Source organism: Lynx rufus, unplaced genomic scaffold, assembly GCF_022079265.1.
Source record: "Lynx rufus isolate CCGP_SWC_20201006 ecotype Redwood Valley unplaced genomic scaffold, mLynRuf1.p SCAF_15, whole genome shotgun sequence".
NCBI lineage: Eukaryota > Metazoa > Chordata > Mammalia > Carnivora > Felidae > Lynx > Lynx rufus.
The window spans coordinates 25,945,094-26,233,451 of NW_025814829.1; the positions used below are offsets into that span (position 1 = coordinate 25,945,094).

Here is a 288,358-nt window from a genome sequence, read left to right on the forward strand (position 1 = left end):
TGTTCTCTAAATAAAGTTTTCTCATATGTTTAATAGATGGATTTTTCTGATGGGAAAAAACATGAATATTAGCTAAGTAGGGAGAAAATGAAATCTTACCTGGAATTTCACACAGTCTCTCAAGGTTTAGTTCAGAAAATTAAGGAATTAATTGAAATTGTAAAAATGTGTCTAAATTAAATGCAGTTGAACATTTACTAATCGTGAAATGGTGAAGAACTTCTTCAATATTAACATAAAGCAAAAAGAAAAAAAATTATGGGAAGATCTTAATCTTCAATCTGTATGTAGCATGTCAAAAAGTACAATAAAAGACAAATGCCCAAAGGCAAAAGAACATAATCAATCAACAAGACAAATGAATAATATGCTTAATATATAAAATTTTTAAAATATTCTTAATATAGAAAAAACAATGAAGGAAAAATTAACACCTAAAGAGTTAAATGAACAGATCTGGACAGAGAAGTCACAGAAGAAATGCAAATGGGTGAAATAAATTTTGCAAGCATTATGTAAAACTTTACAATTAAAAATTCAACTTGAAATACTCAGAAGTAACTAATCTTTAGTAAAGCTAATTGATAAAGAAAATGACACAAGCTATTCATGCTGAAATGAATGTTCTCATGTCCTAAATACGATTATCTTGGTTTCTCCTGATACTTCCAAGCTTGTTCTTACTGCTTCTTTTAAACATGTGATCTCCCCAGCAATGCCTCATTGGACCAGGGGTATTTACCTGTCCCAACAGAAACCAATTCATAGGCTTTGCAGAAACTTTTATGCCATTTTTTTTTTTTTTTTTAGTTTGAGCTAAAATATACTAAATCAGCCAAGGGTTAGTAGGTGTGTACAAGATGCATAATGTCACAACGATATGGGGTGGACTGACCTTTTACCCTGCTTATAGGTCCACAAGTCAGAAGGAGAAAGTGATCAATGAAGAGCAACAGTAAAAAACAGGTATGAGATGTTGTGCCGTTCCCTGGAAGATAGAGCAACGTCAGTCCACAAAGTCCCAGGTCTAAACTCATTTTCCCAGCTGTCTCTGATGGTTTTTAGTGGCTTTTGGATGTCTTTAAAATGACTGAAGCCTTGAAATAACCCTACTTTATGTGTTAGCTAATGCTGGTATTTATTCTTTGCCTCCTGAACCAAGCATTACTCATGTGAGTGTGGACTGATGCCAGCTTTATGGAAACAATTTGGCATTATTTATCAAGCATTGGAAAATGTTTTTAACTTTGAATCAATAATTATATTTCCAGGATTCTCTTTAATGTATGTACATATGAAGATATACAAAGCAACATTATTTTTAGAAATGTAATAATGCTGTATGCCCAGCAGTAGAGAATGGAGCAATGAAGTATGATAGGAATATGACAGGAAGTAATAATAAACCAAAGCTGGTTCAATGAGTGGAGAGTCTGCTTGTAATTAAGTAAAACTCAGACTGAGCATTCAATCCCAGCTTACTCAAGGAGAAACCATGAGGAAATTAGTGAGCTTTCCTAATTCTCAATTTTCTCAGCTGTATAGTTGGTATAATATTTTTTTACCTGATAGTGTTGTTTCGAGGGTAAATAAAATTATTCATGTAATGACTTTAGCATAATTCCTGCCATTTAACAAATAGTAATAGTAGGAGTAAGTAATAACAGTAAACTCTATCCTATGTATTACACTTATTATTTTTATTTATTTCAGTGTTGAAATTTTGATCATTTTTCCTTCTCTCCAAATGCATCACATCTTTTCTTCGCCTTGTTTTGCTTTGTTATTGTTTGCTTTGTTATTTTTTTGTTTTGTTTTATTTTGTTTTGTTTGAAGCTGATAACACATATGCCTTTATTGTCCTAAAAGACACTAGGTCTTGGTCAATTGCAAAAAATAAATACAGTTAAATACAATTATCACTTACTTGAGTGAATTTACACAATGATCTAGGTATACTGTGTCCTTTAATCTTCATAAGAACCATTTGAGGAAGGAAATACTATTTGGAATATGGGGACAAGACAGTAAGTCATATGACTGCTGTCACAGAACTAGTTGAGGGATGACTCTAAACTATACACCTAGTTTAAATTCAAATTTTGAGAATCTAGCCTTCAATGAATAACTATTTCTGAGAAAGAATAGTGTATGCCTTTGAAAATGACAGCTTGGCCAAAATTAATTTTTGTTGGGATTTACATAAAATACAAAGACATGATCTGAGAACAAGGTATATACTTCCAGACGCCATATTTGGAAAGATACTATAATTTAAGTGATTTAAGATCTGGCTTTTCTTGTTCATCAGAGAAAACAATCCCTATAAGTCAGAGCCTTAACCTATTTTGTTTGGTGCTCCAATCTGGCACCGAGAGCAATGTCAAACACATAATAAGAGCTCTATAAATATTAGTTGAATGAATGAGTCATAAACACAACTACTCAGCAAGCAGTATTTGCAATGACTGACTCATAAAATATAATACTTCAGACTAGATGCTGTGAGTCAAAATTGAGTCTCTTTGAAAAGTAGTTTTTTTTTTTTCAGAAAACTATATACAGAAGCAACATTTATTTGTAGCCTCTGGAATGGAGTCTTAACATTTTACTTATATATTTACCACGTATGAATTTAACTATTATATTTCTTCCAATCTAATAGACATTTAATGACAAGACAAGCTATCATTATCTAAAGTAACAAGAAGGGGAAGAAAGAAAGAGAATAGATAAGAAAAAGAAGAAAAAGAAAAGAAAAAAGAGGAGAAAAGAGGAGAAGCAAGGAGAGGAGGAGGGGAGGGGAGGGGAGGGGAGGAGAGGAGAGATGAGGAGAGGAGAGGAGGAGAGAGGAGAGGAGAAGAGAGGAGAGGAGAGGAGAGGAGAGGAAGAGAAAAGAAAAGAAAAGAAAAAAGAAAAGAAAAGAAAAGAAAAGAAAAGAAAAGAAAAAAGAGAAACCTTATGGAATGCCCTAACTTCTTTCATCATGTAAGGACACAATAAGAAAGCACTGACTTGAACTAGGAAGAAGGCTCTGATCAGAAGGAACCCTGCTGGCACCTTGATCTTGGACTTCCCAGCCTCCAGAACCATGAGAAATAAATTTCTGTTGTTTATAAGCAACTCAGTATTTGTATTTTGTTGCAGAAACCTAAATGAAGTAAGACAGACAGATGATTCTAACAAGATTAATAAAATAATGCAGAGAATCCAGTTATCAGGACATAAAATTGAGTAGAACCTAAAATTTAAGCAAGATTTCAATTAGTGTATTAAAGCTACTCCCTGATTCAAATGAAAATTCAGAAAACGGAGGATAAAGCAAACATTCTTAAGTCTGCCAGAGAAAAATTAGCGGACATATAGGGATCTAGAATTTGAGTGACATCAAACTTCTCAACAACAGTTCTGAAAGTCAGAAAACAGTGGAAAATTGTTCTTAAAACCTTGAAGAAAAGTGATCCATTCCAGAATTCTATACTCATAAAACTATAATTAAGTAGAGGGACAAATAATGATACATAGTATAAACCAGCCTCTTTGTAAGCAGTCCAATTGCCCTGAGGGTATCATGCTGTGAAGAAGATCAAACTAGATCACATAAAGAGACCAAACACACAGGCCCTAAAAATACAGAGAGATGCCTGATCAGCACCCAGCGACTAGAAACCTCCAGTGGTTCCAACCCCAATCTAAATGCAACTACAGTGAGAGACCCCAGGCAAAAAGTGCCCAGCTGGGTTTTTCCTAAATTCTTATCTTACAGAAAACAAGAGATAATAAACGGATGTTGCAGCATAATGCCACTACTTTTGGAGGTGGTTTGTAACATAGCAATAGCAATTAGAAGAGTAACTCAAAACTTTTACAATGTATAAATTGTGATCCACCATAAGGAGGAACTAAACCAAGAAAAAGAAAAGCTTTAGAGACAGGAAACAGAAGACTGGAAAGCTGGGCCTGCAGGCCTAGAGGGCTGCTGGTCCAGATTGGAGTAAGAGGACAGAAGATTCTAGGAGAGAGCAGGATGAGGAGGAAACAAAGCTAATAGAATACCTGCTACATTCACTCTTCCGATGAGGATTTAAGTGCCTTCTCTCTGCCAGAAACTATTCTAGACACTGGAGATATAACAGAGAACAAGCCTCTGTTCTCAGAAACGTGCATTTTGGTGGAGGGTGAAACACAGTAAAGGAATGCACTCATAAATTTATAAGTATATCAGAAAAAAGAACGAAGGAAGGAACAAACCCTGACTGTTATAATCTTCAAATGCAATCGATCATCTCATGCATCTTATGTATTTTCAGATACATAAAAATAAAAAAAAAGAAAAAGATGCATCTTGGAGTCAATGAAATACAGTATTTATCCTCAGGACTCCACCATTGATGGATTGTATTCCTTATATTAAACAATAAATACAAATAAATCTGAAGAGATAATGCAAGTAAGAAAATGGTAGAGAAAATGGTGGAGAAATCTTGGGGATGATGTTAATTTTTCTCCACTAATGATCACAAATGACATGCATGGTTTGAATTTTACACATAGTTTAAGGATTTTCAAGGGTTATTTGAGCTATATATGATTGTTATTATAGGTGCTAACTTTCCCCTTGACCTTCAGGTAAAAATAGCTCCTGGGTATATAAACTTTTCTTTTTCTTAATTTCTCAGACTATAAATTACAGTCTAGTAAGAAGAGATTGCATTTGTTTAGCAGCCAAATTTGTATTTTATGAATCCTTTCTTTTACTTTACACAATGCCATCACAATTCAGTACGATTTTAACAGGTCTTTATCACATTTTCCAAGTCATTCCCCATCCTTTTTAGACAAATTCACTTATTGTTCCTTCTCCTTCTAAGAAAGCAATTGTGAATGCCTTCAGACTTCTTTAAACCACCCCTCCCTATGCCAATTTTCCTGAAAAATCAACACCAAGTAATAAGAATAAAAGATTCCACTATATTCACTGCCTGCATCTCTCTCAACCCCGGACAGACAGATTGGACCCATGCACGCAAAGCCTTAGTGGTGCCAAATCACACAAAGCCATTTTTAAGATGCCTGGTCTATGCTATCAATCCTCTTACCTTAGGCAACCCCCTCCTGCTGGTTAAGTGCTAACACATGCTTTACAGCTGCAGGAAGGGATATGGTTTACAGATTAAAATTAGATGCAGAATTAAATTGCTTGAACACAGCAAAAAAGAAGGGAGTAGTAGAAGGGGTGGAGAAGACAATTTGGGCATGCCAATACTCACACACACTTAATTCCAAGACTTGTATTTCCATGAATTTCCATTAGAATTCTTGGGTTCAGGTTCTACTTTCATTACTGAGAGTCACTTTCAGAGCAATAATACATAGGATCTGTCAAAGGATATGCAGCCCCGTGAAAACGCACGGTCAAAATGTGGAATTTACAGTCATAAGAGATCTCTGAGTCAAATACCAGAGCTCCTTTTAGAAAGCCAAGTTGAGTAATTTAATGACTACTAATGACATTTGTAACTTTTCAGGCTACTATAATAAGAGTAATCAGATCTCAGGCTTCAGGGTGTAATATGATCACCTGTGCTTTTCAGAAAGGAATTTCTGTACACATGGACAGCACCGCACAGCTGGCCAAGCACATTATTGGTAACGGCAGAAGGAAGGGGAAGAGAGATCACCTTCTCCACATCATTACATGCCTTTTGCAACTGGTAAACACAAACTAACAAGCAGTTATGATAGATGTGTCTTTATTAAATTAAAAAAAAAAGCCAGTTGTTGCTTGAAAATTTAAGACCTGGACAACTAATTAAAAAAAAAAAAAGAAAGAAAGAAGTTCATAATATGTACTTTCTTGGTTTAAAATATAAGGTCATAAAATGTAAGTTATTTACTCATCCACTAAACAAATATGTGTTGAGAGCCTAATTATTTACTAACATTTTGCTAAGTGCTGGGGGATACCACAATAAGCACAATTATTTCCTAGGAACCTGAAGTCTAGTGGCAGAGAAAGATATTCATCACATAGTTGCATATTTAGAGGGCTCTAAAGGAAAGGGCTAGAGAATAAAAGGAAGACCACCAGAACTTAAAAAAAAAAAGACAAATAAAAAAAGATCAAAGTTGGGGCGCCTGGGTGGCGCAGTCGGTTAAGCGTCCGACTTCAGCCAGGTCACGATCTCGCGGTCAGGGAGTTCGAGCCCCGCGTCCGGCTCTGGGCTGATGGCTCAGAGCCTGGAGCCTGTTTCCGATTCTGTGTCTCCCTCTCTCTCTGCCCCTCCCCCGTTCATGCTCTGTCTCTCTCTGTCCCAAAAATAAATAAACGTTGGAAAAAAATATATATATAAAAAAAAAAAAAGATCAAAGTTGCATCTTATTTAACTTACAACATAAGGCAACACTTACCGGTGAAGAAATTCACTAGGTCATTCACCAACACAGAAAAGTTACAGGTTTTTAAGTGCTAGAGAGTGGTATTCTTGGTGATGGGCCAAGTAAGGCTTGAAAACTAGCTCTCTGGATAAGAAGATGAATGAATCCAAGGTCTATACCCATGTTGGGTAAGAAAAATTGTCATAGTTTGTTGGTCAGTAATGGGTCCTCAGGTCAAGTAAGGGTTTGGTATACCAAGGTAATTCAGGGTTTATGGTTTTTACAAGCTTCAGCTGGTTTGAGCTAGTTATGATTAAATTTAATTTTGGTGTTTTTCAGGAAAGTGCTGCTTTAGTGGAAAAATTTCCATTTACAGATGTAAAAGATAATTGGTAAAGGAGTTAGAGATAGGGGGTCAGGGAAGGAAGACAGAGCATCCCAGGCAGAGGGAATAACATGTGCAGACATCAATTGTGGGATAAGAAGGACAGTTCAAGGAAAGGTTAGGGGCCAGTATTATGTGACTGCAGGGAAACTGCTGTCACTCGAGGCTGAGGAGGTTGGCTATGGAAAGGCCATATAGGATGGATAAGCCATGTTAAAAATCTTGGTCTACTGTCCTAAGAGCAATAGGAGTCTACTGAAGGATTTTAAAACAAGGGTAGGAGTGGGGATTAGAGGGTAGTGGATGATCTGATTTGTGTTTCAAAAAAACCCACTAGTTACAATGTGAAAGATGAACTGAAGGGTTTCCTAATTGAGCAAATTCATGAGCAAGTCACTGCTTATGTCATGAGCAAGTCACTGCTTATGACTACCTGGGAAGAAGTCATCATTGTCTACAACAGAGATGACAACTTAAAAGAGAGGGTTCTGGTAAATCTGGATGATTTCAACAATGAAAGAAAGTGATAGTGTGAGGGGAAAGGATAATTAGGGCACCCAGATCTCAAGCTGCCCAATTATTCATCAACATAATGCTTAACCCCTGATCCAACCACTTCCCTGTCTTAGAGACTGTGGTTGGCAGCTTCTAAAAATGGGCCCCAAGGATCCTCATCAACTGGTATTTTCACTCTTGTGTATAAACATACACAAAGCCTCCTCTTGAGTTAGGATTGGACCTAGTGACTTAATTCTAATGAATTAAATGTGGTGTAGGTGATGGAGTCGCTTCCAAGATTAGGTTACAAAAAAAAATGTGGTTTCCATCTTGGTTGCTCTCTTTTGCTTCCTCCTGGATCATTCCCTGTGGGAAAAACTATCTGCCATATCATGAAACAGTCTCATGGAAAGGTTCCTGTGGCAAGGGACTGAGGCCTGCCAATAGCCACTTGAGCGAACTTGCAAGTGGATCCTCCTGTAGTCAAACTCAACATGACTGAAGCTGACTCAACATCTTAATTGCATCCAAGAAGCACCAAGAGGAACCCAGCCAAGCCATGTCAGATCCCTGATTCCAGAAAATGTGAGCCAGGTAATGACTTTATTCTTTTAAGCTGCAAAGGTTTGGGGTGGTTTGTTACACAGCAATAGTTGGCCAACATTAAGCAACCAATTTGCCCTTCTTATGTCACATTCATAAAAAAGAAAAACAAAACCCTCCAGGCACACTTCTTTATACTTTTTCACTATTTTATCTATTTTATTTACCACTTTTCTTCCTGAATCTTTTCTTAAAATGTTATTTTTACTGAAATCAATGTACAGAGACGATATGATAGAAGATGTGAATAGTTTAAGTTTTAATGATTTAAAGAGTGGTTAAAAGAGAAAAGAATAGGAATGTGATGTATTTATAAACTCAACTCTATTATAAGGCTAGGAGGTATTCTGCCTCAATAAATTTGGCATTTTTAAAGAATAGATAAGCTAAAAGAACTCAAAGTATATTTATCTTCTCTCTTTTGTTAAATTTGAGTTATTTTTAGCAAAAACCCTAGTTGTACTAATTACATAAAAATAACTGCTTTCCATTTTCTGCTGTAATTATACAATGAGAGGAGAAAGACCTTTTTCGTATCTCATTCATGCTCTTTGGCTACTACAAAATACGAATGAACTTTGGGCATTTATAAAATATGAAATTAGCTTATTTCCATAAAATTCTTGCCCTCTGGATACTGCAGGAATTTAGTCTTCAGTAATTCCCTCCCTATCTCCAGCCCTACCTTAAATATTCCATGGAGTTTATAGGAGATTTGACAAACCTGATCAAACTTTACGTTGTACTAGGCCACCCTCTTCCACGTCTTTCTGTTGAAGTATAACCATTCCCATTTAGCATCACTGTTCTTTTGGCTGCATACAGTCACACCCAGCAGACGCTGATTTCTCCTGCTGACAGAGCAATCTCATTGGGTAACAAAAACATGGCTGCCAAGTTCTGCCACTTCTGGGTACCACCTCTCCCCTGCAGTGCTGACTCAAGCTGTCAAACCTTCACAATATGGAAAGTTAGAGAATTGCTTTCATTTCTCAATGTAACCCTCCAGTAAAATGTTACCAAAGAACTGCGTTTTTTTCAATACCACATAAAGCTTTAATGGAGTAGTTCTTTATGTTTATTCAGAGAATTAAGCATAAATCCATAAGATGAAGCCAACAGACTCATCTACATACATGTCAAGCACCTTGCTAAATTCAGAATTGCTCTTCATGTTCAGGCCAAGGCTGAGGCTGAGGCTTTATAATTGGGCCAAGCCTAAAAATATTTTTTTTTCCTCCTTCTTAGAATGAAGCTCTGAAAGGAAGTCCCTCAGTTTTTCATACAAAAGATTCCTGGGAAGGCATCTGAATCACAGCAAAAGCAACTACTTGGCCTCAAACTGGTCTGCAAAGGTGACTGACTTCAAAGTGGTTCCACACATCACCCAAGTAAAATAATCCTTTACTTTTTAATTTTCTCTTAACAGCAATTGTTATAACGGCTACAGTGACAACAGAAATAATAAATGTCTCAAGATTTCCTGGTAAGAGCACTGAATTAAGAAATTGGGAGATTTGCGTAAGCCCTGTTCTACCATGAACTACTTCCTTGATGCAAATCAGACTGACAACTTTTGCAGAATCTTCCATGCCAAATGATTTCCTCATCTCTAAATAAAATCTCTGGAATAGTAGGTCGTGAAAGTCCCTTGCAACTCTAAATCTCTACAATTGAGAAAGAAAAAAAAAAGAAAAATTTAGAAAAATTATTCACGCAAACAAATATATATCTTGGAAACTTTGTTTTGCGTTTGTCTTTATCGATATCAGGACTTTTAAAAAATATTGTAAATTTTCAATCATTTGTGCCATTTGTTCAATTGAAACATAGAGGAGAAAGTATTTGCTGGTTTGCAGCAATAAGCAGATTGATCACTTATAAATATATAGATGAGATTTTTCAAAAAACAAAAACTTCAAAGAAAATCAAATAGAAAATACATATTAAGGCAGGGCAAATATAAGGAAATATGAAAACAATGACAATAAGAGCAAAGGGAACAAAGGGTAATCCCAAAGTCTCCATTTTGGGATCCATTTCATTTCAACACTGAGGAAGTCCGTAGCAGGTTATAGGTTTTTGTTGTTTTCTTCACACTTGTAATTCCCAATGTGGTTGAAATCTCATTCCAGGCTAATTGAGAAAAGAGGAATGATTCAGATTCCTGATTTCGAACACAGGCATCCAATCTGACTTACAATGCTTTTATTACTAACTAACTTATATCCTACCAAGGGCACCCCCAACGCAATTAAACATGCCAAATAATTATACATGTAAACTATCAAGAAGCACATTTCTTTGTTAAATATTTACTTGATCTTGTATGGTATTTGCATGGGTATCCAAGCTCTCCCTGGGTAATAGAAACACTACGGGTCTTCTATTCTATTTGACTCAGGGCCATCAAAAGGAAATGTCAGGCACTGGGGAAAAAATTGGCCTTTGATTCCACAAGAATAACTTGCTCCCCTTGCAAATCTTTACTGAAATGTCCAAAAGAAACTAAGAGTAGAGCACAATTGAAAAAAGAGGAAATAGGAAATTTTCATACTCCAAAATTTTTGAAAAATTCTTTCATTAAATTAGTAATATAGGTCAATGAGTTTAGACTGACAGAAAGATTGACACCCTCATATTTTACAGATGGGAGGGAATGCAAAATACTGCAACCCCAATGAAACAATTTGTCAACGCCTAATAGAATGATATATGCATTAAATATAATTAAAATATTTAAGAAATTTTATAAAATTAAAAGTGAACTGAAATGGATGAAGCTAACTGCATATCCAATTGGTATAAAAATAATTATTTCTTACTGACTTTACATAATGCATGATACTTGGATGGTACCACCTTTGTGGAATATGTTCCATACAGAATTACAGAGCTCTAAATAGGTGTTAAATTTCATCCAATAGTTTAATTTTTTATTATTTCATATTAGAAAACTATTTTATATAAATTATAGGATAATATAAGTAATTTACAATAATACATAATGTTATTATAACCAAGATTTCCAGTATAAAAGGAAAGAGATACAAATATAAAATCAAAGAATTTAATCAAAATTATTTAATGCTATTTTTAATTGGAACTATTGATATAAAAAAGTCTTAAGAGCCAAACATATTCTTTCAAATTTTATCCACAGCAAAACCTAGAAGCAACAACAATCTTGATAAATTGCATTATTTGTTCAAACCATTATCTGTCCTTTTCTACTAAATCTATTCCTGCAGGACACCCTCAGGCACCCCTTCCTATTGGAGAAGCAGACTTTCAAGGAAGAGCACAACCATAGCTTGGAGAAATGCCTACATAATGTGCAAGGTATTCAACTGAAAAGCAGTAGGCAACGTCAGTAGACCACCCCCAACAAATTAGGGACCTAATTTACATGTGAAGGGATAGTTTGGGGTTCAAATATGTAAAGGAGAAAAGAAGAACTAGGAAAGACATTTTAAATTTTTCAAGGAAAAACTGTTTTTTTTTCCTCTAATTATAGTTTCTGAGGAAAGAGTGCGTACGTAGAACGGGCTTGCTCTCAAGGTGTGGGAAAGATGAGAATCATCTCATCATCATCCCTTGATCAGAGTTTTTCTGGCTGAGTTTATGATTGTAGCTGGTAAACTCTGATCAAAAGACATTGATTTTCTCTTTTCTCAGTTTCCTCTTCCTTCCCATTTATTTATATATAACACTAGTTCTCCTCAGGGACTATGACTAGATTTAAGTTGTACTGAATTGTGTACTGGTGTTATGTGTAGCATAGCAAAGCATATTCACTTGATCCCTGGGCATATAGCATGTTTACTTGATAAATATTACTGAGGGAATTGGTAGTTAAATTTTCGATAGTTGCCATGGCATCTTTGTTACAAAGATTTGAATGTGTTTTCTAAATGTTGGGCAAACAGGAAGGGTTCCATGGATCTTTGGAGGCTCTGGAGCACAAGGGATACCTGAGAGATGAAAAGATGCTGAAGGAACAACTCCTATCCCAGTGGAAGGTAATTGTGGCTGTAGCTGCTGAAGAAGATACCGGAAATCACTTAGGCACCTCAAATAAGATTTTTTTGATGAAGACAAAGTGAGAGTAAGAATAAATTAATGAGAGATGATTTTACACATATTATTGTATTTTCACATCTTGGCTATAAAAATAAAGATAAATTAATTTTATCAGATATTTAGACTTTATTAAAATAAGAAATACATCCCCAATATAAGTTGATCCTGAACACCTTTTTGTCAGCAAAACAATCCTCAAGATGTCTTTGAACTATATTAAATATTAAAAGAATTTTTAAGTGACTAAAAAAAGGATCTATGAAAAATATGTAAGTTATTTTTTTAATCGCATATCCTATATTTTCGCAAAACATTTATTGACATTCTAAGACACAGGTGTCCTGAAAACAAGTTTAGGAAATGTCTTTCTAGAGGAATTTCTTCTGCCTGGGGTGGACTATGGGTCTCCAGTGAGCTGTTAGCATCCAAAGACACACCAGCCTGGCACCTTCGCATGTCATGTTATTAAACTTCATAATTTGCAAACTAAAGGACGATCATGGTGAAGGCTTGCAAGAAGACAATCCCTGCTTGGTAATTATTTTTAACTATATTGAAACATTCCATATTTTAAATTAGGGTAAGATTTCGATAAGGTAGACTGAGCACAGACCTTAAATGGTATTGGAACAACCAGAGCCACATGCAAAGCAGTGAATCCAGACATAGACCTGACATCCTTCACAAAAATTAACTTAAAATGCAACACAGGTCTAAATGTAAAATGAAAAACTATTACACTCCTAGCAGATAACATGGGAGATAATCTGATGATCTGATAATCTTGGGTAATCTGATAATCTTGGATAATGACCTTGGGTTTGGTAATGACATTTTAGATACAACACCAAAAGCATGATCCATGAAAGAAACAATTAATAAGCTGGACTTCGTGACAATTAAAAATTTCATAAAAATTAAAGATTTTTGCTTTGCAAAATTTGCTGTCAAGGAATGGAAAGATAAGCCACAGGCTGGGAGAAAATATTTGCAAAAAAACCCCGTATCTGATAAGAACTGTTATCCAAAATAAACAAAGAACTTAAAACTCAATTGTTAAGAAAAAAGACAGACATTAAAAAATAGGCCTCACCGAAGACACATATGGGTGACAAATAAGCATTTGGAAAGATGCTCCACGACATATGTCATCAGGAAAATGCAAATTAAAACAATAATGACATGTCACATCATACCTATAAGAACGGCAGAAGTCCAGAACACTGACAGTACCAAATGCTGGCAAGGATATGGAGCAATAGGAACTCTAACTTACTGCTGATGGAAATGCAAACTGGTGCAGCTACTTTGGAAGACAGTTTGGCAGTTTCTTATCCTAAACATACTTTTCCCATACAATCCAGCAATCAAGCTCCTTGGTATCACCCAAAGAAGCTAAAACTGTAAAACCACACAAAACCCTACACATGGACATTTATTTATATGAATGAAATTTGGCACATGCAGACAATGGAATATTAGAACTGAAAATGAATGAGCTATCAAGCCATGAAAATCCATATAAGTGAAAGAAACCAATCTGAAAGGCCGGCATACCATACGATCCAACTATATGACATTCTGGAAAAGGCAAAACTATGGACACAGTAAAAAGTTCAGTGAAGAGGGCATCTTTTGGGATGAGCACTGGGTGTTGTATGGAAACCAATTTGACAATAAATTTCATATATTAAAAAAAAAAAAGTTCATTGATAGCCAGGGGTTAGGGGTTGAAAGGGTGAATAGGTAGAACATGGAGGATTTTTAGGGCAGTGAAAATGCTCTGTATTATAATTATGGATACGTATCATTACACATTTGTCCAAACCTATAGAATGTATAACACCAAGAGTGAACTGTAATGTAAACTATGGTCTTTGGGTGGTAATGATTATCAACGTAGGCTCATCAATTGAACAACTGCACTATTCTGGTGGGGGATGTTGGTAATGAGGGAGGCTGTGCATGTGTGTGGGCAGGGATTATATGGGATAGCTCTGTGCCTACCTTTCATTTTTGCTTTGAACATAAAACTTATCTAAAAAAAAGTCTTAAAGAAAAAGCATAATAATCAATCTATCATTCAATTTCTTATCAATACAAGATCCTAGAAAAGAATGGGAACAAAACTTTCATGACATGAGAGGGAAAATACAATTTTCAGTCTTAATCTCCAAGCCCAGACAAATATATCAACAATAATTTAATTACGAGACTACATAAAGACATTTTCAAAATCTGAGGACCAGAAAGCTACCTCCCACATACTTTCTAAAATGATCTACAGAAATCATGTAATCCAAAACAGAACAACTATTCTCGACGGAGAAGGCAGATAGGGACTATAGGGAGAAGGAGGGTCTGAAGAATAACAACAAAAATGTGTTGTTGGAGAGAATTCTGAGTCTTATATTTTTTTTATTGAAATCTGAGGGTACAATCTGAATTTGTAAAAACACAAAATACAGAAAAGAAAGACATTATAAAAGAGAAACTCAAGTGAGGTTTTTTTAAATTATTTTCTTAAAGTGTTTATTTTTGAGAGTCAGAGAGACAGAGCACAAGCGGGGGAGGGGCAGAAAGAGAAGGAGACACAGAATCTGAAGCAGGCTCCAGGCTCTGAGCTATCAGCACAGAGCCTGACATGGGGCTTGAATTCATGAGCCACAAGATCATGACCTGAACTGAAGTCGGACACTCAACTGTCTGAACTACCCAGGCGTCCCTCAAGTGAGTTTTTTTTTAAGTTTATTTATTTACTTTTGAGAGCATGAGAGAGTTTGCATGCATGCACAAGAGTGTGTTTGAGCTGGGAAGGGGAGAGAGAGAATCTCAAGCATGCCCTGTGCTGTCAGTGCAGAGCCTGATGTGGGACTTGATTCCACAAACCTTGAGATCATAACCTGAGTTGAAACCAAGAATCAGACTGAGCCAAACCAACTGATTGAGCCACCCAGGTGCCCCACCAAGTGAGTTTTTTTTTTTTTGATGCTCTAAATATGATATAAACAGCTCAGGATGGGGCAAGCATTCAAAGGTCTTCAGAACAAGAATGGAAAGCATCCCATTAAGTAGGTAGAGTTAGCAAGATACTGGAAAATAATAGGGATGTGATAAAATGTATAAACTCATACAAACTCTTCCAGCCTAAGAAGAAACAAGAAGACAAAGAAGGATGGTGATCAGATTTTGTAGGAATAACAGAACCTGCAAAAGAAAGATCTGCTGAAAAATTAAGCATTCGTCATGGTTTTGAGCGATCGGTAGACTACAAGAGTACAGAACCCATATGGTTGTTTTCCTTAAAGAACACGCTAGGGCAGTAATGAAGGATCCTTACAGTCTATTACACTACTGTATCCCAACACACATAATACTAATAGATTCATAGTAAGGTGAATGTTACTTTCAGCTTTGAGGTGATGCACGAAAGATTCAGTTTGGGTTTCCAGAGCTTTCAAAGATGTGTGTTACCATCCCTGATGATTTGAAAGTAGCAGTGAACCTGCCAGAATGCGGGAGGCATAAGAAAAGTTAGAGAATAGAAGTTTGGAGGCATTTATATCTTCATTTGAAGAAGTAGAATGTTACAATACACTGTCAGTGATGATGGAAAAAAGAAACAGCAGTTTAAGCATATTATTTAAAGCCATAAAATTACCAGTCGAGGAGCCATATACTAAAAGGGTGGAGAGGAAGGAGTTAGAATCACAGCACGGAATCAATAAATTATGCTAACAGTAGACAAATCAATAAGTAGTTGCATAAAGATATCATTTAAAAATATAGGAAAGGCAATAGAAACTCAAAAAACAATTATTTCTGAGAAGTGAAACTTGGGAAATTTAATTTTGTTTTCTTTATGAACCCTTCTATACAAGTCAACTTTTTAAAACCATGATTTATATCATTTGATGAAAAAATATTTTTAAAAATATAAAATGAAATTATACTGGTATAATCTGTGTTTTACTGGTTCTCAGTGAAAACAAATGTGTCATATTAATTTTAATAACTCATGTTTGCATGACATTGTTCACATTAACTAAAGGAGCTCTTCCACACCCCTCCCCCATTACCCTCCTTTCCAAAACTTCACAAAATTAGTTCTGGGAACCTCTAAGATATTTCACATGATTCCAATAACAATTACGTTCTCATTCTTTCTGACCCCCGCTGTCAATATCAACTATGAAGGTTCTGGTGTCCTTTCCAATGGTGCTATTGCCAAAGCCACTAATGACTTGACCCTGACTTGACAAATTAGTGCTAAACAGACACCATATGGTCCTCAGGAGTAACTGGGGTGGCCACCCCTCTTTCCTACCCCCTCACACTCATACCTCAAGGTTTCAGAATTTTCCTCGTAAAAAGGAACTTCTTTCAGCCTCTGGCTGTAGCTTTTCTCCACATAAAACTCAGGGAGAGACAGATCTAAGGGGTCCAGCAGGGGACTCTGCTGGGCAGGCATCGTTTTGGCTGCCCTGCTTCTTGCTTTCAACTGGCAGGATGACAAGGGTGTGGCTGGCCTCAGTCCTTTGGAAGATGCCAGAACCTACCAGGTCCTTCATTTCAGATTCTCTTTTCAGATTGGCTTTATTTTTTCAGACACAAGTTCTCTACGCAGTAGGTGTTATGACCTCATAGTAACCAAAACATACCTCTCCCAGCTTTGCAAACAGAATGGGCCTAAGAGTGACTCATAATATAGTTAAATTCAAAAATCTTAGGATGGGATTCTTGCTGAATCAGGCAAACTAGGCCAATCAATGATCACAATCTACATGACTGAGAAGGCAGTCATGTAAATCCATTAGAGTTCCAACCGAAATCCTGTAATCAACAGTGGCGAAGAGATCATTTTCCAGAAGAATGGCAGGGAAGGGGCCATGTTACTTCTCTGCAGAAGAGAAGATATACCCAGGTACGGGAAACATCCCAATTGCAAGGTCTTGGAATGAAAAATTAAGGAATTTAAGTTGAGTGGTTCATACATTGAGTGCTTTTAGGATACAAGATTCCTCATAGATAGCAGATATGTATGTTCAGATGGTATAATTTGAGATAAGCAAAGTCAGAATGATATTCATTTTCGATCTTATTCTGGAGCCTAAATTTTCCACAGCTATTTAGTGTTTGGTTTAAGTAAAGGTTCTTTTCAAATGTAATAAAGGGCAAGTGCAAAGTAGAAGGATATTACATTATTCTGTTATAAATATTAATAACGTTCCTCATATTGGTTTCTTAGATTAGCTATATAGTCAAGGAAAGGCTCGGATGGAACGTGTATAAAACTCTTGCTATATAAGCAAGATTTTTAATGCCTATTTTTGTGATGCAATGCTTAGAGAAAATATCAAAGTATTAAGTCTTATAAAAAATAAAAATTTAGCCTTAGAAAGAAGCAACTCAGAAAACATGAAGCATGTGGTAGGGCTCAGGAGGAACAGGACTGCTCCCATATGCACATACTGGTTAAATGTCAGTCTTTGGAATTAGAATATCAGATTTGAATTCCAATGACGTAAGCCTGAGCAAGTTCCTTCACACTCTGCTTCAGTTTCCTCACTTCTAAGCTACAAGGGCTTTTAAAAGTAACCTCATGAGGCTATGGTGAATTTAAATAAGGAATATATATAAAACACAAAGTGGTGCCTAGCATATGAGACTTTAAAAAGTATTAGCTATTACTATTAGCAGGAATCAGGTCCTCTAAAGTGCAGTGGAGAAACTAAAAGGGAAGGGAAGAATTCAAGAGTCTGAGAGGCACCCATGGTGATGTTTTCTTACAGTATTCCATTTCTGTGGGGGCTCAAGTGACTATAGAATTGGCCTGGGTTCTATGGTGCCCAGAGCTTCCTGTACAGATTGTGAGATGGACTTTGGAGGCTTTTGCCATGCTGAGGGAGTAATGCCTTATTAGACAGTTTATTGCAGAAGTCATACTTTCATGTAAACTGGATACTTTCTCTCCTGAATTTACTCAATAGCTGCTTTTAACTAAAATCTAAACATGGATGTTATTTAGCCAATCAGTGAGAATTTTGCAAATGTCTTTTAAAAGAAAAAAAAGTGTAGGGTAGGGTTTCCCCACTTCTCCACGTGATAAGAAAGTAGCACACACACACACACACACACACACACACACACTGCATTTGGATCCTAAGATTGAGCTGAATTTCAGCTCAACTATTAGTAGCCATGATATTGCACAAGTCATAGACCTTTTGGGCCCCCTGTTTTATTTTGTTGGGAAAATAACAAATTGTATTAGTAAAAATTGTTTGTAAGCATCTTTAGAGGGAAAAAATCTTTCCAGGAGGCCCTGTGTATAAAACAGATATGAGTGATGCTTCTTTGGTTACAATGGGAAAGGTCATGGAGGCCTGAAAATTCAGATCTCTTCAAGCCCTTTCTGTTTCTAGTCAAGTATTTCAACTAGAGTGCCCACTTCTCTGAAGTCGAGTTCAATTAAGGTGCTATAGAAGTTCCTTACCACATCTTGCCTTTTCTGTTCTATTCTGTATATTTTGTCTCTTCTGCACTTTAAGCCTTCTTAAAATATATTTTTAAATGTGTCTTAGTCAATTTTAAATAGAATAGTCAGTAAACCATGATAAGAAACCATTTTAAAATATGATAAAAATACAAAAATGTTCATATTAAGCAATCTTAAGTGGGTCACTCTCAATAATCGGATTGTTCTCAGTTTTCTGGCCGAAGGTGGCTTGATTTTCTTTTTGCAGATAAGAAAACACTTTTCTCTTGTAACTCATGTTTGTAGCTTTTTTTAAAACTTTTATAACAAGTATGGCTTATCCTCTAGGCTTCTAGAGTTTGGAAGAAACCATTTGGATTTAAAATCAAAGAGCTAGTTTTAAATCCAATTTATATTAGCTACTAGTTCTACAAAATTTAATACAATTGTTAAACTTAAAAAAAGTTTATTTTTTAATGTTTATTTATTTTTGAGAGAGAGAGAGAGAGACAGAGCATGAGGGGGAGGGGGTGGCAGAGAGAGACACACACACAGAATCTGAAGCAGGCTCCAGACTCTGAGTTGTCAGCACAGAACCCAATGAGATCACGACTTGAGCCAAGGCAGATGCTTAACAAACTGAGCCACCCAGGAGCCCCATAATTGTTAAACTTTTTGAGCCACATGTATCCATAAAGAGTGTTCTTCTCTGCATTCAGGTTCCTTTGAGAACACCATACTCCTGGTCATTCTCATGATTTATCCTCCTACCTTCTTTGTCACTTCCTCTAGCCCTCTTTAATGGTTCTTCTTTTTCCTCACCTCTTGTCCTTGCATGTCCTGGGTGGGGTGGGGGGGGTAGATCTTGGCCATATGCTTTATTTGTGGGAATCACTTGATGATCTCAATCAGACTGAAGGCTTTGAATAATATTTATATCTTGGCAATTCCCAGAGTTCATCCCTAGCCCAGTCCTTTTCCTCACTCCAGACTTGTATATCCAACTGCTTCCATGGAAGTTCCAATGAATACCATATTTTTGCCATGTTCAAAACAAAAGCCCTTGATTTTCACCTCTAAATCTTTTCCTTGTACAACCTTTCCCATCTTAATTCAAACAACTATGCCGTGATAGTGGTTTAGGTCAAAACATTAGAATCAGTCTTAATGCCACTTTTTCACCCTTGAAATCAACTCAGTCATGGAATTCTACTGACTATTCCTTACAAAGGCTACCACTGTAGTCAGGGCCACCCTCAGCTCTGCATGAATTGTTGTGACAGCTTCTTTTTTTTAAAAAATTAATGTTTATATATTTTTGAGAGAGAGACAGAGTACAAATGGGGCAGGGGCAGAGAGAGAGAGACACAGAATCCGAAGGAGGCTCCAGGCCCTGAGTTGTCAGCACAGAGCCTGACGCGGGACTCCAACTCAGGAACCGTGAGATCATGACCTGAGCCGAAGTCAGATGCCTAACAGCCAGCCACCCAGGGGCCCCTATTGTGATAGTTTCCAACCTCTTCTTTCTGTCTCTGTTTCCTTTGGCTACCTATCTATAGTCTCCTCTTTATAAGGCAAAGAGAAAAATATTTTTGAAATGTAAATTATTATGTCACTCCTCTCCTTAAAAGCCAGCAACAGTGCCTTATTTTAGCCAGAGAAGTCCCTCTAATGGCTGACAAGACCCTACATGGCATTCTGACTTCTTCTGTTGCTCTACACCTTGTTTCACCTCCAGCCACACTGGCCATCTTGCTGTCAGGCTTACAGGACAGTTATCCTTTTGATTTAAGATCTTTTGTGAGCTGTGCCTTGTACCTGTAGCACCTTCCCACAGATACTCTTATAGCCCATTTCCTTGTCTTTTTCAAAATACCACCTTGTCGGGGCGCCTGGGTGGCTCCGTCGGTTAAGCGTCCGACTTCGGCTCAGGTCATGATCTCACAGTTCGTGAGTTCAAGCCCCTCATCGGGCTCTGTGCTGACAGCTCAGAGCCCAGAGCCTGCTTCGCATTCTGTGTCTCCCTCTCTCTTTGCCCCTTCCCTGCTCATGCCCTGTCTCTCTCTGTCTCAAAAATAAACATTAAAAAAAATTAAAAAAACAAAACAAAACAAAATACCACCTTGTCAATGAGACCTATTCTGATCATGCTATTTTATTGGGCAGGCTATTCCCCACTCTACCCTCCAAATCCCCCTTACTTATATTTATTGTTCTTTGTTTCATATATTTGGCCATCCTTAATATATTCCATAATTTATGTGTTTATTAGACATACTTATTGAATATTTTCTCTTCCACCGCTAGAATGTAAGCTCCTTGAGTGCAGAGATGTTTGCTTTCTTCACTGATACATACTAACTTGAGTAGTGTCTGGTCCATAGCAGGAAATGAATAAAATCTTGGTTGACTGACTGAACAAATGAATGAATCATTAAATAAATATATTCTTTGAGTTGATTTTGTGAGGCTTAAATAAATTAATGTCTCTTACAGTATCTACCACAGTGCCTGGCACAGAGAAAACACTAACAAATATTTTTGTTCTTCAGCAATTTGCTCAGAATAAGTTCTGGGGTCATTGAAACTACTATCTTCATTGTGTAGAATACTTCCCCTCTATAAAGCTTTATACAAATCCTGAAAATGATTGGCTTTCAATGGAGAAATTTTTTTTTAATTTTTTTTAATGTTTATTTATTTTTGAGACAGAGAGAGACAGAGCATGAACGGGGGAGGGTCAGAGAGAGAGGGAGACACAGAATCCGAAACAGGCTCCAGGCTCTGAGCTGTCAGCACAGAGCCCGACGCGGGGCTCGAACGGACGGACAGTGAGATCGTGACCTGAGCCGAAGTCGGACGCTCAACCAACTGAGCCACCCAGGCGCCCCTCAATGGAGAAATTTAATTTGAGGGATTTTTGTTTATCAAATCTTGTTTGATATCACCGTGCTTGTTTACGTGACGATAAAACTTTTGTTGTAAAAAAGATTTTTCATGAGCATTTTCTCAGAGCAAGATTGGTTGTACTATAATTTTTCTGCCTGGGAGTGAATAGTACATCATTTTGGTTGTCTTGCAGGCTGTCTTTATCTGAACTTATGTAAAAGACAATGTCTCAAAAAAAATTACCACATTTTATTTTGAAGATTTTGAAGAAGTAACTGTCAACATTTCTTACACGTACTTCATGAGGAGACTAACAAAGGAAAGAATTTCACATTTTCCTGATTTGAAAAAGAAAAGATTTTCTTGGGGCGCCTGGGTGGCTCAGTCGGTTAAGCGTCCAACTTTGGCTCAGGTCATCATCTCACCGTTTGTGGGTTCGAGCCCTGCACTGGGCTCTGTGCTGACAGCTAAGCCTGGAGCCTGCTTCTGATTCTGTGTCTCCCTCTTTCTCTACGCTTCCCCACTCATGCTCTGTCTCTCTTTCTCTCTTTCAAAAAGAAAATTTAAAAACATTTAAAAAAAAAGAGAAAAGATTTTCTTAATGTCAAGCCACCTATTCAGTTCCTCACTGCTTGTGACAGGCAATGCTTGTCAGATCATAGGAATCATCATCGTCAGCACTTTTGGGGTTTGCAGGCCTTTGGTCTCTCACTTGGAAACCAAAGTCTAGGTACATAGGATAAAGAACAATTTGGAAACTCCCCTGTGGAGGTGATCCCAGGAAGGGTGCCGTTGGTATTACTTGCAACATTTCAGGCGTGTTTGTAAGTATTTGGCAGGCTGCCAGGTGCCCCTCCGCCAGGAGCTGGTTTCCAAGAGGGACTCGGGGAACCTCATGGGTAGAGAAATTTGGTAAGGGAAAGACCACTCTACCAGAGCCTCCGTTGTGGGAGGAGGGTAAAATCTCACATCTGTCAGTTTCCTTCTCTTCCCTGGCATCTGCTAGACTTTTAAGAACGAATCAAATTCCCATGTTTATTCTAGGTATTAACATAATATGGACAGGGAAGATAAAAGACGTGGATCTTTGCAGCTACAATAAAAAGACACACGCAAAAGGCAACTCGCTGTCACTTTTTCTATTGTTATAGATACTTAGAGCAGATAGCACAGATGGAATCAACATGTGGACAACAAGATTCTGATCTAAAACACCTTATGAAAAAAAAAGAGCATTTATCATCAGTTTAAAGGGTAGTGAGTTAACAAGGCTCTAGTGTGAACACCACCTGACCGTGGGGTGGAAGGTTTATGGCAGTGTCACTTCCAGCTGCCAGCAGGTGCTGCTCTGGATGTCAGTCTCAAGACCTGATTCATTAAGTTCTGCCTCTCCAGTACTGTACTCTTTATGACAAGAAAAACAAGAAGGAACAGTGAGTCTCTTATATTTAACCCATAAAACTTAACACTCTGACCTCAACCATATAAACCAGAAGTGAAAGAGGCAATTGCAAATCTGACCAATAAAACTGGTAAAGCACTTACATGCTGGGATTAAAAGACTGTATGTCTAGGTACATGGGGAAAAGAACAATTTGCAAATTCCTCTGTGTAGGTGATCCCAGAACCAACGTAGTCTGTATTCTTTACAGCATTTCAGGCATGTTTGTGAATTCTTGGTTGGCTGCCATGTGGCACCCCCAGGAACTGGTTTACATGAGGGACAGGGGAAACCTCTTGGATAGAGAGACATGGTAAGGGAGAGGCCAGCCCACCAAGCTTCTGTTGTAGGGAGAAGGTAAGATACCAAGTCTGTTGGTTTCTTTCTCCATGTCAGGAGACCCCTGTGTGTTCTAGAAAGAGGGAATCCTCCAAGTAGAAATGAGAGAACTATTGTATAGTAAAATGCTGACACAGGTTACATGGCAATGCTACAGGGGACATGACAGAGCACAAGGGTATAGAGAGGAATTTTCCAGGCCTCTCACAAACATGAAGCTTTGGTGCACGAGAGCTTCAGCTTGCACTATTCCACTTGAACACCGGTAGGGCTGATCATGAGTCTCTTTACCTGGAAGAAAACAAGCAAACAAAGAAAACTTACTGTTCCTAGTGCTTTGCTGTATACAAGGCTAAAATAAATATTTTTGAAAAACCCCTTTCCATAGTCTACTGGAGGTGAGGGAAGTGAAAGAGACCATTGCTGAGAATGAGGACCTGGCTGATGCCTCTTTTGCTCAAGAAAATTCCAGAATGTGTGCTTGGGTAACTGGATAATTTGGGTGGGTGGTAAACTGTGACCTGGTCTTCTAAAGAAGTCATAGATAGCTAGAGCATGGAAGAAGGAAGAAAAAGTCTCTAAGAAGAAGAACTTACCCTGAGAAGATGGTCATGAAACAAGTACTAGGATCTGACCAGGAAGAAAGTTCAGTAATTTCTTATGTTTATTTCATTTTTTGGTATTTATTATGCTCTGACATAATCTCATACTAATACCCCAACTGATCGTAAAGTGCAAAACATATAATAGGGTTTTGTTGGCTGTAATACTGATGAATTTAGAAAAAAGGGACAAAGCAATGTGAGGAAGAGGGGAGTGGAGCCCCTAGGCTCCTAAGAGAAGCAGGCAGTGAGAGCTGAAGTAAGCCTCCTCAAAATACCTGTGTACTAAAGTAAGCAGCATTTTAAAATGACTCCCTATGGATTTAATACAGTGTCACTGTCATGATTATGTTACATGGCAAAGTAATTTTAAAGATATAAACAAGGTTATTAATAAGTTGATCTTAAGATAGGGAGATTCTCCAGGTTGGCCCAGTACATGAGCCTTTTAAAAATAGAAAGTTTTCTCCAGCTGATGGTAAAAGAGGAAGTCAGAGAGATTTGAAGTTTAAGAGATTGGATTTGACATAAGGTTGATTCATTGCTGAGCTGGGTTGGTGGGGAGACTGATGGAAGGATCTAAATCTAGACTTTAAGGAGTTAAAGTGACCCCTAGCTGACAGGTAGAAGAAAGACTGGAATCTCAGTCCTACAGCCACAAGGAACTAAATTCTGCCAACAACCTGAAAGAACTTGGAAGTGGATTCTTCTCCAGAGCTTCCAAATAAGAGTCTAATCTGGCCAATATTTTGATTTCAACCCTGTGGGACTGAGAGCCCCATTGAGCCTTCCTAGGCATCTGACCTACAAAACTGTGAACAATAAATGGATATTGTTTTAATGTGTTAAGGTGGTAGTAATTTGTTATGCAGCAGTAGAAAACTAACACACCTGAGTAGACTTGAGGGTGAAAGTGCTGGTTTCCTTTAACAAGCGGCAGATTTTACCACTGCAATGGTAGGACAGGTCGAATCAAAGCATCCCCACTAATACTAGAAGAGCAGGAGTCAAAGAGAAAGACCAAGAGCAAGTATCTGCCCTCCCGCCTAGAGATCAGTTGGTAGTAACTCTGCTCTGGATGCCAAATGGGTTAGAATGGCAGCATCTTGGGAGAGAGAGAATGACTGACTCTTTGTCTAGGCTACCTCAGCTATAGTCTGGTTGGATGGAAAGAGGAAAGAAATTATGATGATGAGGAGGGTTTATATTTTTATTTTCTTTAAAATATCACCCCATAGAAAATGTAGCCCAATTCATGGGTTGAAACTGACCAATCTATCAAGATTTCTCCTCCTTGGGGAGGAATTCAGTAGAGACAGGAGCATAGAAACGTCTTGAGATCTTTTCCCCTGGGAGTCATTGTGTAGCTTGAGACTTCCAATGCATCAGCAGTCCCAGCATGGGTATTTCTGGTAGTGACATCAGAAGACAAGTCTCTGTGAGAAAACTCAGTCTTTTACCCTCTGACCAACAGTAGTATTAGGGTGAGAGGTTCTCACCCTAGCAAGCATTAGGGTGTTAAGAAGATACCTCCCCATCTCAGGGACCCTGGTCAGGAGAGGAAGATATTGGTATATATGTGAGGATAAGGCAGAATTGTACACACGCATCTCACCCTAGGAACACTTCAACAAGACTGAATGACAAATTAAAGGAAAACCAACATCCTGAAGCAGCAGACATGGGTTGAAACCAGAGTTACATGAATTATACTTATTTTGAATAATCCTTGGTAGACATAAATGTATTTATCTGCTCATAAATGTATTTGAATTTCATGAATCTCACACTTTAAAACAAACTCAGTAAATACACTTTCAAGGACCCACCCCTCAGTTCAACATAGGCATATTAATCAAGACATTATCCTTGGATGAGAAATGCAGCGCAAACTGGATGCTTCCTTCATCCCTCAGACTTAGTTGGGATTCAGTCCTCCTCCCTAAGATGGTAATTCCTATGTTTTCCAATAATATATATGCATTCAAAACTGATTTGGCAACTGCTTTCATTTTATCAGTCCCAACTACATTTTATACAAATATTTGCAAATGGTAAATGTTTTTGAAAGATGAGATTTTTAGCTGAAATTGATGCCCAAGTTTGAGACAAATGTGCCACACTGAAACTTTTTATTTAGTAGGATTTTTCTCTCTTGGCCACTGGCCCTAATTTCCTTGTCTTGAGGAAACAGTAAGAGTCAGAGAGATATAGTAGAGAGGAACCTATGCCAAGATACAGAATTGAGAACTGGTACCATCCATTATGTGCTCTGTGAACTTAGAGTTTTATAATCCTTCTCAGCTTCATTTTCCCCATTTGTAATTATGAAGATTAAATATTATAATTTAAATGATAGCTTACTACTACACAAATGCTCATTTCTATTATCTGAAAAAACAAAACAAAACAAAACAAAACAAAACTCTAGGGGCACCTGGTGGCTCGGTGAGGTAAGTGTCTGACTCTTGATTTCGACTCCGGTCATGATCTAATGGTTGTGGGATTGAGCCCTGTTTTGGATTGTGCTCCATGCTGGGTGTGGAGCCCGCTTAAGATTCTCTCTCTCTCTCTCTCTCTCTCTCTCTCTCTCTCTCTCTCTCCCTCCTCTGCTTGCACAAATGCATGTGCACATGTTCGTGCTCTCAAAAAAACATAAATAAATACAAATTAAAAAAAAAACCACAGCTCTATAGTTAAATGATTATTCAACTATTATTTTCTGGGAACCTACAATATTCTATTTAATTCTTTTCATAAAAAATAGTATCATTTGGATTCACAACCTATAAAAGACTTTAATCAAAGGAAATACGAGTATGTCAACTTTATCCTATAATTCATTTCTGAAAATCATTTGCCTGAAAACTATGGACACCTCTAAAAATGTCTTAATTTTAACTTTAAAACAATAAATGATGTTGACATGTCATTATAAAAAAAAGTCAAATTTTAGTAAGCGTCAACCAACTTTTAGCCTCGTGTCTTTGTATAAAAATGCGATTTCTCTTTATTCCAGGGGAAGGGAGGGAGGTTCACATTGTACAGTTGGAAAAATAGTAAATTATAAATTAATAGGAGAACTATTGAAAATATACTTTTGATGAGAGACCCAAATTCACCCCTTAAACTCAAGCTAGAAGGCACCTCATCTTTCAGAAACTCTTCTGCATATTATCTGAGTAAGCCCACTGAAGGGAAGTATATTATTTGGACAATAAGAGTTCACTATCAAAGACTGTTTTCTAGTATATTCTTATCAACATTCATTTTAAACAATATATGAAAACACAATTATAACAATGGGGAAAAATAAACTTTGATTCAGAGACTAGATCAAGGCTTCAGAATCTGAAAGATCAACAAAACCAAACTTGATATAAATAGACACCTTCAGATGAATTGTTAAACCTGACTTAATATTTACTGCTACTGTTGTTCATTCTCGCAAGGAATCAGCCTAGAGGCAAGGAAAGGACGCAGGCTTGCAATAGGGTACAAATCACAAGTCTGCCATTTGCCTTGGGTTCCCCTCTGGAATTTGGTGTTGCTGTGTTTCACTTTGAAAGCAAAGGACGTAACACATATGAGGACGTCTGACATAGAATTAAGGGTAACTAGTCCCATGTTTCAAGTAATGCTATTTTTTCTGATGGTATTTCTCCAGTTCCTCAGTCAACTCTCATTCATAGCAATGGGGCTAGTTTTGGAGGCCAAGAAGGTGGAGAGAAGTTGGAAAACCTGAGTAACTGAAATTGATGGAAACGTCAAGATTCTTAGAGCCTGTTTTAACCTAGACTTTAATAATAATAAAAAAACTACCAAAATCTGTTTTGTGTTTTATTTGTTTTTGTTTCAAGTTTATTTATTTATTGAGAAAGAGAGAGAGAGAGAGAGAGAGAGAGAGTATAGGGGAAGGACAGAGAGGGAGAGAGAGAATCCCAAGCAGGCTCCACACTGACAGTGCAGCTTAAACTCATGAACCGATCATGACCTGAGCAGAAATCAGAAGTCAGAGGCTTAACTGACTGAGCCACCCCATCGTATTTGTTTTCACTCCATTTCTGGAGACACCAAAGCACAGTCAAGCCAACAAACAAAAACAGAAACAAAAGAACAAAAATTAAGAGATAGGGGTGGTATGAAAGGAAAAAAAGCAAACTGAAGTGTATATAATTCACAAACTGATTATCAATATTAGACATTTGACAGTTGATTACATTTATGTGATTAAAAGTTGCCAGAAGGCTAAGAGAGTCCCCTTAGTGTAAAGCAAGTTGTATACATTTTGCCAATTTTCATGGTGACCCAAGAGAGATAATTCAACTAAATTTCCCTCCATAGGCATGTGATTGAATTGTTTAATCATAAAACAGTAAAATCATTTTACGAGGTTCAACTTCATGTTTGCAGAAAAGCCAGTGTGCTAAGTAGCAGTGGCCAGGTATTATATATTCTATTACAGAAGAAACTATAAAGAATTTAATCTCTTCTTATTATTTCTTTCTGAAGCATGAAAAGATATTTACTTTGAACTGAATGTGTTTTTGTTTTAGGTTTTTCTAATAGAGTTATGATAAAAGACCCCTTGTTCCTTCCTTTCAGGTATTTGTAAATGTTTTTATTTACTGTCTGAGCAATTCCAGGAACTATTCACCTGTGGTTCATGGTATTGACAGGGCTTTATAACACAGCACAATTTTCAGGACAATTCTGAAGCTTTTGTAATTTTCTGAAAAATCTCTGCTCTTGTGGTAGGAATAAGAAGTTGCCCTGCTCTGTTTGATACTCATAAAAGGAACCTGCCAATTGCAATATAACAGCAAGTACTCAAAAAGTCCTGTGCAAATAGGAAGGAAAATATTCAAGCTAATGGGTTTTGCATGGAGATGATGTATACGACAGTTTAATGGGATGAGTGGTTAGGTGCTGCCTGCCCTGAGGCTGCTTTTGATCTAGGCTGAGCCTGTATGGCTCAGCTCAGAGGAGGAACATCTTTGCACAAGAGAGGTCTTCCTCCCTCGCACAATTGTGGGAGACCTGATAATCATTGAACTCACTACTTTTGTCAGTGAACTCAAATGAGGATTAACGAAATTTTCTTCAAATGGAGTTCTAGCAAACCACTATCAGTCAATGGCAATTGGAACTTTCAATAAATGAAGATTCAATATCCTTCTGAGATTAGGATAATCTTTATAATACAATAATATTTGGGGAATTAAAAGCAGATTTGGAGCTAATTTGGGGACTAGATTTTGAAAAGAACAGTGGTAGGTCTTTCTCCCACAGTTTACCTTATATCTGCCCAAGCCATCAGGCAGTCTGAAACTGGTATTGTTGAATCTTAATTTGCTGGTTTGTTAGGGTGTGAACTATACATGTGCTGATTTATCTGCATCCATCTACTTGGTCTCTCTGGGCTTCCAAAATTCACAAAACTCATTGGGTGCTGTCAGGGAATCAATGGACTGTGATTTTTTAAATTGAAGTATAATCGACATATAACATTATATTAGTTCCAGATATACAATACAGTGATACAATATTTGTATGTAGTACAAAATGATCGCCACCAGCGACCTCGTTTCCCCTGTCATAATTCCTCTGTATCATTAACTAGAGTCACCATGCTCTATATTACCTCCCCATGACTTCTCTACTTTACGACTTGGAATTTGTACATCTTGACCACCTTCTCCCATTTCGCCTGCTCACAACATTCTTCCCCTCTGGCAACCACTAATCTGTTTTCTGCATTTGTAAGTTTTGCCTGTTTTGCTTTGTTTTTTAGATTCCACATATAAGTGAAATCATACGGTATTTGTCTTTTCTCTGTCTGATTTACTTAGCATAATACTATCTATGCTATTGCATATGCCAAGATTTCATTCTTTTTTTAATTTTTTTTAACATTTATTCATTTTGTTCATTCAGCTCATGAACCATGAGATCATGACCTGAGCCAAAGTCAGGTGCTTAACAGACTGAGCCACCCAGACACCCAAAGATTTCATTCTTTTTTGTGACTGAGTAGTATTCTAATTTATACACACACACACACACACACATGCACACACACGACATTCATTCCTGCATTGATGGACACATTAGTTATTTCCATATCTTGGTTATTGTAAGTAATACTGCAATGAACATAAGAGTGCACATATCTTTTCAAATCAATGTTTTTATGGTTTTTTTGGATAAATACCCAGAAGTAGAGTTGCTGGATCATACAATAGTTCCATTTTTAGCTTTTGGGGAACCTTCATGCTGCTTTCCATGGTGAGGCATCTAGTATAAAAACCTCAGGGTTGTCTCTGACACTCTTTTATCCTCTTTTTTTTTTTAATGTTTATTTGTTCTTAGAGAGAGAGAGACAGAGAGAGGGAGAGAAAGAGAGAGAGAATGGGGGAGGGACAGATGGGGGGAGGGAGAGAGTCCCAAGTAGGTTCCACACTGTTAACACAGAGCCTGACATAGGATTCAATCCCACAAACTGTGAGATCATGACCTAAGCTGAAATCAAGAGTCAGATGCTTATCCAACTGAGCCACCCAGGCAAGCCAGGTGACAGAATAAATGATAATAAGTACTAGTTTTTGAATGCCAACATTGTACCAGGTTTTGTAAGATCAGTTTCACATCTTATTAGTCACATTTCCAGATTACTAAATAAAAACCCAAAGAGATTAAGAAACTGTCTAAATCCATCCACTCCAGAACCTTTATATGCCTACAGACAAGTACTACGGAAGGAAGGAGAAGGTGCCATAAATAAAAAAAAGTAAGAAAGTCTTGATGATAAGCTTCATTTGCTTTAAGTTTTGCCCAGACACCCAATCTGTCCACTACACTCCATAAGGTACACTATGAAAACTCATTTTTAACATAAGAATTATATTTGGGTGAGCAATAAAAGAGTGCCGAGTAAGACTCTCACTAGATATTTACATATAAAATTACTTTCTTTTTGTATTTAAAAAAAATTAATGTTCATTTATTTTTGAGAGAGAGAAAGAGTGTGAGTGGGGGAGGGGCAGAGAGACAGGGAGACACAGACTCTGAAACAGGTTCCAGGCTCTGAGCTGTCAGCACAGAGCCCAACATGGGGCTTGAACTCGTGGAGTACAAGATCATGACCTGAGCTGAAGTTGGACGCTTAACCAACTGAGCCACCCAGGTTCACCATATCAAATCACTTTCTGATTGTAGAGCTGCCATTTCAGTTTGGATGTACGTAAGTGTGTGTGCGAGCATGTGCGTGTGTTTTAATGTTTGGAGACCCCACATTTGGACTTCTTCAACTGATTTAAAAAAATTAACATTTATTTATTATTGAGAGACAGAGAGACACAGAGCATGAGCAGGGAGGGGGTAGAGAGAGGGGGAGACACAGAATCCAAAGCAGGCTCCAGGCTCTGAGCTGTCAGCACGGAGGCCAATGCGGGGCTCGAACTCACAAACTGTGAGATCATGACCTGAGCTGAAGTTGGACGCTTAACCAACTGAGCCACCCAGGCGCCCCCTTCTTCAACTGATTTAACTGAAAAGTCCCTTGACAGAGAAAAAGCAGTACTACACATATGAGAATAACTAAAACTTAGTGCAGTTTGCTTATTGCATTTTGAGAATGCTGTGAATTCTTTCTTTCTACTCTTGACTTGATCCATGACACGGGTGCCTAAAGTTGATTACATGGTACATTCTAAAATATTTAAAATAACTTATTTGTATCTCATCGGGTGTGGTAAATGTTGAAAGTGACAATTTGAGATTCTTTCTCAGATTGGGAATTCCTTTCATAATCAAATCATAAACTCTCAGACACATGTGCTTGAAGAAGTTTTGATCAAGTTGTATTGTATCACTATCACATATTTTGGAAAAGTGTTAATGGCTATAATATTTGCTCTGTTAGAATTTATTTTAAAAACAGAGTTTAATTCAGTAGGCATCCCCTTGTTGTATATCGGTGGTTCTGTTTTTACTTGCTTGGCTAACAAGAAAAAAATCCTAAGTCAATCAACTTGACAACACTAGTTGGGGTAGAATCACCCCATTTCCACAGAGGAGTTTGCTATAATTCATCCAACACTCCTTAAGAGCTTTCAGTATAGTAGGAACTGTTTGGTATGTTTTTATCTCATCTAATCCCCAACAATCCCGTAAGTTGAGTATCATTATTTTTATTTTATAGGTAAGGAAGCTGAGACCCAGGAAACTTAAGGGATCGGACAAGGTTGAGCATTTAGTAATGATATGAATCCTACCCTAGGCTTTTGAGAACAAAACAGAATTGTATAGATTGTTTCCATAAACCTCAGGGCCTATTAGCTGTTACATATCTATTTTAGCAGTTTCTTATGGTCTCTGAAGTGTAAAGGACATAATATCCAAAACACTTTGGGACCTAATCCAAACCAGATTCCTAGCCAGCTAAATAGACCAGAAATTTGAAAAACATAGCATTGTAAGTACAGATTCAGGAACCTGAAGAAATACAAAGCATGTTTAATATGCTTCCTCCATCAGTGATTAATATTAAACCTTATCTTCCAGTAATATAAAAGAAATATTTTGGGACGCCTGGGTGGCTCAATCGGTTGAATGTCTGACTTCGGCTCAGGTCGTGATCTCGCAGTCCGTGAGTTCGAGCCCTGCGTCGGACTCAGTGCTGACAGCTCAGAGCCTGGAGCCTGCTTCAGATTCTGTGTCTCCCTCTCTCTGACCCTTCCCTGTTCACGCTCTGTCTTTCTCTGTCTCAAAAATAAATTTTAAAAAATTAAAAAAAAAGAAATATTTTAACTGTGTAGTTCTCACTGATAAAAAGCTCGAGCTATAGGGCTAGAAGTTTAAGAGATCATCTTGCCTTCCATACTTTTTAGCTTTGTGACTTTATGCAAGTTTCTTAACCTCTCTGTTTCAATTTCCTTTTGTGTAATATGAAGATAATAACAGTGCTTATGCCATAGAATTGCTATAACTATTAACTAAATCATCACTGAGAATTCTTTATGATGGTTATTAACATTCCTTTAAAAGTTGGAAAACATAAGTTAGGTGGTAAAGTTTTTCCAATGGCTATTGTTATATTTCAATATACATGGCAGTAACTGAGGTATAAATAGTCTATGCAATGTATTACTTTTCCCCCTGCAATTTACATTGCCTAAGAGATAGAATTACTCCTTTACTTTCTGTTTCTAACAATAAAACATTTATGGGGACGTTAATGCAAAGTACTCTTCCTATCTCTAAGAAGCATTTCATAAACTATTCTGAGAGGTCAATAAGTTCCAATAATTTACATAGACTTTAAAATTTCTTGATGTGTTTTTACGCACTTTACCTTATATTTACAACTCAGTGATGTCGGAAAGCTAAATATTATAAGTCTTATTTACAAAAGTAGAAAGCGAGTTTAAAAGAGAAGTTTCAGCAGAAGGAAGGATACTCTGTCTTCTGATTCCTAGTCCTTGGTGTCTCCCTCTGAGAGGAGAAACAAAATGACAATGCTTTGTTTATCAGTAAACTGGAGTATCCTCTCTTAGCCCAACTCAGTGAAACATTTCTCCTAATGAGGAAAAGAGGACACCGGAAGAAAAGACCTTAAGATCACCTAGAATCACCTTTAAAAGTAGTGGAATTTTTTTTTTCTCTTTGATGTTAAAGCCTTCTGAAAGCTTCTCAAGGAAACACAGAATTAATTATAAGGGTGAGGACCCAATTCATTAACTATAGATAAATTCTTTTCTCCTCAAAATCATCATTCATAATTCCTTCTCTTACTGACTAAAGATCACAGGAGAAACCAAGCTTACAAAGGAATTCTATAATAATTCTTCCCAAGGAACATCATCCTAGAGTTATCTTAACTCGCATTTTATATCTTTGCATTATGCTTCAGTGTCAGAATAAAAAGGTAAAATACTATAGAGTAAAGCAATTTTGCAGATGGCTAGCTTGAGAGATTGCTACATTCTCCTGTGGAGACTGAATGCTTCAGGGTAATGTGTTCAACTTCAAGCGTACAAATTAATGTACAGATTTTAAGAAAGTAAATAATGTAAACATTGAATATAATAAGTCATGGGGATTAAGGAGTATACTTGCCGTGATGGGCACCAGATGTTGCATGGATATGTTGAATCACTATATTGATTCTATATTGATAGACTATATTGTCTATCCGAAATTCATATGACACTGTATGTTAACTAACTGAATTAAAAAAAAGACTTAAAGAAAAAATGTAAAATAAAAAAAATAAACACACAACCAAAAAGAAAAACATTAACAGAAACAATTCACAAAATGTTTCTTGCTTCCTTTGAAGCTAAAGGAAGCCATTATAGTCTCACCAATAAGATATAAACGGAAGAATCTGGATAGGTGTGCCAAGATATTTTCTTATTTATTTATGGCAAGAAATATTTTAAAAGAGATCCAACTGATGTCTTTTGTTTTCCCTTTCTATTTGTCTGAAATTTTGACAGGATGAGGTGCAGCAGAAACGAGGGAGAAGTCAATAGAATACAAACATGTTCAGTCAGGATATCACTATGCTACTGCCAAAGCCTTGAATTGCCTGCCTCTCAGTTTCTTATTATCACAAAATGAATGAATTAATGTGTAAATGAGTGGGAGAATAAATAAATTCTGATTTTTATTAAGGTCATTATCACCTGGGATTTCCATTCTATAAGGCCACGCCATTTTTAAGTGACATTACACCCCTAGACAAAAGTGAGCTCTAACAGTAGCTTAAAGTCTGTGAGTCTATCCCCCCAACACACACCCACCATCTGTGCAAAGACACAACGCAAATCAAGCTCTCTCATCTGCGGGCAATTCTCAAAGACTTGCACAAATGTAGTTTCCCATTTAAGGAAAAAAAAAAAGATCTTTTTAAACATGTGTTTTCTATTCTTAAGAAAATTAGCTCTGTAATGACTGTTCAGACTAAAACATAGCAATTAATATTTGTTTTTGTTGACTTTAAATAGGATATGTCAGGAAAATGGTACAAAAAGCCTTTTTATTATATTAAAGTGGTACAAAGACAGTATGTTTGAGAAACTCAGCCCAGAAGCCTGGATTCACTTTTAATGTTTGGTAAAAGCAAAGGCTGCTGGGCCTGTGAGTGGTGAACACTTTGTTGGGGACCCAGATGCTGACATCTCTCAGGCCAGCCCTTGTTCAGTGCGCTACTCCACAACCCATTCTGTAATTGGAGGTCCATCTCATTTCCCTCGGAGATAGAAAAACTTAAAAGCCTTCCTTAATTTTATGATAGCAAACCCTGGGTATTTTTTGTCTCTTTTGAAATATTTCTTTAGAAACAGATTCTATCCTCAAGATTTTAAAATAATATTAAGCTGTATCATAAACAAACTCTGTAATTAATGAAACAGACTGAATTCCCTGTCATGATTTCAGTTTAAATGGATGTTACAAACGACCTATTCTTCATGTACGATAGTTGTAGAATATAGGTCTGTATGTGTCAAATTATAAAATGAATTTTGGGAGCTGCTTGATAATGAAGAATGAGGATAGGAAGATTAGCTGGGTGGATCCAATGTAACCCCAAGGATTCTAATAAGTAGAATATGGAGGTCAGAGATAGAGAGTTTTGAAGATGTCATGCTTCTGGCTTTGAAGATGGAGAAAGGAATTCATCCACTCCACGAGTCAAGGAATGCAAGTGACCTCTAGAAGCCGGAAAAGCAAAGGAAATACATTTTTCTCCTGGGGCCTTCAGAAGGAAGATAGCCCAATCGATACCTTGATTTCAGCTCAGTAAATCCATTTTCCACTTCTGACTTTCAGAATTCTAAGATAATACATTGGTATTGTTTAATGAAACTAATTTAAGGAATTTTGTTATGGCAAAAATAGGAAATGAATATAGGGCTTATGTTTGATTTGAATTTTGAAGTTTGAATTCAGTATTAAAACCAGAGAGCATGTAATCCCATCCAATGGAGCAATAAGTTTTAAAGCATTGAGGCTAAGTTTACTGGAATGAAATGGAGATACACATGAAAAAGAAATATACATGTGCAGGAGGTTAAATTAGGCTACAGGAGTTGCTCACATCTCCTAAGAATTTATCTGACATTATAAGGAATTTGAACAATAGGGAACCATGGAGAATGACTTAATTGGGTTTACATTTGGGCAGATCTACAAAAATAGCAGTCAAGTGAAGTGAAACTAAAAGCAATAATACCAGTTAAAACCCAAGGTGCATCATACCTAATGAAAACCATGTATAGGAACCCCAGGATACAGCAAGGGTAGAGCTAAGGTGATGGTTAGGCACTAAAGGAAAACTCGCTTCTAGTTCTTATTTGTATCTATAGTAACTGAGAAGAACTGGCAAGATCAAAGGAACATCTGTGTCCAAGGACCTTAGGAAGCAATCTCATCACTCCACCACTGCCAAAGAGGACACACAAGAAGAATGTTCAATAAGCTGGAGACTTAGCTTTGCAAAATCAGTCTTAAAAGTACACAGTTTGGGGACACCTGGGTGGCTTGGTTAAACATCCAACTCTTGGTTTCGGCTCAGGTTGTGATCTCACAGGTTTGTGAGACTGAGCCCTGCATTGGGCTCTGCACTGTCCGTTCAGAGCCTGCTTGAGAGTCTCTCCCCACACAAACCCCTCCTCCCATGGTCTGTCCCCCTCTCTCTATTTCTCTCTGTATCAAAATAAATGAATAAACATTTAAAAAAAGTTTAAAATTACACAGTTTAATTACAATGGACCAAGAAAAACAGTAGTATTTGTGATTAGAATTCATGAACATCTACAGGCAAAACTTTAATTTTCTAATTATCTTAAACTTTTAACTTGTTGAAATGGATAGGTGGTGAATTGTATCAATTTTTTAACTAACATTAATAAATAAAATGTAATTTTGACAAGTTTTTAAGTACTAAGTAGTCAACATAGCTACCACAGCAACCCACCCCAGGAGAGCTTTCTGTCTTATGTACATCATATACATGATAATGGTAAGTCATTTATTTTGACATACAACAGAAGGTGAATCTTCAATAGATTTTCTTCATTTGAAGAAATTCACATGAACACATGACACTAAACCATGCCTTATATTTATTCTTTGTTAAAAGAGAATTTCAAAATATTTTACCAACCTTTCTTTTCCTGCAACTGAAGCCAAATCCTTATTTTCAGGCTTTTGCTAATTTCCAAAAATGTCTTGACATAGAGCAAACATGTACTCAACTTCCCCCTCAGGACACATCTCCACGAGTATATGTATTTGTGACAATCTGTGTGAATCTTTAACCTGCATTTCGAAAATTACGTATCAAAGCAACATATTATCTGAATAATTTTAACCTTCTGTCCTCTCTACCTCACTCATCAACCTATCTTTTCACTCAGTAAAAGTGTGGGGCAGTAATTTGATAGACCTCAGTTGGTTTGACATGCTTCTAATACTTATGAAGAATGTGTCAGTGAAAATGCTGTTTACTATATTGAAAATTTTTTTTCTTCTACACAGATTTCTGTAAACTATCAATAAAGTTAATCCTCTAAGCATACTCATTTACTAAAAGAAATTGCCATTATGTCCACTTTGCATAATGACAGAACTATAATAAGATGAATTAAGACTTATTATGATGATTTTAACCTCATGATAATGATATAAAAATGATTAGACAGAACAGAAAATTGAAATTAGAAACATGTGGAGACCATCTTTCTGGTCCTTGGATTAACTTCAAATTTTCTAGGAGTATTACTCAGCTGGTTGCCCTACTTTCTACAGTCCTATTAAATTGTTAAAATCAACAAACACATTTCCCCAAGGAATCAGGCCAGGCTTAATTCAGTCCTCCACTCAGAGGATTTGCAGAATGGAAAAGAGCAGAGATATGCTTGAATTTGACATATCAGAGCTTTCTATGTGGTTCTAATAAAAATGAGCAGCTGGACTAGGCAGTGAGTTAAGGCAGGATATGATGTAATACATGATGATGATGATAGATAGATCGATCGATAGATAGATAGATAATAGTAGACAGATAGATGATTGATCGATCAGTAGTAGATAGATGATAGGTAGATAGACAAATATATAGATGATAGATAGATAGATAGATAGATAGATAGATAGATAATACATAGGTAACTGATAGGTGATAGATATGTAGACAAATCTAACAATAATCAGTCAGGGCCTGGATAATGCTCTGAGTTGATAAGGATAAGAGAACCCACAAAGAATGAAGGCAAGCTGAGGTCACCAATTCCACTATGATGAGAGATATGACCTTGGAGTTATTATGGCTCTCATTACTGTCCTGTCTGTATTATTCTGTTTATCATCTTCTATTTGTCCCTCTCACTAGACAATGATCTCTTAAGATAATATATAAGAAAACAGATTTTAAAGTCTAACTTACCTGACTTTGAGTCCTGACCCCACCTCTTTTTAGCTCAGCAACTTTGGCCAGATTATTCTGCATTTTTACATCTCAGTTTTCTCATCTGTACTGGAATGGAATAATGCCCTCCTCAGGACTCACTGTGAGCTAAAATTAGAGGACATGTTGAACAAGAGAATTTGGGGCCCAAATTTCCATTCAGCTTCAGCCTCAGTCTGTGGAGGACTTCATAGCCCAAGAACATGCACAGTTTTCTCATTGGAGGCTCATTGCTGTGCTTGTGTGTGATCAAGGATTGTGTGATCACAGAGGCTGTCATAATAACTGCTAGTCATCTCAACAGTAGTAAGATGAGATTTGTCACTAATATCTACTCTCTTTCCAATGTAAATAGATGAGGAATCTATAAAGCTATAAATCTAAAAATCTATTTCTTTGGATTGACAAAAAGATCTCTTTATGCATTAAATACATTGAAATTCTATTGATCGATAGAAAAATATATACTATTGATTAGTAAAATGATGTAGAAATTAATAATGGTGAAAGCTATTAATCTCATATGCAAAACAATTAAAGACTGCTGATTGGTTTAATAAATAGAGAATAAACCAATGGTTAATACAAATCTTAAGAAATTTGTTGGTAGATAACTTTATAAGGTACATTATATTCTTTAAGCCAAAAATTGTTGTAAAGATTTTTTTTTTAAATCTTTTTTTTTTAATGTTTATTTATTTTTGAGACAGAGAGAGACAGAGCATGAATGGGGGAGGAGCAGAGAGAGAGAGGGAGACACAGAATCCGAAGCAGGCTCCAGGCTCTAAGCTGTCAGCACAGAGCCTTACGCGGGGCTCGAACTCAGGGACCATGAGATCGTGACCTAAGCCGAAGTCAGACGCTTAACCAACTGAGCCGCCCAGGTGCCCCTGTAAAGATTCTTATAAAATAATAATCAAAGCAGAATAATAGAGAGCAGATTATATTAAATTCTAAATATTGTAGAATTTTCTGATGTAATAGCATGCATAAAGAAAGCAAAATGCTTTCAAGAACTCTATTTAATTTTATTAAAATCAACTTAGGCCCTGCCTCCTTTAAAGGAAAAAAAATTGGGGGTGCCTGGGTGGCTCACCCACCCAGGTGAGTTAACCCACTGACTCTTGATTTCTACTCAGGTCATGATCTCACAGTTCCATGAGATCAAGCCCCACATTGGGCTCCATGCTGACAGTGCAGAACCTACTTGGGATTCTCTCTCTACCTCTCTTTCTCTCCCCCTCCCCCGCATTTTCTCTTTCTCTCTCTCTCTCTCTCTGTGTCTCTCAAAATAAATAAACATACATTTAACACAAATTAAAAAAAACTATTTGGGAATTTTATACATCTAAGGATCTATAAAAGAAAAATATGTGCTTTGCTATTTCAAAACTTCATAAAGAACAAAGTTCCAAATTTGTTCAACATCTATGATAAATAATCTTTACTGAAGCATAAAGCAGAATATAAAGAAATATAATAACAAGTAGTTATTATAAATAATACTTTATTAATTATATTAATCTATTATTTTATACTCATTAATATGATAAATTAAAAGCAGAATGTATGCTTTGCTATTTTAGAATTTTATAAGGAGAAGAAAGATTTCAAAATTATGTAACATCTATAATACATAATCCTTTATTGAAACAAACACAAAATACAGAATATGAAGAAAAGGGAAAAGGTGGGTTTATGACTCTAGAGAGCATGAGAAGTTGACATAGTAAAGGATATAGAAGCTGGATGTGGAAGGGACAGGAGAAAGGTGACATCTATATCTGTGGCTTAAAGAGTTGAAGACATGGTGGTGTCATCCATAGAGAGAGTGCTAGAAGGACATCAAATTCAATGGGAAAGATCATGAGTATAGCTTGGGTCAAGCTAAGATAAATGCACCTGTAACATACTAAGATGCTGGAATGGATGTATGTATTTTGCATTTCTGTGTAGACATAATGAATTAAGCCATGAGTATACATGACATTACTGAGAAGATTAGGCAGAGCCTGGAGGAACTGCAACATTTTCAGAGGGTGCCCATGGGTTGTGTCTACACCTGCACAAAATACTAATAAGCCACAAACTCTCAGATGATTTGAGGTGCCTTTCAGCTCTCCCTAGGAGCTGTCTAAAAGCCCCAGCTGCTACAACCTAAATCTCTTGAGTATAACAGCTTTATCAGTCCATGCTTTTGCCTGAAGTTTCCATCAATTCATTCATTCATTTGTTCGTTCATTCATTCATTCATTCATTCAGCAATACTATTTTTTGAGTACTTGTTGTGTACCAGGTAATCTTCTAGCATTAGAGCTATAGCAATTAAAAAAAAATACATTATTACCACACTCAAGGAGCTTCCTTTTTTTTAGAAGGAGTTGTGCTATAAAAATAAACAAATAAATATATAATGTATCAGGTAAGTCCAAAGGAAAAGACAGTAAGATTAGAGGTATAAGCTATGATGGGGATGATATTTTATGTAGGGTCAGAGAAGGTATCTCTGAAAAAGTGATTTTTTAATAGAAACCTGAAGTGAGACAATGAACCACCCGGGGGAAAAACATTCTGAACAGAAAACATCTCAAGCACTAAGATGCTGAGGTGAAATCTTAGCCTATTCTATTCAGGGAAAGGCACAGAGACTGGCATGATAGTGGGACAGCAAACAAGGATGAGAAAAATGGGAGAGAACCTCAGAGAGATCCTACAGGATCAGACCTGTAGGACTTGTAGGCAATTGTAGACAACTTGATTTCACTATGCCTAGAATGAAAGATTTATTTCAAAATTTTAATCTGGTCAGTGGTATGATCTGACTTCATATTCAGATTTGAAAAATATGATCTGACCAATGCAGGAAGAGTAGATAATAGAAAGTCAAGGGCAAAAGAAAGTGACTTGAGTGTAAGTAGTAAAGGGAGTGAACGGTGAGAAGTGAATGGATTCCAGTTATATTTTGAAGGAAGAGTCAATAGGATCTTCCCATTGGGATTTGTATATGGAATTCAGAGGAAATGAGGAGAGTTGTGGTAAACTGGTTGCAAAATTGACCAAAATTCTTTACCTATGACTTTATATGTGCCTGTAGCAATACTGTTGTGGTCTATTTCCTCTTCAATCTGGGCTAGCCTTATGACTTTATTGGGCAGATAGAGTGAGGCAAAATTGACAGTTCCTAGCTTGGCCTCAAAAGGACATGGGTACTTCCATTCAATTTTTTTGAACTCAAAGAGTGCCATGGAACCAGCCAAGGATAACCTGCTGAAGGATGAGAGTCCCCAGTGGATCAGCCCAGAGAAGTAGACTTCTGAATTAAATAAATTCTTGGCAGCTAGGCCATTGTGCTTGGGATCTTACTGTGGCTTATTGTGGCAATAAATAATTTATACAGAAATTTGTACCTGAAAGGAATGATGCCATAACAAAACTTAAAATATATGGCACTGGCTATGGAACAGGTGGCAGGAAAAAGCTGGCAAAATGAAAAAACAAAAAAAAAGTTAGCAAAACCTAGGGGGGGAAAGGTAAGAAACAGTGTTACAAAGCTGGGGCACCTGGGTGGCTCAGTCATTTAAACATCTGACTCGATATTATCTCTGGTTGTGATCTCTCAGTCGTGGGATTGAGCTCCATGTCAGGTTCTGTGCTGACAGTTCAGAGCCTGCCTGGGATTCTCTCTCTCCCTCTCTCTCTCTCTGCACCTCCCCGTCTGTGCACTCTCTCTCTCTCTCTCTCAAAATAAATAAGCTGGAAAAAAAGCAAAAAACTTTATAAAAATGTATTATAAACTTGGGAGGAAAAGGAGACCTAGGTTATATAGTGGTAGCAGAAAAATCTGTGTTCACTTGGCAAAAAAATAAAATAATAAAATAAAATAAAACAAAATAAAATAAAATAAAAAAGAAACCTAATGAACTTTCAGATTTAGTTAAGAAGACCTTCTGGTAGAATATTGAAAGTGTCAACTTTTTTCAGATATCCAGTAGTGAGTTGTAATCTGAATATACAATACCCAGTGTGTAGTTAAAAATAGAATCAATATCTAATCAAAGATATGTAATTCACATTGGGAAAAATAGTATTTGATACTTTCTCTGTAAATATGAAAATGCTTAGCACACTGACAGTTACATAATATTCATATAATAAATGTCAACTCCCATTTAATTGTACTTTCTTTTCACACACAAGATAATATTCTATAGTATAGGACAGATTTTGGCAGCTATTGAATATTTTGTGTGTATAGACTTTAGATAATGAGATTTTCTATCTTCCAATGCAGTAAACAGGTATAACAGTTAATGAAAGATTCGAGATCACCAAGTTAAAACATGAGAATCTTAGCAATACATGGTGAGAACTTAAATCATCTGGTCTAGATGGACGGTACCCCATGGAATAGTGCAAGGGCCAGATATCCACAGTGCTGACTGAGCTAGGAATGATAATATCTGACAAGCTGGACGGCTTTGCTTATTGATATGAAGATCCCAAGAGAGCTGTCAGGCATTTTATGCCTGATGAACTGTAGAGCAGCCTGTGTTCCTCTGACTGTGTTTTTCCAGTCTGGGATGTGGGGAAATAACAGACACATAAACCCTGGAAGCTCTGTTTAGTGGCCTGGAACACGGAGTTTCTTTCTAGGCTGATTTCTGGGTATTGCTCAAATTTCTTAGAGAAAGTAGGAACCACTAAAATCAATTAACTCTGTCTAAGGGCTTTTCTTGTTCTTCACAGTCCTTTTTTCATCCCCACTTTTTTGGTTCATATCCATCCCTGATTTGTATTTTCTTCTTTTTCTTTAAGGTTTACTTACCATAAGTACATCTGTCATTGGACTTTGTTGTGTTCCTCCTCTCGATCTTTATCACTACAAATACCCTGGCCCTCCATTTTTCCTTCCCATTTCCACCCCACCCCAGCTAAATGTCTTCTTTTTGCAAAGGCTTCCTGAAAAAGAATATTTATAATGAAACCTGAGGAAGATGGTGACAATTTTATAAAATAGCCACACATAAAATGTGCTTTTAAGTAGGCTATTCTAGGCATTTTGCTAGCTGCTGGAGACACATCTATAGACAGGATGGATACCTCCCTTTCTGCACTATTAAACATATATATACATGTAATAAATACTGTGAAATGTATAGGATTCTACTGGGTGAAGCACTTGGCCAGAGATGCCTAGAGGAAATTGAGACCTGAAGGACAAATAAGGGGAAGATGATGGAAGAAACACTCCAGCCAAAGAAAATAATGTATGAAAACCCTGGAGTGAGAGAAAACACAGTCTGTTTGAAGACCTGAGAGAAATCCAGTATGGCTGGAACTTTGAAGAGAGAAGGAAGATGAAGCTGTGTTTTGGGAAGGAGTTACATGAAATCAGTACTTGGAGACCACTTGTAGGATTTTACCCCAATGTCTAGGTGATGAATGGCAGTTTATCCAGAAGGCTGACATGACAGGAGTTATATTTTCAAAAGATGAGTCTATGACTTGTGGATGGATTGGAAAGGGGCAAGATTTGGTGTGGTTGGGAGGCTATTTCTCAAGTCTAGAGGAGAAATGACATAATGTGTATGTGTCATGCAAGTGAATATAAAGGAAAAGGAATACATTCCTTAACTCCAGAGATCGCAACGGCTAATATAGGGGTTGTGGGAGGAGAAGGTGTGTGGGTGTGGGAGAATAACACATCAATTCTAGCCTGAGAAAGTAGGAGCATATAAAAATCAGATATGCCATGCTCTGGAGATTCCAGAATGCCAGAATAAGAAGGGTGTGCTTATTAGCATAGGCAGTTGGGGTCATTAACAGTTTGGGGTATGTGAAATGGCATGACTGGAATAATACTTTATGAAAGGAAAGCACACGCTTTAAAACATTCTTGAATATTAAAGTCTGTTGCGTTTAAGCTTTTGCTCACTTAGAAATATTTTTTCCTGCCTTACCTCATCTTATACTGCACTTCAATAAAATGGACCTTTCATTTGGGTAATAAAACTCAGTCTGCGTTACTTGTAAAATTTGAGGATGTATCCCCACAAAGCATAGACTGAGGAAGGAGACAGCATGAGCCAGGGTCCTTGAAGAGAATCAGAAGATTGGGCAGCCTCTGAAAAATACATTAATTTCTATTTTTACTCCAACGGGACCTTGGAAGAGACGGCAATGAGACCAGGGATGAGCCAGAGCAGTGCCCTTTACTGGCAGAACTTGGAAGTCCTGGCCATGGACTCCCAATAAACCTGTCATGGTGATTCTCATATTTGATTCTCTGGAAGAAGGCACAAAACTTAAGGGCAGGTCCATGTCATTTCATATAAAATAGTATAAAAGAAATGAGGGCGAAGAGAAGGATGGAAAAATAATGGTGCCAACACATTTATTGTCACAATCAGAGAAAGAAGTTTAATTTTCCCAAGCAAAGTGAAACCAGCAAATGGGTCTTCGTTGTCCATTTGTGTTGCGTCCTTCCTCGTTTGCGGTACAGAAATAACTGTAGAGGGAGATTCATACGTTCGTGTGATCTACAGAGTTTGTTTTGATGAGCTCTCCTATTTGATCCAGTAAGGGTAGGTAGCCAATAATGCTTGCCTTCCTGCCTCTCCAGTGTCTCCTCTCAATTCCTGGAAACAGACTGAGAAGTTATAATTTTGTTCCCTAAATCCTTCATGTCTGTTTTCCTGCTGTGTCTGTTATATATATGAGTCATTTTCCAAATGTTTAAAAGACAAAAATATTGTGTCAGAGCTCATTGCAGCATCTTGAAATTCCTTGAGGAGGCTGAAGCCTCTAATGGAAACAGTCCTGGACCAGGAGGCTTGATATTAGCCTTCTAGTTTACTTTGTCACTCCCTTGCTGCAGGAACTTGGACAAACCAATGTGTCTCCGGGCTTCAGCTTACAGTTCTATGTGCAGTGAGGGCGTCAGATCGAATTAACGCTGGTCATGTTTTTATAGTGGTTTGTGTGTGTGCGCGTGTGTGAAGGCCCCTCTGAATTCCACTAGATGTACTCAGGGACTATAAACATACTAACACAGAGGTTATCACTCCAGAACTATTCATAGAAAGCAATTGAGAGGGAAAGAAAGAGGGAAAAGAGGAGGGACAGAAGGAGCTGGACTTTAGGTCATGTGACTCATTTCAGTATCTGAACTATATTTAGACTAAATTAGATACTTTATTTGGGAAGTTGCATCAATCAGCTTAAATCTGATTATGCTCAGTAATAAATGACCCCCAAATTACCAGTGGCATACAATAGCAACAAAAAGTTTTCTTCAAATTTACATTACACAGCCAGCAGATTTGGTTGTGTCTGCTTCAAAGTTTCTTCATTCCTGGGCCCAGACTGAAGGAACAGTCTCTATCAATGACATGCCATCCCCCCCCCTTTTAAATAATAAAACTCATTTTATTTTTTAAGTGTTTATTTATTTCTGAGAGAGAGAGTGCACATGTGCAGGGAAGGGACAGAGAGAAAGGGAGACAAAGAATGCCAAGTAGGCTCCATGTTGTCAGTGCAGTGGACACGGGTCTCGAACTCATTAACCGTGAGATCATGACACGAGCCCATGACCTGCGCCGAAATCAAGAGTCTGAGGCTTAGCCCACTGAGCCACACAGGCTCCACAAGGATATGCCATTCTTAAGTTAAAGGAAAAGAGCAAACGGTGATACCATGTGAAAATTCTTTAAGCTGAAAGGAGAGCTCTTTCCTTCCACACCCATTTTATTTGCCAAGTCTGAATTTGATGGGACAAGAAGTACAATCCCCTCACAGGGAAAGCATCAGATAATTAGTCACAAAAATGCAATAAACTACAGTAACATTTTTATGAACACCAAACAAAATGTAGAGGTACCACAAGAAAAGTTAGGGCCACTGACCATTGACATTTGATAAAAGTCAGGTTGTGTCCTACACAAGTGTCATTGACTGTCTTTATATTGAGTGAAGAAAGTAATGTTAAAGGTCTTTCTAGTCCATGGGGCTCCTGGGTGGCTCAGTTGGTTAAGCTTCTGACTTTGGCTCAGGTCATGATCTCGCGGTTCGTGGGTTCGAGCCCCATGTCGGGCTCTGTGCTGACAGCTCAGAGCCAGGAGCCTGTTTCAGATTCTGTGTCACCCTCTCTCTCTGCCTTTCCTCATTCTCTTTCTCTCAAAAATAAATAAACATTAAAAATAAAGTCTTCCTGGGGTGCCTGGGTGGCTCAGTCGGTTAAGCGTCCGACTTCGGCTCAGGTCATGATCTCGCGGTCCGGGAGTTCGAGCCCCGCGTCGGGCTGTGTGCTGACAGCTCAGAGCCTGGAGCCTGTTTTGGATTCTGTGTCTCCCTCTCTCTCTGACCCTCCCCCATTCATGCTCTGTCTCTCTCTGTCTCAAAAATAAATAAACGTTAAAAAAAATTAAATAAATAAATAAATAAAGTCTTCCTAGTCCAGCTTTCTCACAAACTCTGGCTAAATTATACACCAATCAAAGCAACAAGTGAAAATGGAAACAACATACCAGAATTTGAGCCGCAGCAAAAGCAGTTCTAAGAAGAAAGTTTATAGCAATAAACACACTAAGAAACAAAAAAGATCTCAAATAAACAGCCTAACTGTTCATTGGATTGTTCTCAACTGTTCAAAAACCCCTGCCATGGCTGTCCCTCATTTCTTCCCAATACACATGGCAACCATTCTTACTTCTTTCTTATCTGTAGTACCTATTTGGATTATATGTACAATTTTTTTACATGCTTTTATTTATTTTTGAGACAGAGAGAGACAGAGCATGAGCAGGGGAGGGGCAGAGAGAGAGCGAGACACAGAATCCGAAGCAGGCTCCAGGCTCCGAACCGTCAGCAAAGAGCCCAACACAGGGCTCAAACTCACGGACCGTGAGATCACGACCTGAGCTGAAGTCGGACGCTCAACCAACTGAGCCACCCAGGCGCCCCGTGCGTACAATTTTTAGACTCGATGTTTCACAGTTTTTCAGAGGTTGATAAAGCACGGTACTTGTTCAATACATGTGCATAGACTTGGCTTCCTGCAAACTAATAACAAACCAGCCTTCATAGGAAAGCTAGCGCGTCCATAAATGGAAAATGTGGAATTTATTTTGCATATCATTATTTTAGTTTTGCAATATTTGAGTCTTTTAATCATTGATATCATAGCTACACTACTTAAAAGATTAAAATAATTAGGGCCCTTTAGCTTTATAGCCTTCGAAAGACTTAAGTTATTTAGTTGAATGGGAGGAAAAAATTGTACTGGAGGAAAATGGACTTAAAGTTTTGCTACCTATTCAAAGCCAGTCAATAATGGTCTTTCAACGTTTGCTGTTGTTTTGTTCTGTTTTTTAAACAGGAAGGAACTTATACATAAACACACACAAACGTACTCCAGAAAACATTCTTCGCAGGGCTGTTTAATATTGTCTTACTTAGAGACGTAAAGTCTAAATCTTCTACTCAATCCATATTAAACTATGATATACTTTCATTAGCCAATTTAAAACTGAGGATGATCAGAAATTAGCCATTTTTACAACACAATTCTCTAGAAGAAGCAGGATTGGAGACCATTAGATATTCTTGCTCCTTCCTCTCTGTCACCTGATATTAAAAAAGCCCCATTAACAAGGTTCTGGGAGTGGGTGGGTATATGCCCCAGTGTGCTAAACTTTCTGCTGATTAGATGATTATATTGTAATCTTTCCTTTACTCCCTCATTTCTTATCCTCTTTATGCTTCAACTCCTGCAGATGTATTTGAAATTTGAAAAATTATCAGCAGACAAACTATATCTCACCCTTCCCCCACTTTTGTCATATTCTTTTCATTTACCGTGTTTTTGGTATTTGAAGTATGCTGCCCATGGGGCCAAGGTCAGAGATTGGCTCATTGGAAGACTTCCTCCAGTGAAACATTTCCAACTGTTATTTCCAACAACTCTGTATTACTTGCTGGCTTTATTGTGTTACGATTTTGTTTTCAGCTTCCACATATTGATTTGTTACTTGCTGCTATTTTTAGCTGTGTGATCTTGGGCCAGCTATTTAAATTCCCTTTGTCCCACTGTTCCTATCTGTATAATGAGGAAAGTATGAGTATCTACCCATTTGTGTTGTTATGAAAATAAAAAATAAACACTAAGAAAGTATTTGAAGTAGTAAGTGCTCAATAAATGCTACTACTGTGCAGACAAGTAGATGTAATAATCTCAAGTTTTAACACTTGACTCCCTTATTAATGCAGCCCTTTCCATTAATGATTTTGAAAATAAGAATACTTCCAATAATATAATACATGTTTTTAGCAATTTTATTTATAAAGTACTTTGCATGTGATATTTGGGCAAGCTCTATGAGGATAGGAATCCCTGGCTTCTTGTCTTGGTTACTGTGATAAGATGTACCTTGGTATCTGTTTGTTGACTGAATGAATAATAGCATAATATTATTTTATCCTTGCGATTCTGAGTCTTGTTAAAACAATGATGATACACTAAGCCTGTTATGATTAATTTATATAATTTGGTAGGGCTGCTTAACCGAGTACACCTACTGGATGGTTAAGACAAGAGAAATTTATTTTCTCACAATTCCAGAGGCTGAAAGTCAAGATCAAGGTGTGAGAAGTGTTGGTTTCTTTTGATGCCTTTCTCCTTGGCTTAGAGATGGCTGCCTTCTCCCTGTGTCTGTATATGGTCTTTCCTCTGTGCACGTCTGTGTCCTAATCTCTTCTTACAAGGACACCAGTCCTGTTGGATTAGGGTCCACACTAAACACCTCATTTTTAATTTAATCACCACTTAGAAGTCCTTATCTCCAAATACAGTTACACTTTGAGGTACTGGAGTAGGGGATAAGGGTTAGGACTTCAGTGAATGAATTTGGGGAGAGAGGACAGCTTTCAGCCCATAATACCATGTGACTCTCTCATTAAAGTCTCATGTGGAACCAGATCTCTTTGGTCAACAGGTTTATTTTTTCCTCCATCCAAACGTGCTTTATCCTGGTAGCAGGGGGCATGGGTGGGCAGACAATTAGCAAAATAAGGCACGGGAATAGAGATAAAGAAATCAAAATCACAATAAAGACACACAGGAAGAAAGATAATAAAAAAAGCATAAAGTGAAAGGAAGGAAGTAAAGGAAAAAGGAAGGGAAAAAAAGAAAAAGATTGGCTAGAAAAGTAACTGATCTTATGTTTTAAGAGTATTCTTTTTCTTTTTTTTTCCTAAAGCCTAGCATGATGCAACATGAAAAGGAAGATTATTTATTATGTGCCAGTAATCTGAGAATCAGGGGAAAAGGTAACTTTGGCCATGAATGTTCCCCATGTCTCCCTATGATTAATTCAAAACCTCGCTTGCTACTTTAGAATCCCATTTATACCATTTTTGTCGTTATTGCAGATCTTGGCCTGAAAGAATTGAAGAAATTCATTTAGAAAATCTTATGTACAGCAAACTATTAGCAAGCAAGCAACTCTAGTTTGTAGGGTTTCTGTTAACTGCTCTGCAACTGGCTCTGTTCCCTTCGGCCGGCACCCTGTCACAACCGCCACCACGGCGATGTTCAAATCGTCCAGCTGAAAGCCTCAGCCCATGAACCAGCGGTCTACACACGGTTTCTGCATTAATCCGTGAACTTAATAAGCATGTGTCTCCCCGGTGGTGCCTCGCTGTCTAACTGAACTACTTATATCCTGTAAATTTGCAGTCTGTTTGACTTCTAGAAAACAAAGCAGTCAGGCTTGCCTGATCTCATCAGTTTAATCTCAGAATATCTAAGCTATTCAACAACCCGTGTATCTTTATGTAAAAAAAGAAGGAAAGAAAGAAAAATTGGCACAATGAGAGCTGTTATTAGAGACATGTGTTCCAGGCTGTGATCAGAAACTGTTAGTCTTTCTTGATGAACGCGAAAATACGAAATTAATATGTTAAAAATGAACGTGGCTAGCAAATTACTGTGTGCTGAAATTACCACAGTCATCTACAGTGCAACATTGTTGTTGGGGTCTTGAGGATCGGGCAGAAAATGCATTTTGCAAGGAAAATGGTTAGCCAGGAGGTCTGCCAGGTAAGCCGAGAGAATGAGTACACGTGAGTGCTTCTGATACATTAATTATACTTCCATCTGAAAGTGTCTTAGCCTTGGTAAGTTCAGTCCGAGAAGGCAAGAAATAGTATACACTAAGCAAGGAGGCTTGATCCCAGAGATATCTGTGAACTAACTTGTACCTTTTCCTGAACTGCGTCCTTAGCGGCTTGTACCTTCTTGGTACCAGGCTAATGGTACGGCTGTCATATAATATTACAGGAAAGTAGAACACTGCAAAGAAGGAGTATCATTCATTATAAAAAGGAAAACCTTATAAGTAGGCCATCTTCCTGCTTTACCATTTGGGAAGTACATCACAGAACCTTTCCCTGTGTTGTGCTTGATGCGGGGACATAATAAAAATGGCTAGCATTGATCAAAAATTCTGTTCCAATCACTTCCAGTCACAGGAATCATCACATTGAATAGTACCACCCTCGCTTAAAATCAGAAAAGGGGAGATTAAGTAACTTTCCAAAGGTGGCATACTCAGTGAGTGATAGTTCCTGGACTTGAACTCAGGCATTGAATACAAGAGCATTGTCTTAACCGCCATGCTGGGTAGCAGTTTGGGGCATAATCTTCCGGTTAATGAAGACTTGGCTTAAGACAGAAAAATGCTGAAATGGGAATTTGAAATGTCCTGCCTATACCACTTTCCATATACAGTAAGACATGTGTGAAGAGATCTGAATAAGAGAGAGGTCAGTTTCTTTCAGAGAAATAACAGTAGGATTCACTCCATATGGGTCACTTCTGGGAACACTCCGAGTACCTTTTATTTTATTATATTAAAAATGTTTTTAATGTTTATTTATTTTGAGAGTGAGAGAGAGCATGGGCACCCATGGGCGCACATGGAAAAGGGGCAGAGAAAGAGGAGAGAGAATCCCAAGCAGGATCCACACTCAGTGCAGAGCCGGAGGCAGGGCTCTGTGAGATCATGACCTCAGCTGAAATCAAGAGTCAGACACTTAACTGACTGAGCCACCAAGGCATCCCTCCAAGTACCTTTTAAACATCCATGATAGTAAGGGCTCAGGGGATCACAGGATAACAGCTCTGCCTCTCTACCTGTGGGACATTGAGCAATTCTTTTACCTCCTCTGAACTTCATTTTCTTCACTGATTTCTAAAAATAGTATTTCTCTGCTACATTTGAAAAAGTAATAAAAACTTCCTCATCTCATCTTCTCATAAATAGTGCAGATAATATCAAGAGGCACACTTTGTAAAATTTGTTTGACTGGTGAGAAAACTAGGAAGTAACAAAATTTAAATTAAAGTCTGTAATTTCTATATTTCATGCTTTTCCTCCAAAATCATGTAGCCTACCATAAGGCACCTTTTTTTTCTAAATTTCTAAAAACTTCAATGGGCTGGGAACCATCTGGCAAGAAGCTAGCATTTAGTTGAAACAGGAGATATGTGAATCTCTTCTGAACCTGAGATGACTTGATTTTATGACCACCCAAGGTCTGACCATCTATGGTCCTGACTTCTTGTAAATTTCCTGATTCTACTGTCAAAGTTCTTTCATGTAAGCAGAAACCGGTTGTTACAGTGTCTCTCTGTAGCTGGTTAACTGGTTATTTCATGCTTCTAATTATACTGAATTATTGAGTCCAGGAAAATATATTTATTGTACTGGGAGCCAGGAAGTTTTGTATTCCATGACTCTAGGTTAAATCCTTAAACTCATCAAGAATCCTTGAAACACAAGTGTGAATGGATTAACTCCAATCCATTTCAAATTCTGGGAAACAAGCAAAGATATATGCACTACTAAAGGCAACTTGGGAGCCTTATATGATTTCCTTATACAAAGGATGTTATTAACCCTTGAGTAGAAACAACTCACTGTCAAAAAGCTACATTTTATGGAAGGTTGTTTCAGTTTTATCAGTCCCGACCTGGGATTCGCTTTCCTAAAATCTGAAATAGACCTGCACGTCTATGAGTTTATACTCAAGCTACACCTGCCATCCTAAGGGAGTTTATTTTTAAATAGAACTTGTGACTAAATAAATAAATAAATAAACATAATACTCACATCGGAACACAAATTTTAATGTAATTTACCATTCTAATACCACCTGTTACCTTTTGCGGGCATTGTGAACATGTCAGGCTGAAGGTTAATTCAAGAAGAAACCAGAATTCTCTTTGAACTATTTTATTGCAAGTATGTCTTCTGCTTCCGTTATGTACAGTTTATATAATTTTGTTTTTGAAGAATCAAGCCTTTCACGAGAGCTCTATTTTCTTTAATTTGTATTTATTTTTATGCCTTGTCCTTGCCATTCTTATGCTCGGAGGCCATACTCAGTTACCGTTTCAAATAAACAAGAAAAGATCAACTTGTGTGAATTGGAGCAAAGAAGAAATACGTGCATACATAGCACTCGCCACTTGCCAAGATATGGTGGCATCAATTTTGCTCTAATTTTTAAGAGATGAAAGTAACATTCTTATCTAAAAAGAGAAGCAGATTCTTCAACCTCCAACACAGTACATGTTCGACTTCCACTTCCAGACATGATGGAGGGCTGCTACTGGACTTGACCACCCACTTACTCCTGGCCACAGAAAACAATTTTGGAACTGAATACAATGTGCAAAGCAACACTGTAAACTATTGGACAACAGAAAACAGAAGGGTGTGATCCTTGCGAGAAGAAAATACACAAAAGAAACTCCATGCTCCACTCAGGTTTTGCATGGAGGACCTTACCAGAGGCAGTGCAGGAAGGTCGAGACACGGTTCTGTTCTAGTAAAGTGGCTGGGGTTGGAATTTGTGGGGTAAGGTATCAGAAAGGAGGAAATTATCCAGAGTGAGAGGTCCCTGAAGTTTTAATGCGATTCCCTCTCAGGCTCTCAAGTGAGAGCCAGTTTATGCCCTCACAAGCAAGACTCCGCAGGCTTAGCAGAGTGTGGTGCTGGCTGGAGACACCAGATGTTGTGCAGTGTTGAGAGATGTCAGATTTCTGGCCCAGCCATGGAGAATAAGGTTTGCTGAGCACATGGGCATTGAGGTGAGACTCTGGAAAGATCACACCTTAAAAATAAAGACCACTCTCTGGAGTAAGGGATGAAACCCAGAACCAAAGTCAAAACCAAGATTCTGATTTTTTTTTAAGTAATTTATTTATTTTGAGAGAAACAGAGAGAGAGAGAGAGAGAGAGAACAACAGAGTGCACCTGCAAGTTGAGGATGGGGGGCCGGGCAGATAGAGGGAGAGACAGAGAATCCCAAGCAGGCTCCACACCGTCAGTGAGGAGCCCAGTGTGGGGCTTGAACTCACAGACTATGAGATCATGACCTGAGCTGAAGTGGACGCTTAACAGACTGAGCCACTCAGGGGCCCCAAGATTCTGAGTTTTACCATAACCCATCACTTACTTATATTTCTACAGTTCTGGTCATTTTGCATACATATTCTTTACTTTTGATTCATTTGATAAATAATTCAACAAATATTCACTAAGCTCCTATTACATACACCAGGGCACCACCGTAAGCGTGTTTCTTTTTAGCACTATATGTAAGACATATAAACAGATATATAAATATAGTATATATATATATATATACAGCATATATTATTTATATGTTATATATATATGCATTTATACAAATATAATTTTAATATAAAATCTGTATAAATATAAACTATACTATATATAAATATATACAATATTAAGTGTATAAAATATCTCCCTAGTATTGCCTTCTTCTCATCCATTTATTCACTATCTGCCCACAAAAACCCAAAATAATTCATCTGAACCTTTTCACATTCCAATTTGAACGTGATTAGTCCAAGAGTACTTTTCCCAAACTGGAATGATGGAACCATCGCAAAGGCAAGAAGGAAGCAGTCATCATAAGTGAGCATATCATGCATTGTTTATTACATAAATATAACCTGTAGCTGATTTCACTGTTACTGTTCCAGACCACAAAAAAAAAAAAAAAAAAGAAAGAAAGAAAGAAAGAAAGCCTTTCCACCCAATCTGAAATTACAAAATGGGAAATATAAACTTGTATTTTAACATGCCGGCTTCATAGTAACCCAAATGTGATAACATTTTTAATTAATTAATATTCTCACAGTCATTAGAAGACATTTATTAAGCAGATAAGTTCAACAGTTTAAAATTACTTGGTTTGTTCTCTCTCTGTGTACAAACATTAAAAGGATACAATGACTATTGCTTCTCTTTGGGAGAGCTGAAAGCAAAGCTCACACATCATAATGATCACATTATGCTCCTTTAACATTTTCAAAGCAGATATTTTTACCATTTTACAGAAGGAAAAACTGAGATTAATTTTGCATTAAGTAATAAAATCCAGATTTCTCAAATCCTGCTCAGAATGCACTGGCTTCCAGCAAAACAGCTGCTTGACTTTAGACTTTCAAAAGAACTGTTTTTCATTCGAGGCTTATATGCATCTGTTGTTGCAGAAATTCAAAAAGGCAAAAGGCTCTTTGTGTACAAGCTCCATTCTGGCAAATGTATCCAGTGGATTTTGCCTTAATGTGAGATGTAACCAGAGAAATATTGGGGTTTATTGATTTTTTATTTAATGCAATGATAAGACTTGGGTGAGTCACCTCTTACAATCCTATAAACTGTAGTGATATATTTCGATAGAAGTATAATAAAACTAAAACTGCGTAGAAAACAAATGAATTAGAAGTCATTGGCTATCAGGAAAAAATGTTGGTCTACTTTATTATAAAATTTCCCTGAATTTACCAAACTTTTATAATTTGGTGTTTTTAACTGAGATTTGCAAATTATAAGGTTTCCAGTATATACACATGTTAAATCACAAGAAATCCTAACTTCTGGAAGCTATTGTGTATTACTTTAGCATTCAGCTCTGTAATTTAACAAACAAACAAGAATCCCTGAGGCTTAAGCCTGATTGCCTAAAACCAATCAGTGATTGTTTCTAGAGCAATTTATCTATGATGACATTTGGGAACAACTGTTGCTTGGGATTAGTGTTATAAGGACTGAAACTAAAGTCTTATATTTCACTTTGGAAATCCATGCACCCATTGAACCAGTGGTCACGAAGCACCCTGATAATGTAGATGCCATATATTAAGGGAGGATACCAACAATGAGCACTGAAAACAGAAATTTGCATATTAGACCAGTGATTATCAGCCTGGGGTGAATCTGTTCCAGTGGGACTTTTGGCAATGTCTTGAGATAGTTCTGATGCTGCAACTTGGGAGTTGTTAAACAAACAAACAAACAAAACCCACAAAACAACTGTCCCAAAAGGGAGTCACTTATGCTAAACTCTACCTCACCAGTGATTTAATCTAATTGCAGTTCTGACTTTCCGAGAAATGGAGTCTTAAACCAGGAATCACCTGATGGGCACTGAAGGGTAATCTACCTGATACCCTTGCCATCCCCTAAAGGAAACTAACCTTTTGCCTCATACAACATTCTTGTTCCTGCTCCCTTGTGCTTATGAAAATATTTCACTTTGTACTTGGAACTCTTGCCTGTTAGCTTGGATGTTGCCAAATTTGAACTAATTTTTGCTCAAATAAACTCGTACAATTTTGAACATGCCTATTTATCTTTTAACCATGTGTACCTAGCATCTAGTGGATAGAGAGAGGTCAGGGATGCTGTTAAGTAACCTTTCTTTTTCTTTCTTTTCTTTTCTTTCTTTCTTTCTTTCATTCTTTCTTTCTTTCTTTCTTTCTTTCTTTTGAGAGAAAGAGAACTCAGGTGAGCAGGCTCTTCTCTCCAGTGAGCCAAGAGGAGGAGGAGGAGGAAGAGGAGGAGAGACAGAGAGAGAGAGAGAGAGAGAGACAGAGACAGAGAATCTTAAGCAGGCTCCATGTTGAGTGTGGAGCCCAACTCAGAACTCATCTCACCACCCTGGGATTATAACCTGAACCAAAATCAAGAGTCGAATGTTCAACTGACTTTGAGTCATATTATCAAAGGCCCCACATTTTTTAGAAACTTCTATAAACAGGAAAAAAACTCTACAACAAATTCAGCCCTGAGTGTCAATATTGCTGAAGTGGACAAGTTCTGAATTAAACTAGTTTTAGTACCAGTCACAAGTTTTGTTTAGCTTTAGCATTGAAATAAACCTATTAAATGTGAATAGAGTTGTTTGTGGAAAAAGGGGATTTGCAAAAAGGCTTCTTTGCTGGTAATTAAAACCATTATCAGCTATGGTGCAGAGGTGAATTAATTTGGATTCTTCCTTGATTGAAATCAAAGGAGCCTTAGAATAGAACAATGAAATAGTGGATCAGCTAGAGTCAAAGTGTTGCAGTTTAGGATTGTATTTAAATGAAATTCAGTGAAAACTGCAGAAGAAAAATCAAATGTTGGTACTCTTTAGTACGATCTTTAAATATAAATCATATTCTTAAGCATTTGATTTCCCAGCTAACATGCTTTAAGAGGCCACAACCTCACTAAAAGTGCGAGGAAATTGATGCAGATTAACCAATGCTCAAAATAATGTATACTCATTGATCAGGTTGGAAATGGTTTCTTGCAAAATGCAGACTTGGCTTAGATGCCCCTCTGAGTACATTCTTTGATAATACGACTCGAATAGCGTCTTACTCCATCAACGTTTGTTGGTGAAAATGGTGTTATTGACGATTACTGGTCCTTCTATTCTTGAGAGCAACAATAAGTTATTAGTCCCAGACCAAATATTGCAATTGTCAAAACAAAACCAGTAGACATAAAAAGGTTGTGGAAATTTTTGAAAACTGCTCTAAATTCATGCAGACTGAATGAAAACTAATTTTGATGCTGAGGATAATAGTAATGACATGAGTAGAGACGTGAAATCCGTGTAAATTACACACAGCTTATGAATGCTGATGAGGAAGAAGAAAGAAGTGCTGATTTTCCCCCGCAGTTGAATGTGTACATTTTTGCTTTTCCTTTGAGAAGTTGTTTTTTAAGAACTGAGATACATTGATAACTTGCTTTTCAATAATATATTTTTATTCACAGTAAACTTAAATTATTCAGTCACTTTGATAAATTACTGTTTCACTCTCTGTATATGAAGTGGGAATGATATTGTGACTTTCCCCAGATAATTCAAGGGTGAAGGGTACTACATAAATGCACAGTATTTATCATGAGACTAGGCCTTATGGCTTTCATGGTGATTTCATCTGGGTTTAGCTAATGGCTTTTCCATTCTGGTTGGCTAACCAGTAGAAGGTAGCAGCATACCATAGGCCCACCCAAACTGAAATAATCTAAGGTTGCAACCACCATGGTAAATGTGCTGTCCTAGAATCCTGTGGGCCCTGTGGTTTATGTTGATTAATCACCTTTCACTCCTAAGCCTTTACATTTAATATCGAGTGTTTTAAATATTCTTTCTGAAGTCATTTCCAAAGCTCTTTGCAGTTGTGACATGCTGTGATTCCCTATACGTAAAATTGTTTCTCTTTCTCCCCGGCATAATTTCTTCCCTCTAGTAGGTATTGCCAGATGAATCAATTCCTGAGATATCATCAACATCATGTTACAAGTCACCCTGCTGTCATAAATTCAGGCACAAGAACTTCAGGATAGAATCCACAAGATCAGGATCAGGGTTAACAAAGTCTGAATGTGTGAAAGCCATTAAAACACAGTGGTTTTGAATGTTCAAAAAGTATTCAGTGTGATGCATTCGTCATGCCTTTTAAATATTTCTCCAATATGAGGCTTCATCTGTGAAAGAGTATGTTAAGGAAACCATAACAGGGAAAACTGGTGTTAGTTAGACCTATGGTTTCTAATTAACATATATTCTATTCTAGGGCAATTTAGGCCACCTAGAAACTCCCCAGCTGGAGCCATACATGGTTGCTGGATTCCACTGGATCTGTGTTCTTAGTCAGAACCTAAACACATTGTCTTAAAAAGGAATTTATAAAACTCTTCATCACCAAAAATGGATTTTATTCCAGTACTTGTTTGGGATAATGAAGGGCATTGCATATATTTCTAAATAACTCGCTGTATTAAAACTATTTCTGCTTGACAATACAAAGAAAAAGAAGGATAAGACAAGAAGAAGAAAGAGACGAAAAAGAAGAAAAAGTTGAGTGGAGAAGAGAGAACGAAAGCAGCAGCCATTCAAAAATATTCATGGACTACAGAGAAATCTGAAGGGCTCTGCTTTTAATACTCCACATCTGTCTTTAAAAACATATCAATCACATGATCACTAGCAGCTGTTGCATTAGACTTCTAATCAGCCATGATTTTCAAAAGGGAGAAAGAATGCCGTTGGATCAGTTGATGGAAAGTTATTGCTTCGAATGTACCAGCTTGGTACCAGCAACCAATGCAAAATTTAAAGAGACAAAACTTTACTAAGCACCGTAAACACTATTCATGTGTAAAGTGCTATGCTATGAACAGCATAAACGGTCCCACATGTTTGGAAGCCTGAAGAAAACAATGCAGGTTGCACCATGTATTCAAACTGATACATTTAATGGGATACGAAGTGTGTTAAAAAGGGGGGAGTGGGGAGAAAACAGTCTCTACATTCATAAGTCAGGAAAACACAAAAGCACCACATATTTTAATCACTGAACAGAATGGGCCCCCCATGTTTGGGGACTCTATTCCCTCCTAGGTCTGTGTGACTAGCACCCGTGCTATTGGAAATTAATAATCCATGTGGGAGTGAGAACATCAGGGATTTCGGCAATTTCACATTTAGTGGGGAAGAGATTACTCCTGTTTTGAATTAACTTCAAGCTTTCTTGGAGACAACTTGTCAGGTCTGTAACATTTACCTTTTCATGCTAAGATATAATGGCAACACGCGAAAAATTCTTGCATTGAAGTAGGGCATGTTGTTCCAAATTAAGGGGAAAAAAGTATTCACTTCCAGCACAGGATATTTCTTAATTCATCAATCATTTGCTGCTAGAGCTGGTCACAGTGGAATCACTGGTGTCCGGTAAGTTGGAAAGAGAATTAAATGGACATGTGACTCTCTCTGGAAAAATAACTCTATTTATCACACCCCAGGAATATGTAGAATGGACCGTTTTCCTCCACTGTCATATTCATTGAGACCGTGGCGGTGATAATGTTTCACGTGTGATGGCTAAAATAAGTTGCAACCGATATCCCTTTAAAGATAGATTTCCAGTCAGAAAGAATTTCCTTTCAATGACCAAAAGTACTAATTTATCTTTCCCCTTATTTTATTATAAATAAAAGGCTTAGAATAATTATAGACATGAATATTGCATGGTACTTAATTTCTTTGTTATAATACAAAATTATTTATTGTAGTGACTAAATTGTCCTACAATATTTATGAGGATAATCATGATTGTTAACCATCATATTCTGCTCTAGAGCACAGCAAATATTTATTGCAGTTGGATGTGCCTGTGTTCTATATTCAAAAATGATGATAGACAAAAGTATGCAAGGACATGGGCTTCGCTTTTCTGGAGTTCAGGCATAAAACAAACCAACAATTGCAACCAGGCTGCCAATGGAAATGAAGAGAAAATAAGAGCTTCTGCCTTGGAGTGGCGGGAAAATAGTGGGATAAGAACCTGGAAGAGTTTTCCTAGATATTTGTGCTAGACTCAGTGCTGGGTGCATGAGGGTGCCCTAGAGATAGGAAAGCGTGTAACCAGTGGCAAGGTAGACAACTGTGAGCGTCCAGAGTGGCTCCAGCGTGGCACTCATATCCACAGAAGGAAAGAGAAAGGACATGAAGGTGAACACCTACATTGGAGATGGATTATATACAGTCATCAGTGTCATGCTCTCATATTTTAACTTTTTATTATTTTTTTTTAATTTTTTTTCAACGTTTATTTATTTTTGGGACAGAGAGAGACAGAGCATGAACGGGGGAGGGGCAGAGAGAGAGGGAGACACAGAATCGGAAACAGGCTCCAGGCTCCGAGCCATCAGCCCAGAGCCCGAGGCGGGGCTCGAACTCACGGACCGCGAGATCGTGACCTGGCTGAAGTCGGACGCTTAACCGACTGCGCCACCCAGGCGCCCCATATTTTAACTTTTTAAACAGATATTGAGACTCCATCTGAACAAATCCTTTTCAAACTCTGCTTTGAGTTTGAGAGTTCGTAGGATTTATCAGGGGACTCAGCCAAAACTCCGAAGTAGGTGAGATAAGAAGAGAAATGAGGTCTGAGGATCCCAATCCCCATTCAAGTTTCAGCCAGAGACAGATGAGCCACATTCACCCACAAAATGTTATTGAAGAAAGGGTTCGGCTGTGTAAGAAAAGTAAGTAAGAGAAGGAAGAAGTTGAGAAATCATTATATTCAATATTTTGAAGTGGGAAAACCACAAATATACAAAGTTTCGGTTTGTGGTCGGGTTGGTTGGTTAGTCTTTAAAGCCATTCTGACAGCTGTGTGAACAATGGATTTGAGGAAGACAGACCACTTGTGAAGTCAAGGCAACAATTAATGTGAGAGGTAGCAGAAGCTGAAAACAGGCCAAGTGAAAATGGATAGAAGACAGATTTTAGGGATAAATCAGAGACACACTACTTAGCACTCAGCAAATTGGAAGGTGAGATGGTTTGGTGTTACATGTAGGGCTATTCAAAGTGTGGTCGGTGGGCTCAGTGAGCTCACTGAGTCTCAATCCCCACCCCAGACTCTGAACCAGAATCACTGGGGCCGGGGAGGGGTTGGGAGAGCCCTAAACCGGTGTTAGAGTAAGCCTGCCAGCTGATTTGTATGCGTGCTACAGTTGCAGAAGCACTGGGAGAGAGGGTGAGCCAAAATTCCTAGGTTGGTATGCGGAGCGAACAGTGATTGAAAATGAGAAGGATATGTTTGGAGACCAAGATGATTGTTTCAGTTTGGGATATGTTGTACTTGACTTAGTAAAGAGTAGCCAAGTAAATATTTAGAACTATGGGTCTGGAGCTCAAGACAGGAGTTGGGATGGACAATTGGTTAAGGTAGTGCGTGTTATTTGAAGAGATAAACTCTAAAATTTCAGTGCCTTCCCTTTCAGGCATTTTTTTTTTTTCCTCAGGTAAAGTCCAAACAGATATTCCTGATGAATAGGTCACTGAAAGTTTCTCTGACTGGTGGCCTCAGCAATGTCAACACTGACTCCTCAGCCTCAGGCTGCAGCGGAGGAAGGACTTGGGAGACCAGGCATGGCCAGCCTGAAAGAATGTCATGTCACTTGCATTCCTGTTCAGATAGGAGAATACAATCACTTGATCACATTTTACTGCAAGGAAGATGGGGAAATCTATATTCTAGCTGGGACTTCCGGAAACAGAATTGATGAGAAATTGGCCAGTCTTGGTCACTCTTAAAGATAGCAGTTTGGGAATCAGAAGTACACAAAGCGCCTTCTGAAACCATGGAAGAAGACAAGATTGCCCATGTAACATATATCTTGCCAATAAGTGACATAAATAACACAACAAGACATATTGATAGGCTCATCAATGACGAGCCATATCGCATACTTCTGAGAGATAAAATCACAATACTCAAAAAACGAATGTACAAAGTTAGGAAAATAAGGTAAGGTCAGCAATATTTGGATTAAGAGATCTGTTTTTGTACTCTTTAGGAAAGCAGCTTGTTAGCTAGACATTTGTTATAGTTTGTGGCGATTGAAGAAAATACATGTAGTCTTTAGTCTTATCCTAAAATTGATTATTGTAAAATAAACAATATGTATTGTTTTCTTGAATAGATACAATATTTATTTGAGATATGCTTTTCCATAGTATTATTTATGTTTTAACACTCTTAAAGTGCTTGGAGAGTTTTTTTTTTTTTTCTTATATTATCTCATTCTTTTTTTTTTTTTTCAATCATAATACCTGACGGCTAGGATGGCAGATGATTTGAAAGACGATAGAATAAGGGCTTAACTGGAAAAGATTTTTATCCAAGGCACAAGGTAAGTGCAAACCAGTCTTCATACGAAAGTGACCGAGAGTTCCAGTGGCGATCTAATTTGATAGTTGGAAATGATGATCCATGGGGCATTATGGTTTCTTCTTCAGAAAACATTCTGCTTAGCAGTGAGCAGGGAGCTAAGGAAGCTAAAATAATTCCTTTATAGGGTATGCAGAGCATTTTCTCCAGTTCATTTTCATCTGTCTCTGCAGACTTACTCGCTTTCACAATTGCTGGCTCCCTTGTTTCCTACTGGCATTCTCTGACCCCTCTCACCTGCCCCCAGCAGGCTTGAGCTGGGGTTTCGCTAAATGCAGACGGTTTTCCACAACACCTTCAAAACAATCCAGTAAGAGAGGAAAACCAGCAGAGACACGTGCAGACAAGACTCACAACATGTGTTTGAAAGATTTTCTCCGTAACTTTTCCTTGTAAGCTAAATATCCCAAAGAGTTCACTCTCCTTACACGCTGAATATTTACATTCGCATATATTTTATTTACAATTGAATTTCACTTGATTTTAAGTCCTTTCCTGTCCATGGGATGATAGGGCTTTTCAGACGTGTTGTAAAGTATGATAGAGAGATAACAACTGACGGAGACAAAATGAGAACTCAGTGAAGACCAAAAGCTACGCCTATTATTCAGCCCCCACGGCATCATTAGATCAAATCTCGCAGGAGAGGGCGCTAAGGTTGACTGGAGGGCTGTCCTGTCCTTCTCTGCAGAGACGGGCCACACTGCTCACGGTGGGAGAAGAGTTGCTATGGTTATCTTGGGGGGCTGCTGAACTGGGAAGGAATTGTGGCAGCTGTTGCAATGCGGAGGAGCCCTTAACCTCTATAAACTTTTGTAAAAGTGGTTTCCTTTGTGACGAGCTTGAGATGTTACACCACTTAATTTCATGTTGCCAGTGTATATCATGAGGTCAATAAAGTTTCCTTAGACAGCGCGAGGCAGGCTGGCGGGTGCCGTCAATGCATTACCCAGGCAACCGAAGAGAAGCTGCGGCTACTGAGAGGGGGAGGGGCGTCCTAGTGACCTTTTGTCTAGAGTGTGCTTTTCTCTCTTCCTGAGAAAGTTCTAATCATATTTCAAATATTGCTTCTTTCCCCCAGTTAGCACTACTCCTTCACTCTTACCATCCTTACTCCCCCCACCTCACCAAAAAAATACTTCCCACTCATGATTCCAACTGCACTTTATTGCAAATTGCAAACAGGAAACAACTTTGTTAAGCTACGGTGGTAGAAAGGGCTGCTGAAGAGTGCTACACGTTTAGTGTCGTCTCGTCTTGGTGTCTCTAATGCAAGCAGTCATCTATTCTTCCTGAAAAAGCTGGGACAGAATAAAACTCATTTCAACTAAAATGCAGGCCAGAGTGAGTGCATGATGTGGGGCAGGGTGGGGGGATACAAAGCAGAGAGGAGGGCCACACAAATAGAAAGGCCACTCCAGTGTTGATAATTAACCAGAGGCAGCCTTTCAAAGATTTACTGGAAGAAGGCAACTCAGTTACCAACAAAGAAGAAATAGATGGAATGGGTATTATTTTTTTCAAATAACCATAAGGGCCCTAAAATAAGGAACTAATGTTCCAGTCTAGATTAATATGTATCCAGGAAACTTTGGGTTCTGGCAGGCCAAAGAAAAGGAAAAATCTTGATTGTACCAGAAAATGAACAGTATCTTTACCTGCAAGGCTAAGTGGGTTTTTCTGTTCTTGTTTGTTTTAGTTGTGTCATTATTGGTTTATTTTTTCATCAATGTTGAATAAGGAAAACAAGAGTAACAGCTAACATTTATTAAGAGTTTACAATGTGTCAGATACTATGGTAGGGGCTTTATATATATATATATATATATATATATATGTATGTATATATATATGTATATATATATACATATATATATACACACACACACGCACATGTATATACACATTTAGTTCTCACATCAAGCATAAAACTAAGTCTTTTTATTATCAATATTTTACAAATGGGAAAACTGAGGCCTAGAAAGGCTACATTACTGGCTGAATGTTACCAAGTGATTGTTACCAGGGGCAAGAGCTGGGATTTAAATCCAGACAGTTTGGGTGCACAGGGTGCTCCCTTCACCTCACGGCCATGTTTGATTTTAAAGGATTGTTGAGAATTCCATTTGCCATCACTGTATCATGGGTGGAAGAGAAGATGCTAGGAGCAAGAACCAGAGCTAAAGGTACCACAAAGCAGTGGTATCACTGATGGGGCCAGGTCTCCAAAGGGAGAGAAATGGATGGGAACAGGATGATGAGTTGACTAGGGATAGGAGAATCTTCTAATCCAAAGAGAGAAGTGGATGAGTGGGTGTGTAAATCAGTGCCTTCTGACGGGCAGCAGGTTAGGCCCCGAAGCTGGTTCAGGCATGCTACTCCAGAGTCAGAGCCCTTTATCGCCAGGCTCATGGTTGAAAGAGTGAATGTGGAGGAGGTGTTCCCTTTGTTACTTAAGTCAGTCAGAAGGACTCTGCTCACAGTCTACTGGTAAGAATTACTCATATGAACTTCAGTTATATGTATGTGGAAGAAGAACACAAAAAAATTTGGAGAGAGCTGATGGTCTCTAACAAACTCGTTAATGTTTTATAATCCAGAATTAGATTTATTTTTTTACCAATTTTCCAGCCTCAATTCAGCCAAAGTGGACTTCTTTTATTCTCTTATATAACGCCAGGATTCCACTCTACAGAGGGCCTTGTCACATACTGTAGCTAATTCTTCTGTATTCTTCAGAGTGACATTTAATTCTATCTTCAGGAAAGCTTTCTTGAGCTTCCTTTGCTAGATCAAATCCTAGGACAAGTTCACATAGCATCAGTTACTGTTTTTGTTACAGACCAACTTTGTAATTGACCAATTTTTATTCCTCCCTTCTCCCAACTGTAGTTTGAATGAAGGCTCTCTTTTGGTTCATTGTTTTATGTCCCAAGATTTACAATAACAGGATTTACATTAAATGCTAGTTAGTGGAATGACTGGCTGACCAACTGACTGATTGGCTGAATAAATAAGTAGACAATATCTTTAAGACCAATTCTCTGTCACTGGAAGTGTTCAGAAACTGGAAACTCACCTGTTGGGAATACTGAGAGGTGTTGGTATTTTAACTCAATGGATTATCCATTTGTTCATTCCATACATGTACTGGAATCCCATACATATGTCTGATATGTACCAGGGATTATTAGGCATGAGAGCTATCTAGGACTCAGTGAAAATTTCCATGAGTTGATATACTTGCACTCATGTCTTGATCTTTGCATACTCTTCCTTTTGACTAGAAAACACCTTTGCTTTACCTTTTTATCTGATAATTCTTAAACATCCTAAGAATCCTGGCTTATTTTTTTTATTTTTATTTTTTAAGCTTACCTACTTGCTTTGAGAGAAAGAGGCAGAGACAGAGGGGGAGAGAGAGAGAGAGACAGAGACAGAGACAGAGACAGAGAATCCCAAGCAGTCTCTGTTGTCAGTGCAAGGGCTCAGTGCAGGGCTGGAACACACAAACTGTGAAATCATGACCTGATCCAAAACCAAGAGTCAGATGCTTAACTGACTGAGCCACCCAGGTGCCCCAGAATCCGTTCAAATGAGTTTCATTCAGGTAAACTTCCATTGTCCTCAAAGAGTGTGTTAAAGGCATAGATTGCTATACGTCACCTATTATTGTAGCTCTCATGGAGTTTATAGGATGACTCACATGAGGTGTAGCAGAGTACTATTGGTCACCCAATCTCCATTCTTTTCCACTCACATACAATAGACTTTTAGCTGCCCCAGAGCCAGAAGGTTATAGATTACATTTGCCAGCCCTCTTGCAGCCAGGTGAGACTATGTGGCTACATTCTCATCATTCTCATCAAAGGCATATGAGTAGATGTACGTATGATCCTTTCAGGTCTTTTCCACATACATGATTGTCCACATGGTCTCTCGTCATGAATTCTCCCTTTACATTAACTGAAATATGGCAAAAACTTGGGGCAAACTTCTTGCATCTGTAAGTGTTGAGGGTGTTACTACCAGTCTATGAATAGAAATAAACACTTTCTAATTCATTTCTCTATACTTTGTCTCTTTGTTACAGAAGCTTAGCCTGCACCCTGACAAGTACAAGAGATCATATTTATATAGTTAACCTTTGTATCAGCTTTTTGCACTGGATCTGGCATATAGCAGGCACTCAATTATTTACTAAATAAATGAATGAGTGAATTGCTATTATCAAAATGAGTGGTATAGTAATTCTGGCTAGGGAATGGCCAGTGACTTGGTGAATGTCTGAACCAAGAAATAATGATTGGGCTTGTTTATTCCCTAAAGACATATCACCTGGCCATTATATACATAAATATAGATAAATAGATAAATAGATAGGTAGTGATGTATAGACATAACTTGCATAGATCTGTATCTATATTTTCCCCCTTGAGGAAATCAGTTAATTACTTAAGGGCTGAGAGATAAATGGGAATAATTAGAATGAATAGGTCCAAAATGGGAGCAAGAAACAGAGTTTAGAAAGTCATTGAAGTTTTACTGTTTGGTTATTTTTTGAATATACATAAGCTCGTATTTGGATAAGCTCAATCTGTGAGACTCTTGAGGGTAAACATTGTGGTTTCTTTCTTCTATAGATAATTTGTGTTTTCTTTGCCCCATTTGAGGTTCTTGCCGTAATTTTGGAATCCTGTATTTACCTCCCTAACTTGGCAGCTATACCTTGTATGTTCTTAGACACCCTAGCCTTGAGCCACAATCAGGTATTATCACGTGCACCAAAACAATGCCAATGTCTTTCATTCAATTTTCTTGTATTCGTATTTACACTTCATTTTCAACTGGTCTCTATTACTTCCTTCTGAGTCAAGTAATATTTTTAAGCATATGCCTGCGTAACCAAGATCTAGTTAATTGTAGTAGAAAGGACCTCCAGAGTTGTCTTACTCTTCAGGCTACTTTTTATCCTCTAAATACAGTTTATTCATTCTTCATAATCTATCTTTAGTGGTGGCGTTCTCTCCAATGTTGGTCACTAGTACTTCTGTGCAATTACTTGCTTTATCAATCAATGCACTTGCTCATTTGACAAAAACCTTAGAATGATTATTCAGATCTAGGCAGGGGATCACTGCAATGTAGTGAATACGAAAATAGACATATGCGCAATTCACTGTAGCTGCTGAGCATTAGGGAAATCCTTACTCTTCCCTGTGAGGTCAGGAAAGGAAGTCTTCCCTGAGGTGGTATTCTTTGAACAGAAGTGAAAGTTGTGAGGTCTCTTGACACCTGGGCTTGGAAATTCCAGAACATGATTTCTACCATGGGTTATTGGTAGAACCCAGTCACAAGATAAGTCTTGATTCCAGTGGATAGGAAATGCCCCCACCTCTTGACGTGAGCAGTGGCATGTGCACAGGGAGGGGGTGTGTGGTCGGCATCCATCATCACTATTTACCATGTACCCTGTATCCTACAAATCCCAAAATTGATCTCCCCGTATGTCAGAACTGTGTTTCAATATTCACTCTCTTCCATTTCCCTCTTTATTAACCAAGTTTTTTTTTTTATATTGGGCTGCATTATTTTCTGTAAATGTTATGTTTCCCTATTACTTAAATTATTTTAAAATACATATTGTTTTAACTTTTATTTATTCTCTTAAAATTTCCCCATGTTCCTAATGAGATTTTCAACTTATTTTCCATATTGCTTCTTGATGGCTTTATTTTCCTCCTTTAATACTTTCTGGCATCTGTCCCTTCCACATTTTAAATGACATTTTTTTTCTTCAAGCTCTACTTTATTTTTTTAATTTTTTTTAAAATTTATTTTCAGAGAGAGTGCATATGCAAGAGGGACAGAAAGAGAGAGAGAGAGAGAAAGAGAGAGAGGGAGAGAGAGAGAGAGAGAGAGAGAGAATCCCAAGCAGGCTCTGCACTGTCAGTGACAGGAGCCTGACACAGGGACTCAAACTCACAAACCTGTGGGATCATGACCTGAGCTGAAATCAAGAGTCAGATTCTTTTTTTATTTTATTTTTTTTTCAACATTTATTTATTTTTGGGACAGAGAGAGACAGAGCATGAACAGGGGAGGGTCAGAGAGAGAGGGAGACACAGAATCGGAAACAGGCTCCAGGCTCTGAGCCATCAGCCCAGAGCCCGACGCGGGGCTCGAACTCACGGACCGCGAGATCGTGACCTGGCTGAAGTCGGACGCTTAACCGACTGCGCCACCCAGGCGCCCCCAAGAGTCAGATTCTTAACTGACTAAGCAACCCACGTGCCCCTTCAAGCCCTCCTTTAAATAAAAGTCTTCCTTGGCTTATGATGGGGCTATGTCCTAATAAACATATTGTAACTTGAAAATATCATAACTCAAAAATACACTTAATACACCTACTTATTGAACATTATAGCTTAGTCTAGGATACCTTAAATGTGTTCAAAACACAGCCTGTAGTTGGGCGAAATCATCTAATGCAAAGCCTATTTTATAATAAAGTGTTGAATATCTCGTGTAATTTATTGAATAACGTACTGAAAGGGGAAAACAGCATGACTGTATTGGTACAGAACAGTTGTAAGTGTATCAATTGTTTACCTCCCTGATCACATGTCTAACAGAGCTGTGGCTGGCCGTCACTGCCCAGCATGAGAGAGCATCAGATAGCATATTGTGAGCCCTGGGAAAAGATCCAGATTGAAAATCCAACGTGTGATTTGTATTGAATGAGTATCACTTCCACACCATTGTCAAGTTGAAACATCATAAGTTGAACAGTCATAAATCGGGGGCCAATAGACACTTTACAAATCTCTTTGAGTTACTAGGAAATGTGTTGAAGCTTCATATCCAATTCTTCCTTAGTGGTGATATTTTTTCACATCTGTATTCTTCAATGATTGCTTTATTTTGCCATTCCTTCAGCTCTTTCTGAGTAATATTTGTGTATGCATACTACATTCCTTCTTTCTGAGTATTTGAAGGCACCATCACTTTTTGGAAGAATATTCTGAGGACTGCCTGGGTGGGTCAGGTGGTTAAGCATCCAACTTCGGCTCAGGTCATGATCCCACAGTTTGTGAGTTCGAGTTCCGCATGGGCTCTGTGCTGACTGCTCAGAGCCTGGAGCCTGCTTCTGATTCTGTGTCTCCCTCTCTCTCTGCCCCTCCCCTGCTCATGTTCTGTCTCTCTCTCTGTTTCTCAAAAATAAATAAAAATATTAAAAAAAAAAAGAAAAACATTCTGGGAGAAGAATCAGAGTATCAGGAAATTTATTTGCCCTCTGGAATGTTCTTCAGTGCAAGCTTTTATGTCTATGTATCTAAAAAGTCACTTAAACTTTTCTTATATTGTCAGCTGACAAACATCAGCAGCTGCTCGTAGCTTATAAATCCCATCTTCTCCATGCTGCTTCTCAGTTGCACAGATGAGACACCTGCACTCCTCCTCTGTCCTCCTAGATGTGTGCTTTCTTTTTTTAATTTTTTAAATGTTTATTTTTGAGATAGGGTGAGAGAGAGAGAGAGAGAGAGAGAGAGAGACAGAGGATGAGTGGGGCTGGAGGACAGAGAGAGAGGGAGACACAGAAACCAAAGCAGATTCAAGGCTCCGAGCTGTCAGCGCAGATCCGGACATGGGACTCAAACCCACAAACCGAGCGTGAGATCATGACCCGAACTGAAGTCCAACGCTTTAACTGACTGGGCCACCAGGCACCTTAGATATGCGCTTTCTGCACACACTCAGCTGCAGTCCTTGGTCTCTTTCTCTCTCCTGTCTTCCTCCTCCTCCTCTTTCTCATCTCCCTTCTTTCCCTCAGGCAGAAACATGCTCCAATATCATTTTTCCAAACAGTAAGTCAGTAGTTATATCCCTGAGGACATGCAATACACTCGGTGAAATCTGTGCCTTTCCACTGTTTTCCTGAGTGGTCTATCTTGCTTTTACTTACCCTTGTTTTCTTACATACTGAAGTTCAAATTTCTTTCAGAATCAGTATATCAATACTTTTTAAGAGCTCCAATTACTTCTTGAAATATTGTAGATTACAGCTTCAAAATAATTCTTCTACTCTCATATGTGTTTATGTATTTACATATATATTACATTTACATATAACATATACACATATTATATATAGTGTAGTATATATATTATATATAGTATCTTATTTAATATATGTGTATGCACACACACACACACACACACACATTAAATACATAATGTAAATAAGGGCACCTGGGTGGCTCAGTCGGTTAAGTGTCTGACTCTTCGTTTCAGCTCAGGTCATGAGCTCACAGTTTCGTGAGTTCAAGCTCTGCATTGGGCTCTGCGCTGAGATCATGGAGCCTGCTTGGGATTCTCTCTCTCTTCCTCTCTCTTTGCCCCTCTCCCACTATTTCTGTCTCTCTCAAAATAAATACTTATACCTTAAAATTTTTTAAATAAATAAATATATAACATAAAAGAAAGAGGGCACAAAATGCATGAGTTCAACTCCAAGAATCATAAAATAAACACTCAGTACCAACAACCACCTTAGGAAATAGAATATCAACAGTACTGTTGAGACCACTGTGTGTTTTCATTGACTGCTTGCTCCTCTCCCCTTTCCAAATATAAGTGTGCCCTGAAGTCTGTATCATTTGTTTTTATTTAGATACTACGTGTCTGTAGACATGAAGAGCTTCCCACACATATATATAATCCATAAACTGTTTGTTTTTGACTTTTATTTGTTTCTGGCCTGTACAAAAATTAAATGATTCAGTAAGCACTCTTCTCTAGTTGGTTTTTCTTTCCTTCTTTTTTAGACCTGCAGCTGCCCTTCACTCGTTCGTATTCATTCCATTATTATGCAAGAGCTTTTCAAGTATCTATAAAATCACTGGGTTATAGAGCATGCATGTCTTCCAATTTACACATTTAAAACTAAGCATTTGCCACAGTGGTTGTAGCAAGGTACATCACAGCAGTGGATGAGAGTCCTCCTTGTTCCTCACCAGTGTTTCGGTCATAACTTTAATTTTTGTTTTCCTTATTACTAATAAGGCTAAATATTCTCTCATATGTTTAGAAGCCATGTATTTTCCACTCACTGCTATATAAAACCTTCTCAATTTGTTTTTCATTATTTTTTCTGCTTTTCACGGGACTTATAAATATGTGTATGTTTATATATGTGGGCATGTGTGTGTGTATTTACATATTAATTCTGCAATTGTCATATATGTTACAAATCTATACTCCGAGTTTGTGACTTTTCTTTTCACTCTTAACACAGTATGTTTCAGTGAACAGAAATTCATACTTCTGATTTGTTTTTTTAGTTTTATTTATTTATTTTGAGAGAAAGAGAGAGAGAGAGAGCACACACATGAGCCGGGGGGAGGGGGGTGGGTAGAGAGAGAAGAAGAAAGAGGATCCCAAGCAAGTTCCACACTGTCAGTGCAAAGCCCAACACAGGGCTCGACCTCACAAACCTTAAGATCATGACTTGGGCTGAAATCGAGAGGCGCTTAACTGACTGAGCCACCCAGGCACCTCTAAAAGTTCATACCTCTAATGCAATGAAAATCCTTCTCTATCTTACCCAAGGAAGTTATGCCCCTATTTGTTTGTCTAAAAGTTTAAATTTCTTCCTTTTGCATTTCAATCCATATGCTAAATGGAATTAATATTTGTGTATGATCTGATATGAGATAGGAATACAATTTCTTCGTCGATGGCTAATTAGTTACCTCATTAGTTTCCCTATTGATCTGCTTTGCCAGGTCTACCATGAATTATGTCTCGTACATATCCACATATCTGTTCTATTGGTCTAACCTAGTTCACTGCCACACTTTATTAACTGAATGACTCTAGCATATATGTTTCTATTTGGTGATACAGGTTCTTTTTTGGTCTTTCTGACGATCACCTGTCTCCTTCATCTTTGTGGTCCACCTCCTATTCTACCCCTTTTTCCCAACTTATTCTTCTCTCATCTATTTACCTTTCTCTTCTCCTCTCCTTTCCCCCGTATCCCACCTTTCCCCTTTTCTTCTCTTCCTAGAGTTCATTCTCTTTCCTTTATCGCTCTCCCTTTTATCCTCCTTCCCTCTTTATTCCCAGATGTCCATTCCATTAATTTTTTCTTGAAGTCAGTAAGAATTGGCTCACCACTCAAATAAATTTCAACTGAGTGGGAGATAAAAACATGAGCGAGATTTGAGTTGAGGGAGAAATTACTTCCAAGATGGATAAATCCAAAAGGAAAGGGAAACAGGATCCAGACACAATTCTCATAGTAGAAAGCATTTGAGTTACAGCTTAAAAAGACAGGTCACTTTTGGAGTGTACATCTCCAGGGTCAAAGCCTTCCAAGCATGGGAATGCACTGAAACAAGTTCTATGAACATAAGGGGTAGGTGAGAGTATGCAGTGAGTAGACAGTTCAGCTAATACATAGGATGCAGATGGTAGGGGGTCAAGTCAGTAAAAGAGAGTGACCTTAGTGACCTTCCTTTGTGAGCCATTGGAGAACCACAAAACATAACCATAATGTTATGATCAGGGATGTATTATAGGAGTGTTATTGGACAGCCAAGTGTTAGATAAACCAAAGACGAGAGCAAATGGCATCAAGGAGACCATGAAGTGGTATTGAAATATTCTAGTCAAAGGGTAGTAAGGGCTTCTATGGGGCTTTAGCAGCAAATAACAAAGTGATGGACACCTGCCAGTTCCTTTGCAAAAGGAGAATCAACTGGTTTTGGTGATCATGGGCAGTGAGGGAGAGGAATAAGTCAAAGAAGACACTGAAGCCTTAATTCTGAAACTGGGAAATTTTCAAGTTCATTTCCAAGGCTAAATGGAAATACCCAGTAGTGAATTGAAAATGTAAGTTTGGTCCCTCAGAGCAGTAGTTGATATCATACATTTTGGTTTAGAGGCTATATGTGTAAACAAGATACAAATAGCACCATGCACAAAGGAAAAAAATAATATATTTCACTATATTAAAAGGAAGAATTTTTGTCCACTGAAATATACCAAGTTAAAAGTAACACTATATTGTATAGGACACTAAGGAAAAATTCACCTCCTCATTGAATGTGGTCAAAACTGGTGTCCTCATCCTACAAATTAGGAATATGCCAGCAAGACCTATTGTCTCTGGAGAAATCAATGTCCTTCTTCTATGTCCAATGCTCAATGCCAGGCATTGAAGAAGGAGCATTGGGTTGCTGGTGTCTCTAGGACTAAGTGGGTGGGCACCTGGGGTGGAGGAATCAGTGTGTATGGCCTCATCTACTATAGGAGTCATGTAGCATAAAGAGTAAAAGGAATCATTAAATTTGATAATCATGAGGTTATCATTAAATTTGGAAAGGCTGGTTTCAGGAGTGGATTTCAGGATAGACGTCAGATTTCAGAGATTTGAAAAGTAGATAACAAACGAAGAAATGCACATAGTTGATTTATGCCGCTATTTTCAGAATTTGGATTTGATCAAGAGGAGGCTACAATGGGCGGAGCTAGAGGGCATGGCAAAACAGACAATCGTTCTTAGAATGGGGGAAAACTTGTTTGTGGTTCAGCAAAAGCAAGGAAGGAAACATCTTTGAAGAAGTAGAGGCTGATGAAGCTGTTGAGGGGCTGTGAGGGCCTGGAACCAAGGACACAGATAAAGGGGCGTCATGTGAAAAAGGACAGAGAAGTAATATCTACTGGAAGAAGGAGGCCGAAGACATTAAGACAGATGGATTCTGTCTTACTTCAGAGGGATCTGTCTTGGATTCAGAGGGATTCTGAGTTAGGAAAAGGCTTGCCAGGGAGACACATGGAATCATCCTGCTCTCAGTGAAGCACAAGGAAGAGTCATCTGCTTCAAGTGGTAAGGAGGCGTGTGGACTTGATCCCGGAGAATCACAAAGGATTGCAAACAATAGCTTTGCAAACTGTGGTAGAGATTTAATCACCTATCTGTGGTGAATCGACAAGAACACATCTATTTTTTTTTTTATTACTGCTGTTGATTTGCTGTTATGTTATATTTTTTCATAATTTCAGAGATTTACATCCCTAATAATACCAACACTGAGTAGTGGACGGAGAGTTCAGTTTTCTGCCTCACTGCTTATAGAATGTGCTAATAGGCAAAAATAGAAATCAAAGCCATCTCTCTCTCTCTCTCTCTTTTTAAATGTGAAATTACAGAGTCCACGTTTAAAAAACAAGTTTTTCTTTAACTCTAGAAGCAGACCTACATCTTGAGGGGTATAAAAAAAAAGGTTTCACATGGGAAGCTGGATTTTTAGGCTAATGAATACAACTCTATTTTTGATACTATGCTGTGTGTTTATATAAAATCGAGGAGCATTTTAGGCCAATTAGTGGCTTGCAAACCCTATACTTTTTCCAGCAAGGGCTAAGCTTGACGAACTTGAGAAGTTAATACAGAAAAGTGTTGGCAGTGAATAATGTGGTTGGCTTGATTCAAGGCAACAAAGCTTTAGCATAAATTAGCTTTTATTTGTTAAAAGAAAAACAAATTCTGTTTGTTTTTGTAATACAGTTTGTTAGTTCTTTTAATTTGGGGGAAAATTTGGGGAATTCCAGTTCTCACAGAAGTGAGAGGCTCAGGCCAGCGTGAGCCAGGCCCCGGCGCACAGGCCCTGTGTAAACACCCACACGCGTCTCCCTCAATACACCTCGGTCAGAGGCAGCAGGGCGGGCCTGTTATGCCTGGACCTCAGCTGAACCGAGAGTGCCAGCCAGGCGATGACTGCTGTGTGATCCACACTAGATTATTCAGACCACCAAAAGGGAGCTTCTGGCACTTTCCCCCTCCCCACCCTTTCGTCTTGACTTTTATGTAGTGGCCATTGAAACCAAGATTTATGGATAGCTATTGCTTCGGTGGAATTTAAAGGGTGAATCAACCTTCTCTTAGTTTTGGAGATAAGACACGTGAAGATCAGACACACAGTTCGGTGTAGTCAAAGCAGAGTAGTGTAATACTCGACAAAGTCAGTTCCCAAGTGGAAGGCTCTCTGGCATAGACTGTGGCAGCAGCAGCCTCCTTTGTTTAGCTGGCCACGTGAAGAGAACAACAGGAAATGAGAGGTTTTTTTAGCTTCAACCCAGAGAAGATGACATACGTGCAAATCAGATGAGTTGCAGCACAGCTAATGGTAAAAACTTCTAAATTCTGAAGGCCCGGGATCATTTTGCACTTTGCTCGGCAGCGTAGATCTGGGCCTCGGCTACAATTCCTAGCCGAAGTGAAGTTTGGCGCTCCTGGGGGCAGGCTTGATGGGACTGTTGCTACATTTTACTTATTTTGTTATGAGTTGGTAAAATTTCAAGATATGTGGCGCAAGTGTGTCTTTAGAAGAAGCCTACGATTGGGGCGCCTGGGTGGCTCAGTCGCTTGAGCGTCCGACTTTGGCTCAGGTCGTGATCTCATGATTTGTGAGATCGAGCCCCACATCGGGCTCTGTGCTGACAATTCAGATCCTGGAGGCTGCTTTGGATTCCGTGTCTTCTTCTCTCTCTGCCCCTCCCCAACGCATGCTCTTTCTCTCTCAAGAATGAACATTACGAAAAGGAATTTCGAAGAAGTCTGCAACTATACTTAGTTCAGTGCTTTTGCTTAAGGGCCACTAAGCACTCTCACATTTATAATGCACTTGCTGGTCATGGCAACACTGAAGTGCTGTGGCAGAAATTGCTAGTTGTCTCCGATTTCTGGGTTTTTTTTCCCCCATGGCAATAGAATTTCTATATTTGTCAGGGGTCACAAGAGAAACAGAACCAAGGGGTTATAGGTATGGATAAGTATCAGTTTAGATATAGTTATAGGTATAGAAAGATACAGATACAATTATAGATATATGGATAAGAGAATTGTAGAAATTGGTTCACAAGGTTATGGAAGCAATAAAGTCCCACAGTCTGCCCCCTTCAGGCTGGAGAACTAGAAAGTCAGTGTTATAATCCAGTCTGACGCCAAAGGAGCTAGGAGTTCTGATGTCTGAGGGCAGGAAAAGACAAAGATTTTTGTTCCATTTGGGACCTCAAAGGACAGCATGATATCTGCCTACACTGGTGAGAATGGACCTCTTAACTTGGTCAACTGAATCAAATGCTAGTCTCTTCCAGAAACTTCCACAGATGACCCCAGAAATAATATTTTGCCCACTCATTGGGCATCTCTTAGCTCAGGGAATTTGACACATAAAATTAACAATTCCAATCCCTAATTTTGATATGGACACAGATAAAGACCCCATGTGCTAACCTTTTCTGCAGCTGGGTGTGACCATATAGCTAAGTTCTGACTTGATGGGATAAGAGTGGAGGCAATGAAATGTGGGCATAATTCATGTGTTCTACTTCCTCATTATGCCATGAAAAGGCACACTCTTCTCCCCTTCTCACTTGCACACGAATAGCACCCAGCTTGAGAAACTTTGTTCTAGGTGATTTAGATACATCAGTGAATAATAAACGCAAAAGATTGCTATAAACGTCAATAACTGTGTGACTTTGGGAACAATTATTTAATCATTCTAAGTTTATTTCCTCGGTTTAAATTTGAGGTACTAATTGTTACCGTGAGGGATATAATTCACACGGGAGGGGTTGCATACAAAGTGTCGATCACAGTCAGACTCTTGTTAACAGCAAGCTGAGCCCCTTGTTGTGAGCTGTGCAGTGGGAAGGACTGGATGGGAAAGATGGAGAGGCACCGGCGGGTGGGAACAGGCGCCATGGCCAGGGCAGGAGGGTTTTCCTCTGTTCTGTGAGACCACTGTGGGGGTTTCCTCAGTGAACAAGACAGGACTCTGTGGTCAGTGCTGGAACTCTTTGTCCTGAATTCACAGTAACAGGAAGAGTGACTCAATATCCAACCTCAAAGGATGGAGAAGCTGAGTCTGGTTTGGAACTTCCTCCCTCAAGGCAGGATAGGTCTGGAAACCAGAAGGGTATAGCGGAATGTTGGCATGATTCATACAGAGTAGTGGGCCTAGCTAAAGTAGTGGGGGATGGGAAATAAGGCAAAGGGAGCGAGCGGGTTCTGGCAACAGGGATTTATTAGTCTGGTGGTTTGAGCTAAGTTTTAATAGCCAATGGACCTTAGCTTAAATCCCAGATCTATTACTTAATACCTGTTATTGATACCAACTTCCATATCTTTAAAATGAAGATAATAGCTACCTTTTGAGGACTATTAATAATAACTATTATGTACTGGGTTCTCATTATGAGTCAATCACTCTTATAAACATTTTTGGACAATTTATCAGGTAATCTTCACAGCAACCGTGGGAGGTAAGATCTCTCGAGATTTCCAGGTTACAGATGAGAAAACGGGCTTGGAGGGTCAAAGAATAGGACCATCACCAAATTCTACTGCCTGGTTGCCTTTCCCATTTAGGATTAAGCATGAAAATAAAGTGCTTAGCATACAGCTTAGGTAATTGCCTTGAATAAACGATAATTTTTTTTATCATTGTCCCAATTTCAAACGATGAAACGTGTTGTCCCAATTTCAAAGATGAATAACCCGAAGCTAAGAACAGTTAAGTAACTTTCTCCAAATAGTATACTGGGTTGGTAGAATAAAGCTCAAGCTTTCAGCTGCAAAGACTTAACCTGCCCCCACATTCTGCCTTGCACCTCAAGAGTGTCAAGTTGCCTCGAAAGAAGCCACCTCACCCAGGACTGAGTAGCCATGTTCAAGCAGCTCTCAGAGGTGAAACAGATGCCCGAATTCTTAAGGACACGACCTTACCCTTCTTAGAGAGGATGTTTTTGTTGTTTGATGCATCTCAAACAGCAGCCAAAAGCCGTCTCCATCCCACTGCCCCTGGTGCTCCGCCCCGCCCCCCCTCCACAGATCCAAGCTGCCTGGAGTGCTCCAGTCACATGATCTCTCCTCACTTCTGTTTATGGAGTTTCTCAGCCAAGAGGAAAACCATTAGGTGTCAAATTGCAAGTAGAAAGCATCCAAGAAGCTGCCTATTCCAGCACAAGTTCCTGCCAAAGAACCTTAAATAAACTTGGTGGAGGGAAGATGTCTAAACCTATCCTGTATGCCGTATATTTAGTTCGTGAGATTAATACATAGAACTTGATTTCACTGAATTCATTAATTTGCATTCTAAAAAAGCAGATAAAAACTCTAGGCTTTTTTTTTTTTTCTTTCTTTCTGATTCTCTTTGTGGGTTTCTTTTGGGTAAAAAGCTGGTCAATACACTACTTAGGGTAAAAGAAAAATCTATGTAAAGAGTTAAGTAACTCTTTATTTATTTATATTTTTAGCCAAAGGTGAGAGGTAAAGTCGAGCAATTTCTCTCAGAATCAATGGCTGTATACAGCAGTAATACAGAGAGAAAAGAAGATTTGAACACATAAGAGGAAAAATCAATATAGTTAAAAAGTAGAATTAAACACTTAAGATGTTTTGTTTGCATTAAAAAAAGTCTATTGTTTCTACACAAAGCTTTATGAAGGAATCTGAACTGTTACCCTATATATATATATTTTAAGAGGGTAACATATATTATATATATATTATATATATGTGTATATATATATAATATATATATTAAGGTCAAATTCCCTTATGTTTTATGTGATTTAATGAATTTCATGCTACCTGACTGCTTTCCCTACCCAAAGGTATAATAATGGAAATGACTCTCACTAAGCTGTGGAAGCTAGAGGTAGACACTCCCCTGTCCTCCCGAGCTCCCCATTAGGAAGAAAGGGTGAGCAGGAGCCAGGCGAGTGAGTCCTGGTTCCTAAAGCTTAAATGAGGGAGATCTGGCAAGGAAATGGAAGAAAACAGGATATGACATTTTACCTTTAAGCAAAATTTATTTTCTCAGAAGAGAATTCACATGGGAGAGAGAGCAGATTTCCTCTGTACTCGTTTATCTAAATAATCCAGGAATCATTTTTGGAGGAACCTGGGTAGAGTTCAAGATAGACGCTTAGACTTTTTGGAAAACCAGAAAGTAATAAGAGATTATTCAGTAAGGAAGAGTCAGAGAGACTAAGAGGAGATGCTCCAAGAAAAGAAGGCAAGAGTTCAAAGTTGCAAGAATCAAGTGCAAAAGAAGTAGAAACTTGGATACCTAAACAGTAAGACGTTAGGGTATATAGTCAAGAGTGAAGCAGTGGACAACTACTTGAGTATAGAGCAAGCAAGGTGTCAGAAGGGCAAAGAAAACCCTAAAATAATGGAGTGGGAAAGTTATAAACACAAAATCAGTGAAAAGTCTGGAATCCAAGCTGTGAAATCAGTTGGTCCAAAGTGCCAGTCATGAATAGTGCATCAAGGAAAACTTAAAGTACTCACAACTGATAAAAAGAATATCCCTCTCCTGAGACAGCAGCATATGAAAAGGAGAAAATGCATTTGTATAAAAAGCCGGTCATTTTGCCTTTGGGCACGAAACCGTGGAAAAAGGCGGAATGTTTGCGAAAGAAGAAAAGAAAAACACCTTAAAGAAAATGGTCTCTCTCCCCAGGGCACGCTCCTCCGGGTGGCAGTCTTCCTCCTCCCCTGGTCTGAGGGCAGTAGGCACAAATAGTCCTCAGCACAAAGAGGAGAGGCCCGAGGCTCTCAAACACAGAGTCTGCATCAATGGGATCTATAAATCGAAAAGGCCACATATATGCAAAAGTGAGTCCAAAATCAATACACTTCCTAAGGACAGATGGATTGATCCTAAGATGCTGGGCCAACCGCAAACACTTGACCCAAGTGATAACTGACCATGTAGCTGAAGAACCACACTCTCTCATAAGGTATTGCTTCCCAAACTTGGCCATCTCATGAGCATAGAGGTAATGGAAGTAGTTAAAAGGCACACCGGAGAAAATAGCAAACTGAAAAAGCCGTAGTTTTTAAATGAGGATTCTTATCCTTGCAGGTGACCAGCCTCCAGATTCTCGCATTTTCAGAACCCGGTGAAAATGATGGAGATCAATATCAAGGTATACTAAGGTGCCCAGCTCTTTTGTTTGGGAAGCTTTGCCTTAGGGGAAAGTTTGAGATCTCCAGAGATAATTACCCTTACAGGCAGATGTCTACACATTAAAAGAAATGGGTAGACACAAACATCAAAGTTAAATAGCAAGCCTTGAAAACTTGTACAGAGCAACTGAGCCCAGTACAGCTTAAAGTGATGTCTCAAGTACAAAATATAGCAAAAGAAGTCACTGTTTCTTTGAATGGAAAGGGAGACCCTCTTCTCCGCCTCTTCTCTTCCTCTTCCTCTTCCTGTTCTGGCTCTTCTTCAGTGCGTGGAACTTACAAAGTATACAAATGCACAGAGGTAGATGAGGAGAACAATCCGGCAGACCAACAAGCAGCAGTTTCATACAATGGAAATGGCATTTGTAAAATGTAATGCCGAGATGGCACATGTTCAGGCTGCCGGTGTGTTTTCTCATGCCAGAGGCATGTTCTTAAAATAATAGAATTTGAGTGCTTTTAGGGAGGGTATGTGGGTTTTTTTTATGTTTTTGAAGCTGCCACCACTTAATATTTTATCAACCTTTTTCATTCAGCTTTAAAAAAATTTTTTTCTAACCTTTGAAGATATCTGAGTTTGCACACACCAGTTCTTAAGCAGTTCTGAGAAGATCTTGAAGCCAGCATTTTTAGAGGAATGACCTCTAAAGATGGTCAGCCCAGCAGAGATAAGTCTGGAACCCAAGGAAAGGAATGTACAAAAATAAGGCGGCAGCTAGCATGAAGACAGAAATGATTTCTAGTAAGGAAATACTGTTATTAAGAGTTATCATAACAGTTTCAATTTTTTTAATAATAAAACACACAGGTTTATACATACATATTTTTTCTAAAACCTATACTCCTAAAATATATCTAATTTATCATATTTTATTTAATTCTCTTCAATTCTTCTGTTTTAAAAGGTATCCAAAGAGGATGTTGAAGTATCTATACTTACTTGAACTCGATCTACCATCTAATAAATGTCTAATTGTCTTGGCAGAAATGATCCTTGAGTGAGTCTTCCAAGCAGCCCAAAATACACAGTACAAATGGGCTTCGGGGGGTATATTTTTATATGTGTTAGATACACGGGCTGTTCCGATTTGGGGAAAAGTAAAGTATGAGTCAACCTGGAGCTCCTTATGTTTTTTGATAGAAAGAAGGTAACATGTGGGATCGCTAAAGGGATATGCTTATAAAGAGTAGAGAGAGGTATGCGGTCTACACATGGAGGCTCTGGCCTTAAAAGGCACTCACTTCCCAGCGGTTCCCACTGTTAAAGCAGTGAGATAGGATTGGATTTATATAATGGGTACGTGGAGATATCATACCTGGGCCACGTTGGAATGATTGCATGGAATAAGATCTAGAGAAAAATAATTTTCCACAGAAAAGTACATGATTGATTTATCCCAATAGTACCATTCTTAAGTAAGTGTGAATAAGCTTGATGTTATAAAATTCCATCATGCATATGGAAACCTCTAATGCAAACATGAACATAGCATATAGTTTATTGACGTAACACATACATAAGTTGTAGCATTTAGAAGCACCCCTCCCGCCTCCAGCTGAATAAAACCATCGCAATGGTTTTAGCACAACCTGGTGGTCATTCTACATTCTACAATAAGGTGATGAAAAGCATTCAAGTATATCTATGTAAAAACACTTCAGCTTAAGGAAATTACACCAGAAAAAATGCAAATTGTTCCCACGAAATTTACTATTTAGACTAATAAAAAAGTATAAAGTAATTCTATAATTTCTTTGTCTTGTTTTCTTGCCCTAGCATACAAATCCCACTGAATTTATTTGTGTTGTATGTGAAGTTCATTAACCTAAAAAAAAAAAAGTTTTCTATTTCTCATAAAGCAAGGGCTAGAATAGCCAATATGGTTGAGATAAGTATTAGGCTGCCAACGTACAGAAGATTTACTTTCCACAGAGCATTCAGGGACTTATTTCCTCTGACATTTTGTATTATGAAATATTGAGGTCTGAACTGTTCAAGTCTAAGAATTTTGAATCTGCTTTTAAGATGTTTTTTTATAATTTTTGAAAAAATACGTTATTAAGCAAATTTATAAATAAAGCCCAGAATTTCCTCATTGCATTACGAATCCACAACTATACCTCCTTGATGATCTTCACATCTTCTTCAAAGATGGCATGATGTTTAAAGGATTAAATACCGGTTTATTTCCACATGAGTGAATTCATGTTAAGAATTACTAGTGAAATATGACTGTTTCAATAATTGAAATACGACTATTTTACTAAAATTGGAGTGGAATATTCCGTATAATGGGCTTGCCCAGTGAAAAAGAATAAAAGTTTCTTTTTTTAATACCATAAAGAAATTATACTTTCCCTTGGTTAAATTCACTTATTTTGGAACTTATTTCTATAAAATTCAGATATTTCAAACTTATAAATGCTTTATTTATAAAAAATACTTATGAAAAAATCACCAATATTTTAAATGCCTATTCAGTAATAAAATCACTTCACCGAGACTCTGTAAAATTCATGAAACATTATGTTATTTGTACTGTATGTTTACTGAAATGGTATTATCTGTATTTTTGGGTAAAGTGGGATTGTTAAGTATGCATCCAAATGGAAGTTAACCACGTATTTATTTTTGCATATGTCTGATAAAAAAAAAACATGCCAATTGTGACATCTGAGGCATTATATTTTAGTAGTTGCGTCCACACAATCCTCATTTCTATTAATTAATTAATTAATGTATTTATTTATTTATGAGAGAGGACATGCGAGAGTGTGCACACACACATGAGTGGATGAAGGGTAGCGGGGGTAGAGAGAGAATCTTAAGCAGGCTCCATGCTCAGCACAGAGCTTGACATGGGGCTCAATCCCAAGGACCCTGGAATCATGACCTGAGCCAAAATCAAGAGTCCGACACTCACTGAACCACCCAGGTGCCTCCTCCCGGCCCATTTCTTTTCTTAACATTTGGTAAGTAGAAGGTGAAATTATTTGTGAGGTAAGAAAAGTAGGCAGAAAGGACCTAGAACCAGATGCTTCCCTGGAGGCACAGAAGGACTAAACTCCTAAAAGAGGCCTCAGAAGGGCATTCTAAGTGTATTTAGCATCTTTCAGTCACTCCTTCAGGTTCCTTTCTGAGTTCCCCTCACTGAACCCTCCCCTTCCTGTCTGAAGGCAGGAAGATGGCCTGAGGCTGCATGCCACAGTGTCTCCTGAGCAGTTAAACTCTGCTGTCTGGATGGGGTTTGTGGCAGACCACAGAGGCCCCCACAAACGTGCTTCCTTCCACTGTATAAACTTTTCTTTAAAATGTCCCTGGAGCCTACCATGTGACAAGTACTTGAAATACAAGTGACAAGCCCACTGAGGCTTGAGCTCTGTTAAGGTAAATCACGATGAAGAAAAGGCCCAGGGGCTGAAGGAGGTGTTGGAAATGATCACAGGTGGGGAAAAACTAGAGCAGCCAAGAATTCTAGAAGATGGGAGAACACTACAACTTTTGTTTTAAAACACATTTGTTTGAAAACACTTTTGTTTTAAATGGGGGGTACTTGGTTGAAAACACATGGTGATCAAGTTAAGGATCATCTGTAGTAAATATTTCACTTGAAGTTGATATAAATTTATACTTTAAAAAAGAAGTAATGCAGTGACTGAAATGTAAGGCAACATACAGCTTTTAAAACATGCCTATGGACCATTCCAGTGTTCCTGATACTGCAAGTTGCTACAGAAAGGATACACAGAAAGGTTCAGGTATAGTTCCTAGTCTTGAGGAGGTATTTCCTGAGAGAGACACCTGTACAAAAGTTACAGTGGAATGTGACCTGCACTATGGTAGAGTTATAATCACTGTAGTGTGAGAATCAGATGAAGGGAGCAATAAATTCTGGCTTGGGTAGTAAGGAGATATTTACAAGTTTAGTGATATTTGGAATGTGTCTGAACATAAATATTTACCAATCAGTGGAAAAAGCTCAAGTTATCTCACCAAGAAAGAACAAAATTCAGGAGTGGAATAAAGGTAACATAGATGAAAACAAAGCCAATATCTGGAATAGGAAAAAAAATGTGATACATATGCCTAGAGAACTATTCCCATCATAAAGTATAAACATGATTTGATTAAAAATAAAGATTCTGGGAATAAACAAGAATCCTTGTAAATAAAATTATATTTAGAGGGAATAAGTCAATAAAAGCTAGAATAATAAAGTTGAAGACCCTCAGAGAGGTATCAAAAGGACACTGAGATTAGAAAAATAACACAGTAGGGGCACCTGGGTGGCTCAGTCAGTAGGGCATTGGACTCTTGATTTCAGCTCAGGTCATGATCCCAGGGCCCTGGGATCAAGCCCCCCATCAGGCTCCATGCTGAGGGTGGAGCCTGCTTAAGATTGTCTCTCTCTTCCCCTGCCCCTCTTCTCCACTCCTGCTCTCTCTCTCTCTCTCTCTCTCTAAAAGAAAAAAGAAAAATAGCAAAGTAAATGCAAGAAAGTTAGAAAATTTGGAGGTTCTATTTAAGAAGGAAGGTAATCCTCACCCACCCCAACACACACAAAACAAAAAAGGACCAGAAGAGAGTAGGGAAGAGGAGAGAGAGATCGAGAGTTAGAGAATGGGAAGGAGGAAGGGAAGAAAATAATTTAGGGAAATTTGTCCAAGCTGAATGGGCCTGCCAAGTGAGCAAAACCATGAAATGAAACATAAAGCAACAAAATCTTCTCACATCAGATCACCTTGTGAAAATTTAGTTGATGGCGGAGAATGATCCCCAAGATTTTAGGAAAAAAATAAGACAACAGCAAAATCAGAAATCAGACTCAGGAATTTAGTCTCAGAAGCAAAAGTCAATGCTAGAGAAAAAGAGAGGTGCCTTTAAGAAACTGAAAGAATCCAATGGATGTAGAAGGTTGAACAAGATTCCCTGAAGGAAACCAACTATATGGAAAAGAAATTTGAAGATACATTTAAAAAATCATGAAAACATTAAAATCTGCATGTAAAGATTGAAAGTATACACTGTGTCCCAGGAAGATGTCATACAGTAGATCAAAGCCAAGATTGGGCTGAATGAGTTTCTGAAATTCAAAGATCAAGAAAGAATCATGAAATTATCCAAGAAGGCACAAGTTAATGCTTAAAAGAAGAAACATTTGTGTGGGCACCAACATTCCACTGCATCAAAGACAGAATTCAGTGAAACACAGTCTATAAAATTCTTTGGAATCAAATACCTAATTCCTAAATTTTATACCTCCTGCCCACTGCCCTCCCAGTATAAAGACAACTGTACGTATGCTTAAGTACCAGACCAGAAGGAAACGGCATCATAAAGAATATCTGATAAGACTCGTTTTACAAGAAAATGAAGATAATTTAGAGATGAATCAAATAAGAAATTCAGGAATTTCAAAGTCCTAGCAAGGCCTCTAGCCTCCGGCTCAGTTTAAATGTAAGTCTAATTCAGTACCAGTCAACTTGTATTGTGAAATTAGCAATACAAATAGGATGAATATCAAGAGGTGGAGAGAGACAATGTGGATATGACAATTCTTTGTCTTTAATAGCAGAGAGAGAAATAATGACAAGTAAAGTTAAAACACTTTGAAATTTTTATAAACTCTGCCTCATGTTCAATGTGAAGTCATTTAAATTTAATATATGCTAAATATACGTAAAAAAGAAAATTTAAATATAGGTTAAAATTTACTTTCAACTCATTAAAATCCCATTTTCAATAAGGTCAATTGAATTAAACATAATCCTTTTTTAAAAAATAAAAGGAGGGGCGCCTGGGTGGCTCAGTCGGTTGGGCAGCCGACTTCGGCTCAGGTCATAATCTTGCGGTCCGTGAGTTCGAGCCCCGCGTCGGGCTCTGTGCTGACAGCTCAGAGCCTGGAGCCTGTTTCGGATTCTGTGTCTCCCTCTCTCTGACCCTCCCCCGTTCATGCTCTGTCTCTCTCTGTCTCAAAAATAAATAAACGTTAAAAAAATTTTTTTTAAAAAATAAATAAAAGGAAAATCTGTGTTGTCAAATTTTTATCCCAATTTTTTACACATTTTTTCTAATCTAAAAAATTCTTATTTATTTTGACCTTCTTCCCCCTTCTTTGCCTCCTTTTGTCCTTCTTTCTTAACTTCCATATATATGGGGAAATGACTACAATAATATTCACCAAATTGTAATGATGTTTATATCTGAAAGTACATTTGCAAATTTTAAAATTAAAATGTATTGTTTTTCAAATGGGTAATAAATTCACAGTTTAAAATTCAAAACAGCATGCTAAGATGTACAAGCTCCTACCCACATCAGCACTCCCCACAAGCCCCTACAAGTAAATATATAATATTTCACTGAAAGGTAGGTAGTACCTGAGTTTATTTATCCAGATGTCTATAGATGGATGCTTGGGTTGTTTCCAATAATTTCTGATTTCCAAGAAAGAAATATATAATAATTTGTACATGTGACATTTTATAACTTTATAAACATTTTTGAATGGTAAATTACAAGATGTGGGGTTTCTAGGTAAAAGTAGAGATGCATCTGTAAATTTGATAGCTACTGCCACGTTGCCCGCTATTGGGTTGTTCCTTTGTTCTGGTAAAATCATGAGTCTTTATTTCTCACACAACCCTGACAACAGGGTACGGACAAGTCTGTATATTGTTCATTATGAACTGGTTATCTCAATGTAGTTTTAATTTGCATTTCTCTTATATGAGTGAGATTGAGCATATGTTTAGGGATTTTTGTAGTTTTTTTGAACTCTCTAGGATCCTATGATTAATTTTCAATTGGATTTGAATAATTTTTTACACATTATTATTGGTGCTTTTCTGATTGCTTGCTTTTATACAAGAATGTATCAGTTTTACAAAACAATGATTATTCTAAAAAACATAAAGACTCATTGATGAAAACTTTGGTCTGATAAAGTGTAGGGAAACCTAAGAAAGGACAGGGAAAATGAGTATGGTAAGGATAGGAATATATATTTTAAAATGAATAAGAAGAAAATCAGGTGAGTGGCTTCTATTTTTTTTCTTTTTGTTTTCCTTCTCTTTTTTTTTTTTTCCAGAAAAAGAGTCCATGGAATTTGATGAAAGTAATAGCCTTGGAGAGGGTTCAAGCATGGAAAAACACCAAGGAAGAGAGTAGAGGAAATCAATTTTGAACTGAAAATAATCCATACACCACCCTGTGGTCCTGAATCCGATTTGGAATCACCCATGTTTGATGATACCAGTAGGAAATTTAAGTGTTTGGTGTCTTTTTTTTTTTTTTTTTTTTTTTTAATAACAGTAGTTTCAGGCAGGGAAGCTGCAGGAATGGAGGAGAGAACAGAATGGGGGAAACAGGACTAAGGCACCCTCAGTTGTCAGTTGGGCAGGAGTGCTTGTGGGCCAAGATGGTTTGCGTAAGTATTTGAAGTTAGGGTACAGAAAGGAAAGACTCAGGATGGGAAGAAGGACTAGAGTTCTCCGTGGAGTAACTAGAAGTCCCAGACCGTACCCAATTCTTACTTCTTTTGTTTTTGTTTTCTCTTGTGGAAATTAATACTAAAACATGTCTTGCACTTGTAATAATTTCAGTGGCTACATAAAATCACCAAACGTAAATCTCAGATGACATTCCCAGAGAGATATCTTCTATGTAAATCTCCATAGAATTCTGTTAGCTAATGAATAGCCTACAAAGTGTATCATCTAGCAGTGCTACATAAAATTAATCTCTCCCTTTAACATTGTATAAATGTAGGGTTGCTATTATTTCTGAAATTCGTATGGGCTCTGAATCACTACAGGACAGTGAATTGAAACATATTATAAAAATCTGTACAAATTCAGTGGGTTTTAGTAATACGACTAAACTTGTCATTGATTTGACTGATTTTTGACCTTTTCTAACTTCCTGCAGTTAAATTGTGAATAAATATTTTGTGACCTCTTGAAAGAACAAATAGGGTTTATTTCCTACTGATTCTCACCAAAGAGAAATTTGACTTCCATGATTTAATGCTACTTTAAACAAAGGGAAAACTGTCAAAGCATGTTTTATTTACAAAAATAACTTGTTTCATTCATAAAAAGTCATTTTATAAAACTAAAACAGATTGTGATCCCAGATGAGAAACATTAGTCCATCTTCAGGGAAACCCACATGCTTGCACACACACACTGAAAAATCCAGACCAAAGTTTCCTGCTTTTATATCACTGCTATATATTTACTCACATAACTGACATGACCCTAGATGTTGAAAAAAATGCTTCTTGTATGTTGAACCAAACGTGATTCGTTATGGTGTTCGTGTGTTCTTCAAGAGGGAAGCAGAGTTATTTCGGGTTGCCAGATATTCAAAGATAGTATGGGGATCAAAGTCAAGGTGCAGCATCTGAGACAAAGATCTCATGGATTATTAAAGACTTGTCACCTAATCAGTGCATCCCTGTGGGAAATGAATAGTGTGGAGGGGGAGGAAAGCATTTGTTTTTTTAAAGATGCTGTCAAAATAATAATTGCTACAGTGTTCTACAGGGTGTTACTTTAAGTAACCTACAGCTCTTTGCTATTGTTTATGAAGGTCCACTCCAAGATGCAACAAATGATGGAAAATTCGTTGGCCAAGGCGATTTAAAGTAACTCAAAACAGATAATAGATGACCATTAAGTTTAGTTTTTTATTTCTGTTAATTATGAAAAAAATCCAAATTTATGGTATTAAATCTTCTGCATATTTACCATCCCTGAAAGCAAACAATTAAATATCAGTGGGAACTCCTTTATAAAAGGATTTACTACCTGTGAATTTCTTATAAATATAATAATTCATTTCTCTCCTTTCTTTTTTATAACTTATAACACATAACAAAATCCATGAAATGTAATTCATGAGGGATAATACCGTCTGAGTTAATGAAATATCTGAATTATTGATTACCAGTAAAAATTCACAGTACACAGTTACCCAAGTATACCACCAGGAAACTCTAGCTTTGAGCCTATGTCAACCAGTGGAACGGACAGGTTCTGTGGGTATCCTGATACTATTCTACTTTTCATTCCAGTCCTTAATAATGGGCAGATTGGTTCCTTTCCTAGTGCCACATTTTGTCCCCCCTTCTCAGGGTATGTATGCAAAAGATTACACAACCATAACAATTCAAGACAATGCTTATACTTTTTGATGGTTCATCTGCCTCTATAGATCTGATTTGCCTGCTGTATACGAGAATATTAATGAACCCAATAAGCCCTCCTTTCTTGGAAAATTAAATATGTATACCAGAAGTCCCACTTTTATTATGGGAAGAAGGTGTATATGAACCAAGAAAACACTGGTTTTTCTAGAGGGAAATGCATGTGTGATTTCACATGGAAAATCCATTTCCAGTTACCTGGCATTCTAAGTTTGGGGACATCTGGGTCAGAAGAACCAAGCTCCCTTGGACTCACTTACCAGAGAGAGTGAATGAGTCATATTCTCCATAAATGTGGTTTGGATTTTATGGTGCCCTGTTAACTTGTTTCAAATACTGATTGATGGGTCCTCTGACAAACACACTGAAATGTGATCCAAACAGTAAGAACTTGTTCTGATTACCAAATCGAAGGACAATGGAACAGTGACATTTGTGATTTATTGTTGTGTTTTATTTCCTGGCACTCACTTTAGCGATGAGGTGATCTTTGTTTATATGTACTATGAGAACAATCCTTTCCCATGGATGTTTAAGAGCGTGTTTATTTTGTATAATAACTTCAATGTTATGAGTTCAGCTAAGCTTACTATGTTGTGAAGTGTTGTTGAGTGTATGTTACACGTGGTTTTGTTTTTGTTTTCATTTTAATCATGGCTAAAGAAAAGACAGAAAATAAATTCAGATTATTTTCTTCACTAATTTTTCAAAACACACAAACCAAGTTGATACTCAGAGCCAGAAGAGCAAAAGGTTATGAACATAGCCTATGGTGCCAGTAAGAGCTGCTTCAAATCCTGGGTCTGTCACTCACTAGATGTGTTACAACAGGCCAGGTACCAAACTTTTCTAAAGTTTATAGACAGTTCCTTGTCTATAAAATGGAGATACTAAGAGTCTGTGCTCTATAGAATTTTTCTTGGCAAACAAATGAGGGTAAAACAATTAATAAAATACCAGGAAAAAGGGGCGCCTGGGTGGCGCAGTCGGTTAAGCGTCCGACTTCAGCCGGGTCACGATCTCGCGGTCCGTGAGTTCGAGCCCCGTGTCAGGCTCTGGGCTGGTGGCTCAGAGCCTGGAGCCTGTTTCCGATTCTGTGTCTCCCTCTCTCTCTGCCTCTCCCCCGTTCATGCTCTGTCTCTCTCTGTCCCAAAAATAAATAAACGTTGAAAAAAAAATTTAAAATACCAGGCATGTATTATGCCTCAATAAACATTAGTTATTACAAAAATTTTTATTTTTTGGTTAAAAGTAATGACATAGCATGAATATCCTTTGGGCTAGTAGTGAACCAACCAAACAAACAAACAAAAAAAAACAAAAAACAAAAACAAAACAAACAAACAAACAAAAAAGCCAATGTATTTGCCAAGAAAATGTAGGGAGAAATGTTAAGAAGTTTACTGAAGAATGATTACAGAAAATGGACCCTTAGCAAAATTAATCTTTTCACCTGAAATTGGAAATGAAAGAGCTGAGTTCTGAATGTGTCTTCTGGAAGAACCTTTCAGATTGTTCCAGTTGTAAAATTTGTATAAGGGAATGAAAGCACAGCCTTTTCTACTTATTTCAACAAATATACTTTTCCTTTGAAGTTGTACATGTGGAAGTCTTCATATCAAGGAATATGTTACAATTAAGCAGGGGCAATTACCACCCATTTATTTTGACCTAATATAGTTCAATGAGAACATTTTATAACAAATCTCCAGTGTAAAGTAAAAATTAAGATCAGTCCTAGTTAGTTAAAAGAAATAATAAACTTTATATTTTGTGGTTTTTTAGCAAAATTAGATATGAAAATTTCACTGTACATGTATTGGAGTTTTGGGTAGAAGCTTACACTTCTAAAATTACCATTGCAAAGACATTCAGCTAATCACTACACACAGTTTTACAATTTCAAGGGACTATTAAAACGTATACCTCTTTGCTGAAAATATTTATCACTGTAAAATGTTAATGACTTGGGAGCTCAATTTTTTAAAAGATTTTTTGTGTGTGTGTTTATTTATTTAAAGAGAAAGAGAGAGAGCACAAGCTGGTAAGAGGCAGAGAGGAAGAGAGAAAATACCAAGCAGGCTCCACACTGTCAACACAGAAGCTGACACAGGACTCGATATTACGAATGGTGAGATCATGACCTGGGCTGAAATTAAGAGTCGAACACTTAATAGCTGAGTCACCCAGGTGCACCTTGGGAACGGAATTTTAAGAACAGTAAACGTATCTTTTATTTCCAATGATTCCTGGTACCAGAAATAAAATAAACTTTAAAAGAAACATAACCTAGTCTCTTTTAGCCCAATAAATATAAAATGGGATCCACAGCCCTGTCCCTAAAATGGACCAGATTTTATTAAATTGGAACTTCGCACTCAATTTTTCTAACTAGATCCTGGAATTACTAATGGCAGTACCAAACTTTAGAAAAGGAGTCTTTTCTATCTCATGGTAGATTCTCTAGGAACGCAACCGGTAGTCATAGACATGAGTCTATAATTCACACATTATTTTTTTTTTCAAATAAAAATCATAGACATATAATTCTATGTTCTAATGCAGTGAGCCCTACCTTCTGACTGGTATATATTCTCAAAGATTAGTGGGCCTTCTGACCTCCTAGTCTATCTCTCCCTTTACCACAACTTCTCACTTGAAGAAGAAAACAAAAAAGTTCCCAACTTGCTTCTTAAACTAACAGAAACTACCATGTATCTACTTTCTAACTATTTATTTTGTTATCTTCTCAAAAGGATGGACTCAAGTAGAAAATACACATTAAAAATACACAGCATTGGGGCGCCTGGGTGGCGCAGTCGGTTAAGCGTCCGACTTCAGCCAGGTCACGATCTCGCGGTCCGTGAGTTCGAGCCCCGCGTCGGGCTCTGGGCAGATGGCTCAGAGCCTGGAGCCTGTTTCCGATTCTGTGTCTCCCTCTCTCTCTGCCCCTCCCCAATTCATGCTCTGTCTCTCTCTGTCCCAAAAATAAATAAAAAAAAAAAAAACGTTGAAAAAAAAATACACAGCATCTACATTTGGAAGATGTCACTTGCAGCTGAAACCTCAGAGGAAAACTTTACCTGTAGACTATTTAAAATTCAAAACTTTTGCTGTTTGTATTTTGAAGCAGCTCACAGATAAATAATCACAGTTAACACCAGTCTACCGCATATTAAAACTGTGAATTTTAACATTATCTAGTAAATGGCGACTGATCACATTTCAGTTGGAGAAACCAAGGTATAAAAGTCTGGGTGATTAATTAAAGAAGTGAAAGCAAGCTTTGTTTCTTTCTGTTGCCCGTAATGGATGCTTCTCAACCCCCTTTTCTTATTAATAAGTAAGGAGACAGTAAATAAACTCAGTATAAATTAGAAACTATTGTTTCATTCTAAAATTCACCTCTTCTCATAGTTAACAAGGTACTATCCAATAATGTAAGAATTGATTCCTAATTTCACATGTCCAATAAAAGAATTAGAAAGATGAACATAAGATAAATTGAGTTGAATGGAAAGCAACTGATGATGTATAGACACTTAAAATCAGTCAGGAGAGAGAAGATACAGAAAACCGAGCCAAACTAAAGGTAGTGGAATTAATGTAATATGCTGATGCAGAATTCACCAAAAAGAGTGTTCTTCATTACTTTTTGAAAAATACCATTTTTCTTAATTTTTTTTTATAGATCCTAAGCAATTGTTAGACCATGGATCTTTTAAAGCAATTGAGACCTGTGACATTGCTGTACAAATGTTCATTGCATTAAGCTTATATTTTAGTATGTGCTTACATGGTTCATATATGAACATGTAACACAATATGTTACATATAAGAAAATATAATGATTGGATTTTATTATGATTATTGATGTCAATCTCTGGTAAAAGCAGTCTAAGAATTTTTTAAATTTTTATTTACATTCCAGTTAGTTAATATACAGTGTAATATTCGTTTCAGGTGTACAATATAGTGATTCACTTCCATACATCACCCTGTGCTCATCATGACAAGTGCCCTCCTTAATACCCATCACCTATTTAACCCATGCCCACACCCACCTCCCCTCTAGTAACCGTCAGTTTGGTCTCTGTAGCTAAGAGTCTGTTTCTTGCTTTGTCTCTCTCTTTCTCTTTCTCTTTTTTTTTTCCCTCTGCTCATTTGTTTTGCTTCCTAAATTCCACATATGAGTGAAATCATGGTATTTGTCTTTCTCTGATTGACTTATTTTGCTTAGCGTAATACTCTCTAGCTCCACCCAAGTCATTGCAAATGGCAAGATTTCATTCTTTTTTAATGCTGAGTAATACTCCATTGTGTATATGTATCACATATTCTTTATCCATTCATCAATCAATGGCCACTTGGGCTCTTTCCATAATTTGGCTATTGTAGTCTAAGCATTTGAGAAATTCAAAGCAAATGCACTTCTGTTGTGATGAGCACTGGGTGGTGTATGGGATTGTTGAATCACTATATTGTACACCTGAAACTAATACAAGACTATATGTTAACTATACTGGAATTAAAATAAAGTAAAATAGAATGGGTAAAAACAAAGTAAATGTACTTGGGTGAAAGTCAAGGATGAACTTTAGCATGGAAAATATGCATGTGCGATATGACATTTCTCATATTGGGATTGCATTCCATAAAAATAGCTAGATTAGGTTTCAAATGTAAATACTTCACACAAATACATTTGCATAATTCTATTTTTATCCTATGAATATTAATATCTATTGCATTTGTTTAAAGATGTTTATTTAAATTCAACTGCAACACATATAATTTTTGGTCAAAAGTATCAAGCAATGAATTTCACATATTATACAGAGATTACTGCAAAATTATAAACACCATGTGAGTATAACAAGATAGGCTTGCTTGAAAATTTTAAATTAGATGAAATGAGCTTGAAAGATAGGGACTAAATGCTAACATATGGAATGTAAGATTTCCAAATGTTAATATAGTTAACTTTCTTGTAGTAACTACACAAACACACACACACACACACACACACACACACACACACTACTTTTATGTCTATTTCTAGAAGTAAAATAGTAAACTATAAGATTTATATGAGTAGAACAAGGAGGACATCTTGAGGTCGTTTCAGAAATGTACATTTTATTCTTAGATCCCACACACAATTTATGATTTAAAAAATAGGTCCTTTAAGCTAAGTTAATATGTTCAACATAAAATGGTTTTTTTCTACAAAAAAAGGCAAGGTTTCTCAAAAGCACTTAAATTCACTTAAAAGCATCCTCTCTCCCTTTCCTGTTGCCATCTCTGTTTCTCGCTGTCTCTGTCTCTGTCTCTCTCTCTCTCTCTCTCTCTCTCACACACACACACATACACACACACACAATCTAAGTCTACAAAGATGTTATTTTTTGCTTAATGGTAGGTAAAATTTTAACATATGCAAAAGACTGTACAAAACATTTTAGCAAAACTATCTTAAATATGTTTCTACTGTAGCAAAATAGAAACTTCTCACAAATATTGGTCCAATGCACTTCATTAATCCACTGTTTATTTTGCCATCCTACTCCTAGAAAAATAGAAATAACACAACACAATGAGTCCTGTATACATCTTTTCCTATGCACTTTGAGTTAAACCTGGACTCGCAGGACCATTGGCGGAATGTTCTGGCTCCTCAGGGCTACTTGTGACTTTAGCACCTTCATCTTCTTTATTTCCTTCATTGGCCTTATCAAGGGCATCAGGTGAACTCACACAATTAGCATCCTGTTTTGCTTTGTCCAATTCATTATCAAATTCAATTTTATCTTCTTGATTGTTGCTTTTCTTTATTTGTCCATTCTGGGCAGGATAGGCACTAGCGACGATATCGTATAGGAATTGGTATTGCTCCTAGTAAGAGAAAGAAGCAAGAAAGATTATGTAATTATTATAAAGGAGGTTTCTGTAATTATTTGTATATCAGATGAAAATTAGCAAGAACTATTAATTTACTTGGAAGTCTTGGTCATTCTTACTTGTTCATTCCCCTCACAGGCCACGAGGTGTCTCATTTCCGTGACATGGCCCAAGATGCCACTTTTTGAGGTTAATGCTTCAGGAAGCCTATCTTGATCTCCATAGGTTAAATTAAGTGCCCTCATTTGTGTCCTTCTTATAATCTCTGTCATTTCAACTACTACACTGTTTAATAAATATCTGCCTTTTCCTCATGCTAAATGGTGAGTCTTTTAATGGCAAGAGCACATAACAGGCACTCAGTACACTTTTAAAATCAATATATGCAAGTTCAGTGTCATACATTATTAAAAGCTGCATATATTTGAGTGAGTAGCTAAGTTTATATGGCGACTGGTTATTAAATTTCCAGATTGCCCTCTGCCAGCTGCAGAAGCTCCATGCTTGATTGATTACAAAACTGCCACACTTATTATCCTCTCTGAATCCACACTTCTTTGCAATGTGACTTTGCAGACCCTTTTGAAAAGAGGCGGGGTCGATCTCCACATTCTTAAAGCTGAGCTGCCCCTGTGACTTGCTTAGATAAGAAAACGCAGAGGAGGGCACACTGTGCCAGTTTCAAGCCTAAACCTCAAGGGGTCGTGCGCCCTGCCACCCTACTCCTTGGAGCTCTACCGCTTTTACGTGAATATGCGTGGGCTTGTCTTTTGGAGACAGAGAGACCTGCATTCTACTCATCCCTGTTGCCAGAGCTAAATGCCAGCGACTGCCAATCTGCTGGTCGTAGAGATCATTTTGGACAAGCCAAGCTTAGTGGACATATCAACAGTAGCAAACCTATGAGTGAGCTTGGTCTAGATTGGCTGAACCTGACGTCATTGGCAGAAAGCTTTCATTGCTCCAATATATTATTGAACTATAATAAATGTGTTTTTTTTTCTGCCACTAATTTTGGAGTGCTTTGTTACACAGCAATACACATTAATACAGGAGTAAAGATGGGGGAAATTAGGGAATTCATGAGCGCTTGAAGAAATGTCTCACATGAATTGCCATAACAAATTGCTGGCAAGCTCCAGTTAGGTCTCTTATTTATATTAATGATAATTTCATGTGAATCGTCATGTAAAAAAGGAATACAAAAAAGAATAGAACAGTGAATAGAATACAAGAAAAGGAAAAGAAAGGAGAGGATTGGAGAAGAGGGAGAGAGAAGAAAGCGTCAAAATAAAAATGCAAAACACATCGAAAACAGCTCTAAGGTCTACTTACAAACGTGGGAACCATTCCTGGTCTAGCTCTGCGCAGAGATTTTACTACTTGAAAAACATCTATCACTTCTTCTGTTTCTGCACTTTCCAAGAGATTTAACAAAGCACAAAACAGTCCTGTTTGCTGAGATCCATCTCTGTAAGAGGAAAAAAAGATTTAAAAAGAAAATAATTCTACATTTTATGGGAAAAGTTAGAATGAAAACTGAAAGGGAGAGATAGAATGCATTCTTCGCTTCATGTTTATTGTAATTATAGTATTCCAATCTTGTAAGAGCAAAACATTTCTGCTAAATCCATTTTTCGGACAAACTTTTTCAGTTTGAGACTATAATAATCTTATACTTAAAAAAATAATTGTCTTAGGCTTTAAGCATATTTTTTTCCTCTGCTTAACACCTTATAGATTATAATGCATTTTTATTTACATCTGAAGTTATTAGGACAACTTTCATAATTCCAATTTGCAGATGAGGACATCGAGATTTAGGAAAGATAAAGACATGACTAGAAATCAATGAAACCAGAAATCCTGGACCCAATATTTTGTATATTATTAGAATGCATGCTTTTTCTCCTCTCTTCTGTTTCTCTAATGCTTTTACAAATGTCCACATTTCTGGATCAATAGAAAACTGATGCTTGGTGAAATTTTTCATTAAAAAGAGGACAACTCGATAATTTACTTGTGAGAAGCATGTTACATTATAATAAATATTCAATTTAAAGAATATGTTATTAACAGGATTTTATTTATTCAAGTCTTTTCAATTACTATACAACTTATAATATGTTTGCTGATGGCAAAGCATTCATTCCTCTGGATTCTGTTAACACCTAATAGAGTGGATCAGTGCATAGAAGCATAAATAAAATGTAATATCCATCCATCTGTCTGTTCATGCATCCTTCCATTCATTCATTAACTCATCCAGGACATATGACATTCCAGATTCGATGTTAGGCACTGGGACTGAAAGATGATATGACACTGGCAGTAAGAAATTTACAGACTAAAATGATTACACTATAATCATTTCTATCATATTTCTGTAAGAGCTATGCTGTGGGAGCAAACCTGAGAGAGTGACTGATTCCACAAGAGGCTTTCAGTGTGGGCCTGCATTTTATGTATTAGCGTAAATAATCTAACGGGAAGTGTGGACCATGAAGTCAAGCATTATGAAGATTTTTTAGAGAATATGCTATCAAATCCCACCCACCTGCAGTGAATGAGGAGAGGCACATTCTTGTGATGCTTAGTTCCTTCAGTGGAATTCTTCTTGGGAAGTTTTTCTTTGAGAATCTGAATCATAGAGATTAATTCTTTGGGTTCTGGAGGAAGCTCATCCACATTCCAGTTATTATACTGGTACTGGTACACAGTCCGAAAATCTTTCCTCTAAAACCAGAAAAAAAGAGAACATTAACTCACGTAAGGTTAGGTCCCTCTAAAAACTTGATAGTCACATTTTCTTCACAATTACTTTCATTTAACTCATCTTAAAGTTATAATAAAACATTATATACCTTTTGCTTTACTTTTATAGAGTAATGTTTATTGGTTCTTCTACCAGACCAATAACCAGATCAAAAATATATACTCCTGAAATTATTTATGTACCTTGGAATGTCTCAGTTCAAATACACGGAGGGTATAAGCTGAAGATTGGTTGGTGTCTTTCATATCAACTTGTATATCTCCATATGTCTGCTTTCCTTCTCCCCAGTACTGAGCACAGACTTCCTAGATAAGAAAGAACATGATTCAACACCTTCTTCACAAGTGTTCTGTTTGCTTTTTAACACATTGAGATCACCTCTTACTGTCTCCGTCTCTCTCCTCTCTCTCTTTCCTCCCATTCTATTAAGTTGAAGTTACTAATTGTGTTCTAAAATTAAAAGTTGTCCATAAAACTCTACAATCTATCTTAAGTATCTTGGACATCCATTCTACAATACCTGGTGTTTGCTTGTGCAAATCAAGGGAACTGAGAAATACCCAAAGTGGCCAGGACATCACTGGAGTGGCTCTGTCACTGCTAGTGTAGGTCTTTGAGATTTGTTTCTCCCTTCCATACCCTTATTATCACCTCTTCAAAATTTATAGATTGAGCTGGTGTTGATCATGACCCCTGCCATAACAAGTCTCACTGTCCCTCCAGTGGTCTTTGAGGAAGGAGATTTCATCCTTTAGTGCTTTGTCGCTGTATCTTGATGACCAACACCATGAGCAGTTTTTTATAAGTTAACTGCAAATCTAAGTAAAGGGTCAGATTGAAGAGTAGGTGGGTCACAAAAGTGTGTTCTCTCTCTGCAAATGGCTCTGTACCAACTACAGTCCCACAACTTCTGACAACAACAGGCAGATGCCTAAACTACCATTTCATTTCCCAGTTTTCACAGTTTGATGAAAAAAATAATTGCTAGAATACCATGTTGGAATTCCTAACAAGTTATTTAAAAAAAAAAAAAAGTAGGGTGCCTAGGTGGCTCGGTTGGTTGAGCGTCAGATTGTGGCCTGGGTCATTATCTCGTGGTCCATGAGTTTGAGCCCCATGTGGGGCTCTGTGCTGACAGCTTGGAGCCTGTAGCCTGCTTCGGATTCTGTGTCTCCCTCTCTCTCTGCCCCTCCCCTGCTTGCACTCATGTGTGCTCTCTCTCTCTCTCTCTCTCTGTCTCTCTTTCTCAAAAATAAATAAAAAACATTTAAAAAAATAAAAAGGAAAAGAAAAAAACCCATAAAATAAAAACAACATTCTATGTCAGGGATGGGGAAACAAAGAGAAGACAGAGAGAAAGAGAAGGCATATAACTGCATGCTTATGAGAGTGTTCATTAAATAGGCTTTAACATAGGGGCGCCTGGGTGGCTCAGTCGGTTAAGCGTCCGACTTCAGCTCAGGTCATGATCTCTCGGTTTGTGGGTTCGAGCCCCGCATAGGGCTCTGTACTGACAGCTCGGAGCCTGGAGCCTGCTTTGGATTCTGTGTCTTCCCATCTCTCGGCCCCTCCCATGCTCATGCTCTGTCTCTCTCTGTCTCTCGATAATAAATAAATGTAAAAAAAATTAAATAAACTTTAACATAAGCCATATAATGTGTTAGGTGCTAAAACTAAGTAAAATCTACTACCAGAGAAATTTAGATAACTCAAAGTATTAAGCGGAAGATCAAATACATGTCATAGGCATTAAGCAGATCAAAATGGACCTTAGGTTCACCTCCAACTATAGAATTTTATAATGCTGAATATTACATGAATGTAAAGAAGGCAGGATTTAGATAAATTTTTAAGGAGTTCTATCTAAACTCCTAAATATAAGGAGTTCATATATCTAAATGTGCCCTCTATTCCCATTTTGATCCTTTTCTAGAAGGATCTAGAAGGATCCTTTTCTAGAAGAAAAGGATCAAAATGGGAATAGAGGGCACATTTAGATATATGAAATGCCAGTAAATTAAGTCTCAGTGATGAAAATGTAGATTGTGTGTTAAGATTCAGTCAGAAAACCTTCTTGTCCAGAATAGAAATTATGGAAAACATAAAAATATGAAGAAAATGGAAAGATATATGAGGGTCTGGTTATTGAGGGTCTTCAATATCAAACTGAGGAGTCTGGTTCTCATCTTCAAGAAAATAGGAGGAAAACATGTCAGTTGCTACTTGTTTGTAGCAAGGAGCGACAGAGACAGCTGTGCATTAGATGATCCACAGTTGGGGGTGGCTGGGTGGCTCAGTTGGTTAAGCGTCCGACTTTAGCTCAGGTCATAATCTCACGGTCTATGAGTTCAAGCCCCACATGGAGCCACTTCAGATCCTCTGCCCTCCTCCCCCTGCCCCTCCCCCGACCCCCCTCTCTCTCTCTCTCTCTCTCTCTCTCAAATAAATAAAACAAAAAAACAAACAGACAAGCAAAGTTGATCCGCAGATGGTGTGCAGTACCAGACAAGGGCCACATGAGAGATGGTCAGAAACCAGACATGAGTTGCTAGAGGCCAACACTGGGATGGAAGATGGTAAGGATGAACAAAGGCAACTGTGTGACAGAAGGGTCAAAAACACTTGGGTATATCCAGCAAGTAATCCAAGAATGGCAAATGATATTTTATGACAGAAAAACAAAAAATATTCTTAAAGGTACAAACCTGGTCTCCATTCTTCAGCCCTGTCAGCATAACAATAACTTTGACTTTTCTTTGGAATATCATCTGCCAAAAGTCGCCAATGGTCTCTTTTAGTGGTTCCTGAGCAGCAATCATCACTTCAGGTTTCCAGTAACTCTTTAAAAGAGAGAGAGAGAGAGAGAGAGGGAAAGAGAGAGAGAGAATCTGTTACTCTCGCTCACTGGTGAGAGAGCAGTGGATTCTTAGCATAACTATTTGGAAATATTGTCACTTAATTTGATATCCATGCTTTCATATAAAAACATTAAGATTCTTAGGTCTTAGAAACAATGTGGTATCTTTATGTAAAATACTTATTTGGTTTATGACAATACTTAGCTAATAGTATGAAATCAAGTTAAGAACATACACTATCCTAACAAACCTAACAAGTTTTCCCTTCCAAAAAGTTTTAAAAAGTTAATGTGGTTGAAAAAGAAAATACAGAAGCATTTCAAATTATCTTCATCATGTCTTTACCTAATTGATGTATTTTCTCAAACTGTATTATTTTTCAAACTAATATGAAGAGTCATGTTTGTCATAAATTGTAACCAATAAGCATTGTTTTATTTTGTATCAACCCATTAGGTTTGGATATCTTTAAGTCTTTCAGTAAGTTAAAACATAGTATTAAAAATTAACACTTTTTTATCAATCAATATATAGTTATGGCTAAGCTCATAATTCTTTTATAAATTCACTTAATGAATGGCCATAGTAATATAGTAGATTTTTCAAAGGGTTAGATCCTGGGCTTTGGAAATTTAAGTACCTACCATTATAAATGACGCATTGATGTATTTACTTGTTTCCTCTGAGTCACTGTCATCATCAGAAGATTCATCTGAATCATGCTCACTCTCTTTGCTCATCTCTAGTTCATGTTTAAGTGGCACTCTGTTAAAGTCATCTATGTAAAATAAATTAGTAGTAAGTCTTTCTTTAAAAAATCAAATCTCTGCTTGATTGTCAGGTAGAAATTAGAGAAGTGACAGATTGCATCATGGAAATTTACTAATCTATATGAAATGAGACCCTACATAAAATTCAGTTCTTAGTGATTAACAGATTATAAAAATGCAATCTAAGAAAAAGAAGGTCACAAAAAGTTTCTTGGAAAAACATGGGATATACCTCTGTGTTAAACAACAGATAGATACCATAATATTCCAATATATCATTCAATCTTTGACACATATACTTTAGTTTCCCATGAAATATCATAATTCTGCTAGATATAAGCTTAAATTCATAAAGAAATTAAAGAAATGCATAGTTTAGGTAAAAACCTAATTTCTTAATTATGTCAGTTAACATCAAATTAGTAATCTAACAAGTATCTCAGATGACTTATTATTTAATCAAGAAAATTATTTAGTCCCATAATTTCTCACTTTCTCAATCTCTTTAGTCTATAATTTCCTAATCAAATGATCTGATTAGCTATATAACCATCAACTCCAGATTTTGAACTAATATTTATAAGGACTTCAGAAATTAACTAGGTCAACCACATATTGATATGATTTATCCAGCTGTCTATTTTATTAGCTTGGGTTATATTTTCTCCATGCTAATTTTACTTTATGCCAATGAATAAAATTATAGTTTTATCAGACATTACCTGCCGATTCTTAAATAACAGAATTCAAGTATGGAAACTGTACATGCATTGATCTGTTAGATTTGATGATTAACAGTTTATAAGGTAGTTTCTACCTACTGTCAATCTCCCAGATAGAAGGAAGGGATGAAGAGAACACAGAAAGAAAAAAAGAAGTAATTTTTGCTACTGGCAATTACCCTGAAACAAACAACTGAAATTAACTAAAGATGAGAGAGAACTAGTAAAGAAGACTAGGCCTTTTTTTCTCCCACTGCAGAGGATACGTCTTTCTGACAACCCATTTCAGAAATAATTGGTAGAATGAAAATACTGAATACAGTCTATCCTCCAAAGTCCAAAATTCTTTGGAATTGGACTTTCAAAGAATTTGTTATAATTAAATATAAACAGACTCTTAGCTATTCTCTACTGTCAATCCAATGTTGAAAATTTGCTTCAACGTAATTTGTGTGCGTGCATCTTACATTAAGCAAGTCCAAAAGAGAGTTTAATTTTATCTAATACCAAAAAAAAAAAAATAACATAAAATGAACTACATACATGGAATGATGTTAGAATTCCTGTTTTTACTTTTATTTTGTTCTTGATTTCCAATGTGCTGTGTCCTCCAGCTCCTATACGAGGGAAGTCTCTGAGGGTAAAAAATAGAATGGAACACTCCTTTTAAGACGTAAATATTGCTTTTGTTTATTATTGTGACATAAGATGCTCCCTAAAGTATTTCATCAAGTTTTGTGAAATTTACATGCATTTCCCATAGTTCACAATTTTTACATTCGCCTCTGAATTTTTCCTTTTAATTGTTCAAGCATTTAATATGTATTTTTTTTAATTTTTTAATGTTTTATTTATTTTTTTTGAGAGAGACACAGAGTGTGAGCAAGGGAGGGGCAGAGTGTGAGGGAGACACAGAATCCGAAGCAGGATCCAGGGTCTGAGCTGTTAGCACAGAGCCCGACACGGGGCTCGAACCCATGAACTGTGAGATCATGACCTGAGCCGAAGTCAGTCGCTTAACCGACTGAGCCACCCAGGCGCCCCAGCATTTAATATTTTTGACATGGAAATTTTGAACTAAATATATACAATTATATAACAAAATATGTTTCCTACTAAAGAGCTGCTGAGAAGCAAAATAGCATGGTTTGTTCTTGTATAAGTTGAAGCACTATGCAGATGTTGATTATTATCCATATTGCAAGGGGTAACGGTAAATTATTTTTAAATGATCATAAATAAACTCTCCAGATACGGCATTCACAGGAGATTTGGCTCATGCTTCAAATAATTGATAATTGATTTGTTAATGCCTTCCCTACTGCTTTTCCTCTCACTCACAGTTGCTAATCAGTCAGCAAGACCTATCATTTCTGCTGGTGAAGCTCTCAAATCATTTTGCTTTTCTCTCTTTCTACTTAGTACAGTCCACTTTGATTTCTCACTTGAAAATGTCAACAGTTTCTTAACTGGCCTCTTTATCTTCAATCTCACTGGCTCTAATCCTCTTAAAACTTGAAACAGAGTCCACTGAGGCTCCTCAGAGGTCTCCCATCATTGGTAGGAAGTATTCAACCAATCCCTTTACTACTGCACAAAAACCTTAGGGAATGCACTCTTGATTGTCTGTCCCGCCTCACCCTTTGATAGGCCCCTTCCACTACAGCCAAACCAACGTCCTCAACTCCCCCTGGGAAGGGGTTGAATTGTCCTGAATCTTAGCAGATTCGCACGTGTGTTTTCTGCTTGGACTGCCCTTTCCCTTGTCACTCTAACTTCTACTTGCCCTTTAGCTATCAGTTTAAGTGTCCTTTCTTCTGAAAGGTCTTTTTACTTTCAGCCCTTTCTCCCCATTGGTCCTTAAATAGATATTTGTCAAGTGGATGAACAATCTAAACCAAGAGAGCTCATCATGTACAGTTTAGCAGGATTTTATACACATACAAACATATGTGCATGTGGATGTACATGTGAGTGTGTATATATATATATACATATATATACACATATATATATATTTTTTTAATATGGTTTGCTCTTTCAAACTAAATATGGCACCCTGTTTCAAACCCCGTTTATTGCTGTGTAACTGAATGAAAGAAAACCTCATCAGTGAATACTAGGCCCCTTGAACACTTCCATGAACTGCTTGAAAGCTGATGCCTTGGAAAGTATTACAACACTTTTTTTGCTCTTGTCTGAACAGTCACTCAGTGGTCTCTTCCCTCTAGTCAATACCCAGTATTATCGATAAAACTAATGGTTCGCCTTCCTTGAAGACATGGAGGGGTTTTCACACCTCAGTCTGTGCTTGTTTCAGCTGCTACGAGTCTAAGCCTCCCAGGGCATCCATATTCTCTAGAGCTCTACTACTAAATAATTACCTAAATGATTATCCTAAAATACAACAAACTCAATGTCTTATATCCCATCAACCAATGTCTTCCTCTCTGCCCTCTGGTGCTCATGGTCTGTTGTCAACAAACTGCCATCCATCTTAATGCTTTTCTTTCAATAGTCCCTTCACCTTTTTTCTGGGGAGGGGGCAGGTGCACCAAGTGAAACTTGAGTGTCCCTTGAGAACATCGCCAAAAATGCAGTAGTTCTTTAAAAAACAAACAAACAAACTGAATTCTCCCCTCATACCCCATATACATCACAGCGTGAAAAGATATGTGCTGTCGGTTTCTACTTGTAAACCATTTCTACTCATTTCTCCTTCCAAATACCCGACTACTTTGATTTTCCTGAAATCACGTCACCTTCCTTTAACCTTTTTTAGAGGCTTCAGGTACTGATTACTGGATCACCCCACCTCCTTTAGTTTCAGACTTGTTTAATTTTTCTCCCCAGGTCTGTCATCATTCTTGTTTACTTCTACATTGACAAGCATGATCTAGCCAACACTCTAGTCTCTTCACTTCTTAGCTTCTTTACCTCCTATGACCTTTCCCTCCACTCCTCTGCCATCCACTTTCTCCATTCTACCTTTTTAAGTTTCATTTCAAACGTTCATTTAAAAATTACAATTTCAACCATCCCATTATTGAAGATTACCTCTTTTCTTCCCTGTCATTTGTTCTAGTATCTTGAGTTTAGCAACGTGCAAGTCTATCAAAACTCCCCATATACTGTCCTTAACATTTTCTCTATGTGCCCAATGTCCTTCTGTGGCCAGTTTGCTCTTTGTCATCCACCACTGTATCATTCATTTGCAAACACCCTCAATTTCTTCACCTGGGACTTTCAAACTGTCACTTTAAGAAATCCTCTGTGGGGGTGGGGGATGGGCTGGGTGGCCCAGTCGGTTGAGCATCCGACTTCAGCTCACGTCATGACCTCACAGTTTGTGGGTTCAAGCCCAGCATCAGGTTCTGTGCTGACAGCTCAGACCCTGGAGCCTGCTTCAGATTCTGTGTCTCCTTCTCTCTCTGACCCTCCCCCACTTGCCCTCTGTCTCTCTCAAAAATAAATAATAATAAATAAATCAAAAAAGAAAAAAGAAATCCTAGATGGGTTTAACTCAACTATCTGCATGCACAGCCCCTGTTTTCAATGTTTCTGTAGAAAACAATGAAACCAGATGACTCTCTTTAAATTCATGACCATAAATTTCAACTTTCTACTTTGATATAACTATTTCTTTTTTTTTTTTTTTTTTTTTTTTTTTCTTTCAACACTTTATTTTATTTTTTTTTTATGAAGTTTATTGACAAATTGGTTTCCATACAACACCCAGTGCTCATCCCAAAAGGTGCCCTCCTCAATACCCATCACCCACCCGCCCCTCCCTCCCACCCCCCATCAACCCTCAGTTTGTTCTCAGTTTTTAACAGTCTCTTATGCTTTGGCTCTCTCCCACTCTAACGTCTTTTTTTTTTCTCCCTTCCCCTCCCCCATGGGTTCCTGTTGAGTTTCTCAGGATCCACATAAGAGTGAAACCATATGGTATCTGTCTTTCTCTGTATGGCTTATTTCACTTAGCATCACACTCTCCAGTTCCATCCACGTTGCTACAAAAGGCCATATTTCATTTTTTCTCATTGCCACGTAGTATTCCATTGTGTATATAAACCACAATTTCTTTATCCATTCATCAGTTGATGGACATTTAGGCTCTTTCCATAATTTGGCTATTGTTGAGAGTGCTGCTATGAACATTGGGGTACAAGTGCCCCTATGCATCAGTACTCCTGTATCCCTTGGGTAGATTCCTAGCAGTGCTATTGCTGGGTCATAGGGTAGGTCTATTTTTAATTTTCTGAGGAACCTCCACACTGTTTTCCAGAGCGGCTGCACCAATTTGCATTCCCACCAACAGTGCAAGAGGGTTCCCGTTTCTCCACATCCTCTCCAGCATCTATAGTCTCCTGATTTGTTCATTTTGGCCACTCTGACTGGCGTGAGGTGATACCTGAGTGTGGTTTTGATTTGTATTTCCCTGATAAGGAGCGACGCTGAACATCTTTTCATGTGCCTGTTGGCCATCTGGATGTCTTCTTTAGAAAAGTGTCTATTCATGTTTTCTGCCCATTTCTTCACTGGGTTATTTGTTTTTCGGGTGTGGAGTTTGGTGAGCTCTTTATAGATTTTAGATACTAGCCCTTTGTCCGATATGTCATTTGCAAATATCTTTTCCCATTCCGTTGGTTGTCTTTTAGTTTTGTTGGTTGTTTCCTTTGCTGTGCAGAAGCTTTTTATCTTCATAAGGTCCCAGTAATTCACTTTTGCTTTTAATTCCCTTGCCTTTGGGGATGTGTCGAGTAAGAGATTGCTACGGCTGAGGTCAGAGAGGTCTTTTCCTGCTTTCTCCTCTAAGGTTCTGATATAACTATTTCATATACTTTCCCCTTTCTGAAGCATAAGCTTTGCTTTTCTCTTCTTATCCCTGTACCCCTAAAAGTTTAACTGATGATCTCTGGCTTCATACCCTCTTTAGAAAAAGCAGGCAATTGGATGAGAAATGCCTCAACTTCCTATCACCAATTCTACGAACTGACCAACATCTCTACTCTCATCTTCTTTCTACCTTTATGCTTAGGTGGAATAATTTCACTGCTCCCATCAGTTATAGTCTCTGGGTTACACTCTCTCACTATGTCTATCTGCAAATCACTTTGACTCTTATGCCCAAAATTGTACAAAGGGAGCAAAATTGTACACAGAGCAAAAACCCAATCACATTTGTTCAGTGAAAGAAGTTACTCTTTCTTTTAGTGGCTTTACGTAAGAATGTTTAAATGGCATACATAAGTGTTTCCAAACGGCATATAGGGGGGCAAGCAGAGTTAGTGTACTGAATACGCTTGATTTATCAGCTGAAAGGGCAAGAAAATAGCAATTAAACATCCTTCCCCTCAAGACTACTCTGGTAGACTGCGAGTTCTTACACGATAGTACAGGTCTTCTGGTGGATTGTGTTACGTGGTGATTATTATATGCTTCACCTCCACCCCCCACCTCATCCTTACTTTGAGCCAAGACATTAAACAATTCTGCATCCGATTAAAGCATGTTCCTGGTCTTGTGAAACTCTCCAATTTGACCAGCTTGGCAGTTCACAGACAGTTTCAGTAAACTTGATATCAGTAGTGAAAGAGAAAAGGTACAAAACATTTTGTTTGGACAACTGAGCAATCCGGAGATAGCTCCACAAATTCTTGGAACGAGTGAACTACATCCTAGGCTGGCTTTCAGAGTAATTGCCTAATAAATAGGTTAGGACACATGTATTTATCCTTTAGTTTCTGTCTACCAGCTCCAGCCAGTTAAACTTCCTAAGTAGTCATAAACTCCTCTAATTATTTCCTTTACAAACCCAAACCAGATGTAGTTTTAAAAGGTGAGATGCTACATTGCCTTTGGCAGACCAATTTTGTGGGTATTACTATTATTTTGACACTTTATTTTATACCAGCTTAATGAGAAATAGTTAAAAGGGGAGGGCTGGGGACGCATTTCTAAGCTTAAACAAGTCTCCTGCATAACAGCTGTTATGTTTTAGGTATTTCTCTTGAACTCCCTTTGTCTTAGTTTCCTCATCTGTACTCCATTGATTATGGTGAGGCCCAAATTCAGGAATCATGCCGAATGCACACCCCCAGAAAATAGCCCTCATGAAAGTTAACGTTAGTAACTATTATTATTGCTATCACATCATTACCTGGAATTCAGCCTCTAGGGGAGACGGCTCACTGGGGGGATCTCTTTTCTTCATGTTAAGTAGATATGGATGTAATTCAGACAAACTCACTTCTGTTTCCCCAAATTGGTTGTATTCCACCAAGGCCTGGTGGATCAAGATATACTGTGCCTACAATTTCAAAGAAAAATATGGATAATTAATTGATAACTTCTAGTCTTATGAATCATATTGAAATAAATTCTGCATCTCTATAATTGTGCTCAGATTGGGACAATGTTTGTAAAAGAAAACCAATGCCCATAACATTTGAATAGTATGGAATTTGGCTCTCACAATTCTCTGGAATGTGAGCAAATTCCACTTCAGATCATTTTTGCAGAAAAAAAAAATAGCTTGGTACATAGATTAAACATATACTATGTGGTGCATAACTTTTATTTGATTCCTAAAAATTAGAAAACATTACCTGTTACTTCCTTCAGTGACCATTATTGAGCCAGTGAGTCAAATTACTAATATATAAAACTATAATAAATATCTAAGAGGAAAAAAATCAAATTGATACTCCATACAACACATTAGAAAAAAAAGCTTTCTAGAATCTTTTAAAATAGAGAAAATTATAAGGGGCGCCTGGGTGGCGCAGTCGGTTGAGCGTCCGACTTCAGCCAGGTCACGATCTCGCGGTCCGTGAGTTCGAGCCCCGCGTCAGGCTCTGGGCTGATGGCTCAGAGCCTGGAGCCTGTTTCCGATTCTGCGTCTCCCTCTCTCTCTGCCCCTCCCCCGTTCATGCTCTGTCTCTCTCTGTCCCAGAAATTAATAAACGTTGAAAAAAAAAATTTAAAAAAAAAATAAAATAGAGAAAATTATCAAAAAAACACAATACCCCAAATCCACATTTAACAACTCCCAACATTTTTATCATATTTGAATCCACTATTTTTAAATAAGTGACAAATTTGTGATAACATTCAAGCCTCTTCAACTACTAATGTTAGTTTCCTGAGTTTGACTATATCCTTTTAGCCCATTTACTTTTTCCACAGGAAATAATTTTTCCTTTTGTTCCTGGTTGACAATCTATTTTTATTCTTCTATAGTGACACCCGTGTATCTGTAAGCATTGTACAAATTTGTGTGCTTTTAAAAATTGTGTCAATTGGGGCGCCTGGGTGGCTCAGTGGGTTAGGCATCGACTTCAGCTCAGGTCATGATCTCACGGTTCGTGAGTTCAAACCCCGCATCAGGTTCTTTGCTGTTAGTGTAGAGCCCACTTCGGATCCTCTGTCTTCGCCTCTCTCTGCTTCTCCTCTGCTTTTGCTCTCTCTCTCTCTTTTGCTCTCTCTGTCTCTCGAAAATGAATAAACATTTAAAAAAATAATAATAAATAAATTAAATTAAATGGTATAAATAATATCTTACATGTTTCATTTGGTGACTTTATTCACTCTTTTTTTTCATCTGGACATGTAACCAGATAGATAAGTACAGACTAAGATTATTCCTTTCACTGTAGCATAGCATGCAATTGTGTGTCCACGTATTGTTTGCCCTTTATCCCATAAAGTGCTTCCTTTTTTTCCCTTTTGTTATTCTATCAATGTCGAATTTAACATTCTTTTTTTTTAAAGTTTATTTATTTATTTTGAGAGAGACAGAGTGTGTGTGTGAGCAGGGGAGGGACAGAGAGAGAAAGGGAGAGAGAATCCCAAGCAGGATCCTAGCTCTGAGCCCAGTGCAGGGCTCAAATTCACAAACCGTGACATGAGCCAAAACCAAAGTTAACCGACTGAGCCACCCGGGTGCCCCTAATGAACATTCTTGCACGTGTTTTTAGTTATGCACATTTATAAGTGCTTCCCTTGGGTATATACATACATGTGGAATTGCTGGGTCAAGTGCAGGTATTTTCAATAATAACCATCCCTTACAATTACTGGTTACATACTTGTGCCAGAGACTTGCCTATGCATTTTCCTTGGATTACCTTTGTGTCATAACTCTATAAGGTAAATATATCACTGTGTCCATTTTACAGATGACTTAACTGAGGCACAGAAACATTAGAAACTTGTGAAACTGTACATACCATTAAGAATTAACAGCAAGATAGGAACCTTGGAAGTCTACTTCAAAATCTGGGCTATTATTCACTCTACTACTCCGTGTCCCTAGCTCTAATTTTATGAGATGCTGTCAAATTAGTTATCAGTGTTTCTGTTTATTTTTTTTCCTTTCTAACATGTGTAAATGGTATCTTATTATTAATTTGTGTGCTTGTTTGTTCACATATATTTATAATCATCCTTCTTCTGCAGGACTTTCAGCCACTAACACGAAATGTTCCTAACTATAATTGGTGCTTATCAATTGATTTAGTTTTCATGAAATGAAAAGAAAACTATTTTCACTCAGTTGAGAAGAATTTGGATTTCTTTTAAGATCACCATTCCCACCACAAAAAGACTTCAGTCAAAAAGCAAAAGGGATAACAGTGATTGAAGGGGAGCACGTACCTCCACTTGAACCATCAGGCACCTCTGTCGCCTTAGCTTGACGACATAACCATAAACGTCCACTTTGTTCTCTGCCTCCAGGCCTTCTAGCATGGCGTCAATTCCAATATAAGTGCCTGTGCGTCCAACACCAGCACTGACAAAACAACAAGCAAACAAACAAACAAATAAACAAAGTGAAGGCATGATCACGGCGGGGAAATGAAAAGACAACAGGGGTGAAGCAGAGGAAAGGATAAAAGTCTCTCCTCACAGACTGTTTTCCAAACCAGCAATCGCCAAAGGGAAGGGTGTTCTCTAACAGCCCAAGAGGAAGAGTTGGGACAGCCCTGGTGCCGGCCTTGGGAGTTCTCCATGTACCTGCAGTGCACCACAATGGGGCCACTGAAGAAGTTGCTGAAAGCGTTCACTCTCCTTCTCAGCTTGAGGAGCAGGTGAGGATCCTCAGGAACCCCGTGGTCAGGCCAGCTGGTGAACTGAATGTGAGTCACCTCTCTTCCGGTTGCTTTTTCTTTTTTCTAGGGGAGAGATAATTTTTTCTCTGAGATGATTTTCTTGCAAGCAAATTTTCTGACATAAATAAGTGGGGGCAGGGGGGAATCCAGTATCAAAAACTCTTCATGCAAAGGTTTTCAGCCATTATTACATTTTTTCTTTCCAATCAATCACCAGGAGTTGAGATGTCATGCAGGGTGGCATGCACTAACCAGCAAGCAATAAGTTACCAGTGAGGTAAGCAAGGTGTGGTAAGTTCGTGGAAACTGCTGGGAACTTTCATGCTGCCATGCCAAAACCAAACAGCAAAAACAAACACACACACCAAAAACTGGGAGTGTGGGTAGGTGGAAAAAGATATGAAGTAAAGGCCATTCTCACAGTTCTTTGAAATATTTCCACTTGGTAGGCCAGCAAATTTTCTTCATGTGAAGAAAGTCTGATTAATTGTTCTGTTAATGCTATACTTCTTAGCATTAGAAAGGTCAGCTCAGACTGTAGAGAGACAACTGAGGAAACTCAGCCCCAGACTACAGCTCGTATTTGTCCCAACTTCAAGATAATCACTACAAGATGAGTAATTCATAGTTCTCTGACCTGGTGTGAAGAAGAACCACCTACATTTAGGTAACAGAAGAAACAACAAGACTTGGGTGGTTGTAATTGTCTGATGGGAAATGATTATGTTAATTAAGAATAATGATGAGACTAATCAATGCAACCAGATCTACATATTACCCATAAGTATGGATGGGGTGGGGGTCTCATGCCTAAGTCCATCATGTATTTAACCACAAACTATTGGTGGTGGAACCACTGTTCCATAGCCCTCTGTGGCCCATAGTAGTTAGTAATGCCATGGGAGCCTTAGAAGGCTTTGGAAGAAATATGTCATTGAAAGGGGTTGTTTTTGCATCTTTAAACAGCTTTAAGATATATTCACATAGCATAAAATTCATTCATTTAAAGTATAAATTTTTTTATTATATTCCCAGAGTTGTACAATCATCACCACTATCTGATTACAGAACGTTTTCATTACCCACTCCCAAAAGAAACTCTTACTGATTACAGCCATCCCTCTTCCTGCTTCACCTCCCTCAGTTCCAAGCAATCCTAACCAGCTTTCTGACTCCATCAATTTGCCTATTGTGGGGACGCCTGAGTGGCTCAGGCGGTTAAGTATCTGACTCTTGATGTCGGTTCATGTCATGATCTCACAATTTGTGGGTTCGATTCCGACATTAAGCTTTGTGCTGACAGTGCAGAGACTGCTTGGAATTTTCTCTCTCTCTCTGTCTCTCTCTCTCTCTCTCTGCCCGCCCCACTCTATCTCTCTCAAAATAAATAAACTTTAAAAAAATTTGCCTATTCTGGATTTTTCATAAAAACAGTATCCTAGAACATGTGAGGACCTCTGTTTTAACTATTATCTAAAGCCCTCCTGACTGTTTTTTTCCAAACTAACATTTTATCTTTACTACATAGTTAGTGCTTTGTATTTCTTACAGTAGTCTTTAATTGTGCCATGTGTATATTCTTTCCATAATGGTAATTAATAGACCTGTAGAGAATAAGGGCCATTTTACCATTCATTCGATAATTCAGTCATTTATTCAACACAGTTAAAGAGCTCTTTTCTTTATATGTCAAGAGTCATAGAATTATAAATACTTTTGATAGGACTTGGACAGACAGATCCTACTTTCACCAGTGATTTAACTCGACCTGCTGGCTTGTGTTCTAACCCAACTCCTCCTCCTATAGGTTGTTAAAAATAATTTTTCTTAGATATAATTTCTCACATTTAATTCCATAATTGTATTTTTAGACAAACTGTATGAAAATAAAAATATGTGATAAAACAAACTCACGTTTGTAATGTTCAACTTCTGAATGATATAATCTGGACACCTTTTGTGCTCGGTGATCTTTACCACAACATCTCCAAAAGTCCGTGTGCCCTCTTCCATTGACGGCCAGTATTCTGCACACTTGTTCTATATTTTAAAAAATATTAATAATTTTTGTTTTTCATTTAAACAAATGTATGTATTAAGGCTCTTTAAAAAACAAAACAAAAATCATTCATCTGAAATTCTCAAAATATTCATGTATTCTCCTTTAAGTACATATACACCTTAAGCTGTGATGGTTGAAATGTATTCCATTTCCCATTAATGGCCCTGATAGATTTCCTTCATACTACGTAGCCAGAGGATGATCTTCCCAGGCTTAGCTGCATATTAAAAGGAGATGTGCTCGGTTGTCAGCAGAAATGATGTGGTTGCATGTGTTTAATTTCAGGCTGGAGGATAGGGAGGCTTTCACGCTTCCTAAAGTCCCATTCCATGAATTACCACGTATCTGCCCAAGGACAGTTTTCTTTCAAGTATTCTCAAGTACTTGTGAAATCATTTCACAGAAATGCACTAAACTTGTAACAATAGTGCAAAGAAATAGGAGTCAAATGTAAGTCCAGCAATTAAGCAGAAGCACTTAAATTTTATTCATATATACATATATTTAGGTATGGACACTATTTTTCTACATGTGTAAAAAGTTCAAATCAAGTGTCATACTGATTAAAATAGAGAACTGTTTTTGTCATCCATCCAGCACGTGTGTGTGTGTGTGTGTGTGTGTGTGTGTGTTTTGAAATACGATTCAACACTCTCTTTTTCTAACCCCAACCTTTACCCTATGAATCCTACCCTGTTTCCTTCTTCACATCGAGTGACCATAACAATGACTGTGGCTTTCTGTTCCCAGATCATCCTCCAGAAATCATCAACAGTTTCATCCCTGGGACCTAGGAAGTAAATAAACACAAACTGATAAGAAATATCTTCTTAACAGCGCTATGAAACAATTTTCAAAAAGAGTGTTAAACTGTCAGATAAATTACCTTGTGCAGCAATGTATTTCCTGGGTTCTTTGAAACCCTGTTCAAAAAACACACAAAGGCATATCATTTACTGAACACTCAATTATTTCTTTATGTGCAAAATCATGAGTTAGAGGAAGTTAATTTAGATCCACCGTCTCTTGGTTGTGGATTTCTCAGGACATTTTCAAATCATAAGGGGGATTTTATTAACTCATGGTCACCCTTTAAACTGCACCAAACATGTTAGCACTTACAAACACCATTCGTGACCTTTATGTATCTTTGCTATATATCCAAAACAATTTTGAAAACTGGACTTCATCCTCATCGGGATGATGCAGCAATTTACAAAAGTAATCCAGACATTCTTATATTTTATGTCCTGACAACTCAGAGCACCGTCTGTTACAGTTTAAACCTTCTTACAAGCCATATTGTTGCTTTGGGGATTTTTACTCAATTTCTTTCAATAAATCATTGTGAGATATCCCCACACATCTACCTTTTAACTAGCGCTGGGATAGACCACCGATTCCCTAGACTCCTTGTCTGCCATTGTAGATAAGAGAAAGAGTGACTTTAATTTCATTACCTACAATGTTTGCTTTTTCCACTCCTATTACCAAGGCAAAGAAGGATGACAGAGGCAAATAAGATATTGTGCTAGTTTCTTCCAAATTATCTCATATTCCTTAAATTCACCTGAGCAATCAGAGAAGCCCTTCAGAGAGATAACCTTCGCCCATTAGATGAAATATTGTTACATGGGCCAACCTTCGCCCATTAGGTGAAATATTGTTACATGGGCCACAAGAATTCAGGATTAATGTTAGTAACTTCTTGAAACTTCTATCTCATGACATAGTATTATTTATACATTAGCTCATTCAACACTTATTTATTAACGGGCTACAATATGTCAAGTACCTATCTAAAAGCTGAGACACATTTTTCAGGAGGTCCTAGTTCTGCTGGAGACAAATAAGTAAAAGTCAATATCATAATTCCCACATATATTTGAATAGGAAATATAAGGGGTTTTTCTCAGAGATTATCTAAATCCTTATAAAATCTTCTGTCAATTACTTTACTTTGAAAAACAACGTTTGGAAGAAACACTATATACCAAAATAAAGTTTATCAATGCTAATTGTGAAAGCCTACAGAAGTCACCTGCAGAATCGGTTAAAATAGAGGTCAAAATTATGGCACAGTACTAGTAATTATCTTTAGACTATGACCTCACATTTTGTAACTGTTGCTTGTGATTATAAACAAGCCTTTGAGAATAATATTAAAAAGGAATGAAATAAGAAATGGTATAAGAATATCATAAGCACATGTCATTTGTTGCGTGGGATAGAGCTTACAAGGACAACAGCAAGCAAGGATACAAAATTGTCATGTATCAAACAAAGTTGATGGGAGGCAGGACATTAGTACAGGTTAAAGTGATGTCTTTAGGGACAGAATACTTGAGAAGAAAAGTCCCAGCCCTGCTTCTACTTGTAAAAATGTTTCATAAATGATCTGAATAAAAAATATTCTTAAATATTTTTTTTCATTTTACAGAATATGTGTGTAGAGGATTGAATAGCATTTTTCAAAACTCATATCTACTCAGAACGTCAGAGTGTGAGTTCATTTGCAAATAAGGTCTTTGTGGAAGATAAGGCTATAGCCCTCTGAGGCTGGGCTCTAAATCTAATGACTGGTGTCTTATTTTGTTTATGTATTTTTTTAACTTATTTTTGAGAGACAGAGAGAGAGAGAGAGAGGGAGGGAGGGAGAGAGTAGGAGTGGGGAAGGAGCAGGGAGAGAGGGAGACACAGAATCTGAAGCAGGCTCCAGGCTCTAAGCTGTCAGGACAGAGCTTGACAGGGGATTTGAACTCACGAACCGTGAGATCATGACCTGAGCCGAAGTTGGATGCTTAACCAACTGAGCCACCCAGGAGCCCCAAATGGCTGTTGTCTTTATAAGAGAAAGGAGACACAGCGCTGTAGAATCACACAGGGAAGATCATGTGATCATGGAAGCACATTTGAAGGTGATACAGGCACAAGACTAGGAAGGCCAACGATTGCCAGGAACCACTAGAAGCTAGGAGAGGCAAAGAGCAATTTCCCCCAGACCCTTCATAGGCAGCATGTCTCTGCTGACACCTTGATTTTGGATTTCTTGTCTCCAGAACTTTGAGAGAGTAGTTTTATGTTGTTTTAAGCCATCCTGTTTGTAATACTTTGCTATGTCGGCCCTAGGAAACTAAGATACCATGTGAATAAATAAATATATAAACAAACAAACAAACAAATTTAATTTGACCATTTTACCTACTCCACTAAAAATTTATATATTCATGTGCATCGAAATAAGCAAACCTCAGTTTCAATATCTTTCTGCAAGAAAAGCTGGTGAATTGCCTTATAGCATAGTATACAATTTGTCTACTATTTGACTGTCAAAAAAATTTTTTTGGCATTCTTCATATATTGCTGGTGGAATGTAAATCGGTATGACCCAGTGGAAGACCATTTGGAAATATCTTTTAAAATTGCAAATGCATATTCTCTTTGGCCTAGAGATTCTTCTTTTAGTATTTTATCCTAGATACACTAAAACCCATTGTAAAATAGTAAGTCAAGATTTTTCATTGAACCATTGTTTATAACAGAAGATTCTAAACACATTTAATGTCCATTAATATAGGCACTTATTAACTAAATTCGCAATACAGCTATACCATGAATGACTTATAAAATATAAAAAATGCAGACATTTTCTATGTCCAGGGTCAGCAAACTACAACTTATGTCTGATTTTGTTAAAAAAAAAAAAGTTTGGAATGCATTCACATTATGTATGGAATTGTGGCCACTAAACTTCAGAGCTAAGTAGTTGTGACACAAATGTTATGTCCTGGAAAATCCAAAATATTTGTTGCCTGGACTCTTACAGAAAAGATTTGCCAAACCCCGTTCTTGTAATGATATTATTGTAATGTATTGTATTGTAATTATTATAAGGATATATCCATATATATTTTTATTGTATCATTACTATATATATATATACATATATGTGTATATGTGTATATATACATATATGTGTATATATGTGATATACATATCACATAACTTTACAGGTTTATAAAGCATGGCACAGAAAAACGTGAATATTATGTTAACACTTTTGGATAAAGAGAAGATAACAAATGTTAGTGCCTTCGGACTGGATCAGTAAGAAACAATATAGAGGTTACCTTGTGTAGTAGGTGGGAGCATTGCACAAATGGTAGATTGGGTGGAAAGAAGCTATTTTTCAGTCTCCCTGTTTTTACACTGCTTATTCTTTTTTAAATGTGTGATGCATTACTTATTCAGCAATTATATAATAAATAACATTTTAAAATATTTTGGATAAATTAACCATATGCAACATTTATTTTTGGATAAATATGATGAACAAATGATCTGGGTCAATGAAGCATATCTCTGCTGAAATGCAATGTGATGTAATTGAAGAACAACAGGTTGGAGTCAGGCAGACCCGGGTTTGAATCCCAACTCAACTTTTTACTGATTGAATGAGGATAAGGAAAACTAATTAACCAGAGTCTCCCAGTCTTCACCTCTACAGTGAGTATGGTGCACGTGGTCAGGGCAAATGTGGGGCTCTTATGAGAAATACATATACAGATCATTAAGTCTAATATCCAGCACAATAGTAGGCACCAGAGTATTTTAATTATTAGTATCACTTTTGGTAGAGAAAAATTTTATAATATACCTAGCATGAATAACAAATAATAAATAACTATTCCTGTAGATATTAATGATTTTGTTGTTTATGTAAGTGACATGAGGAGTTTACTTCAAACTATTTCTAATAATATTTCTAAACTTTTGACATGACAAAGAAAGAACTGAATGGAATGTATAGATACAATGACAAAACAACAAAGACATAAAATAATCTGGCAGTTATGCGTTTTTACTCACGTCAATATAGCTGGCATTTATATAATTTGACCCTGCATCTCCATTTATATCAGAGAGTTCAACACGGTTGTAATCATCTGTTCAAAGAAAAGAAATATAAATAAGTGAAATAATGAATAACCAAGTAGCCTAAACATATAGAAATTCAATTCTCAATGGGTACTTACAAGGAAGGATGTCAACATAACGGTTTTTGTTCTGGTTAAAGGGTTTTCGAGCATCCTTGATGGAAAACTTGCTAAATACCCGTGGAATGCTCTGAAAGACATAATGGTCCTTTGGGTCATGGTAGATTCAAGAAAAATAATTTCCCCCTTGCCACTTACCATTTTGAGCAAATGAGACATCTTGGAACGTACTTCTTTTTTGCTGATGAACAAGTTGCATGGAGTAATTGAAATTAACATTATTAGGAATTATGCAAAAAATACTAAAAATGAATGATGGGCTACTTTGAGAATAAAGTTGTGACACAACTTTATAACTAGTAATGATAAAATAAAGAATTATTTTGAAATATTTGCCAGTTTCATGACTATGACGATCTCTTCTGGTCTATAAATATCTGCTGATAATATCTGCTTTGACTATGTTGCTAGATTACGTAGAATAAATTATAAGGACAAATCATTATATAATACATTTAAAATGGAATTTTCCTGATAATTGAGTAAATTTCTCATCACGTATCAGGAAGAGCACACACCTGAAATTCAGCCAGAAACAGTCTTCCTTCATCAGCAATCTTCCTCTTATAAGTTTCCAACAAAATATCTGCATGGATTGGCTCCACACTCATCAGTTGCTTTTCATCATCTTTAAACATATTAAGGATTCATGACTAGGGTTATGTCCATCTTTCAAGTGGTCATACAAATTTCATTAAATTTATCGCTTGGATTAATCCTTTGCTTCTTCCCTTCTCACACATACTACCTGGAAAGTCTCAGTCACATACAAAGATTCACCTATGACTTCTAAATGTTGTACTCCAGACCTCTTCTGGGCTTTATTTTAACCTTTCAATCTCCCAGATTTTCCAAAGGGTTATCCCACATGTACATCAAAGTCAAAATGCCCAAAGTAAAAATCATTTTTCCTTTACTCCAGTATTTCAAATCTCAGTAAACAAGATCACCATTCACAAACTAATTTAAGATGGAAACTTCCACAGTTACAGATTTCTGCCTCCCTCTCCATATCCAGTAGGTGACTGGGTACTTTCCATCCCTCTGCCAGTGGTCAGGTGCAGGCAGGCCTCCTCATCCTTGTAACTACATCTTCCCAAGTCCTCTCCTTGTCTCTAGATTCTCCCCATACTGATTTGTCTTTTAAACTGCTGCAAATTAGTTTTCCGAAATAAAATAAAGGCATGCAACTTTACTTGTTAAAAAAAAAAAATCTGACACTCTTATTAGTGTTTCATTGACTAAATGCTAAGGTTTGAACACATAACGTAATATAACAATTACCACACTTATTTATCTATATCATAGTTATTATTTTTCCTTTCATTATTTCCATGTTTAAGTTATCATGAAATTTTGTAAACAGACAAGTAAGAGAATATGATTAATATCCTTATACTCAAGACTCAGCCTAATTTGCTAATCCCTTTATACTAGGCTATGAACAAGTTGTGTTCATGTGTTAGGCCTCCAGAGTACGAAGCACTTTATATGGTATGCTTGCTTAATAACTTACTAAGGAGTAAGAATACATATTAACCATAAAGAGCTACAATTGTATATGGCTCCTGAAAAGCAAAGTTTCAGAAAATTATGCAAATATAAACTGCCACTCATGTAAAAAATGTGTTTCTCCTATTCACGTCAATGTTCTCTATCAGATGATGCAAGACGATGTCCATTAAGGTTGCACATTTGTCTTAGTGTCTGCAGAAATTTCCGTCCAAATACAACTATCAAATTGGCCATGTACAGTCACTTCTTTGGGTTGTTGGGAACCTCTGGTATTCCTTCGTTCTGAACTCAAGGCCACCTTTGAGGTTTTAGAGGGTTTGGGTAAGTTCTAATGCATGCCAATGGACAATTAGTATGAACTTTGAGATAAAATGCTTCTTTGACCCTCCCTAGTCTGCCCTGACACCTTGAAATTGACTCCCCTTCTCTGCTCAGGTACTTGTTACTCTTGTGCTCTTCATTCTTCCCTCAGGCTTTCAAAACTAATCCTCAGAACATTTCATCTCATTCATCTATGCATTCATTGACATTTATTGAATTCCATATACTCACATAGATACTCAGGATAGAGCAGTGAAATGAGAAAAAAAATCTCCTTACTTTCGCATCCCTAGCTTACATTCTAGTCACGGGAGGATAGTTAACAAATAAAATATATAATGCAATATCAAGTAGTGATAGATTTTGCATTGGAAAATAAAGTCAATGAGAGGTTCCAAAGAACCAACACTAAAGCTTTTGTTTACTGATTTGGTACCTGCTCTTGCAGAGGGAAAGCTTTCAGAGATAAGTTAAAACAAGACAGAAGAGTTCTTAAATTTCTCCTGTCTTGACTATGAGGAGACAGATCATTTTATTTATTGTAAACAGTTTCAATCTTTACCTCTATCCCCTTTAATGGATCAAAATCACATTTAAAAAATGAAAGAAATAATGTACAGGTTGAAAAGAAGGGGGAAAATGGAATTTCTTTTCCTCTCTTAAGTCAAATTGCATTTTTTTGTCATGTCCTTAAATGGGCCTTATGTGGAAACAGCCACCATCCCACCTTTTAACCTTTGCAGAGACTTGAGCACACTTACTACCTCTATCTCTATGTGACTTTTTGTCTACTCTTGTACTCCCTTATTTGTTGGTCTAATGTCTCCCCACAATCTTAGGTGACTCAGATGCCTGCCTTTCCCACTCACAAGCTTCTATCTTCTTTTTTTTTTTTTAATTTTTTTTTTCAACGTTTATTTATTTTTGGGACAGAGAGAGACAGAGCATGAACGGGGGAGGGGCAGAGAGAGAGGGAGACACAGAATCGGAAACAGGCTCCAGGCTCTGAGTCATCAGGCCAGAGCCTAACGCGGGGCTCGAACTCACGGACCGCGAGATCGTGACCTGGCTGAAGTCGGACACTTAACCGACTGCGCCACCCAGGCGCCCCTATCTTCTATCTTTCTCTAGAAGCATACACATTCAACCACTATGGCATTTACCAAGTTGTTGTCATATTTGCTGATACTTCTGCTTTCCTCTATTAGATTTTCAACCCTTTAAGAGCAGGGTCTGTGGCCTATCACTACCATATATTCAGCTCTGGCACAATACTTGCCATATACTTGGAAATTCATAGTACTTACTAATTGAGTAAATAGATAAGTGAATCTAAGTTTCTTCATTGTATCAACAGAGGAAGTCTAGGTTAGATAAAAAATGTTGAATTCTTATTTAAAACGAATAGATTCAAATATGAGGAGGATATTCATCAGTAAAAAACTGGTATACTTACCCCTTTCAACAAGTTCCTGCTGTTCATCTATATCACTGTGAAAATAAGAAACGTAAGTGTCTATATTTTTTAAGAAACATAGAATTCAATTGGGATTCGATTTATATTTAATGAATGTATTGAAGGAAGGAGGGAATGGAAGCAGGAAGGATAAAGAAAGAAGAAAGGACAAGAGAAGGGGAGACAGGAGAAGAAAAGGAAGGGAGGGGGAAGGGGATGAGGAAGGAAGGAGCTTAGCAGGGGAAAGAGGAAAGAATGAAGGGGAGGAGAGGAGATGGAGAAGAATGGAGGGAAAGAAAGAAAAAGGAAGGAAGGAAGAAACCAACCAAGGGTTGTCTGCTAAACTCAGGTAAGTGACTAAATTATTTTATTTTAAAATCCTTGTTTTTCATAAAATATGGTTGTTCCTGGCCCAAAGAAATACATATACTTCCCTAGATACTTCTTTCTTTTCTTTTTGCCTCTATCATTTCTACATCCTTTTGACCCACTTTTAACTAAAAGAATAAATACCTATTCTCTTCCTTTGTTATTATTAAAAAAAATCTATAACAGTATTACTGTAGAAAATGTTACTCTTTACTACAAACCAACAAGATGTTGTGAAGTTTTTGATCAAAAGTTCATTGATGAACTGGACTTAATGCTACTTCTCATTCTATACGTAACTGATTCTAAACTTGCCTCATAGATAGATGTTTTCATCATTATTACTACTATTTTTCATTTTTAAATCAACTCTTACCTGGACCTTCTGTTGCGCAGGTCATAGATTTTGTAGAGAACGAAAAGCAGGGCTAAGAATGTCACAATGATCAGAAATACCAGAAATGCAATCAATGCTTTAGAATTATCTAGAAATGAAACATAACACATGAAAGGAGATTATTATGTCAAATACATTGCTGGGTTCTTTGAATAATCACCTTTAACATACTTTCATTTTTCATGAAAAATTTCATTTTTTATTTCAAAATTTTATCTCAAAATTCAAAATTTATTCAAAAATTTCAATTTTTATTATGTCCATGTCTTTTGAGGCTTTCAAACAAATACATTTTTTAGAATGAGACCAAACACAATAAATTCCTGATATTGTATATTTTGCCCATATTATTCAAAACAAATAAAAACATCTTATATTTTAAGAAAGCAATTAGAATACAGAAGAGAAACTCTCCTTCCACAAAATACTATTCTTTTATGCGATACTATCATTTAGACTTAATTCTCTTTCTTTCAGTCACTCCATTTGGAAGGGATTAGAGAGGGAGTCTAGTTATTATAGATCTCAGAGAGAAACTCATTTGGTGTAACTTTATGTGCATAAGTGGATAGCCTCCCACAAAGATCACAAAGGCTTCTGTCCCACACAGGTAAACTTTCTTACCATTGAGGTATGAAATCAATTAACCGAGGGACAAAATTGTTTCGTTCTACCGTTAGGATTACTTATCCTGATGTAAATGTTCACCAGGGTTTAATGGGAAATCATACCCTCTTCTGGAGAAGGACAGAGAAAAGACAGTGTACTGGAAACATCCTTTGCCCTGGGGGAGTATCTCCTACTTTTCATTATACAATGAAAGGGCAGAGAGGAATGCAGTGAAACCAGGGCCTCACTTGGGAGCTAGACTGCTTCGGTTCCAACCCTAGCTGTACCACTTCCTAGGTGGGGCCTTGGCTAGAATCTTCATTATGTTTGTGACTCCATTCCCTAATTCCAAAAATGAGGTTAAATGAATTGATTTACAATAAACACTTGGCACGGTGTCTTGGACATACAAGGACTAATTACTATTCGGAAAAAAAAAAAGTTTTGAGTCCTACTGTATGCCAAACACTGATTTAGTTACATAAGATATCTCGGAGAACAAAACAAGGATCCGTGTCCTCATGGAAATGACCTACTGACACGACAGACACTTAACAGTGCACATAATAAATAAGCAGATGGTAACGTAGGTTAGAAGATGATAAAGACTGTGAGCAGGTGAGAGAGTTAGCTAAGCAGATATCTGGAGGCTGCCTGTTTGAGGCAAAGGAAGGGTAGGGCAAGAACCCACAGGTAGGAGCATGGCCGGCATGTCCAAGGAATAGCCAGAATGCCAATGTGGCTGGAGTGGAGCCAGTGAAGGGTAGCAACAGGAGCTGCCACGTAAGAGTATGACGCGGAGAGGGGAGAGGCAAGGGCCAGATTTGTAGGGCCTGGAAGCCATTTTAATGATACATTAGCTTTTTTGTTACACAGGCAGCACCTGCAGGATTTTGAGCAGAGGAGTGATATACTCTGACTACACATTTTACAGGTTTTTAGGACTACTCGTTGAGAATGCCATAATCCAGGCAAAATATGACAGTGGTTCATACCAGGTTGGTGGCTCTAGAGTGAGTAGAAGTAGTTACATGAAGTTATAATTAATGGACATCAGGAAGACTGTGGGTGCAGCGGAGAGCAGGAGCTCACTTTTGGATTTGTGAATTTGAAAAATAATTAGACACCCAAGTGGAGATGCCAAATAGGAAACCTGAACATGCAAATGTGGAACTCTTGTACCATAAATCTTGCAAGAAAGGGTCTGGGACTGGGCATAGATTTGAAAGTTTTCATCATGGAGCTGTTATTTAAAGGTAGAAGATTGAATAATTCACCAGGAAATTAAAATTAGATAGAAAGGAAAGAAATCCCAAGACTAAGTCCTCGGACACTCTAATATTAAAAGTTTGGAGAGGAAAGATAGAACCAGGAAAGGAGACTAACAAGTGAAATAGAAGAAAATCAAGAGCGTGTCCAGGAAGCCAATTTGAAAGGAAGTCTTTCAAGGAGGAGGGGGTAATCAACTATGACGAATGGTGTTGATAAGTCAAATTCAATGAGGACTGAGAATTGACCTTTTGATGTACTATCAGAGAGGGCATTGTTGGATTTGACAAGAGCGATTCAGTGGAATAGGCAGGCCCAAGAGAAAAATAGGAAAAGAACCAGAGACAGTCAAAATACAAACCTCTTTCATAGAAGCTTTACTGTTGGGAGGTGGGGGTTGTGGAGATGAAATAAAGGGGTGGCTGAAGAGGAAATAGTGTCAAAAGAAATATTGTGGTTGCTGTTTGTTTTCAACAATTGCATACCGATTAGACTTATCTAGCACAGAAGGGAAATAATGATGCAGGAGAGAGAAAAGAAAGCTGTTGGATGTGGGAATTGGGCGATTGATGGGATCAAGGGATTCAAGAATAATTTCAAGGGTGATCATAATGATTGATTATGAGTTTACATTGAATATGGAGGGATTGGAGGACACCAAAGGGATATGGAGTGGTGCACCAGTGTTATATATTGCTACTATGGTTTGCTCTGGCTAATGGAGATAGGAAAGGAAATGATGTTCTTACTATTTTAGATGAGGAAACTGAAATTCAGTCATCCTAAATCATGGTTTTTTTTAACTTTTAACGTTTATTTATTTTTGAGAGACAGAGAAAGAGCACGAGCATGGGAGGGCAGAGAGAGAGAGGGAGACACAGAATCTGAAGCAGGCTCCAGGCTCTGAGCTGTCAGCACAGAGATCAACGGGGGGCTTGAACTCACAAACTGTGAGATCATGACCTGAGCTGAAGCCAGACACTCAACCGACTGAGCCACCCAGGTGCCCCCTAAATCATGTTTTTAAAACAATACAGGAATAATACATTTGAAGCAGTTTGGTAAGACTGAGAAGACTGGGTATGCTGGGTATTTAATCAGTACTCCTTTCTTTCTTGTGGCAGAGATTGGCTAATGCTGAATCCACCTGTTTTCTTTTCCTTCTGAATCAGCTTTACTTGCTGTTCAGTGTTGCCATGTGACTGAGATAAAGGTAGAAGTGAGATATGTTAGTTCCAGGCCTGGTGCTTAAACCCTCTGGAGAGATGTTACACACACTCTTCTCCGAGTTGCCGGATGGATGTTGGCAACCATAGCAAAATTAGAAGCTATATATGAAAAGTGGAAACCCTATGTCAGCCTAGAGTTTTGAATGAATATGTAGAACAGAACCCCACCACCTACACGCACACAAACACCTACCAATTGGTGTAGGGTAAGAAATAAATTTCAATTCTGTTAAGTCACTGGGATTTGGAGGTTTATCTGTTAAAGCATCCGTCGTTACATTAATTCATTGGTACCCCTCATTCACCCCATACTTACTGAGAAGTGCTACACTGGGATAGTCTCTAAGGATACAGCAGAATATAAGGCATGAGAAGTTACCAGTTCTAAAGAAATTTTCATTCTTTTGGGGGAAAACAAATGCTAAACAGGTAAACCAACAAATAAAATAATAATGTATTTTCCTTAGATTTATGAAAGAGTGAGTGGGGTGGAAAAAAAGTAAGGGGAACCTATTTTCTACACGTTCAGGAGTGGCCTTGAGCATGAGACTTTCTATAACCTGAAAGATGGAAATGACCCAGCTAAACAGCTGCCAGAGACCATGTGTCTCATGTTCAAAATGTCTATAACTGGAAATTCTTAATAGTAAGAATAAATTAATTTCAAATAGAGACTGGCAGATGTTGGACCTGAGTTTGAATTCTGGCTCCACCACTTCTTTACTGGAAACAAAAAATAAATTGATTGAATTATCTAAGTTAAAACTTCCTCGTCTACAAAATGGGAATGATTTTATTTTATTTAAAAGGATCTTGTGAGGATACATGGGTTGTATTGAATATTTTAGAGAAGTTCTTATTGCAATAGACTCCCAAAATGACCCAACGTGTTTTTCTCAAATTCTTTTCACTAAAATTATCAATAAACCTGTGATTACTGGTATATATATTGATCGACATGATTGTTTCCAGAATTTGTGGATAAAAACCTCATCAGAGGAACAATCATCTAAACTCATCCACCTCAAGGAAATTACTAAAATGAAAGCATGTTACTAGAAAAATAGGACACCTTGAACTGAGATTTTGCGAGAAACTGCCCCAAATGACTATGAGTAAGCGTTTCATTCCACAGCAATTAATTAGGGTCCATTCTACAGAAACATTAAGTAGCTTCAGACTTGCCTTGATAAACTTATTAATGATAAAACAACCAAGACTTCAGATATATATCATGACCTAAGAACACGTCTCTCTCCCTTCTTTCCAGGAATTCTGCTAATATTAAAGACCTGACAGTGGCATAGATCCATAATGCCAGAAAGAATGGGAGAAGGGAAATTAGAGTTAGAGAGATTTCAGCAAGTTTTGGAAGGTAGAAAACAAAGGAGAGAAAGCCAGCACCAAAATAGCACACTGCATAAGATCCATACCAGTTACCCAGAATGCCTGAGTCTCAAATTTGGAGGCACATAGACAGTGGAAATGAATCATAGGACCAAAAATGGTACAGTTGAATGTCTATTTACAGAGAAACCAAACACCCTTTGAAAAGACACTCTAGGGAGGAGACAGAAGTTTATTCTCTGAGAAAATTGAAAGGAAAAGGTTAAGAGACTCAAGGTAAAATCAGGCTCAGAACAGAGCAGGGATGTGGCCCAGGACTGAGATTAGGAGGGCAAAGTCAAGTCTGCCTATGAAATGGTTGAACACCTGTCCCTCTGCCCTACTATGGGAAGAACCATTCCCCTACACTGTAACACTACTATAAGAAGTATTACATCGATTAATTTCCAGAGATAATAAATGGCACTGGAGAAAACAAATCATAAATATTACAAGGAATCTCCTCAGTCAACAGTCCGTGTAAGGGCTACAGAACTTTTTTTTTATAATTTATTATTTATTTTTTAAATTTACATTCAAGTTAGTTAGCATATAGTGCAACAATGATTTCAGGGGTAGATTCCTTAATACCCCTTACCCATTTAGCCCATCCCCCCTCCCACAACCCCTGCAGTAACCCTCAGTTTGTTCTCCATATTTATGAGTCTCTTCTGTTTTGTCCCCCTCCCTGTTTTTATATTATTTTTGTTTCCCTTCCGTTACATTCATCTGTTTTGTCTCTTAAAGTCCTCACATGAGTGAAGCCATATGATTTTTGTGTTTCTCTGACTGACCAATTTCACTTAGCATAATACCCTCCAGGTCCATCCACGTAGTTGCAAATGGCAAGATTTCATTCTTTTTGATTAGGGCCATAGAACTTCTAATCAACCTTTTCTATGGTCTCCCTGTAACTTTGATCAAACTGCTGATAAGAACCGAACTGTCAAAGAAATCCTCAACGATAAAGGGGGGTTCCAAAATAATAATTTGACTTAGGAGTTCCAAAATGGGACTAACAGGAGCTCCAGAAGGGCTACAGGGAAAAAAAAAAAAAGTGGAATGAAAAAAAAATTTCTCAGAGATATGTTTCCAGGTCACAAAAGCCAATAGTATACAAGAAAAGACTCGTGCAAGACAAAGAATAAAGAGGAAAGCCTAAAAGTCCCAAAGAGAAAAAAGATATGAGAATACAGAAAAAGAACGAGCAACAGGATGGCATTAGAAAGTAATACTGGATGCAGGAGAACGAAACAGAAATACTTTTTCAATACTAAGTTGTTGGGTTTTTTTTTTTATTTTTTTTTCAACGTTTATTTATTTTGGGGACAGAAAGAGACAGAGCATGAATGGGGGAGGGGCAGAGAGAGAGAGGGAGACACAGAATCGGAAACAGGCTCCAGGCTCTGAGCCATCACCCCAGAGCCCGACGCGGGGCTCGAACTCACGGACCGCGAGATCGTGACCTGGCTGAAGTCGGACGCTTAACCGACTGCGCCACCCAGGCGCCCCATCAATACTAAGTTTTTAAACTCAGAATTCTATGCCAGGTCAACCTATGGATGAAGTGCCAGAGTAGAATTAAAGCATTGCATTTTTATGTGTGCCAGAATTAGAATATTTTCTTCTTACACTAGAGAATATATACCAGTAATTTTTTTTTTTTTTTTTTTTAACAAATGAGATTCAGATGTAGCAATTCTGAAACAGGAAACTAATGAAGGAAAATTTTACCACAGTAGCTAAGCTGTACACCTAGGTAGTCCAAATCAGTACAGGAAGAAAGGGCCCCAGGAGCTCTTTCGGGAACATTGTCAACGTGTGGCTAATGAAGTCTCATGCCAGGGAAGCTCAGCAAAACTTTTCTAGGAGGTGCATTCTTGGCAAGTCACAACCCAAGACTTCTCCTGGTGAACACATTACTATTAAAACCTCATTCTGTCATTTATCTATTACAAAAATGCCATCGTGAGTGAAGAGTCAATAAAACTTTTTCTGCTTGGTGAGGAAGGGACCGTGGGATAACACTCTAGCTCCACGGACATGGAAATCTGATAAAAGCGGAATGTTAGCTGCCTTCCTAGGCAATGTTGCCAATGACGAAAATGATCCCTGGTTGCTCAACTGTATCTGAACAGGAAGATTTGTGTGTGAACCACACTGTCCTGGTGCAAGCCCCAGTTTTCGGTCTCCCTGAGGGGAGTAACCCAGGGCACATCTCATTTTTGGGCACAATCCCTGTGGCATGTCTGGAAGCTACTCCCAAGGAACTATTCTAAGAGATACCGATTCCTTTCTTAACGGGGGGCTTCTAAGCCAGGGCAGCTAGCACACCCACACATGTGAACCAATTCTCTCACATCTCCCTTGCCTCTGGGAGGGTCAAAGAACAGTTCCAGGGCTGCCATGGGCACTGTGACCACTATCGCTACCCCCCCTTGTTGGCACACTGTGTTTTCTGTTCTGTGTCTCCTTGAGTGAAATGGTATCACATCTGGCCTAGTAAAATGTGAGTGAGTGTGAAACGTCCAGTTGAGTCTATGACTCCCAAGAGTAGGTGCTGCAGCTAGAAGTTATCTGCATAGGCAGAAAAAAAAAAAAAAATTCAATGGAGTTGTTTTTATTGTAAGGAATTATAAAAGAAAAGTATTTATATGGAAATAAAATCAAAGCTATCTGGTTGAATTTGGTGGGCATTTAGTATTAGAAGCTTTTATTTAATAAATCAGAGCAGAAAGAATGGAAACTTTACATGGGACCTGGGACAACAGTTTGGAACATGAACTTTTATATCTTTCCTCTTTTCAGAGACTTTGGGAAATAAGGCATTAGTGCTTGCACACATGCATGTGTGTGTAAGAGAGTAAGACTGAGACATTGCAATGATAGCATCAGAAACTGTCTAGAGTTGGGGCGCCTGGGTGGCTCCGTCAGTTAAGCGCTTGACTTTAGCTCCGGTCATGATTTCACGGTTCATGGGTTCAAGCCCTGCATTGGGGTCTGTACTGATAGCTCAAGCCTGGAGCCTGCTTCAGATTCTGCGTCTCCCTCTCTCTCTGCCCCTCCCCTGCTCTCTCTCTCTCTCTCTCTCTCTCTCAAAAATAAATAAACATTAAAAAAAGTAAAAGAAACTGTCTACAGTTGATAACACAACACAGAAATTTACATCATTTAATTTAATTTACAAACATACAGATGGTGAACAAGCTGAGAAACTTAAAACCGTGTACTGCCTTCTCCCTCCGTAGGATGAAATCCATGGGCAATGTTACTAACTCTAGAAAGAGGAGCAGCTAATATTCTTTACCCCTATAGAGATAACCATAAGAAGAACTGAAAACAGAAATGGTGAAAAGTGGCTGTCTTGGTGAGCAGGACAATGAGTGGGGAGTGGTGACACACAGCTGTTATTGTCATCGTTATAATGGCATTTAAGTTTAAGTGATTTTTTTCTATCTGCAACTTTATTTTGATCAAAATATTTAAAATAGCAATGATAAAAAATTAAATAGCCATGTTGTTATTAAGCGATTTTTATCTTAGCTGTAGTTAGGTAAATCAGGACAGATTTGTATCTAATGCCTGCCTCTACCAAGCTCAACTTTGAGGGACGGAATAAGACCAAATAGGTAAGTCTCCAAAACGGTACACAAAACAAACATGTTTTGTTAACAGTCATGAAAAAATGTCATAAACATACTCATAATTTAAGTCTCTACAGATATATCCTCTTACAAATTGTTTTATGAAATCTACCTCCTTTAATAATGGAATCTTTTAATTGAATTTAAAACACTGTATTTTACAGGGGACGGATTAATGGTTGCCAGAGAGAAGAGAGGTGGGGCGGGGGGGCAAAATGGGTGAAGAGGAGTGGGAGATACAAGCTGCCAGTTATGGGATGAGTAAGTCACAGGTATAAAGGGCACAGCAGAAAGAATATAGCCAACGATATTGTAATAGTGTTATATGGTCACAGATGGTAGGAACACTTGTGGTGAGCATAGGATAAATGAAGAGAAGTCAAATCACTCCATTGTGCAGCTGAAACTAATGTAGTATTTGTGTCAACTACATTCAAATAAAAAGTTAAAAATAAAACAATATTGTTTTATTCACCTACACATGTTTTTTTTTCAGAAAACGTAAAATATTACCTTGACAGGAAATATATAAATATTTAATAATTAAATATAAGCACGAATGTAAAATAATAAAGGTTTGTAATGTTAATATATATTTTAATATAATATAATAAAGAGCCACAAAATGACTTACAAGATGTTGAATGAAAAACAGATTCTGGAGTTCCATTATGGTGTCCGTTGTTGTAATAGACCTGAATTCCAGTAATAAAACAAAATCGTTTTCTAACGTGAATTTATCTATCATAATGCAACACATACATTATTTCTCATACAATGGTGTCTATTTTAATTTAAAATATACAGGTTAACTTTAATTTAAAAATAGAAACCTCAAGATTATGTCAATGTCTTATCAAACAGTTTTTCAAAGAAAATATTTAACAGTGAAAAAGACATAAAGAAATCTTAGCTTATTTGGCAACAACAACAATAATAATTATAGTATAATCGGCAAGAGTAAGTGAAACTGAAGGAATAAACTCCAACACATCAAATTCTTCAAAGCTTAAAGTTAAAATTCCCTATTGATAGGCTAATATCTATACATTTTATTTAAAAGGGAAACTACCATGTACTGTTTATAAAAGTTACACACAAAATGAACATACAATTGGTAAAAGCAAATAGAAACAATATGACAATCACAGTGTTTATAATAAATTGATATTTAGTTCACAAGGGTTAAAGTTATAAGGATTGATACCCCCAAGTGATACAGGGTAAAATCTACAGTATTAACCTAACTAGCAAAACTCCCTGTGTCTCATAATATTGAATACAAATAAAGCCAAAACAATTTAGTTATACAAGGGAAACTGAAAAGAATAAGAGAGCAGTAAGAGGCTTTGGCAAAAAAAAAAAAAAAAATAGGTAAAAACAAATCTGAATAATATCATTAAAAGATAAACATGATACATTTGGACAATATATATCTACAATATATATCTAAGTTTTTACCCTTTGGAAGATATATAATTTCCTCAGTACTCACAGAATATTTGTAAATATTCATTATACATTTAACTGTAAAAAATACTCTATTAATTCCAAAAAATAGAAATTGTAGGACTTCTGGGTGGTTCAGTTGGGTAAGCGTCTGACTTTGGCTCAGGTCATGATCTCGTGGTTTGTGAGTTCGAGCCTGCATCAGGCTCTCTTTTGAGAGCCTAGCATCCTCTGTCCCCCTCTCTCTGTCCCTCCCCTGCTTGCACACATTCTCTTTCTCTCTCAAAAATAAATAAACGTTTAAAAATAGTAGAAATTATAAAAGCTAATTATCTTTTAAAAGCTAGAAACACTATCTCTTTAAAAAACAGATAAATTAGAAATTCTTTCCAACTGCAATATAAATTCTTGGGAAATATAATCAGAACATTCTACTCTAAAAATCCGCTTGTTAAATTTTATGTCAGTCATTGAAAAATTAATAATAATAGGGGCTCCTGGGTGGCTCAGTCGGTTAAGCATCCGACTTTGGCTCAGGTCATGATCTCACAGTTTGTGAGTTCGAGCCCCGCGTTGGGCTCTGTGCTGACAGCTCAGAGTCTGGAGCCTGCTTCCGATTCTCTGTCTCCCTCTCTCTCTGCCTCTCCCCCACTCTCACTTTGTCTCACTCTGTCTCTCAAAAATAAATAAATGTAAAAAAAATTTTTTAATAAATAAAAAAAAGAAAAATTAATAATAACACAGGCATGGGATACAGTCAAAATTTTACCAAAGGACAATTCATAGTTTAATTTTTCTTTTTTTGTTGTTTTTTTTAAATAATAAAAAAATAAAGAAATGGACCAAAAATGCTTTCAATCCCAAATTAGCAGAAGAACATAAAATTAAATCTACAAAAAGAAAAGTAATAAATGGAGCAATGATAAAAATTACTTTATGAATCTGTTAACCAGAGATCACAATGATGAATAAAGCTAAAATGATTGATCCCTCGTGATGGCATAAATGTTGTAGTGGAGACAGAAAGAAACATGAAAATGAATTATGGTACATGCAATGAAGAAAACAAGAGACAATCTTTTGAAGGCTGGGGAAAAGAATGAATAACTAAGTAATAATCTACTACTTTGAAATTTTTTTTTTCAACGTTTATTTATTTTTGACAAAGAGAGACAGAGCATGAACGGGGGAGGGGCAGAGAGAGAGGGAGACACAGAATCGGAAGCAGGCTCCAGGCTCTGAGCCATCAGCCCAGAGCCCGACGCGGGGCTCGAACTCACGGACCGCGAGATCGTGACCTGGCTGAAGTCGGACGCCTAACCGACTGCGCCACCCAGGCGCCCCTAATCTACTACTTTGAATTTGAATGTTGTATTTTTTAAATATTTTTTAACGTTTATTTATTTTTGAGACAGAGAGAGACAGAGCATGAACGGGGGAGGGGCAGAGAGAGAGGGAGACACAGAATCGGAAACAGGCTCCAGGCTCTGAGCCATCAGCCCAGAGCCCGACGCGGGGCTGGAACTCACGGACCGCGAGATTGTGACCTGAGCTGAAGTCGGACGCTTAACCGACTGAGCCACCCAGGCGCCACTGAATGTTGTATTTTAATATGATGTTTACCTATATTTTTCCAGAACAACTTATATTGATGAATGGAAGGAGAAAATTCTAGAAAGAGAGAAGAACATCAGGTAAAGTACCTATGGAGAGCAAATTCTAGGTGCATTTGAGAAACTGAAAATAAATGGAGCTTAATGGGTGCTGGAAAAGTAATGGGAGATGAAGTATAATGTACATGATATGTAATAACAAAATATTTCTTTTATATGGATTATGGGAAAAATATAAATCCACAAAGTGTAAAATGTCTGAAAAGAACAATAATATTGAAAAAAAATGGCTCTGAGAGGATTCCTCTGTGTTAAGAGGATTAAAAAAAAATTTCAGAGAATAAATCATTCCTATACTATTTAAGGTTATAATAAGGCAAAGAAACAAGAAAATGTGCTATTTATCAGGTTAGCACAACTTTTATAGCAAAGTATACTAAGAATGATTCATGCCCACACCTATACAAATGCCTGTGCCCATCATCTCTACCCACTTATTGAAGGGTTTCATTTATGAATGTCTATTCATAAAGACTTAAAAAAAGCCTTTGAATTCAATAATGCTTTCAAAGAATAATACACAGTGACAGAGCAAGACTTTTTTTCTTGGAACGTGACATGGTTTATCCTTACAAAACCTATCACTATAATTCACCATATGAACGAATCATATCATGTCATCACAACCATGGCATCATCTAATAGAGTACAATAAAAACACAGGAAAAAGTCCAACCTATGTCTGATTAAACAAACAAGAAAGGTTATATATTTATAAATACATATGTTTTTGTATATAAACATATGTACATATAAACATTTCTTTAAGTTATAAAGGATATAAGGTCAATTGCCAACATTATTTTGAATAGTCAACTATTGACTGTTGAAATTTCCATTAAATCAGAAATAAAACTGATAGATCTGACTGAATAAAAATAAAAGGAAAAATTGTGTATGATTTAAAGTGTTATAAAGTTAAAAAGCAAACTACAAGCTGGAAACAAAACTTGCAACTTATATGACAAAGAGTTTAATATCATTAATATCCAAAAACTTCCCCAAATAAAACTGGACAAGGGAACAGCAACAACAAAAACTGTAGTTATCTTCGACAGTAAATAAAGAAAGCCATTCAAACAAAAAGAGATGTCAATACCATATCTCACCTACTCAACATCAAAGAAAAAGAAGGCCATGCCCAATGTTGGTGAGATTCTCAAGAGCAATTATTTAATAGACTGTATGGGAAGGGTAATTTGGTAACTTACAGGGAAAAAAATTTATCACAAAAATTCTTAAAATACAAGTAAATTCCTTTTGACCCAATACCTTTGTTTCCAGGAATTTATTTAAATAGAAATCATTAAAGACACATTCAAAAATTGTGCTATTTACCAGTAAGTGTGTTAATTGATTGTTGTTTATAACAGATGAAAACTATAGTTAGTAGAATGTTAAAAAGCCATATAATAGAATCTTAAGCGACTGTTAAAAATTGCATTGTAGTGAAATATTTAACATGGAAAAAGTTCATGTTGTAGTGATATATGAAAAATGTAGGTTACTAAACTATGTGTTCAGAATGTTGATAATATATATGATGAATATATATAAATGCACGTTACAATATTATGAAAGTTGTGAGATAATGGAAAATATATATTGGTTTCTGCCCTTGGTTCCTGGCACAGAACTCCTGAAACCCTTATAATTTCCCTGGTAATAGGAGTGTTTTTCATTCTAATCAGGTGACTGGGTGGGCTCCTGGATGGCTCCTGGATGAGGACTAGTCATTAGAAAGCCAAAGCTATGATTAGAAGCTTGGAATTTTCACCCCAGCCCCCATTCTCTTGAGAAGGTAGAAGGGCTGAAAATGAAATTAATGATTGGTCACACCTACATGATGAAGCCTCCTTAAAATACCCCAAAGAAGGTGGCTTGGGGGCTATCAGGTTGGTGAACACATCCATATCATGAAGGTGATGTATCCCAACTTGATGGGGACAGAAGCTCCTGTACTTGGGACCTTCTCAGACATCACCCTATGTATCTCTTCATCTGACTGTTTCTCTGTATCCTTTATCACATATTTCAATAAACTGGTAAACGTAAATAAGTGTTTCCCAGAGTTCTGTGAGCCACACTAACAAGCAACTAAGCCTGAGGAGAGGGCCATAGGAACCCCTGATTTATAGCCAAGTCAGACAGAAGTTGAGAGTAACCTAGGGACCAACTACTGGCAGTTAGAGCTGAAGTGGGGTGGAACAGTCTTGTGGGACTGAGTCCCTAACCTGTGGAATCTGCCACTATCTCCAGGTAGATAGTGTCAGATTTGAATTAAATTGCAGGATACCCAGCTGGTGCCACAAAGACTCGCTTGATGTGGAGGAAAACCTCCACACAAATTGGGCGACCAGAAGCATCAGAAGGGTGGCGCTGCACATGAATCGTACAGGAGACTCAGAAAAGAACACACAAGAAAAGACGGAACTATGGTTTTTCCCTACAACCAGGGCCAAGACTGAGTTTTTTCATTTCAGAAACACATTCATAAAATATGATCAGTAGACAGTAAGCTTGTAGATGAGTTTTTTTTTTTTAATTCTCCATGTTCACTGGTATTTCCTAATATTTATTTCTACTATTTTCTAACCTCAGTGCACCTGTAAAATATTTTGCAATTTAAAAAGTCATGTTAGTAAAGATTAAAAGTCAAGGTAAATAAAACATTTTGCAAAGTAATAATCTATTGTGCATAAATTTAAATTAATTTACTGTGTATAAAATGTTGTGCTTCTTGACACAGGCACAATAATTTTGCTATGAGTAAATTACATTAAAGGTGAAAAACACTCCAACAAAATATTTGCTTGAAACCATTGTTCTTAGAGCTGGGGATAAGAAGTTCGGAGTCAACCATTTAAGACGTTAAAGTATGATTTCATTAGACGAAGAGTTTCTAAAGCTCATGTGAGCATCAATTGGTCTTAGTATTATTGAAGTATGGTGTAATAATCAGTATAATGTACATTAGTACTACAGTTGAGGATAGAAATTATCTTACCTTAAATTCGTATTTTGTTGAATATTGAAGATATAGTACAGAGAAGTGGCAAATTATTTGTGACTCATTTTTAACAAAGGCATCTCCAGTTTTGATTTCCAGATGGTAGGATCCATTACTGGGGCCTTTAAAGTCCGAAGGAGGATCACACTTCACAAGAATACTATTATCTGATATCCGAGAAGCAAGTAAGTGCCTGACTTTGGTTGGCTCTATCAAAACGAAGGAATATTTGTTACTTTAATCACTTTGTACATGCATATTTAAATCAGTTGGCAATATTTGTGTACATTATAAATTATTATTTTAAAAAATTTTTAATGTTTATTCATTTTTGAGAGACAGAAACAGAGCATGAGTAGGGGTGGGCAGAGAGAGAGGGAGACACAGAATCTGAAGCAGGGTCCAAGCTCTGAGCTGTCAGCACAGAGAATAACGTGGGTCTCAAACTCATAAACCGGGAGATCATGACCTGAGCTGAAGTCGGTCGCCCAACGAACTGAGCCACCCAGGCACCCCCAATATAAATTATTTTCAGCATTAATTTGGAGATTATGGATGAAGAAGCTATAATAGTACATGCATCAAGAAGCTGTACCAAAACATCTAAAAATAAACCCCCCAGTCTTTCAATGAATATTAGCATATGTGTTATACTTGAAGTCATGGGACTTCGTGCCATCCCCTAAGGAGAGTATACACAATTAGAAAATAGAAGGAAAGAGGGGGTAGAGAAGAGGGGAAGAAAGGTGCAGGGGGAGAAGAGTGGATGATAGAGGGATTCTGAAGGCCTACATACAGTAGAGCTCTTCGGTTCTTTTTTTTTTTTTTTTAAGATTTTGTTTTTAAATAATCTCTACATCCAACATGAGGCTTGAACTTGTAACCCTGAGATCAAGAGTTGTATGCTCTACTGTCTGAGCCAGCCAGGCGCCCCCAGCTCCTCCGTTCTTGAGGTGCTTACATTATCCTAGTAACTACCTACCTGGCTGCATTCTTTAGGAGGAGCAACAAATTATCTTTGTTTGCTATGACTTCACAGAAATTTAGGAAAATAGCAAAACCATAAAGCTCAAGGATCTGGACTTTTAAAACTGGAATCTAAATTACATTAAATTTCATGAAGAGCATTCTACATCCAACCCTGAATAAGACAATTTTTCTTCATGAACTTGGTGCCAGCTAAGGTCTCCGGAGCTACAGATACTGCCTTACACAGGGGTGTTTCTTCTTTCCTGACTTAATGGAGTTAACATTCACCATGGAGATAGATCTAGCTTTAGGCCTGGAAACTATGGAGACATCATACAGGTAGCAACAGGAAAATGCCTTTGAAAGGAAACTTCAAATGGAAAAATGTGCCATAAAATAAAACAAGTAGTTCGATGTAACAAAGAGAAGACAATGCCAATAAGTTACTGTATTTTATAAGGTAAGCGGGTAAGTAGAGGTTAGCAAGTGAATGCTTTGTGAGTGAGATGTTATTAGGTGTCTCATTGGCAGTTACTAGTTCTAGATAATAAAGAAAACAATAGACAATGCATTTTTATCTATGTTGGTTAGGTACTTAAATTGCCTGAAATCTTAAAATTGTTCCAGTTAATATGGCCTCAAGCTTCATTCTTACAAATCTGTGATGGTGTATGAAGAATACAGAGAACACAGGATAACAGTTTAGAACATTATTGTATTTTAAATTATTATAAACCCTAGATGTTAATAAATGTGCCAGGTCAATGTGTTTCCCCAATGAAGCATAAAGAAAGACAGATTGTATACTAAAAAGTTCATACTGGGGTGCCTGGGTGGCTCAGTTGGTTGAACGTCTGACTTCGGCTCAGGTCATAATCTCGCAGCTTGTGAGTTTGAGCCCCGCATGGGGCTCTGTGCTGACAGCTCAGAGCCTGGGGCCTGCTTCGGACTCTGTGTCTCCCTCTCTCTCTGCCCCTAACCCACTAACCCACTCACATTCTGTCTCTGTCTCTCTCAAAAATAAATAAACATTAAAAAAAAAAAGAATGGAAAAAGAAAAAAAAGTTCATACCTTGTTTCTTGCCATTCACAGAAAGAAGTATTAAGGCTTATAACTTACTATCTGCAAGTGTGTCAAATTCACATGTCACAGCAGGTCCATCACGTCGTACTTTTCCCATGGTGGAAGCCTTTAATGACACACTGTACTTTGTATAAGGTTTCAAATTTTTCAAATTATATTTGGTCTCCTCTTTACCCAGAACTATGCAGTTTTCTTCTCAAGAAAAAAAAAAAGGAAACATTTAAGTCATTAAAACTCAAGATTGCCACATATTTAACTTGCTGTCTACATTAAATCATTTTGAGCTGACTCTGAGGGATTAGGCATTTTTTTTTGCTTCTTTGTGGGCCTGAATAAGGAGTTCAAACTGTGCAACTCATATAATATTTGGAGGACAATAATGAGGATTATCTTCCTGAGGGTTTTTTTCTCCAGGCTTTAGAGAATAAAGATTGAATTTAGAGTGTAAAGATTGTACCAAATAACAAGGCATCGTATTTCTGTTGTTGCTCACTAGTTCAATCCACATTGCTAGCGCTTCCCACTTCTTGATTCATCTTTCCTGACATGGAATTAAATCTTACACAAATTACCTGAAGCATGCAGCAAACAGAGAAGATAATAATCAAAATAATCTTCAGGGCTTTCCCAGGTGATCATTGATTCTGTTGAGCTTGTAGGCTTGCATGTAATATTTGGAGGTGCTTTTGGACCTGTTAAAAAATAAGAATGAAATATGAAATATGAAAAATAATACGTGGAAAAACATCCTTTGTATAATTATGATTATCAACAGTCACATTTTAATTATGAGTTAATTATGCAATTAAAAGAAAGACATCTAGTCTCATTAAATTTGCTTTAGAGGTCGCTTAACATAGGAAATGTCACTCTACAGTGGCACTATGGAGCCCAAGTATTCCACTGACCTAAAATATCTGCGAATATCCTCTTCCTCTCAGATATAGTATTATTGTTCATCTACCTTGGAATTCCTAGATTTCACTGTGCTGAAAATCTGTCATCGGTAGTACTGATAAACTTAACTGTCATTATTTGGAAACTTCCAACTTGAGATGAAGAAAGTAATAAATGCTTAAATCAATTTATGAGGTGTAATTTACATTAAAACACACCAATTTGAGGTAAAATTATCACTTCTGACAAGCATATGCGTCTACATAACCACCACCACAATCAAGCTCTAGAACATCTCTATCATCCCCCCAAATTTCTTCTGTGTCACTTCCCAGGCAACTCAGCCTCTTTGCCCAGCCCCAAGCCCCCTCTGAACTTTTCTCTGTTACTATAGATTCAATTTGTTTCTTCACCCACTTCACATAGATAAAATCAAATAGTACTTTTGTATGTCTATCATACTGCACTCAATATAATGTTCTAGATATTCAATTATGTTGTTGCATGTGTCAGTAGTTAGTCCTTTTACTTCATGAGTAGTATTCCATTGTAAGGATCCACCACATTTTATCTATTCGTTTAAGTGTTGATGGGACATTGGGACTGTTTCCAGACTTTCGGCTACTAGGAGTGAATCTGCTATGAATCTTTGTGTAGGAGTCTTTCTGTAGAGATGTTGGTTTTTTTTTTTTCTCTCTTTGATAAATACTTAGAGTAAAATTTCTGAGTTATTACTTTACATTCACAAATAGTATTGTTGGTTATTTTGACGTTAGCCATTTTAGCGGGTGTGTAATGTCATCATCCTCTCATAGTTGTTTAATTTTTTTTAATGTTTATTTATTTTTGAGACAGAGAGACAGAGTGTGAGCAGGGGAGGGGCAGAGAGAGACAGAGACACAGAATCAGAAGCAAGCTCCAGGCTCCCAGCTGTCAGCACAAGAGCCCGACGTGCGGGGGGGCTCGAACTCACAAGCCTGAGATCATGACCTGAGCCAAAGTCAGACACTTAACCTACAGAACCACCCAGGCGCCACTCATAGTTGTTTAAATTTTCATTTCCTGGTTGGCTAATGACATTGAGCATCTTTATATATGCTTATTGACCATTTGCATATCTTCTTTTTTGAAGCAAATGTTCAAAATATTTGCCTATTTTTTAATTTGGTTACTTGATTTCTTATTTTGTATTTGGGAGAGTTCCCGATACATTCTGGAGAAACTTCTTTTGTTGAAAATTAATTGTGGATATTTTCCTGTAATGTATGGCTTGATTTTTTTTTTTATTTCCTTAATGGCTTTATTTGAAGAGAACAGTCAATTTTGATGAAGTCTAATTTATAAAATTTACAAAATTCTTGTTTTATGTGTCTTAAGAAACCTTTTCCTACACCAAAGTAGCAAAGACTTTCTAATGTCTTTGTCTAGACATTGTATAGTTCTTTTTTTTTAAATATTTTTTTCAACATTTATTTATTTTTTTGGGACAGAGAGAGACAGAGCATGAACGGGGGAGGGGCAGAGAGAGAGGGAGACACAGAATCGGAAACAGGCTCCAGGCTCTGAGCCATCAGCCCAGAGCCTGACGCGGGGCTCGAACTCACGGATCACGAGATCGTGACCTGGCTGAAGTTGGACGCTTAACCGACTGCGCCACCCAGGCGCCCCGTAGACTTTTTATAGTTCTAATCTCAGTGTTTAGGCCTGTAAATCACTGAGTTAATTTTTATTTTTATTGAGAGGTAAAGACTGAATGTTCATCTTTTCTTCTATAGGGATACCTGGATCATTTATTGAAAAAAAAATAGCCTTTCCCCCACTGAATTGCCTTTATACTTTTACAAAAATATATGTATGTCCCCCCCCTAGGATTTCTATTTTGTTACATTGATTTATAAGAATTGCAAAGATTTTAGTACTTAATATTCAAAAAGTATTAAATTTTTCTAGGTATGCTGGGGACATAGTTTTAATGTAATTTTATTTTTCTTCTTGTGATTTTGTTTTGGTGGGTTTTTGGAAGGCAGTTTTAGGCAGTTCCCTTAGTCCTTAGCTAACTCCTTCCATATGAAATTTAGAATAACTTTAGTATGTTCTATCAAAAATTCTATAAGATTGTCATTAACAAACAAGTTCAGTAATGTGGCTGACTACAAGATCAATACAGAGAATTAATTGTATGCCTGTATACTGGCAATAACCAATCTGAACATGAAATTAAGAGAATACTACCATAGAATCGGGAATAGATTTAAAACTGAAAATAAATTTAATAAAAGAAGTACAAAACTTGTTGACTAAAAACTACAAAAAAAAATTTGCTTAATAAACTAAGGAAGACAAATAAATGGGAAGACATCGCGTATTCATGGACTGGAAGGCTAACATTGTTGAGATGACATAACTCCCCAAAGTGATTTTTACAGGTTCATTGCAACCCCTATCAGAATCTTAACTGGCTTCAGGGTGCCTGGGTGGCTTTGTCGGTTGAGTATCCAACTCTTGATTTTAGCTCAGGTCACGATCCCAGGGAGCTCAGGTCACTATCCTAGGGATGTGGGGCCTGCATCAGGCTCCATGCTGAGTGTGGAGCCTGCTTAAGTCTCTCTGTCTCTCCTCCACTCCATTTCCCCAGTCACGTGTTCTTTCTCGCTCTCTTAAAAAAAAAAAATCCAGTTAGGCTTCTTTGTAGAAATTGACAAGTTGATCCTAAAATTCATATGGAATTCCACGGAAACTTGAATACTCAAAATAATTTTGAGGAACAAAGTTGAAGGAATCATACTTTCTGATTTCAAAGCTTATATCAAGCAGCAGTAACCAACAGTGATACTAGCATAAAAATAGATATGTAGATCAACAGAATAGAGCTGAGAGGCCAGAAATAAGCTCATTATTATGATTAATTTTTGACGATGGTGGCAAGACTTTTCAATGGGGAAAAGATGGTCTTTCTAGAAAATGGTGCTAGAACAAGAGAATGACTGCATCAAAAGAATTAAATCAAACTCTGACCTCACATCATATACAAATATTAACTCAAAATGGATCGATAGTGTAAAATTTAGTAGAGAAAATTATCAAATTATTAGAAGAGAACATAGGAATAATTCTTTATGGCTTTGGATTTGGCAATGGGTTTTTTTTTATAAATTTTTTTTAATGTTTATTTATTTTTGAGACAGAGAGAGACAGAGCATGAACGGGGGAGGGGCAGAGAGAGAGGGAGACACAGAATCGGAAGCAGGCTCTAGGCTCCGAGCCATCAGCCCAGAGCCCGACGCGGGGCTCGAACTCACGGACCATGAGATCGTGACCTGAGCTGAAGTCAGACGCTTAACTGACTGAGCCACCCAGGCGCCCCATGGCAATGGGTTTTTAATGTGACACCAAAAGCATAAGCAAAGGAGTAAAAATTGGTAAGTTTGACTTCATCAAAATTAAAGTATTATAAATTTCAAAAGTTATCAACAAAGTAAAATGACAATTCACAGGATGGAAAAAGATATTTGCAAATGATATATCTGACAAGACACTTGGGTCTAGAATATATAAAAAAAACTCTTCTAACTCAATAAAGATTTTTCTAAGTGGGCAAAGGCTTTGAATAGATAAAAGATATACAAATGGCCAATAAACACCTGAAAGCCATGCTCAAAATTATTAGTCATCATCCAAATCACAATGAGGTACTACTTCACACGCATTGAGATGACTATAATAAAAAACACAGACAGTAACAAGTGTTGGTGAAGATGTAGTAAGTTAGAACCCCCATGCATTCTGTACGGGGAATGTAAAGTGATGCAGCCACTTTGAGGGAAATACAAACCAAAACCACACTGAGATACCACCTTACGCCAGAGTGGCTAAAATGAACAAATCAGGAGACTATAGATGCTGGCGAGGGTGTGGAGAAATGGAAACCCTCTTGTGCTGCTGGTGGGAATGCAAACTGGTGCAACTGCTCTGGAAAACAGTGTGGAGTTTCCTCAAAAAATTAAAAATAGAGCTACCCTATGACCCAGCAATAGTACTGCTAAGAATTTACCTAAGAGATACAGGATTGCTGATGCATAGGGGCACTTTTACCCCAATGTTTATAGCAGCACTTTCAACAATAGCCAAATTATGGAAAGAGCCTAAATGTCCATCAACTGATGAATGGATAAAGAAATTGTGGTTTATATACGCAATGTAATACTACGTGGCAATGAGAAAGAATGAAATGTGGCCTTTTGTAGCAACGTGGATGGAACTGGAGAGTGTTATGCTAAGTGAAATAAGTCATACAGAGAAAGACAGATACCATATGTTGTCACTCTTATGTGGATCCTGAGAAACTTAACAGAAGACTATGGGGGAGGGGAAGGGGAAAAAAAAAACAGAGAGGGAGGGAGCCAAACCACAAGAGGCTCTTAAAAACTGAGAATAAACTGAGGGTTGATGGGGGGTGGGAGGGAAGGAAGGATGGATGATGGGCATGGAGGAGGGCACCTGTTGGGAGGAGCACTGGGTGTTGTATGGAAACCAATTTGACAATCAATTTCATATTAATATAAACAAACAAACAAACAAATAAAGTGATGCAGCCAGTTTGGAAAACAGATTGGCTGTTCTTCAAAATGCAAAACGTAAGGTTGTCGTATGATCCCCACGTTCTAATCCTAGGTATGAACACAAGAGTAATGAAAACATATGTATACACAAAACTCGTAAATGAATGTTCATAGCAGCATTATTCATAATGGCCAAAAAAGTGGAAAAAACTAATCAACGGATGAACAAACAAAATAAGGTATATCCATACGATGGACTATTATCAGGCAATAAAAAAATAAACTGAAACATTGATACATTTTGCAACATGGAAGCACCCTGAAAACATTATGCTAAGTGAAAGAAGCCAGTCACTAAAGACAGTGTATTATACAATTCCATTTATATGAAATATCCAGAATAGGAAAATCCATTGAAGCAGAAAGTTGATTGGTAACTGCGTAGGTGTGGAAAGCAGGAGAGAAATGAGAACAGCCTGCTGATAGATATGGGGTTTCTTTTTGGTGTGACGAAAATGTTCTAAAGTTGATTCTGGTGATGATTGCACAACTCTTAATATATTTAAAAAAAACCACTGAATTATATACTTTAAGTGGTGGGTCACGTAGTAGGTGAATTAACAAAGTCTTTTGTCTTGTTTTTAAGAATGTAGCTTCTTGAGGCACCTGGGTGGCTCAGCTGTTTTGAGCGTCCAACTTCGGTTCATGTCATGATCTCACAGTTTATGGGTTCAAGCCCCGTGTCAGGCTCTGTGCTGACAGCTCAGAGTCTGGAGTCTGTTTCAGATTCTGTGTCTCCCTGTCTTTCTGCACCCCCCCCACCCCCGCTCATGCCCTGTCTCTGTCTCTCTCTCAAAAATAAATAAACATTAAACAAAAAAAAAGAATGTAACTTCTGTTGCAATGGTCTTGCAAAAATTCCCCCTTTCCTGAAGTAAATGGTATGTAAAATGGTTTAATTGCTATTTTCTAAGGTTGACGGATTCTTACATTATTGGGATAAATCTTATTTCATGATTTATGATTATGATTATGATTATTAAAGACTTACTTCTTTAGAGCATTTTTAGGTTCACAGCAAAATTGAGGGGAAGGTAGAGAGATTTCTCATATTCCCCTGCCTTTGCCCATGCATAGCACCCTCATTACCAGCGCCCCCCACCAGGGTTTACAAGTGATGAACCTACACTGACACATCATTATCTGCTAGAGTCTATAGTTCATATTAGGGCTCACTCTTTATGTCATGTATTCTACAGGTTTGAGAAAACGTATCTTATGACATGTAGCCATAATTATGGTAGCATACAGAGTGTTTTTATTGTCCCCCAAATCCTCTGTGCTCTAATTATTTCACCCTCCCCACCTCATCCTGGCAGCCACTGATCTTTTAACTGCTTCCATAGTTTGGCTTTTTCAGAATATCATATAGTTGGAAGCATACAGTATGTAGCTTTTCCAGATTGTCTTCCTTTCACTTAGCAATTAGCATTTAAAGTTCCTTCGTGTCTTTTCATGGCTTGATAGCTCATTTCTTTTTAGTGCTCAATAATATTCCAGTTGTCTGGTTGTACTGTCCATCCACCTACTGAAGGGCATCTTGGTTGCCTCCAAGTTTGGGAAAAATTATGGATAAAGGTGCCATAAACATGCCTGTGCAGGTTTTTGTGTGGACATAAGTACCAAGTAAGTATTTGACATAAGTATTTGAGTAAGTACCAAGGAGTGTGATGGCTAGATTGTAAGGTAAGAGTATGTCTCGTTCTGTCGAAACTACCAAAACATCTTCCAAAGTGCCTGCACTGCCTTGCATTCCTCCTCTCTCTGCCCTTCTTTCTTTGGTGGTTACTCATAAATTGTCATACACATAATTAACATACTTTTTCTAGCAGACTCTAGACTGGAATCTCCCTCCTTCCACTGAATAAGAGTGGAATTTTAGGACTTTTCACTTCCTTTCCGGCCCCGCCCCCCATCTCCCAAAAGCTATTATTTTCCAAAATGGATCTTTCTAATTGTCATTAGCTATTATAGTCTTGTTATTATTTATATTGCTTGCATTTTAGTAACACTAATTATCATATCGCCACCAATCCTTAGATGCGCCACTGTGTTTTAATAGCCATGTGCCCACTTCTATCAAAGGCAGGGTTTGCTAGAGGGGCAGAGGGTGCAGGACGGGCCAAGAAAGGAACATGGCTGCAGGAAGAAATGGGAAGTAAGTGAAGAAACCATTTCATGTACCTCAGTTTTGTGTACCACAAGCTCATGATGGCCTAGAATTTGCAGTTTAAAAAAACAAAACAACCAAACCAAACAAACGAACAAAAAAACTTGTCAAAGGTTTGGATCTTCTATCATCCATTTTTGAAATTCTACTTTAAAAATTGATACATATCCATTTTCTGAAACCCTTTCTCCAAATCTACAACATCATTTTCTTTGATTCTCAAAGAACTGTAAGACCATAAGAACAAATTTTACATATACATGTAAGTGATATACTCACTTCCAACATCTGTTTCAAAGGTTTCATTTTTGTTCAAAAACTCATTGGCACCATACAATACTTTTAAATTACAGGAATAATTTTGTTTAGGTGAAAGGGGTTCCAAATAAGTTTCGGTCTCATTAGATGAAGAAAAGTTAGCTGAAAGAAATAAGTATCATGTATCAGTACATGTACGAATACAATAATCATATTTAACTCTCTCTTTAGATTTCATATCTGTAATAAATATCTATTAGATTGAAAACTTTAGCAAATAGGAAATAAGTAAAAGATACTAAAAACTACTATAATAATGCATGATTTTGCCACACTCAATTTTTTTTCCAGAGGAAAGCGCAAACTCAGTCCCCCACTACCACCAATTATGCATCCGAGTTACCCACATTTGAGGAAGATGCAGGGGTCAGTGCATCTGGAGTGCAATGCATAAAACTCACCCTGGGAAAACCACCTTCATGATCATGGTATTCCCCCTGCCAGATAAGTACACCACACTCGATTTTAAAGAAAATATTAAAAAGTCTAACTGAATATGAGAGTGTCTCTAATTTCACTGATGGAATGAGTTCTCTGTTCAGAAACTAAGAATCCACCTGAGTTAGCCTTTGCCTAATAGATATTTTAAGTACACCATTACTTTATCATCATTTCATTATAAATCTGTTCTTGCTTTCCTCATACCGCTTGTATCGTAGCTATGAAGCTTCTTTACAACATGATGATTGCAATCAGTGTCACACTTCATCCTTTGTGTAGTGTGTGTGTGTGCCTGTGTGTGTCTGTTTGCCTTGCCAAATACGGCTTAGCAAATGGCTTTACATCAAGGGAGAGTTTCTACTTTAACAAATTCAAATAAAAAGAAAAAAAACATTAATTCATTAATTATTAAAAAGAACTGGTATCTCAATTATTGTCCCCCATATGAGCCCAAACCCGTATTCCTAGAGGCACTGATTGTGTTTTTCCCACTTTTCTTTCATGTAAATGTTCTTGAGATTGTCCATGAATTTTGTTAATGGAGGGTTGACCACATACATAAACTCTTGAGTCACATGATCTTACGTTTGCTTTTCTTTTTATTCTAACAGTATGTGTGTCATATGTTTTCTATGGCACCCTTCCCTGATAACCTTTTCAACAATGCCTTGTATATAACAGTTGCCAAGAAAATTCTTATAAATTAATTGACTTTTGCTATTTCAAAGATTATTTTGGGGGAAAGTATTTGTCTATTTTGTGAATTTGAGTGGTATAGACAATACAATGTTTTGACTCCATAAAACCATAGACCAAAAGGGGGTGAAGGAAGGTAGAGGAAGGGGAAGAGTGGGGGGAAGAGGAGAGAGAGAGGGAGAGAAAGAAGGAAGGAAAGCAAGAGGAAGGGAGGGAGGGAAGGAAGGAAGGAAGGAAGGAAGGAAGGAAGGAAGGAATAGATAATATCTAGAACAACTTTCTACCATAAAAATATTCCAATCAAAGCTATATTCTTACCGCATTTAAGTACGTGTGTAATCTTTTTTTCATCACAAGTAAAGTTTTCCTTTTTTTCCAGTCTTAAACAAATAGAAATATTTGCTTTTGTTGGCTCTGTACAAGTTTTCAAATAGAAACTTTCAGGATCTGTCAAAAAGAAGATATAGAAACAGATGATTAATGATTCATAATGTGTGCCATATGTTCAATTAAAGTCTCTGAAACTATATTCGTGATACAGTCTTTGAGAGCATTTAGTTTCGAAAGTTTTGAAAAACTCCAATAACTTGGGGTTTAACATGCCTCAATTATATAGCTTATTCTTTTTTTAACATCACACATTTTGGAAAGCATTTAATTGGCAGCATTTTATTTAGAATTTATCTTACCTTTAAAAAATGGGACCCAAGCAAATTTCTAGATGAAATTGCATTTTTTTGCACATTTTAAAACACCCACTTCATTTGTTCTTACTTATATCTTCAACTTTTTAATTTACTCTGTGATTTTTTTTTATTAAATGATTATTAGAGTATGGGGGTCCTGTCTTGGAGAATACGTTTTTTAAATTGTCATTTTCTGTTTCTAAATGATAATTTATTTCAGTAATATTTGGAGAAAATGAATAAGTTACATGACATTTTTCTGAAAATACCAAAATTTAACCTACTTTTTAAACTTTTCATTCCAGTTAGTTAACGTACAGTGTAATATTAGTTTCAAGTGTATAATATAGTAGTTCAACACTTCCATACATCACCCCGTGCTCAACACAAGTGAAGTCCTTAATCCCTAACCACCTCTTCAACCCATCTCCCCATCCCCTTCCACTCTGGTAGCCATTAGTTTGTTCCTTATCGCTAAGAGTCTGTTTCTTGTTCTCTCCTTCTCTCTCTCTTATTTTTCCCTTTATTCATTTTGTTTCTCAAATTCCACATGTGAGTGAAATCATATGGTATTTAACTATTTCATTTCACTTTATACCCTCTAGCTGTATCCATGCCGTTGCAAATGACATACCTGATGAAGGGTTAGTATCCAAAATATATAGAGAACTTATACAAATTAACACCCCACACACAAATAATCCAGTTTAAAAAGGGGCAGAACACTTTAACAGACATTTGTCCAAAGAAAACAGGCAGATGGCCAACAGACACATGAAAAGATGCTCATCATCACTTATCGTCAGGGAAATGTGAATCAAAACTACAAGAGCTATCATCTCACACCATCAGAATGGCTAAAATCAACAACCCAAAAAACAACAGGTGTTGGTGGAGAAAAAAGACCGCTCACGCACTGTTGGTAGGGATGCAGACACTGTGGAAAACAGTATGACCCTTCCTCAAAAAGTTAACGATAAAACTACCTTATAATCCAGCAATCTCCCAGATGGATATTTCCCCAAACAGTACAAGAACATTAATTCAAAGGATACATGCATCCCTATGTTTAAAGCAGAATTATTTGCAATAGCCAAGATACGGAAGCAAACTTCAACCTATTTAAATGTTAACAAATCAGTGTTCTTGAATTATTATGTGATGTGAAAGAGTAGACAAATGTACACAGTTCCTGAATCCCTTTTCCAAAATGCATTTTGTTATATTCTTCGGTGTAGGGGGCTTGATACCCTTACCCCCTTCCCCTTCTCAGCAGTAGGTGAGCCGGCAGAAGTGGCTTGATCACCTTAACATGATTATAACTCTCTTTTTTTGTGTGTGAACGTAGTTTTGTTCCTTCAACAAACATCAAATCCTTGACTTTGGGGTTTACCCCAATATACTCCAGACACACTTGTATCTAGAAGAATAAATATGTGCACATCTATATTTAATGACTTGAACTAAGTACGGAGGGGGAAGAAAGCTTATAGGTAATCACTTATCCACAGTGGGGTAAGTCGTACCTAATCTACTTGAAACACGGTAAAAGGAGTATAGGGAGGGAGTAAGGGGTAAAGAAGGCTTATGAACTCCTAATTTCAGTGGGTTAGAAGAACAGAAGGTTCGCCCACTAGCGTCCAGCTGACATCTTTCCCCTCACCCCTGTTCATTTACCAGACAGATTCCTTCACCCACAAGAATGAAAAACACGTGGATTTGTATTCTTTTGTAAATATACAAACAGAAACCAACTTATACTTACCTGGTGGTACATCCAATTCTATAATTTTATTTGGAGGATCACAAGAAGTATGACTGATAGTAACATTCTTATTTTCACATGCTGGTAGGTTACGGATCTCATTCATTTTACATATGACATTTTCACACGTCACATCATCGCTAACATTTAGTTTTGCTATAAATGAATTATTTCCATAGTCATAACGATATTTCACACTGATAACTTTATATTTCTCATCTGAAAGAAAATAAAAATGTGGATTCCCTTTTTAAAAATTTTTCAGAATAAGCTTACATCAAATGCAAGCGCTTTAACATAGATTTTCAAAAGTATCAAATATCTAACAAAATGTCCCCAGAAACATAAAAAAAAAGAAAAAACACATCAGGTGTGTCCATGATTATTTTTTCAAAATTCCCTTTACATCGACTGCCTATCAAGGACCTCAGCTTTTAAGTTTATACTTGGATGATTAATAGATTAATGTCTTATCTCCCTAATTCGACTATATGCTTTATGACAGCAAAGGCCAGTGTATTTTGAACACCACCATAAACCCAAGTCATTACATAAAACCTGTCATTAGCAGGGGCACATTTGCTTGAATTACTGGTTGAAATGATACACGAATGAAACATCCGATGAATTTCTTCTTGCTTTATCACTTCCCTTACTTCCTAAAATGCAGTTGTTGATTACCTGTTTCTCCAAATTTGTGGAACATTAATTCAGGGGGCACAGGCCTCATTATTCCTTTACCTAGGTAGAATTATTGATAACGAACCCTCCTAAGTACCTCTCCTTAGCGCTATGTTGCATTCCCTTCTTTCTTTAAAAAACATTGTTGAATGGTAAAAAATATCTTTTCAACAAATACTAATCTGTCCCTCACTTTCAATCCAATGAACATTATTAAGCCCTTATTATGTTTGAGACACTGCCCCAAGCACTAAGAATACAAACCATCGGCTTTTAGAAATGTAGAGTCTAATGTGGAGACCAACATAGACGGGTGTCTGCAGACGAGCAAACCCCTAAAATAAGAATGTGTACAAAATAATAAGGGAGGAAAGCAGTGAGAAATCTAGTCAGAGTGTAAGGATAGGAGAGGCTCTCAGAGGAGGTGGGTGACTCAGTTTGTATTTGGAAATATGAGCAGGACATAGAAAAATAGATGGTGGGAACAGGAGTGCTGGATGAGGATAGAGAGGAATTGTAAGTGGAGAGGAAGAGCAGGAGAGAACACGGACGCATGATGGAAACATTATGTGTTTAGGAAACTGTAAGTAGTTTCATATTAGTTAAATGAAGAGCGTCAAGAGGCAATAACACAAGAGGAATATGATCATAAAAGACCATATTAATTAAGCAAACATATGAAGGCTGATCTTTACATTATAACACATGGACAGCTACTGAAGGCAGAGACTTCGGTGGTGAGATTTAGCAATGTGCGGAGGGTTAAACCCTGACCACGAATGACTACTTTCACTGGGAAGAGAGTAGGAAGGTGCAAAGAGGGTTGTACAAGCTGTTCTCAAACATCTGCTTTGAGCCAAACCCTGGCAAGACAGAAGGACAGAGAGACAGGGACAAAAACAGATTCTTTTACTTGATAAGCCTTGAAGACATTCTCCACATTTCACATTTATCGTTACAACGCATCCTTAACTCCTGCCACCCCAAAGCAAGTTTGGTATTTTCCACTTCACACACACTCAAGCTGAAGTTAAGTGGCTTCACCAAAGTTGTTTAGCTAGTAATTATTAATTCTGGTGCTCAAAACTTATGTCTGAATATGACATCAAAGTTTCTTGCCTCTGAAGGACACAGGCTCTTAAGATTTGAAGCTAATCATTGCGGGGAAATGGGAGCCAGTGAGTCTAGCTTGTTAGTGGCTCCGGGAGGTTGGAATGAAGAAGCAGATAAGGAAAATGCTATTCTAAAGTGATATATGCTGCCTCCATATTAACAAACTTACCACATGATTGCTTAGGTGTAGTAGGAACTGTAATAGAAAAAAAAGAGAGAAAGCAAATTATTAAAATTTCATTTACAACATCTCTGCTATCTATGGTCGTTTGGGGTGAGGAGGTTTACAATGTTTTCAACTGCATAAATTGGAAAGTCTGTGAGTTAGTTTTAACATACAACACAAGGTTTTGTACAATGTACAACACAGTGCTTGGTATAATGCTTTAATCTCAAAACTTCAAATGTTATAAACTAATGAGCTAGTTCTGTAAGACATTTTCATGAGTTTACCCCAATAAACATGATGGTAATAATGATAATAATAATAATAATAATAATGTTGAGGTTTTTTCCAGCACACATTTGATTATGGCGTGGTGACTTGGCTAACCATTCACGTACCTAAAAACATGTAAAGGTCCTCCTCCCCTTGATTACTCTCAAAATAGATTTATATCATTATAACCCCTACAGAGTTCAGTTGACATGTTTGTTGAAAAAAAAAAATCAGAAAATAGGCAAAGGCAGCTTCACTCTCTAGTTTAACTTGTGTAAGTTCTTTGCACCTGTAGTGGATCCAGGGTAGTGAATGGCTCTTTCAACAAATTGAAACACATCGTGGGGGAAGCATATTTGTATTTAACTGAAGAATGGGTGGAAATGTGCCAAGACATCCTGCCAATCCGGTCTTTGAGTTGGAAGAATTTGGGATAGGACCATGGGCTTGCCCGCTCTGCCACGGCCAGCCCACTGACTGCCACCGCCAATTGCTGGGTCCGTTCAGATCTCTTGCCTTTGCTTGCATGGTCCATGCCACATGACTGGAGCTCTGCACTCAATCCTCTGCCATTCGCCACTTGGAACGGGGAGTCCCGTGGATAGACTTGTTCTTTTTCATGCTAATACCTAAGCCCACTCTTAGAGAAAGAAGTCATAGTATTTTTGATCGTTTTTCTATGCCTTTGCATAAAGCACACAACCCTTGGGGGATGTCATAATGATATGAAAAGATATCACAGTAACATTATGCCCTGATCTCACCAGCTATTGCACAGCTAAAATATGTGGGGTTTTTAAATTTTTTTTAACATTTATTTTTGAGACAGAGAGAGACAGAGCATGAACAGGGGAGGGTCAGAGAGAGAGGGAGACACAGAATCTGAAACAGGCTCCAGGCTCTGAGCTGTCAGCACAGAGCCCGACGCGGGGCTCGAACTCACAGACCGTGAGATCATGACCTGAGCCGAAGTCGGACGCTTAACCGACTGAGCCACCCAGGCGCCCCTAAAATATGTGTTTTAAGACTAACTGCCATTCCACAGTCCCCATCATTCGAATACTCAATTGAACTTCTCAGAAAAAGCGCCCCCCGAGAGAGCAAATGGAAGACCCTTCTACGAGCACATCCCAGGTACATGGTAGTAGTATGACTGCATGGCTGAGGTAAGATTGTCACCTGTTGCGGAAGCAGTCATAATGCTTGTTGCGGGTGACGTGGACGTAAGACTCTGATCTGCAAGGAAATGAACAGAGAATAAAAGTTAGTGAGTTTGTCATAATGAAGGGCAAGGGAAAAACTCTTCAGCAACGATACTTTCTTTCTCTCCTAACTGAATCACTGGACTTGACACTTGCTCCTTGTCAAAACAGGAAAGTGAGCCAAAGCCTTATCTACCTACCAATGGCCCTTTAAGATAACCAATAGTTCCAATAATTAGAGCTTGACATTTAGTAAGTTGAGAGAAGCTGTTCATTCGTTGGTGTAATTCATACCTGATGTGCAATCTTCCTCAAACTACTCCTTTCTCCTTCAATAACTTCCTTATTTTAATTACTAATAAGGATCCCACTTATTCTTTTTAAATACTCACTGCTTCCCAGGCATTTTACATATTTGGTCCTCACATCCATCCCCTAAAATGAATATTACAATATCTATTTTTACAGAAGGGAAAAGCATCACCCAAAAACGATTAGTAGCTTGTGCTAAAGTCAGCCAGAAAGTTAACAGGACTGGATTGGACCCCAGAGCTATATCCTGAACTTTCATGATATGAATAACAAAACGAAGCACGCCCAGAAACAAAGCTTACTGGCAAGTTTATCTTGGCTCATTTGATATCAGTATGTGAAACGTCACTGCAAAACGAAGCACGCCCAGAAACAAAGCTTACTGGCAAGTTTATTTTGGCTCATTTGATATCAGTATGTGAAATGTCACTGCAAATAATATTTGGTATGAAATACGTAAAAGAACTGCATTCAAGTCTCAAATTTCCAGTTCAGTACCCACAACTCAAAACCCCTAGAGAACCGAGGGCAAACCTGAGGAGTTATCTTTGGTGGTGATGCTGGAGATGAGTGAGGGTGGGGCAGCAGAGCTGCTGAGTGCGGGGCTGAGGGTCGCTACTGGTGTGAAAGCTGTGTCTGCAGGGAAGGTGCTGGGTGGAATCGTCTGTCCTGGAAAACCTGCAATCAGAAAGGCCATCATCACGGTCATCCGTTTTCGCCACAGAAGGGCAATGGCCAGACATTCAGCGTAAACAGAGCATCGAGGCTTAGGCCAAGCAACGATGGAGCACGTAGCTGTCTGTGTTCTGCAAAACTGAATGAAAACCAGCCAGGCCTGCAGAAGTTTCACATCGTGCAACTCAACGCCTAGGCAGCTTTGTAATCAGAACACCACTTGTAAAATATTTGGCACCTGAGGAGACAGCTGGTTTGCACAAGCCAGGGAGGCCAAGCTTTCCAACCAAGGGATGCCTTAGGTGATGGCGAAAATGCACCCAAGTGACAGAGTGGGGTGCTGGCTTGCGGCGCTCTGGGTGGCAAAGGGTGTGTGAAGGTTGCAAGAAGAGGAAGCACAACGTGCCACGTGCTGGAAACCTTGCCTGGGGGGCACCTCCCTGGGGAGGCCTTTCTGGGTGCAGATGCCTAGCTCTAATTTTCTTACACGAGAGCTGAATGGGCTTCTGCCTTTGCAGCTGCTGAGCTCAGGGTGTTTTCCTTTCCAGGTGGAGGTTACAATTCTCCTTTCACTATGTTGATTGCCCTCGCCAGGAAAAAATCAAATTGGTTTAGAACCAAAGAACTTCTGCATCATCCAGACACCATTTCCTTATTTTCCAAGCAAACCTAAGCAAATACGTATAGAATTAGGTGTCGTAGCTGAAGAAACTGCACAGTGTATTCGGTTAGGACTTGTCGTTGCCAAGCTTCAAAGCACCCAAGGCATGCTACATCTTCCAGCAGACATCACACCCAGAATTCCGACACAAGCAATCAGTATGTATTCACTGGATGCCTACTAGGGGACTGGCACTCCGGTAGTTGTCGCGGCAAAAACAAAGGACATGCTAACCAGCCTTTATTTGAGCTTGTTTGGTTATTTCCCTGTCATGGTCCCTGGGGTCATCAGTTCAATGATACAAGGTTAGTCTTGCATTTGTAAGATTCTCAGGGTTTCGGAAGAATGAAACAGGCATGCACATTCTGGAAACGGTTTCAGGACAAGCATGCAGGCATCGTCCAATTACAAACCGAGCACAGTCCGTAACTTCACATCTACAGCCATTAGCAACGAAAAGGCATCTTCCAAAAATTTGAGTTTAGGTTCTCAGCTCAGTCTTCAAAAGCCACTACCTCCCCTGCATGTAAGTAAACCATAGAGTAGAATGAATAACATAAATATCAGTTCTGCAGTTCTGGATCCCCAGAGAAGGTCTCCAACACAACACAGAGAAGGGTAGGAAGGTTTAATTTTTCTTCTTAAAAAAAAAAAAGACTCAGAAATGACCCTCTGCTGAGCTTGAAAAATCAGTGGGTTTGGGGCGCCTGGGTGGCTCAGTTGGTTAATAGTCCAACTTCAGCTCAGGTTGTGTTCTCGGGGTTCCTGAGTTCAGCCCAAGGTCAGGCTCTGTGCTGACAGCTCAGAGCCTGGAGCCTGGATTCTGGTCTCCCTCTCTGTCTCTGCTCTTCCCCCACCTGAAATAAAATTTAAAAACATTAAATTTTTTTTTAAAAAATCAGCGGGTCTGTCTTTCTCCTTCTTCCACATTCTTTCCTTCTCTTTCACAGGCTTGTTCTCTTTGCCTCCCCTAAGAGTCCCTTGTCCTCATGCTGTTCTAAAGCCCCTGCTTTTACAATTTTCATCAGGTTAATGAATCCTAATCAGTTTTTAATTAGTGGAATTAGCCACCGTGAGAGGAAGAATTTCTTCATGAGGACACATAGAGTGGTTTTTGCAACAACCAGCCCCTACAGGCCAGTCCTCTTCAGTTATTTTACAGCTTCTTCTCATCTGTAACTTCTGAATCTGTGGCTTTGCTAAAAGTTCCAGATCGTCTTACTGTAGTTCTCGTGGTAGCTGGAGTGGGCAGAACAAGGCAGGGAAGGGAGGGCAACTCTTTCCCAGGTCACTTTAAGTTTGTGCATTGCCTGTAATGATTTTTGTGCCAACGGAAGACTTTTAATACCTCAGAATTATCCTATTTGGTATGTTGGACTTCCATATTTGATTCATGTTCCAAGAAAGGCCACTTTAGTGCCTGCTCCATGGGCTTTCCCATTTATATCTTTTTATTTTCAGGCATTGAAGCCATCACATTTTTATATATGTCTGTGTGGATTTTTGTCTTTCAGGATAAAAAAAAAAGTCAACATGAAGTGACTTAGACCCTGATTTGGAAAGATAAAGGAGGGGGTATTTTGCTTTGTTATATATACATACAGAGATGCTAAGCTGAATCTTAATGTTTGGATGGGGGAAATGAAGCATCTATTTCCTTTTTCCCATTCTTTTAAAAAAACAAACTGTGGTTACAATTTCTTAGTGGCTTTCACTGAAAATGGAAGTCATCTACTCTTCAGGATTTTGTTTATTGGTTGGAAGTCTATTGGTAACATTTCATACATACTATTCTTTATTATTAGCGAAAGTTTTCACTGTGCAGTGGGTCTTGCCCCAACATGAAGAAACGTATAGAACACCCTGAGTAACCATTTATTCCGGAACAGGTTTTTCCTTTATTCTGCGAGGTCTCATTCTTTATTATTTCATCTGTACTAGAAGGACCTTAGGTAGGTGTCCTCATAAACTAAGGATAAACATGAAAGTATGAAATACCGAATTCACCAACTAGCGAGTGCTATACGTTTAACAAGTGGTTGGATTCCCTGACACCACTCTTAACCACAGGCAGCTGTCAGGCTCTCTCCACAGTTGCATAAATCTAAAAGCCCGGCAAACCTGTGTCATTCTTCCCTGGAGCAGGGGTGAGTGCGGGAGGGGTAGCAGTGCTGCTAGGTGTCTGCGTGTCAGATCCGGCAGAGGGCGCCTGCGAGTCTGCGTGCGTGGGGAAGGTAGGCGGCTGTGTAACTCCTAGGGTAAGAAAGTGAAATCGTTTCAGTATTTCCCTACTGCAGATGAAACATTTAAATACTAGGACGTTATCAGCATCTTTGTTTACCAAACCGTGAAATGACCCAATCTATTAAAATGTGTGTCTGCCTCTATTTAAGTTCGCCTGGCAGGAAGGTGGCACCAGAGTTCTTCATTTACATATTCCCAGAGGCTTCCTGGGGTCCTGTTGAAGTCATAGATGACTCAGGTTTCCAGGTGGCTTTTTTTTTTTTTTAACCTCCAAGTCTCTGTGAGCTTTTTGGATTCTCCTTCAACTTTACAAAGTGAAAGTTGGGGTGTTTCTTCGTAGGCAGAATCAGTAAAGAATCCCTCAGTATACTATATGCAAATCGTAAAAAAAAAAAGAAAAAATAGAAAAATGGACAAGACATGTAACAGACATCTAATATACGCAATGGCTAAAGAGTGTAGGCAAAAGTGCTCATCACTATGAAATTTTTTGATGTTAAAATAAAATATCTTAACTCTCATACTGGCAGAGTTTTGAAAGATTAATAATATCTAGTATTGGAAAAGATGTGGGGAAACAGTTGCTCACACACCCACATTCTCTCAGAGAATCCGCCACGGATAAAATGGTATGGTATCTTTAAGGATCAGGATTTGGGAAAATAGTATTTTCAATGTGTATGTGTGTAAATTCTTCATATATATATATATATATATGCATAAAGTATGTACTTTATATATACTTCTATATTGATATTTTGCAACTGCATAAAATATTTTTGTAAAAATAATGTCACATAATTAAGTTTAATGTTATGCAAACAGATGCTCATTATAATGATTTTTGAACAATTTTGAAAACGCTTGAAAATATTATACTGTTAGAAGCATGGATTAAGGGATTTTTTTTACCTATGTATATCGGTAAGCAGGAAAATTGGATTGTATTCCACAATACGAATCAATTGCGAACATAAATTAAATAACACATACGATTTTATCCCAGTAGAGAATTGAAATATCACCTGAGAGCAAAGTTATTTTGTAGGGAGATCAAATGTCTTATTTTATTTGAAAGTGTAAGAAACCTTCCAAGCTAATTTCACCATCAAGTTAGTATTTTACTATTATTCATCCTTTTTTCCAATCTTTCCCATTTTAAACATTTTCTCTTCACATTTTGCTTCATAGAGAATATTATGTGTGTGTGTGTTTGTGTACATGAAGCTAAATGTGAAAACTTTAAAATAGAAAACTGTGTGACATCACTCAGTCAGTAAAAAAGTTTATCCTGGAATGTTCTACCTAACCATTAACACCCTCATCCTCACATTCTTTTTGTTAAAATTTTGGGCAATGAATTCAAATGCCTGCAATGTTTAGATAGATCCTAGCCACTACTCTGCTAAGGTGGAAGGAGAAAATGGAGGAAAGATTGAATTTACAGTTCTGTAATCAACATAAGGAGGCATTTATCATTTAATTAACTGCTTATTATGGCCAATAAACTTCATCAATATGGTATGCAAAACACAATGTACCCCTCCACCAAATTTCTGAGAGTGTTGAACATACTTGTTTTTCAAACTAAGATTAATGGCACTGTGAAGCAAATAGCTTAGTCTCTAATGTCTATAAACCTGTTTGCCTCAGAAAATGACAACATAGCACATTATTTCAGAAAAGGCATGAACAACCCTCATGATGGTGGATTTATGTGCCAAATACACTGGCAGACCTAACATCAAATATAGAATGAGCAAACCACAGATTTATGGGGATTCTGAAAAGCATCAGTGGTCTTCACTGGTAAAAAATACCTCCCACATCACTGTTATGAATGTGGCCACATTCCCTTCAATTCCGCCCTAAGACCCACAACCTTGATTAATTTTTTTAATGCCAATATCCCTGGAGGAAATTCAAACAGCACAGCTGGATTATTGATCCTCGGTGTGGTTTTTCAAAAATAAATTGTTTATCTCCAGTAATTTCTGGTATTGAGATTGTGGAGTTCAACAAAGAAAAATCCTACTTTGGAATTACAGCCAGGGAGGGCAAGACTGACAAAGCGCTGAAATACTGAGTTCTGACCCGGCTGGCACTGCAGAAAACCCAAGTGAGCAGAACAGTGGCGATGACACAGCACATGCAGTTCAGTGGCTACTGGAGAAACTCCCCTCCCCCTCCCCACCAGCCTTACTTGCTGGGGCTTCCCTACCTCCCTGTCCATCGGCTCCTCAACAACTTGCCTTCACTACTTTGGTCAGTCAAAACTGCACGAACGCCTGGATGTTCTACACTTTACATGCTTGAATAAAACCACATTTGTAGAAACTGCACACGTATGTTAAAGAAAAACAGTTCTGATAACTTTCAGATTCAAAAAGGAAGACAAGTTCTCCTAAACTCATTTCAGTTAATTAACACCTCTGTGCCGACCTGTCACATTAAGAGTATTAGCATTATCCAAAGAGTTCAGGAAGTCTTCAGTTGAAGGATTGTCTGGACTAAGAGTAGGCGTGGTCTCTGAGGAGTTATATTCTCTTTCAGAGATGCTTGTAAGTGAGAATGCAGTGGTGCGGGCAGGTAAGGGGTCGCTTGGAGCCAGAACACTGGGCTTTTCGGTTGAGTTCAGTCCTATTGTATTCATGGGAGATGGAAAAAGGAAAACAAAATAAATACATGAATCATATCCTGCAACATATACTCATCTGAGTTAACTAACTCCCCAGTCCATTACAGTGTGTATATAAATATATATACATATATGTGTGTAAATGCACACACAACATACAGAGATGATATACGGTGTGTGGTAGTATGTATATTTTACCAAATACATATACATATATACACATAGATAGATAGATAGATAGATGCATACAGAGGTATATAGACTTAGATATAGTGGCTAAAGATATAAATGGGGAAATAAAGTTGAAAGCAGCTATTCCCTGCCTTCTTCCCTTTGGATTGCTGGTTTCTTAACTGTCCAAAGCAGTTGGGTTCAGAAGGACGGAGCACACACATAAAGAAAATCAATTAACAGAAATTAGAAAAAAAAAAAAGAAAAGAAAAGAAAAGAAAAGAAAAAGACTTATCAATGAGCACTAGAGAAAGATAAAGTTTAAAGGGGATTATTAAGAGGACTAGTGTTTCTAGGAAAACAAAAAATGAAAAATAAAAGTTCTAGGTACACACTGATTTTTTTTTTTTACAATTTTATTTTTAAGTGATCTCTGTACCCAACGTGAGTGAGGCTTGAACTTACAACCCCGAGATCAAGAGTTGCAGGCTTTACTGACTGAGCCAACCAGGCACCCCTGCACTGACTACTTTTTAGCAAATCAAAAACAAAGCAAAGATTGGACAAAAGACAGGGAAACAAAATTCTCAAACAGATACACAATGCCCAAGTCTACAAAATGGTTTCAACTTTGTGATAATATAAGAAACACAATTTGAGATATTGCAACAACATTTTCCATGGTTTCAATTCACTTCAGAAGAAAAAATAACAGTGTGACAAGTAGTGCTGAATTAGGGAACCCGTAGCTGATAGAGGCGTACAACTGATAAAAGCTTCTGCAGGGCACATTAGCACTGTGTATTAAAGGCCTTTAAATTTTTTGTGTTCTCTTACTCAGAAGGTGTATTTCTTTATAGAAGAATGGGGAGAAATACACCAAAATTGTTAAAAAAATAATAAACCAACACATTGTGATCTCTGGATATTGAGGTTATAAAGATGTGGTTTTTTTTTTTTTCTGGATTTTCTATGTTTAACATATATTCATTTCTACGAATAGTCAAATGTTATGTTTTTCAGTGTTTAATTAACAACAACAACAAATGATAGCACACAAGTACTTTAACAATTCAGTTCAACAAGAGTGAGTAAGAGAAAATGGCCCAAGAGTGAGTAAGAGAAAATGGGAGGGGAACGAGAATGGGAGAAACTGGAAAAGATTAGAAGTGATAAGATTTAAGAACTGAAATTAAAAGATTACTGAATGGGGAATTAAGAAAATGGAAGTAGAAAGGGCACAGAGAAGTCCTAGCTTCATTCATTATTGTTGAAGGTAAAATGAAATCAGTGTTTACTAAATACAAATAAAATACATCCAAGCCTTATTGAACTGCCCCAATGACAAGAACATAAAATAATGTAGAACTCCTCTGTGGTTACTGAAATCCAAAGTAATTTCAGTACATTTGTTACAGTTGTTATTTTCCAACGAAAATTTTCAATCTCTAGAATTTCATAACCTAATAACACACAAAGCAACATATTTACTAACAGACCTCTACCCGAGATACACGTCAACATATCTAGCAAAGTGATAGGCAAGTCACCCCTTCCTGTCTTCAGTGTAAAATCCTAAATCCTACTTGACTTATTCTCTCACCTGCTCTTTGCTGAATAAAAGAAGGGACAAGGGTGGAGGCAAAGACAGGAAGAAGAAAGATAGGGACAGAGATTGAGAAGATGAAAGGGAGAGGGGGAGGGAGCTTAAAATTATGTGCAATAACATTAATATACTTCCATCATTATAGACGTGAACAATTATTAGTTTGTTGTTTTTAGGTTAACCTATCTTTGGTTTTGGCAGGATTCCAATGATCCCCTGTGCTCTGAGAGAAATGTGACATTTTCCCTTTATCACCCACTCCCACTTATCTTTTAGATTTGAATTACAAAAAGACTAGAAGGAAAACCACTCCAAATACCTCGCATAATAGTGTTATGCTTTGTTGAAGAGTAGCATTCCTAAAGATTATATATCATCAAGTAAATTCAGTCCAAGGTCTATGAAAAAACGGTATTCAGAAAACTACCCTCCTACCTAGAAGCCTTAATATTCTTGCACACATCTTAAGCTCACTGCACATCCCCTGGTTCAATAAATAAGACTTTAATTCAGGATGAGAAAAAATGCTCCAATTGCCAATTCTACATTGGCCTTCTTCTTCACTTTGGAGATACTACTGGTTTCCACTGATCACATTCTTGTTGATATTTGCAGGAAGCCATTCTCATTAGCATTTGGGGTCACTATTTTCACTTACCTGATGTCATCATTTGGATGTGTCATCCATCATTTTATAACAGTGCAAGGATAATGGAAACTCTCTCAAGAAGGTGGTAAGTCATCTAGCATTTTAAACATTCACCCCCTATTCTACCCCATTCCCAATCCCCTCCTGCAACAATAACCAGTTTATATGGTTGGAATGAACTTAATCATTTGTAAAAGGTGGAAATGCTAAAATGCATGAGAGTAGCTGGCATAAACCAATCACAGTTGCTATACCTTAATGACTTTCATGTATTTATAAAGCTTCTCTACCATACTATCCAACCGTAAAATTCCAATATTACATGTTTTAAAAAATAAGAGAATGTGCTTCTTATGCAGATTCAAAAGCATTTTGTTAGTATTCACATGCTTCCTTGTTTCCATAGTTTGGAATGAATTTTCATTTATTTACAAAAATAATTCCTTTAATAACTCAATTTGCAGAACATTTTGAATGTACCTAACTAGAACTGTGCATTAAAATGATTAAGTCAGAATTGTCTTAGTGGCTTTACTTACCTTCTCAATGCATACTTCAACTGTATAATGAATCAGGAAATCAGTAATACATTTTACATAACACTAACATTTAAGTGATATAACTTATTTTTAACCACATGAAATGTACGTTTCTCTCTTATTTTTGCATATAATATGTATGAATTTATTTTTAACATTTTCATTGTTTAAATTTAATTGGTCTCAGGATTAGAATACTCATTAAGACTATTAATTCCATTGTGACAATAGAATTTGAACATGATCATTATAAAATATCTTACTACTCTCAAAGCTTTTCTTTTATATATATATGTATATACATATATGTATTTGTATATATACATATATAATATGTTTAGAATTCTAACTTCTCAGATAATTCTTTAACCAATTTTTGACTATAAAGTTTTGCGACCCAACTTGAATTATTTGCAATGTTAAAATTTAAAAAGAGATTGGAATCCTGCTATGCAATTTATTGTCAAGTTTAAGAAAAGCTATAACTTATACACAATAATATATTCAAGTAGTTAACAAAATTTATATGGTATAAGCAGGAATATTAAGAACAAGAAAGTGTCAAAAACATTTTCGCAATTCAAGAAATAATTCATAATTATAACACTTGTCCTTGTAAAATGATTTTACTAGACAATAATAGAAAACTCTATCAACATTAAATATATAAACTTCGTAACAAAATAATAAAATAAGTAAAATGAAAATATTAATTCTTACCAGGACTGGAAAGAGTATTGTCTTCTCCTGAAAAAAGGAAAACAAACATCTATTAGAAAACTTCAAATTTCATAATACATATGTAAATATAAGTTAAATTTCCATATATACATCATCTCTGTGTTAGTTAACATTCACAGAGGGGCAATTTTCAGTACCTTTTACCACTGAAACTACATTCCTTCTCTTAAGGTCATGTTTACAATGTCCAAGTGTGTTAAAACTATGGTATTAGTTTTTGACTTCTCGGGTAAAATTAAAAAGTAATAGAATAAAGGAGAGCTATTAGAATTAATCTCCCCATATGCATTCATTTATTTAGATAATGATTATTTATTGAGTGCCTACTGTGTGCTATATGCCACATACTAGCGATATAATATGACCAAGGTAGAGACATTTCCTGCCCCCAAGGAGCTCAGTTCAGTGTAAGATACAGACCCCCCCCCCAAAAGAAAGAAAGAAAGAAAGAAAGAAAGAAAGAAAGAAAGAAAGAAAGAAAAAGTCTTACAGTGTAATGACCAATGAGATAGAATGTGCTGTAGCAGCACAGTTTGGATTGGGGCACCTGGGGGGCTTAAGCTTAGTCAGTCAGTTAAGCATTCGACTCCTGATTTCAGCTCAGGTCATGATTCCAGGATCCTGGGATTGAGCCCAACATCGGGGTCTGCACTGAGCATGGAGCCTACTTAAGATTCTCTCTGTCTCTCCCTCTGCCCCTCTCCCCGACTTGCACTCACTGTCTCTCAAATAAATTTTTAAAAATTAAAAAGAAAAAGCTTATAGAGGCATCACCCAATTTAGACTTCCAGGGTTGGTGTCCAACTGGTAGAGAAGGTGACAGAGAGGGTTTCTTGGATACATTTAAGGTGTGACCTAAAGGATTATGGACAGCTAGCTCAGTCCTAGAGGAATAAGAAGTTGAGATTCGTCCTACAGGCTTTAGACAGCCATCAGAAGAAGGTGTTTAAGGGGAGAACTATTGAAGAAGCATTTCAATTTTTGATTGACCTCGTTGTAAAATGGAAAATAGATTATCAGAAGGCAAAGTTGGGGACAGGAACATCAGGAGACTAAAATAAAAGCATATGAGAAAGATGATGTTCTACATGAGGAAAATGGTACCAAAAAAAAAAAAAGCAAGAAAAAAATCTGTGAAACACTGGAAGTAGTCATCAAGACTTTGTAAATCGTTAGAAGTAAGAAAGGCAGAGAACGAGTAATACGGAAAGCATTCAGGTTGATAGTTTAACATACTAGGCAATTGTAGTAGGTAGATTGTGGAAGCTTTCACTAAGCTAAAGAAGAAAAGCAGAAGAGAGGAAAATTTGATATTCTTGAAACTTCTATATAAAAATGTTTAGTAATATTTGGAGGTGGAGGTTGGCAGCTCAGGATATCTCTCTGAGTTGAGGCTTTGGATCAACATATAGATGGGTATTGTAGCTATGATAGTGAAGGAGGTCCCCCAGTTATACAAAAGGAGCGTTCGGGATAGAATTCTGAAGTTGAGTAAGCATTCAAGGAGAGGGCCTAAGATTAGGTGACCTAATCTTCTATGTAGGAGGGAAAATGAAGTCAACAAGAGTTACCAATAAAGGGTGTTTCAAGAAGGAAATTAATGAAATCAAATAAAATGAGATTTATCACCTGAGCTTGTGGGAATGTTGGAAAGGTCGGTTTTATTGCCATGATGGGAACTAGATTCAGTCTGCAGTGAGTGAGACACGTTTCACTCTTAGTAAATGACCGTGAAAAAGATCGTAAAATCCTTTCCCAAATGACAGTCAACTGATGTGAAAAAGAATCAAGAATCAGATAAAAGAAAGGGTTGGTTAATATTTAAGACAGCTTCCTGCTTTGAGATTTTATTTTTTGAGGATAAACTGATCTGAAAAACTTGTCTCCCCTCAGAAGGGCCATCAGATGGGTAGGACCCAGTTTCTTCAGTGACATTCTCTGGTTTATTCCTTGATATAAATAGTATTTTTGTATTTTATATTATATTGTATGTATTATATATAAATATGTAATTATTAAAATATATATTATTAAAACATATACTGCATCAAATATTTTCTTATTTTCTCATTATAGTTCTCCACTTTTTCTTAATCATTCATACTCAAGTATTGTTTTTAATGTACATGATTTGGATTTTTGTCCCCCCTCTTGTTTAATCAGCTTTTATCTTTCTATCCCATATTAAATCATGTTTTGATTTTTTAATATTATTTTTATTTTCCTGTTAGTAGCTTTCTCTCTCTTCTCATTTATTTTTATTTCCTTCTAAATTAAGTTCTTAGAATTGTGTCAATTTGCAAAAGAAGCAATAGGTAAAATAAAAAACATTACTATAGGAGGGATTAACAGCTCTTGTGTTTTAAGTGAAAGAAGAAATAACTGTCATGATAATTGTAAAGAATTTAGCATATTGCCACATTCAAAATATTTGAGTTAGTTCGAGTGTATAAACACATTTCATATAATACACCTCTTTTCTTTATCTAAGAAGTATATAAGTTTTTAAATATCTAAAACTATTTTGGGGGCGCCTGGGTGGCTCAGTCGGTTGAGCGCCTGACTCCGGCTCACGTCATGATCTCGCAGTTCGTGAGGTCGAGCCCTGCGTGGGGCTCTGTGCTGACAAGTCAGAGCCTGGAGCCTGCTTTGGAGTCTGTGTCTCCCTCTCTCTCTCTGCCCCTCCCCCACTCACAGTCTGTCTCTCTCTGTCTCTCAGAAATAAATAAATGGTAAAAAAAAATGTAAAACTATTTTGATATGTCCCTTCTCAATATAAACACCTAATTCCTTGGAACTTCAAACAAGTTAACTTGATTTAGTTAAGTTTAAACCTATTTATTGTTTTGCTAACTTGATATTAGGTGCTGGGTTTGAACATGTAACAGGTATGGTCCTTTGCCCTAGGATAAATTACAAACTGTAAGATGTATAGATACAGATAGATATCTACATATATATATATATATATAGCTCCAATGGTTTGCAAGATAAAAAGAGAGAGAGAGAGAAAGAGAGAGAGAGAGAGATCCAGTGGTCTGCAAAGACATTTAAGTCATAGGTGAACCTGATTAGGACTAATAATTAAAATTCCTTCCATTGGAGATCAGCAAGAATTACACAATATGAGGAGGAAGCGAAGCAGCTGAAGCTATGTAGCTAAGAGCCTTGCATATAGTAAGTGGTAGATAAGTAATTGTTGAGTGGGTTTAAGCATGTGTAAATGCAAGGGAGAAATCAAACAGATCTGATGAAAACACCTTTGGGAGAAGAGCCAAGAGCAAGCCTTACAGGCCACGAAAAGAGATTGAATTTTTTCCTGAGAGTGACAGAAGTCATCAGATCAATAAATATAGAAGAGAAATCAAATAGATTTGATGACAGAAAAAAGAGGAATCTTAATGTTGCCTTTACCAGACCCATCACTAACTCCACAGACCATTATACTCTGTTGTTCTCATTTACTAGTTTGTTACCGCCAAAACATGTAGCATAAACGGTATAGAATATGTTATAAAAAGGAATTGTGATTTGTCACATACTCATTATGGAAATGGAAAAGGAATATTGGGATAATAAGGAAGCTTTCTTTTTTTAACATAAGAACCATGAATATTAATTTAATTCTAACTGGTGCAAAAGCAATGAATGTTTTGAAGACAATACGTGGTGTATACTATTTTAATTCAGGTTTAGAAAATGGTAAATTACCAAAATGGAGAAGACAATTTCTACAGGTGTGTCTTTTTAAGAGAATAATTCAGAAATGATACTTTATTGTTATTAATTGCTAATATGTATTGAGTGTTCATGGTGTATGAGGCACTATAGGAAGCCTGTTGCTTGTATTTTCTCTCTTAAGGATCACAACACCCTAAGAAATTAGAAAAGTCAAATGTCTTGGCTAAGTTTGCAAGGCTGGTATATGCTAGCCCAGACTTGAACCTGAGCCTGTCTGAATCTGCAGACATTGCTGTCAATCCTCAGGCTTCCAGCTTTCCTCATTAATTTATCCTTATCGCTTTTCCTCTACACCTGACCTTTCAACATGAAAATTCTTTTAGCCAATGCTTTAGGCTACGCAGAGATTGATATTTATTAAAAGCCCATAGGCTAAATAAAAAAACCTCTTAATCGGTATTGGACTACAGAATACATGACTAATAATGTTACAAATGCTAAAATAAACTTGACCCTAAATATAGACATTTGCAGTAAATTATAGTTTTCTGGATAAATGCTCTATGTATGGTATAGACAAATATTGGAGAAAAATCAGAAGTGTGCCGGTTTAATTTACTACAGAATATTATTTTGACAGGGAGGTCAACCAAACTACAGTAACAGCAAACAAAAGTACTATAACACACAGACCCCGTGTTTATCTGTGAAGAGACTTCCATAGCTTGGAAACAGAAAAACAACTTATTTCTATATGTGTATCTCCATCTATGTATTTCTGTTCTAATCACGGCCCCATTCAACATTTCCCCAATGCTTTAATCTTCAATGCAACAAAATTTAACATCCATGGCAAATAACATATATCTAAAAATGGATCACATTTTCCTTTCATGCTTACTTCCCATAAAGCCTTCTCAGATTGAACGTACGTTTTCCATTATACCCCTTTAGCTCAGAATCTGATTCTAAAGTCCTCCACTGAGTGATTTTCAGGCTATTTTGAAATCTTGTAGCTTATTTTAAGGTTTATTTCATTTTCTTTATAGAGTATCACACACACATACACAGTCTTTTATCTCTTTGAAAGAAAATTCCAAGTCCAGCATCACAGTTTAGATTCAATAGAAGACTAAATTTATTCTCATAGTCACAAAATCCCTATAAACAGATTTTCAATCTCTGTAACACTTTGTTAATATGATAAATCATATGAAAATTACTTAGGCACTCAATAAATCTTACAGAAGCTCACTAAAATAAAATTTCAAAGATGAAAACCACTTCCAAATTTGAGCTAATGTCCTTAAGAAAATATTCAGGAACTACAGCAGTGCGATTGACATTAATTTCAACAAGCCATATCTACTAGATTACATAAAATAAAAAAAATTTTCAATTATTTTTATTTATTTATTAATTTTTTAATGTTTATTTATTTCTCTGTGTGTGAGAGAGACACAGAGAAAGAGAGCGCACAAGTGGACGTGCGCTGAGGGAGGGACAGAGAGGGGGACAGAAGATCTGAAGCAGGCACCGCGCTGACAGCAGAGATCCTGATGTGGGGCTCAAACCCACCAACAGTGAGATCATTACCTGAGCTGAAGTCAGACACAACTGACTGAACCACCTAGGGGCCCCAATTTTTAAATCTTTTTAAAAATTTTATTTATTTTTGAGAAACAGAGAAAGAGAGAGAGAGCATTAGCAGGGGAAGGGCAGAGAAAGAGGGAGACACAGAAACCAAAGCAGGTTCCAGGCTCTGAGCTGTCAGCACAGAGCCCAACACGGGCCTGGAACCCACCAACTGTGAGATCATAATCTGAGCAGAAGTCAGACCCTCAACTGACTGAACCACCCAGGTGCCCCTCAATTACTTTTAAAATATCAAAAAACTTAAGTACAAATCTCAAAGTAGGAACATATATAAAGACAACCTACATGAAAGAGCCTAGTTAAAAATCTAATATCTGAAGGACATATCCCCTCCAAAAACCATCTAATGACTTCCATAAATGTAAGCACGCAGTAACAAATACTTCCATGGAGACTGTTTCTACATATCAGATAGGATAAATAGGTGAAGTTACTTAAATATTTAGAGGAGACTGCACTATCGAAGATATCTCTATCACATTTTGCAATTCTTCCTAAATTATATGAACTATGACTTCAATTGTCTATTATATTTCCATATGCAGACATTATCAGAACATTACTGAAACACAGGAAGAAGCAACTGTGCTGAAACCTCATGATTAAACAGTCCAACCCTATCAGACTGGTTATATGAAATCTTTAGTTATTTCATGACCTACTCATTCTACTGCAGGTCAAAGACGGATCTGCCTGGCCAATGCGAAGCTTAAGAACTAATGTAGTTATCTCAGCTGTTTGGCATAGGCAAACATGCCCATACTCTTTATGCTCTAGTTCACATATAACTTAAAAGCAACCATACACTGTTAGTGGAGTCAGACTTGGAAAAAGCAAATAAACGTCTGCATAAAGTACTTAATAACTAGTGCATAATAAATACCTATTTAATATTAGGAAAATGCATTAATATAAGTAGCATTAAAATACATGCAAACATTCTATATGAGCAATGCTGGGAGGGTGTGGAAAACAGGTAAAGAAAATAGCAGTGGGGATTAAGAGGGCGTGTGTGACAATAAAGAGAAAGCACTGGTACTTCTAAAAGTATAAACTGCATTGAGCACTTTTAAATTCTATAAACACAGGGGATAAATATAACAAAATAGACCATAGTAATAGACTTAGTATTTCCATATATTATCTTTTGACTTCACTCTTCTGGGATAACATTTTCTGCATTTTTTTTTTTTTTTAAAGGGAAGTGCCTGTTTTCATTATTTAGACAAGGGAATATTTAGAAATATTCCAGTAGGTGGCACCATAGCTCCAAAAATCTGTAAATCATGGACCCGCTCTTTTCCATGTTAATCCTGTGTGAATTACCAGTGGAATTGACTAAGTACATTAAACAGCTGAACATGCAGATAACAGAGCACTCGATCTTCAAAGCTGTGTTATTCTAACACGTGTATTGTTGCTGAATTTACCTTTCCCAATATGTTTCCTTTACAACTCAAAATGTTTAAGTGATCACAAATCAAAGTTACCTTGAAGTCATGCCCCTAAGTCCCTGTTCAGAAATTTCATCAAAAACCGGGAATCAGTCGAGTGAAAATGACATTTCAAAAGACGTACTTGGGCTTTAAATACCATCCGTTCCCAACCCCACCGCTGCCCCCACCCCACAAAAAAAAAAAGGAAATGGAATGCCATTTCCAAAGGGATTTAAACATGTCTAATTCAGCAAATCTAAGTACAAGGACAGAAGGGTGAAACAGGATAGATGAAATAAATACGTATTCTCAGCATCTGCCCTAAAAGAACAGTGGCATGTTTTGAAGGCTGAGAATGCATATCTGACCCCTATAAATATAAAGGCCATACAAAAGTGAAATAAGCACACCAAGACAAAAATTAAGGGTCAGCGAAAACAGATATGCCTGGTTTTCCTTGTTTGGTAAGGCGTGATAATAATAAAGCACATAAATAAAAATGAAAGGATTCTACTTTTAGTTACTCTATAAACCTGGTATATGGTTCACAGACAGCAAATACCACAAATTACATCCAATTAATAAGTTCTATGGAGTAAGCACTCTGAGCAAGGGACAGACAAGGTTTTATCTAGATTTCATAGAAACATAGGAAATAGTCTATCCTCCATTAGCTTATCAGTAAATATAATAATCACAGCAGCAGTTTTACTGAAATGTTATGTATCAGACACCATGTTAACATCTTTGTGTGTTTTTGTATTTACTCATCCAAGCAAAGCCAATGGGTTAGCAAGTATTTTTCCTATTTTGTAGAGAATGAAACTAAGACTTGGCGTTTAGTAAATTTCTCACAGTCATACACCCAGGAAGTGTTGACTTTGAAGGAGTGTCTGTCTAATCACAATTTTCTTCTGCTTCACTCAGACTTTATGTTAAAACGTTGGTTGTATTGTGAAAATGCCTGGAATCTCGTGAATGAAACAGGTACTGCCTACCACCAGAAAATAATTTCAGAGATTTCAACCTCTACCGAAACATAGGATGTTAGTATCTATTGACATGTAGTTCATTTGATAGATAAGGAAACTAAAACTCGGGAAGCTTAAATGCCTTTCTGACTTCGTGCAATTTAGTAAGACTCGTGATTTCCAAGCTCCACCAACTACCACAGAATTTCAACATACTTTAAATAGAAATGGACCTTCAAGGGGCGCCTGGGTGGCTCTGTCGGTTTGGCATCCGACTTCAGCTCAGGTCATGATCTTGCGGTTTGTGGGTTCCAGCCTGCATTGGGCTCTGTGCTGACAGCTCAGAGTGAGTCGGGAGTCTCCTTCAGATTCTATGCCTCCCTCTCTCTGCCCTCCTTCTCTCTCTCTCTCTCTCTCTCTCAAAAATAAATAAACATTATTTAAAAAAAAAAGAAACGGACATTCAAGAAACAACTAGACCAAAGCCTCTAAGAAGAAAGATAGAAGCCCAAATAAACAGAAGAGAGACTTGGGAGAAACAGAGACAATGCAAGGAGCAGCAGAAACCCTGAAGCCAACAGTAGTAGTTCATATTGTCAGAAATGAGACAACATGGCATCCATGAACAAAGAACAAGGAGTTATAAAAAGCAACATTTAGAGATCAAGAAAGGAAGCCAATGGATACTGGATAAAACATTTGAAAGGAAAAAGAAAAAAGAAACAGCAGTACAACAGAAAATATCATTTAAATGCCAAAATATCTTGAAGTATTTATGTTTGCTTCTGGAAAGCAGGAATTGAGGATGGGAAGTGGGATGGAGACAAAGGACTGAACTTATTTACTATAAACCTTATAGTACTATCCAGACTTTCAAACTACGCATACACACATGCACACACACTTGAATAAAAATACAAATAAAGTTATCAGTATGTAAAATTGAGGATAAAGAGGGCAAATGCCTAAGGCCTGGGGTAGAGGAAAATCAGGGAATACATTACTTTAAATATAGCAATCATATCTAGGTGTTTCCTAAAGAACTTGTGTGTGAAACATCACAGATATTCTTGTTTAATTGTGAGCACATACGAGTTTTCAAACACATTCACCTCTAAAACCAGGCATGCATTTATATGTCTTTTATATTTGGCTTAAAACATCATATTATCAATTTTAGCCATGTTGATTAAATAAATAACAATATTAATAAATCCAAGATGACCATCTGTAAAAGATTGGTTACTTTGTCTTATTTTTTATCTTAAAATATTTATCTCTATGTCACTGCGGGGCAGGGGGGGGGGTGTGTGGGGATTTTAGAAATAGCCAGATTATCACTTCCTGTCTAATGATAGTCAACCTGAGATCTTTGATTTAGATTCACAAGTCTTAAAATGTCCCACAGTCAAATTTGTTTCAGAAATATTTTATGCTACATGTCCCTCAGAGACATTTATTAAGTGTTAACATATTAAGGGCAAAGAGAAATTTATGTAGCTTTGTTTAATCAGAATCTCCCAGAGGTATTTGCCACCGATCCATTTTTTTCCAAGGACATAATGTACACACTATCATGAAACAAAAGCACTTTGGAACCTCAATGGAACACAGTTTATGATTCTGGTTTGGATTAGTTATATATAACTTCACATGTATATAAAGAGAAAGAATAAGCCTTGTTATAATCCTGATAAATATAAAATCAGGATTTGTATTTGCACCAGATTAAAAATTCAGATTAAATTCAGTGAAAAATTCTGAGCTCCACCTCTCCACATGCCGATTCAGTAGGTTTGAGGTATGATTGGGGCTCTAGTAATTTCTCAAAGTTCTGATGGCGATTATGGTGGGGAACATGGCTTAAGAATGATTCATAAAGCTACTTCCCTTATGCACATATAGTTAACCCTTGAACCACACGGGTTTGAACTACACGGGTCCGCTGACACGCAGATTTTTTACAGTGAGGTACTGTAAATGTATTTTCTTTAAAATTTTCTTAAAAGCATTTTCTTTTCTCTAGCTTACTTTATTGTAATAATACAGTATGTACTACATATAAACATACACACTATGGGCCAATAGACTGTTTTTGTTACCAGTAAGGCTTCCAGTCAAGAGATGGCTACTAGTAGTTAAGTTTTGGGAGAGTTGAAAGTTGTACTCTGATTTTCAACTGCAGGGCGGCTGGCACCCCCTCACCCTCCCGTCAGATTTACAGGGCATACCTCAGAGATATTGCAGATTCAACTCTAGACTGCCGCAATAAAGCAAATAGTGCCATAAGAGAGTCAAATGAATTTTTTGGTTTTTTTAGTGCATATGTTATGTTTATACTACACTGTAGTCTATTAAGTGTGCAATACCTTGGGTCTAAAAAAATGTACATACTTTAATTTAAAAATACCTTAGTGCTAAAAAATTCTAATCATCTGAGCTTTCAGCGAGTTATAATCACTAATCAAAGTCACCATAACAAATACACTAATAATGAAAAAGTTTGAAATATTGCAAAAACTATCAAAATGTGACACAGGGCCATGAATTGAGCAAATGCTGTGAGAAAAATGATGCCAACAGACTTGCTGGAAGCAAGATTGTCACAAACCTTCAATTTGTAAAAAAAAATCCAGTATCTGCAATGTACAGTGAGACAGTGCAATAAAAGAAGTACACCTGTATTCTCCTGTTAAATGTCTTTTTGTTTCTCATGAAAATGCCTGTTTTTATTTCTCTAAATCCAGGCATAAGTATCTAATTTATAAAAAATACCTCAGATAGCAAAAGCTTTTTAATTATATTAACAGGGGCACTTGGGTGGCTCAGTCAGTTAAGCATCTGATATCAGCTCAGGTCATGATCTTAGGTCTTGTGGGTTCGAGCCCCACGTCAGGCTTCATGCTGACAGCTCAGAGCCTGGAACCTGCATCAGATTCTGTGTCTCCCTCTCTCTCTGCCCCTCCCCCGCTCACACTCATATTCTGTCTCTCTCTCTCTCAAAAATAAACAAACATTAAAAGAAATTAATTATATTAACTCCTTAATGTATGTTTTTGTAGCTTTTGGTTTTCTCTAGGATAGAGTAAGATTGTACGCAAAGATACACAAAGAATCATCAAAGGATGTTTGTACAAGTGGTGAAATTGATTAGTGTCCTTAGTAGTATTGATAATACCATTTAATAATCAGCTACTATGTTGATGACATGCCTCTTTTTTTTTAATTTTTTTTAACTTTTATTTATTTTTGAGACAGAGAGAGACAGAGCATGAATGGGGGAGGGGCAGAGAGAGAGGGAGACACAGAATCGGAAGCAGGCTCCAGCCTCTGAGCCATCAGCCCAGAGCCCAACGCGGGGCTCGAACTCAACGGACCGCGAGATGGTGACCTGAGCTGAAGTCGGACGCTCAACCAACTGAGCCACCCAGGCGCCCCTGACATTCCTCTTTTTGCAGATGAAGTCTCAAAAAATAAATTTGTGCAAGGCTAGAGAACTCAGACCAGAAGAGTTTGATTTCAAATGTACATCTGACACTAAAAGCCTCATGCTTATTCAACCATACTGTGCTCGAAGGGAGAAATATTTATGCTAAATCCAATAATTGTGCGAAAGACCCATCAGAGACCCAAGCATGAGTAAAATATCACGGATGAAGCATTAAAATGGGATTCAGAGTTAAGTCACACATTAAAATGTATTTTTAAAAAGTGCAAATTGCTGAATAATGACCTTAAAAGAGTTAGAAAAAACATCTCTTTAGGGAAAAAAAAGTGAGGGGGGAGGGTGTGGACAGGCATATGACCAAGTAAAACTGGGGTATGGACTTAGCCTTCATTATTTTTACCCACATCTTCAAGAAAGGAAAAATAGGACATACTTGAACATGCTTTACTCGTATTACATCTGTGCTTTAAAACAACACAACACAACAAGCTTGTGCAGATCAAACCTATATCTTGTGGAAGTGGGTGCAGGAGTGAATGGGTGGGCGAATGAATGGGGGGTGAATGAGTGGGGGGGTGAGTGCATGGAGGGGTGAGGCCCCACATGGGGAAGAAGTCTGCCAAGAAGAGTGAGCACTGTGTGTTTACTCCAGGTCTGGGGTCAGTGACTTACAGCACCACCCACGAACCTCTCTAAATGAACCAGGACTGAACTGTCAATGATAGTATTTTGTGTGTGTGTGTGTGTGTGTGTGTGTGTGTGTGTGAATAAATACCAGATAATAAGAAATAAACAGAAAATAAATACGAGGCTATGGGGAGTCCGCCTACCAAACTAGACTCTTATCTCACAAACAGAATCGCATGTCCGCTGAAGCTGCACAAAAGCCTTCTCTCCCGAAAGAAAAGGCAATAAAAGCAAAGGCTGATAAATGCACCGCTACCTTCTCATTTCCCCTTAATGAAAACTCTGAACAGAAACCTTTGATTTACTTTCAGAATCATTAAAGGAATCCCAGGCATAACGGGAAAAGCTACACTTTCAAATAGAAAAGGTTTTCAAAATGTTGTTCTCACAAGTGTGCTGTTTGCACAGCTAAAAGCTAACAGCAGTGTCTTGACTGCTCTTGTGGTTTCTTCTCTTCGGTGTACTTCTGTTTTTCTGATTCGAAGTCTTTATAGGAAAGGAAGAGGCACATCTCCTGCGGTTAAGCACACAGCGCTTCCAAATGGTGAAATGGGTTGCCATAGCACCAGCATAATCAGCCCTATCTCAGGGTTAAACCACAACTTCTCTAGTTGATGTTGAAGCTGTCTGGTTATACATTTAACTGCTACCAAAAACAAAACAAAACAAAAAAACAAAAAAAAAACAAAAAACAAACAAACAAACAAAAAACAAAAAAAACCCTGAATTTCAGGTTGATTTGCTTTTGTTTCACTGAACAGGTATTTCACAGGTAGGCTGATTATTATGATAGTGATGTTTCACTGAGCAAGCACTCCATTTTGAAAAGCATTTGCAAGTGATATTTTAATGAGGAAAAAAAATGGTAGATCCGATCGTATCTTTCATAACATACAAAGTGACCATCTCTTTGGCCAGCAATTAATGTTGATTAATCAGTCACATAATGAAACTTGAGGAAAACAGATTACAAAAAAAAAAAAAAAAAAGAGAAGAAGACACAGGTGTTTGTTTATTTGTAAATAGAGTTCACATTCCTTTTACTTCAAGATTATGAGAGGACCAGAGAAAAGGCAAGGATATTTCCCATATCATCACATAGGAGCACAGCTCTCCCACGATGACAGTCTACCTCACATCCCGTGCAGACAAAGGTAAATGAGTCGAGCGACTTCCCTAATGTCGCACTTGAAGCCTTATGAGAGGTGATGCCCAAAAACACAGAAATGGAGAGGAGCATTTTCCTGCCTTGCCGCGTTACCTGGCATACTTCAGCCCTGAGTGGTAAGTGGTAATGTCAAGCTGAGTATTTCTACCACGTATCTCACAATCTGACTAAAAACAATTGTTTCATGGTGCAGGAAGTATTAAAAAAATATATTAACAGCTCCTGCATTTGCTACTAACTGCATAATGCCACCTCCTAGGAGGAGAGAATTTAGAGCATTCATTTCACGTCATTCTCTGAACTTTAGAACCTAGTCCTTGACACCTGGGGTCTGTGCTTCCTTTTCTTTTCCACTGTTTGACCCTAGTGCAAGTAGTTCTATTTCACTGACTTTGTGTGTGTGTGTGTGTGTGCGTGTGTGTGTGAGCTCTATGCCCATTCTGGGGTTCGAACTCACCACTGGAGATCAGTAGTCTCAAGCTCCACCAACTGAGCCAGCCAAGTGCCCCTGTCTCATTGACTTTTACACTCAGTTTCCAAGCTGCAACTTCCTCCCTCCCTTCCCCGTGCATGTTAGAGATTGCCACATCAGTCTACTTTTTAAATGTACTGATATGTTTCCTGTTAAAATATGCTTAATTCCAAAATTTTTACTATCATTATGGAAAGCCCTTCACACTCCATCTCCAACCTGCCTCTCCAATGATGTTATCGATGTGCTTAAATGAAGTCACTTTTTTCATGTGAAATTTAGTTCAGAGGCAACTTATTGTAACCCAACAAGTTTCAGCACATGGCCCCTCTCTCCCTTTCAGTTTAACATTCGCCCAGAATACCTTTCCTTCTTTTACTGACTCTAAGTCGTAGCCCTTTCGAGACACTGTTCAAATTCCAACTTCATGACCATTGTCCTGGTCTTCTCAGGCTACCGAAGTCTCCTAATATTTACAGTAATAATCACGTGTGCCACTCACAGGGATGCATATCATAAATTGACTTATGTGATTAGCTATCTTTCATAGAGCGTTCCAGTTAAGATCATAGACTTTGGAAACCACACACAGAAGTTTGAATCTCTCGGTTGCAGCTCCCTCACTATGTGACCTGGGGAAAAATGACATACTGTCTCTGAGCATCGGTTCCTCATCAGTTAATCTATAATATCTACTCATAGGGTTGTTATAGCTTTTAAATAAGACAAGACAATGTTTGTGAAGTTCCTACTAAGGAAGTAAGCCCTGAGCACTTCCTCACTTAGGAGCTCAACAACGGGTAGTGATCATTGTTATTCATCATCATGAGTACCACCTGGAGGCATTTGACTTAACTCTGTTTGGGTTTCTTAAGGGCACTGCTGAAATCAGCATCTCTTGTATCCTACACAATAACTAGTTTATGAAGATGCATAATACATATTCTTGGTTTTAATCTTAATATTGTTTGGGCCTATTGGTCCCATGTTAACAAAACTTTGAGCAATATAATTTTGAAACTCATTGTAAGATGTGGCATGTGTAATTTCTCATTTCATAAGATGGTATTGCATTTCCTCTTGGCATTTTCATATACTTTCAGATTTTCATATATGTCTATATTTATGTCACACAAGGAAGAACAAAATGCAAAACACTACCCGGAAAGAGCTGGGCTTTGCACTGTACTCAAACTGAGGTGGGTTTGGATCCTAGCCCAGCCACTTAGGGCCTTGTGTGGGATAAAAGATGTTTGGGAGTTTTATCCTCCTTGTATGTAGAGATAGGATCATTATACTTAGTGGATGTGCAGTTTGATAAGAGGATTCGACGGAGTAATACTTGCAGGGGACTTTACAAAATGGATAGCAGGCACACAGGTGGTGTTAAATAAATGTTCATTACAGTTAACACCAGTCTCTCCCTCTGCCTTCTCCATTGAATGGCCATCAATGGACACTTTTCAAATGATAGTCGGGAATCCAGTGATATCTAAAACTATATTAAGAACGTATCGGGACTGAGCCATCTATTTGTATAAGTGGTACACGAAACTTCATTTTATTTTTAATGAGTCAGATAAGAATCTATATGTGCCTACTATCTTGAATTCTAGATTTTTGCATAATGTCTCTATTATTATGCAATTTTTGCTCATCAAGGAAGAAAAGAAAGTGAGTTATATTCCCAGATTATAGTATTTAGTGTGCCCCTTTGCTTGAATATGCTTATTACATTCAATTGCTGTATTTTATCATATTCCTTTTCCACTCTCCCTCGTCCTTTGGAAGCCTTCGAAGAAGTTTTATCAAAACCAAGGCTCACTCGGCCATCAAACAGAATGAAATCTTGCCATTTGCAACAACGTGGATGGAACTAGAATGTATTACGCTAAGCGAAATAAGTCAGTCAGAGAGAGACAGATATCATATGATTTCACTTATTTGTGGAATTTAAGAAACAAAACAGATGAACATAAGGGAAAGGAAGGGAAAATAAGATACAACAGAGAGGGCAAAATACCATAAGAGACTCTTAAATAAAGAGAACAAACCGAGGGTTACTGGAGGCTGTGAGGTGGGGGGATGGGCTAAATGGGTGATGGACGTTAAGAAGCACATTTGTTGGAATGAGCACTGGGTGTTATATGTGAATGATGAATCACTAAATTCTACTCCTGAAACCATTATTACACTGCATGTTAACTGAATTGGACTTAAATAATAATAATAAAAAGGCTTTTGAGTCACAATAAAGATCTTAACTTTCAAAAACACATAATTTTCCAATGACCTATCATCTATGATTCTATTTTCATGCCAATAATGGAAATGGCTGCATCCCCCAAGTTCTGAATCCTAGGGTTCCCCTTACAAAGGTGCTCAGGCGATGTCTGTGCCTTGTAATCTCGAGGGCCAGCTTCCTGCAACCATCCCCAAAATCACCTCAGAACCCTTTCACGGACTGATAGAGATCAACCATCTGTTTCTTACATTTGACAACTATACACAAAAAGTATTTCACAGGTGGATGGAAAAGGATGTGGCCCCTTTTCAGACTCCTACTTAGTTTACTTTTTCTCCTTATTGATGCCCAAAAGTCGAAAGGACACCTTAGGCTTATGGTACACCTATGTTAAAATAGTCACCATTTAAAATCTGAGGACATGACTCCTCTGGGCTTGGGTCCTCCATAGTGTGCAGTGTGAACTTGAGCTTCATACAGCACGTCAATGCTCTGCGTATTAAATTAAAACCGGTTGGACTAAATCAAGTGGTTTAAAAACAACCAGAACAATCATAAGTCCCTCAACAACATTTGGAGAATGGGCCTATAATGGCCTAAATCAAATGACTTATTACTGGGTCTATTTCTTATTCCAACCATTTCTTTTACTTATTTGTATACTTCAGGTGAAATTTTAATCTCATATAGCATCCATAGCCTCAGTTGTGAGGTACAGTCCTTGATTTTGAGGCAGGAATAGGATGCTGGTCATTGGCACAGTTCTGGAATAATGCTTCTAATATTCTCTAGTTATCCTTTTAAATGGAATCAGCAGTAACAACAGAAATCACCCCACTCATTTCAGATCCAGGAATGTAGCCACTGGTGGATAAAGCTAGACACGGAGGAAGCTGCCTTCCTTTCATAGTATTAAAACGTCCCAAGAAAAAAGGACCCCATATTTTTGAATTGTCAATTCATTAGCATATTTTCATAACTTATATGTAATTTACAGAGATAGAAAAATATGTTTATGCCTGGTCTATGACAAAGATATCTGGTTCTTGATACAATATGTCATTTCATGTCATAAAACAAAGACTAATTTGGACTGAAATAATTTTTATGGGAAATCTTACAAAAAGTTCATAGATTTAGTTTCTTTTTCTCTTTTTCTGTGTGTTATTTTGTCTCTTTATGAGGATGTCTTCCAGTGGACCCTAATGAAGGGGGAGGTGAGGCTAAAACTAAGCAGGTCCTCATTGTTAGTGGATATTATCAATGACATATACTTTTTTAAAAGAATAAAAGCTAAATATTGATAATGAAGTAAAGGTATTTGAGGCAAATTTATTGAGAAAGCTTTGGGATTTTTTTGTGCTAAAAATACTTTTTTCATAGTCTGTTACCTACTTCAACAAAACTATGTTCTCTTGAAATTTAAAAAAAAATTAATGTTTATTTAACTTTGAGAGAGAGAGAGAGAGACAGACAGAGAGAGAGAGAGAACAGGTGAGGGGCAGAGAAAGAGGGAGACACAGAATCTGAAACGGGCTCCAGGCTCTGAGTTGTCAGCACAGAGCCCCACGTGGCGCTCAAAGCCACAGACCATGAGATCATGACCTGATCCGAAGTCTGACGTATAACCGACTGAGCCACCCAGGCACCCCCATTCTCTTGAAAATTTAGATGTTTGTGACTCACAAAAATTAATTCCATGTCAAAAACTACAATTACTATATTCATAAAGTGAGTAGAACTGAGAGATATTCAGAATTTTCCAAGGATGACTACTTTGTTAAGAGTCATTTTTTCCTTTAAGCCCTTGAAATCAGGCCTTCCGATCAAAAATAGGTGAGATTCACATGGTGTGTGACCATTCATTACTTGTTTAAAGGGTTGTGCCAACTAATGGTGGCAATGCTCAGTCTCTGTAAGTAGAGTGTGGATTCTAGTGGAGTAGTTTTAGAATATATGGTATAATTAATTTTTTGGTAAGCAAAACAGAGACACTTTGACGCATGCATGGGGAACAAAGTCTAGGAGCATATACATCATTATATTAGCATTAACTATGAAATATTATTAACTATCAACATTATTATCCATGTAACTCACATACTTCTGTGTTTAAATTGTTAATATGAACCGATTGTGTTGGTAATTAGAAAACTAATCCTGATTGTAGGTGTCCAAGAGAAATTTCTTTAAAATTATATTTAATTGATTTTGATGAAATGATTGAAAGAAAATAAAAAGAAGGGCACCTGGGTGACCCTGTCAGTCAAGCGTTCAACTTTTGATTTGAGCTCAGATCGTGACCTCAAGAGTCATGAGACTGAGCCCCACATGGGGCTCTGTCCTGGCAGTTCCAGATGGAGCCTGCTTGGGATTCTCTCTCTTCCTCTCTCTCTCTGTCCCTCCTCTGCTCATGCTCTCTCTCTCTCTCTCTCTCTCGCTCTCTCAAAATATATAAATAAACATTTAAAAAAAAGAAAATAAAAAGAAACAATTTCTTTTAGAAGGTAAGGATCATGTTATTGAGTATCTTTAATTTGTGGATGCTTCAATAATTTGCTGACACATTTGTAATTAGTCAGAACAGTTGCCCTATTGAGTATCAGAACACAGAGCAACATCTTTTTAAAATGAAGCATATAAGGGCACCTGGGTGGCTCAGTCAAGTAAGCATTTGACTTCGGCTCAGGTCATGATCTCACGGTTTGTGAGTTCGAGCCCCGCGTCAGGCTCTGTGCTGACAGCTCAGAGCCTGGAGCCTGCTTTGGATTCTGTGTCTTCCTCTCTCTCTGCCTCTCTCCCACTTGTGCTCTGTCTCTCTCTCAAAAATAAATTAAAATGTAAAACAAAATTTTTACCGAAGCATGTAAAATAGCAGGATTGGGAAAATGAGAGAATACTTAAAATCACCTGGAGCTCCACCCTAGTAGTAGAAATAGTGGCAGTAATAATAACGATGACGATGGTGATAATAGCTAATATGGAGCCCTCAGTATGTGCTAATATTACACTGACGTGCTTAAACACACTATCCCTTCATGAAGCATCATGCCGCTCTCTGCACGTTCTTTGACCAATATTGATAATCTCTCCCACATATGTCCCAACCCTCTCGCTTCAAGATCACTATTTCTTTAATATATGTCCTGGGAGAAGCAAGGCAGTATATTAAAATTGCCATGGACTAGAGGGCCACACAGACAAAGTGCATGGTCTCCTGGTGCATGGTAATGTGATAAAAGGTCCTACTTCTTACTACTGCTAGAATTAGTCACGGAGAGTAAGCTTTGCCTTCTTATCTGAAAACTGGGTAGATAATCCCTATCTTGCAGTGGTGTGGTAAAGATTAGAGATATGTAAAGCATCAGATATGTAGTAAGCATTCCCAGTAATAGGTAGAGGTTTTCATTGCCAGGGTTGCAGAAAAGCTATAGCAAATTTGGGTTGGAAGTTTCTGTAAGAAAATAGGAATTCACTAATATCTGTGGAAGGGGATCTACGATGTATGCTCAATCGCATGAATTTCACAGAGGGGCAGTGACTGGAATGTCAGTGAGAAAAAACAAGTATGCTACTGATACAGCTGAGTAGAAAACATGGGGCCAGGAGTAACCGATCTCCGAGTCAGTGTCATTGTGAAACTCGAATGATATACTGTTAGTGATAATACTATACATTACCCAGTCATAAAAAAATGATAGTTTAATAAAATTCTCTTGAAAATTACTTAAGATTAGCATCTCTGTTGAAGAAAGAACTTCACATTTCATCTCAATTTGGACATCAGAAAAACCCAAATTCAAAGATGTTCTACAAAATATCTGACTAGTAACTCTTCGCAAGTTTTCATGAATAACAGGGAAAGACTAGAAAGTTGTCACAAATCAGAGAAGGCCAAAGAGACAGGAGGAAGAAATCCAAAGTGGAGCTCTAGATTAGCTGAAACAGCATAAAAATGACATTGATGGAAAACTGGGTGAAATCTGAATGCTTATTTCTTAGTTTTAACAAATGTTTTGTGAAATTTTTACATTAGAGAAAGTTGAGTAAAAAGTAAATGAAAACTTTCTATGCAAGTTTTAGGTAAATCTGATATTATTCTTAAACTAAAGGTTAGTTTTTTGTTTCTATAGTTCAGAGAAAGATGAAGCAACTTTCGTTTCATTTAAAATAGAATATTTTTGAGATTGGGCATTTTCATTGCACATCTGATTAAGTGTTTGCAATAGTGACTCCAGACTTCACACAGTCATAATGTAGATGCTATAAGTAACGATCCTAAAAAGACAATGTTATATATCAATGCATTGTTTAAGGAATCAAAATTCATGACTGAAAGATATAATAGAGCTGACCTAACCACCTACCGTGAAACTACTTTCTAAAATCCCTACAGAGGGAGTTGGGTGGGGGCATGTGTGAGAAAGATAAAGGGCATTAAGAGGTGCAGACTTCTAGTTATAAAATAAATAAGAGATGAAAAAGTACAGGGTAAGGAATATAGTCAGTAATATTGAAGTAAAGCTGTTTGGTGACTGGTGGTGACTATACCTATGGTGGAGAGTACCGAGGAATGTACAGAACTTTTGAATCAGCATATTGTACACCTGAAACTAATGTAACATTGGGTGTTAGTTATCCTTCAATACAAAAAAAAAAAAAAAAAAAAAACAAGAAAGAAAAAATCCTTATTCACTAATTTTGAGTTCATTCTTAAATGTCTTTATTGAAAATTCGCTCACAACTTTCTGTGGATGTCTGTAGGATTTTGTTATCTAAATCCGAAATGGCAATAAACATGAGATGCTGCTCCAGTGCCCGTAAAAAAAAGGATATGGTCTTTAGTCCAAAGAGGCAGTGTCATTTCTACTGTCCAGAAGGAATAAGCAATAGCAGGGGGAAAAGGGTCTTTGGTTTAAGAAGATAAATCCAGATTAGGTTGAAAGTGTTTAAACAAAATTGGTTTCTCAAAAAAAATTTGTTTGCTACCTTATGGTGTACCAAATGAAAACACAGAAGTTTACTGATCTATGAAAGGAGCTTGTTTTTAAGGGTTTTACCCCCATGTTAATACATGATTTACCCAGAGCATAAAAATCATTTAATTAAGACAATATGTGGATAGAAGTATATTGTGGGCATCTCATGACTTCAGAATCCTTAAATTTGAGTTTGCCCTTTAAAAAGTACCAGCAAGTAGGGGTGTCTGGCTGGCTCAGTTGGTAGAGAATCCTACTCTTGATGAGTTCAAGCCTCATGTGTGTGAGGCTTCAGAAAGAGAGAAAGAGATAAAGGAGAAAGAAAGAAAGAAAGAAAGAAAGAAAGAAAGAAAGAAAGAGAAAGAACGAAAGAAAAAATACTAGCAAGTATGTATGTATGTATGTATTTTACAGTATTCCTGGGGAAATATTTTTTCACTCTGAGAGTATATTATTTGGTAGTCATTCATCATACTTTATTTTCCCAAAAGATTGCTTGCCTTAATAACAATACTGCAAGAGTGATAAAAATTAACTCTTTCATTTTTGTGAACAACAAGCTAAGGGTGTGAAAAGGGGTTTTGCCTCCATCATGGAAACAATAAAAAATAATGTCTTTTCACTTAAAACAAACACTTTACTCTTTATTCACTCAATAAATATTTTCAAATCTCTATTACATATAAGATACCATTGTTGAAGCTACTAGACAGATAATCCTTGGCCTCAAACAACTCACAGCCTTACTCACCTCACATTTGGTACACCTAATCCTTGGCCTCCAACAACTCACTTGCTAATAAAAATAGCAAGTTATATAGATACAGTCGTAATAACAACTAATGTATACATAGTACTTATTATGCATCAAACACTATACTAAGTTATCTATAATATCTGTAAATATGTACTACGTATATTAGCTTCTTAATCATTGTAATCATATGAGATATGGATAAAGACCATCCTGATTTAAGAGATGAGGAAAGCACAATAAGGCATACCAAATAACTTGTCCAAAATCATTCAGCTTGTGAGTAGCAGAGACAACATGGATCAAAGTCAATTCTTCCAACCACTAGGCTATAACCAACCACACTGTGAGAGGCTAAGTGCTATGGGAGAGTAAGGACAGTGTGCGATGAAAGCCAAGAGAAAGTGCCCAACCCATTCTTGGGGTAAAAATGGAAGACTCCCTGAAAAAAAAAAAAAAAGGAATGTCTAATTTGAAAAGGAATTAGGCAGGAAGGAAAGATGAATCCTTCAGAGAAAGAGAACAGTGTGGTCCAGAGCTGAAAACCTCATACATTTCAGAAAGTAAAAGTTCTTCTTGGCTAGAAAGCAAGATGCAAGGTAGAAAGGGGCTAGAAGTGTTTCTGGAAGGGAAACATGATGCTGCTGATGAAGGACATCCTACTATATACTAAGAAGTTTGAACACTATCCACAGGCAACAGAAATTACTGTAGAGCAAGGAATAATCCAACTCATGGTATTCAGGGTAGAGTTTAGGCATGCCAGATAAGGATATGGGTTAGGAGGCCGTAAGATGTTTTTAAAATGCTGTTGACATACTTTTGGCCACAATTAACAGAAAAAAAAGATACTTCAAACAGAATACACACTAAGGAGTTTATTATTTCACAAAAAGGAGTGAATTCAGTGGTTCAATAATGGTTATCAGAGCCTGGGTTTCTTCCATATTTTTCCTCTGACATTCACAGAGTATGGGGCCTAACTGCCCCGAAGATCTCAAAATGACTAGGTGTCACATTTTCATAAAATAACAACCAGAGACAGGAAAGGAACTGTTTTTCCTTTTGTTTCCTTTTAAGACTAAGGAGGGCACTTGGGTGACTCAGGGGGCACCTGGGTGACTCAGTCGGGTTAAGAGTCTGACTCCCGATTTTGGACCAGCTCATGATCTCACAGTTCATGAGATGGAGTCCTGCCCTGGGTTCTTCTTGGGATTCTCTGTCTCCCTCTTTCTCTGCTTCTCTCTCTCTCTCTTTCTCAAAAATAAATAAACATTTTTTTAAAAGCAACTAAGGACAGTTTCCCCCAACCCCCTTTTTGTTTTACTGGTCTAAATTGCATCACTGTCAAAGAGAATATAGTCACCATGATTCATGTTGACCAATCAAGACCTAAGTTGAGGTCACACAGAAATAGCAAAATCTGATTGAACTTCAAGTCACATAGAAAGGCATAAGTAGCTAAGTAATTAAATAAATACAAAACAAGTTTATTTTAAAAAATGAAGCTTCCATTAGTTAGAAAACACAGAGGTGTGAGGGATAGCAATCTCAGAGGCTACTGTAGGAAGCAAAGTGCTCTGGAGCAAGGCGGTGGCAAAGGAGGTGGACAGAAGTGAATATTTCAAGAGATATGAAGAAATTCAGAATAGGTCCTAAGTTTCTGGCTTGGGCAATAGTGTAGAAGCTGATAGAATTCACTGGTATAGGAAAAATGAGAATAAAGCAGGTTAATGGAAAAATATTTTGAGTTCAGTTTTGCTAATGTTGTCTTTGAAATACCAATGAGATACCATTGAAAATGCCTAGTACCCAGTTGGACAAATGGGCCTTCAATACAAAAGAGACAGCAAAGCTAAAGATACCCATGAGGAAGTCACCACTTATCAGAAGACAAATTAAGCAATGGGAGTGAGTGGTATCACCCAGGAGATACAAATGCCAACGTTTAAGGAGCTATCAGAGAGAGAGGAGCCAGAGTACCGAGATGAATAAGAAAACCCAGAAAAGGTGGTTTTAAGTTTTATGGAAACCAGGGGAGGAAAGAGTTTCAAAAAGAAAGAAATTGTCAATAATTTCCAATGTCTCTGAGAGGTGAAGCAAGTAAACACTCAAGCTTGGCCCATTGGATTTAATGTTTTAGAACCTTGGGAACAGGGACAGTGATACTAGTGTATGCATGTATGTACTTTCAGTGGCATGCTGGGAGAAAAAGCCAGAAAGTAATAGGTTGGTAAGTGAATGGGAAGGGAGAGAGTGTAGACTGTGAGGCTGGAAAAAAAAAGAAAGAAGGAAAGAAAGAAGGAAGGAAAGAGAAAGAAAGAAAGAAAGAGAAAAGAAGAAAGAAAGGAAGAAAGGAAGAAAGGAAGAAAGGAAGAAAGGAAGAAAGAAAGAAAGAAAGGAAGAAAAAGAGAAACTTTAAAAGCTCTGTGAAGGAGGGGTGCCAGCTGGCTGGCTCAGTTGGCAGGGCACGTGCGACTCTTGATCTCAGGGCCATAAGTTCAAGCCCCATGTTGGGTGAACTTGTACTCATTGCAATTCTCTCAAAATTGTGTTTTGATGATTCTATTTGTAAATTGTTTTGGAGTCTAAGGAAGTAAAGCTTTAGATCTAACAAATGTAATGTAAAATTAAAACACTTAAAAAAAAACTTTAAGGAAATTCCCTAATGTTTTTAGTATGTAATAAATTCATCAGGAAGTTTCTTTACAGTTTTTTTTTAAGTCTTTGTTTTAATGTTAAGTACTGGATGGGTCCAAAATTATCTTGCATCCTGTTTTCTATGTATTCCTTCAGTGTTGTTTCTTTTTATTGCCAATCTTTCAACTCCAATCTGATCAGGTTTCATATTTAAGAAGCTTTATACCTAGTAGGGTTGTATAACAATAATAAATTATTATAAAAATGTTGTCATGGAGATTTTGTCTTCCACTGTCTTTCCTTTAAAATGCTAAAGAAAATCAACAATAGAAACATTCCTATTTAGTATTTAAGGCTGAGTCTGTCATGTGGACTCTAGCTGAGCTATGCCAGGGGTGTATTTCACTCATGACCTAATTTATAAAATGTCTGTATCACTGTCAAAACTTCTGAGATGCATAAAAAAAGTAAATTCAAAGCAGAAGCTAATAATATTACTTCTGAGTTCCTTTAGCATGAAAAAACAGCACTCGTTCTTACAGTTCTGAATTAAGATGCTCATAATAGAAAAATAAAAGGGGAACATATCTTAATTCTTCTTTACTAAGGTCTTTTGAGTGAGGTCAAAGAAATATCCGATTTAAATTTATGCTCTTTTCAAATGTAATTTTCAGAATGATAAGAATGTGAAGAAAGCAGTGAATGATAAGAATGGAGAAGAAGAAAGTATAGTTTGGAAAAAATGACTCTATTGTTCATTGGACTTTTCAGCTCAAAGACTAGCTTATTAGTTCGGTTAAAATACAACTTGAGTTTTAAAAATTCCCCAATTGTATGTCATTGTACAAGATAGGTTTTTCATTTGCTTGGGGCAAAAGGGGACTCTGGAGCCCTGGATTAGAGGCTGGCTCTGTTTCTAACAGAATAGGCAAGTCAAGGATGCACCATATCTTCGGTTTCCATAGGATTCAGCAGTAGGGTGTTTAACAAAAGTTAAAGTTTAAACTTTACAAATGGAGGAGAACATATTTTTAATGTTTAACCTTTAAATCTAATTACATAATTTCTTTCAAAAGCAGTAAGTCAATTTATGTCTCAGACTTTATGATTTGAAAATCTTGATCAAATAACTCCATTACCTTTCCACTTCTACATAAATGAAATCCATAGGTAGTTTCTAAGCCATCAAATTATTTCTTTAAAAAAAATTTTTTTTAACGTTTATTTATTTTTGAGACAGAGAGAGACAGAGCATGAATGGGGGAGGGTCAGAGACAGAGGGAGACACAGAATCTGAAACAGCTCCAACTCTGAGCTGTCAGCACAGAGCCCGACACAGGACTCGGACTCACGGACCACGAGATCATGACCAGAGCCCAAGTCGGATGCTCAACCGACTGAGCCACCCAGGCACCCCTAGCATTGAATTATTTCTTATAGAATCAGAGAAGTTAATTTTTTTCCAAGCATATAACAGCTTCTGGTTATGGTTAAAAACAAATGTGATAGCATTTTCTCTGTGAGCACACACATACCCACAAGCAATGGGCATCTTCATGAACTAAGAGCAATTCATTTAACAATTCGCTAGATGTATTATTGAAGACTTATGAAAGTGAAGAATGAAGACATGCAAGGCGTCTTAAAAACCTAGTTTTATGAGTCCACAGCCGAGTAGGTAGTAGCAAGCAAGAAAGGCAGAAAAGCATAAAAGGAGGATGTTGGGTGCAGGTGGGTGGGTGTGAGCGCCAGAAAAAGCTGGCAGGCAGCCAATGCGAGCATGACCCGTCAGAGATAAAGAACCTTACATAGGAATCTGGCGGCAGAGGAAACAACGCTAAGAATTAGTCATTTCCAAACATACTCTAAAATCTACCACAATTTGAATTCTGAAAATAAGCATGTTCATTTTGTGTGTGTGTGTGTGTGGTTACTATGCAAACACTTAGCTATTTCTTTGTAATTTTTGCCCAATGTGATAGTTGTGGGTACTATTTCAACCATGTTATTTGTACAGAAGTCATTCCTTTGAAACTATTCCCATTAGGCTGAACCATATAAAATGGTTTCTTTGTAGGTCACCAACAATGACCACACATCATCATTTCCACATGTTTCAGACTCTGTCACATGTCACCCAATGAACATTTGAAAATACCTTCTAGCTAAATGTTTCATAGCCTTCCCGTGGTCTCGTTGCCACTCTCATTCTGAATGAATGGCAGGGTTTTGTTAAGTTCTCTTCATCTCCCCTCAGTATAAATCTGTTCACCATAAGGCTCCAATTCTTCCATTAGGAGAAATGGATTCCTCAGTTCTGAAAGGCTAGAACATCTACCTTTGCCCTTTGGACCCTGATATCTCTATGACTCCATGTGTATCCAATTTACAGTCTTAGTTTTCTCTGCTCCTCTACTTCTGCTCTTAAATGTGTACTTCCCACCTAATCTGGAAGAATCTTTGATTTTTCCTAGAGTACATTTTAGTGCTGCTATGGTACTCTTTCTTCCCTTTGAGAATCACTTTTCCTGTTACAGAATCTGCCTAATGCCTTCTCACCCATTCTCATCTTAACCTCGATCATTTGTCTTTCCTCCAAACCATGCAATTGGGATTATTATCCTCACTTGGTATTTGCTTACCAAAAGCAAGGGCCCTTTTCTAAGTCCTTAGGTCCCCTTACTTCTTTTTTTCTAAATACTGCCCATTCTTAGTAGTGGTATGGAAGGTGCTTGGCAAAATTGAAGCACTCAGTTTGTATACAAGTTCATACTTCAGATGCCTCAATGACTTCTATTTCTTCAGTGTGTTATGTCCTCCCTCGTCTTCTTTATCTAGCTAACTCCTATATGGTTTTTAAGTTCCTAAGTAAAATAAAATAAATAAAATAAAATAACATAACATAAAATAAAATAAAATAAAATAAAATAAAATAAAATAAAATCCAAAGTTAGATGACATTGTATTATGCTACCACGTCACTCTATGGATATGTTTATATAAAACTCATCACATTGTGTTTTTACATTTGATTTGGGTACCGGGAATCCTCTTCCCCCAGGTAGTCGTATGGCTGCACTCTCTCCATTTCTGTTCTTTGTCCAGTGTCTGCTTCTGTAAGGCCGTGCTGACCATGCCACAATTAATATTTCACTGTTATGAGAGCCCATTTTAATTCTGTTGTCCGGGTCTAGAGTTATTTCCAAGCTAAATCCCTGAGTAATCTTCTAACATTTCTTCCTTTACTCTGCAAGCAAATATAGTACCAGCTCACTCACTCTGCCTTGTGTTTGTTTTTATTACCATATTTTCTTATCCTGTGTACTGCCTTGAATTCTTGTGACACAGTGACTGTTTATCCAAATCTTAGGATTTAAATTCCATCAATTACTTGAATATTTCTCTGAACATTCCAGTTTTCATTGATATCTTTCTTCTGTATTTCTATGGCATGTTGTGAATTGTTGGTTGGCATACCTGCTGTGTGTGTGTGTGTGTGTGTGTGTGTGTGTGTGTGTGTTGTCCAACAAATAGAAGAAACATACTTTCAAGGCAGATACTGTGACTTTTCCTCTCTGTCCTCTTCCCAGTGTCGAGCTAACTGCTTTGCGATTAGTAAGAATTCAATACCACATCTGGAATGACTGAATTAATGGATAAATGCCCCCACCTTCTGTTGTGCATCCGTTATTATTGACGGACTTAGTAATGACTGATGACTGACGGAGTCATTACAAGCAAACCAAAATCTTGGCTTTCCAAATTCATTTGGCCGAAGAAGTTGGGATCTTACCTCACCACTAATTGTAAGATAGAACTGTTCCCATCTGAGGCAAGCTTACTGTTGTTCTTTGATCTTTGGGCATTACGAAGCTTGTCTAATAAAATGACCCTGCTATAGATTCAATCACATGCAGTGACCACTAGCTGTGGCAACTAACAGACAACGAGAAACACTCAAAAGCTATTCATAAGCCTATTCTTTTTTGTCTAGTTCTACAACAGAGTCTGGGAAGCTAACGTTTTCTTTCTCAATGCTTTGTTCTCACCCTTTATAGCAACGGATGGCCAAATGATGTATTTCTGGCCAATAAGAGTATACAAAGTCTCTGGAAGAAGGTTTTCATCCCTGAATAAAGAGGCAGAAGCTCATTAGGAAAGATCTCTTGCCACCTAGTCCTTCTCTTTCTTCTTGCCTGGAATGTAGATGAAAGGTGTGGATGCACAGCAGCCATCAAGAGACACGAGATGGCAAGCATGAGGACAAAAGCCTATACAACAGGATGGTAGAAGAGAAACATGACGAGAGATGGGGTTGCTTAAGTCTTCCTAATACCTTTCTGCCAGCCAGGGATTAAATTCTTCTAGATCTCTAGTTGTGTAGCTCCTCTTTGTTTAAACCACTAGTAATTATATTTTATTCTGTTTGTAAAATGAATACAAAGTCGACTGATGCAGTAACCTACAGGATTATGACTGAGTTTTCTTGTAGTCATCTGTTTTTGAGCAACACTGTATTTAACTTTTAAGATAAATAAAAATAAATCTACTATTTTTAAAAGTAGAAATGTTTAGAGTCTACCTTGAAAATAGTATCATGTTAATTGAGATCACTTTTGCTCTTAGAATATATCATGGTGTTAACTTCTGTGTCTGATCTTGCTAAGACTGGATAAAATCTGTCCACTCCCATCTCTGGTACAGACCTCTGCATATGTAAAACCTGCTCTTATATCATCTCTCAAACTAACTTTCTTAGATTAGAATAACTTATAGTTTTACATTTACTTCAGCATCTAGACATGTTTAGCAAATGCTTTAATTATTTCATTTTCTTTATAAAATAGAACAGTCTTACTAACAGTTTCGTTAAAAAAAAAAAATTGGCCCTGAAAAGATCTGCTACATCCAAAGAATCTGTTTTGGGGCCACCATGATCACCAAAAGAGTCTTTTCCCTGTTCCTGACCTCCCCTTCTTACTCAAGCGAAAAAACATACTACTCCAGACACACGTTTGCCTCCTATTGTTCAAACGTCTGTGAGTAGATGTCCACAACTCTCCCTACATCTTTCAGTGTGAATATTTGAACAGACTGAGGGATAAGGAGCTGCCCTTTGTAGATAAACTAATGGCGATAGAAACAGTGCATGTACTGGAGCTTTCTTCCCAGGGCTAGGAAGAGATTCACTCATATGTCTCCATATTCTCACTTTATCCTTCATGTGCCAATCAGAATGCATTTTCCAACACTTCAACACTTTGCCAAATAGGCTTCTCAGTCTGTGCCATGGTATTTATTGCCATGCACTATATTGAACATACTTGAACGTTTCTACTGTGTTTATTGATCAGAGGGTAAGGAACCAAGGAAGAGGGACACATGAACCAGGTTCAGAGTTTTCTTATTCTTGGAGACACATAAGTTCTCGGAGAGATGATGAAAATATCATTACAGTCACCCTAGCTACCTTGAGGTGGGAATCTGGGTCAAACTGTCATGAGAGACAGCCACTGCAGAATGTCCCTGCATGTAGTTTGGGGACTTGGCTGCTCGTTGCACGGCTTACTGTCTTTGCCTCCACCTGGCTCTGACTCTACTCATGACTTATTTGACTACTTGGGCCTATTCTGATGTCAAAACATACCCATCCAAATTATAATAAATAATAGAATGTATTTCCTTATGAAATACATTCAAGTGATTTATTAAACTGCTATGAAAGGCTACAGGAATGCTCCAAAATGGTGCCCCTTGTACTGGCTCCAATTCCATTCAGATTTAAAAGATTCTTTTCCAAATGGGGAGACGTGAATTTTTCATGATAGATCTCCCAGAACATCAGCCTCGAGAGGGTAAAGATCATACATTTCTTTTAGTTATCATAAACCACTGTTGATAGGTGAGTATCACAAGGTCAAAAGGAAAGAGCTACTCAACCATCTCATTCAGTGTTCGAAATAGAAGGAACGTGAGGAGAGGGACCAGGGTGGTGGGACAGTAAGTCCTTGACTTGTAATCTGGCAACCCTCAGGGTCAAGTTAGCCTCAGAAGGGAGATTTTGTGTTCTTTTCTGAACAGCCTGTTCCAGAGCTTCACACACACAAGCCTGAAATAAACTCCTGAGACAAAGATAGAAAATAGCTCACGGCTTTTCTGAGTTGGAATTTTCTAAACTTTCAAAAAGCATTCACTTAAATATCATTAAAGCCATTCTACTTGATGTTGTCATCGAGTAACATGACTATTAAAAATTATTCGTTGACAAAGAGAAAAAAAGCAGTTGTTTTCTGTAGGGAAATTGTTTCTACAGTGAGATAGTTATACGGGTACAAGGAAAGATCATGTGCTCTGAAACCAGTTCTCAGAAATACAGATAGGCACTTGGTTTTTCTACACACATAGCAACTTTAAATCATTTCTTGCCAGCCCAATAATTTTTATTTATTTATTTTATTTTTTTGCTGTCAAAACACTTCATAGCTACAGCAGAATTCATGTCAAACAGCCGCTTTGAACAAGCATTTTCCCATTTTTATACATTTCCCTTTAAAATGTGGGAAGATGGTCTGTTCCTTATTTCTCACAGAGGCCCACAAGCACTGTCGGAGAGAAACAGAATGAACACCCACACTCGCACTTCAATTTTCCACAGAACAATTTTCTTAAAACATATAAGTTTATCTGGAAGTATGAAAGTTAGAGTAGACGCTGCCTTAAATAATATTATTTCCTTCTTCTTCACCCCCATATAATCTTACTATTTGATATACCACTCTTTAGGTGATCTTATAGGCATGTGGTGAGGATGGGGGGGGAGGGGAGGGAGGTTTAGTTCCAAAGCATTGGAAGTGTTTATTGCTGTTATTAATGTTGGAAAGTTATTTTGTTTGTGTTCTCCTACTCTGTTGTAGACATGTAACATGGTGTCATGCAAAAAGGAATAATAATGAAAAGAATGATAGCATAATAATGCTCATAATAGTTACTGACATGTATTTAATACTTTCTATGTGCCGATCATTTATTCTTTAATACCTGTAAAGTAGGTGCTCAAATTACCACCATTTACTGATAGGAAACTGAAGCATAGAGGTTAAACAACTTTCCCAAAGAAATATAGTAAGTGGCGGAGCGACAAGTTAACTCCAAGAAGTCTAGTTATTAAAATCCACAATCTTAAAAAAGTAAAAAATAAAAAATAATATACAAAGACCCACCAGGTCAGCTCTGCATTTGGAGGAAGGCTCCAGGTCTCCAGTGTCCAGGGCTGGGCATTATCTGTTAGACTAAGTAGGCTTCTCTATTGTTTTAATTTTTTTTTAATTTTTTAAAATGTTTTTATTTGTTTTTGAGAGAGACAGAGCACAAGAGGGGGAGGGACAGAGAGAGAGGGAGACACAGAAGCTGAAGCAGACTCCAGGCTCTGAGCTGTCAGCACAGAGCCAGACGCGGGGCTCGAACCCATGAACAGCAAGATCATGAGCTGAGCCGAAGTTAAGCTGGATGCTTAACCGACTGAGCCACCCAGGCACCCCTATTTTTTAAAAATTTTTAATGTTTTATTTGCTTATGAGAGAGAGAGTGCTGGCAGAGGACAGAGAGAAATGGAGACAGAAGATAAGGAGCGGGGTCCACGCTGACAGCAGCAAGCCCTATGTGGGGCTCGAACCCAAGAACCCCGAGACCATGACCTGAGCCGAAATCTGACGCTCAATCTATTGAGTCACCCAGGTGCCCCAGACTAAGTTTCTAAGTGAAGTTTCCATTGACTGATTCCAGAAGGTTGCCAGTACCTCAGATCGTTCCGACCCGGGATTGTTTCCTTCGACTTCCACAAACCTACCTGTGCCCTTTTACACTTCACAAGAAGTTTAAGCTTATTTAATTGGATAGAAGAGTCTTATGGCTAAAAGTGTTCTCAGAATTCTATTTTTTAAAGAAAGATAAAAAGTTAAAGACCATTATTATTCAAATTGTTACCACTCCCAGCTTGGGTTTGCTCCGTTAATGGGCTGAAAAGAATGAAATTCAGCAAGGTGTAGAGGAGAGCAGGTGTACTCAGCAGGGCTCAGGTCTAGGGAATTCAGAATTACATAGAAGAAGTAGTCGTAAATTCCATCCTGCCTGCAGTGCAATTGTGTTGGGAGAATGTCTTCATTCAACAATAGACTGATCACAGACTCAGGAGTCTGTTGCATTTCCTAGGTGCGGAGACCTGGGAAGTAAAACACAGCTGCTTCATTTCTCCTAAGGCAAAGGGGTTCGTGTTCTGGCTAGGACCGTGGTAATTCTGCGCCCCTCTCTCACATTTGCACAGTGGACACAGGGCGTAGTTACAGCAACTGCACAAAGGGAATGTGTAGTCCAGAACGGGGGCCTGCTATATAAAGTCCTCCACGTTAAGGGAGAAACCACAATTTTCATAATTCCTGTGAAAACATCTAGATGAGACAGTTGCAGAGGCAGGTATGTTAAAAGAACACAAATGTAGCTGTCAAATAGCTAAGAATGTCTGTAGTATCTGGAAGGCTGTCCTCAAAAAGGACAGAGTAAAACTGGTCAGTGTGTGGAAAGTCACTGTGGATTTAAAGCTGAAAAAAAAGACAAGAGTATCCGGAATAAAGAGAGAATTAGGTTGGGTTTTTTTCAATCCTCATAATTACTTTTTTCTTTCTTCTCTGTCTCTCCATCCTTTTCCATTTCTCTCATTGCTACCAAATAAACCGCTCCTACGTATGACATCCTAGTTTTAGAATAAATATCGATATTTCTGTTTATACTAACCTAGGCTTATGTTTATATTTTTATATACTTATCTAAACACACAGCTCCCAGAAAAGTCCTAATCAAAATGACTCTGGGATTGAGCTGTTTGGGATCAAATCCTGGCTCTGTGTCCTATTAGCTATGTAATCGTAAACAATTTATCTAATTTATCTGTAACTCACGTTCTTTATCTGTAAAATGTGGGTAATAAATATATGTACACACAGGATTATTGTAAGATTTAGGTGAGTGATTGAATATATTGCCTTAATCACAACATCTAGCACTTTCCAAATACTGACTACTGTCTGTCTATAATTTTAATTTTTTTTAATGTTCATTTATTTTTGAGACAGAGACAGAGCACGAGCAGGGGAGGGGCAGAGAGAGAGGGAGACACAGAATCCGAAACAGGTCCCAAGCTCTGAACTGTCAGCACAAGAGCCCGACGCAGGCCTCGAACCCACCAACCGCGAGATCATGACCTGAGCCAACGTTGGACGCTTAACCGACTCAGCCACCCAGGTACCCCTGTGTGTCTGCAACTTTAATGACTACACTTACTGATATTATTATTAAAATAACCAGTACAGTATGGACAAAACTTTACTTGAACCTGGTTAGGTTTGACTCTGAGATTGCTAGTGTTTTGTACGATATAAAAAGTTGGCTAACCCAATGGACATGGTAGCCTCTCCATAGCCATTTTTTGGAATATGTATGTTTGTTGAGTCAAGGTCCCAGGTTCCTGAATTTCTGTGCTCACTCTAGGATAACACGCATTAAGAATGCAGCTGAATTCCAGAAGTATTCAGAAGAGGTTAACCCGAGGGCAGGAGGTAGGGAAGGACGTCATATAGCATGCCAAATATAGAAAACTGAAATGAAAATGCAGGCTATCTTTTTCTAAGAGGAAATGTGTTAGAATACAAGAAATACATTTGAATACTGAAAATATTATTATATGGAAGAAAGTATATGCAGCTGTGAGGGAAAGAATTTTATCCAGTTGGTTTAAGTCACTGGTTCTCAAAGTGTGTTCCGGAGACACAAGGGGGTCCCCAAGAACCTTTCAAGGTGCCTTCAGAGTCAAATTATTTTTATAATAATACTAAGATATTATTTGCCTATTTTTTTCTCTTGCTAGTAGAAATAGATGCTTTCAGAGGTTACATGGCATATAACATTTCAACAGATAGAGTGTAAAAGCAGATATGGAAATCTGGATACCTTCTACTAAGGCAGACATTAAAGAGATTTGTAAAAAATGTATAACAGTGCCACTATTCTTATCAAATCTTTGTTCTGTAATATGTCATTATCTTTTATAAAAATATGCTATTTATATTAACATGTATTGGCTTTATAAGTATTATTAAATTAGCAGTAAATAAATATCTTAAAATTTTCAGTTTTAATATTCATTGTGGCAAATATACATATAATCCAAATCAAGAAAATATATTTCTTCACGGCATATAATTATGTTTAAAAATGGAGTTTATTTTCTTTCTAAGACCATTTAAAGCATCCTGAGGTTAAAATGTTTGAGAACCACCAGTATCAGCTATAGGGTAGGAGATTTAGAAAGCACCAATTTCAAATAATTTGAGCGATTCACCATTAAACTAGGCTTTTCATTTTAAAAAAGAGGCTTTAGAATATGTTCAAACACTGAGGGTTTGTGGTAAAATGGATTACATACATTGACCTTAATGGCCTCTAAGATTTCTTTCGACTTAGATTGTACAATGCCCCTCCAAAAGGAATTGAGAAAGGAGCTTACTGAGAACATTGTTCTCATAAGGCTGCTGTGAAAGTTGGTAGATAGGCATGTGGTTAGGGGTGGAAGTTTTGGGGTGAAGCAAAAAAGTGAAGAGTGCAAGATACTGTTCACTTTGAATCGCTGTGCTGCTGGTAGGTTCTTTGAAGAAAATAATGCGGTTCAAAGTCACCCAGAATTTGTAACGGGGATCTCCTCCTGGGAGGATGAACACTGATTTCCATGATGGCCCCCCAAGTATACCTTAAACATTCCAGAAACTAATAGTTAAGTGTTTTTCAGAATGGAAAACAGACAGAAGCACATCCTCCTCTAGACTATGTCACAGCCGACAACCAATTAATTTCTACTTATGGTCCTGGTTCTAACATTTGCATCAACTCGGAATACATCTATTCCTCTCCTCTTCCATATAAATTGGGATACAAATTTAAACACAGCTGCGTGAAAGATAAGCATGCAAACCATATGAATGCAAGTCACAGAAGAAGCGATGCAAATGATGATATACAGACGAAAAAAATAAGAGAAATCAAATTAAATGCAAAATAGAAATTTTAAGAATTACCAGTTGTACTTATAAAATTAACATATGTTTTCAAATGAGGAAATTAACTCCAGCAAACGTGTGCAAAAGGAAACTCATACGTTGCCGGGGAGAGCTGAGCAAGAAATTTTTTCTAAAGAGCTGTTTATAAAAATGCACAAAGAGACTTCAAATGTTCCTGGTCTTTGACACAGAAATTCCAGGTCTAGGACCTGATCTTAACCAAATGGTCATATAGCTACAGATAAAGGTTTCTGTATAATCATATGCATTTTCAGGAAAAACTGCCGAAACAGTCTTCTTTGACTACAAACTAATGAACTAGTTGCACAGAAAAATTAAGTAGAATATCTTTGAGGCCCAATTTGGTTCGGTCGTCAAATATACATTGTCCATTTTTTTCAGATAATCCCCACTTATGGTGGCCTCAGAGGAAGCAAGGGCCCCCTCCATTTCTCCACAGTGGAACACCTCCTTCCTCACGGAGAAGGGCACACGTCTTAACCACCTCTTTATATTCTGTGCCCTGGCGTAGAGTGATACGTGTGTCGAATACTTGTAGGACAGGTGTCTGTCTTTTCTACAAAATAAGCAAATGATTACGATGGCACAGTACGTATCCAGAGAAAGAAAGAGAACAAGAAAGAGAACAAGGCAGAGGGCAGAATAGGAAGAAGCGGCTACCATGTTAGAAACTGAGGCCTCAATGTGGATATGACCCTATGCCCAGGGGTCACGGGGCCATCTTAAGCAGCTTCTGAGTTTCTAACCTTAATGAAATATAATGTCACATCTCCAAAAGTGTTTGTTTTCCGTGAAATAACTTGCTCCTTCATTTTAAGTTCATCATCAAGATTTTTTAAAAATGTTCATTTTGACACATCTTGTCTGGAAGGAAATTGTTTCTGTCATTTACCTCGAAGGCCGAATGCTGCCTGTCAGTCAGGCATTTGCTACATGCTTCTGTCGGGGATGATGGTGTCATGTACTCGACTTACCACTCTCCAATGGTTGGACAAAAAGTACTTTTTCTTCTAGAGACGTTTACTCCAAAGGGAAGGGAGAATTGGGTTTCTTTTCCGATTATTATGTAAAACAGCCAGAAAACTGTGCTTGCCTCTCTAAAGTCTTCACAGGGGGCCCTGATTATCATAATTTTCCGGAAACTGGTATAAGTACAGAAGATAAATTCCATTAAGTCTAGTCGTGTACATATTTGTGTGTGTGTGTGTGTGTGTGTGTGTGTGTCACAGAGAGACAGAGAGATATGTTCCATTTAGTATTCCAAATACTGAAGTGTTAACCACCTTTTTGGGGGTGAGAGGGACAGGAAAGGGTGGAAGACACATAGAAAATGTGTTACCTTCATCCGTAAAAGGTCAAGCAAAAAGTTTCATGACATATACCACTTCACACAGAAGAAATTTTTTTTTCATATACTAGAGATTCTGTCTCAAAGAAGGAAAGTATTTATGTATTGTATTTCTTTCATGAGTACAGCTATCCACATATTGCCTTATTTTATACCCTCCTTATGTAAGAAAGTAACATAGGGGCACCTGGGTGGCTCGGTCAGTTGAGCTTCTGACTGTTGATTTCGTCTCAGGTCATGATCGCATGGTTCATGGGATCGAGCCCCATGTCAGGCTCTGTCCTGACAGTGTGCAGTCTGCTTGGGATTCTCTCTCTCTCTCTCTCTCTCTCTCTCTCCCTTTCTGCCCCTCCCCTGCTGATGTGTGTGCTTATTCCCTCTCTCTCTCAAAATAAATGAACTTTAAAAAAAGAAAGTAACATGATAAAATAATACCCAAATTCAGTAGTTTGCTATTATTCTATCAGAATATCAGTCATCAGTATCAGTCTATCTATTGAAAACAGTCTAAAATATTCCCATGATACCGAGTTATCTCAAAGACTTATAGGGGTCCAACCATTCATTCATTTTTTTTATTAATTAATCAAGTCTATGTTTAAAGGCTACTGTGCAATGTCAGGCACTGATGATATAGAAGCAAATAAGGAAAAGTTCCTGGTCAGCGGAGCTTGCAGCATTGTACAGAGAAACTGAAAGGTAAATAAGAAAGGGCTTTCCAGTGAGACAGGGATCTGAAAAATACCCCTGTGGGCATGTGGGATGGCAATCTACGTGACTTCACACCTCTTCTCTGGGAAAGTTAAAAAAAAAACCCAAAAAACAAACAAACAAGCAAACAAACAAAACACAACTGTGCTGTTCCACAAAGCTGGTTATGTGGCTACAGCTCAATTTACCACATTCATGGATAACCATAATTAGACTATTTCTGTATAATTATGGAAGAGATGCCACCAATGTATATTTTATGGGGTACAGAGGTAACCAATGGCAACAAGAAACCTAAAACAATTCACTCAGGATGAGGACAGGGATGTTAAAACATGAGCAACAATTCTGAATGGATAGAGGGCAGCTGAAAAGAGGGAACTGAAGAAACGCAGTAAAGATACAACACTGACTTGGGCATTTAGCAAAAATGGACTTTCCTCTCAGACTTCTGTTATTTCTATGTGGGTGGAGATTGAAAAAAAAATAAAGCAAAAATTTTCTCACAATGTTTTGCAACTTCTGCTTCCGGACTCAGAATCCAGAAGTAGCAGCAGAGGTAAAAATGAAAACATTTTTTTATATTTTTAAATGAGAATTGGTTTTTATCCACAAAACTGACTGTACTTTATTCAGGAATGTTTGAGATTTTAGATGAATACCTATAATGAATCTATTTTGTTTAAAATGAAGTAATAGTTTTTTCGTGACATCCTTTATCTTAGCTTGGGGAAAAAACAATCGCCACTGTTTGGCTTTAATAAAAACAGAAAGTAGTAAAGTTTACAAGAGCTGAATTTCTTTAATGGAAAATAATCTAAAGCACCAGTAATCTGGTGACAGTCTTCCGTATCAGAAAAATATTTTTTCCTATTAATCTTTTATCAACTAGTAAAATTGGAAAAATTAAATTTCTGAAATATTAATTATCAACACTGTGATTAGGAAACAAACCCAGCTAATTTCCTCTGCTTTAATAATCAAATATTTGGGGTCTCAGTCTAAATTATGCTTTACTGGAGACAGATAAATCCTAATACTTATTTTAGATAATAATGCACATATATACGGTAAGTGTAAAATGATCTTCATTCCCTCATATGATGGTGTTAAAATGTTCAATAAAATGAAGAAAAAGATCTTCCAATTTAAACAAAGTTGATTTTCCCTCTTTAACTTAATCTCCCTTTCTTGTGCATTTTACTGTTACTTCCGTATAGAAGTCTACCTACTTTATTTCTAGTCACAGGATGTGGCTGCCTCGAGTTTTATCTCCATCTGGCAAAACATAACCAATCTATCTGAGCTCTCAGCTCCCACTTTATAGCACTCAAACTTTCCTTGGGCACCCACCCCCCCCCAGACCACCTCCATGACCTGTGTTTCTCCTAAAACCATAAATCAGTAAACTTCCTTGGGGAATTTGTAGCAATGTATGAAAAGTAACTCTGTGGTGTGCCGAGTGTGGAGTTCATTAGATTAGCTCTCAGGGCTGCTATCAATCACTAAACACAAATTTCCAGTGTCCCTTTGCAGCTCCTGTGCATGCACTGTCTCTAGAGGAGGCTCTCATCCTCTATGGGCAGGTATCTAGATCCACTTGGGGGGGGGGGGAGTGTGAATGGAAGAGGGAAGGAAAGGCAAGCAGCAAAATCTTTTCATTGAAAATTGAGGGTAATAAGAGTCAGTCTATTTCTTCTCTGTGCAAAGGATGAAAATATACCTGTGACCCTTTCACTATGAAATACTTAACATTTCTTCTAGAAAACCTTACCAGAAATAACTGTCCTTTACAGTTGAAGTGGTCTTAGAAAGAAACAGATAGTGGACACCTATGATTTGAGGTGAGTCTCTACTAATCTATGAAACAATGACTAAAGTGTTGCTGTGCCTTTTGGTACAACTGGCAAATACGTAGGTAAATCTTACATGAAAACATTGCTAATTACAATTAATAGTCTTACTATCATTTTGTTAAGTCTTCCTAAACCTTTCTAATATTTACTATTTCATTGATACTATAAATATCTTACTTGTGAATATTTCTGATCCTTTAAGTTTCCAAAAATTATATGATGTCCCCTTTGGTCACTATACCAAGTACACAACAAACTTCATGGAATAATGCTTAGCAAGTGCTTTCTAATGAAGCATCTAAGAGTTGACTATGTATTCTAGAATAGCACAATGTTATTGCTGGATAAGTCCCAAAGAAACTATTTCAAATAAATTAGTGGTTCTAAAGGAAGGTGGCAATTTTGCTTGCAAGGGACATTGATTGCCTGGAGACATTTTTGTGGATTGCCTTGACTGTTGGGCAGGGACGGGGTGGAGGGGGAGGGAGGTGAAGCTACTGTATCTAGTTTGTAAAGGCTAGAGATGCTGAGACATATCCTTCAATACACAAGACAGCTCATTTATCCAAGCCAAAATATCAATCAAGTCGAGGCTGAGAAATTGAACTAAGCAATTCATTTCACTGAAAAGGGAACTGAGGCTTAAATAAGTTAGATAATTTAGCCAACACCACATATCAGAGTGTAAGTCTAGCGAAAAGGAATTAGTGCTAGACTTAGGATTCAAAGTTTGTCCCTGAATATCTACTCTGATATTCATTTCACTATAGCGGGCAAACCTGATAAATGGGAAAAACTTTATGATACATTAGAGGAAGGCTGGACCAAGTTCCTTCATTTTTGGTATAACATGGACAAGTCATTAAATGTTTTTGAGTTTCAGTTTTCCCATTTGTAAAAGAGATGAGTTAAACCAGATGATTTCTAGTCTCCTTTTCTCTAAAATTGTACTGTTGTGTAAATAATGAGGGCTTATATTATTGCAATATCCAAATTTCCAAATTCCCTTCCTCTTTCTTTAAAATTTCTTCTCTAGGAATCTGAACTCAAATAAAGGCAGGAAATATTGCTGCCACTTCAATTGAATCCTGTGTCTTGAACAATACTTGACTCTCCGTAAGTAGTGAAGAACATGATAAAATTTAAACTCATTATCTAGGGGCGCCTGGTGACAAGGTCAGTTAAGTGTCCAGCTTCAGCTCAGGTCATGATCTCATGGCTTGTGGGTTCGACTCCGGCGTTGGGCTCTGTGCTGACAGCTCAGAGCCCGGAGCCTGCTTTGGACTCTCTGTCTCCCTCTCTCTCTGCCCCTACCCCCAACCCCCTCAGACTCTCTCAAAAATAAATAAATGTTAAAAAAATTTTTTTTAGTAAACTCATTATCTAAAAATAAAAGGCATCTTCATTGTCTACTGTTTTAACATGAAGACAAGTTCTTCTGGTCTTTTTATATCCTGTGCATGTATTAACTTATTTTGACTATATACCTGGAATACAAAGACCATAAAAATAAAAGAAAATCAGCCATGTAAATAGCAAAGTGTTGTTAATTAATTCATTGAATTGGTTCGACAGATACAACCCATTGATATATTTCCTGAGATAAAAGTTCCCGAAGTATTTATGGATCCGTAAATTCATTCTTAGCAATTTAAATATTGTAGACAAGAAACATTGATCAGTTTTTAAATTTTCATTCTAATACTCATGTATTTAGAGCAAAAGAAAGACCAAAGTTGCTTGTCATATGTTACATTTTGCAGACTGAAGAGTTCAGTAGAGCAATTGCTACGATTGTAAAATAGAACAATAGATAAAAAGAGAAAATGTATACTTGTCCCCTCTCACTGAAAACAAAACTAGTATTTGTAATACGTGTGAATAAATTTTGGGCATGCCATATAGCCCCTCATTCCTAATTATTTCAAATCTCCTTTCATTACAAAACAAGAGAGTGAAATTTTAGATGTCAGATTGCTTTGTTCTGCTAGCTAGTTTTTTTTTTTTCAATTGGAAGAAAATAAGGTATCATTTAATTTTTTTTTCACAAAAAAGAATTTTAATCTTCCCCGTGTGCCATCATTATTGTTAATCTCTGGACATTTTGACAACATGTTTATGGATCTTAAATCAATGAACATTATGGAGGAAAACATCTGTGGTTCTAATACTTTCTAGACTGGCTCTTAATATCATTTTCATACAAATTTTAAAGTGATTTTAAAAACTAGCCATTGAAAATTTTCTAATTCATTGTTAAAACATTAAACATGAAAACTATGTCAATTTTACAGACAAACATGAAGGATGTGTATCTGTTAGAAACGATTATTAGAAAGGCCAGTGGAAGGAAATGCTTCCTTGCCCATCAAATCCAGATGTTTAGCCCAAAAAGTGGAGGCTTAGAGTGAAGGACAAGTTACCGTATCTGATATCCTTCAGAAGTGTTGCCTCAGGGAAAATTCATGGATGAGGAAAGCCAAAATAGATTTTAAAATGAATTATGCTTTACTTTTGTTTTACAGGAATTATAGAAATATATTTTCAATTAAATAAGGAATAGACTAATGGATGAATTAAAATAAAAAGCACATGATTTTTTTCCAGAAACACCATTAGTTACATATTTTTATTTAAAATCTAAAGGTCATAGTTTAGTTAAAAAAAAAATAGGTCTATGGTAAGCATTTTCTTTCATAAATTGACAAAACATATACCAGAGCAAAGAGTCTACAAAATCATGGCATTGTGTGTGCACTGATTCTTTCTTCTCCTTCATCTATTAGCTCTTTAACAAATACAGACATTTGTAGGATAGCTTACTTACAAATGAGGAATCCACATGGACAGTAGTTTGAACATTTCATATTCCTATACTTTGACTTAGAGATTCATATGCAAACCATTTCTTATTTTTTAAATCAAGATTTCAACTTGTGTTCCAAGTCTTAAAGTGAGAAAGCAAGAGAAGCTAATTATAATAGTAACCACAGAACTTCTGCACTCCTTTATAGTTTTGCAAACACTTAAAGCATGTAACATTTCATTTCATTCTACTTTATGCAGTGATTTCCCACTCATTTGCTAAAGCCACCCTATACTTAGAAACGTAAATATTAAAATTTAGTTTAAGAGAAGGTATTCTATTAAGGACAACAACAAAAAAGACATTTCAGACTCTGAGCATAATACATTTTTTTTTCTTTTGGAAAATTGACTAATTAAGATCGATGAGAAAAATATGTACAGTTAGACTGATGTTAACAGAAAATGTCTTTGGTTTTACAGTGCTCTCGAAAAATAAAATGTGACAAAACTGGCACAAATTTTACATTTGACAACTAAAGATATTTTTATTATTTTTGTTTCCTTGTCTTTGAAGTACTCCTTATATTGTATCTGACTTGTTCCACTTCCAGAATTTTGAGGTTCCACTTGTCTTTGATCTCCCCCAAGCCATTCTCAACAGCTCTTTCATCATGCCTCTAGCTGCCCTCAACATAAAACCAACTTCTTTTCTTAGAACAGGGATAATCTTTTATTTCAAAGACTTTGGTGATTTTCTATTGCAGATCACCCTGAAAATATCTTTAATCCTCCTCTGTTGGGAGCACCTCTCTTCCCTGAACCTGTAGATGGACTGGTGGGTTCCATTTGTTCTAAAGTCACCAGGGGAGACCACAGCTCTTCACACTGAAATGATAGTGACTCCCTTTTTGTTTTGTTTTGTTTTTAGATGGACAGTTATTTCCATCATTCAAACTTTTATCCTTGAAACAGTGGGCAAAAAAAGTGGTATTTTCTTGCATAAATGAGGTGACACATCTTAAAATGGATTACTTAAGTTTACTAGGCTTCCCCCCCCCTCACTACTTACATACAACTAAATTTTTCTGCTTTACAGTAAATTATGCTTTCTGACTCACTGATGATAGTGCCTACATGTGTGATTATGTTTTTTCCATACACTAAAATATTGTTTGCAAAACACTGATTTGCTTTTTCTCATTCCCTCCCTCTCCCCCATCTCTCTCTCTCTCTCTCTCTCTCTCTCTCATTCTTTCCCCATCACTCTCTCTCACACACACTATGAAGCAGATGTGCTTAACTACTGCTTTATATCCCTATGAAAATGAAGCAGGGCAGGAAGAGAAAGCTGCACAACTTTCTCTCGTGATGAGCCTTTTCAATATGATTTCATTTTTGAGATCATAGCAACATCCAACCCGCCCATTTTTCAACTTAAGCAAAATACTCTAATACAAGAGCAAATATCAATAGTATTTAGATTACTTAATCTTTTGGCTTAGCCACAATTCTGTTCCCCTCTATTCACACTCATGACCAAGGGTTTATCTGAACGTTTATTTAATACACTGAACAATTAGAAACAAAATGTAGAGATATAAGGCTGAATAGCACAGTGCTAGCATCTGCTAGAATGCCAGGCACAGGGAAGAAGCTGATTATTACTTCCCTTTCTTCACTCCTTTCTCAATTTTAGTATTTAAAATTAGAATAAGAAAAATTAAAAATAGCGATTCCCTTTTAGGATATCTAAAATTTACTGCCAAATCAGTAAATTTTCTAAATATTGGGAAAGAAATTAACAAATTTACTGATGTTAAAGACTAGTATAAGCTAGACTCCATGATGATTTGTATACTTAAGTTAAATGAGATCACATTTATAAAATGTTGAGAACGGTGCGGGCACATGGTAGCACTAGTTTCTTATTAAGGAACAATTTATCTTATTAACTACCTACACCTGTTAGTATAAAAACAAGTTGCTATAAAGCCATATCTCTTTTAAGAAAAACTTCCAAGTCTGAAATTAAAATATTATATATATAATTGTATACATATATATACATATATATGTATATAATCTATCAACCTACGTAAAAATATGCCATGCAAGAGATTCAACACAGCATTACCTTTTCAAGACACTTTCAGTTAAATTTCTAATTTATTATGAAGTCTCGATGTATTTTACATAGTTTTTATTTAAAAAGTTATTTTAAGTCATAGCTTTCTTTTTTCTAATAGTTAAGCTACCAAGGAAGATATATCTATCTATACACACACATACATATGAATATATACATGTATACATATACATATATATTTAAGTCTTATGAATATTGTGATGAATTATTTTCATACTGTTGCGACAATATTGAAGTCAAATAAAGAAAATTGACAATAATTAGTATGTTCCCAATCACTGTTCAACCAACCTTTCAAGAGACATGATTTTGAACTTTTATGTGAAATTAACTGGATTCTCATTATATGCCAGCAAGCATGCTCAGCCCTTTACAACCATTAGCTCTGTTTCTCAACATCCAAGTCACAATATTTTTGTTTTCCTTTTCCACTTTGGCTACCCCTTCTCACTTTCTTTTTCTAGGTCCTCCTACTAATCCCTCCAAAATATGAAGTGTTCCAGAGCTCAGAATTAGGTCCTCTGTACTCCATCTAAACACTCTTCTTACACTATCACATTCAGTCTCTTCGCTTTAAATTCCATCTGTATACAGTGACCTTCGAAGGTATTACTCCAATCAAGAGCTGATGAGCCCCACACTCTTAACTCCAGTTGAAATCTAGATATCTCTAATTGGATGTCTACTGAGAATTAAAGTATTAATATATATTAATATAGATAAGACAGAACCCTTGATTGCCTACCCCAGCTGGGGTGTTTTTCATCCTAATTGCTCATGAGAAAAAATGAGTCGTTCTGTGTAACTTTATGTTTTTCTTCTACCCAGCAACTTCTCTTGATCCTATATACACCTGTTCTTTATTCCCCCTTCCACTGCCAACACTTGGTCCAGATACCATCCCCTTTCTCTTTTCCACCAATCCAAATGACTCCTAACTGGTCTTTAGGCTTTAACTCACTTCTAATCTATTCCCACAGCAGCAAGTGTAGTCCCTTTAATATCGAAATAAGATTAGCTCATTCTCTGCTTAAAATGTCCAAATAGCTTCTTCTGTTTACACTTAAGGTAAAAATCCAAAGTCTTTCTATTTGCAACAAGGTCCCATAGGAGCTTCCCCTGCGTGTATCTCTCCAACGTCACCACGAACCACTCAGCCTTTATCCACCATACTGCAAGCACCTGACCTCCCTTCCTTGCCTTGAACCCACCATTTTTTTGTTGTTGTTGCTTTTTCTGAAGGACCTTTGCACCTGCCAGTTCCTCTTTACATAAATCTTCACATTCTTGTCAGCCAACATTAGTAGCCTAATGACACTACTTCAAAGAGGCCTTCTTTAATCACTGTCTAAAAGGCCATTTTGCCCCCTGATCTGGCCTTCTCTGCTATCACATCACACACACTGTTTTATTTCACACACTTATCAATATCTGAAATGTCCTCAATTATTTACTTGGTTTTTGTTACCTCTTTTACTAAGATGTAAGTTTCATGAAATTTGGTACCTTTTCTGTTTCACTTACCACTGTGTCAGCACTTAGAATAGTTCCTACCACATAGTCAGGGTTCTATTTAAAAAATGGCTACATCAGTGAGTAAGTTATCTCGCTTAATAGCTACTGCTATTATTATTATTATTATTATTATATAGATACAGAAACTGAGGATTTGAAAGGTAATTTCCCTAATGTTTCAAGTTGGAAAGGTCAGGATGGAATACAGGCAACATTTCAAAAACTGATTTCTTATGCACACTGAAGGTAGGGCTTGTTTGAATCCAACATTTCTAGCTGGATCTCTTTACGTTATTTTCATCAGCTTCCTGACCCTTTTCTTTTGCTTGTCTGCCTCCCACGTAGCATCACTCCTTCTCATACTCAATGCTCTGAACCAATATCTTCTGTTTATTTTTTTCTTAGCCATTATATATCTTGAACATACTTAAAGTTTCAATAAGTAAACTCAGGAAAAAATAAAAACGTGGTCACTCAAAAATAGAAAGATTTAGGGCTTATTAGTAAAAATCTTAGTTTAAAAACTAAAACAGGGATTTGGAGTCCTAAGTCTAGAATTCAAAGTAGAATACTTGACCTAAATTATTTGATTGACAGCCCACATTTATCATAGTAACCAACATTTTTTCTTTGTTTTCCCTGGAGTTTTAACCGACTTGTCCATGGAGTAGAAAACTGTAAGGTAGCTCTACCCAATTCATTTCATATACCTCTTGGATAAGTATAAAAAGCTTATCTTGTGTCTACACTTCCTGGAATAAGATGAGAACCTTATGTGTTTTCCATGATCAAAGTGCTTAACAAAGGTCAAGTTACTTCCCTTGCACTTCAAAACCAAAAAAAAATCTAGATACTTTGGTAAATTATTCAATGGCTTTCACTTTATGTAATATCAAAAACAAATTAGGTTGGGGAAAAGCCATTCGTTCCATCATATCACTCACCTCCAGATAGACTCAGTGGTGTACCTTGTAAAGCTCCTTTTCGAGATGATAGTAGCACATTACTTTTGCATTACCAATGTAGCATCAACATTCATAGTAAATACAAGTCCATTAAAGGTGCCTTTTCCTTTTTATAAAAGACAAAATCTTAGATGATTTAGGTCTTGTTAAATATATGGAGTTTACTGGGTTCACAACGTTTCACCTTTGTAGCTAAATTAGTTGGATGGGGCTGAAACGCATGTTTTACACACATGACCTCTGAGAAACTACCAAGCACCTTTCAGTCTTGGTGTGATTTGCCTACCATCAAGTACTCATGTCTTCAATTACCTGGTTATTAGGCTGACCACGAAGAAGGCTGAATAACCCAGTGGAAAAAGAATAGACCTAGAGTCAGACCAACCCAGGATGAAATATCAGCCCTTACTAGCTGATGACCTTGGAAAATTACAATGAAAGCTCACCAAAAAAACTTAAGGGTTTGTTTGTGTGGTGTGTATGTGTGTAGGTTTTAACATATCTTTTCAAATAAAGCCTTTATTTTCAGTTCAAATCACAAAACAAACAAACCAAAGATAACTGGGACTTTTTGGCTAATTCCTCTTTGCATCTACCACCTTTATTTATTAAGTATCTGATAATAATCTACACAACTCAGGGGCAGCTTCAGAACTTTTATAACTGAAAGCCTACAGAAGCCCAGTTGGAACAGAGGCCTAGATGTTGTCTGGCAAGAACAAAGCTTTTTACTTAGTGTATTATATGTAGATTTAAAAATAATAATTTTTAATCTGTAATTTATGAAAGATTGAGAACACAAATAATTATCTCTTGCGATGTATATTGTTACTTTGAGGAGAAAGCTTATGGAGAAATTGGAAAATTTTAAACCCCAAGCAGCCACTGTCACAGTGAGATTATAGACTTCCCAAGAATAGGCATAGAATATGGTATTCCCAACTGAAGATACTGGGAAAGCACTCATAAAATATTTGTTCACGAAATGAATTAATGCACAAGTAAACAGATTTCACTAGACTAGAGAAATAAAATATTCAGAAAGTTTTCGGTGTTGATTATTGAGAATTCATGAGATTTTTATTTGCCTATTTATTCATCTCCATGTTTCTCAGCTTGCCTAAGATAATCATGGTTTACTTAGGAAAAAATGGGATATGCAGCTTTAGACATAGCACATAATCAAAACCGAGATAAAGAACAAGAGAGAAAGAAAAAGTGTAAGCAAGGGTTTTAAGTAACTTCTACTTCCTGAACATTTCATGTAGACACTTTATCATAAATAATTCACCAAAATAACAACAACAAAACGACAGACTTAAAATGGTGTTTGTGAGTTGTTAAGCACTTTCTGCATATGGGGTTAGATTCCACTGGCAAACTATCCATTCACTTGACAAGTTCTGAGGACCTACAGGCATTCTCTGGTAAATAAGTAGAAGCCCAATGATAATCTACATGAGCTCACCAGCTGCTATGGGAGACAGCCAAATAAAGAAATCTCCAAGAGGATTATTCACAGATCATCGCAGCCAATGATGATCAGGAGCAGAGCAGGAGTGTGCACGAGGGCTGCCCAGAGGAAATGACCGTTGAACTCAATCTTGAAGAGCAGTTATAATTTTCCCAGTTAAAAAATATATAGAGAGAGAGGGAAGAAGAAACAGCATGGCCAACAGTTTGGACACAAGAGAACATATTTTTAGGAAAATGCAAGTTACAACAGGAGTATACAGTTGACCCCTGAACAGCACAGGTTTGAACTACGCAGGTCCACTTGTATGTGGATTTTTCTGATAAATACAGAATAGTACTGTAGATGTTTTTCTCTTCTTTATGATTTTCTTAATAACATTTTTTTCTCTAGCTTATTCGAAAGAATACAGTATATAATACATATGACATACAACATATGCATTAATCAACTGTTTATGTTATCAGTAAGTCAACAGTAGGCTATAAGTAGTTAAGTTTTGAGGGAGTCAAAAGTTATACTTAGATTTTTGGCTGTGTAAGGAAGGCATCAGTGACCCTAATCCCTATTGTTCAAGGGTCAACTGTAGAGTACATGTCACTAAGTAGTTACAGATAAAGTTGGAAAAATATGCAGGGATTCAATTAAAGCTGTATATACCATGCTAATAGCCTTTATTTTTCCTAAATGTAGAGACAAAAGTAGAATGATTTGACACCGTATGGTGATCCCACCCACTGATGTACACTGGGGACATTAAACTTATCATCTTGATTCTTCTCTTTACTTTTTGCTGTACCAAGTAGTAAGAAGTTGGCACAAGGTGTATAAGCTAATAAGAATGCCATAGAGGAGCGCCTGGTGGCTCAGTCAGTTAAGCATCTGACTTCAGCTCAGGTCATGATCTCATGGTTCGTGGGTCTGAGCCCCACATCAGGCTCTGTGCTGACAGCTCAGAGCCTAGAGCCTGCTTTGGATTCTGTCTCTCCCTCTCTTTCTGCCCTCCCCTGCTTGCACTCTGTCTCTCTCTCTCAAAAATAAACATTAAAAAGAATACTACACAAATGAACAAGATTTAAAATATAATTCTAAACTATACAGCAGTCTTATAAGTATTTCTAAAGTTTCCACTGGCTACTTGAGGAGTAACCAAAACTCGTAAAATCTCAAAATGAATCTTGCTGAAAGAGCTCTCAATCACAAAATGATTATTACGATAGAAATAGCAGCACAATATAAATTTGAAAATGCCTAATATTTCCCAATTTAAAGTTTGACAAAGGTTAAATAATTGCATTAAATCAATTACATTTTGTACAACATTGAAAGGGAAAAAGAAGGAAAGGAAAGGAAAGGAAAGGAAAGGAAAGGAAAGGAGAAAGAAGAAAGAAAGAAAGAAAGAAAGAAAGAAAGAAAGAAAGAAAGAAAAAGAAAAAGAAAGAAAGAAAAAAGAAAGAAAAGCAATGGTATAAACTGAACATAAGTAATGTTGTTTCTGGCTAAAATGGAAGAATTAAGACTTTTTGGGAAATTTAGATCCGTCTTATTTGACAAAAAAAAATAACATTTAGAAATGTGATAACCATAAAGGAAAATTCTTAGAGGCATAAGTTTATAATCAGTACAATTGGATGTGACTAAAAATTGATTCATGAACTTAACAGTAACTGGAAAAATTGAATGAAAAATAACACTATTTAACACTAGTTCAGTAAAATTCTTTAATGAAAACATTGGTAATGATTTAACCAGACTCTTTAAAAAATACTCAGGGAATTAACTTGGCTTAATAAAGATTTTTTTTTCCGTGAAATTTGTTTTCAAGGAAAACTCATAAGTGTAGGTATATTCTAATTAAATTCTTATTTTCTTAAACATCTTTAGGATCACATCATGGGTCAGTATGTTCTCTATCCAATAGAGAGCCACCAAAGAAAGGATGTACAAAGGTGAGTTTTGCCTTTTACAGGAATTATCCCAGTAGAGGTAGGTATGAGGACACTAGGGACTGAAGAGAGGCAAGATTGCAGGCTATTGTTACGATAAGAAATAATAATAATCTCTAGCAAAGAGTTGGATTTGCAAACTATTTAGGAGGTAGAATCCAGAGTAGCCTGAAAATCGCTAAAACAGGGGATGCAAATTTAAAAGAACTGAAAGATCTCTAAGGGTTTATAGTTCTGCCACATAGCCTAAACTATATCTCCTCTGAGTCTCTCAAAGGAAGAGATGTGATTTGGAATCAGATGTCAATGATAAAGAACTGAGTGCTGTGATTGTATGGGATCACATGAATAAAACATACAGCTTTGCAGGGTATCTCATAGTCTCAAAGCATTTTCACAAATATTATCATTTTTAATGCTTATAACATTTTATAGATGACAAAACTGCGTATCAAAGATGGAAAGCCATTTGAACTGAGATCATAAAATTCATAGAATTAGATTTCTAAAATGTTTCTCAATCCAGATGCCATCTCCAGCTCAGAATGGCACCTGCTTCATTTCCTATGATGCTTAGTATTTCTTTTATCAATAAGCAAATTACTGTTTGTTTGTTTGTTTGTTTGTTTCTTTAAGTGGAGATATTTAAAATATGGTGACCACACTTTATTGCCATGATATAGTACCTTTGCTTTCATCTCTTAATATCACTGTTATTTATATAGGATTCTCTGTTCTATTTTCATGCCTAGCAGGACAATTTATTATTATTATTATTATTATTATTATTATTATTATTTACAATGCAGAGAGTTTCTTCTTGTATATCAGTGCTCTTTTACATTCACCAGAGTAACTGTTCATTTGCTAATACATATAAGTGTGATGCTGAATTGCCCTTAGCTCTTGATTTGTGCTCTGGTATCAACAGATTACCTTTTTGGAGGGCTAATGATATTCCTGTAGTTGTTCATATTTTGGTTGGAAGCAGTTTTTTCTAATATACAAACGGCGATCATTTTCATTTGAATATCATTGCATGCAGTTATAATTGTATCACATAGTATATATTAGGAGAAATTGAAGTTTTGGAAAAATAACTTTTTCATTTCAGATATTTGTGTCTCATTTTTAGTAGGAAATAAATGTTTATTTTTTTGTTTTTATTTTTTTAGGAAATAAATGCTTGATCTTTAAACACTGTATAGCTAAGTACCACAGAAGAATTTCAAGTTTGAGTTGGGTCTTCAGTAAAGAATCTAATAAAAGCATTGATAATCTTGCTCATTACCTTTTCAGAGGTGAATCGATTGAAGATACTATAAATGCACATAGGGAGTACTTATATATTTCCCTAACATTGACTTTATATGTATTTATGCTGCGGTTTTCTTTCTTTATCTTTTCTTGTTTTGTTATTATTCCTGAACATTCAATACTCTCTTATAATAGTCATTCCACAGACTCTTGACAGATTGAGTTTGAAGTAGCACATTGACATATAAAAATGAATGCATATTAAAAACTTTAGGCAATAATTAGATATTTTTTCATCTAAATATTGGTTATAGCCATGTATACAATATACGTCTATATATTTCAGTATTATGCAGAAATAGATCTCACATCATATGGCTAAACGAATCGCTTGCAATATTCCATTTTTTTCTTCATCCTTTTTTAGAGTATTACGTTTACGTATATAAAAGTTATAGCATTGTCCTTTAGTAATCAGTAAATAGTATGTGGTTGGGTATCTAGTACCAAGAAAGCTATTTAGAATAGACTGAAATTAAGCTTAAACTGAGATTTAGCTCCATTTCCATTCCAATTTTATCCTGTGTAAATACTCCCATAAATTTATAAGATGACTGAAAAAAGATCAAAGGTCTGTGGGGATAACAAATTCCTTTCTCTGCACCAAAGTGACTTACATTACATGATCTGAACAGAAAACCTTGTCTGTGCTCACACTGTGCTTTCACCAACGAAATGGGCCAACCTGACCATAAATCTCTGCTTCGTGCCTATCCAAGTTGAGATTTGTTATCACATTATTGAGGAAGAAATGATGCCCAGACTCTCTACAAATTTTCTGTGTGCACACAATGTGATGCCATCTTCCACCTGCCCTTGAAAATAGTCCCCCAGCCCTACCAGTGTCCATGCCTGAATTTGCAAAGACTGGATCTGATTCCATTTGTCTTGTCCCCATTAGATGCGTACGCCCCTGCCCCTGTCTCATTCCTTACTTTTCTTCCTATAGGCATCTGTATCTGAAAAACAAAACTAACCCTCCAAATGAAATGCCACTAGCCAAAAATGTCCAAAGAGTAGGCCAGGGAAAATTTAGGAATAACATTCTTGAACTACAGATTTTTAAGAAGTTAGGATGGTATTTCCAAATAAGAAGGAAAAGAAGGAAATAGCAAAATAATAATCATGAATTAAATTCTTAAGAAGGCAAGGCCTATAAAGATCCAGGTCCAAAAACATTTTATTTAATCTTGACGACATTGTCTAACTCTATCTTTCCACTGTGTCGTTGGCTAATTTTTTCATCTCAAGCTTTGTCTCTTCTTCTGTCCTCTCTTTCTGAAATTCTTTGTACTCATCCTCTCTCACCTCCGTCATTATAATCTTCAGTTTTGTCAAAAAATGCCCATTGCTTTGTCAGTGTCTGGTAAATCAGTTACAGATGAGAGTTTCCGCTTTCACACAGGTTACAATAGAAGTAAATGCACTCATTGGTAGATAATAATACTAACACTACCACCAACAACAAATTGAATTAGTATGTGGAAAGTGTCACGGAAAGGTGGTAACAAGTGTCCAGTTTCAGTGGAGATACTTTGTGGTATGAGTGACGGAAGAGAAATAGAACTATCGCGGAGCCTTAGAGGTCCAGAGGAAGTGTAGACGAGCCAAGCGGTGTTGCAACTGGCTACTGCAAGTTCTAGTTTAATGAATCATACAAGAAAAAAAGACAAAACAATCCCTGCCCAGCTCCAGGCCCAGCTCCTAGCTCAGTGGTGGACTCGGTTGTTCTGGCAAGGAGTTGAGCACGTATACCGAAGACAATGAGAAGATACCAGAAGGTGTTGTGTTTTGTTTTGTTTTGTTTTGTTTTGTTTTGTTTTGTTTTCCCCCTCTTCTTTTTAAGGTGTAGAATAAGGAAAGAAATGAATGAGACTGCAGGTAGATTAGGAAACTATAATAATGTTCTAGGTAAAACATGATAAAGGCATAAATTAAGGCAATGTCGATGGAATTGAAGAAAGGGAAAATATTTTAGAGACTGTTAAAAACTAAAATTACAAGACTAGAGGAGGATTTAAATACTTAGGGGAATGAGTCTGGAGATGAGGAATCAGGATCGTCAACACATAGCAGGTCTTTATAAGGAACTCTAATGATAGAAAATAAGAATAAAACTGACCAAAGGTTAAAGCCCATAGAACCCCAATATTTAAAAGCAGACAAATACGAAGAAGCAGAAGATAGATAAGTAGATATATGTGTGTGTGTATTATAAACTCACATATAAAAACTAGAATATATATGTGTGTGTATCTGGATATGTGTATTTATAGGAAGAGTGTAGAAATATCTATATTCCTACTAGCTAATTGTCACTGGTTGACATCTATGAAATAGCCCAGAATAGAGAAAAGACTTAGCTCAAGCTAACCACTCTGACCCTCTCCTTAGCTACAGAGAGCAAGAGAGAAAAAGGAAAGACAGATTCCTAAGTCCACCTTACCTTTTCCCTTACAAAATGCCTTTCAAGTTCTGGCAATGATAAGGATCACAGGCAGATTGTTTTAAAGAAAAATATCTATAAAAAGTTCATAAAAGATAAATTGTGGAATATTCAGAACTTAATGATTGCTAATCAAATGTCAATTCATACTTTGTATTGAAAACCTGTGTGATGTTCAAGGCATAGTACATGTTTGTAACATGAAATACCTCTTTAAATGTAGATGGAAAAATGAAGAATTATGACCAGGAAATGACTCTAAAGTGATATGACTCATAACTCACATACCATAACCCATGTACCCTAGCTGGTATGGTATAGAGTAATAGATTTGCCTGCCATCGCACCTGGTTTAGAGTCAAAGAACATTCATCATTATCTGCATTCTCAAAACCATCATCGTCTCCTAGAATTATTTAGAAATGTTCAACAGAGTTTTGGTTTCCGGCTATCATGGCAAAGAGGCACAGAGCAAAGAGATTGCAAACTTTTGTGTAAAACTCACCCCAGCATGATTGCCATGGCAAAGTTTAACTTTGCCTTTCTGTATTTGTATTTTAGGGATTAAATAACATATCTGAATTGTGCATATATTTGTCCATTAATTGATGTCTGTCTACATTTGGCTCTACTTTTTTATTCCATTAGAGTACACAATATAAATGTGATGCCTAAAAGCCTAATATTTTCTATGATCCCTAAGCTCAATTTTAACACAGTAGAATCAAAGATAATGATCAAACTTATTTGTTGCTAATAAAGAAAAATATGCAATTTAAAGCATTAATAACTTCCCAAATCCTACATTGAATCACAAAATGACTCTCAGAAATTTAAAGGATGATAAATGAGATATGCAGACACAGATGATTATATCTACTTTTTCCAAAAAAAAGTATTGATTCCAGGAAGACTATCAATGCCTTTTAGAAAAATGTTTGCTCTCAATATTTACATAAACAATTGAAGTTAAGCTTGATCCTTCAAAATAAATCTATGTATATCTCTCCATTTATTTAAGTACAAATTGTTTAGCAAAATAGATTCAAAAGTTTCTAGATAATTTTATACTTTCTTATTTTGACTATAAGTTCGAAGATATTTCTCATGGTAAAAATCCTTAATTGACTGAGTTGAAAGTTCATAGTGGTTTCCTCTGTGTCCTACAAAATATTTCAGTGTTTCTTTGTGCTCATTTAGAAAGGCTTTGCTACCGTTCTTGAATGAGGATTTTTAATGAATATTCATTGTGATTTATGATAATCCACATATTATTACCACCCTGCTAAAATCATTATTCATTACAGTTTGCTTTTGATCATGATAGCTAACTTTACAGGGAAGTTCCCTTGATAGATATTTTCTGTACTAAAACAAAACGCTGTATCCATACAAAAAATTTTAGACCACCTTTGCAGTTAAAAACACAACAGTATCTTCCACTGCTTTCCACTCTCCCTGATTACACAAAATACCAACTGACCACATAACAAGCTCAGGAGGTAGCTACCGCCCTGCCTTTTAGAAGAAGGAAGAATGGTGGAAAGTTGAAAACAGATTTCAATGAATTCCAGTAAGCGAGACTTTTAATTTTCTTTTTTTTAAACTTCTTTGGAATTTCTGCAAAAATGCCACTTTCACTGTCCTTTCCATAGTGAGAAACAACTTTTAGATACTACATCATATGGAGTATATTTAACATAATTTATTAGTTACGTTTAACAATCAACTGAAATGCACTCATGATCCAAACTGAAACTATTCAAGAAATGTCCATTAAATGGATAGCATGTAGCCAAAGATCTCCAGCTTAAATGAGTACTTGAGATCCCCATTACATTTTCCTACAGAAGACAGCATTTGCATGATTCCTATGAGTTTAAGTATTTTTACTGCATCAAGGCTCTAATATTTACCCATCACCCAGGAAGGGCGGTGGCCCCGTAAGAATTTCCAAGGCAAATAATCATTAAAACTACTGAGAAGAAACCAAAAACTTGATTTAAAATACATTCTGTGCTAAGAATATGCATAAAATGAATATTTTATTAAATTCCCAAATGGATTATTTAAACTATCCTATAGATAAGTATTCAATAAAGTATTTTAGTAGTAATCAAAATTTGAGGAAGCAGACTCCAGTTCAAAAAGAAAGAGTGGCTTACATGCTACCGAAGCCATATTATGACTCAAAAAAGGCATTTTCTGTTAAAAGGATGAAAATTCACTTATTTTGTCATTAAGATCTCCTCAGATTTTCATAAACTTATGTTTACGCGTTTGAAGGTTAAGTAACAGCATTACTTTTGTAATATCCTTGAACACTTTGCAAACAAAGATACAGTCAGACAAGTTTCTTTTAAATTGTGATTTTTTCCCCCAAACATTTATGCCTTTTTAAACAGAAACAATGTATTCTCTCACATAGCAAGCCAGGTCTCTCTGAGCTCCAACAGCCTTGACCATTTTCTAGTGAGCTTCCTCATTTCCAGTCACCAACACTTAACTTATTTTTATGTCTATTTCAAACCAATATCCCTCCACAAGGAAAAAAATAACTAAGGACATATTAATATACTTGTACTTACCTGTAACAAACACGCCTGTATCCAGAAAGGCAAAGCCAAATGCCAAAAGTTTAAGCCACAAATACATGGTCATATCTGGAAATCAGCTGTATTCCTATGAAACAGCATGCGTCCTTCTGAAAGGCAAAATAATAGTTATCTTTGCAAAAGTTTTTCTTTGCGAAACAGAATAAAAAATAAAAGAAATGAGTGCATACTCTTTGCTGTTGTCTTATCAGACAGGGAGCAATTTCCTCCTCTGCTACCCCAAGAACAAACCACTTTGCTAGCTACACAAACTGCTAGGTAGTGATGTCAGATTCGGTTTTACTAACTTCTCCAAAAATACTGTAAAGGATCTTCTTTGCAGGAAGTCAAGAAAGTTGTTCAAAGTCAGTGCAAAAGCACTTTACTTCCTTAATTCAAGTAACTAATTACTTGAATAAGTTTCTAGGCCTTTTAAAAGATTTTTCTCCTTCAAGAAAGATGTTTTTTAAGTATCCGAATAATACTCCCTTACAATATTCATTACAACTTAAAAAAATAACATCCCCACCCCAAAATAATCAATAATTCTCTTACCTAAGAGGGAATAAAATAGATTCAGGATGGGTATAACAAAATGGGGGTTGGCAAGATGACACAGTGATTGAATTAGTAGAAAATACCTGTATTTGACTCAAAATGACCAGATGAGTGACCGACCTGGGTTTTTTTTGTGTGTGTGTGTTTTTTGTGTGTTTTCTTTTTTTTTGTTTTTTTGTTTTTTTGTTTTTTTTTGTTTGTTTCTTTTTTTTTTTTTTTTTTTTTTTTCCCAACCAGGGTCATTTACCAGGCAGGCATTCAAACTTCACCAATAGGACAGTTTTAGAGGTCAAACCCATTTTCTATGCAAACACACTCTCTCAGAAAGCTGTACAGCTTTGCCCCAAGTCTTTCACAGGAGCTCCTCGTGGTGCTAGGAATGGAATCAGAAGGTCACTTCCACAGCAGCAAATCCTGCTTCGAAAAAGGAATGCTGTTCTTGGCTTGAGAGATTCTTGGTGCTGTTGATGAGGGAATCAAGGGCAATGAAATTGAGAGCTGGGGTTTTTTTTTGCTCTTTTTTTTTTTTTAACAGAAGTGAACCTTTTCCCCCCGCCCCCCTTCAGCAATACTTTCACAATTTTTTTTTTATTAAAAGACAGCAAATTAACATAGAGCATTTTCCCTGATACTGATGGTGTTTTTAGTAAGTCCATTGATTAGGAAAACACATACAGGCAAAAAGCTGCTATGAATCCTGTGATACAATTAAACTGGTATCATTATCACAATATCTGGTTCATCTACAAAGACTAGTGCACATGTACACAAGGATTATTATTGGAGCCACACAGGATACCTAAGGGACTTACAGACAAACAGAACCCTTGTGGTAACTGCAATCCTTGGTCAGAAAGCCCTATTGCAGGCTTCTTGTGTTTAAGTAAATAAAACTTTTTGTATTTACCAACTTATTTGTTTTACTCTTATGTTGACTGCTACTTATGTTGGAACTACAGAGCCAAATTTGCACACCTCCTCTTTGAGCAAATAAAAATAATCCCACATGTGAAATTCTGAGTAATAACATCTCATTATAATCTCATTTTTTAAAAAAGTCTCATTAAAATGAGATTTTTTTGGTATGATTTTGATTTTATTATTAAGTTCATAGCTAACTTTCGGGGGTGTTGCCCAGGCCAGGAATATGCGTAGCACTTTAACTGCATAATCTAATTTGTACAACACTTCAGACAGATAATGTTATTATTCCCCATTTGACCCATAAAGTTCAGAAAGGCTAGGTAATTTTCAGGTTCTCACAGCTAAGAAGTAGACAAAGTAAGTTTTGAACCACCCCAAATTTCATGTTCTTTTTCTTTCTTGTTTTACTACCCTTCCTTTTTCTCACTTCCTTCCCCAATCTTTTTAACTATGTATTTTTATCATTTTTAACCTCTAAAAGGTAGAACATTGATTTGATAAAAATTATGTTGCCCTCTTTTTGCAAATGTCTTCCTAAATAAAATAGTTGTGACTGTGGGGACTACTCTTCGGTAGGCAAGCCTAATGAAAACTGTGTGCCAGGGGTCACAAACGTAAGTACTCAGCTACAGAGTCTATTTCTTCAAATACATTTGCAATGGAAAACTATCTGGGGGTTGGCTTTAAATATCTTTAAGCAAGTACTTGTGTTCTGTTAGCTTGTTATTATGGCCGAATATTTGCCAAAACTAGAGGCCAGGAAGAAAGTGCATGACATTCAAGGGAGTTAAGTATAAGAAATATACTCTATAACAAGCTAAAGATAGGAGGGGTTTAGAAGCCTTAAAGAGGTATTTTTAAAAGGGCTTTGCAGATCATGGATTTGAAGAAATAGTAAGAACTTAGGAGATTCAGCTCCGTTTTAGACAAGTGGCCAGAGAGATTCTACCCAAGATATACTGAAATTAATTAACACTATATGAATGGAATTGTATGTGCTTGTTTTAATGTGTTAAAGTTGAGTTTAGTATCTACAGGAAGTATGACTTGGGGTAGCCAAATTTATATTGTATGCTACAAAGTTATAAAGAAATAGAGCCTAGGGGCGCCCGGGTGGCTCAGTCGGTTGAGCTTCCGAGATCAGCTCAGGTCATGATCTCGCAGTTGACAAGTTCGAGCCCCGCATCAGGCTCTGTGCTGACAGCTCAGAGCCTGGAGCCTGCTTCAGATCTGTGTCTCCCTCTCTCTCTGCCTCTCCCCCGCTCATGCTCTGTCTCTCTCTGTCTCAAAAATAAAGATAAACATGAAAAAAAAATTTTTTTAAAGAAATAGAGCCTAATGTAGACAGATAGCAAAAAATAAATATGCGCTCAATTCAGATGTTTTCAGAATGGAGGCAACGGTGAGCCAGAAGGTTGATATCCTCAGGACACAAACTGTCAGGATGGAGACAAGAAGGAAGACCCTAACAGTTTGCTGGGGGAAAGATCATAGTTCCCCTGTGACAGTGGACGGTACTAAACTGGATGACCTAGTCAGGAGTTTGGTTAGTAGCTGGCCTTTCCACAGGTCATCTGAAGAAATCCCTGCTTTATTATATATGGGCTTAGCATCCAGGCCCTAGGCAGGCAGCACCAAACTCTCATAGAAATAGGACTATTTGTGGCAAACTGATGTGATCCACTGTCTTGATTCTGAGAGAGAAAGTAGGTAGGCTGCTGATAAATTTACACACACACACACACACACACACACACACACACATATAGATATATGGAAGCAATATCAGAACATATATGTAATAAAGAGGGGCACTTGGGTGGCTCAGTCAGTTAAGCATCTAACTCTTGGTTTTGGCTCAGTCAGTTAAGCATCTAACTCTTGGTTTTGGCTCAGGTCATGATCTCACGGTCTCATGAGTTCAAGCCCTGTGTCAGGCTCTGTGCCAGCAGCACAAAGCTTGTTTGGGATTCTCTGCCTCCTTCCCTCTCTCTCCTCGTGCTGTCTCTGTCTCTTTCAAAATAAATGAATAAAGTTAAAAAAATGTATATGTTGTAAAGAGTATGGTACTTTCTGAGTGGTTGAAATAGGATGTATCCAGAACAATCTCAAAGTTTGATCAGTTAAATTTCAAAATAATCACAGCTGATTCACTTGTAACAGATTTTTAAAGCTGTCATATTAAATAAGTAAATAATATCTTATTTAAATTAATCATCACTTTCCAGATATTTTAGTCATATAATAATGTTATGTAAGGATAGAAACAGATTACATGAGATTGAGTCCGGAAGCAGACATTATCCATTCATGCATTCAACAAATACATAGTTTTTTCCTAACCTATAAGACAGTTATTTTTTGTAATGTGAAGAAAGAATGGTGAACAAGAACAGACACGTTCTCTGCCCTGATGGAACCTACACTCCAGTGAAAGGGACAATAATTAATTAAATAATCACTGTGACAACTTTAGCACACAGGAAGTACTTGATGTTATGATTTAAGGATATAACAGGGTATTTGGTCTAGTAGTGAGGTGAGGTTTGCCTGAAAGAAAAATCAATGAAGGTATACCTGAAAAAATAATGGAAGTTAAGTGGGCGTATGGAGAAAAAAAAAGAGCATTCTGGGCAGAAAGAATCATGTATTTAAAGGATAGTGTGTTCAAGAAACAGAAAAAGGCGTGTGTGGCTGGCATAAACAGAAGCTGAAGCCTGGAACGTTGCAATATATTAAAGTATCAAATCCACACATTGCACACCTTAAATTTACACAATGTTGTGTAACAATTATATCTCAATTTAAATAAAAAGAAGTAGACATGAAAAAGAAAGAAAACAACAACAACGACGACGACGACAACAACAAAACATGAATTGTCAGAGGGAGATGATACCAAACTCTGCTAGGCTTTGTGGTTCTAAGAGATTTAACTTTATCTTAAGAGATATGGAGAGCTATTGAAACTTTTTAAGCATTATTCTTGAATCTTCTTGCCAATGATATCCAGTTTGCCAGATCTCATACCATCACTTATTTCTCATCTAATGCAATTTTTCATCAGCATTAAATATGGTTAGCCTCTCCTCCAATCCTTATATTTTGCCAGTTTCAAAACACCATTACCTACTGTTCTTTCTTGACCTTCATTGTCTTATCCTCAGCAGCTGCCATGTTGAGTTCTATTCCTCTATCTGATTTCTAAGTATTGTGATACATTAAAGTTCAGCCCTGGGTCCACTTCTCTCTTTCTGAGTGAACTCTTTCATGCTGATGACTTACAAAACACATACCTCCAGTCAGATCTGCAGTTCAGATCTCGGGATTCACATTTGGTAGTGCATTCTTGACAGGTACATTAGATTACCTCACAACCAACTCAGTGGAATGTGAAAGTTTTCTTTAAACCTGCCCTAACTCTCAATCCATATCTGCAAATGCACCAATAAACATCATATAACTTACGATGGAAGCCTTAGTGTTATTTTTTATTTCTCCTGTTCTGTCATAACTGCATTCAATTTATTACCAAGTCCCATTTATTCTGTCTCCACCACCTTTTTTAAAAATGTATTTATATATTTTGAGAGGGCAGGGGGTAGGGGCAGAGAGAGACAGAGAGGGAGAGAGAGAATCCCAAGCAGGCTCCATGCTCTATGTGGGGCTCGAAATCATGAACGTGAAGTCATGACTTGAGCTGCAATCAAGAGTCAGACACTTAACCCACTGAGCCACCCAGGCGCCCCTCTATCCCCACCATCTTAACTGTGCTGCATTTCCAATTATATCACTTAAGACAAAGCCATCATCACTGCTCACACAGCCTTTTAACTGATCTTCAAGCTTCTATCTTATTTTCCTTCAGTATTTACTCCATGGAGCAACAGATCTGAACTTTTCTAAGTACAAATAAAGTTGTGAGAGATCCTTAAAACCTCAGTGGTTTTCTTCCACTTTGCTTATTGAATAAAATCCAACTTTGGCTCACATTTCTCAACTCGTTTAATGCCACTTTCCACCTTGTTCACTATATATGCCAGCCACCCTGGTCTTTTTGTTCTTTGAAATGCCAAATTCTTTGCCATTTCAGGGCCCATGCCCTTCATTCTGCCAAGAATGCCCTTCCCCCTCCACTCCCACCATGCACTCTTCACGTAGCTTTCTTTAAGGAACAGCTTAAATGTCCCTTTCTCAGTCAAATTTCCTTGACCATCCATTGTAAAAGAAGCTCTTCTATGTTCTTTTCTGTTTCAAAATCATGTTTGTTTTCTCCAAATCTAGGGATATATTTATTTATTCATATCCACCTTTCCCCTAGAACATTAACCTATGTTCTGGATGGTAAACCATGAGGTCTAAGGGATGCTTAGTACAGTGGTTGCCATAAATGATATTTGTTGAATGAATGAATGGAAAGACATACATATGAAGCCATGGTGTGGCCAACATATTGGGAGTTGGCAAGAGTAGAGCCAGCAATAAGCTTGGGAAGATTTGCTATAGTACAGACAAAGGGTGATAGCAGTAGAAATGTTTACCAGTTAAATAAGTGACCAAATTAGTTAACAGCAGCAGTTATAAAATTTGATACATACTGTTATCAATTAACAAAATGTTCTAAGAGCACAAAGGAGGGAATACTTTTACATCTTTATGATATATACATATCATATATATATAAATGCTTATGTTCTTACATATATATAAGTTCTTGCAAGTATTGAATCTCTCTTATATGGAGCTAATCATACTATCTCAGTGTTGTTTTGAGAATGAAATTAATGTGGCAAATATCCAATTAATAATGTAAACACACTGAATTAGAATTAAAAACATATATAATAGAATATACATTGTATTACTCCTTCCAGCCCCAACCAAAAAAAAGGGAATAACGAAGGGACAGAGAGGAGCTCCCCTCGAACCCTACTGTACCATTTCCCTTCTGCAAATCACATGGGCAAAGCCCTGTGAAGTGAACATGAAGTTAAGAAGTGAAGAAGTTAAGCTGAACATGAGGTGGAAAGGTTTGATTTGCTGGAGCAAACCTTTTTTTTTTTCCACTCAAAAAATAACTAGGAAGTTATGACACCTGCCCTATATATTGTTAAGACATGGAAAAAGGAAATTCTCTATTCAGTTTTCTTTAATGGACTTAAAGGCACTGTCAATTGCAAGATGCATCCTGATTTCAGCGATGTTAAAATATGTTTTATAAGATGCGTATCTTCAAATCAATGAGACGTACACTATAGCTGACCAGTGGCAAGGAAAACATACAATTATTATATGTTTATATCTCAGTGAGTTCAGACTGTTTAATAAACTGGTAATATATACAAAGAACTATAGGCAATGAATTCTGATACCAGTTTCCAAATCTGCCTCACTAAGAAAGTCTTGTAGCTTTTAACAAACTAAGAGACTATTCCATTCTGGCCTTATCTTCCACGGATTCCATGTTATTCTTGTTCCAAAAGGTCTAAGCTGAGGTGTGTATGTTTCACTTCAGGCCCCACATTACTGATAACAAACCATGTTTAACATTTGTTGATTCCTTTGAAGGCTACAGGAAGCTGAATTCTCTCTTTAGATTTCTTTCGACACTGCCTCCTGGCAACAAATGACTTTCTGGACTGTGATAGTTGCATAGCTAGATGCATGTACAGGATATGTAGCAAATACAGCACTGTAGATGTATTAGCTTCCAAATTTATGTTGAAATATAATATTGGAAAATACAATGGCATATGATAGAAGTCATGACTCCATTTATAATCTATTGTGTATGCTTTAACTATAACATGTTCACTCTAAATCATTTATTGCATGCTTGTTTAATTAGTTAACTTAGTTTCACAACTGCACCCACATAGTATTATTACTTTTTCAACAAGAAAGAAAACAAAAAACAAAATATGATGCATGCTTTGCTATAATCTCAACTGTCACAGAGGCCTCCCCCACACCCTGTCTACCCAGATGCTTGGATGTGTGTGCACCTGCGTGCAGTTTTCTGTCACTTGAACAACTCTCAAATTTTTCATCAATTTAATGTGGAAGCAGTGATTGGTGGTTGCTGCTTTCTTGGTAGCTCTGATTATTTCAAAGTAATGTTAAATGGTTGTCTGTGTTTTACATATTTTTTTCATAAAACATTTCTAAAAGCCCATCTTTGAATCACACAGTGGTCTGGACAGCACAGTGAAATAGCAGCATAACATCAAAAAATAACCAGTGGGCAATGCTGTAAACTAAACAAAGTTGCAAAGTATGCAGTTTTAAGTTAAAATTTTTGAATCCAGCTTGAACTTAGTCCAAAAGGACAATGGAAAAAAAATTTTTTTTCAAAAAAGCTAACAGCAGATCTCAAAATTTCAAAGAACATTGGTGTGCAGATGTTCCCAGATTGTAATACAGAATCACAAAGTAAAGAGTGTTAGATGAGCTATGGATTGGACTCTGGTAAATTAAATAAAACTAAATTAAATAAAACAAGGGCCAAACACAGGAGAGTATGTATAAATTTGATGTTATGTGTTCCTAGAACTTCAATCTGTTGCAATTCTTAACAGTCAAGTTCTTGGCATCTTAAAGCCACTGAACATTGTGTTGGCCAATCACTGCAACACACTGAAAAGACTCATTCTCTACTCTGACTTGTCCCAAGTCTTTAACACATAAGCCCTGGTTATGCTGGTTTCAGTGAGAGGCAATCTTGAGTTTCTCTTTAGGTTTACAACATGGAATACAGCATGCTATTTTGGGGTGAAAAGTCCTGTATTATTAAAAATCAATTTGGAAAACATAAATTTCTCATTGTGTTTGCTTACGTAAGGCCCACTTGGGGGCCTGGTCATCTGGCCCCTCTCCCGAAAGCCCCTGTGTGCAGAATTATAGTCCTTTTATGCTTGCTGCCACACCAAGATCAAGTGCTTCATGACAAATACTGTGTGGGTTACATTGCCCATGAGGAACAAGGCCAATGCCATGGACGTCTAAGTTCTACATATTCTTTTACAAACCAATGAATGGAGAGTTGCAATTGCTGCAAAACCCTGCCTAACTAAGCATCATAGCTGCTGCTTCTGAGAATAAAAAGGTGAGAAAACCTGCTGCCTGGGCCACTGAGTTGGGCAAAAGTACTTCTTAGTGTGGTTTCTGAGAAGCTGAACTCCTTTGGAGAGTGAGAAGAGACGTGTGGTATATAACTTTGTGAGTCACGTGTGTAGGAGACCCACACTCAGCTTTCCCTATGGTCTAGTCTTCTGTGCTTTTTATCTCCTACTCTGACTTCTGTGTGTTTTACTCTGTCCACTGTACTTAAAACAAGAGTGTCCCAAGATGTCATGAGAGCATCCAGGAAAATAATTAGAACTCTAGCAGTGTAGCTAGAATTCAAGGGATCTTACAGGCTTAGAAAATGGACCCATTGGACACACTGGGGCAGGGATTCATTTAGTAATCATTGTCCCCCAAATACGACTTTATTCTAGTGTTGTCTACCTCAATCTGCGTCACCACCAGCGATCCCATTGTGAAAATAGAAACCTCGGGACTACTCTCAAAACTTAGTTCCTCCAATCCATCACCAACTTCTCTCCATATTTCCTTCTAACTGTATCACAAATTGAGCAGCTTGTCTCCCTCTACACCACCACCACCATCTTAGTCCAAATTATTAATATCTCTTGAATAAATAGCTAAAATGGCCTTCTAACACTTTGGCCTATATCTGCCCCCAAATGATTTCTCACTTGCCAATCCATTTTCCACCCTTTACTCAGAGAGGTCTCAGTCGGTTGACCTCAGCTCAGCTCATAATCTCACAGTTCAGGAGATTGAGTCCTGCGTCAGGCTCTGTGCTGACAGTGTGGAATCTGCTTGAGATTCTCTCTCTCCCTCTCTCTGCCCCTCCCCCACCCCTCAAAATAAATAAAACTTTTTTAAAAAATTAAAAATAAATTAAAAAAATAATAAAACTCTCCTATGTAGCAATATTCTCCCAACCCTATAGATAGGATCTATCATCCTTGTCCATAAGAAGTCTTTCTTTACTTCTGTGATTAGACTAGATAACCTCCCATTCTTCTCCTAGTATTTTTTTCTCATCTTCATGGGACTTGCCATATTGTTTAGGTGATTATTTCGTTTCTGTCTTTCTGTTCCACCAAAGCATTTGTTTCATGAGGACTGCTACTCTAGCCCACGGGCAGAGGTGGACTATAATTAGTTATTAAATGCATAAATAACTACAGCATCCTTCTTAATGTATCTGGGAAGTCCAAGGTATACAGAACCACTTTTTGCAACCCTGCCATAGTCCTTCCCTTTCTGGTATAAAATTGACAGAGGTTTAGACCTAGATTGAGTTACAGAAAATGAAGAAGTGGGATGATTTTTGGACACCTGAATTAAGGTTACAAAATTATGTCTTATGTCTGCTATACTTGCTTAGTTGGGTGCCTTTATTCCTCCCGTTTACAAAGACAAATCCATTTTCTGTGCTGTATACAAAAGGAAACAGAATGAGCCTATCTTCCGAAGATTTAGCTCTGTTTTAATGTAAGTCTCTTTCACTCTAATGAGCTCTCTGTTCATCAGGGCTAATGCTACCTGCTGGAATAAATAGCCCCTCATGTTTATAGAAGCTCCAACACAGAAGGAGCTTATTTCTCAGTTGCAAAACAGACCAAGCTGCCGTTCCGAGGTTGTCCGTTGACCTTCTCCACGCAGTGATTCAGGGACCAGATCCTTTCCACTTGGAGACTTCATGGTTCCCTGGCCTTGCTATTGTGTGTGTTTAGTGGCAGGAGGGGAAAGAAAGCTTGGATAAATTACATACAATTCTTAAAAACCTTGGCCTGGAAGTGACACACCATACTTTGCCACCCACTCTGTGGACAAGAACTTGTCATATTGTCAGATCCAGATACAAGGGAAGGGGAGTAATGGGAAAATATAGTCTCAAGTTGGGCATCTACTAGCCAGCATACTATGGAAAGGGGGAATAAATATAAGTTTCAGGGGATGGCTAGACATTTCTCCCCAAAATACCCTGACTTTGGATAAGAAAAAAATTTCCAAGGAAACTTAGTAGAAACGAGAGAGTGCCAAAACATTCTACTATGTGTAGAGACAATGCGTATAAAGTGCATATAAAAATAAGTGAAAATTATCCATGCCTCCTAGGAGTTCAGGTCAGGGAGAAAAATGACAAATGCACAAATATAATATGATATGATATGATATGATATGATATGATATGATATAAATGTAGGTGATGTATGTATGAACAAATATATGTTCATGTATGTGTGTATTTGTGTGTGTGTTCAATTTTTTGATGAATATAAGATGGTTCAAATCTTCAGGATACACTTAGGTCTTAAGAATCATTTTAGTTTAGGGGCACCTGGGTGGCTCAGTCGGTTAGACATCCGACTGCAGGTCAGGTCATGATCTCATGGCGGGTGAGTTCGAGCTCCGCGTCAGGTTCTGTGCTGACAGCTCAGAGCCTGCAGCCTGCTTTGGATTCTGTTTCCCTCTCTCTCTGCCCCTCCCTAGCTCGTGCTCTCTGAAAAATAAATAAACATTTCAAAAATTTAAAAAAAATAATTATTTTAGTTTAGTTTTAGTTTTAGTTTAGTTAGTGGGTGTCCTGTCGGTCAAGTGGCCAACTCTTGATTTCAGCTCAGGTCATGATCTCACAGTTGGTGAGTTTGAGCCCTATGTTGGGTTCTGTGCTCACCGAGCAGAGTCTGCTTGAGATCCTCTGTCTCCCTCTTTCTGACCCTCTCCTGCTTTCTCACTCTCAAAAATAAATAAATGTTAAAAAAAAAAAACTTTAAAGAATTATTTTAGTTTTCTTTCAGATGATTGTCAAACATTGAAATTTTTTGGTACTGAAGGAGTATTATCTTTAAAAATTTACTTGTTTTGGGGTGCCTGGATTGCTCAGTCGGCTAAGCGTCCGACTTCGGCTCAGGTCATGATCTCACAGTCTGTGAGTTTGAGCCCCGCATCCGGCTCTGTGCTGACAGCTCAGAGCCTGGAGCCTGCTTCGGATTCCGTGTCTCCCTCTCTCTCTGCCCCTCCCCTGCTCATGCTCTGTCTCCCTCTGTCTCAAAAATAAATAAAAACATTAAAAAAATGTTTTTTAAGTTACTTGTTTTACAGGAGAAGCATAGTGTTTGTGGTACCTTATTACTTGTCAAGTAGTCCTGACACTTTAGTTTTTATGGATTGCTGATAAATTTAATATGTAAAGTAATCAATTTTCATGGTAAAAAAACAAAAGTAAATAAGCACTCTAACAAGGATACCATAGTGGGTAGTGAACAAAAGTAAAAGGGAAAAATATCATGTTCCTGTACAATTCTATAGGACAAGATTATTATTTAAAGTACCAAAGAGGAAGTTTCAGCTTTAATTAGTTATGTTTTCTCAGATACTGCTGCTATTAACCACAGCATCTTTCTTGGCTGTAGGAGGGGTGGTAGGGTAGAAGTTGTATATTCAGCTTTACTATGTACCAAGCACTATACTAAACACTAACGTGAATTTACCCTCTTCAACACAGCACCTGTATGAAGGAGTAGTACTGTGTCATCATTTTTTCAGATGAGTCAACAGACCCGGATTAGCGAAGAAACTTTCCCTAGTTCATTTATGAGAGACAGAACTTAAATTTGAATCCAAGTTCCGAGTTTAAGAATCTGAACCCGACCCCCCTCCCCAAAATTCCGCATTAAGGAACTTCCACTTACAAAGAAGTGTAAAGCTAAGTAACTCAAATGGAAACAGAACTAACACAGAATCAAGTAACATTTTAACATCAAACATTTTAATCAAACATTACCAGTCCTTTAGAAGTAATCAACAGCCCTATCAGCAGCCCAAAAATTGAAAGCAATTTTTTAGGGGCTTAATTCTTAAGCTCGACTCTCCGGCTTTTAAATTTTATAATTCGAGGCCCTCTTTTTCTTCCACGCTTTCTCCCAGGATTATTGTATTGACTCCAATGAACTTAAAGACCATAGATTTCCACGGATTCATATATGCATTCATATTTTCTATGCTCAGCCTAAACCTTACCTCTCTGCCTCTGTTTCCTATTGCATAAAATGTCAGGGCACTTTGGTGTTCCACGGACAACCGTGTCGAATCTGAACTCTTGACTTCGCAGCTCACCACACCTGCTCTGCCCCAGCGTACTCCCCTACCTTGATGTAGGGTACGGACACCTACCCAGTTACTCTCAAGTCAGATACCTGTAAGTCACCTTGCATCCCCGTTTTCTCATCCTTCATCTCTATGTAGAGCTACCGAGCCCATCCAGAAACACGTTTTTTCAGTTCTGTGTCCAAGATGGCAACCATGTTATTTTCTTCTTCCTGCTTCTGCTAGTGCCATGTCTATAGAACACGACTTCTCTCCTAGAGTACTGGTACAGCATCCTAACCGGTCTGTTATCTTCCTCTCTTCCTCTCCGCCAGGCCATTCTCCACACTGCAGCTAGGGAATCCCTTAAAATGTAAATAAGTCTGCACTGTGTCCTTGCTTAAAGTCTGTTAATGGATCTCTCTGCAATTCAAATAAAATCCAAACCCCTTATCAGAACCCACAGGGCCCTGTAAATGGCAGCCAAAGCCTGGTTCTCACACTTGACCCTACAGACTTTTGCTCTGTGGTTCTCCCATGTTTGTTTTGGTTCCGCTTTGGTCGTTACATATGCTGTTTACTTGAATAATGCTCTTTTCTTCCCACCTCCTTGCATGTCCTTCTCATTTTTATATCATGGCTTAACTATGAGAAAGGTTTTCCCTGACCAGGTTCTAAAGAAGATGACCGATTTTCATTCACTCCTTCATCTCAACCTCTTAATCTTTCCCTTTGTAACATTTTTTTTCAATAATTGTGATATTTTATTTGTGCATTTATTTACTAGCCTTCCATCTGTCCATTCCACTTAAATATAAGCTCCATGAGAGAAAGGGGTCTGCTTGTTTTGCCCACCATTGAGTCACTGGTGTCAGAAACAGTGCCCGTCTTCTAGAAGGTGCCCAGTACATGTCTGTTAGTAAAGGAGAGAGTGATGGCATAAATGAACAATAGGTTAATACATGAATACATGAAAAATGTGTGTTTCTTTTTCCCAAATGACGACACTTTAACATACAAATAACTTTGTTAGATAGAGATACAGCTTACACTTTCAAGTCAGTTTTCCTTCCTAAAAATTGAAACGCTGCCACTAAGCTTTGAGACCTTATAAGAAGTTATTTTGTGGGGCGCCTGGGTGGCGCAGTCGGTTGAGCGTCCGACTTCAGCCAGGTCACGATCTCGCGGTCCGTGAGTTCGAGCCCCGCGTCAGGCTCTGGGCTGATGGCTCAGAGCCTGGAGCCTGTTTCCGATTCTGTGTCTCCCTCTCTCTCTGCCCCTCCCCCGTTCATGCTCTGTCTCTCTCTGTCCCAAAAATAAATAAACGTTGAAAAAAAAAATTTAAAAAAAAAAAAAGAAGTTATTTTGTTTCTGCATTTAGTGGCACCTTTTTTCTTAGCCCAGTTTTTTCAACATAGAATAGTATAAAGATAGCATTAGAATGTGAACTAAATGAAATGTCAAGCAACTAACACAATGTCTTATATGTGGAAGGTGTTCAAGAAATGTTAGCTCCTTGGAGAACACACTTGTGATCTAGACATTGATCCAGGAACCAGAAGACCTTCCTTCTATTCTTGGGTTTCCCACTTACTTGCTCCCTGACCACTTAGCCCTTCTTTATCTTATTTCTCTATTTATGGGAAATTATTCACCTCTTCCTACTATAAAATTATCCCTCAGACTTTAGCGTCCTCAGCTAATGATTGGACAACCGATTATTGCATTGTCAATTGGAAAAGTTTAGGAGAGTTTCTGAGTGAACCTTAATGTTGGCAAAAGGGACAAAATTAAAATGTTAACTTTTTCCAAATAAGATTCTAGTCAATTTTCCAAAATATTCCAACCCATAATTTGTAACCATCTTTAAACATGAGTTTCAAAAATCTACAAGTCCACCCTTTCCAGCCTCTCCCTTAACAATTTCATAACTGAATACAAGCTCTTTAGAATCACTAACCTGAGGGAATCTGCCCCCCAGGTCTTCGGATGACACCTGTGATTTGGTTTCATATATAATCAGTTGCCTCAGATGGACTGTTAGGGGTTTTTTGACCTTTGTTCCTAATTGCTACATTATGTTTTGGGGAACCGGTCGAAGGAAGCTATCCGCCCACCTTGTAGTCAGCAGACTGGCCAAGAATCATAGATTTCATTGTTCAGTCTGAACACATGAAAGTATTTGTTAATACGTAATAAAATCATATTTCATTGTGATTTGGCACAAACTAGAAAATCCAGGGGATCGCTATTTAATAATCAATAACTTCTTTATTAAAAAGGAATTGGTTATCCTACTTTGGAAACATCTGGGTATATTATGGATATATTCTATGGTAAGATCAGAAACAAAATGTTTTAAAGTCTATTAAAATGAGGTCAGAACACTGAGAGAGCCATTAAAATTCTAAAATCTTCAGTTCGACTTTGATCTTCATTTCCAAATTAAAAGTAAAAACAAGATAAAACTAGCTTTTTTGTTTCAAGGCAAAGAAATTTCATCAAGGCAAAAGGATTTCTTCACTTTAATAACCGAACAGTAATTACAAAACATTCACTTACTTGGGAAAAAAATAATTCAACAAATGCCCTCTGCCGTCCCAAATGTTCTTCTTTGGAAAGAGATTATAGGTCAAGTGTGAGAGGTTAAAGATGGACACACATTCTTTGATATTACTTGAAAAATAGAAAAGGCTTTAAGAAAATGGCAGCTTCCATTTCCTGTCTCTTGAAACTGACTCTCAAAGCCTTAAGATTAGCATAGCCAGATATAGAAGTCATTTAAAGTAGAAGTCAGGAATTTTTTTTGTTAAGGGCCAGATTATAAATTTTTTAGGTTTTAAGGGATATATGGTTGCAGACAGTAGACAATATTTAAACATATATATGTCTGGCTGTATCCCAATAAAACTTTGTTTTTGGACACAAAATGCTCCATACCTCATGGTGCATTATTCTTCTTTAGATTTTGTTAGCATTAAAAAATTTTTAAATCTTATCTCATGACTGTACAACAATAGGCTGCTGACTGGGTTTGGCTGAGTGAGATCTTGAGAGAAAAAGAGATTTTCAGCCAGTCTTCTATTCTAGCCCTCAGACATTTGAGTGATCCCAGCTGAGGCCCCAGATAGCAGAGCGAGATAAGTCAGCTGCACTATACTCTATCCAAATTCTTGGTCCCCAGAATCATGAGATACGACAATAATAAATTGTTTTAAACCCTAATTTTTGGAATAGTTTGTTAAGCAATAATAGACAACTAGAATAACTCTTATCACAAACACGATAATTAAAAGCTACATTTAACTTTTTTTTTTTTTTGACAACTGTGTCTATTTCACTAGTCTTACCCCTTACAAACGCCCTCCCCCATGGGCTATGTGAATCAACTATCTTGACTGTATTGATCAAAATATTCGGTTTTCTTGGTACCACAAATACAACTCCATTATCAAAATGAACGAAGTTTCCATTTAAAAGATGGACACTGAGTGGTTAAGAGTTACACTAAAATCAAATAGGAGGTGACTTTTCAGATTTTGCCTTTAGCAATTAGGCAACAAATGAAGCTTCCAACTTCCCAAATCTTAGTTTAAAGGAACAAAGTATTTCCTTCATTACTCTATAATTGACCTATTGTTTTTGCCACCCAGCTTTCAAGCTTCCTCCTGCTGGTGACTCTGTGAGTTTGTCCTCCTCTCCACTGTCAGCCCCTGTGGCCCCAGAGAAGCAGCCTTCATAGGGAGAGCACATGGCTTGGCCCTAACTCCGTCAGAGTAGAACACTCTTCTGGCCAGAGAAGGTGGCTCCACAATGAGCACATAATCCAACCAGGCACATTTAACTGGTATTTCTGGGAAAGAACTTTCACTTTTTTTTTTTTTTTTGTCTGCTGGACTGGACTGAAAATTGAAAAAACAAAACAAAACAAAACAAAAAAGTTGGAGTTTGGACATTCTCTTGCTACCATACCATTTCTAAAGCTAAAGCCAAAACAGCAAAAATGCAACTATGGGTGTGAGAACTAAGAGATGTGTGGGAAAATGTGATATTTTCATATGTTCAATCTAGTGGTTTCTAATCTAGTGATATCCCTAAGTGTTTTACCTTATGTTAGCCAATAATTTACCTCTTTGCCTAAATTAGATTAAGTCAAATTTTGTGACAGTTGCAACAAAAAGTGCTCTGGGTAACCACATGGGGCAAGGCTTTCTTACAGTGGAGTGTTCATTTATTTACTCTTTAACAAATACCTCTGGAATTATATCTAGTACATTCTAGGCATTGGTAATAGGACACAAGAAAACAAAAATAAGTAGGAACAAAGTTTATACCCACCAGCAGCTTACTATCCAGTAAGGAAGCAGATTTATAAGCAAATAATTAAAATGCAATGTGATAAAAGTATAATAACATTGTGGCATAAAGGAGGAAGTGATCAACTATGCTTGAATGGTCAGTAGAAGGTGCACAGAGGAGATTGTTGAGCTGGAGTGGGGGGTTGGGGGAAGAGTAGGTACAAATGCACTGCACAGAGGTTTTCAACAAAACACTTTAATTTCAAAGAATCATGGTGTGCAAAGTTGGGTATTTGGACGGACAGGTCATTCTTGGACCAGGAAAGGCCTTGGATATGATACTAGCAGTTCAGATTTCAGCCTGTGGGTAATGAAGAATCAGCAAAGCAGCCAAAGTAGGGAAGGAATATAATAAAATGTATTACTAAATCTTTTTGTCAATAGCATAGGGTAGATTTGACTGAACGGAGGGACAATGATCATGACACCATGATGAAGAGCAGAACCAAAGAAACAGCCATAGGGCTGATGGTAGAAACCAGAAGTAAAATATATTAAAGATGTCTCATCAATGCATTTGACATTGTCAATTTCAGTGAAATTGAGAACTCTTGAGTATTCACCAGTATTTATACTAGTCAGACTGGTCAGGTAAGGTAGGGTAAATGTGGGTAAAAGTAAAGATCTCACTATTTTCAGGATGCCTGGGAGGCTCAGTTGGTTAAGCATCCAACTCTGGATTTCCACTCAGGTCATAATATCATGGTTCATGGGATCAAGTCCTACATTGAGCCCCAAATCAGGCTCCACATTGACAACAAGGAGCCTGCTTGGGATTCTCTCTCTCTCTCTCTCTCTCTCTCTCTCTCTCTGCTCCACCCCACTTGCCTCTCAAAATAAATAAAAATAAACTTAAAAAAGAAAGATCTCCCCATTCTCACTCAATCCCAACTTCTCCTGCTTTGTGTAGTTTAAACACTTCCTTTTTTTTTGTCTTCACTGCTACGAACTCATTTTCATTTTCTTTCAAAAATGAATGTACAAGTTGGTAACATCCTTTTTTTTTAATGTCATGGCCCTTTTAATAAACTTTTGGTTGATTCTTTCTCCCTTTCCTTCCTTTCTTTCTTTCTTTCTTTCTTTCTTTCTTTCTTTCTTTCTTTCTCTTTTCCTCAAGCACTCAACATGTGTCTAGTGACATAAAATCCCAAGACGGAGAGTTTATTTGTGAAGAATGTTACAGGGAAGCAAATGTGAATAAGGAAAGACTTCTCAAAGCCTCAGAACATTTAGAGCTAGGTCCCCCTACGACACTGTGTCCACGTGGTCACCCACTAACACATGGTGTAGGAAGTGGCATCTTGGTCTATAAGATGTAAAACAGCTAATGGAGGGCTCAAATGCTGCTCTCCACAAACTCCTCTGTTGCTTCTGATGTGGGCGGAAATGAGCTCAGCCTAAAATGCTCCACTGGTTTCACTCCTCCTAGCTGGGTGCTGCAGCTGCAAAGTGTGTGCTGTGAAGCTTGTGAGCGAACCCCTGAGAGCTGCAGATCCATGACTTGTGGCCCTAAGTTACGGACATAGAAAACCAGAGGCGTGGTGACTTTAACAATGGGAAGGCGGGCTTTTGTCTCACTACAGAATGCCTTCCTCACCCACAACTCAAAGCTCCTTGGAGCAGCACCTCCAGGGTGCTGAGAGCGCTTCCTTTGTGATGAGCTAAACAGCCTCTACTTTACAGCAGAACGAGGGTAAGACAGGACGGCGTGTTCACAGGAAGTCAGTGGTTCCCTTTTTAACCATACCTGCTCATGGTTTAGTCTTCAGTAACTGCCTTCTAAAACTTCTCTGTGTTGGACGGGCAAGAGGAGCTGTACTCTTTGCCCTGCCTTCCTGGGGGACTTCTTTTCAATAGCTGATTGGAGGGGAAGTTGTGGGGCAGGAGGCAACCACCTGAGTGTCACCACACAGGTTTTCGCAAGGGTGAGGCAGGGCTCCAGGCTCACAGCTGCAGGAGCTGAGTTCCATGCCCAGGTTAGAGTCCCCTGTGGGGGCAGTAGAGGAGAGCAGCATGAGTGTTCTTCCTTTCTTGTGACAGCAGATCAACACTCCCATGTCTGTTACGTGCACAGTAGGGACGGCAGCTCCTCCTCATCAGGAGAGAGCTCCTTTCCTCCCACATAGAGAACTAACATTTACATCCTAACTCAACACAGGATCCTTCCTTTAAGTAATGTCTGATTGGAGAATAGGTGGAAAATGTCTGCTGTGCCTAGAAATGTATAAGTGAGCAAAGACCCCTTTCCTTGTTACCATGTTGTTGACTGTCTCTGCAATGGACTGAAGAGAAAATAAAAGGATGGGGGTGAATAGGACCACATCAATGACCCAATTGACTTTGTCTCCTCAAGTATATTATGAAGGAAAGTATCCATTTTGGTCCCAGTCTGCTGACGAATAACTGCTGAAGGAAACCCATTCTATTAAATTTATCCCTATGATCCCCAGTGGTTCCGTTGAGTAAAATTCTCAGAAGCCAGCTTGTACTTGTTGTCTGTTGCTTCTACCTATGTTTCCCTGCAATATCAGACCCAGGTCCATGTTTTACTGTGTTTGAAGAGGGGTGACCCACTGCCTGATGTTCTGTGGTAATCGTTTTAAAGGGATGCAAGTGAATCTAGGTTTTCTGAATAGAAAACGGGCTAATTGCACAAACATGTAGTGCTTAAGGACATAAACAGCTGTTTTACCTTGAAGCTTACAAATGTTAACACCCGGTGGATTCTCTGTACAAAAAATGAAGTGCCAAGTAAATTGGGTGCGAAATTCACTCCCCCAAATATTCACTTGAAAAATTTTCATCATGACATAAAAAATATCTTAATAGTCCACATGGGTACACACTGTTATAATATTTGTATTTGTGTTCACTGGGAAATTATATAACACCAAGATAAAATCCATGAGTCAATCATGGTTTAGAGTCAGCTTTTAAAAAACTATTTGTGGGGCTCCTGAGTGGTTCAGTCGGTTGAGCTGCCGACTTCGGCTCAGGTCATGATCTCACAGTCTGTGAGTTTGAGCCCCGCATCGGGCTCTGTGCAGACAGCTCAGAGCCTGGAGCCTACTTTAGATTCTGTGTCTCCCTCCCTCTCTGCCCCTCCCCTGCTCATGCTCTGTCTCTCTCTCTGTCTCAAAAATAAATAAAAACATTAAAAAAATTTTAAAAACTATTTGTATGAAAAGAATCAACCTGGCCAATTGGAATGAAAAGGAAATTTTTTTTCTAACGTTTAGAAGTTGGCTTTCAGACCAAGTCAATTCTCAATATTCAAGCATATTAAAGAATTTGTGGTAATTTTGTTAAATATGTGATATTGGTATGATAATATGAATGCGAATGAAGATAATGTTCATAATTTTTTGTTGACTCCGGCTGAGATCATTAAAAGCAAAGTGTCATGATGTTTCTCTAATACTTCAGAAAAAAAGTCAAGGAGATTAAATCAAGAGTTTGATAGGCAGACAAAGAAAATACAGTGAAATGGTAACAATTGGTGATTCTAACTGCAGGGATGTGGATGGTCACTGCACAATTCTTTTTCTTTTCCTTTTTGCCTAAATTTTCATAATACAAATCTTAAAAAGGAATAAGAGTAAGAAACATGCAAATTTACCTCACAGGTGGGGCTTCCAGTTAATGGTATCTTATTATAACTATTTGATTTTCACCCTCTGCAATATTATTATTCAGTGTTATATTATTCAGTAGTACTAATTTTGCTACTGTGTTAAAAGCATGTAAAACTGAAGCTCAGTTAAGAAGGAGGTCACTTTCAAGTGCACATTTATGATGAATTTATCCATCTTCCTGTGAAATGGGCAAGTTTATTAATGGATGGAAAAAAGATTCTGCAAATCACATTTTGTGGGATTCCATTTATGTAAAAGTGTGTGTGTGTGTGTGTGTGTGACAGAGAGAGAGAGAGAGAGCACAAATGTGTGCATAGAGAGATGTCCAGAAGTATGTATCACAAGAGGGAAACACTGATTATCTCTGAGCATCAGATTGTTGAGTGATATTATTCTCTTCTTTGTACGTTTTAGTCTCATTTAGTTTTTTGGTATGAGTGTAATATCCTTTTAAAACACAAAAGTTTAAAAAAATTTTTTGGCACATAAATGGCACATTAACTTTAATCCTATCCTACTTGGAAAATACATAAACTTATTGAACAGCAACATATTCTATGTACATAGCACACATGCATGCTATTGACTTCTTCAAGAAAAACGCAATGACGTTAAGCTCTTTTTAAGGCTGTGTTTACACAAACATTTTTTTTTCCTTTTTCACTTACGATGGAATTTAAGTGTGTGGTTTGTAGTTCAAAGAATTTGAAATTCTAACTAAATAACTACCTTAAAACTGTATTTTCTCCATATCTAAGGAAAGACTTATTCATACACTGTACGCAGGCTTAATCATAAGAGAAGTTAAATCAAAGTGACTGTTACACTCAGTAAAAATCTCTTTCTACTCTTTTAAAATATCATTAGCGAGGCAAACCTATATATAACCATAGAGCTGACACTTGACTTTCACTCCCACCTCATGGCATAGCTTACAAATGAATTGCCCATGTATTGTTTTCATGTAGGTATGCCTAATTATGAGATAGAATAAACTCAAAATCACATTATTGTATAGTTTATACTTTCCTTCACCATGTTTATTAAAGTGATGGAATTTGTTCTTAATTTTTAACATCTACAGTCATGTATTTATTAAATGTTCACCATGGCTAGACACGGATCCCACTTATAAAGTAGCACACTTAAATATTTAAAAAATTAGCAACATGCAATGAACAGAATAAGATACCAGTTATTGCTTGAAAAGGACAGAGATAACTTTCTCTACTTTCTTCCTTACTGGATTAGAATGTGTTCGGTGTTGCTCATGCAAATGTAGTCAGGGTAGTTCAATTTCTTCCTTACCGGATTAGAACGTGTTTGATGTTGCTCATGTGAATATAGTCAGGGTAGTTCAAACAAAGAAACTGTGAGATGACACAGTTACTAGTCCCTTTCTTTCTGGTTTGTTCCACTCATCTTTCTGAGTAAACCCATTCTCAAGAAAGGATCAGAAAAATTCTTGAATAGTGATATAGTGGATGGAATCCTCAACTGAAAATCAAAGATCTGGAATCCAGTTTTATTCCTCCTATAATTAGCTGACTGAATGACTTCTACAAACTGGTTATCTTATCTGATTGAGTGCCAACTTCATAACTGGAAAAACAAATGCTTTGGATATGCTAATGTTCAAATCTGGAAAACACTGTAAAAGTGGAAGGGCTGATTTCCCCTGAATAGAGGAACATGATACACAAGGACAATTCGGCACGACCAGGTTCTGGAGCCGTGTCCAGCCCTGATGGATAAGTCAATTTCCTCTGATGCTGGCAGATCTCTTCAGTATCAGTTCAAGACAACTCGTTCTAAGCCCCTAACTCAAGGGTCCCCTCTCTTGGTTGGTTGCATCAGATATAGTAGGTAACCTGGCTGAAATCAGAAAGTTAGAATATGACTTCAGTTCCCTTTTGAAGCCATTTTCCTCCCTCCAGCTAAAGAGATTTTTCCATCCTTCTTGGTTTCTGGGGCTCTTGTATTTTCTAACTCGACATCTCCCTCCGGCCATTCCCTCTTCCCTGTGTAACATCGAATATTGTTTGCTAAGATCTAGCACCAGTTCAACTCTCTTGGGTTCCTGCAATGAAAAGAAGATCACAATGAAACATGGAACTGAAATCTAAAAGTGTTATATATTGGGGGGCCTGGGGGGCTCCGTCGGTTAAGTGACCTACTCTTGATCTCGGTTCAGGTTATGATCTCACAGTTAGTGGATTCAGACCCCATGTTGGGCCTTGCACTGAAAGTGAGGAGCCTGTTTGAGATTTTCTCTCTCCCTCTCTCTCTCTCTCTCTCTGTCCCTGCCTTGCTCATGCTCTTTCTCTCTGTCTCTCTCAAAATAAATAAATAAACTTACAAAAAAATAAAAGTGCTATGGTACAAGCTGTCAGAGCAAAGCTGCTGACTGCTTCTAGAGCAATAGGGTATGGAGCCAATAGTTTCTACTGTCGTAAGACTCGTGGCCCTTGGCATAGACATTGACAGCCTCAGTAGTGTACATCAGCCGCCTTGATGTGTGTGTCCGTGGATTTCAGCAGCAGTGGCAGGTGTCAGTAGCACGGGCACTGTCATCAAGGATTGGAGTGAAGGAGACATGTCATCAGAACCTAAAATAAGGAAGACCAAAGATGGGGAGGACTGGCATAAGTGGATGAGTCAATGGTGGCACATGTGAGATTACCTTCTCCTGCCCTACAGGTGATGCTCATAACTGTTTGAATGGAATATGAAGAAAGCAAGATGGAGTTCACAAACAGTAAAAGGGATATTGTGAACCTATTCTAACCCTCTGCCCAGAATGGAGTGGGAAACACATTTACATGTCTAACAACGCACTTATTTAACTCCAGCTGCCAGAAAATGATCTAGAACTAGTCTAAGTCATCTATAATTAGCCTCTAAATTTTCCATGATCTCCAGAATCCTAACATTTTTAAATGTTTGTTTATTTATTTGTTTGTTTATTTATTGAGAGGGAGACAGCAGGGGAGGGGCAGAGAGAAAGAGAGAGAGAGAGAGAGAGAGGGAGGGAGAATCCAAAGCAGGCTCCAGGCTCTGAGCTGTCAGCATGGAGCCTGACGCGGGGCTCCAACCCATGAACCACCAGATCATGACCTGAGCCAAGGTGGGACACTTAACTAACTGAGGCACCCAGGTGCCTCTCCAGAATCCTAATGTTTTAAAATTTTTTTTAATGTTTATTTATTTTTAGAGACAGTATGAGCAGAGGAGAGGCACAGAGAGAGGGAGACACAGAATCCGAAGCAGGCTCCAGGCTCCGAGCTGTCAGCACAGAGCCCGACGCGGGGCTCGAACTCACAGACCGCGAGATCACGACCTGAGCCTAAGTCAGACACTTAACCGACTGGGCCACCCAGGGGCCCCAGAATCCTAATGTTAATACAATATTCCTTGATATAGTATATGCCATCAAAATATTGTCAAATATGCTGAGGTGAGTGTATAAACATAGGGCATTATTAATCAATCAATTCATGTATATTTAAGCCACAAATTTGTATTAAATATCTACTCTATGGTAGATGTGATGCCAACATAGTAATGGTGTGCAATTTCAGTGGAAATATCCACCAAAATAAAAGATCGTTCAGATAAATTTTAAGAGACAGATTATGATTCCAAACAGCACCATATTAATAGCCACCATTTATTAAGCACTTGCTGTACAACAGGCATTTTAATAAACCCCTCAATACATTTCTTCATTTAAGTGTTAAAATCAGTATTGTATAGTGTAGTACTATCCCTGTTATAAAACTGAGAGATGAATTTCTGGGCAAGCACTATAAACTTGTGGCTATTATTATTTTGACCCACATTGTTGTTTTTGTGGTTGTTTTGCTCTGAGTTGCTAGCATTTAAAAGTAAGGAGTATTGGGGCCCCTGCCTGCTTTAGTTGGCAGAACACTCAACTCTTTATCTCAGGGTCGTGAGTTCAAGCCTCACGTTGGGCGTGGAGCCTGCTTAATAAAAATTAAATAACTGATTAATTAATCTAAAAAATAAAAGGTAAAGTAAGAAGGATTTACTTTAAAAATTTGTATTTTTATTTTCTCTTGAAAAACTAAAAGACTGTGGTATACTAGGGCTTACATTTTTGCCTAACAATAATATGCTAAAGCTTAGTAACTGATGCCTGCTCTAAACAAAGCATCCAACTGCCCACTAATGCAATTCTTAGAAAAATGCAAAAAAATCACAATCAACTTGATGTATTTCACAGTTAACACAAAATTAATTTTCAGAAAGGTAAGGAAAGATAAACAGATCATTAACAACATTTGCAACCCCCCTGTGCTTATTCCTGCTAATCCCCATCCAAAGGTCACTGCTATCTTAATTTTAACACAATATTTTCACTTGTCTTTAAATGTTTTTAATGCCTATTTATTTATGAGAGAGAGACAGAGTGCAATCAGGGAGGGGCAAAGGGAGAGAGGAAGACACGCAATCCAAAGCAGGCTTCAGGCTCTGAGCTGTCAGCACAGAGCTCGACAGGGGCTCGAACTTATGGACCTGCAAGATAATGACCTGGGGCAAAGTTGGACACTTAACCAACTGAGGCACCCAAGCGCCCCCACTCGTTTTAAATTTTTGCATAAATAATATACAATTTATTTTGTGTGTGTGGCTTCTATCACTCATCATTGTATTTCTGAGATTCACTCACGTTCTATTGTGTCGTTGTGTTCTAGAATTCCATTCATGAGTATATCAGCTGTGTCTCTCCATTCAATTGTTGGTAGACACCTGGCTCTTTTCTACATTTTGCCTACTGCAGATAATGCTGCTGTGATATTCTGGTGCGTACGTTTTGGTGAACATACACACAGTTTCTTATGAAAATTAGCCTCAGACCAGAATTTCTGGGCCATATGCTGTGCATATATTAAGAGTTAGATACTGCCAAAACTATTTCCAAAGTGACCATACCAATTCACTCTCTCATCAGAAGGGTGTGAGCATTGCAGCTGCTCCCAGATTTCAACAAGACTTGGTGTTGTCTTCCTTTCTTTTTTTCCCTTCCCTTCCTTTCCCTTCCTTTTAGTTATTCCAACAGGAGTGTATAGTGTCACATCATACTTTCAATCTGCACTCACCTGTTGATAAATAAAACTGAGTACTTTTTTTTTTAACGTTTATTTATTTTTGAGACAGAGAGAGACAGAGCACGAGCAGGGGAGGGGCAGAGAGAGAGGGAGACACAGAATCCGAAACAGATCCCAAGCTCTGAGCTGTCAGCACAGAGCCCGACACGGGGCTCGAACTCACAGACCGTGAGATCAAGACCTGAGCCAAAGTCGGCCGCTTAACAGACTGAGCCACCCAGGCGCCCCAAAACTGAGTACTTTTTATATATCTATTGGCTATTTGCATATTCTCTTTTGTGAGGTGCATTTCAAAGTCTTGTACCTAATTTTTTAAGTGGTCTTTCCCTTCCTAGTTGGTTTGTAAAAATTATTTATATATCCTAAATTTAAGGCTTTGTCAAACATATGATTGCTTCTCCGCCCTTTGGCTAAGATCAAGTGAAGACATTGTCGGGCATATGTATTGCAAATCATTTTCTCCCACTATAAGGCTTGACTTCTTATCCCTTAACAGAATTTTTTAATGAACCAAATTTTTCCTTCTAATGAAAGCCAATTTGCCATTTTTCATTTCATTCTTTTTTCAATCATTTCATTCATTCATTCATTCATTTCGTTTATTTTTCCTTCGATTAATTTTTCTGTCCTCTTTATAAAGTTGCCTATCGGAACTTCACAAAGATAGTCTGTTATGTTTTCTTTCTGAATATTCATTACTTAACTTTGACATTCAGATCTACGATGCCTCTGAAGTTGACGTTTACCCATGGTTTTGAGGTATTGGTCAGGATATATTTTTTTTATATGGATGTACAATTGACCCAGCACCATTTATTAAAAAGAATCATTTCTCCCTCCAGTACAAAGGAGTGGCAACTTTGTCATAAATAGTTACATAATTAACCAATGTTTGGGTTTTTTTCTGAATTCTGTTCAGTTCTTTGCATGGTTTATTCTTATACCAATACTACAGTGTCTTAATTACTGTAATTTCATCTGAATAAAATTGATATATGAAAATATCAACCCTCCAGTGTTATTGTATAAGATTGCCTTGACTAACTTTGGTCCTTTGCATTTCCTCATAAATTTTAGAAATAGTTTAGAAATATTTCTCAAGACATATTTTTGACTTAGATTTTGACCTAGATTATATTACCTAGATCAATTTTGAGATAATTTATATCTTTATGTGTCTTCCAAATTATAAATAATATGGTATATGCCTCCATTTATTTAGATTTTCTTTAATTTTCTCAGGAATGTTCTGTTGTTTTCATTGTAGATGACTTGTACATTTTTGTTAGATGTCTTCCTAAAGATTTAATGTTATTTGATACTATTGTAAATTGCATTGTGTTTTTACTTTCAATCTCTATTTGTTTGCTCCTGACATATATAGAAATGTAATTGGTTTTTTTATAATGACCTCTTATTCAGCAATTGTGGTTTCCATATTGTTAAATTCACTTGTGAATTTTAGTAATTTGTGGGTTCGTCTGGATTTTCCATATACTTGATCATATTTCTTGCATTCTTAGCCTTATGTCTTTTATTATTTTATTTTATTTTATTTTATTTTAATTTTATTTTATTATTTTATTTTATTTATTTTTTTGCCTTATTATACTAGGTTGGATCTCCAGTACCTTGTTGAAAAGCAGTGATGATACTGGGCAAGAGTTTCTCAGCTCCAAACTCAGAAGAAAAGCTTTATAATGTACAATTAACTATGATATCTGGTGTAGGTTTTTTATAGAAGTTCTATATTTAGATTAAGGAAGTGCTTCTCTCTTCACAGTTCACTGAGTTTTTTGTGTCACAGTGAATTTATTTTTCCTGCATCTGCAGAGATGATTATGGGATCACTCTCTCTCTTTCTCTCTTAATTATGTAGTAAAATATACTGATTGTTTTTTGAATGCTGACCTTCCCTTGCATTCTTAGACTACAGTGTACATAGTTTGGATGTATATTGACCTCCTTATATTTCTTTGTGTTTGCGTGCTAATATTTTATTTAGCATTTTTACATTCTTTTGTGCTTTTCCTTTATTGCAATGCTGGTATAAGCTTTTGATAACAAGACTTTGCTACTGTCTTAAAATTAAATAGAAATAGTTTCCTTTTTTTCTGTTTTCTGGTAGACTTTGTGGAAGATTGATATCACAAAAAACATTTGGCTGGAGGGTATTTGAGGAAAGAGGAGAGTATTTTAATAATGGAATCAACTTGGTTAAAAAAAAACTTTCAGATTTTCTAATTTTTGTTGAGAAGGTTTTGATAAATTGTGTTTTCAAGATATTGTTTATTTAATGTAAATTGACAACTTTCTTGATACAAAATTGCACTTAATATTCTTTTACTATCTTTTTAAAGTTGCTAAGATCTAATTGGTACAGGCACGATGAAAACCACTAGAAAGTTTCCGCAAAAAAATTAAAAATAGAGCTACTATATAATCCAGCAATTCTACTTGTGGATATATATCTGAAAGAAAAAAAATCACTATCTTTAAGAGGTATCTACACCTCATGTCTATTGCAGCATTATTTACAATAGCCAGGACATGGAAAGAACCTGTGTCCATCAATGGATGAATGGATAAAGAAAATGTGGTGTCTATACATACAATGGAATGTTATTCAGCTATATAAAAGAAAGAAATCCAGCCATTTGCAATATCATGAATGAATCTTGAGGGCATTATGATAAGTGAAATAAGCCAGACAGAAAAAGACAAATACCAAATGTGTTATCCAAACACACACACACACACACACACACACACACCCTTGAACTCATAGATATAGAAAAGAGATGGGTGGTTGTCAGAGGTAGGAAGGTGTGGGATCAGGGAGTGGGTCAAATGGGTGAAGGTGGTCAAAAGGTACAAACTTTTGGGGAGCCTGGGTGGCTCCGTTGGTTAAGCATCCTTCTTCGGCTCAGGTCATGATCTTGCGGGTTGGTGGCTTCAAGCCTCACGACGGGCTCTGTGCTGACAGCTCAGAGCCCGAAGCCTGCTTTGGATTCTGTGTCTCCCTCTCTCTCTGTCCCTCCCTTGCTCCTGCTCTGTCTCTTTCTCTCAAAAATAAATAGTAAACATTAAAAACAAGTTTCAAAAAAAGGTACAAACTTTCTTTTATAAGGTAAAAAATTACAGAGATGTAATGTACAGAATGGTGACTATAGTTAACAATCAGTACTGCATACTTAAAAGTTGCTACAAGAGTAGATCTTAACAATTTTCCACAAGAAAACCAAATTGTAACTATGTGAGATGATGTACGTTAACTAAACTTGCTGTGGCAATTATTTCACAACATATATATCTATCAAATCATCATGTTGTACACTTTAATAAGATGTTATATGTCAAATTATATCTCAGTGAAACTGGAAAAAATTTAAATTTTATAAGGTCTGTGGTGATACTGTTTTTTATATTACTGGTTAATATTTTATTTTTATTTTATTGTCTTTTTTCTTGATCAGTTTTACTAAATACATACTAATCTTTTCAAAGAACCAATTTTAGGGGTTTTGTTGATTTTCTCATGTATATTTATTTTATATTTAGTTGAGGGTTTTTTGTTCACATATATATTTATAAATGTCAATATATATGTATAGTATATACATAGTACTTTCAACATCTAATATTATCTTATACTGCCAACTTAACTCATTTATATTACCTCCATCTCTGACAGCATTTGAGTTTATAAATCCTTTAAATGTCTCTTAAGGGATGCCTGGGTGGCTCAGCCGGTTAAACATCTGTCTTTTGGTTTCGGCTCAGGTCACGATCTCATAGTTTTCATGAGTTCAAACCCCACGTCAGGCTCTGCACTGGCAGCACGGAACCTGCTTATGTCTCTCTCTCTCTCTCTCTCTCTCTCTCTCTTCCCCCCTCCCTCCCTCTCTTTCTGCCCCTCCCCACTCATGCTGTCTCTTAAAAAAATAAACAAACTTAAAAAAACTTAAATTGCTCTTAACTTGTTGAAGCCAGTGTGACATGTTTTTAAGTTAATAAGTAACAGAACAAAGATTCAAATCCAGGCTGCCTTACTCCTAAGTCCATGGTCTTTCATACTCATATAGGGCTGATCATATAAGCTATTTGGTAAAACAAAATAATAAAAAAGCAAAAGTAAAAGAAAGAACCTTGACTGACACTTCTTGCTAAGTAAAAATCAGCTTCTGGAGGAGATAAAGAAGAGAGGAGAACTGGGCAAGTTGTGTCTAGATACTTTCTTTCTTTCTTTTTTAATGTTTATTTTTGAGAGAAAGGAAGAGAGGCAGAGTGGGGGCGGGGGAAGGGGCAGAGAGAGAGGGAGACACAGAATCTGAAGCAGGCTCCAGGCTCTGAACTGTCAGCACAGAGACCAACAGGGACTTGAACTCATGAACCATGGGATCGTGACCTGAGCCCAAGTCAGATGCTTAACCAACTGAGCCACCCAGGTAGGCGCCCCTAAGATACTTTCTTTTTTTTTTTTTTTAATATATGAAATTTATTGTCAAATTGGTTTCCATACAACACCCAGTGCTCATCCCAACAGGTGCCCTCCTCAATACCCATGACCCACCCTCCCTTCCCTCCCAACCCCATCAGCCCTTAGTTTGTTCTCAGTTTTTAAGAATCTCTTATGCTTTGGCTCTCTGCCAAAGAGGCACTCTAACCTCTTTTTTTTTTTCCCTTCCCCTCCCCCATGGGTTCCTGTTAAGTTTCTTAGGATCCACATAAGAGTGAAAACATATGGTATCTGTCTTTCTCTGTATGGCTTATTTCACTTAGCATCACACTCTCCAGTTCCATCCACGTTGCTACAAAGGGCCATATTTCATTCTTTCTCATTGCTATGTAGTACTCCATTGTGTATATAAACCACAATTTCTTTATCCATTCATCAGTTGATGGACATTTAGGCTCTTTCCATAATTTGGCTATTGTTGAGAGTGCTGCTATAAACATTGGGGTCCAAGTGCCCCTATGCATCAGTACTCCTGTTATCTCTTGGGTAAATTCCTAGCAGTGCTACTGCTGGGTCATAGGGTAGGTCTATTTTTAATTTTTTGAGGAACCTCCACACTGTTTTCCAGAGTGGCTGCACCAGTTTGCCTTCCCACCAACAGTGCAAGAGGGTTCCCGTTTCTCCACATTCTCTCCAGCATCTATAGTCTCCTGATTTGTTCATTTTGGCCACTCTGACTGGCGTGAGGTGATATCTGAGTGTGGTTTTGATTTGTATTTCCCTGATGAGGAGTGACATTGAGCATCTTTTCATGTGCCTGTTGGCCATCCAGATGTCTTCTTTAAAGAAGTGTCTATTCATGTTTTCTGCCCATTTCTTCACTGGATTATTTGTTTTTCGGGTGTGGAGTTTGGTGAGCTTTATAGATTTTGGATACTAGCCCTTTGTCCGATTTGTCATTTGCAAATATCTTTTCCCATTCCGTTGGTTGCCTTTTAGTTTTGTTGGTTGTTTCCTTTGTTGTGCAGAAGCTTTTATCTTCATGAGGTCCCAATAGTTCATTTTTTCTTTAATTCCCTTGTCTTTGGGGATAAGATACTTTCTAAGTATGTGAACTTGGATATGACTTTCCATCTTCTCTGGCCACTATTTCCTCATCTCTAACACAAGAAATGGGACTAATTATTTCCAAGGTTCCTCTCCATTCTAACAGCAACGTTTCAAAGAGGAAATCATAATATTAAATGTTATAGAAAGGTAAAAAATATATAGTTTAAGAAAAGAGTGATGCATGTTTTAACCAAGGAGTCATTATATTACTGAAGGTGGGAGCCAAATTACAGCAGTTTTTAGATTAAATTGATGTTATGCCTTTCTCAAGTAGATAGGGAACTCTGTGCAGCAAGATATCTGCAACAGCATTGTATTGTTGGGGAATGTCAGAGCAGAGGTAGGAACTATAAACTTCGTCAGCCAGAGAGTGACACTTGGTTTACTGAGTCCTCTTTTTTTCATAGTTACAGAACTACAGAACCACAGAACTATAAACATCGTCCCTGGAAAGAATTGGTATTAAAAAAAAAATCTAAGAAACACAACATCTAGATAAGACAAGCTTCAATAGGACAAGCCTTTGCACAAAGATGATTCCTGAGACACTTGTGACAAAATCCTCTCTCACTGACCTAGATTTTTCGTCTATGACATTGTAAGAGCAAATACAAATTAAATATAATGGGCTTAATCTTCCCTGTTGAAACAGAAGACGATGATTTTCTCTCCTTTTTCCTAGAGAATTTACCTTGGAAAACTTGTAAATTTAAGTACTTCTTCCTTAAAATGTACAGACATATCCTTTTGACAACTAAATGAGCCTTTGTTAGCTTTATGACCCAGGAATCTCTGAGGGACCTGGGAGACATCACTTGGAAGTGTGAACATCAAGGGATATTTCACTTTTATCTTTCAGTTTTTATGGGAGGGTAGGAGCTTAACTGTGATGGGTGCCTTGTTCCAAGTTGCAAAACTACTTCCTGTCATCAAGACATAGAAGTTTGTTTCTCCTCTGAACAAACCAATCAGTTAATATAGATAGTGACTCCAATGAACAAACCAATCAGTTAATATAGATAGTGACTCCAATTATGCTAAACTTAGGATGAACTATGCGTGACTATCAAATTTCTCTTATTTGAGGACTGGTTATTTTTTATCTTGAATCCTGAAAACACATATGTAATGGATTGTATCTACAAGGCTATATTAGGGGATGAGATTTCTTTCCATCTTTGCAATCTCTTAGCGGATTGTTTGTGATACACATCACATTCTGGTTTAATGCTTATTCAATGATAAAAGTGTTACTTTTTTTTTTCCTTTTATTAAAGAGACTTCCCACCCAGCTAGATTCCTTTGATATCTGTTCTTAACAAAATAAGCCAAGATCACTTGGCTAGATGTGGATTGTCCTGAGAGGGGAAAGGGGGAACAGAAGAGTCATATACAGCCTAGACAGCGGGAAGAGAATTTCTTATATCAGAATCCTTTTGTTTATCTCCCAGTAATTTTGTGGAACCAGGTCAGTATACCATACATGAGCATTCTCCCACATGAAAGAAATATAGGCAAGTATTAACTCCAGTGTCCATGAGTTGAGAAATAAAGCAGAAGTGAAATCACATTGAAACCACTGAAGGGTTTCAGGGATCCTGGCCTTTCAATGCCCTAGGAAGGTGTTTGCACGGTTGTATGCTTTAGTAAAATTTGCAAACATAAGATCTTATGTATTCCTTTTCATAAAGAAGACCCATCAAATCAAAGAAGTTTTAGGCTTCTACTGGGAAAGGCAAAAGAGAGATAAGAAGGGATCAAGAAAAGGTGAGAGGGTAACACCGAATTTATGTATGTTACAAAGACAAGACTTTTGTGAGAAAGTGGGCACTTTCCCAAAATAGCTACTATAATTTTTTAGGAAAAAAATATATTTTTTTAAATTGCTGCCAAATGATAAGATATTCAGTTACCCAAATGACCTGAATTCATCACATCCATCTGAAAAGCCTGTCAGAAAACCATTGACCAACACATCTGCTTTTCTTCCATGTAATTTATGTCGTGCATTTAAATAGTGCCAGCTAGGGGCGCTTGGGTGGCTCAGTCTGTTGGACATCCGACTTTAGCTCAAGTCATGATCTCATGGTTCATGAGTTCAAGCCCCACATCAGGGTCTCCTCTCTCAGCACAGAGCCTGCTTCAGATCCTCTGTCTGCCTCTCTCTCTGCCCCTCTGCAGTTCACTCTCTCCTTCTCTCTCTCTGTCAAAAATAAATAAACATTAAAAAAATTTAAGTAGTTCCAGCTAAACATAAAATACTATGAATGCTACAGCAGTACAGTCCTTTGAAAATAGAATGTTTTTTAAAATGGCAAATTTTAGGAGTTTTAATTATGAAAAGACAAGTGAATATTCTTTTTGTTTTCATACACCAAAAGTCAGCAAAAATGCACCAATCAATATTTATATGCAATTTGTTCATATTATTATAAATATATTAGCTACTTGCAGAAGGCATTGACAACTCTTCCCCAAACACCCTTATTTTTAAAAGACTCTGAATTAAAAAAGACAACATTCATTAAGCACAGCACCAAGTGGGTCCAAGTATAGGGGATGTACAGAAAAAGCAGCCAGCAAAAGCTAACTTACTTGTCTTGTAACGGCACAAATATCTAATATGAAAAGAACATAAAGGAAATCCTCTGCTGCTGGAATCATGAAGGATCCTGAGATTGAGATCTCTTCCTTTGTGCAGACGTACAGTTTGGCTGAAGGTGGAGGAATGAGTAGAATTCAGACCCAGAGACTGGAAAGGAATGGATCTGGGAGTTCACAAACATGAACGGGAGACCATGGGCTAGCTAGCTTTCACCCCCACCCCACTCCTCCTTCGCCGGCCTTAAGCTTTTCAAAGACTTACTCTGTGAGACCTATGGGGTTGTTGATGTTGGCTAGAGCTTTAACCTCTGTCTTTCCTTGATTCCGAATTCCCTCTAGATTTCTTTTGCCCTTTACAAAATAAGTGTGCTGCAGAGGCTGGAAAGATCTCTTCCACCCCGTTAGTTTTCAGGCTCACGTTGAGAAGGAACTTTGGCCTACCCCCAGTCTGCCACCCGGAATTCCAATGAGTGGTGAGAACAGGTAACAGCGGACACTAAAGGTAGATAGAGGTGGGATTCCCTGGAGTACAGACAGCATTCAGACACGGTGTGTGGCTTCACAGTGAGGCAATTCAGGTTAGCTAACAATTCCTCTTGGGCGCGTGTCTGCTGGGGGAGAGGCACAGGGAGTTATAAGATGGAGGGAAGGGACTTTAAGCCATGTGTTCAATTTTTTATGTCCTTCTGTAAATAAAACAAACCTTAGTGATTAAACACATTTCAATATTTGTTGCAATAGGAGCTTTTTCCAACCAGAATGATAGATCCTGACAGTCTTTTCCTTTTGATTTGTTTTCCTTTTTGTTTTTGGCTCTTTCTTTCTGTATGACAATCCTGTACAATAGCAGTGTTGTGTTTTATAATAACAAGTAATTCATTGTAAATTAATAATATTATAATAATCATAAGAACTCTTGTTCAAAATCACAAGTGGAGAAAAAGTTCTGTTATGTGCACATTTAATTATGAAGTTATTTTAGGAACCTCAAGTTTAAATACCAAACACATAAATGAGTTGCTTATATTTTATGATTAAAGAAATCCATGTGCTTTTCCTTTATAGAAATGAATGCAAATAATGTCTACACTGGCACATATAAAATATTTTCTTGATCTCCTAAAAATGTAACAGAAGCCCTGAAATTTCAAATAGTAACTTAAAATTAAAAACACTAACGAATTTAAGAGCTTTAAGTGTTGAGATGATCTGTTCGTCATCCACTGTGCATAGATATATGACATCAAGAATGGCAATAGTTCACCAAATTTAAAGTAACTCTTCCCAAAACTCAACTATTTTGAAAGGATAAGATTTTCTAAGGCATATGCTTAATGAGATGAGTTTACAGCTTCATGAAGCTCTTCTACTTTACATGGGAGGCAACTGAGGCCCAATGATCATATCCCCCACAGGCCAACGGATACTGGATAATTATTGTCAGATGTGGAAGTTGAATCAGATTTCTAAAATGCCATTTCTAGGTGCTATTCAAAAGAAAGGTTTTATAATTGTCCTTTTTATTTAATCTGACTTAATTGTAGTGGCCCTTGGCTCTTTAGGGATAATAAGAACACTTAGTGTGGAGATGGTTACAATATTAACCTAGCGGTAAATAGAGACAGCCCGTTATCAAAGCTCAGAGGTTGCTCCTAAATTCATTTAATAAAATAATGCATCTTAAAAGAGTTTAATGACAAGATCTATCATAGTGAGAACAATATTAAAAATAGCCCTTCAGTTTTCACAGCAAGTACTGCTGTGTATTTTACATGACATGGCATGTGTTGATTTGACAGACATGAGGATTTCAAATGTTAAGTCATGTGCTTCTACCTGTAGAAATCTGCAAGTTGCTAAGTACATCTCCCATTAGCACAAAGACTTTATTTATACCGTGTAAAAGAAGCCGTTATTTGGGAGCCTGCTAAATTTGGCAGAAAATGTGCCTCGTTTATTTTAGCACTTCCAAATATAAAAGAAAATATAAACATTTAAAGGTAAGAAAATGCCAAGAGCGTGATGAATTACATAAAGTACATATTTTGAACACTGTGTTGTGTAACCTGGACTGACCACCTAAGTGATTGCAACAATAGAACACTTACATAATTCATAACAAATCCAGCCATGTAGGCTGAGTTTTATATTTTACAGGATCAAGACTAACAATCTGGCCCAAGAAAAGCGTGCATGGACCATGACTCAACATGATTTAGAATGAGTATTTTCCTGAATGATTTTCATCTCAAGATTTTTGCTTCTCTGTACTCAATCTTGCAATATGAAAAATGCAGGCAGATAATTAAAAAATAAACAACAAACTTGTGATATTCGCTTGTATTTTTAAGTTAGCATTTATTTTTTTTGAGGCTTGACTTAGGTGTCTTGAAATTATAATAGTCTGGGTCTATTTGGAACATGTGAGACTTTTAAGTTTAATATGATAATTATTACATAAAGGGATTTAAATGCTGGACTGCTGACATTATAGTTAAAATGGTCATATCTGATTTACAGGAGCTAACTCATTCATGTATGAACTCCTGTAATCACTTTATATATCAAGTTTATTATTCTAGGGCTTTATTACTCATAACTTATTTATAATAAGACATCTTTTTTGGACAGAGAGGTGTTCTTGAAGTGGTGTGTCTGAGTATGTGTGAGTTGAAAATGTTTTTCAATTTATTCCATACTCAAAATCTGCAACATGATTATCTTTGAAAGGCCCAGAAAGTTTGAAGGAAATCTTTTGACTCCCAGCATTATTATTGAGTTTCTTTAATAAGTAGATGGAATATTTAGCACTGAGTTCCATTTATGTCTTTGACATTGGACTAGGTCAGGCTTTCTTAGCCTTGGCACTATGAACACTGTGGCCAGACAATTCTTTGTTGTGAGAGTCTGTTCTGAGCATTGCGCATGTCCAACAGCATTCCTGGCCGCTTCCCCCTAGATGCCAGTAAGACCCCAACTGCAATAACCAAAAATGTCTTCTGGACAATGTCAATTGTCCTGGAGTGGGGTGGAAGGATCAGGGAGGAGGTAAAATTGCCCCCACTTGAAACCAATGAATTGGGCTAGGAATTTTTTTAAATAAGTTAAATATAATAGAAAGATAACACTATCTTAGCTGGTGCTGCTTTCAAACGATTTTCAATTCACATAGGTAAATGATGTCATTCTTTGTCCTTTTTTTTTCCCCATAGCTGTGAAGCGTAGTCATAAGAGAAATGAAGAAGGATGTTGGGTTATCAGGGAAAAGGGGAATGGGACGCTGCTGAATCACACCAGCTAAACCAGGTAGAGAAAACATGCACAGGAATTGTCACTGGGTAGTTCTGTGGCCCAACGAAAATCATCTCCTGCACATATGAATGCAGAAATTGGTAGCTTTTCAAGTGAAAAAGAATAGGCTTTGTATAATCCAAAGTGATTTTCAATGAAACAGAACATTTACATTTGTCCTTGCTACTCTCCCGGGGTGTGCCAGGACAGAATCCTCACACAGGGTGAACCTCCCACTGAGGCCCCATCACACTGGCCCGCCTGTTGTCATTTTTGATGTGGGTTTCCAGAGTCCTGCTCAGAGCTGACTTAGCCCTGGGCTGCTCCTTACAGAAAATGTTAACAAGCGTCGGCATTGAGGAAAGGGCTCTCCTGCAGGGATTCTGACCCGAGGCCACCGTTTTCGGTAGTGAGTTTATAGCTTCATAGCATGTTTTTAATTTAGTCACCTCAAAGATTTGTATTCCTCAGACTTGCAAACTGCCCACCCCCTCCCCTCCCTTGCGTGCCCCCCTCCCCCCATTCCCAACCCCAGAGGAAGTTTCTCTTAAAAAGAACAGAGAGTCCAGTTAGGTAACTAATGAGCTACGTACACTCTGCTTGAGATACAGTTTTTTCCTTCTTCAAAAGGCAGCTCTTAGGGGTGCTTTGTATTTGTGCACTGCCAAAGTCACCACAAATACCCCCTACTCGGTCACCGCCACCAAATTATTCCCTATTTATCAGAGTTGGCCACTCCGAGTAGCTTTAATCTGGATTTTGACAATTGAAAATTCAGATTTCTGTAAAAAAAGAAAAGATTTACTCTTGGAATTAACTTGTTCCACAGAAATTTCACATTCTGATGACTTAAAATGATAGATTTTTCTTCGATCTAATAAGGTCTTCTCCTTATTTACATTTTGGTTGGCTATTCTTTGTTGTGGAGTCTTTCCTGGGCAGAAAGAATGTTCAGCAGGATTCCTGGCCTCTCCCCACTAGGTTCCAGTAGCACCTCCTCCCCTCTGCCTCGAATGTGACAACCAGAATTTTCTCCAGACATTGCCAAATGTTCCCATTGCCAAATGGGGGTGAGATTGCCCCTGGTGGAGAACGAATACAGCACACAGTGAGTACTTGTCATTTGATTACGTGCTGGAACTTTAGGACTGTTACGCATTTACTACGACGAACAATAATAGGCACAAAATCAGATTTTTTTTTTCCCAAAAGGAAAATTCTTATAGACTTCATTTTTAAATTTTGCCAAATATCTTGATGCATATGAAATGGAGAGAAACCCATTCAGTAGGAAACCATAGATTTTCATTTTTTGTCTTTAAAGGGTCTTTGGAATATCTTTTCCATAGAAAAGAAGAACTTGTTCAAAGAGGTACGACTATAGATCTTTTATATACTATGATAATAGTAACTTACAATGATTTAAGCGATAAGCAGATTTTTTCACAGCCAAGAGAAATATGACAGTTCTCTCTGGTTGTTACATACTCTATACATATGGTCCTCCCATTTTCCCTGACCAGGTCCAGGACCTCTGTGTTGCAGAGAGTTCTAGGGAAAGCGGGGCCATGAGATAAGGTGAACCTGTTGTCAATCACACGTTTGTGATTGGATAATAGGGCACCAAGTGACTTAAGATTTTTTAATAAAAAATATTGCCAAGACAACTGTCAAATTATGCCACATAAAACTCTTCAAATTAAATTAATTAATGTGGTGCTTACATTGCTAGAAAAGATGATACATTAAAAACACTTTTAACTAAGGGGTGCCTGGGTGGCTCAGTCGGTTGAGCATCCAATTTTGGCTCAGGTCATGATCTCACAGTTTGTGGGTTCAAGCCCCGCATCAGGCTCTGTGTTGACAGCTTGCTCAGAGCCTGCAGCCTGCTTCAGATTCTGTGTCTCCTTCTCTCTCTCTGCCCCTCCCCCGCTCATGCTCTGTCTCTCTCTGTCTCTCAAAAATAAATAAATGTTAAAAAAATTTAAGAAAAACCATTTTTACCTAAGTGCATTTTGATGTTATAAAATGGAATAAATATCAGTGCAACTGAGTAATTTCTGCTTTAATTCAAGGCAAGGATTAAAATAGAGCTTACCTATTGCACTATAACAGAATGATTCTTGACACCTAAACTTTAAATAAGGGCCATTTGCTATAATTCATAAGAAAAACTATGGTAGAGAGAATAGGGGTTAATATGTAACAAGTAAAATAATCACAAAAATTTAAAAAAGACAGAATCAAAAGAAATAGTGACTCTTAAAAATATAATATTTTATATTTAATAGCTTTGTATTTTAGAGGACACTAGTTTTTACACATTATAAAAAATTAAATAGTAAGATCCCAGTGACCAAAAAGCAGGTAGTTTTTAATTATTGCTACTGTTTCTAGGAGCAGGGGTGGGATATAGAGTATAAACTTTGTCATGCAATAGGTGAAATCAAGTAGGAGGAAGGGCTTCTGAGTAACATTGCAGAGTGTTCCAGGTAAAATCAAAAAAGAATGTCAGTCTATGTAAAACTTCTTTTACTGTGCAGCTTTTATATAACAAGGAAAGCAAGCTTGCTTGTAAGCATTATGTAGCTAGCACCTACAATTGGAAGGATTCTATTGCCTGGATCTGTGAGGTGCCAAACATGAACAGAAATGGCGGAACTATAACAGTAGAGTTCAAGGTTAATGAAGGCACTGTACTTTAGATGACTGACTTCGGAGTCAGTGTGGAGAGACAAGGGATCATCTTTAATTAGTGTATGACTTCTGAGGTAAATTACCATCCATGTGAACTGTTTTGGCTTAACACGGGACATAGATCAGAGTAAGGCACAAATGATGAACAGAGATGTCAAGAGAAGAAAATCATCATACAAGGCCAGAAAAATTTTTTTTAATGCATTAATTTCTTCTAAATTTCTCATTAATAGTTTAATGAGAATAAACGGAAACTAATACAAGAACATTGTTGTTAAGCTTTTAGATTACTTATAGATCGTAGATATGTTTATGGTTAAATTAAACTGTTTAATATGCTAGTCATATTATCTCGTAGAAGAGGGTATTTTGCTGCCAGGCTAGTTATCTTATTTGCTTTATGTAGTCTAATGTAAAAAGAATAGCTTTGAAGTATCATTTTAAGACAGTGAAATGGTGGATCCAACTATTTTTAGACAAAATCTGACACTTAAAGTAGGAAGATCTTATAAAACAACAGAATTGAAAGTACCCTAAGATATAGTATGCCTTCAAATACATTATTTCAGTGTTAACACAGTTTAAGTAATCAATACTATTTTGTCTCATTGGCTATATGATCCCATTATCCAAATGGTAGTGTAAAGGGGTCTTTGGAATATCTTTGCCACAAAAAGGAAGAACTTTTTCAGAGAGTTACCACTATAAATCATTGATATACTATGATAACAGTAACTTACAATTCTATCATTCATTCATTCTTTCATCGAATATACACCTGCGTATATAGTAAGCACTGACTTATTTGCTAAATGTAGAATATGAACAAAACAGCAACAGTACCTCTCCTCAAGAAGGTTCTCAGTCTAGTGGGGTATGGCCCATATTACAGAGTATGAAAGTTACACAATAGGAAGATCATGAAGAGTTTTAAGCAAGGAGCAACACAATTTGACTTACATTTCTAAATCTTCTTTAACTACTCTGCAGAGAATGTCCTATAGAGAACCTAGAACATAAGTAAGGAAATCGACCTGGATGCTATTGCAGTGGTTAAAATGAGAAATGATGATGCCTGGAAATGAGGATGAAAAGAGTGGAAGGAAATGGACAGGTTGCAAATATAATTTTGTAAAATTGCCAGGACTTGACAGCACCATTTTGAACATGACAGGGGGGATGGGGCGGGGATGAAATTTGAAGGTAGAAAATTTCAAAATTGGAATGCTCTTTGCAGTGAAATTAAATGTTAATTTCATTTAAATATTAATATAATATGTATTTCATATATATGTGTATGTATACAGAATACAGGCATCAAAAGAAAATATTACAACTGCAAGAAATTTTTGGTAAATTGAATGATATATTTTTTTGAATCTTTAATTGAAGGATAGTTATAAGATTGAAAATGGGTAATGAGGCGAACTTCAAAACTGAACAAATAAACTATTTTTGAATCATTTAATACTGGACTGGAGGCATGTGGCAGTCATAGTTGGCTAAAGTATCTAATGTCGGTTTCCTAACTCTTCTCCCATTTTCACCACACGCAACAAATTTTGGAAAAGTACCACCCACCACAGACATGCTTCGGTGGTTCAGTCCAACTTTGGCCCAGGTCATGATCTCACAGTTTGTGGGTTTGAGCCCTGCCTCAGGCTCTGCTCTGATAGCCTGGAGCCTGCTTTGGATTCTGTGTCTGCCTCTCCCTCTCTGCCCTTCCCCCACTTGGGTTCTCCCGCGCGCTCTCTCTCTCTCAAAAATAAATAAATAAACAAACTTAACACCACCCACAACAAATTTTGAAAAAGTCCATACTTCCTTGTTCACCTCCCTTGTAGATAAGGATTGCAATGTAGACTTGTTATCATCAATAAGAGGTAAGTGAAAGCATGCTCCTGCTGCATGAAAAAGATGTTTCTTGCTTGAGAAAAGAAAGTCTGAAAAAATCTCTTTCCTCTTCCTCTTCTTTCCCTTGCTCTTCCTTAGATGTCCCTTTGCTTTCTACCCATGTCCTCTGATGTTTGAGCTGTGAACCACTGTCTTCTCAATGATGTGGTTCAGTTGTCTCTACTCAAGCAGTTGCCCTGCCATTACCCTTGCTTGGATCAATGCTTTGTAATTGGAAATGCTGTATTATTTCTAGGTGTTAGCATTAAGAAATCCTGCAGAATTACAAAATACCACCTCAGGATTCTGATGAATTAACATTGATATCACCTACTCCAGACTTCTTGTTAGGAAAACAATAAATATCTTTATGCTTGAAACTATCGTTAGTAGAATTTTCAGTTATGAATTAATTCTTGCTGATAGCAAAATATCCATGAGGCAATTTAGGCAGAAAAATAAGTGGAGAGCAGGTAATTCATGATATGCTTCTAGGAATTCAAATTACCTGAAGTTTTAATTGATACATTGTGATGGAATAAACTAGACTTTTTGAAGTTATTCTTAGTTTAGAATCTTTTCTCAATAGACAAGGCAGCTTGCCAAACAAATCTTTTTTTTACATCTTTTTTTTTTCAAGTTTTTATTTAAATTCTAGTTAGTTAACATATAGTCTAATATTGGTTTCAGGAGTAGAATTTACTGACTCATCACTTATATATAATACCCAGTGCTCATCACAGCAAGTGCCCTCCTTAATACCATCACCCATTTAGCCCTTCCCCTGCCTACCTCCCCTCCAACAACCCTCTGTTTCTTCTCTGTACTTAAGAATCTCTTATGGTTTGCCTCCCTCTCTTTTCCCCCCTTCCTCTATGTTCATCTGCTTTGTTTCTTAAATTCCACATATGAGTGAAATCATATGGTATTTGTCTTTCTCTGACTGACTAATTTCACTTAGCATAATACACTCTAGCTCCATCCACGTTGTTGCAAATGGCAAGATTTCATTCTTTTTGATGGCTGAGTAATATTCCATTGTATAATACATATACGTACTGCTTCTTTATCCATTCATCAGTCGATGGACATTTGGGTTCTTTCCCTAATTTGGTTATTGTTGATAATGCTTCTATAAATATAGGGGTGCATGTGCCCCTTCAAATCATTGTTTTTACATCTTTTGGGTAAATACCTAGTAGTGCAATTGCTGGGTCATGGGATAGTTCTATTTTTAACTTTTTGAGGAATCTCTGTACTGTTTTCCAGAATGGTTGCCCCAGTTTGCATCCCTACCAACAGTATAAGAGGGTTGCCCTTCTCTGCATCCTCACCAACATCTGTTGTTTCCTGTGTTGTTAATTTTAGCCATTCTGACAGGTGTGGAGTGGTATCTCATCATGGTTTTGATTTATATTTTCCTGATGATGAGTGATGTTAAACATCTTTTCATTTGTCTGTTAGCCATTTGGATGTCTTCTTTGGAAAAATGTCTGTTCATGTCTTCTACTCATTTCTTAACTGGATAATTTGGCTTTTGGGTGTTGAGTTTGATAACTTCTTTATAGATTTTGGATACTAACCCTGTATCAGATATGTCATTTGCAAATATCTTCTCCAATTCTGTGGGCTATCTTTTAGTTTTGTTGACTGTTTCTTTCACTGCACAGAAGATCTTTATCTTGATTAAGTCCCAGTAGTTCATTTTTGCTTTTGCTTTCCTTGCCTCCAGAGACAGGTCTTTAAGAAGTTGCTATGGCCAATGTTAACAAGGTTGCTGCCTGAGTTCTTCTCTAGGATTTTAATGGCCTTGTCTCGCATATAGGTCTTTCATCCATTTTGAATTTATTTTTGTATATGATGTAAGAAAGTGATCCAGTTTTATTCTTTTGCATGTAGCTGTCCAGTTTCCCCAACACCATTTGTTGAAGAGACTATATATTTTTTCTATTGGATATTCTTTCCTGCTTTATTGAAGATTAATTGACCATATAGTTGTAGGTCCATTCTGGGTATTCTATTCTGTTCCATTGATCTGTGTGTCTGTTTTTGTGCAAGTACCATACTGTCTTGATGACTATGGCTGTGTAATATAGCTTGAAGTCTGGAATCATAATGCCTCAAGCTTTGCTTTTCTGTTTCAGGATTGCTTTGGTTTGGGATCTTTTGTGGTTCCCTACAAATTTTAAGATTATTTCTTCCAGTTCTGTGGAAAATTATGGTTGTATATGGATAGGGATTACATTAAATGTCTAGATTGATTTCGGTAGTATAGGCATTTTAACAATATTTGTTCTTTACCTTTAAGTTTATTTATTTTGAGAGAGAGAGAGGGAGTGAGAGGGTATCTGTGTGCATGTGTGTGCACAAGCGGGGTAGGGGTAGACAGAAAAAGAGAGAGAGAGACAGAGAGAGACAGAGAGAGAATCTCAAGCAGGCTCCATGCTGTCAGCACAGAGCTCAATATGGGGCTCAATCCCACAAACCATGAGACCATGACCTGAGCCAAAACCAAAAGTCAGATGCTCAACCAACTGAGCCACCCTGACACCCCAACAATATTTGTACTTCCAATCCATGAGCATGGAATGTTTTTCCATTTCTTTGTGTCCTCTTCGGTTACTTTCATAAGTGTTCTATAGTTTTCAGAGTACAGATCTTTTACCTCTTTGGTTAGGTTCATTCCTAGGTATCTTATGTTTTTTGGAGCATAAATGGGATCAATTCCTTGATTTCTCTTTCTCTTTATTCACTATTAGTGTACAGAAATGCAACCGATTTCTGTATGTTGATTTTATATCCAGCAACTTTGCTGAATTTGTGTATCATTTCCAGCAATTTTTTGGTGGAGCCTTTCAGGTTTTCCACATACAGTGTCGTCTTGTCTGCGAATAGTGAAAGTTTGACATCTTCCTTGCCAATTTGGATGCCTTTTATATCTTTTTATTCACTGATTGCTGAGACTAGGACTTCCAGTACTATGCTAAATAACACTGGTGAGAATGGACATCCCTGTGTGATTCCTGACTATAGAGGAAAAGCTCTCAGTTTTTGCACATTGAGAATACTATTAGTTGTGGGTCTTTCATATATGGCTTTTATGATGTTGAGGTATGTTCTCTCTATCCCTACTTTGTTGAGGGAAACAAAAAAACTTAATATGAAAATCCAGTCCTCTATATTTTAACTTTGAGATTTTGATAAAGTTACCTAACAGTTTTGTGCCTCTGTTTCCTCATCTGTAAATAGTTATCAGATTAACCAAGGTTGCTGTGAGAATTAAATGAGATAATCAGTTTAAATATATGTAATGCACAGGGCCTAGAATATGGTAAGCACTCGGTAAACAATCATGATGTATTCACAGGCTTGATGGAAGAATCACGTGATATAATGCATACCAAATGTCTAGCAGAAAGTTCTCAATAAATATTCATCATTCCATTTCTAGAACAATAGCCACAGCAGCTTTATTACGGGAGTGTCTATAGATGATATGTATTTTCTTATATAATAAAGTATCTAGTAAAATAAAATGTTTTTGCAATATGGTGAAGTACTTTGAAAAGTGTCAGAATCTACTTAGTTTGAAGTTCTTTGAAGTCAAGATTTGAACCTAAGTATGTGGAGGCTATAAAGAACCAGAAAGTCTATGTCCATTGGAATTAACATTCGAATAGGTATCAGGTGGAAGAGGAGATGAACAAAGAAAGCTTCTAGATATCCATTCTAGATACTCTATAGAGATCCTGCTATCTGCCTCTTCAACCTATTTGTTAAAGCTCAGAAGTTTGAATTTATCCCAGCTAAGTCTCACTTTGGGTTCTCCTTGTCTTTGGAATGCTTTCCTGACCTGTGTTCCTAGCCTTGGGTCATTAAACTTGTAGCTATTATAGCCCCAGATATTGGCAGCTGTGTTTCTAACCACGGCCCGGTAACCCTGCCATGAACCCTGAGAACCACCATCTAGTTTAATGATGTGGTTTTGTTGTTCTCTACTCAAGCCTGAGTAGTTTCACCATCATATTTGCTTGGGCCAATAAAATGTGAGTGCAAGTGATGTGACATGTGACTTCTGGGTGGCAGCATTAAGAGCCAGCCATATATGATTCACTGAGCTACCTATTTCCTGCTACATGATTGATGCAGATCCATAGCTGACCTCTGAATGACTACAATGGGCAGAGAGAAAAATCCCCTGCCATTCCACATAGCATGAGCAAGAAACAGAACTTTGTTCTATTAAGTCTCTGTAATGCTGAGGTTGTTGGCTTCCACTATCTAGACAAACCTACCCTATCTAGACAAAAATCCTCATTAAAAGAAGTTCTTTTCTCTTAATTTAAGAACTCAGATATACAGATCAGGACTAGCCATCCTGGAAGTGCTCAAGAAAGATCCCCTAAGACATCCAATAACAAGATATGTTTTTTCAGAGGCCATGTTTTAGCCTCATTATTTTATTTGTTAAGCTCAAGAACAAAATGGAGGATGTATTAGTCAGGGGTCCCCAGGGAAACAGAACCAATAGAAAATATATCTACATATCTATATATTTATATCTATGTCTATACATATATATGCATACATACATATATATGTATGTATATATATTCATATTTATATTCATTTCTCTATATGTCTGTCTGCAAACTGAAGACACAGGAATGTCAGTGGTATAATTCAGTTTGAGTCCAAAGGCCTGAAAACCAGGGAAGCCAATGATGTAAATCCCAGTCTAAGGTAAAATGTCAATTCAACAGTGGAGCAAAAAGGGAGGAATTTCCTCTTCCTCTGTGTTGCTCTTTTCAGTCTCCCAACAGATTGGATGATGCCCACCCACACTGGGGAGGACAATCGACTGTATTGAATCCACTGATTCAAATGATAATCTCAGCGACAAACATCCTCCCAGACACCCAGAAATAATGTTCAATGTGAGCACCTTATGGCCAGTGAATTTGACAAATACAATTAACAATCACAGAGTGTGAGATTAAAAAAAAAAAAATGCTATGGCTCAGAGTACTAACAAAGCAGAGTAGAGGTTTTCTACTTGACTTATTTGTTTCACTCTTGTCTGAGAGAAGCTATGTAGCTTCTGGCTCCTATCACACTTCAGTACAATTTATTTCTATAAAGTTATATGGTTGCAAGTAGGAGGTTTTGTCCCCATTTTCTTCTTGCAATCAGATAACTAGAGTGTTTCCTTTTCAACGTTGGAGGAAGGGCCATCAAGTGGGCGTGACAGCTTCTTACACATCCATGAAAGAGCCGCTCTCCTTGGTGAAGAGTGTCACAGGCAAGACCCTCCTCATGGGGGGAAGAGTGCACATTTACAGCAAACACCCACGTCTCCTCTGTTTCTAACCCTTAAAAATTCTCACAATGTGTTTTCCCCAAGGCTACCACCATTTCTGATAAAGTGTTTGCTTTATTTAGAAATATATTACTTATGGATTATTTAAACGTCCCCAAATGGTATCTAGATAATTAAGTAAACAAAACATGTATTGTGCAGAGTAGAGTCAACTCAGATATAAAGAATGTAGTAGATTAAATGAGGGAACTGCATTTGTAAAGTTAAAATTAAACCAACATGTTGAATCATGCACATAAAAAATTGAGAAAATTAATGAGCTTATTAATAGACATTTATTTTAAAATTCCTTGTTTAGTGTTTAAATAAAAAATTATCTAAGGTAAAAAACACAAACAGGGTATTAGGTTTTATAGTTAATTATTTTATTTTGAAATTTCATTCTTATATTTTTATTCACAGATGGAGTGAAGTATTTTTAATAGAGTGAAAAGTAGAGTGTATTCTTTATCAAATTATACCTTTGGATTCTTATGGATTACAAGTATCTTTGGGGGTACATATATAGTATGATAATATTCAAAAATAAACAGAAAAACAAACTTTAAATGGAATACCGGCTTCTTACATTAGGTCCTGGTCAAGAGAAGTTAACTCTTCCCTAGACACAAGGTGACCTCATCCTCTACTACGTTACTGCTCATGCTGTTAGAAAGAGTTCCACTAAGCAGTCCTTCCAGCAACATATCATCCCTCAGATGGTGTGGCTCTGGATTCCATATTGAGCTTCAACAACCTAGTGAGTGAAAAGTGGAAAACATGGAGTATCTTAATTTAAATGCGGATAATTAAGAAAGGCAAAATTTTCATCCAAACTCAGGAGTAAAAAAAGTGGGTACATCATGAATATTAATTTCATTAAATAAATGGAATGCCTCCAGTATTTGAGGCTTTGTGGAATAATAAAAAATGAACAATTAGTGAAAACGTGTTCATTGAATAATCCAAAGTCAGTTCTCAGTTTTTAACTTCTTTGACCTCTTAGTAACAGTTGATATGGTTGATTCCTCCCTATTTCTTGAAACACTTTCAGTGCTTGGCTTCCAGGATGCCACACTTTCCCGCTTTTTTTTCCCCCAATTTACTGGCACTTCTTGGTCTTTTGGTCTCTTGCTGATTCAGCCTCAATTTTCCAGCCACTACATTAAAAAAATTTGTTTGTAATGTTTATTTATTTTTGAGAGAGACAGAGACAGAATGCGAGTGGGCTAGGGGCAGAGAGAGAGGGAGACACAGAATCCAAAGCAGGCTCCAGGCTCTGAGCTGTCAGCACAGAGCCCGACGCGGGGCTCAAACTCACAAACCGCGAGATCATGACCTGAGCCGAAGTCAGATGCACAGTCAACTGAGCCACCCAGGCGCCCTGTCCAGCCACTACATTTTAAAATGCACCAGAATTCAGTCTGTAGACTTCTTTAAGCCTCACACTTCCTAGTGATCTTCATTCATTATAAGTATGCTAATGACTAGAATATCTCTAGAATAGTGAATATAGAAGAGTTGAGTATCCAACTGCCTACTTGACTTTTCCACTTACATCTCAAACTCAACTTAATTCTCCCCACTAAAACTTTTCTCTTCATTGTTTTCTGTAGTAGTAGATGAGACCACAATTTAGGTCAAAATATTGGAACTATATTGTTACACCTTTCTTTTTTTCATACCCCAAATTCATACCCTTTTCATTTCATACCCCCTAATCCATTTCATATTCAGCATCTCTTTTAAAGTATTTTAGAATTGAATCAGTTGTTACCACCTCAAATGTTAGTACCCTTGTCTAAATCAGATCATACTCTTGAGCCTTTATAATCTATTTTCTACCTACTATCCAGTGTTACCCTTTAAAATGTTAAATCCCTTCCTTTTAAACATACACCCTTGTTAAAAATCCTACAATAGTTTCTCATAGTACTTAGTATGAAATCTGAAGTCCTTCCTTCCTATGAGCCTCGTATTATTTGAATACCTGGCTCTCTCTCCTATCTCATCTTCTCAGTCCTGTTGACTGTCTCAAGCCACATTGATCTCCACGGTGTTCTTTGACAAGTTAGTAATACTCTCATCAGTGCTCTTAAATTTTCTGATCTCTCTGCCTCAAATGTTCTTTCCAAGGTAGCCTCATGGCTCACTGCTTCAATTCTTTCTGTGCGTCTTCAGATTAACCACTCATGGAGGGTCCTGAGCAGCCCATCCAAATATATTCCATGATGATCTCTACCTCCTACCTTGTTCTATATTTCTTCATAGTCACCAAAGCCAAGATTAAGAATAGGAAGCAAAGATCTTCAAGATGTTGGACACGAGGCAATAAAGATGAGTAATCACCGAAAGATTAGAGACAAAGAAAGGAAGCTGTACAATTGCCTTGGCTTACCACTTGAATGATACTGCTGGCCATGACCATGGAGCAAGAAAATCCCAAGTTAAGGAGATGGAACTAAGAGCCTTGGAAGACCGACATAGCTAGAGTTTGTGGAACAGAGTACAGAAAAGTAGAAAGCTACACAGAAAAACTCCAGAAGGTCCTCATGAATATTCATCAGAATACTGATCAGCACATGCGAGTAAATAACAGAGGACCAGAGAAAGGACTACTCAAGAGGATTAGAAAACACAGTATCTGTTATTCACACATGCTGAGAATAGTGCTTGCTCACATCAATCAGAATGGACAATATTGTAATTCATAGGACTTTGATAGGGTACTCAGAAGGAACTTGCCTCAGAATCAATGGATACTTGAGTTGTTCTATGTCTTGGATATTATGAATAATGCTGCAAGAACATGGGAGTGCAGATACCTCTTTGGGATAGTGATTTCATTACCTTTGTATATATAACCAGAACTGGAATTGTATGATTATATGATAGTTCTATTTTTAATTTTTAAAAGAATCTCCATACTGTTTTCCATCATGGCTATACCAATTTACATTCCCATTAACAGTGCACAAGATTCCCTTTTCTCTACCTCCTCACCAATACTTACCTTTTATCTTTTTGTTAATAGTCATTCTAATAGTTGTAAGGTGATATCCCATTGTGGTTTTGATTTGCATTTTCATAATAATTCATGATGCTGAACAACTTTTCATGTACTTTGGCTATTTGTGTGTCTTTTTTGGAAAAATATTTATTCAAATTCTTTATTCATTTTTTAATCTGATTATTTGTGGTTTTGCTCTTGAATCATATGAGTTGCTTACATAGTTTGGATATTAACCCCTTATCAGATATATGAATAGCAAATGTATTCTTGAAGAACTCCTTTTAACATTTCTTGTTAGCAGGTCTAGTGATGATTAACTCAACTTTTGTCTGGTAAAGTCTTATCTCACCTTCATTTCTGAAGATTAACTTTACCAAATAAAATACTCTTGATTGACCTTTCTTCTTTCAGCATGTTTAATATATCATCCCACTCTCCTACTCTTTAGGGTTTCTGCTGAGAAATTTGCTGATGGACTTACAGCAGTCCTTTTATAAGTTACAAGATTCTTTTCTCTTGCTGTTTTCAAGATTATTTTGTCTCTGATTTTTGACAGCTTATCATAATATGTCTCAAAAAAATGTCTTTGAGTTAAACTTTTGTGGACCTATGAGCTTCATGAACTTGGATTCCAAATATTTCCCTAGTTTGGGGAAGTTCTCAGACATTATTTCTTTAAATAAGTTATCTGCCCTTCTCTCCTTCTTGGGACTCTAAGAATGCATAGATTATTTCTTTTGTTTTTAATGTTTATTGACTTATTTTGAGGGGGGGAGGGGCAGAGAGAGAGGAAGAAACAGAATCCCAAGCAAGCTCCCTGCTGTCAGCACAGAACCTGACCCAGGGCTTGATCTCACAACCATGAGCTCGTGACCTGAGCCAAAATCAAGAGTTGGATGCTTAACCAACTGAGCCACCCAGGCACCCCAGATTGTTTCTTTTAATAACACCATTTAAGTCCTGTAGGCTTTCTTCATTCCTTTTCATTCTTTTTCTTTTGGTCCTCTAACTGGATAATTTCAAAGGATTCATCTTCAAGTTTCACTGATTCTTTCTTCTGGTTGGTCCAGTCTGCTGTTGAAACCATCTGTAGAATTCTTTGGTTCAGCCACTGTATTCTTCAGCTCCTTCTTCATTCCTATCTGTTTTGAACTTCTTATTTTGTTCTTCTATTGTTTTCTTAATTTTGTTAAATTGTTTTTCTGTTTTCACTCGCAGGTCTCTGAGCATTTTTAGGACAATTAGTTTGAACATTCTGTCCAGCAATTCGTGTATCTCTGTTCTGGGGGATCAGTTTCTAAAGGCTTACTGTAATTAAATGGTGATGTCATGGTTCCTTGGTTCTTCACAATTTTTGGTAGCCCTGTGCAAGTATTTGCATATTTGAAGAAGCGGTTTCCTCTGCCAGTCTTTATAGAATAACTTCAGTAAGGAAAGACCTTCATCTGTGGGTAGGGGTACGCTAGAGCATGCTGTGGTCCTGGGTCTAATGTTGCAAGGTGCTAAGTGCAGAGCATGTGGTATGTATGGTGGCTCTGGGTTCAAGCTGTGTGATGTCTTGGTGACTCAGGCCACCAGGATCAACAACTGCATGGTTCTTGGCAAGCACTGTAGGGTGGGTCTTCAGGGGCTGCGAGGGTTGCTGGAATCCTCAGGAACACCTCCATGTCCATCAGCTAGGACCAGAGAAAGCAGCAGTGGTGGTCTGAGTAGTGGTGTGTACAAACTCAGCTGCAGGGCTGGTTGCAGATCCTGTGTGGTGACAAAGGCCGATTGCAGACATATGTAGTGCTAAGGGCCATGGCCAAAAGCAAGGGCAGTGGTCAACTTCTGCGGCACAACATCTGTGGGGACCCTGGCTGCCAATGTCTACTCCCATGGCTGCAGGCTACTGCCGGGGTACATGCATAACTGAGGTTCAGTAACAGTGAGGTCAGGGGCATGCAGGTGCACAGATGGTTGGGTTAGCTGCAGATGAGCCCAATGGTGCATGCCTGTGACAAGAGACAGGACTGAATCTGCGCCCACAAACAGCTGTGGGAGCTCTGGCTGTTGGTGTGCACTACCATGGTTGCAGGATCTTGCCATGGGTACACACATGACAGTGGAGGCCTGGGATGGGAACCAGGACAGTAGAGTGCAGGCATACACCTGGAGAGGTTAGCCCAGACTGTACACACAGCAGTGGCAGTCAGTTGTGAGGTTCCAGGCTGGTATCTTGTACTTGTGCACCAGCAGAGCCCACGGCTGGCTGCCAGTGTACATCCTGGGCTCCAGATGGGGATGGGAATAGTAAGAGGGAGTGGGGAGGTATTCAAGCATCTGTGAACATGAAACCTATAGGGGAAAAACATCAGCACTAAAATCTGTAGGGTCCAAAGTGGCGGTGCTGGCTTTGGTTTCTTCAGTGGCACAAGCTCCTGGGATCCCCTGAAAAGCAGGGGATCCCATGGCCACTTCCACCATGTGGCTGATACTGGTTGCCTTTGCCCTCTTCCATGTTCCAAGCTGTCTCAATTTGTCTCAGTTTTGCTGACCTTTGGGTGAGGTGAATCTAAAATGGGTTTTTCATGCAATACCCCCACAAGTTTCAGGAAGCTGATCACCCGCCCCATTCTCTCTTTCCTGTCTAGGGAAATTCTTTTGAGCTAGGGAGTTCCCTCTTGGCACTGAACAGTTTCAGCCTGGGGGATGGGATAATGCAAGCAAAATGAAGTTGTTCTTCCTTCCTTCTTTGTGTGGTTATTCTTAGGGTTTTTTGTTTTTTTTTTTTTTTTTGCACCACTGTGTTGCCTAAGTGTCTTAAGTGAACTCCTGAATTCTCCCACAGCTATTTTTGTTCAAGAGAACTGTATAATTATTTACTTTTGTGAGGGAACAGAGGCTAGGTTCTTCTACTCTGCATTGTGGTGATGTTACTCCCTAATAGGCACTTAATTGGAGTCCTCAGAAAGGCACAGATAGAAAAAACGTTTGAAAAAAAAAGAATGAAAATTTTCCAAACTTAATGAAAACTATAAGCCCACATGTATTCAAGAAGTTTGATGAAACGTAAGCAAAAATAAGTAAATAAATTGAAGAAAACTATAGCAAGTCACATCATAGTCAAATTTCTCAAGATCAATGCTACAAAGAAAATATTGAAAACATCCAAAGAAAAACAAAACTTTACATACCTGAGACCAAAGATAATGACCACAAATTTCTCATTGGAAACACTACATATGAGAAAATAGCATTGTTGAAATACTGACATTTAAAGAATAAAACTATTGAGAATGCTCTAGGTAAAGAAAACACCTGTCAAAAATGAAGGCAAAGACTTTTTCAGAAACAGAAGTTGAGGAATTCATTCATCACCAGCAGATCTACACTACAAAATAACAAAAAAATAATTAGAGGAAGTACTTCAGCAGAAAAAAAAATGGTACTGCATAAAAATAGTAATGTATACAAAGGAATGAAGATCTTCAACAATGGTAATTAGAAGGATAAATGTTTTCCCTTATTATTTAAACATATCTAGAAGGGAGTTGATTATTTGAACAAAACCACCAAGCTAGTATGGATTTTATGACATACGTAAAACTAAAATGTATGTAACAATATCATGAAGGACAGGAAAGATAAATGAAATATACTACTGTAAAGTTCTTATAGTATACACAAGGTGATATAATATCACTAAACGTTCACTAGTAAGTTAACTAGGTATACACCCAACTCTAGTCAATCACTAATAAAAGTTAGGATAGCTAATAAGTCAACAAAGATATAATAGAAACAAAAAAATTAATTAATTCAAAAGAAGATAGATAAAAGAAAAAAAAGGAACAAAGAAGAAATTAGACAAATACAAAGCAAAGAGCAAAATAATGTATTTAAATCTATTAACAGCCATACTGAATGTGAAGTCTAAACACACCACCTAAAAGGCAAAGAATGTCATATTGGATATAAAAATGAAACTTAACTATATACTGCTTATAAGAAATGATGTTTAAATACCCACAAAGAGTCTAAAAATAATAGAATGGAAAAAGATATGCCATGATGACACTAATTGAAAGAAAGCTGGAGTGGTTATATTAAGATCAGACAAATTTGATTTCAGAATAAGAAATATTACCAATGATAAATGTGCTCATTTCATGTTGAAGGAGTGAATTATTCAAGAAATCATAGCAATATTAACTATTTATGCATATGATTACAGAGTTTCGAAATATAGGTAGCAAAAACTGATGTAATTGCAACAAGAAAGAGACCAGTCTACAGTTATGCTTACAGAGTTCAATACTCCTCTGTCAATGATTGATAAAACAAGTGCCTGGGTGGCTCAGTCGGTTGAGCATCTGACTTCAGCTTAGGTCATGATCTCGTGGTCTGTGAGTTCGAGCCCCGCGTCAGGCTCTATGCTGACTGCTCGGAGCTTGGAGCCTGCTTTGGATTCTGTGTCTCCCTCTCTCTCTGCCCTTCCTCTGCTCTTGCTCTGTCTCTCTCTCTCTCTCTCTCTCTCTCTCTCTCTGTCAAAAATAAACATTAAAAAAATTTAAAAAAAACAAACAAGTAGACATCATGAAGTACATAGAATACTTGAACAACACTATCAATCAAATTGACCTAATTGACATTTGTAGCATACTCCTTCCAACAATAGGAATGATCTTCTCAATTGATGCAGAGAATGCATTTGACAAAATTTGATATCCATTCCTGATAAAAATTTTCAGCAACATGAGGAATAAAAGGATAACCTAATAAGGTGCATCTATGAAAATTCTACAGCTAATGTATGCTTAATGTGAAAACTAAATGCTTTTCCCTAAAGATCAGAATGTGATAGAATGTCCACTTTCACCACATCCTTTTCTTGTGTGAAAGATTCTAGACATTAAGGCAAGATTAGCTACACAGAAGTAAGCCTTACTGTAAGAAAGAAATACGATTGTCTTTAGTTGAGGACAAGATGATCATCTTCATAAAAAAATCTGATGGACAATATGTTACTGGGGGGAAAAACGTGAATTTAGAGAGGTTGTAGAATTAAAGATGTCTATATAAAGATCAAAATTGTATTTCTATATTAGCAATGAACAATCAGAAATTGATATTTTAAAAAATAATATTTACAGTATAGCATAAAAAATGACTTCGAAGTGAATCTGACAAAAAATGCTCATTCCATGTAAACTGAAAAGGGTAAAACATTGCTAAGAGAAATTCAAGAAAATCTAGGGGTGCCTGGGTGGCTCAGTTGGTTAAGTATCTGACTTTTGATTTTAGCTCAGGTCACAATCTCACAGTGTGAGTCTCACTGACAATGTGAAGCTTGCTTGGGATTCTCTCTCTCCCTCTCTGTCTGCCCTCCCCCATTGCACTCTCTCTCTGTCTCTCAAAATAAATAAATAAACTTAAAAAAAGAAAATCTAAATAAATGGAGAAATGTTCTTTATGCAGGCCTCAGAAGACTCAATTTATTTTATATTGATTCTCCTCAAATTGCTCTATAGATTCAATGTTGCTCCATTCAAAATTCTAATGGGCTTCTCTGTATAAATTGATAAGTTGAGGGGCGCCTGGGTGGCGCAGTCGGTTAAGCGTCCGACTTCAGCCAGGTCACGATCTCGCGGTCCGTGAGTTCGAGCCCCGCGTCGGGCTCTGGGCTGATGGCTCAGAGCCTGGAGCCTGTTTCCGACTCTGTGTCTCCCTCTCTCTCTGCCCCTCCCCCGTTCATGCTCTGTCTCTCTCTGTCCCAAAAATAAATAAACGTTGAAAAAAAAAATTAAAAAAAAAAATAAATTGATAAGTTGATTCTGAGGCCCCTGGGTGGCTCAGTTGGTTAGTCATCCGACTTTGGCCCAGGTCATGATCTCATGGTTTCTGGGCTCAAGCCCCACATGAGGCTCTGTGCTGACAGCTCATAGCCTGGAGCCTGTTTCAGATTCTGTGTCTCCCTCTCTCTATGCCCCTCCCCTCCTTGTACTTTGTCTCTCTCTGTCTCTCAAAAATAAATAAATGTTAATTTAAAAAAAAACTGATAAGCTGATTCTAACATTTGGTTCTAAAATTCTCATTAAAATTCAAGAAACCTAGAAAAGCTAAAAAAATTTTGAAACAGATCAAAAGAGGATTAACCTTACCTTACTTCAAGACAAATTATAAGGCTAAAGTAATCAAGACTGTGGTGTTTGTATACAGATAGACAAATAGATCAGTAGAACAAAATAGTCAAGAAACAGCCCATACATAGATAGACAGCTGATTTTTGGCAATTCCAAATTCCAAATTCCAAATTCCACAATTCTGTGGAGAAAAGATAGTCTTTTCATCTATTAGTGCTTGAACAACTAGAAAATAATATGCAAAATATAAACTTTGATCCACACCTCACACTACATATACTAGTTAACTAAAAAGGATTCTAGACCTAAATGGTAAGCTGAAAACTCTAACATTTCTAGAAGAAAATGGGAGAAAATCTTTGTAATCTTGTGTTAGGCAAAGATTTCTTTGATATGACATTAAGAACATACCTATAAAAGAAAAAAATTGATAAAATATGTTTCACCAAAATTTAAAACTTCAGTTCATCACAAATTACTATCAAATTAATGAAAAGTTGGGGCGCCTGGGTGTCTCATTCGGTTAAGCGCCCGACTTCGGCTCAGGTCATGATCTCGCGGTCTGTGGGTTCAAGCCCCGCGTCGGGCTCTGTGCTGGCAGCTCAGAGCCTGGAGCCTGTTTCGGATTCCATGTCTCCCTCTCTCTCTGACCCTCCCCTGTTCATGCTCTGTCTCTCTCTGTCTCAAAAATAAATAAACGTTAAAATAATAATAACAAAAAAAAGTCAAATTGAAAGAAAATATGATAGGTATAATAAGGGATTTGTATTCAGAATATATAAAGAACTCTCAAGCCTCAAATATAAGGGGAGAAAAGCTCAATTTTTTAAATGGAAAAATATTTGAAGAGTCATTTCAACAAAGATTATATGTGATGACATTGAAGGCCATGAATACATGCTTATTCTATTAGTCATTTGGAAAATTCAAACTAAAGCTCAAGATACCAGCAAACTCCTACTAGAACAGCTAAAATTAAAAATATTAATCACAGTAAGTATTAGCAAGTATGTGAAAACACTGAAATTCTCATACATCAAGGATGGAAATGTAAAATGGTGCAGTCACTTTGCAAAACTCTTTGACATTTTTAAAAAGAATTAAATGTGTGTATATTATATGTTCTAACCAATCCACTCTGAACAAAGACTTGTGCAAAAGTGCTCATAGAAGCTTTTTATTTTTTCTTTTTGTGATGGCCCCCAATGGCAAACAATCCAAACATCCATCACAGATGAATAAACAAATAAATTTTGGTCTATCCATTTGATGGAATACTACTCAGCAATAAATAGGAATAAACTGCTGTTACATGTAACATGAATGGATCTCAAAGTAAGTACACTGTGTGAATGAAGTCACGCAGTAAAAGAGCACACACTGTGGGATTTTATTAATATAAAACTAGAAGGCACAAACTGTAGTATCAGGAAGTAGATAGCTGGTTGCCTCTGAGCAGAACTGGGTGGAAAGGGGCAGGATGGAGTGGTACAAAGGGCGCTCAGGAAACTCTTGGAGGTGGCGGATATGTTTATTGTCTTGAATGTGGTGATAGTTTCACAGATATATACACATGCCAGACTTATCAACTCGTGCACTAAATAAATATGTGCAGTTTATTGCGTGGCAATTATTCCTCAATAAAACCTGCTGTAAAAAAGACAAGTATATATAGAATTCAGACTGTAGCTAGGGAGAGAAGTTTTGTGGCCATCATCTTGACGGCAATAGTTCAGGCGTCCCTTAAAAGAGATTTAGGAGGCCATGATTCTGCTAACAATGTGTGCAGAATTTGCATGCCACTGTATGTTTATAGTCAAACTGCTTGGGTTTAAAACCTAGCCAAGTTCCTTACCCAACCTCATGAGATCGTTGTAAGGATTTAATAGACACATAGCAAGTATTCTGCAAATGTTAGCTCAACAAATGTTATCTTCTCACATGAAAATTTGGGTGAGGGGTTCATAGCCTTGGTCAGCTGCTCAAAGAGTCCCTTGACTCAGAAAGTCAGCAACTGTGATCACTGAAGCTGTGAAAGGCAGGAGAGATGACTCAAGAAGATTGTGCAGAAGCAGATGAGAAAAAATGAGTGCAGGGTCTTTTGGAGGACTATCTGAGCTTAATGGGCAAGTATAGAGGGGAAACCAGACAAGAAAACTGAGAAGTAATACAAAGGTAAGTGGAAATCAGGAAATGGCAGGTCACAGAAGCTAAAAGAGGAAATATTTTCAAGAAAAAAATAGCAAATACTGCAGCCATATGAAAGAAGGTCAAATCTATGAAACATCTACTGGATTTGACAATAATGAGTTTGTGGTGACTTTTTTTTTACTGAGATAAAACTGACATATAACATTATATTAGTTTCAGGTGCACAAATAATGACCTGATATTTGTATATATTGCAAAATGGTCACCACAGTAAGTCCAGTTAACATGTTGACCTTTGAGAGAGCAATTTCACCACAGAGGGGGGGAAACAAGGCATACAATAGGGGGATATAAATGAATGCTAGAAAGTTAGGCAATGAATCCAGAGAACTTTTCAAGAAATTTAGAAATTAATTTAAAAACAAACAAACAAACAAACAAACAAACAATAAGGCTATAGCTGTAGTTAGTGTTAGGGCACAGAGAGTATTTCCCATGGTAAGGAGTACCTGAGCATGTTTTCAAGATAACAGGAAGAAACAGGTGATTGGGAATGAAAAAAGACAAACTTAACCCTTTCAAAACCAGGTTTGGGAAGCAATAAAAGAGGACAGGAAATGGGGTATAGAAGGATGTTTTAGAAATACCGGAGACCTTACATTTTATGGAAACTAGAAAGAAGAAAGGAAGAGTGAAGACCAGAGACATTTTGAGTTGAAGGGGAGCAAAATTGAGGTCTCTGGTATCATATGGCTGCAACTTCATTACAATAATTACCAAGGTCATCATCAAAAAAAGATCAAGTGGCATTGCCAACACAAGCATAGTAACGATAAGTGACTTGAATCACCTAGAGTTTCCTATTACCACATACATGATGTGCCCGATGCATATTTGTTGAAAAATTTAAAGAGGTAAAGAGTTTTGCAACCTCATATACCTGACAACAGATTCTATCACATATGCAAAGTTTTGTTTTGTTTTTAGTAACTAATTATATTGAGGCCAGAAGCCACAAGCAATAAGCCACAGTATATATACAAGCATGAAATGAAGGACTTGGTTACTAAGTACGTCGGTTCATGAACCTATTAAGACCTTGGTTCTAGTTCTGATTGTGCCCCATTACCTTGAATAAGAATCTTTGCCTTGCTGAGCATCAGTGTCCAACTATAAAGTTTGATCCAGGTCACACATGGTAAAATTAAATATTTTTATTTCAATTCCAGAGATGATATCATTTTTGGTGTAATGTGGCTTGACAAGTTGGGTTTTTTTTCTTTCAATCCAAAACAAAATATGTTATTTTCATCATTAGATGAGAATAAATAAATAAGAAAACCCAAAGTCAACTGTCAAGCCCTGGTACCATGGGAGCTCAAACTTGTTGTAGAGTCATGAAGTCACCCTTAATGTCCAACAGATAAAACAAGAAAAGGCCATTTGTCTGGCTACATAGGCCTCCTCAATCACAGAGGCAGCCATTGTCCTTCTGGCTTCATATGGGTCATTCTAAACAGAATGCAGAGTTTCACTTTAGGAATAAAATTTTAAGCTATTTATCTTTATGTTTTCCAGAGAACTTGATCTCACATCAAGGAAAAGCAGTACTTTATTTCAGAAGGACAAGAATATAGTAACTAAATATGAACTCTCAGGAATGAGAACACCTGAGTTTTAAGTTCTGGCCCCACTGCCTACTAGTAATAGCTTAACCCTTCCAAGTAAAAAATTTCAGTAAGTGCATGCTTAGGATAATATCTGGCACATAGTAAGCAATAAATGTTAATTGTTCTTAATGGAAAGGCACTGCATTGTGGGGAAAATATTTTTTTTCTCAGTGAATATTTCTTCTCTTTGGATAATATTCAATTGGATAAGTTAAATCTTTAGCCTGAATATAAATTGGTTTTAATAATCTTGAGAAAGGTGTGGTCCAGGGGTGCCTGGGTGTCTCAGTCAATTAAGCATCTGACCCTTGGTTTCAGCACAGGTCCTGATCTCACAGTTCGTGAGTTTGAGCCCTGCATCGGGCTCCACACTAACCTTGGGGAACCTGCTTGGAATTATCTCTCTCTCTTTCTCTCTCTGCTCCTCCCCTGCTTGCAAGCCTGCTCTCTCTCTCTCTCTCTCTCTCTCTCTTTCTGTCTCTCAAAACAAAAATTTAAAGAAATTTAAATTTAAAAAGAGTGTGCAGATGTGGCATTGAATAGAGGGTGGCATTTAGAATATCTTCTGAAGTAAATCTGATTAAATCTTTTCCTCCTTCTTTCTCCTACACACTTGTCTCCACTCTCATGGGAACCAGTCAATGGTCCCGATATTGTTAGCAGAGAAAAATAGAAGGGGGCCTATCAAAAACTGGATATGGCAAGTTGAATAGCTTAGAATTTATGTTTCAAACAATGGAGTGCCAATTCAGAGTTAAACAGAGAGATAAAAAGGTTAAATATGCATGTTAGACGATGATTTGGGGATAACTATAAAACGCAGACTGGCAAACTTTTTCTGTAAATGGTCACCTAGTATTTTGTATCTTTTGCCAGCGTTTGTTAAAATGATTCAATTTTGCTGCTATAGGACAAAAGCAGCCATAGGTAAGATGTAAATTAATGGGTGTGGCTGTATTCTAATAAAACCTTATTTATAAAAGCAAACAGTGTTAGCAAGCAAAATTTGACCTTTCTATAGAAGATGAATTGGACAGTATAAGACTAAACCAGAGTCAGATATTCCAATGAGATACTTAGCATAATTGGCCAAGCAAGACATGAACAGAATTGAAGAAAGCCATGAGCAGAGGAGGCAGAGAGGAGGGAATATATTTTAAATATATGTAAGAGATAGAAACCACAGTTTCCAATTAGATATAGGTGGAAGTGATAATGAAGATCCAAAGTTTAGATCGGATTTGGATGATAGTGTGCAAGGGGTATTCCCCACTCAGTCCCCTTATGGGCACGGAGCTATCACTGAAGAGAACACAGCACATGGGAAAACTCTGCTCTCTGGCCACAAACCACAGCCCTGACCAACATTCTCACCTCAGTGAAGGACCAGCTACACAATTTCCATGACCCATTATAAAATAAATGAACATGTGGGAGCCCTTATTCAAAATGGTTAAGGCTTTCAAAACAATGACAACAGAGCATTAAACCAAGCATGGAGCCTTTCTAAATCCTGGGCTTTGTGCACACAAGGATTCATAGGACCATGAATCTGACCTTGCCCCCATCTCCAGCCTGGCATCCTTCAGGGGTGGGTTAGCTACTGCAATTCCAGAAGCATGCTACATTTACAAAATTGAGCCTCTAGTCATGTTTCTTTTGACTAGTGGATTTCAAGAATGTTTTCCCATAGTGTATGGATTTACTATGCCAGTAACTGAGGAACTTTTACTGGGGTCATAACATTTTAGCATGCCGGCACAGCCCATTTTTGTTAGCTTCCCAATCTGTCACATAGAATAAATAGCTGTACTTCAATGGTGGCTTCAAGTTAAAGGAGCTTTTAATTTTTTCTTCCCTCAACTCACAGTCACGAGTATACCAGAATGGCAGTATGCATTCTCCATGACTGACCGAGAGTCTTTTTGAAGATGAGTTTCTCTCTGTGAATCAAATTGATGAGTGTATTTGGGAATCTTCATTGAAAAGGAATACAAGTTCCAAAGTCCTAGGCAGCTTTCCACTTTCCAGCGCAGCTATTTCCTTGAGGGGTCTACATATGTCTATGAAGGCTAAACCCATTAGGAAGCTTGGAGAATAATCTGTGGTCAGTAAAGAAGACTTTCTCTGATCAGAAGTCTAGAAATACATGCTGTCTATCCAACTTAGCCCCCATTGTTTTGTACTCTTAATCAACTCACTTGACATTACTTAGTACATCTTCCTTATGGTACCACATGAGGTGTGGATTTTCAAGACCTAAAATTCATTTTTTATATTATCTTTGCTCTGATTCCACAAAGTTTTTGAAGACCTACCATGTCAGGAAATTAGTTTATGATTCATAACAAAGGGAAAGAAAAAAGTAAAACAGCATGTTAGCTGATTTTGATGTTTATATACACATAGACTTTGTAATCAATTACTTCCCTATTTAACAAGAATCTTTTCTTTCTATTTGGAGAAGGGGAAGCTGGATACCCACATGCTAGAATTCCTGCAGAGTGGTCACCAATGGAGGATTGACAGATAAAATATAGGACACTAAGTATTTGCAAATAGTGTTAAAATGTGTTGTTTATTTGAAATTACTGGTAAATCTGGCAACTTTACACTTAAACTGAGTGGGAAATAGAAATACATGACTTCTAAAGTCCTGTCTGGCCCTGAGATACTGAATCTAGACAGGATTTTACCATTTCCAGTAAACCAAACTAAGACCAAACAGTAGAATTTAAGAGAGGTAAGATAGTAATTCAATAGAAGATGAATCTGTTAATCAAGCAGAACTGTACCCCCAAATGTAATCCATTTAATCCTAACTCTAATCCTAACGCTAACCCTAACCTAGCCTGATGGTCTATAAAGTGGGATGTGCCCACCCCACCGCAGGAGACATTCAAGGCAGTCCACTTCAGTGAAGGAAGAAAAAATGAGAACATCCAATTTTTAAATAAGAAAGAAGTTAATGGAAGAATTGAGCCTGGCCCTCTGTCTCCATCAGGACTCGAAGGTTTCATGACGGATATGTGACAGTTTCACAACACAGGTGGTCAACAGAGAAATACATATATTAGTGACAGATAAAAACGTTTCCAATTTTTGTGTTTTGTTTTGCCACAAAGGACAGGGCATCTTTAAAAATGTATGAGCATGTGGGACACTTGGGTGGCTCAATCAGTTGAGCATCTGACTTAGGCTCAGGTCATGATCTCATGGTTCGTAAGTTCAAGCCCCACATTGGGCTCTGTGCTGACAGCTCAGAGCTTGAAGGCTGCTTCAGATTCTGTGTCTCCCTCTTTCCCTGCCTCCCCACCCTGCTTGCATTCTCCCTCCAAAAAAGAAATACAAATATTTAAAACATAAAAATAAATGCAAATAAGAATGTATGAGCATAATTTTTTGAAACTTAAATTTTCTTATACAATTTCTGCAGTTTAATTAATTTCAAAAATATAAATTGAAGGGGTGCCTGGGTGGCGCAGTCGGTTAAGCGTCCGACTTCAGACAGGTCACGATCTCGCGGTCTGTGAGTTCGAGCCCCGCGTCAGGCTCTGGGCTGATGGCTCAGAGCCTGGAGCCTGTTTCCGATTCTGTGTCTCCCTCTCTCTCTGCCCCTCCACCGTTCATGCTCTGTCTCTCTCTGTCCCCAAAATAAATAAAAAACGTTGAAAAAATTTTAAAAAAATATATAAATTGCAAATTTATTGTGCACCAATATCTCATGGACATCAAAGATGACAGGAACTTGATGGATGAATTTCAACAAAAGATTTTGTTTAGTTAGTGGATGAAATTTAGCACCATAATTTAAAACTCACAGTTAATAATGCATTCCTTTTGTATTTATATATCAATATGACATATTTTTCAATTATGACAACCATTATAACCAAGGATCAGAATTGCTTTATCATAAATTTTTATAATAATAAAGTATTTCCATATTTTTCATGTATGAAAATATTCTTACATGTGTTTTTGTGAAAACAAAACAATTTAGACATTTTCTTTTACATGTCAAAACATTTCGGGGAAATTAAAATGTGTTGAATCATTCATAAATAAAATAAAATATAGCTTATTATATTTTTGATCTTTACCTCATCCACTTATTTTTTTAAATTTTGAGGATATTTTGCTATAACAGAGTACATTGGAAATTCATATAATTTTTAAATAGGTAATATTCAGAAATCAGAGATAAATGTTTAAAATTTCTATATTTCATAGCTTCGTATTAAAATATATATTTAGCATCTGCACAAATTATCTATAAGAGATATTTAGGAGACATTCCAAAATGAGCTGGGGATTTACTCTAAACTCCAAGTTTTGTTATTTTTTTTCCACTCTGAGTTTATTATTTTTGACAATTCTAGTTATCCCAGGTAAAACTGGTCTTTATCTTGGAGGGGTATGCAGTCTCCTGTTTTGGCAAAAGAAGAGTGTACTTTGGAGACCCAATTCAGAACTGTTCTTAAACTGCCTTTGCCTCAAAATTTAGAGGAACAAGGATAACTCTTCATCTTTGCATATCATACATAGTTCAGCAGTGCTGTATAATAGCTATTTTAATAATTTCTACTCCACATGAAACCTATTTCTTCTGACAACGATCCAAAAAAATTACTTGTAACTCTGAACTTGAGGATGATTGTCAGGTTCTTTTCTTTAAAAACTGGTTTTGTCATTTCTAATTTGGTAAAGGAGAGTGCAATCCATTCTTTTCTCTCCCTCATTTTGTTAATTGGCTTACTTTTAAAAAATCCATGCACTTGTAAAGAAATTGAATTTAAAAAAAAACAATGATTTTATTTTGTATTTAGGAATAAAGAGTTAACCAACAAATTCAGAAAATATTAGATAGAGCAAAGAATGGATAACTTAGGTCTCCTTAAAATTGCTTTGAATTCTTGGAGAGCTAAAAAGAAATAATGACTAGACTAGAAACTGCAAGAAATTAGATAAAGGTTGCTAATATGCATAAATGTGGCATTTTATTTTATTTTATTTTATTTTATTTTATTTTATTTTATTTTATAAGCTCTAGGCCCATTGTGAGGCTTGAACTCATGACACCAAGATCAAGAGTCACATGCTCTACTGACTGACCCAGCCATTCACCCGTAAGTGTAAATTTTTCTTAGTGGCAACTCAGTCTCAATAATTTAAAGTTAAAAGTTATCTTTAACTTAGGAATGATATAAACTAACAACTTTAGGACAAATGAAAAATACTTTTAATATTTTGACTAGGTCATATTTTATAGGCAAACTAAGTATAATTGAGGAAAATATTTTAGGAGTCTAAATATATCATTGCATGCCATTCTTTTATGTAAAAATATGCAGTAGAAATGATATATGTATATATATATGTGTGTATATATATACACACATATATATATATATATATTTAAAAACAATACACATGCTGATTTTTTTCAGCCTGGTTAAAGTAATTGAGTTTTCTAAAACAATGTTTTGGTGACTTATCAAGAAAACTCCCTAGAAAGTGAAAAGAGAAAAAAACATTTCAAATTGCTCACTAGGTTACATTACACTCACAGCAAATTATGCAAGTAAAACGGGCCATGGACCTGAGTGCTCAGATCTTGTGGGGGAACATTGTGGCTTCTTAGGGTTTCACTTGACTGTGGACCTTTATAATATGCTATATTTGAAATATGAGTGTAGTGATAAAGTGTCACCAGCTTTGTGGTTACCAAAACCACCCTGAGAAATACAAAAAAGAACAGGAGGGAAAGAATAAAGAAAGTAAGGGCCCAAATGAACAATTTTAACATAGTAAAAATCCTATTTTTGTGCTTTTTCTGAGATCATAAACCCCTTTGCCAGGATCATCTAAGTTCTTTCCCTCAGGCTAATTCTTACTCATTTTTAAAGGAATACTTGGAAATCCAGCATCTTAATTGAAGCACTGGTTCCCAGCACCTCTTCCCCATCCATCTGAAAAACTTATCATTGAAGGCTCAGCTCATTTGCTGCCTCTTTTGTGAAAACATCCGTGATGAATTCAGAATATTTAATGCAATGCTATTTCACTGATTATCATCAATATTTGTTAAATCCTGTCTTCTCGGTTGGAATATGAGTTCTACACGGTAAGGCACACACTTTATTCATCCCCATATACCCAATGCTTACAATAGACCAGCTTAACATTGTCTGACAAATCCAAGGGTAGAAAGAAGGAAGAGAGGGAGGGAGGGAGGGAAGGAGGGATGATGGAAGGAAGGAAGAAAGAAAGATTAAATACATGGATAAACAAATGAAGAATGGTTTTTGGAGGAGGTATCGGGTATGTCACAAGTTATTAGAGTTATAGGAGGAGTATAGCATATTTCTTATTTAATATCCTCTGTTAGGCCAGCGTTAGACTCAGCCTTGAGCAATGGATCCAGTGAAAACCCAAGAGTTTGAAGTTAGAGCCAAATGTAGTAGGTAGCAATAAAAAGTTAGTACTAAATCAAAGCTAGGCAGATCATTAAAACAGAGCTGTCAATTAAAAAAGCCTAAGTAAAAAGTCAGAATTCAAATCAAAAGCAAAAGACTAGAAACAAGGAACACTAGATGAAAGAAGAAGAGAAGCAGAACCAAGAGAAATCCCAAAGGCCAAGAAAGTAATTATTACAATTCCTTGTGTACTAGTAATGACCTTCACATTCCATAGTGACTAAGAGTCAGATCCTGCATAGGCTGCTTGAATTCAGCAGAATTCTGTTGCTTACCAGATCCCTTGCTTTTAACATGACACTGTCCTTGTCGTAATTAGAAATGGTAATAATACCTATCCATAGGTTTGGTGTGAGAACTAAATACAACATGTCTGTAAAGCATTTAGTGTAGTTCCTAACACATAATCAGTAATAAATGTTAGCTATTGTTATTAGGAGGTTTTAATTAGAGTTGGACAGATATTTTAGGGTAGATTTTTTTAAGGTGTGGGGGCGCACCTGGATGGTTCAGTCGGTTAGGTGACAGACTCTTGATTTCGGTTCAGGTCATGATCTCATGGTTTGTGAGTTTGAGCCCCACGTCCAGCTCTGTGCTGTGTGGAGCCTGCTTGGGATTCTTTCTCTCTCCTTCTCTCTCTGCCCCTCACTTACTCTTGCTTTCTCTGTCTCTCTCTCAACAATGAAAATAAATAAAATTTTTTTGAAAAGGTGGAGAGAGTTGGTCCTGGATAGAGTGACAGTATTTATCAATTTGTTTAGACCAAGCCTGATTTAGGTATGTTGTCTTGGTATCTTATATGGCTAGTATGTTCTTTCACTATCATAGAAACTTCAAAAAATAAAATGTGTTAGAATATCTTTTGGATGTCAAGATAGGG

General features: G+C 37.3%; 1 protein-coding gene, 2 long non-coding RNA genes and 1 other non-coding gene across 11 annotated transcripts; 2 read left to right on the forward strand and 2 right to left on the reverse strand.

Moving 5' to 3' along the window:
• Positions 1-95,087: 95,087 nt before the first annotated feature.
• PTPRC (protein tyrosine phosphatase receptor type C) lies at positions 95,088-221,151 on the reverse strand. 8 transcript variants are annotated; one of them, XM_047076716.1, is made up of 33 exons: positions 221,046-221,151; positions 220,849-220,964; positions 164,448-164,474; positions 160,567-160,764; positions 158,003-158,133; positions 155,079-155,226; positions 154,210-154,266; positions 152,761-152,787; positions 150,798-151,016; positions 148,665-148,793; positions 147,171-147,311; positions 139,778-139,897; positions 139,242-139,397; positions 137,150-137,361; positions 131,655-131,715; positions 122,863-122,971; positions 122,118-122,152; positions 119,344-119,453; positions 118,805-118,895; positions 118,638-118,714; positions 114,655-114,691; positions 114,461-114,558; positions 113,621-113,746; positions 111,612-111,769; positions 111,252-111,387; positions 108,754-108,903; positions 103,134-103,224; positions 101,743-101,876; positions 100,946-101,080; positions 98,423-98,545; positions 98,022-98,200; positions 96,800-96,935; positions 95,088-95,458 (listed from the first exon to the last, which is right to left on the reverse strand). In XM_047076716.1, the coding sequence occupies exons 2-33, from the start codon at positions 220,919-220,921 to the stop codon at positions 95,183-95,185; spliced, it is 3,900 nt and encodes a 1,299-aa protein (XP_046932672.1). In that variant the 5' UTR covers positions 220,922-220,964; positions 221,046-221,151; the 3' UTR covers positions 95,088-95,182. The 8 variants fall into 8 exon arrangements, with proteins under 8 accessions (XP_046932672.1, XP_046932670.1, XP_046932671.1 ...); XM_047076714.1 differs by having other exon boundaries at positions 139,242-139,400; XM_047076715.1 differs by having other exon boundaries at positions 139,242-139,400; positions 155,079-155,222; positions 158,002-158,133.
• Positions 141,738-157,929, forward strand: LOC124510047 (uncharacterized). The gene is made up of 3 exons (XR_006961578.1): positions 141,738-141,770; positions 150,654-150,656; positions 157,791-157,929. It is a non-coding gene; the product is annotated as an uncharacterized LOC124510047 (long non-coding RNA).
• LOC124510525 (U1 spliceosomal RNA) lies at positions 147,498-147,661 on the reverse strand. The gene has a single exon (XR_006961731.1). It is a non-coding gene; the product is annotated as a U1 spliceosomal RNA (small nuclear RNA).
• On the forward strand, positions 203,462-214,561 carry LOC124510048 (uncharacterized). Its single transcript, XR_006961579.1, has 3 exons — positions 203,462-203,631; positions 204,680-204,759; positions 214,436-214,561. It is a non-coding gene; the product is annotated as an uncharacterized LOC124510048 (long non-coding RNA).
• Positions 221,152-288,358: the final 67,207 nt, after the last annotated feature.

Excerpts from the sequence above, each read along its gene's own strand:
- PTPRC (XM_047076714.1), bottom strand. The coding sequence starts at position 220,921 with ATGACCATGTATTTGTGGCTTAAACTTTTGGCATTTGGCTTTGCCTTT. Across the intron at positions 139,898-147,170 it reads CTTTGAAACAGATGTTGGAA|GTCCAAAAGCACCTCCAAAT; the intron begins GTGAGTATATCA and ends ATTTTTTAACAG. Across the intron at positions 111,770-113,620 it reads AGAAGTTGAACATTACAAAC|AAAAAAGAAAAAGCAACCGG; the intron begins GTGAGTTTGTTT and ends TCTCTCCCCTAG.